Source organism: Martes martes (assembly GCF_963455335.1).
Source record: "Martes martes genome assembly, chromosome: 3".
NCBI lineage: Eukaryota > Metazoa > Chordata > Mammalia > Carnivora > Mustelidae > Martes > Martes martes.
Genome location: NC_137890.1, coordinates 65,379,135 through 65,667,492, shown reverse-complemented (window position 1 = coordinate 65,667,492; position 288,358 = coordinate 65,379,135). Strand labels below are relative to the sequence as shown.

At 35.8% G+C, this 288,358-nt stretch overlaps 2 protein-coding genes across 16 annotated transcripts; both read right to left on the bottom strand.

Moving 5' to 3' along the window:
- Nucleotides 1-10,199: 10,199 nt before the first annotated feature.
- Nucleotides 10,200-44,493, bottom strand: POSTN (periostin). 10 transcript variants are annotated; one of them, XM_080798059.1, is made up of 23 exons: nt 44,336-44,490; nt 42,926-43,024; nt 37,869-37,933; nt 36,027-36,184; nt 34,276-34,440; nt 33,223-33,369; nt 32,588-32,729; nt 31,239-31,451; nt 30,521-30,655; nt 29,146-29,294; nt 27,914-28,050; nt 26,922-27,052; nt 26,287-26,417; nt 26,079-26,181; nt 25,905-25,972; nt 25,196-25,241; nt 21,924-22,004; nt 18,661-18,750; nt 17,833-17,922; nt 17,049-17,126; nt 16,586-16,669; nt 11,977-12,018; nt 10,200-10,968 (listed from the first exon to the last, which is right to left on the bottom strand). In XM_080798059.1, exons 1-23 carry the CDS (start codon nt 44,452-44,454, stop codon nt 10,931-10,933), a joined length of 2,511 nt encoding a protein of 836 aa, XP_080654185.1. In that variant the 5' UTR covers nt 44,455-44,490; the 3' UTR covers nt 10,200-10,930. The 10 variants fall into 10 exon arrangements, with proteins under 10 accessions (XP_080654185.1, XP_080654188.1, XP_080654189.1 ...); XM_080798062.1 differs by lacking the exon at nt 16,586-16,669; XM_080798063.1 differs by lacking the exon at nt 18,661-18,750.
- Nucleotides 44,494-82,461: 37,968 nt separating this feature from the next.
- TRPC4 (transient receptor potential cation channel subfamily C member 4) lies at nt 82,462-226,030 on the bottom strand (the record flags this gene model as incomplete). Of its 6 annotated transcripts, XM_080799216.1 has the most annotated exons (11): nt 82,462-82,790; nt 83,043-83,184; nt 84,899-84,988; nt 85,107-85,148; nt 97,187-97,381; nt 100,283-100,478; nt 107,841-108,154; nt 117,832-117,971; nt 136,026-136,362; nt 186,796-187,314; nt 225,653-226,030. In XM_080799216.1, the coding sequence occupies 11 exons, from the start codon at nt 226,028-226,030 to the stop codon at nt 82,462-82,464; spliced, it is 2,682 nt and encodes an 893-aa protein (XP_080655342.1). The 6 variants fall into 6 exon arrangements, with proteins under 6 accessions (XP_080655342.1, XP_080655340.1, XP_080655341.1 ...); XM_080799214.1 differs by having other exon boundaries at nt 82,462-83,184; nt 97,172-97,381; XM_080799215.1 differs by having other exon boundaries at nt 82,462-83,184.
- Between the last annotated feature and the right edge of the window lie 62,328 nt (nt 226,031-288,358).

Genomic DNA, 288,358 nt, shown 5'->3' with positions numbered 1-288,358 from the left:
AATTTCATATGATTCTGAATTCTGTGTCCATGCATTTGTATATGCTCTGTGCACAGACCTGACAAGCATTTATAATTATGCTTATGAATAAATAGCAATTTTAGTATTTGTAGAATGAAATTCTATAAGTTTATGAATTTTCAGGAGCTTATATTTGTGATTGGGTCTGTATTAGTGAGATCGGCTTCATAATGGGGCAATCATTTTTGCCAAAAGCAACTCCTCATTAACAACACACTATTAAGAACCAAATAATCTCAGGGCACCTGGGTGGCTCAGATGGTTATGCATCTGCCTTTAGCTCAGGTCATGATTCCAGTGTCCTGGGATTGAGCCCCATATAAGGCTCCCTGCTCAGCAGGGAGTCTGGTTCTCTCTCTCTCTCTCTGCCTCTCCCCAACGCTCCTGCTCTGTCAAATGAATAAATAAAATCTTTTTAAAAAGCCTTAAGAACCAAATAATCTCTCAAGATCCCCAAATGTTAAAAATATAGAGTGGTTTCAAAATAATATTTCTGTGTGAATTGTTCTCCTTTCAGAAGGAAAGAAAAAGGGCATCTGTAGTTCCCAGAACTATGTTCAACCTGCTATTGATTATGAGCTTTTACACTTAACCAGTATAAAAAATGAGCAGGAAGGCTCAGAGGAGGAAGCCAAGTTTTCGTACATGGGAAGAGCTAGTATACCCAGGATCTAATGATGGTTGGCTAATATAAAGGGACTGTGAAGGAGAATTTAAATAAAACTTGTAACTCTTAGACATTTTCCTGTGACCAATAATGACCAACAGATGTATACAGATGAACAACAGCTTGAGAAGATTCTGAGACCACTTTTTCCCCAGAAATGTCTTGTTTACAGCCTTATTGTTGAGGAATGACTGCTAAAAATGGAAATAAATTGGACTGATTCACAACTGGAAACACTGCAACTCTGATTTAGGAGAAATTGCTGAAAAGTATTCAAGGAAATTTTGAACAAACAAGTATTTATTTCAATCATCATTCATTAAGTGTAATCTATGTAAAACATAGCTGATTAGGAGCTATAGGGATATTAAGAGGACAACAAAGTAGCACTTTCTCTCAAATCTAAATTTTTTATAGGAAAGATGACATGAATATATAGCTTTATGTTTGCTGAATAAATTAGCAAAGGAGAAATTAAGACTGGCTATAATGTGTGACAAAAGAGAGGTTCCACAAAAGCAGCATGTGAGATCAGAAGAGGAGAGGATGGTTGGCTGGAGAAATCAGGATGGGTGCCATTGGTGATGTGTCATGGATTGAGCTGAACCTTCACAACATGAAGAGGAAAGAAATGTGGTGACTTCAGACTAGGAACGTCTAGGAAGTCAGGAGTAATACAGTTAGGTTGTTCAGGATTTGTCAAGTTCGTGTGAGGTTACGTTAATGTTGAAGGGTATCTTGTATGCCTGAACAGAAATTCAGTCTTTCTTCTATAGTTAACTGAAAGTGCTCAGAGTTGCTGAGCAATGGAATGATCCTATCAGAGCTGGGTTTTAAGAATAAAAAGTGTATCGAGAGAGACCTGAGGAAAAAAAGAGGAACCTGAAAATAAAACTTGAAGTCTTCTTGGGGGGGGGGGGAGCAACATATAAGGTAACATGAAATCACCAATTAAGATATTTGTGTTTAAGATGGTATTTATATAAGATTAAAATGAAAAAGTTATACCTTCTGTCACATATTGATGTGTTGATATTCTTGAAAATTGTAGAGTAACTAGGTGCTTTTAGTTTTGTTTTCCTGTCCACAGAAGTTGAACAATTTTAACATATTGAGGAATGGATCTTACTACTTAAAAATTGAGATGAGTTAGCATTTGTAAAAGTGTTGCCTTTTCCCACAAGCCTTGAGATTATTTCTTATTAGAAGCCATGCATTAGTATATAATATTAATAATTATATTTGATATGAATCCATGTTGCTGTGTAGTGCACCAGCAACGTTATAGTGAAGTTCCTGGCCTCTAATAACTCATGTGTTAAATAAAACTATAACTCATGTAGTTCTGAAAATAAGTAAATATGCACATTTTTATCTTTGTATTTACATTGTACTAGCATTTTCCAAGTAGTTTCTCTGAGTATAAAGTAGATAAAATCCAATAAAGTGTCTTTCCCTTATATTCAGGGTCTGACTCTGATCTGATGTATAGTGATGTCTCTTGGAAAGGAAAACAGCCCTGATGCCTGGGGACATCCTTCTATCCACTATGTAACTTAATTCTATTAATTCTGTGGTCAGAATTTGGTACCTTTTGCTCAATACATTACTTTTTTTTATAAATAGGCTATCGTGTAATTAAGAGCTCAGACTATTAAGCCATGCTATGTGAATTCAAATTCTATTTCTGCTTTTGGCTGATTTAAACTGTCTGTGATTCAGTTTACTCTTCTCTAAAATAGATAAAAATCATACCTACCTCATAGAATTATTATGATGAATCATACGAAGTGCTTAATAGGTCCTGACATATAATAAATGCCTAATAGGTATTATCAATTTTTAAAATCATTCTTATTTTATAACTTCTGAGTTCCACTGGAAATGTCAGATGGTCTGGGTGGTGATAGGTTATAAGCATGAGAAGAAAAGTCTTAGGAAAGCTGTTTCCCAGTGTGAGTTCATTGTGAAAAAAATGAACATACATACATACATATTAATATACATATTAATTATAACCAAGTGATAAGCAAGAAAGATGGACAGATTTTTAGAACAAAGGCATAGGGCACCTGAATGGCTCAGATGCTTAAGCATCTGCCTTCAGCTCACGTCATTATCTTCCAGGTCCTGGGATCAAGCCCCATATCAGGCTCCAAGCTCAGCAGGGAGTCTGTCTCTGTCTCCCTCTGCCTCTCACTCTGCTTGTGCTCTCTCTGTTTCTCTCAAATAAATAAATAAAATCTTTCAAAAGAAAAAAAAAAGAACAATGGCACAGATGATGATGCAACAGCAGAGGAGACAGAGAGCAGAAGACCAGGGAACTTAGAAGGCAAAAGATTTAACCAGTGCAAATGATGTAGGGCATTTAAGGAAACTAAGTGTAAGAATTAGAGGTAGATGTTGATTTTTTTCCTTTTTGAAGTTCAGTTCTTGTTCAAGGGCATGTCTACTGTTTTAAAGAGGTCTGCACAGGCTCCTAATTGAAAGTATAGATCCTCTTAGGGAAGTTACTCTTTGGGTCATCACCACCTAATTCATGCTCTTTTGTAATGATATTGTTTCTGACAGCCCTGTGTAAGGCAGTGGGGGCACGCATGTGATGAAAATAGACACCTTTTTCTTGATAAGGACACATCAGTGTGTTATGTAATGCAAACTGTGGGATATGTAAAAGAAGTAAGAACATGAAATATATATATGGTATATAGTATGTATAGTGGAAAGAGGAGGTGGAGAAAAGAAAATGTGCCAACAGTACCTTTTGTATTTCCATTTTCACCAAAATTTAGTATAATTGTTTTTAGTTTTGCCCAAGTTTGGTATTATATTTTAAATACTTGCCCTCTTGGGATGGTGGTATAGTGGTTTTAGGTTTTGGCAGAATGGGACTGAGAATATCTGAGTTTCCTGCTGCCACAAAGAGTTGTAAGCATGAATATAAAACTTTGTTCCCAAGAAGGATAAATGGAACAGTACTACAGCATGGGCCAAACTGGCTAGAGACGAGGTGGGAATGTGTACACCTCAGAACATGCCAGTGGGGACAACTGAGAAGAGCTGAGCAGAGAACAGATCTAGCCTCATCAAAGTAACCATTGTCTCCAATTTCCATGTGTACACAAGCAATTCTATACCTTCCCTCCGTGCCTTGAAATTACTGCAAATGCCTCCTGGAACTAGAGGCTATGCAGGATATCTAGAAAGTAAATGGAAATTAAAAACACCTGCATTCAAATTTAAATAATTCTTCAGAATACGTGGAACTGACAAAGATTCACTTCTCTGCCATCATACAAAATGTTGCTAGAGATGGAGACTAAGTTAAGTCATCAATAAGAAATAAATTATATTTCTTGGACATCTGAATTGGAGGCTTTAAAACCTCATACAAGAAATACTTCCTTTAGAAATGATGTTTCAGGGGCATCTGGATGGCTCAGTGTTTAAGTGTCCTACTCTCAGCGTCCTGGAATCAAGCACTATGTCCAGCTCCGCGCTCACGGAGGAGTCTGCTTAGGGTTCTCTCTCTCCCTCTGCCCCTCCCCCCTTTCATGTGCACATGCTCTCTCTCTAAAACAAACAAATAAATCTTTTTAAAAAATGGTGTTTCAAATTTGGCCCCAGTTCTAAAGGTGCAAATACCTGAAGAATACTGCTCCCTCAGCCCCCATCACTGACATATCCAATGTTGGATAATAGTGTCCATAAAGAAATGAATTATCATTTCCCATGTCTTACTGGTTATATGCAAATTATATAGAATTAATCTTATTTTACTTCATACATTGACATTCTTTTTCTCCTGCTGAAAGCATATAAGAATTCTGAATTACCAGAAATTAATATGAAGTCATCAACTAACCCACAAATCTCTTTAAAACAGGGCTTACATTTGTGTGAAAAAGACTGGTTTTTACATAATATTTAGATCTAACCTGGTGCAAAAGTATGAATTCAGCATGTGAGTTAAGCACAAAATTATAGAAAAACCCCCCAATTTTGGATCTATACCAGAGATTGGCGCTTTTCTTTCTATAAAGAGCCAAGCAGTAAGTATTTTAGGTTGATGGACCGTACTGTTTCTGTCACAGCTCTTCAGGTCAGTCATTGCAGCATGAAAGAGGCCAGAGGAGGCAGTATAAACATAAATACTCACGTCTTACTTGTTTTGATAAAAATTTATTTACAAAAACATGTAGTGGGCTGGATTTGACCATAGTTTGCCTACTTTTTCATCTGCACTCCAACTAGATTAAGCTATATTTTTTGGTTTGATAGTACTCCTGTAATCACATTCAAAATTATATCATTTTTGTGTTTAAGAGAATGCAGCAAGTTAACTGTCCTATTTCTCTGACCTATGTCAGAAAAAGGCATACCTATAAACACAAAGATATTAAAAGACTAAGAAACTTACCTAAATAATGCAGGTGTAAAAAGTAACTGAAATATTCAAATATTCAAAGAGTATTGTAGTATAAGCTGTGTTAATATTCTCTTCAGTCTTTTAGTACACTCCATTAATTTTTCCAATGTATTCCGTGTGTTTGGCCATAAAATTCAACAAAATTGCCTAGTAAAACAAAATCCATGGGTTTATTTTCTCTCTCTGCTTGTTTTTCTGAAGATTAATCAAATTAAGTTGGGGCTACTTTTTATTCAGGAAGCACTCGTTTAAATTCCTTTAATTGAACTAGATATTTAATTTATACATTATTTATTGATCCTATTTCTGTTCAGTTTTATTTTTAATTCATGTGGGGTATTTCTTATATTTCTTATATTTTCAAGTTGAGTGTTCTTGTCAATCACTTGAAGTTTGTAATTATGGAATTGTTAGATTTGTCTTTCATGGAACTCTGTGATTACTTTTTATTTTTCATATTTTTCTGTGTTTCCATAGCTTCTTGTGAGACTTCATAAAAGTTTAGGAAATGCATTAGTTAATTGCATTGGTACGAAAAGTGAAAGTCATCTAACAGCCTTATTCACATATGGTCTAATTTTCCAACTGTTGTTTTTGGAACTTAAGTTGGTTAGAAAATTACCAGTCTTTTCTCATCAGACTGCAGAAATCAATGCATATTTATTAGATGTTATGTAAAACCTTCCAAAGACCCCACAGAAGTGAGGACAATGAGCCTATTTTCAAGAAAATTGGGTATGCTTAAAATTTTAAGAACTATTATTTTTGGGGTTTATGGATGAAAAGAAATATTTTTTCAGATAAATACAATAGAAATGTCAGTAAATAAAATTCAACTACTATTTCTTTTCGATCATTTCTTATTGGTTTCTGTGTGAGTACATGTGTACATTGTATAGCAATGATACTGGCTCTAAGATATTTTATCCTAAAATCCTTTTCTGTTACTTTGATAGATCTATGTGCATCCCATCAACATTTTCCCATCTGGCTTTTCTTATGATGAGTATTTTGTTGTAGGTTGCTCCTATTTAAAGTTGGAGTTTGTATTTTCTTAGGGGTTGTATTAAATCTTTAGATTGCGTAGTATAGACATTTTATCAATATTTGTTCTTCCAATCCATTAGCATAGAATGTCTTTCTATTTCTTTGGGTCACCTTCAATAGTAGATGTCTTCACTGGAAAATTCTACTAAACATTTAAGGAGGAAAAAATTTATCAGATCTACACGGACACTTTCTAAAAACTGAAGAGAAGAGAATTCTTCCCAATTCATCTAGGGAGGCCTGCAATGCTATGATACCAAACTCAGACAAAGAAAATTGCAATAAAAGAAAATGATAGACAAGTATCCCTCATGAACATACATGTAAAAATGCTTAACAAAACTTTCACATTCTGAATACATCATGACTAAGTGGGATTCTTTGTAGAATGAAGAAGATAGATGGGATGAGGAGTTAATATTCAAAATTAAATCCATCTAACTGACAAACTATTAATAAACTAAAAAGAAAACCTACATGATCCTATCAAAAAGTACAGAAAAGGCATCTGGTAAAATCCAAAATTCATTCCTGATAAAAAATTCTCAGCAAATTTGGAATAGAAAGTGTTTTCATCAACCTCGTAATGAATATCTATGAAAAAACAGAAAACAGAGTTGCTAATATCAAATTAAACATCATACTTAAGGTTAAAAAACTGGGTGAATATTTTCTCTTAAAGATCATGTAGAAAAAGAATGGTCACTCTTGACACTTCCATTCAACATTATACTACTATTCATGATGAATACTACTATTCATCATCAACCAATGAAATTAGGTAAGAAAACACCAAAGGCATCCAGATTGCAAAAGAATTAAAATTGTCTTCATTTGCAGACAACATGATTGTCAATGTAGAAAATATGATGTAATCTATAAAAAGTTACTAGAAATAAGTGAGTTTGACAAGATTTGGTAATATCATAAAAAACAAATATTAAATACTTAAGAAGAATCTACAAAAGAAGTGCAAGACCTGTACATCAAATAATCAAACATTGGTAAGAAATTGGTAAGATAATTAAAGGAGCTATATAAACTGAGAGATGTATTTTGTTCATAGTTTGAAGACTGTGATAAAGATTCCAATTATTGTGATATTTATTGTGATAAAGATTCAAATTGACCCATATATTCAATACAATCTCAAGTCAGAGTTCAGCAGATACCTTTTTGATGATTTAAAAATTCATGTGGAAATGCAAATAACTTGAAATATCCAAATCAACTTTGAAAAAAAGATGAGCAAAACTGGAGGACTAACCCTACCTGATTTCATGATGTATTTAAAATGACACTAATCTAGTCGGTATGGTGTTTCAGTTAAGACTGACAAATAGATCAATAGAACAGAATAGAAAGAAGAAGGGAAACAGAAGGAGATTCATAAATATATGGAATTTTGACAAAGATATAAAAGTGTATCAGTAGACAAATAATAATCTTTTTAAGGAATGGTGCTAGCGTGATTGGCTATCTATAGGGAAAAAAAATAGAAGAAAAAACTCAACTTTGATTCATACCTTGTACCATAAACAAAAGTTAATACAAAATGAATTACATACCTCAGTGTAAAACTTAAATATAATAAAGTTTCTAAAAGAAAACAGATCTGAATTTTTTGTGAACTTGGGTTAATAAAAGATTCTTTAGATATGACACCAAAAGCATAATCCATAAAAGAAAAAAAAATAAGATAAATTCGACTTTGTTATCTTCAAAAACACTGCTAAGAGAATGAGAAGATAAGCCAGATACTGGGAGAAACTCTGAAACCTCAAAAAAAAAAAAAAATCAAAACAAAACACCCAATTAAAAATTAGCAAAAGATTTTAACAGATACTTAACAATATATACAAATGTCAAATAAGCACATGAAAAGCGTACATCAGGGAGATGCAAATTAAAACCACATGAGATACCACTACACGTACCTGGTAGAATATGTAAAATTAAAAAAGATTGTCCACATCAAGTGTTGCCAAGAGGTATCGGAGCTCCCATATACTTCTGGTGAAAATTTAAAATAGTAGAACTCCTTTGGGGTATTGTTTGGCAGTTTCCTAAAAACATTAATCATATACCTTCTGTGTGGTCCTATCATTCCACTCCCACATAGAATTCCAAAGAAAGGAAAGCCAGATAAAGAAGCCATGCATACTGTGTGATTCAATTTAAATAAAAGTCTAGAAAATGCCATTATCTAGAGTGACAGAAAGTAGATGTGTCTTGGAGACTGTTAGGAAGACTTATCTGAAACTGCAACCTTAAGTCTTAATGCTGAAATCCGTATGCCACTTATGCAGAGGATGATTAGAAAGAGCTGAAATCAGGTAGGACAGAGTCAGCACAATTGGGAAAACAATCATGTTTGCTCTAACCCAGGTTTGTACTTGTTGGGTAATGAACATGTGGCAAGTTGATTGATGGCATGTTTTAAGATTACAAGGCAAAAAAAGTTACATAAACTAATTGAGACTCATTTTTTCCTATAAAGCTGGAGATAACAAAAGTTAGAATTTTTAAAGGATTAAATGTTGAATGTAAAAGCACTTACTACTATTCTGCCTCTTCAATTTATAGAAAGTATTTGAGTAGGATTTATTTATATTATTTATTTATATATCTACTTTTAAATTTTTATTTGGGGGTTTAAAATTTTTTTCATATATTTTAAATCTTGTTTTTTAATTGTAGTATTGTCTTTATATTTTGTTAATAATTCTTTAAATTTTATCTTTAACTATATTTACATGTGTCATTTGAAAGACTCTCTCCTTTATCAGAGAGTTATGTGGAATCTTAGTATGTGTACTAACCAAAACTGACTTATTTTTTCAACCTTGGTTCAATTAAAAAAAATTAAAAAGGCAGGACATTAAAATTAGCAATCTTTAGAAAGACTTTAACCTCATTGCCATTGTACTGGACTACCATATTCAAAGTCCAACTCTGGAACACCTGGCTCATCATCAAATGAATACCCTGAAGGGTGCTAAAGGAATAAGCCAATCTACTATTTGTTTTATGTTAATTATCTTGGGATCTTCTAGAGGATCATGACCAACATGCTGTCTGGAATGGTTGTCTTTGTTGAGGATGGTTTAGTATAGTCTCCCAGTACCACCTTATATAACCACCTCCTCTGAATCACTTTGGGATGATCATGGCCACACTCTTCCAGTCGAGACTGAAGTCCCAAATGCTCTATAGGAGTAGTGAGCTGCTAGGACATTCTGCTTCCTGGCTAGGGCTTAAAATGCTGTACATAAATCTCACCATTGTCCCAGAGTAGAAAGCATTCTGTAAAACCAAGCCTTTTGAACACTCCCTCAGTAAGAGTCATTGCCAGAATTTTCTATTTTACTTCCTCATCCGGGTCGCATCTCAAAGACACAGTATTTTCACCTACTCAAAAAAATCTCTAGATCCTTTAGTGGTACTTTAGTACCGAGTCTCTCATCCAAGCTGGACATCTCTGATCCAGACTGATACCTTCAGTTTGGCCTTCTTCAGTTTTATAAGCATGGTATAATTTTATTATGCCGTTACCACTCACTTTCTCCTCAGTATGGATTCTGTTCCCTGATTGCCTTTATTTCAGTTAGACCAAGTGATGTTTGATACTTGCTGAAATCGGACTAGATCAACTGATCTTTTTACCATTCTCTGCAAACAAATATTTTTCTTCCCCTCTTTTGCCATGCAAGGGACTCTTACATTCAGTCTTAGTTAAGGGCATCTTTGTGGCTTTTTCTGTATCTAACAAAAGCCTAGGAAAAATTGATTGCTGTATTTGTGTAGTACCATTCATTCTACTACAGCTCACGGTGCATTGTGAATTATTGGACATTTGTCTCTTTATTCTTTGAGGACAGTAACTGTCTGATTCATGTTTTAGATCCTCACAAGCTAGCACGATTCTGGGTTATATTAGGTTATACTTGGTACTCATTTGAGTTTAATAATTACTTCATTGTGTAATGATTCTTTATATAACATAATAGTTTTAAAAATTCAAGAAACACTAAATTCATTCAATTTCCTTTAATGAGTATTTGTTATAAAAAAAAGAGGTATAAAGTCCTGTTCCCAAGTCCAAACCACTTATTAATTTAAACCTTGAGTTTTCTGAACTACCCAATTTTAAGTAATTCTATTTATAACTGAAAAAAAATGTTTTGTTGAAATGTTTGAGATAAAAAATATGTATTGCAAAAAGCATATGACAGACATTTCAAGAGTACAAAATTAGTTGTAGAAATAACATAATTTACTGGTAAACCCACATTGTATTAGAATGTGCAAAGCCTTTCGAAGTAAAAGTTTTGTTATTTTTTAATACTGAGCACCCATTTTTATAACTTAGCTTCTCATGAGAGGTACCTGCTTGCATACATTTTATCTATCTCTTAGATTCAAGGCTCAATCTTCTCAATGGAATATGAGATTTAAATTGTAATAAATCCATTGACAAGAATTTTCTTTGGTGGATTCCAAAGTTAGCCGGAATTTTAAATTTCAAGATATAAAAACCTGTATGTAAGGTGTTCTATTTCTTTCAGTTCCTATCCTACAGGAGATTAACCCCACAATTTCATTCAGAGAAAAAAAGATGAAATTTGTATTTAGAAGTGTTCAATGATTGCTTTTTTGTGCTGGTGGTTCATTTCCTGAAGTCATTATGGCTCTCATAATTTTCTTTTAAAATCAGGTTATTCATTTAGGGTTGAATAAACTTTGTTGCCTGGTTGCTGGAATTTTCATTGAGAACGACCTTCTCTTGATCGTCTTCTAGATCCTGATAGGAAGAAAGGAGAATGCATAAATTGTAAATGTGATAAAACTTTAGAATTTAACAATGTGGTATTCTGTGCATGACTGTATCTATAAAGACCATCATTTCTTATTGTAATAAACATTAGATTATGTTTCCAAGTCATATCCTTTGTTTATGATGATAAAATCAAGGTTATCTTTTGATTAAAAGTATATGAAAATAGTAATTTAAAATTTGAGGATTTTAGTTGTTTTAAAAATTTGGATGGATTAGGATGTTTAGAAGAACTCTGTGATAAAACCTTCAGTCAGAAATTATATATGCAATTGATTTTTAATTTCAAATGTCTGTATGGGACTGGCTTAAAATCAGATATGTCTATAATGCATTTATAAGCCTTATGATTTCTTTTGACTATTAATATGAATTATTTTATAAATTCCAAACTTATAATTTGTTCTAAGTTCTGTATGAAAAATCTTTGATAATTTAATGTGTTAGAATGCAAGATAACCTAAGTGAAAGATTAGAAAATACACATAACTATAGTTATGAAGAAAATTATGGTGCATGGGTGATACATACATGTGTATAACCTACATATTATATCAAAATTTTGTATAAATTTATACTAATAACTTTATGTGTATTAATTTGCTTATGTTTCAGACTGTAGTCTGATCTCAAATAATAACATGTTTAGAGAGCTCAAGCTCAGTAGCAACCAACTTTTGCATGGCTCAAACTCATGGATATCTTTTCAACTTAACTCTACTTGAGTCTACCTCAGTGCATCCAAATATCTAGCAGTTTGCATGTGTATAATTGCCTTTCCTTTAACATTTGTTATTCTTAGATTTTACTAATAATGCAGAGCATGAATAATTTCTTTTCTGATTTTTATCAAAATACTTTGCCTCAAATTTGCTAACTTTTCTCCTTAAAAGACAACAAAGTCCAATAAAATATATTAAAACCCTATCCTTTGGCTTCTCTTAACATAATAAAACATGTATCCCACACATTTACCTTGAACTCTTTTGTTGGCTTGTATCTTCCTCACAGGCGTGTCTAAAATTAAATAGTTGTAGTTAGAAATACTTTGAAATTATGGCTAACCTCAGACAGGAGACCGTAAGTAAGGGAAAGTATAAAGTTTTAAGATAAGCATCACTTAAATATGTAGATTTTCTTTTAGAACAGTGAGAGTTTTTCATTGGCCATAGACAATTGTTTTCCATAATCATTATGAATGCTCCCTATTTGCAAAACATTGTTTCATTATGGCATTTGGAGCCTCACACAATGTGTCATTTTTGCATGGAGTAAGTGACTTACAGGACTTTTCACCTTTTTTATAGAACACATTGCTTTCTGATAAAGGGATATTTAACATTATATAAAGTTTAGCAGAAGCATCTTCTCAAAGATATCCAGTCATTTCTCCAGTTATTCCTATTTGTGATGTATCAGACTTCTGCCTAAAATTCTCCTTGTGAATTAACTCATGATTACCTTGCATAACATGAGGACAACAAATAGCATCGGCCTAATAACTCTAGAAATATAATTTTACACAATTTAAGAAATGTGTGCCAACATACTCCCAAATTTAACTTTAATCCTACAAAACTATTTATAAAATTAACTAGTTAAAAATAATAAAAGCATTCTTATTTATGAATATCAAATGTTTCATAACTGTAATTTTTTGTTGTTAGAGTTGCAGAATATTTCCCAAGTCCTTGTTTTTCTTTAATTCATCAGGAAGACCTAATTCACAGTTTCACTCTGCTATCAGATACTCAAGATCAAGGAGTAAATGTGGTTTCTACAGTAACTTCATTTTTCTGCTTACCTTGAAATTTTTTTTCTCTAAATTTTTACTTCTTGCTTTTATATATTAACTATACGCAATAATCAGGTCAAAATTTTTCTATTATATACATTTTTTCAATTCTCTGAAATTCTGTTAAAAAGGAAAGCAAAAAACTACCACCAACAGTAATGTTGGCTCTATGTCACCAAGAAACATTTTTAAAATATTTGAATAAGTTTGTTTCCATGTGATGCATTTCCAACATGTTTTTTTCACACAAAATATAAGATGGATAACCATTTATAATATTATGTTAATACTATAATACAGAACTGTAGAAAACCTCATTAGATTGGAAAATAGGGAAAAGTTTGAGATAGGATTATTATAGAATATGCTCCAATTGATACATTTTCATTAACTTTGGGTTTATTTGATAGCAAAATAAAGGCTTATAAAATATAGTCAAGAAAAGATGAATCCAATCTTTCATCAGTGACTTAGACTATTTACAGTAAACTTCTTTTTTAATTTTTTAAATATTTTATTTATTTATTTGAGAGAGAGTGAGGGAGAGAGAGAGAGAAGGAGCAGGGGGAGGGGCAAAGGAAGAGGGAGAAGCAGACTCCCTGCTGAGCAGGGACCTTGATGTGGGGCTCCATCATGGGACCCTGGGATCATGACTGGAGCTGAAGGTCGATGCCCAACGACTGAGCCACCCAGGCGCCCCTATAATGGACTTATTAAATGCCAAATAACAGTTATAGTATAATTTAAAATACGGTCACAGAAGTGTTTACAACATTACATTTCAAAACAATCACTTACACTCAGATTTTCTTTCATAAACTTGGTGGCATCCAATTAATGAACATCCAGTAAGTAATTTATTAATTTATTACTATTTTGCTATGGTACTAGTAAAATAAGAAGTATTAATTGTGACAAAAAATATCTTTAGAAGAAAGCCTAAATAAAGTGCAGAAAATCAGATTTGTCCCCAGTGGCTGTCTGCTATCTTAAAATAAATGAAAGTTGTATCAGGTTATGCTTGGAGAAGCAAAATGTGGCAAGATAAACCAATCATATGAATGATCCCACACAAATGACCCACTCTACCATGTTTCATGAAACATCCAAAATGCTTCAGCCCAGTTATTTATAAGCCTTTTGAATAATTATATGGCTCTCAGAAATTTAAATTAGGTGTAAATATTACTTTCTTAAGTTTATCTCATATAAGTTTATTATATAACTATAACTGACCATGATACTGATAATAGTTCACATTACTGGGAGCCTGTATTTGCTGAGCATTATTCCAAGTGCTTTCCATACATTAACTCCTTAAGACATAGGTAACATTAGCATCCTCATCTTCAGATGACGAAACCAAAGCAACGAAAGAATCAACTTACTTAAGTAGTTTGAGTTGGAGCCCAAATCAAAAGCCACACCTACAAGCTGATCCCTATTCTCTACACAGGCTTTACATGTTATATTGGCAGATATATCAAAATCATCCAAAATGGCATCTTTTTTGTTCCTTTCTCTATAAGTTGATATTCTCCCTTAATTACTTTAGTAGTTTCAGTAAACGTAGTCTTACCTAAGATAAGTATGAAATTCTATGCATTTCATGAGAACATTTTTTGAGTTAAGGGCTCTGAAGTACTTCAGTGATGAATCACAATATTGGTACCAAAAGGACCACGTAGCCATGTTACTAGTCATGACTAAAATAAGTGAGGAATATGCTCAATTCATGAAAATGTACTATATGCACCATTATGAACAGTCTAGATTGGAAACTCCAAACTTTGCGATGAGGACTATAGTTGGGATAGAGATCAATTATCTATATTCTGAAAGAACAAAGGCCAGTCTTGCATAATGTAATCTTTATTCACAGCGGATTCTTTGTAAATAAGCATCTCAGGATCTAGACACTTGTAACTCGGTGATGACCCACTGATTTTACAGGACTAGAAAAAAAAAGTACCATGTCCAACTAGTGCTCAGATACTAGTAACTTTACTGCTTATCTTGTCTTTATGATGTGAAAATAACCCTTGAAATGTTTTGAAAAACCTTAGAAATGTTTTGATAAAAACTTATGATGTGGTATTGTGAAAGTTAATGCTTTAAAGACATGTAGAGAAACCAAATATTGGGAATTAAAGGAATCAACCCTCTGGGATAAAAGAAACAGGACTTAAAGAAAGATTTCATTAACTAAAATTAGAATATTATATTCTTGTAGCAGATATATTTTCTTTTGCCTGAAGTTATTGTTATGTACTTAATTCCTTGTTTATCATCAACTTGTTAAGTGGGCCTTATTAAAGAGAAGAAAACATACTTACCTGAAGTTTAAGCCTAGATAAAGTAAAGCAGTGTATATATATCTATATCTATATATAGATATAGATATATATAGGTACAGCTACTAAATGATTCATTCTCTAGAAAGCACTGCCATTCTACAAAGCTGCTTACTATAGTAAGGACTTAAAAAAAAAAGAATTCAATTTAATCTTCATAATATCTTCCCCTCTTCCTTCATATCCCTGCTTTCCTAGCAGAGGGTTAAAGATTCGTGGGTAGATGAGTGAATTCTGTATTAAATCATACAGAAAACTTTGGTTCTTTTATGGCTCTGGCTGTGTCACACACTCCCTGCTGTCTGAAAGGAAATCTTGTATTTTTCAGACACATATTTTTCTCTTGAGGGGAAATTCAATCATTGGTTCAATAAAATTATTTATTTTTACTATCGCTGAACAGTCTCAACACTCTATAGAGATTTTACCTAGGTTAAAATAAAGAATAAAGAAACAGTTGCCTATAATATGTGTGGTTCCACGAGAATTTACATCTTCTTAAATGTAGGGATACAATTTAAGCAGAAAAGCCATCTAGGATGATATTTTGGATAAATACCAAACTGCAGTTGTGTTTCTGAATTCATAGCATATTTCAGGAAGTGTATTTGATTTTTCTGAGTAATTGCAATACTTGTTTCTCTAAGCAATTTGTCATCTAAATACTTTTGTTGTTAGTAAAATGAACTAGAAGTTCATTTATTCAAATGCCAGTTACTCAAATTATATTTTATTAGCATTTACTGTTTCTTCAAATAATTGTTTAGAGTTTGTCTAAGATTTTGAATTCTTTTTTTTTCTCCTTTGCTTTTAAAAGTAGGTCCTTTTAATGCCATAGACAGAGAACATTCCATACTTTAAAGATTAATTTCATATGCAAAATAAATTTCATCTCCAGGTATAGATTATCACCCAAACTGTTAGAAGAAACAGATATCCATTCTCAAGAATGTAGTTTGGAAAAGAAAATTACTAAACGCACTTGTTTTTTTTGCTAGATCTATGCACTAAAAAAAAAAAAAAAAAAAAAAATCCATAAACATGCCTTTTATTATTGTTCTGGGGGCAGTGAATACATTTTTTTAAATGTAAAAAGTATGTCAATTTGGGCTTCTTTAAACAACTATCATTTTAAAAAGTATTTCCCTGTCAGATACTTAAAATATCCTTATGATTATCTGTATCGAAGAAAAAAATATTCATTGCTCCCCAAGTTTTATATCATAGAACTTTTTAAAGACTGTTTAAACTAGTAATCATTTCTCCATTATTGTTATTTAAACTCGTGGTGAACCAATTAATCTCTTAAGACAACAGAACATGTTGTCTTTTTCAACCTTATTAAAAGAAAAACCTGAATGTTCAGTCTTTAAAAAGTTGAAGAACTCAGTCTCCAGAACCTGTTAAGCGGGTTAGTTGTTTCCCTTTTACTAACCTCCCTGAAGCAGTCTTTTAATTTCTTCATCTTCAAATAAATGACCATCACCACCTTCAATGAATTTGGTGACCTTGGTGACCTCTGAGAGGATACATGTTTATAGCAGAAATTGGTTTATGTAATAAAAACACAGAACACTTGATATGCTATATAATGGCATCTGGCTAACAATGAATTCCAGACCAACACTTGATTCTTTCTCCAGTTTTCGTGCTGTTTTTGATAAGCCATTTTTCTTAGAAAGTTATTGAGCAGTATATAACAAATATATTAATAAAACAATCAATGTGATTGTTATTTGAGTTTCATTCTCTATCTTTGGGCATCTTTCCTATGTTGGCATGGAATTTGAACAAAAGAATGAGATAGAGTAGAAAATATGTAAAAGGCCTCAAAGATTATTTTAGACTTTGAAACAGCTTAGGTAAAGTCACATTTTTATTTTTCTAGACATGCTGACCTTCTTGAAACAATTTCTTCAGAGTTTCTTCTGTTTCTCCACCACCAGTAGAAATCCTAGTGTATTTTATTTCAGGACCTGAAAGAAAGACAATTTTTTTAAAAAGTCTAAAATAGCAGTAGGCAAATATCCACTCTAAAGGGGCAGATAGACTTCATAGGCCATATGACTTGTGTTGCCGCTATTTAAATAGTCATTGTAGGGGAAAAACCGTTATAGACATTATACGAAGGGATGGTCACCCTGGGTTCCAATAGAACTTTACATAAGTAGGTGGCACAGGCCATAGTTGCTGACTGCTCATTTAAATGAATACTTGTGAAATAGCTGAATTCAGAATTTTAAATTAATTCATTGGTGGGAGACTGATACAGAGGTTTACTAAAATTAGAGATCAGTTGTCCTATATCAACTTTCATATATTTTGGTATGTAGATGTGTAGACCTTAAGCTAAACAGGAAATCAAAGGAGGGAATGGTTTTTCTTCTAAGATTTATTAGCTCATTGATAAATGGCAAAATGAAAATATTATATAATATGTATGAATCTGCATAGTAAAAAACATGCTCATAGATTTGTCCACAAATTCCAATTCAGAGAAAAACATAGATTGCATATTTAGGATAATAGTATTTCTGCCAAAAAGAAATAACTTCAGGAATAACCACGAAAATGACTTAGTCAATTTCTCTCATGATTCTTATAGAGAGAGATATTTTAAGATTTGCTATGGTTTTACTTTTATAATTCAGGCATAGTTCCATGTACGGAATCAAAGATTACCTGTAATGATTCGTTCTTCCCTTGTCTCTTTTTCAGTTATTTCCACAGGCACTCCATCAATGATTTTAGTGTATTTTTTAATAATTGGCTCTAAAAGTAGGGGAAGAAAAGTGCATATGATGTATCCCCTTATGGATACATAAGCTAGACATTTTAAAGATTAAATATATTTCTCAAAACAGTACCACTTAAAATTCAATCATATTCATTTTGGGGACATATCTCAAATAGATTCAGATCAACAAATATCTTAAATGGTAGAGCTATGTCCTGAATCTTGGGTGAGGGAGAGAGCCAACTGGCAAGTTAACTCTCCATGTCATACTCTCATTCTTGTTTTCTGACTGTGGAATGAGTGTTACTAAGAATCCAGGGAATTCTACATCATTAAAGTGGGAGCCCTATCATCAGTCTCAGCAGTGATTTATTAGCCAATCTTAACACAATGGCTATTTTTTCTTCTAAATCTAATAGATTACTTTGTATTGACATTATTGTTATTCTATTTCCTAATCATCACTGGCCTATGCACAGTAATGACGGTTTTGTTGGACCTGGTGACTTAATGGGTAAATTAACTCCAAGTAGTTAAAAACTACTTTAACTTCATTAAAGGTAAATTGTATTTTATTTGATTGGAAGAAAACAAAAACAAAAACAAAACAAAAACCCCACCTAGCAGGAAAAGCCCATAAATGAGACAAATATTCCCACAATTTAAATAAAACAGAAGCCAAGAGAAAACAGATGCTCAACATATTTAACCCAACACCGTTTCAAAATAATCCCAGTGATCCTAACTAGGCTTTAGGAATACATATAACGCACCTCCGTGAATCACTTCAGTTACTGTTTCACCTTCTTTAAACAGTCTGAACTCAGGTTCACCTTCAATTTTGACCTTTGTTATTGTGGGTCCTGAGGCATTGTTTTAGGAGACAAATTATCATGTTAAAACAGTTCTTAAACTTTCGCAGAACAGGAAATTTATTTCACCATTTGGTGTTACTGAAACGTCAAAGTGGTTTCAGGCTTTATGAAATCAGCTTTAAACATTTCCCATTGTCTTCAAATTAGGCAGTATTTATGAGAACAAATGACAGTCTATTGGTGTGCTGCTAAAATTACTTTCATCTGTTTCAGCATTTGGCATAAATCCGCCCATTTATTCATAGTCATAAGGTAGGATCAAACAAGGTATTATGTACTTTGTGAATCATACAGTATGTATGAAATTGAATTCCTCTCATGATAACTAGTGTAGATCTTACTTTACTATACTGATATCATTGATTACTCTTTCCTTATTAAATTAAATTTAATTTTTAACTACTCAGTATTGTATACTTTATATCAGATGGGCATAAGACTGAAATTAAAAAAGATCTCAACTTCATGTCTATATTTAAGATGCTGAATTTCAGGTTTTATGGGAAAATGGATTTGAGTACTTACCTTATATATGAAAATGATGCAAAAATTTACTGATTAATAATTAAACAGTCCTTCAAATGCAAGAGTTAAACAAATGTTGCATTTGACTTACAAAATGATTTCACTTCCAGAGAAAATCATTTTGAATATTAGAAAGCTGATTACTACATTAGTTAACCAAGACTATTTCATAGAGAAGGAAAGTAAAGTTCAGTACATTTAACTCATACTATAACACCCGTTAACAGTTGAATAACACTGTATTTGCTTATCTTTGAGAGGATTTATTTGCTTGTCCAGAAATTGTTAATGTACACCGTTACCCAGAATTAGTCTAAAACAATTTAAAATAGTGAAAACAATTGTTCTTTCAAATAAGGATTGCTTCATACCGTACTATTGATCTATGGGATCAAGGGATATTGAGTATCAAATGCAAGGCCAGGTTTTTAAGGTTAAGAAATTTCAAAAGGAAAATACCCTTAAGGAGTTTAAGAACAAGAAATGAGTTAATAAAATATCCAAATCGACATTTCTTTGGAAGAGCCTAAACTGAAATTTCAGAAACACCCTCTTTCATTATGCACTATGAAGGCAGGGATTTTTATCAAATCTTTTTTTTCATATTTACTCCCTGCACCTAAGAGAGTGCCCAGCACAGTAATAAGGTGTTCATTAAGTATTTGTTGAAATGAATTTCAGTTGATTTATTCTTAATTCTATAATCTGGTTAAAAACCTTTTATAAGAAACATCTTAAAATTGTGTTTTGGAGCCTAATACATTTATAAAGAATTCAAGAATCGTCAAGGAACCTGCAAAAGTTCAATGAGAAGGAAACTCCAATAGCAATCTTAGAGCTGGACAATTGTAAATGACTGCCATAATAATGATTTGTTTCCTTCAGTATGTTACACAGAAGTAAAACTTCTGAGTTTTTGAACTGAAGACTTTTTTTTTTTTTTAAGAATTTATTTGTTTATTTGACAGACAGAGATCACAGGTAGGCAGAGAGGCAAGCAGAGAGAGAGGAGGAAGCAGGCTCCCTGCTGAGCAGAGAGCCCGATGTGGGGCTCGATCCCAGGACCCCGGCATCATGACCTGAGCTGAAGGCAGAGGCTTAACCCACTGAGCCACTCAGGCGCCCCGAACTGAAGACTTTTTAACACATAGGTAACAATAAAAATGACCCCATTTTTCATCCTGTTCCCTTTATAGGAAGAACCCAGGTAGGACTGATGCTTCACTGTATTCCTAATTGAAGAAAGATTAATACAGTAGATTCCCACTGACAAAGATTGAGATGATAAATGGGTTAAATGAAGAAGCTTGAAAGAAAAGGTAGGAATCTTTGAAAATAAGAAGAGCACATGTGAATGATTTTGATTATAGAAGCTGTGTACAAGTGATGATACAAAATTTTAGGGGATCTAATTTTAAAAACAGTATGAGAATGTTAAAATCAAGTGTATTACCAAGAATCATTTGATCACTTTTTATTAAAATCATCAAGAAACATTTTGTCAACAAAAATTTCATTGATTTAATTTCTTAAGACACGAAGTTCTCATCAAAATATAAAAGCAATCAAATGACCATAGGTAGAGTATTTTTTTAAATAAGCACAGATTTCAATATTAGGTCTCAAGAAGAAATTAAAATATGGATGACTAATTAGCTAGGAAATAAATTTTGCATACAAAATTTATATAGTTGTAAACCATGGCTTGCCTTTAAAAAAATAGACAAAATACTCAAGAAATTGCCATCTCAGTTCAGAGAATGAGAAGAAATTTCAAAATCAAAGAAATTTAAAATAAGAGTTTTTTTGAGATTCAACTGAAAACATGATTTTTTCCTTTTTTGGAAGACCATTTATATCCTTCTTACGGAATAAAGAAGAAAGCTTAGTCTTTTCTCTGTGTCAAGTCACCCCATTAAGCTGCTTAGACATAAAACAAATCATTCTTAAGGTCTGACCCTTGGTAATAATTAAAATGCATGAAACGGGGGTGGCGTCAAAGATGTTGGATAGAGTTGGCTAAAATAGACAGTAAGTGTAGAAGTTCAGGACTGTAATTAATAATTCTAAGGTTTGACTCATGGCACCAGATACTTATTCCTTCTTCTGTTTCTGGTGGTCTAATTTAAAAATATGTTATATGTGGTTCTAATTTTAAACGCTTTCATCAATGTATAGCTTAAATGGCTCTCTTAAGTCATTGAATGAAAAATGCCTGCACTTTTTGGAAGAGCTTCTTATAACAAATCATTTGGGGAGATTGGAGATAAAACTACAAAAGAAATTTTAAAAAAAAAGGGAGTCTAACTGAAGTGGAAAAAAAAAAACAAAAAAAAGCTCAGGATTTATTATTTGTTTGTTTGCTTACTTATTTATTTATCTGGGTACTAGTGCGAATGCAATGGCCAATTAGGTTCAAATGAAATAAAGTACAAGCAAATGTACTGAAGGTATTAGGAATGCACCATCTACTCTGCTAAATAATTTGCATTCTGCATTCTGCAATTATGTGAGCATGCCACTGGTATAGAAATATTTAGCATGTTAGTTTCAAAAAGAATGTAAATACATTCATAGATATCAGTCTATTATTTGAATTTTTTTTTTTTTACAATAAAAGGAACCATGATTTTTACCTTCAGTTTTGATAATAGGCTGAAGACTGCCTTCAATCACTTTAATTTTTGGTTCCACAACTTTGGTTATAATTTTAGTTGCTGAAAGTATAGAAAGTGGAACATAAATGATGTTTACATAAAAAAAACCTAAACAAAATTGTCCTTTTTTTTTTTTTCTTTAAACATTGTTGGGTACTGAGGTATAAGTTGCGGTAATATGTTCAGGCCATCAGATACAGGAAATATTCATGGTACATTATCTATTTATCTTCTCATGTCCAGATGGTGTACTCTAAAGTCCAGTGACTTGGGCTTGTTGCAGTGAAATATATACACACTAAGTGAAGAATGCTGTCTAGAAACCTGTAATTCTGAACTGTACCACTAAAGCTCTTTACCTTCTTTTGTACTTCTTGAAAATATTGGCTGCATAGCAACAGAAGACAAATAAACATGATTAATTTCATGCAATTCATAATATCTTAAATTGCATTGTTGGATTCTTTCTCAAAAGACAAACTTGAAAGACAAAGACAAAATATTTTTTCATGCATCTGATAACAGTGATATAGAAAGGAAAATATGAAAAATAGTTCAGAATAATTAAAAGTAAAAAATAAATTTCAGCCAGCCAAATATGAGCTCTATGCAACAAACATGATATGATCAGTATTTAAGTTATCAGCTAAAATGTCTTTAATTTTCAGCTTTAATATCATGATCATTTTTTTAAAGATTTTATTTATTTGGGAGAGAGAGTGAATGAGAGAGAGAGAAGGGGAACGGGCAGGGAGAGAGGAAGAAGCTCCCTCTGAGCCGGGAGCCTGACATGGGGCTCAATCCCAGGACGCTGAGATCATGACCTGAGCTGAAGGCAGAGGCTTTAACTGACTGAGCCACTCAGGTACCCCCATCACAATAATTTTTTTTTTAACTTATAAGTATGTATTTTAAATGTGTGTCATTTACCCAACTAAGACAATAATATGCAAAATTTATTTAAAATAGCAAACTATTGGTTTGGCTTTTGGTTTTATAGATAAACTGGAAATGTGCCTCTGGAGCCATTCATCCAGGGATACTGGCTTTTTGTCATTTCTAATTAGAAGCCTTAAAAGATAGCTCCACTAGACACTGGGGCTGTGCTAAAGCTAACTGTGCAATCACAACACTGTGTTGACACATTAGAGGTGAGATGTTAGCATAGTTTGGGTTTCTGTCACATTCTCACCTCAGGCTTCTGAAATGTCAACTTTTTAAAATTCATACGGGGTCTAGATCTTAATTATGACTATGGTTCAGTCATATCAAATTTTTTATTTTGAAATCTTAAATTATGAAGCTCTAAAATATATCAAATCTAGGCATCCAATTACTGATCCCACAAGTGGTCATGCCACAGAGGAACCTTTCCATGAAGGCCAAAGCTACAGAGGTCTCTGCCTCTACTATCAAAATGGGTTAATTACTTTTACCTTAAGTTTTTATGTCTTATTAAGGAACTTGAAGTATAGGATATTTAGTTGGTTGGTAGTTTGGTTTCAATCTTGCTTGCCTGAAGAATTAAATAGTTTTGACAGGTTCCGGACTGGGGATTAAATACTGATTTTATTCTGCTCTACCTCAATTGTTACATATTCAGCAATGTATATGACAGAGCACTTTACCCCCATACAATTGAAATGTATGGTATTTTGGGAACAAGACTAATATTAAAGAATTTTTAGAAGAAATTAAAGAAGTTTTAGAGACAAGCCAATGAAGGAACACAAAAAATGGAATCTTAGGTTTAATTGCTCTCTACCTCTATTTGAAGTTCTAAACAGCAACACACCCATCTGGGCAGGGATTAAAGAAACATCCAGCATTGGAACGTAAATCTCAGAGCTGTTTCAAGAGCTTTGAGTAGATAGATGAGGTTTATTAGATTTGCATGATTTCATAAAATATAACTTATTTTCTGTGAGTGCAGATCCAATTTTAATAGAGGAAAATAAAGCAATTATAAGATTCTGGCTCATGGAGCAAAGTATTTCATTGGCATATGTAGAAGGTAGTGGACCTATCATGGGTAAAATAGGAAAGGTAAAGAAATGGGTTGCAGATATACAACTTAAGTGAGAAAGATGACATAACATTTCTGATGAATAGAGCCCATAATGATTCTTTAATTTGTTTTAAAATATATACAAGATCAAACACTTCCATACTGGAATTTATACGATGTTGAATCATATCTATTCCAACTCAATCTTTAAAATAGTGCTGAGCTGGCCTGCTACTGGATTTACTTATGTTACTATTATACAACTGAAATCAGCAAGAGCAGCAGACATTTTGTTTTGCTCCTTACATTGCCTTCATTCTTCCATATCTAGTGTAAATCCTGAGGAAAAAAATTTTTTAACTCAATAACAGAATGCTCAGAGTATAAAATAGAATTATTTTCTGGCCAGGATAAGAGTGGGAATTGAAGTAAACTTTTGCTGCTGGTACATTTTGAATGTTTAATTGTAGAGTCAAAACAAAATGAAAAGAATTTCTGCTTTGAAAACTACGAAGAAAGAAGAAAACAAGAAAGATGAAGAAAAAGCCATATTGAAAAAGGAATACTACAAGTTACATTTATGAGATTGGAATACCTTTACCATTGTTAAGTAGTAGAGGTTTAATTTTGATAATCTGGTAGAGTCAGGGATAAAAGAACCTTGGCATCTAGAAATTTTAGGTTTATCACCTGGCGAATTCTTTGTTCCTTCATCCAGTTTTGAATGGAAAGAGTTTTTGAACTACCAACTCATAACATTAGGATTCCTTGGCACACCATGGCCCACCCTGTCCTTAGACCGCTGACTGTTTGAGGGTGGAATGAGCTACAAGTCCTTCAGCAGTGTTACATCTGTGTCTACACATCCGAATTTTCAGATAACTCTGGAGTGCCTTTTAGCTGTCTCTCCTCTTTGTATGTTTGTATGTCTTTTTTTTTTCCCCCTGCCTCTTTTCCATGCTAGCTACTACATTTTACTGCTATTCTCATATCTTATCATTCCTGTTTTTTTGAGGAATGGGGAAGTTCAGTTTAGTTCATAGGATCTGAATGGTATGGCCGTGGCTGAGAGGTCTCATCAAGATCTTAAGCCTGCTTCAAGGGGGATGAAATTTGACTTTGTTTGGAATTCTAAATACCAGATTATCAGTAATTTCTGCTTCCAAGTACAAAGAAAATTATTGTATTTTCTTTTTTTTCCATCTTGCCATTGGTATGTGACAAATATTCTTTATATACTTACTATAAACAGTCATGGGGATTTCTTTGAAGGTGCTACCACGAACAAACTGAAAATAAATATTTGTATTTAGTAATGTGAAATTAGTAGTTTTATTAACAAAATTATGGCCGCACTTTAATTCATTTTGCAATATCCTGTTATTGGTCCAGATGGCATAAAAAGTACCAGTTTGTTACTCAGAGTCTTATTAAAAATTATAAAATAGCTAATCTAAAGCGAAATAGGTTTTTAAATAGTATTTCATATGTTTTCTCATACTTTGACCCTACAAGGACAGAGGAGCAGAATACCTTTTTACCTGTAACCACTGAGATTAGTGATGGTTTTTTACAAGTAAATAATTTACCTTTTTTTCTGTAGCAAAGGTATTTAATAATAGAAAGATTATAGGTTTTTTTTTAATTATCCTGTCTTTTCTTTCCAATTGGACTGTAAGTTTTTAAAGAAAGGGCCATCTCTGATTCAACTTATATTTCCCATTACACTTAATACACCGCTTGGGCTCAAGTAGCTTTTAAGAGATATTTGTTAAATAAAACCATAAAGAAATTATGTCATTTATTCACAGTAGGTCAGTGGTACATAATCAACAAAGAGCAATCCAAGTCCAGAATACATCTCCCTATTTATTTATACATTTCTAGTCTTTTATGTTAAAATTGCAATATCTGTTCAGCACATTGCAAATCAACCCAATAATGTTCTGTACCTTAATTTGGATGTATTTGATCAGTTTATTAAGTATTTCCAGCAGCCGATCATTTCCAACAGGTGTGTCTATGAAGAGGAAGATTAGATGAATATTGATAAGAAAGTGTGAAATAAAAGTCTAGGTTTCTATTGAAAGTGATTTAATTCATTAATGAGTTCAATAATTACCAACCTGCTGGGTAGAGCAGTTTATCTACAACATGAATGACACCGTTTGTTGTCATGATGTCAGATTCTTTTGATTTCACCTCATTCACCAGAAGTGTATCATTTACCTATCAAAACAAGAGATAATGTCAATGAGAAATTAATGAAAAATTAACTTTAAAATAATTGAACAATAGATGAATGCTATCATAAATTCATTCTAAAGAACTTACTCCTTTCAGATAAATTTTGCTTCCTTGTGTGGTCTTCAGAATATTAGTAACACCAGGTTCGAATCCTTTTCCAATGAAAACTCCTGGTGTTAGGTGATAAAGGATGATGTTCTGAAGGGCATTTTTGTCACCTGGGGGGGAAATGTATATTTATAACACGTTATATTTTTTGATAGTTTGATGCTGGAAAGATTAAGGATGGACATATTTCTTTGTCTTTGTTTTTTCCACACTGTAATTTCTCATCATATCATCGTTCTCTCAAGTTGCTATCAATGCCATGTCAAAACTGTCACTTCAGTCTGTTCAATCAAAATATTAGCCAACCTACTGAAAGGAAGGAAAATCAAATTATTTTGGGGATCGTGACTACTTTCTTTGTCACCTAATTGTGTGGACTTTAATAGAAATAGAATAAGTGAACATCTAGCTCTACAATAATGACAGCAAGCAGTTAATTAAGAATATTAATGAGTGACCTTCCACATACTCCAAGTGGAATTAAAGGAAACTAAGGCTAGATATGAGTATCAAAGAGGGGACATTTTTGAGGTTGATTTCTGGGCAGGAATGCTTGAGGAAGAAATGAGATCCTGAACTCTAGGGGCAAATATCTGGTATTCATTTCTACTCACGAATCAGAATTTCCTTTTCTTCATTTGTCATTCCCTTAAAGGCATCATTGGTTGGAACGAATAAAGTCCAATCCCCAGGTTGTGTCAGGAGCTCTTTTAAGTCTGCAGCTTCAAGTAGGCTGAGGAAGACGCTAAGCAGGAAAGACATGTTTATTCTGTTAGATTTAGATTTAGAGTGAAGTGTCTTCGTTCTCATTGGTTTCCATAAATTGTTTAGGTATGCATGGCATAGAATAGAATCCATTTACGGTGGAAAGCATGAGAAATTTTCATGCATTTTTTTTTTTAAGATTTATGTATTTATTTGAGGAGGTGAGAGAGAGGCAGAGGAAGAGGGAGAGAGAGAATCCCAAGCAGACTCTGTGCTGAGCATGGAGCCCAAGGCAGGGCTTGATCTCACGACCCTGAGATCATGACCCGAGTCAAAACCAAGAGTTGGACACTTAACTGATTCTGCCACCCATGTCCCCCTATTCATCCACTTTTATGTTTCAAATGCAATTTACCTGTTAAGAAAGTTTTATCATGGGGAAATTATTTAAATATACATATGGTTTTTAAATTTCCTAAACTAAATTTTTATCTTAAAAAACTTGACAAGGTCACACTTCATAACAAAATAGGAGTGTATGTTTTTCATTTAATATTCCGCAAAATAGTCTTTGCTAGTCTTTACTGTCATTTTTTCAAAAACTTAAATACAAAAAAGAATTGCAAGGAATAGGCGAATGTATTAGCTTGTTTCCCTCACCAAATCATATTATGGTGCACCAGGAAGCAAAATACTCTTAAGAACATATTTCAGTTTTGAAAACATTTGCATGGACTTCTTATTCTTAAATTCTATTTTCAGCAATACTGAATAATTGAATGCCTTTTGGATACTAACTGTGACACAAAACTATGTCAATTGTTCTCATGTTTTTGTTGTTTGTTTTTTGTTTATTTGTTTGTTTGTTTGGTTTTGGTGGGGGTGAATCCATTTGGCTTACCTAAAGCGCTTATCTTGTTTTAATTTTTCATGGAGGGATTTCTCTGCTGGTTTGATGATTTCTCGGAATATATGAATAGCACCATTTCTTCCTTGTTTGCTTCCTCTCACCATGCATGAATTTTCAATGCAGACAGCCTAGCAAAGAAGGGAAAGATAGAACTGTCTATTTCCTTACTTGAAATGTCCTTTGTGGAAGCAGATGCAAAACTGAGTTAATGAATTGACTCTTTTAAGAGGCCTCCTGACCTCTCTGGCCAAAGGAAATAGCATCTCACTTCTTTTTTTAAGGTCTGGCATAATCTGACTTCACACTTCTTATTCAATCAGGTTTTCTACTACTAGTTAACTACCCTATGTGTCAGACACATAGTTTCATCCATAAATAACAAAAATTCCGTAGAATTCCATGTCTGTATTTTTCATCATTCTTCTCCAGGTTTGAACCATTCTTCCACACCCTCTTTGAGAAACTTTCTCTCTAACTCTTTAGGACCCTCTTTAACCATAAAGTTCCCTGACTTCAGTGCCTTTTGTGATCTTCACAGATATTTACTATAGTTTCCTGACTATAAGGTTCTATCAATTATGTCACATTATTAATTTTGTTATAGTGTTTTTTGAACAAATATATGTATATGCAGCCCATTTTCTGCATCCTATAAAATGTGTGTCTTGGGATTGTGGAACCATCGTGAGCAGCTGCTGTGTGTTGTGTCAGGTAATGCTTGACTTCTGTAAAATCTCTGAGCTCTAGATGCATCTGTTGCCTGGACAGAAATTGAATGGCACCACTACTTGCATTGTAGTTTTCATAAGCAATATTTTCTAGAAATAGTTCCTCAGATAAAATATGTTAGAACTATTTTCTAGAGTTCAGAGATCTTTAGATGTCTATAAAAAATTATCTTGTAAACTTACAGGAATCCATAAATCAAAAACTTATTTTAGAGGAGTTTTATGATTTCTAGAACTGAAATAATTAATGTTTTAGAACAGATAATGAAACAAATGCAAATTATCTGAATTGTTAATACCCAGCACTTTTTGTCGCCCTTCCTCACAGTCTTTTCATACATTACTCAGTTCCTGATCTTCCTATGAATATTTACTATTACTAAAACCACCTTAATAAAATTCTGGACACATCTTCTTTAATAATATTCTTAGTCAGGGAAATGTCATTTGACATTAGGTCAATGTAGATATTTTATCTTTTTCTGATTGACTTACTGTACGATAGACGAAGACTCTGAGCTGTTTGCCTCCAATGGTTTCAAGCTTTTGTCCATTGTAAAGCTCATTAAGGCCAACTTTTACTTTCAATATGTGATTTTGCAGAATTAATTTAAGAAGCCGCTGATCCATGCTCAGAGTATCATCTATAAATAAATTCATGAAGAAAAAGGATTACTTAGAGAGCATTAAAATTCCTCCTGATAAGAAAAAATCATGAAAATGGATAATCCCTAACACTATGGATATTATAGATTCTGCACTCAAAAAATATATGAGTCAACTAAATGCTGAAGGCTACAAATTCCATGCATTAATTAGAAACTCTGTGAGCTCCTTGATCAAATGACTGTAACATTCTTCTTTTTTTTTTTTTTTTAAGATTTTATTTATTTATTTGACAGAGATACAGCGAGAGAGGGAACACATGCAGGGGGAGTGGGTGAGGGAGAAGCAGGCTTCCCATGGAGCAGGAAGCCCAATGTGGGGCTCCATCCCAGGATGCTGGGATCATAATCTGAGGCAAAGGCAGCTGTTTAACAACTAGGCTACCCAAGCACCTGGCTCTAACATTATTCTAATTTTTATGAGAATTTGATATAAACTGGTCACATGACACTACTGACAAATCATTTATAAATTCATCGTTACTTCTAAAGAGAAAATCAAAACACATTCACTATCCTAACAGTTATTACAAAGAGGAATAATAACATTTCTAGGAATTTGAATTTTTATTAATAATTTTATGCATCACAATTTAACATCTGGGAAAATGTTTTTAAAATAATACTTATTTTTTAATTACTAAATTTTGTTTTACAATTTAAATATGTCTTTGTGAAATCACTTTTCTAGAAAAAGTGGCAGGTTACACTAATCTAAACATCATCCTTGAAGAGCAGCTAGTAGATAAAGTACTTATAATAATAGTTTACATCGTAATATAGAAGTGTATAATAAAATAGTCTCTTGTTTTTATTTATTTATAATTTGACACCTTATATCAAATGTTGAGATGAAAAATACAACTATTTATTCTTAAATATTATGTTGGTGTTAAATAAACAAATCAGATTAATTTTTCTTAAGATCTACTAATACATCCCTTGTGTGTATTGGAATTATGAATAAATTCATAGAATAACTGAATACCCTTTATCACAAACTTTTAGGCTATTATCTATTATAATGAAATGTTTTTAAATGAAGGACATTTTAATAGAGATGACAGTACTAACAATGTGTAGCCAATAAAGAAATAATCACCGCCTTGTAAGCTATTCCTTAATGCAAACAATCATGGTGAAGAAAAATGTGTGTGAGGGTTGGTGGGGGAGGGAGAGAAGGAATGACAGTGTCCAGTACATACCTGAAAATGCATTATTCACAGGTGCCAGCAAAGTATATTCCCCATCTGGCCGCAGAGCGGATGCCAAGCCTAACTGGGCCACGAGGTCTGTGAAAGTGGTTTGCTGATTTCCAGCCAGCTCAATAACTTGTTTGGCTGTAAAGTAAACCATCACCATCACAACAATGTCATCTTTGTTATTATCATCATCCTGAAATTAGTAAATCAGTTCTTGGCTGTTCTCTATAAGCTATTTGCCGCAATGGCAATGTGATAAGATACCTTGCCCTTCCCTAGTAAGAGTTCCAGATTCCTGTTTTGGGGGGTTGATAACCACAGAGAATTTTAAAAAGAAAATATTTTTCCAGCTTCTTAGTTTCATTGTCTTTAATTCTCTATGGCTCACGTCCCGCCTTTCTCTGCTCTTGTGAGTGCCATAGCTCTTTCATTTATCCAAAGCTGGCCATTTGGTTAGATCTGTCCTTCCGCTTTCAAGAAAAGCTGTGGTACTGTGAGAGAACCTTTATACAAATTAAGTGTTAGAAGCCCGGGAAAGCGGAAGTTCCGTGCTACCCAGGAGCCCGTGGCTACACAGGCAACCTAGTACTCAGTTCACTATGCTGCATTTGTGCTTCACATGTCTTTCCTTATGCTACACATTCACTTTTCATGGATTTAGTCATGTGGCATCGTAACTGGTAAACAGTAGTAGGTGGAAGAATCCAAAACTGTTGCTCACCAGAATCAGGAATTAGGACCTGATCAATCAAATGGATGACACCATTATTTGTCACGATATCTTTTTTGTTCACCATTTTGATTCCATTTACTGTTACGCTGTCACCGTCACATCCTATCTCAATGGTGTTTCCTTCCAGAGTCTCAAAGACTGCTCCTCCCATGATAGCTTCAGAACACTGGAGGGTGTTCAAAAGGTGGTACTTCATGAGAGCTGGAGGACAAATGAAAAGCAGCAAGTTTTGAGGTCAAGGGAAGTTGCACTTAACCATTAAAGACATGGTTCACTGTGGACCTGAGAATTCCTAAGAAATATAATACATATAAGACCTAAGTATTAAAAAAAAAAAGGCCTAAGTATTGACTGAAGGGTTTTAAATTGTTTAAGTTCTAGGAATGCTTTTTCAATGAACTATACGAACTATTCAATAGAAATAGCTCAGCTCATTAGGAAGTAAGAAGAGAAGATCAGTTGCTTGAAATGATTTGTGTAGTGCTTAGAAAATGTGTTAGAGCAAGTTTCCACTATCATAAGAAAGTAATTTCTGACATGAAAACAAGAAGAATGATCCCAGTATTTACTAGAGATACCTATTCTTAAACACCCAAGCAGCATCTTGCATAAGCCACTCATAACAGAATAGTTGCATATGATTTATAAAGAGTTTAATAGAGGAGGAGGATAGGACAAATAATTCCCTAAAGAAAACATCTGGAGAGTAGCCAAAATAAAGATGATTTCTTGGAAGATATCTGAAAGGATCTATTCCTCAAGCGTATTGTCTCTATATTTGTATCATCAAAATTTCTCATTTTAAATTGGTTAAATGTTAGTTAAATGTACTCCTCACAACATAAAATCTATTTGAAGATAGATAGGGAGACTAGAACGAAGCCAAATTCTATGTATAAATAAATAATAGACCAAGAGAACCGTGTAATTTTCTCAACTTAATTATACATTTCAGCATAAATTTAGAATTAAAAGTATTATGTAATACACGTATGATATTAAAATTTGATAATATAATTCTTTTAAACCATGGCTAAATCCTTTTTAATGCCTGCTACTTATTTACTTGAAAGCAATAAAAAAGAATATGATCTTTATGATATTATTTTTAAATTAATTATTAATTATTTAATTACTCTGCTGACTCTTTCAAAGGCTTTGTTTTGTTTTGTTTTGTTTTTTAAGATTTTGCAGTCCACTTCAGAACACAATTTTTTCTTTGCCTTTGCTTATCAAAGTTGATAATATGGGCATGACTTAATCTTTTTTTTTTTTTTTTTTAATTTTCTTTTCTTGGAATTCTGGGAGGCTTCTCAGAGAGGAGAACATTTTAGTACCTTCAGAAGCCACTTTGTCTCCCATGATCCTTTCTAGGACACCTCGTGGAAGTTTCTCAAAAGCCTCATTGGTGGGAGCAAAGAGGGTGAAGTGACCATCTCTTCCAAGGGACTCCAGTATATCAGATGTGATAGCAGCTGCCTGAAACAAAAATGTGCTTGTTAGAAGCTTGCATGTTGCAGATCCAAAAAAAAATCACAACACACTTAACCTAGGCTGTCATGAGGGAGTTGATTCTGTAGAAAATTATAGAAGTTTGCTCTTGTTAGATCTTTAAAACATGATTTGTTGGCACAACAAACTACATCCTTTCCAAGTTTCCTCAAACCTGTTTGTAAGAATGGGAATCCTGCCCATGTTTGTGTGACTCTAGCAATATCCAGCAGTATATATAACTGAGATGGACACATACTAAATACAGTGAATACACTATGGGCACGTAACTAACTATTGGGTATTTATCATGTCCACACAAGTATTATTATGTCATATGGGATAATTTCTTCCATGTAGAGTAAAACTCTTTTCATTTCAAGAAATATATTTGTTACATTTCTGCCAGATTTTTAAAATAACATTTTTATTGTTAGATTTCAGTGATGCAAGACAATCTGCTGTTATTTCTTGTACTTACCCTAAAAGATGAGAGGTCATCTTCTGCTTCAATGAAGTCTTGAATTGAGGTACCAATTTGTGTAAGGACACGGTCAATGACATGTACAACACCATTTGTTGCAATCTGGTTCCCATGGATGATTCGAGCGCAGTTAACAGTGACAACCTATAATGATTTGAGAAAATCAAAGTGCAGAAATCAGAGCCATCAATTGACCACTGAGACTGCAAGGCCATTATCTATCTTTCATTTCTACTAGTAAATGTAACATGAAGGAGCCAACATTCTAAATGTAAATGTTGAGGATAAAGACATATATCGCTCTGTCTAAAAAAGAAACTAAGAGAAAACAGGACCAGTTGAAAACCCAGTCCAGTTACACGTAACATATATAGAAAATAAGGGAAAAAAGCATTTTTTTCATTTGAGTTATTGCTTTTATTCCCCTTCTCTTCCTTTTATAGAGATAGTCATAAACTGTTTCAACTGCAGGTCAGTGAATTACATGAAAAAGTTTATCAGTCCTAAAGTAAGTTTTGAAAGAGAGAAATAATTATTGTACAAATATAATCAGTTCTATTCCAGTAATTTCCCAATTATTACCTCATCACTGACCCTTTTCATCCCTGGAAATTTGTTGGAAGAGCCCTATAACCCTGTTGGAAGTTTCGCACAAGGGCTCTTATCTACACACAGAAGAACCTAAATCAGTATAGTAGATAGAAGGTGAATAAAGGAATACTCATTCTCTGATATTCTTTGATAAATTCTTATTTACTATTTTTCTGTAGTTATTATTTTTCAAACACATCAACTACTAAAATTCCCTTTTTTTTAGGACATCTAAGTCTACTGTCAATGAACTGTGAACTTAATTTCCTCCTCACAACCACTCTCTATAGAAGTCAGCCACTGAATTAGAAATTTGTATGCTCTAAATGTGGGGGGAAAGCACAATATAGTGCTTACATTCACTAAAATTTTACTATTTCTGTGAACATGATATAAAAGGTATAGACAAAATTAAAGGTGATATTACTCTGAAATGTACTTTTTATTCATGAAACTTACCCCATTAGGATAATGGTTAATGAAAAGCCCCAAATTGTTATACATTGAAGGAATAATCATGCCATTTTTTAAGTCCTTGGTCAACATTCTGTTATTAACCATATGGCTATGTAAAGCATTCAGTAATTCAACATTTACATTACTCTCCAAGCCTCTCCGGATATCCTAGGAAAAATTGAAATGTTAGAAGTTTATTTTATTGCAGATCATTAAAATACTTATAATTACACTATGGGTAAAATGAGGAAAGGCAGCTATTCAAAGCTTGGGAATAGGCATTAAAGGGTAGATAGGTTAGGAATAGTAGTGATCATTTTAAGTCCAGTTGCCGACACAAGGCTGAATGTTGGGAGAGAAGATTTTATTCAGGTTGGTTAGCATATACTTTATGTTTCTTAGATAACATTAAGAAGGAATTTTAGAAAAGTGTGTGGAACAATAATGTGGAAGACTTTAATGCCTGAGTAAACTGGCAACAAGGAGCCACTGAAGATTTTGTTGTATTGGAATAAAATGATTAGATTGGGCTTTGGGAAGGTTAATCTTGTGAAAATGTAGAGCAAACATGAAGGTATTAGTGAGGAGGATGAAACATGAGACATTGATGACTAACAATAGTTAAGAATTAGAGCAGAAGTAGAATGACTCACCACTTTCAAGTCTAAACACTTCAGATGGGTACTGCCAATTATGGAAAAAAAGGTAACAGAAAAACAGTGGGGAGAAAGAAAATGGCACATGTTTTAGATAACTTTTTGTTTAAAGATGAAGTGGTGTATCTAAGGAGAAATATTAAGTGGTGTATCCAAGGAGAAGTATTAAAATGGACATTAGAAATATTCTCCTGAGGTTCTAAGGAGAACAACTACAGAAACAGATTTCATGGTTATATTCACTGAAGTGATGGCTGAAGCCATTAGAAGGTATATAAAGAGCAGAGTCTAATTCCCAGAAGAGACTTTAGTAAGACTCATTAATAAGTGAAGGAAGAAGAGGAGTCAGCAAAAGGACCCAGAAAGGTGGTTAAGAGATGAGGTCAATGGCAACCAACAGAGAGAGTTCCATAATGCAACAATTAACCACACAGTTAATGTAGCATGATAATATCTAGAAGATCCTGCCTTACTAAATATTATTTGACTCTAGTTGTAATTATCGATTCACCTTCATATCAAGTAGAATGTAGGAATATATTTCTATACCAGTTTTACAGGTTGGAAATTTAGTGTATTACAGACTATGCACAAAAAGTCTGCAAATCAAAAGCATTATTTATAATACTTCATTTAAATATCCTTACATATTTATAAATGTCAAGATCTGAGCAGCCAAATATATTTACATATAATTAAAATAATTATTTATGTATTTATAATATGCCTTATAATAAATTTTAAATTCCACTAGGCTTCTTAACTTACCTTTCTGTTGGATAGGTCATTTAAAATTCAATGGTTCTTCCCAATCAAAAAGGAAAGAGGAAAGGAGTAAAGTAGAATAATGATAAACACTAGTTCAGTCCACCCTTGGTTTGCCTTTTTTTAATTAGTCTATGAACCTACTGGGGAGGTATTCCATATATGGATATATTAAAAGCTTTCATCCTTATACTTAATATCTCATTCTTTTATGTATCCTCATATATGTATAACAAAAAAGAGATATAAGATCTCTATTAATTTCCAAGTTAATAAATCAATTAAAATGAAATCACAATAAAAATAATTATATTAATAAAAATAATGAATTACAGAATCCAAGTTGTCCCAAGCCTCATTACTAGGTGCAAAGTAAGTGAATGATCCCTTTCCTTCAATCTCTTCCCTCAGTCTTGAGACATCAGAATAACGCTGTGTTGTGGTGGCTCCCACGATGCCCAGAGTGCCATAAACGTGGTCAATTGGCAAAACTGAAATAATGAAGACATGAAGACTTACTAAGACAATATTTCAAGATTATTATTTCACAATCATTTAAACTTTTACTAAATTCCTCAATACATTTAACTGATAATTTTAGCAATAAAATTATATGAATTATCAATTTTACACAAAAGTTGTCTTTTAAGGGCTAAATAATAAAACAACATTGAAAACTATTATTTCATATATCCTTTGTGTTGAGGAAAAGTGAATTTTAAATTATCCTGATTAACATTATGTATTACGTATTAGTGTACATAGGTGTGACTCCTGCTATGTCAATAATAGTTGAACTATAATTATCAACAAATATTTCCTATTCACTGAAAAATAAAAGATGCTCCTCACTTCTCACTGAGAATGGCAAAGGTAATATTTTCTCCCATGTTGGCTTAAACTCCTAAATGGTGTAATATTTTAGGTACTGGGATATTAATTTTTATAGATTTGGGTTTTTAAAAGAAATATGTAGACCTACTTCTTTTCAGCATAATTTCAGGGAGGAAATAGATGGAAGTATCTAATGCTTCCAGAATATTTCTCCTGAACTTCAGAAAAAATATTAATACATGAATGTCAACCTGAAAACTGATGCAGCTGATTTATTCATTTTTTGACCCTATCTTATTTGAAAACTCATATGATTTGGACAATATCATAGGAGAAATGGTTATTACATTTGTGAATATATAAAGACTAGGTGACAATTAATAAATTAAAAAATCAAGACCCCCAAAGAAGACCCCAAAAAGATGAGGAAAACGAGTCAAAATTAACAAGTTAAAGATAACAGAGCTCCATGTGTGTCCTTATGCCCAAGCTGAAAAAATAAATCCTAGAGAAAGGCCTGACTTGATAGAAAGAACTGTAATTAATCGTAATTGGTCATAAATTCATTACAAGCTAATGATAAGACTTGGTTACCAATGACACGAACCAAAATTCAGGGACCCCCCAAAGTGAAGTATTTGTCTTGATTTTATTCTCTCGGCTACTGGGACCCACAGAGAATGCAGACACTAGTTTAGAATCACATTCAGAAAGATGACTGGATTAGAGAATTTTTATGCATTGGTGTCCATAATGGTGAGGGCCTCAAAGTTTATGTTATATTAGAAGAACTAATATGTTATATTAGAAGGGACGATTAGCTCAGGGAAGAGAAATCTATTGAGAAAGAAAGGGTAACCAGTGGAAGTATGTGATGGTTGGTGTTAAATATCTGAATGGCTGTTATTTCAGAGAGGAACTAGATTACCTTTTTTTTTCTCTAGTTGGCAATTTTAGAAAACCAATTTTCAACATGAGGGATGTTATAAAATCAGAGCTGTTCAATTACAGAAAATTATGCCTTCCCAACTAATCCACTCCACATTTCTGGACAATGTCAAAGATGGATTTTGTAGAGAGGATTTTCATTTAAATTTAAATTTATGATCAAGTTTGTGTTGTATGGTCCAACATTCACTGAATGAGCTGCATGTTTTAATACTTTGTCACCATGAAAAATTCATGATTAGCACAAAGATGGTGGTATATCTTAGGATTTATCATGGTGCTAAAGACACACACACACACACACACATCGGCTTCTCTGAAAGCTAAGCTACCTCAAGTCTTTTTCCTCACATAAGACAGGTTCCTCATTTATTTCAGTAACTGAAATTTTACCTGCTGGGCAGCCTTTCATTCCTTCCATTCTCATGTAACCAGGGCAACATTCATATAACACAGTCCTGTATATCAGAAGAAAATTAGTATTAAAATGGGGAACTACATAAAATTCATTTCCATATAATCTTAGAAAAAATACACCACTTATTGCCATGATTTATGAGACTCTTGAATTGTTTTTTTCCCCCTGATATCAAGTTTATTTATATTAGTTTGATTTCTCTATGTAGTTTCATGACATTGTAGAAAGTTCCATGATCTTAATGCAGATGAATGAGGTTCTCAGTTCTGTCCTTGGTAGATGTATGACCTTGAGCAAGTAATTTGACAAATTTGAGTCTCAGTTTCTCCAGCTTTTTAAAATGGATGTAGTAGCTATGATAGCTACTCACAGGCTAGTTGTGAGTCTTAAATAAAATGATGCTTTGGAAAAAAAAATGATGCTTTGGAAATCATTTTGTGAACTATAAATAGTTAGAAATGTTTATTAGTAAAAAAAAAAAAAAAAAAAAAAAAAGAAATGTTTATTAGTATAAGGTTATGAGAAACTAGAACATCAGTAAATACATTAACCCAATCCAATCAGTAAAAGCTATTCCACTGCTAACTAAAATAATATTTTAGGTTTGAATTGCCAGTAGAATTATTAATTTGATCATATTAAATATAATCTTTAAAATCTTCTACAATACAATATTCAAGAAAATGCTATTTTTTTCCAAGTTAACAAAGTGTATTAAGTTATATATAAGCATAATTAAGGCAACAAACCAGAAAATTCAGCAAAGATATATCTAAAACAAGTTTATATTACTCTGTTTTGTGGGAAAATAGTAGTAACCTCAAATCATCTACATAATTGCTTTTATTTCTTACTTTATTAAAAACATAATCCTGATTTTCATTTTATCAAAGTTCATTTGACATTTTCTGGGCTACTTCAAAATCTAGCATAGTATTTTTAATTAAAATTTTACATAATGCTCTGTTTCCTCTCAATAGAAATATGAAGGAATATTATAAGTAAAGAGGAAATACAGACCATTTTATAATTTTTAATTGATTAATCCCATGTCATGCAGTTTACTTACAGACTAATTATCTTGTAATTTAGTAACTAAACATGTATTAAGTAGTTCAGATATTATTTATTTCTGTTTTTTTCTAGTTATGATAATCATATTCAAAAAGATGAATGAATGAGAGAATTTGGATATATTTAGGAAAAAGATCACCTATAAGAAAAACTTTTTCTGGGGTGCCTGGGTGGCTCAGTGGGTTAAAGCCTCTGCCTTCAGCTCAGGTCATGATCCCAAGGTCCTGGGATCGAGCCCCACATCGGGCTCTCTGTTCCTCGGAGAGCCTGCTTCCTTCTCTCCCTCTCTGCCTGCCTCTCTGCCTACTTGTAATCTCTGTCTGTCAAATAAATAAATAAAACCTTTAAAAAAAAAAAGAAAGAAAGAAAAACTTTTTCTTAGTATGATAAAAATGACAACAAAAGCAAGTTTGTAAAAAGTAGAATTATTAATGATATACAAAATGGTCTATATAGTTTGTAAATAAACTTTTCAAATTAAAGCCAGGTCTGTTAATTGATTATCCATGGTTTATGGTCTTGTTTGTGACCTTACGTTCCCATTTCTCTATTTTCTTGATGTCAATTTAAAAAGTACAATGTAACATTATTTATGCACATACATGTATGCAGTGAAAAATGAAAGATGAATGAGAAAAAAATTTCTGGCATGGAAACTGACTCAAAGATATTTGATAGATTAACAAAATGGACAAAATTAAGTGGGAAATGCCAATTTCAAATTGTTCATCAATTTTAAAATAATTTCAAGAATAGGGCGCCTGGGTGGCTCAGTGGGTTAAAGCCTCTGCCTTCGGCTCAGGTCATGATCTCAGGGTCCTGGGATCGAGCCCCACATCGGGCTCTCTGCTCTGCAGGGAGCCTGCTTCCCCCTCTCTCTCTGCCTGCCTCTCTGCCTACTTTTGATCTCTGTCTGTCAAATAAATAAATAAAATCTTAAAAAAAAATAATTTCAAGAATAGTTGGTACTAGAAAGATATAGAAACTATATGGGGGTCTTATGCAACCTTAAAATGGCCCCTGAAACAATTTATTTACTTAGATCCTCATATAAATAAATTTGAATATTTGGATGCAGAAGGATTGATTCAGAAATTCTTATACATTAGCTTCAACATATATTGTAAACAATTTAAAAAATGACAGGGCGCCTGGGTGGCTCAGTGGGTTAAAGCCTCTGCCTTCGGCTCATGTCATGATCCCAGGGTCCTGGGATCGAGCCCCGCATGGGGCTCTACGCTAGGTGGGGAGTCTGCTTCCCCCTCTCTCTCTCTGCCTGCCTCTCTGCCTACTTGTGATCTCTGTCTGTCAAATAAATAAATAAAATCTTTAAAAAAAATGAGATACATATTTATTGGTTCAGTATTGACAGTACTGACTTGAAGTAAAGAGTGACTAGAAGAGGAAATTGTTAATGTAACAAAAATTTCTGTAACACATGCTGATATGACCCAAGGATTAGCTTTAAGGTAGACAATTAGTACAGTAGATAGAATAAAATCCAAAACAATCAGTTGCAATTTCAGCTTATAGTTGAACAACATGGTTATCTGAGTTGATATTTGAAAAACAAATTGTAAGTTTATTCAGGAGAACATTTATTCTACACAAAACTTAAATTTCCCACATGGTTAGTAGGACAAAACAAGAGTAAAGAAAAATCATTACTATGTACATCTCTGAAAGTGGGAAATTTATCTTCATTTTCTGATTAGCTATCTAAAATCTCATGAAAATACCAGCTGAAAGGAGTCTACAAAATACTGTATTATTCGGCCAATATATATTGTAGGAACTATCTTAAACTTGGGAAATTCGTGTTTATCATTAGGCCTTCCCAATTACTTCCTTCAAATCTGCAAAGCAACTGTTCAACCAAAAGACAAACATTTCTATCAACTGATAACAAAAAGTCCTAAAGATGTCTATTGAAATTTTAGCAGCTGCAAGCAGATGGCGAAACAGGCATTCCTATTGTCAAGGTTATTGATTTATTTGATTATTCAAAACTAATATATAGCATTTACATTTATTTCAGAGCACAGATGTAAATGTGTTTGTGAAAACAAAGCTACTTGGGAGAAATAAGCTAATATAATTTAACAAAGGAGACACTGTTATGGTTCTGGTAAAAAGCCAGCCTTCAAAGCAGGATTTTTTTTTTTTAATGGATAACCAGAAAGAATGTTGGCATAACCTTTGTACAAGCCTTGGCATCTCTAATATATTTAGATGGTTAAAATGAGATTATATCATACTTTCCTAACTTCCAGGAAGGATATAATAAAGATATCCCCCGAAAAATTCAGAGAGCAGGTCCTTATGTAGTTGGTATGCGTTCCAAATACGCCTCATGGTAACCACGAATATGAAGAACAAAGGGAAGAGAATCCAGAGCCTTGGAGTTCCCAGCTGAGGTCCAGCTTGCATCATAGGCAAGATCACTGCAACCACTGACTTACATTGTAATTGTGTGAATGACTCACCAGTCTAGCAGATGTCTGCAAACTAATAAGAATAAAGTCTAGGCCAAAAAGTATCATTAGTTGAAACTCTAGTAAGCAAATGAACAGGAACAGACAGCAAAGTTTTGTGGCATCCTAGATCTAGTGACCATGGAAAAGTAGAGTCCAGCTAAGGTTATATGCATTGAATACATGATTTTTATCTGGAAATAAAGATAATCTTATGCATTTTAGATAGGCATCTGGTCACAGTTCCTTTTCCCACCCACACATATCCATTTGTTTAAGTACTTTAAATTTAAGGACAATTGATATTGTGAGTTACTTAGCAATTTCACATTCATCAAATCATTCTACCATCCCTCCCAAAACTCTGTAACAAAAAAATCCACATTTCACAGGTAAAGAAATGAAAGCTTCAAGAAGTTAAGTGATACTGTGTTTAGTATTAGTACCAACATTTTTAAGTTAGGAATAAGTTTTTAACAGTCCCCCAATCTTTCCACCTATTTAGGGTAACAAGTTTAATGATGATGTAGTAAGCAGGTTCTCATTCAGATATTTGTTTCTCAAGTCATCTTTCATTGAAAGTGGAGTCCAAATCAATGGGAAGCACTGTTTTTTTGACCAGCAATGGTATCTCTAATTTTTCTAATACAATAACTTACTCTATGCCTCAGCTCCTTCACTTTAAAATGAAGAACTTGGACCACATGAGTAATTCTCAACTTTTATTTGCCCATGATTGTAATTTCCTACCAACACATTGATTGATTAAACCAATACACATTTCTATCAAGTAATGAAAATATTTTCTGATTTTAAGTTAATCAGTGAAATACATATCTAAATAAAGAGTAATTGTCTTTCTGGCTACTGAAATAGTATATATGTAATGACAGGTTTTACACCTTTGTGGACCCCTGTGGATCTGGTAGTTTGGGATGAAATAACTGGATTAAATGAAGAGATGAAGCTTAAATTCTTTCCAAATTCAAGCTTTAATGAAAATTTTGAGGTAAACTGGAGTATTTCAGATAATTTCCAAATGGATGTAGGTGAACATTAATTAGAGCTTCAAAAATCCTGATATTTTAGATCAATTTGTTCTTCTGGCTCTTTTTTTTTTTTTTTTAAATAAAATGAGGAAACTGAGGTAACCATTTTTACAAAATGAAGCATAGAGATTAAGTGTCTTGTCCAAAAAAGAGGGCCAAACCAAGGGTAGAAATGCCATGGTCTCGCACTGATTCTATACATCGCCATGTGATTTTTTTCCTTTGGACCTCCATGACACATAAATTCAGGGCTCATGAGAGGTCCACTAGCAGAGGTAAAAATACAGAGAGAATTTCTTTATTCACCTTTATGATCCAGTTTTTGTTTTAAAGCTTGCAATTTGGGAGAATTTTTTCAAAAAAAATGGTATATATGTCCAAGGAAAGACATAGACATCTCTGGGACTGGTGCATTAGGAAAAAGATGAGACTTACGTTTTCTTTCCACAGATAGCACCTTGGTACCAATTCCTACAAGTGCTGAAATATTTCTTTTTGGTGCCTAAAATCTGTTGAAGGGCGCAGACATTTGGGCTAGAATACAGGGAAGAGAAGAAAGTTAATGTCCTAATGACAATGACTTTTTCATATCTTCACGTCAGATGGTTCAGAAAAAAGAAATTAGCATGTGGACTCAATTTTGAAACATGTGATTCTAGTCTTGCACAAATCTACTTCTTGATCCAAGCATACTGATTCATCAGAAAAACTAAAGTCAATGGGAGAGAAAAATAAAGAGGAAATTATACATCCAAACACCAGTGTTCCAAAAGTTAATCTAGTAGGAATATTCAAGCAGCATTAAGTTCAACTTAATTATATTTTCATTCATATTACTTTTATAGTAAGCCAATTTAACTGACCCTTTTTAAACCAAAGTGCTCATTTTGGACTCTAATCTGGAACAGCGGACTCTGGAACAATGGGGAAACAAGAGAGGAAAAGAGACAGGTTTTACTAGGTCCAAAGACAAAATATGCTGTAATTTTCTAGGTAAGCAATCACAGAAGAAATGAGTGCTACAATTAACTGAATAATATGGCTGCACAAAGGAAAATCTATTTCTTTTAGTGGAAATAGTAGATCAGAACATCCTCTGCCAAAATTTTAAGAGTCTTTCTCTCTTAAAGAGATAGGAAGTCTTATTTGCACTGTAAAGCAAAGGAACTTTTGAGCACTGTGAAAATTCCTCTGAGACATTAGAGGAAGTGCCAAGATCCACTTAAAAAAAATTATAAATGATTGGTTAAGTTACTAAATTATTCCTATTAACTTTAAAAATGCTAAGTTGTAGTTAAATTTATTCCAAGAAATATGTTTGCAAATTTTGCAGAATGCAGAATTTAAAAGCATTCTTAAATGCTTTAAAATATTCAAAGAACTAGTTACATTAATCATTTTTAAATTTTCATACATAACTTAAATGAAAATTTCTTTAGCAACATGTGAAATATTTCAAAGCTGTTTGCATAATGAAAGCCCTAGTCATATATTTTTATTTTGGAAACCTCATTTCAGGTTTTTGGAAGGAAATAAAAATACAAATAAATATAATAATAAAGAAATGCCTGTTAAATGTAGTCAATTAGGTTAAAATTATATAATGCTGCAAAAAAGCAATTACATGCAAATTATTTTGACAGTAATTTTTAAAGTTTAAAATTTAAACTATAAACATCTATAAATCACAGAATACTCCTTCTTTTCCTTTTTCATACTACTTTTTAATAAGTAGAAAGAAAAAAAGACCTCAGTGTATTTAAGGAACTTTAAAGATACTTACACATATAACAAGCTAAGGAAAAAGAAAAAGAAAAGATTTATAAAACCTAACCACTGACTTACCCCTGATCCCGGCCCCTGATTCGGCTATGAGCCAAAATCTTGTCATAATGGCCATTGGCGTTTGCAGGGTTAACAACAACCAGCAAGAGTAGAGAAAATATAGGTAAGAAGGGAATCATCTTTAGTCCCTCCGTTGCAGTTAGTCCACGAAGAGAACTGGCAGTGGGCTTTGGAGAGCTCAGAGTTTATATACATGTCAGAGTCTGTGGGAGGGAGCACTGTATAACCTGGGAATCTGAGCTCTCTCCAAAAAACATCAGCAACTTCAAGTTGGCAGCTAACGTCCACTTTTCCTAGTGATGTTTACTGAACACATTGAGCCTCTTTTATATTTCATTCTGAAGAAGATATTTATTTTTATTGTTAAATTATTTATATTCCCCTTTAATAACTGACTCTTTGCCTGTTCCTATTTCAGTTTTATTCTTTTGCACTTTGGAGGGGTTTATGGAAAATGGTTTTGTTTGGGTTTGAAGGACTGTTCTGCAATCCATCCCTTACAGAATATATGTTCCTGTGCTCAATGAGATCATTGTTTGATCTTATCACATCTCTCACATTTAGTTCACCTCAGAACTGAACTGAAGGGTTTTTATTTTTCACCAGAAAGAAAATGTAGATGTAAGTTCGATAATCATAAGGCAGTAATGGCTCTTGATTAAAAACAGATGTTGGATACATTTAAAACATCTACAAAATATGAAATAACTCTGATTGCTGATGAAAAATACAGGAGAGACCACATGTTCCTTGCAATACTACTAAACAAGGGAGATATTTCCATTTCGCTTCTCTTTTCAAATATCAAGGAATGGATGGAGTTAACATAAATCTAATTCTGCCAAATTTTCCTAACTCTTGAAATGAAGCAGAAAAGAAAACCATTTGTGCTTTATTGTTTTTTCATTACATGCTTCACATGATGATGAACTTGTCTAGGCAGCACATCTGATAACCACTGGACAAAAGTAGCCCTATTGGAAACAAGTATTACTAATCTAGCTGTAATAGATTAAAGACATATTAAGAAACAAGAGCATTGCAAGAAATCTTCCTCTGATTTTTATCAAGAATAACTGAAGTCTCTTAATGTTACACCATGCGATTCTAATCCAAGGGAATATGTGCTCTTACCCCTCCACACATGGTATGTCAAACATTCAAAACACCGGATAAAAAAAATCCAAATGTCAGATGTCAACCATAAGCTGAATCGAAACCTGCAATGAGTCTTCTTGAATACATAAATTGCACGCTATCCTAAAGTAAAAGTGTAATTCCAATATGTCTTGTTGCAAAGAGTTCCTTCCGTCATGGCACATCGGTATTGTTGCCCCACTGGCAATATAAAGAAATTTGATACTGCCTCACCATGTTTTCCAATTGCAAAGTCTTTTAGGGGAGGCTGGATGGGCCTGAGGTGATTCCAGGTATCAGGAGAGTTACATCAAACTTGCTATAGAATTTTGCTTTGAAGCACCAAAATAATTCCGCAACTGGCAGCTAGTTTATTAAGAAAGCATACAATTAGACAATATTCTGAAATATGATTCAGAGGCCTGCTTTCAATTTGAAAATCTTGGTATTACAGTGTAGAAAATGAAAGAGCAATTCAAAAGGAGAACTGGAAAGAAGAAGGCATAAAAGGTAAAGTAAATTCTGTCCCTGGTCCCTTGCAGGAAGAAGATTCATCTAACATTTATATAACTTTGAATGGAATTATTCTAACTGCATCTATGTGTTACTGGTTTGCTTTATATTATGTTTCTATTATTCTTACATGCATAAATTATTAGGAGGTCAGTAATTGTTTATTGAGTAGGATGGAAAAACTGTTTTATGAAAATAAGTCCTTCTTAATACCAGTAAGTTAGCTGTTAGAGTATTCTTGGTAACATAGTTATATAAAAGTCTTCAATACTGCCTGATTAGACATTATAATGTAGATTACATATCTTCTAAAACATAATAATGGAATTTTGGAATTATAGAATGATGAATCAAACTTATAATACAGGGATTTCTCTGACAACACCATTATAAATGGCCATTCATTCTTTACTGGGATGCTCACTGTTATTAATGCAACCCATTTCCTATTAGACAGCTGCAACTATTTATAAGCTTTTCTGGAATGAAGTTAAAATCTGCTTAAATCCAATGGGGTTTGATTGGAGAGGAAGGACTGAGGTATTGAGAGAAAGAGATACAGTCTTGGATCATGTGTATCAAGGATGAAAGATGACTTCAAACAGAATCCCAAATGATGACAAACAGACTTGATTATAAGTACAGAGGTGAAGGCAGTATCAGTAATTTCCTATCATGTAACCTACTTTCTTCATAGTGTCTGCAGTATATTGAAAATAAACTGATTATTTTTAAGAACAATTTTGCCCTAGTTTTTCCTTGTGACCATTGGAATCAGTGGCTTCCTTTCACGTAGACCACTGATTCCTTCAATGGTCTAGATGGACAAATAATTGCATGAGATGAGTAAGAAAAATGAATACACATTCATATTTCAAAAGAGGACTGCTCCTTTCTGGCTGGAGATACAGGTTTACTTTTTATAAAAAGCATGGTATATGCTCATATACTAAAAAGTTTCTGAAATCTTTGTTTTTTTCAGTTTCAATAATAGAGTCTTAAATCTACCCATCCTGAGCATCACAGTGGAAATTGTATAAGTCCCATGGAAGTCAACAAATGCTAGCCCTCGGCAAATATTTACACTCAAGATGAGTAATGCCATCAAGGAAGATCTTGAAAATGAGGACCAGACTGTACATATAAACTACATGAAAATTGAGAGGTTGGAGAGCATTCCAAAAGAGGGACAACTTTAAGGTAAATATAAAAACATGAAAGCACTGTGACTGAAAAAGCCAAGCTCAGCCTGGAAGTGTGATATTATAGGTATTATGGAGTGACCGAAAGTCCAAACAACTGCTTTAGCCACCATCCTAGCTTCTAGGAGGCTAATACTTGAACATAGTCTATGTCTGTTAGGCAGGGTAGGGTGAGGGAAGAAAATAGTTTCAGAGAATGGAAGAGAAGGTAGTCTAAGAAGTGAAAAAGAGAGAAAAAGCTTGAGAAGGACACCATTCTCCCTTTTCAGAACACTCAGCAGGGGTCAATCTCTCATTCTTTCTCCCCACACAGGGCCCTTATTCTCCTGCTTCATGAAAGCATACTGCCCCTGGGTTGGCTACGTAATTTTATTAGCAGTTTTGAGGAGGTTTGAAATCTTGGCAATTGAATCTGACCTTCAGGGTTGTAAAGTCTGACCTGGAAATGTAAGTCATTAATGAAAAGGAAATGGCTTATTATGCAACCAAAGAAAAATAATGTGTCTGAAAGACAAAGACATTTGTTTCTAGCTATCAGGATGCTAATTTATGGGCAGTTTGCAAATTATCCAGTGGATCTTTGTAGCAAGTCTTGTAGCCTCTGGAGACTGTGAAGTCATTGTAATATCATGCTTACTCTCCCTCGCGTGTAACCAACATGACCTACACTCTCTAGGATTGGACATTGTCTATGGATTCAACAAGCCTGGATACCCAAGCCAAGAGTAGATTTTTAAAAAGGCATTTCCTTGGTTTTGAATGATCCAAAGTAGTTATACGCCCCAAGTTATGTCTGAACTCCTGCTTTTTAACAAATGGTCTGTGGGATCTTGAAAATCTTTCTTGAGTATCACTCTGCTTTCTTACTGGCCTATTTGTAAGCTATAAATAATAGAACTTGGTTATAAAACATGACAAGGCCTTGAAGTTGATGCCACACATTCATTGAGGCAGCATGTCTCAGTGTCCAAGTGCTTGGCCAGTGAAGGTCTTAGCATTTTTTGGTACTTGGGTTTGCAGCCCTATAAACTGAAGTTCTAACAAAGGCCCAGTAATCTTTGTTTCCTTTAAGTGAGGGAAAGCCAACAGGAAAAGGAATTCAAATTAAGCAAAAATAAAATTTTGTGATTTTTTCCTACCTCTTTGGAATATTAGCTAACATGTAGGGCACCTGGTTTGGTTAAGCGTCTTCCTTTGACTCAGGTCATGATCCCAGGGTCCTGGGATGGAGCCCTTATGGGGCTCCTTGCTCAGCAAGAAGCCTGCTTCTCCTTTTCCCTCTTCCTGCCACTCCCCCTGCTTGTGCGTGCGCGCACGCTCTCTCTCTCTGTCAAATAAATAAATAAAATCTTTAATAAAAAATAAAATATTAGCTAAAATAAAATTGAAAATCAACCCCTGACCTAAAGAAGTCAAAAGGGCCATATAGGGACTCAGATATTTGTGGCTGACAAAGTGTAAAACCTACAAGAAGTGGTACCTCCGAAGCCATACTCTGAATATATTTCCGATGGAGAAAATCCATGATATATGAAAGGTAAGAAATCATATTCAGGGAAAGAGATGACTAACTTGCCCCCCAAGTAAATGTTATATTATGTCTCTTTGATGTAAATTCTTTTGGAAGTATATAGAAGGTTTTCTGTGGTAAATGTGGGTAGCATGCCATCTTTCTTGTTTAAATTTAGATTCTCATTTCCTTTAAAAGCCTATCAACTGAAAAGTCTCACTTTCATATTAAGTAATCAGTGTAACTATTGTCCCTAACTGAACTGAACACTTCCGAAATTTTTAAACTGGGTGCTTATTTAGCAGCATTTCTTAACAGTATTTACTTGTATTTCTCTAGAGACATCTAGTGGAGAAAGTACAGTATATGTTTCTAGAAGCACAGATACCATTACATTTTGATTTAAATAATTTTTAGGAAAATGATATGAAAAAAAATTAAACAACTTATATACATTTCAAAATGCCAAATAACTGAAGATTAGTAACAATCCCTTAAATAAAATATTTGAGAGCTAATTTAGATCAACCACAACGAATGATGACAAATGTAGATTAAAAACTGAAAAATCTGGTCTTGTTTCTTTTATGTGACTGAACAATAAATTGCTTTACTTTTTATCTGAGATTTATGTTGTTGTTCCACACTGACATAGACTAGTGACAACAATAAGAAATTGTGACAGATTTCTCCACCTCATGTAAATGATCAGAAATAATCACTTCCACAGTCTGATGTCACTCACTGGTTCCTTTTACATTTATAAACCCTTACTTTCTCATCTCCGGCACACTTGCCACTATTGACATTGTGCCTTTCATCTTTTTTCTCATTTAGATCTGGACAACTTTGTTTCAGAGACAGTCAAGACCCTAGTCATCATCTGTCTCCCATTCACAAATGATTAATATTCTTCTAATAACTTCTAAAAATCAGACTGTAAGATGAAGGAGTGCAATCAAGAAAATCCGTAGATGCCCATAGCTTATAGGATGAGAGTTCAACATCTCATTTGGCATTTTTAGTCTGATGAAAGAATGGTCTGAATTATGATAACTTTATAATTGATAATCACCCATCTATAATATTCTTGGGCCTTTTCCGTCTGAAATAGAAATATTCTCAGGTCCTGTACTTAGACCTCCTTCTGCTGTTATCCCCTCTGTTTATTTGTCCATGACAACATTGTCCTCAAATTCTCTTCATCTTCTATTTCCAGTGTTTGTAATACATGGTATATATTCTTTCTCCCCCCCCACTTCTAAAAAGCTCCTTGTACGTCTGCCTGGAGACGACGGAGGGGGTGAGGAAGGACAGAAATTGAGTGGCTTCTTATTTTCCAACCATAATGTGTCTGCTATCCTCAAAGACATTGAATATATTCTGCTTTAAAATAAACTTCTGCTTCTCCAAATATTGGTCTTAAATGATTAATTTCCAATTGCAGAGTTTCAGTATTGTTACTGTTAGAGATTCTTTCTTGTTACTCTCCCAAAATATCATGAACTTTCCTGCTTTCTTATGCAAATATACTTGAAAATGTCAATTCTCTAAATGTGTGGATCTGAGAAGGGTTTTTATTCACTATAATTTTCTTATATGTAAACCAATATAGGGGTGCTATGGGAGAACAAAAATGGAAAAGAACTGCTAGTTGTTTTATGTTAACAAATGTGTGACATTCTTTATATTTTTATTCTTTTTCCCAGTGATACCCATACTTGTGGGAAAACTGGAATAAGACAAAGCAAAGTTATGGTACTGGCACAAAAACAGACACACAGACCAGTGGAACAGAGTAGAGAGCCCAGATATGGACCCTCAAGTCTATGGTCAAATAATCTTCAACAAAGCAGGAAAAAATATTCAGTGGAAAAAAGACAGTCTCTTCAATAAATGGTGCTGGGAAAATTGGACAGCTATGTGTAGAAGAATGAAACTCTACCATTCTCTTACACCATACACAAAGATAAACTCCAAATGGATAAAAGATCTCAACGTGAGGCAGGACTCTATCAAATTCCTAGAGGAGAACATAGGCAGTAAGCACTTAGACATCAGCCACAGCAACTTCTTTCAAGATATGTCTCCAAAGGCAAAGGAAACAAAAGAGAAAATGAACTTTTGGGACTTCATCAAGATCAAAAGCTTCCACACAACAAAGGAAACAGTCAACAAAACAAAGAGGCAACCCACAGAATGGGAGAAGATATTTGCAAATGACAGTACAACACACACAAAACAGATTATCATGTCAAAAAATGGGCTGAACACATGAAAAGACACTTCTCCAAAGAAGACATACAAATGGCTAACAGACACAAGAAAAAATGTTCATCATCATTAGCCATCAGGGAGATTCAAATCAAAACCACACTGAGATACCACCTTACACCAGTTAGAATGGCCACAATTAACGAGACAAGAAACAACAAGTGTTGGAGAAGATGTGGAGAAAGGGGAACCCTCTTACACTGTTGATGGGAATGCAAGTTGGTGCAGCCACTTTGGAAAACAGTGTGAAGATTCCTTAAGAAATTAAAAATAGAGCTTCTCTATGACCCTGCAATTGCACTACTGGGTATTTACCCCAAAGATACAGATGTAGTGAAAAGAAGGGCCATCTGTACACCAATGTTCATAGCAGCCACGGCCATGGTCGCCAAACTGTGGAAAGAACTACGATGCCCTTCAACGGAAGAATGGATAAAGAAGATATGGTCTGTATATACAATGGAGTAGTATGTCTCCATCAGAAAGGATGAATACCCAACTTTTGTATCAACATGGACAGGACTGAAAGAGATTATGCTGAGTGAAATAAGTCAAGCAGAGAGAGTCAATTATCATATGGTTTTACTTACTTGTGGAGCATAAGGAATAACACGGAGGACATTGGGAGATGGAGAAGAGAAGTAAATTGGGGGAAATCAAAGGGGAAGACAAACCATGAGAGACTGTGGACTCTGAGAATCAAACTGAGGGTTTTGGAGGTGGGGGTGGGGTGTGGGGTGAGCCTGGTGGTGGGTATTATGGAGGGCATGTATTGCATGGAACACTGGGTGTGGTGCATAAACAATGAATTTTGGAACACTGAAAATAAAATTAAATTAAATAAAATTAAATTTTAAAAGAAGACAAAGCAAAGATCTCAGATTATATCTAGTTATACATGACCTACACTACACAGGAGTTTGGACAGCTTAGATTTCCAGTATATAATGAACAACTAGAAAGAAGGTGACATTATTAGAAACAGTGCTAGGGAGGAAAATTATTCAAGTAGACAGATTAATTCAGGAAATTAATTCAGGAAATTTGGGTTCTTATTCAGGAAAAATAAAAGTTTATAATAGTGAAAGCTTTGGCCTTTATAGGAGAGAAAAAAATAAAAACCCAAAATGTTGATTCTTTAAGTCTGCCTTTCAGCTTCATAGAAACAAACACACACAGTTGTACATTTTTGCCTTTAGCAAATTATTCTCAGTTAAATAGAGTAAACACTTAAGTATTATGCAAAGATTGGTAAAATAATAATAACAATAACAGATACTAAGTATAATGGATATGGTCATATGCATTAGCACTGTTTGGAATTTATTCACAAAGTCAAGTGTTGCAGGGAAACTACTCTTTTGGCTGGGAGCTGATAGTGCTAAGACAAGAACTTTTAATCACCAAGCAATGTAAAGCTATAGAGTTTGCAAATTAATAATTCTTCAGCCTGAAAGAATATTTTGAGAACTTCACTTTTGGAACATATTATGTCAAATTTTCAGTTGTATTTAAGCATCTATCACACACATATTTTTACAGTTTTCTTGAAAACTGTAATAGCTTTCTCTCCAGTTTTTTCCTCAAACCCTACTCTTAAAAAGTTAATAGCCAGAAGGTAATTGAGAAGAGCAACCAAATCACTTGCCCATGTAGACCCACATTTTGGATATTTCTGCTTTGAAAAAAAGCCCAGCTGAAGAAAGGGAGCTTAGGTAATTTCTCTGGGTGTTCCAGTTATCTATTTCTGCCTAACACATCACTCCAAATTTGGTGGCATAAAATAGGAATCCATTTCTTACACTTTGGTGTCAGTGGGTCAGGCATTTCAACCATGCACAATGGAGATTGTTTACAAACCATCCTGCTCCATGATGTCTGTGGCTTCAGCTGGGAAGACAAGAATGGCTAGAGTGATTCCAGTGACTGCCAGATACCTTGGACTAGAGGCTCTACTTCCAAGATGGTGTCTTCACTCACATATCCAGCACATTGGCGGTTGAAAGACTGGGATCAGCTGGGACTACTCAGGGGAAGCACCTCCATGTGGTCACTCCAGCACAGTGGCTTCTAAGTAGTTGGACTTCATGCAGCTCAGCTAACCACTTAAAAAGCACAATATGCATGACCTTTTTTGAGCTGGCCTCCTGGCACACGTGGAGATCTGCCATGCTAATTGTTGCTATTGTATGCTAATTGTTGAAGCCAGTACAAGTCAGCCCAAATATAAGAGGAGAGCACATAGACTGTGACCTTCAAATGCAGGAGAATCCTAAAATTTCTAGCTGTGAAAGAATAGCATTTAGACTCTTGAGACTCCTCATAGACCTGGAAATGCCTATAGAGTCCTCTAACTTGGTTAAATTAGATAATGTATATGGAAGTTTTTATATATATATATATATAACATATTATATATGTAATATATATAAAATCATTACTTTATTTTCATAAAGTCATCAGAAAATCACCAGGCTGTTAGTGATTCATCTTTCCATGTTACTAGATTATATTTTTCTTGGAATTTTGCAGCTTGGCTTAAATACAGTGTAAAGCACCTCTCCACCCAGGCAGGGAATGCTTTGAGCTTTTTGAAAGGAAATGGCTTTTAATAATGCAAGAAAATTTAGAAAATATTTTGAAAATCAGGAACAGAATTCTAAACTGGATGACTTTAGTATTTGAGCATCATATTGCAAATTTAAATGTCTGACCTCTACTGCTTACAACCAATTTTTGCAACTGTAAGTCTGTATGTGTTTTGGGGTTTTTGTTTATTTGTTTGTTTTTTGTTTTTTGTTTTTTGGAGATGAATCTTCACAAAGTATTTTATGCTGTTTGATGCTATGGTAAATTTTTTCCATTTAATTTTTCAACTGTCCATTGCTAGTATTTTTTCCCTATGTTTCCTTTTGGGATTTTTACCTGTCTTATGTTTAAGGATTCAATCCATTTCAAGTTAATTTCTGTAAGAGGTGTAACATAGGGGTCCGCGGTCTCTCTCTCTCTCTTTTGTATGTGAACATCCAGTTTTCCCAGCATCATTTATTGAAGAAACTATCCTTTACCCATTTAGTATTCTTGACTTCTTTGTCAGTCCTTAGTTGACCATATATGCATGGGTTTATTTCTGATCTCTCAATTCACTTGAATCTATGTGTCTATTTTTATGCCAATACCATACTGTTTTGTAATGCACTTTGAAATCAGAAAGTGTGATGCCTCAAGCTTTGTTCTTCCACAAGATTATTCTGGCTATTCAGGGTCTTTTGTGGTTTCAATCAAATTTAAGATTGTTTTTTCTATTTCTGTGAAAAATGCCCTTGGAATTTTAATAGAAATTGCGATGAATTTACAGATAGCTTTGGGTACTATGGACATTTTAACAGTATTAACTTTTCTAACCTGTGAACATAGGATGTCTTTTGTTTGTGTCTTCAACTTTTTTCATCAATGTCTTATATTTTTGAGTATATTGGTCTTTCCTTGGTTAAATTTATTGTTAAATATTTTATTATTTGTGATGCTATTGAAATTAGATTGTTTTCTTAATTTCTTTTTCAGATAGTTATTGTTAGTATATAAAAACACAACTGATTTTTTAGATTAATTTTATAACCTGAAACTTCACTGAATTTATCTATTAGTTCTAACAGTTTTCTTGACCGAGTCTTTAGACTTTTCTATAGATAAGATAATGCCATCAGCAAACAGGACAATTTTATTTATTTTCTAATTTGGATGCCTTTTATTTCTTTTTCTTGCCTAATTGCCTACTAGCTCTGAAGAGACATATATATAAGAGGAAATCTATTTTTTAGGGCACTTGGGTGGCACAGTTGATTAAGCATCGGACTCAAGGTTTCTGCTGGAGTTGTGATCTCAGGGTTGTGACATGGGGCTGGTGTCAGGCTCCACACTCAGACCGAGTCTTCTTGGGATTCTCTCTGCCTCTCCTGCTCGTGCTCTCTCCCTCTGAAATAAATAAATAAATCTTAAAAAAAAATAAGGCCAATAAATATAAGATTGCAAATATTTCTATTTTTTTTTCACCCACTGAACTTCCTATAAAACTTCTTCCATCACCCACTACTATTTGACGTATGTAGAAACTAAAGTTTCCTGAGACATCAAGGTCACATGGGGAGGACTCAACCCTGTTTATTATTCCTATAATCCCTCCAGAATATTTAAAAGCAATTTGCTTGTAAGGAGTTTTGCTTATCAACATAATCCAATTAGAATATTCACTAACATTCAGGGAAGTGTTTTATTTTTCTTCTACTTCTTTCAGCTTCATGCCATGTTCACACTTATGAATGGGAATCCAAATTTTTAATCCCAATTCTATACATTAATTTTGAAAATAACAGGTCAAAGATAGAGTTCAAGTTCAGCAGGAACCTGGTGACCATCTTGATCACAGCTTTTTGGGAATGATTGTTCAGCCACTTACTGTCCTGGCATCTAGCCCATCTTATCCTTATTAAAAAGTTCATGAATGATTAGTATTAAAGTCCAACATATTCTGTTTACCAAAATTCCCCTCATCATATTACTCTTATAAGTGTTCATGAATAATTTTATATTAAAATCTACATACCTTTTCTGTCTACAAGTGTTCTCTCTCATTCGATCAATGACATAGTCATTTCTTGAGTTAGGTTAACCAGGCATGAATCGCTCTTAGTGAACCCAGGGTTGATAATCATGGCTTCTTCTTTTATATGCTCAAAAAACTGTTAAATTTAATAACGAGATACAGAATTGCATCCGTAGGGAATACAGATGTATTCCCGTGTTCCCAAATCTTTCTTCTTAAAATCTGAATTCCATTTGCTTGTGTGCCATCTCCCAGCATGTGTCTTCTTCAGTCATAGCCCATTATAGACCAACATTAGCCATCCAGTGATCTCCTCTGCATGCACTGGCAGTAGCGTGGGACAGAAGTCCTTCTGGTGGATGAATTTAAGCTTATTTGAGGCTTAGGTACTCTTACTTTCTTACACCCAGACTTTCATTTTTCTATTATAAATGTGGTTTGTTTTGTTTTGTTTTGTTTTGTTTCCCCATCAGACTGGAGAAAAGAAGAGCTTCACCTATGTGAAAGATCAGTCGCTAAGAATAGATCTTTTCCTTTCCTGATTTACTTTTTTCTGTGGAAACATATGATAAAGACTTTTGTGGTTACTTTTACAATTTTCCACAAACCACAATTCACTTTGCGCTTTGGCCTTCTTCCATATTCTTATTCTTTTAAAATTACATATCTTCTCCTTTAAATTCAGAGCTTTTTAGGCAAATACCCTAAGTTTTCTTAGGTTCTTTTGCTTTTTAACATTAATAAAGCATTATATGATTTACCATAGGAGTTGTATTTTGAGAGTTCCTCTCCTGAACTAAGTTCCTCTCCAGAGTCTCTAGCCAAGGCCTAGAGATTTTTATTCTGAACGTTATAAAACATAAGTCCTAATATTTTGGATACTTGTCTGATTTTGTTCAGACTTGCCCTTGTAGAGATAACAGCCTTTAACACAACATGGCATTTTCTCCAAGGACTCTCAAAGCTTTAATCTGCTGAATAATTCTGTACCAGAATTAGGGATCTTTTGTTAAAGAGAATTCTTGGACAGCTCAACATGTATTCACACCCATTAAAAACCTAATATTTTCTAATCACTACATTTCCAGTTAAGTGCCTTCTTGCTAACTTTGTGCTGGTGGTCCGGAACATATTCGGAACATTTGCATTTAAGTATTATATACATGATCACGTGGCTTAAAAATATGATCTATTCAAGAATAAAAATATACTTTCTTTTACTTTGCTTTTAGCATCATCAGAAATTCTTGATTTCTAATCTTCCAAAGTATTAGATTTATTGTAATAGCTCTTCATTAGTGTAAGTGTTAATAAAACAAAAATAAATGTTTTATTTTTCTTTCAAACCTTCAAGAAGAGGCATTTTTTTGTAGCTTATTCAGACATAACTAACCTAATTCCTTTGAGATTTTATTGACAAAATAGCAAATCTAGGATGTAGGAGATGAAAATGTTTTTGGTAAACTGTTAGTACTTAAAGTCTTAGAAGATGTTTAACTCATCCCTATATCCAGTTTAAAACCTTTACAAAATGTAAAGGTTTTATACTTACTTAGGGAAGAAAATTTTTTGAATATCATCCAGCTAATTTGGGCTCTAAAGCATTATTTCTTTTAAAGAATTTATTTATTTATTTGACAGAGAGAGATTACAAGTAGGCAGAGAGGCAGGCAGAGAGAGAGGGGGAAGCAGGCTCCCTGCCGAGCAGAAAGCCCGATGTGGGGCTCGATCCCAGGAGCCTGGGATCATGACCTGAGCTGAAGGCAGTGGCTTAACCCACTGAGCCACCCAGACGCCCTGGGCTCTTTAGAGCATTATTATATAAAATTATATAAAATTTCTAAATCAGTGTTTGTTGACCCTACCTACACATTGGGATGACCTGAAGAGCTTTTTCTTTTCTTTAAATACGGATAGCCAGACCACCATCCCAGAAAAATAAATAAATAAATAAATAAATAAATAAATACTTGAGAAATAAGAATAAGCATCCAGGATTGAGAACCACTTGTTTTGGTGAATCTGACACAAAGTATTATCTGTTGGATTTTGTTGTCGATCCTTTTAAGTTATTCCAACTAATGCTTTGAATTTCTCATAAATAGAGCATGTAAAAATCTCTTGAATAGATAAAATATTTAGAACTAAATATAAAGATTGTGGGTTTAGATTAGTTCAAAATAAAGCAATTAGATTAGATGGTTCTTCGGATCACTTTTGATTCAAATAGTGTTCTATAACCTCACACAGTTGAAGAAATGAAGATGGAATAGATGGTATCTAGAGTGAGCCTGTCAACCGGTAGTGACCCTAACCATCAAATCCAAATGCTGAGCAATTAAATTCTTACTGGGTACGTTCTCAGAGACCAGAAGAGATACTCTTCCCTCCCTTCCAAAGTTTTCATTCTTCTAAGGTCTTCCACCATTTGATGTAGCCTGAAATTCTACTGCATGAAAGTCTTTGGGTTTTTTGGTTTTTTTGTTTAAGAATTTTATCTGCTGGGGCACCTGGGTGGCTCAGTGGGTTAAGCGGCTGCCTTTGGCTCAGGTCATGATCCAAGGGTCCTGGGATAAAGCCCTGCATCAGGCTCTATGCTCAGCAGGGAGCCTGTTTCTCCCTCTCCTTCTGCCTGCCACCACCCCCCGCCCCCGCTTGTGCTTTCTTTCTCTCTGTCAAATAATAATTAAATCTTAAAAAAAAAGAAAAAGAATTTTATCTGTTAAGGTACACCTCTGAATGAAGAAGTAAAACTTTAATCTGTTACCAGGGGCTTAATTTTTAAGGTAATAATGAGTTTATGATTTTTTTTTTTAAAGATTTTTCTTTATTTATTTGACAGACAGAGATCACAAGAAAGCAGAGAGGCAGGCAGAGAGAAAGAGGGAAAGCAGGTCCTCACTGTGCAGAGAGACCAATGCAGGACTCGATCCCAGGACCTTGAGATCACGACCTGAGCCGAAGGCAGAGGCTTAACCCACTGAGCCACTCAGGCGCCCCGAGTTTATGATCTTTTTATTTGAGATCAGATTCTGAAAAGAAAAATTTGGAAAACCTCTAAGTAAACTTATGAAGCTGGTGCCATGCCTATCCTTAGCAAAGGTTATTTTCTCTTCATTTCTCCCCTTTCCTTCCTCTCCATAACTTTTGTATTGGGTCACTTTCACAGAAACTTACTTTTAAAATTTAAAGGGAGGTTTGAATATTAATACAAATAAAAAAACATTTTGCCTCAATGACTTGAGGCAAGGAGAGAGACCATGCTGTATATTTTGGGAGGTCAGATGGCCTGCGTTGAACCCTTGATCATCCAGTCATCAGCTGTGAGATCACTGGGAAAATCTCTCACATCCCTATTCCTCAATCTCCTTAGCTGAGTAATCAGCTAATAATATCTGTCCTTTGAACCCTTCAGAGATGTTTTAGTAGTTATTTTTAAAGAAGGAGGACGATTTTAAGTAAATGTCCAAATAGAGTAAGTTCTGTGCCTTTTCAAATTTGACAGAAGTGAGTATCACTCAAAATTGCCAACTCTATATTTATGTCAGGAGAGACCCTCAAGGGCACACAGGGATATTTACTTTTCGCCTTGACAGGCATGGTGATAGACCTCCAGACACTGTTGTACAAAAGCACCAGACACAACAGTGAAAAAACCCAGAGTTCAATTTTTGTTGAAGTTGGAGTGAATTGTGTGTGAAAAGTACTTTTAAACAGTGGAGTGGCTGAACGAAGATTTGGAGTTTTAGGATGAAGTCACCTCTGGAAGAAGGAACATATAGAGAGGTCCCTATTCGATCTATTCAGGAAATCCCCTCTGGGGAGATACAGAAGGATAGCCTGGCTCTTTCCCAGTAGGGGAGAAAGGGCAGGCTAGATGGACAGAGTACTTGCTGAACAATTTTACTATGAGGGTTGTAAGGTTAGGTCACAGTGATGCTGAGATGCTAAATTGACCAGTCATCAAAATAGATGATTAAAGAGAAATTAAATTAAAAAGAAAAGAATAAAGATTTTTTCAAATTAAGGAGAAATATATATGTTTTATATATATAGGTATTATATATATATAAAAACATAGAGGAATATTATTCAAATGTATCAGGGTGATATATAGTAACTTTCCACATGTATCTGTAAATAAATTTACACATTTATTTGTAAATAAATGTAAATTGTCTTTGGGGCGCCTGGGTGGCTCAGTGGGTTAAGCCACTGCCTTCGGCTCAGGTCATGATCTCAGGGTCCTGGGATCGAGTCCCGCCATCAGGCTCTCTGCTCCGCAGGGAGCCTGCTTCCCTCTCTCTCTCTACCTGCCTCTCTGTCTACTGTGATCTCTCTCTGTCAAATAAATAAATAAAATCTTAAATGTAAATTGTCTTTAAAAATGACTTTTTAGTCTTTTGTCTGGAAAGGTTTAAGGTATTTCATTGTTTTGTTGTTTAGTTTTTGATTTTTGATTTTTTATTTTTTTTTCTGCCAGGAAACATAAATGGCTACTACTGCCTTAAAAGTAAGGAGTACATGATTTCTATTCTACTGGTGTGCTCTGAAAAAACTACCATGTTTTGGGTCCCTTATCAACTTGTAAAATGCACAGTCTAAAAAGGAGTTTCAGATTACATTGCAAGGTGACTTTGAGGGTAAAGCTTTATATAACATCCTTATATGTTTTGCGTTAAATTGTAGCTTAGGTGTTCTGCTTGAGGTCTTTGCAGGTCTTATCTGTATGCCACGTGGTGCATCAAGAGAAAACTCATCCTAGGAGTATGTCAAGATCAGTGTTGCTATTTTTGTTGGAGATCATGTTACCCATGTTACCATAGTAATATATTCCCTGCTGCTTGTAAAACACTTATTTTGCTTATGTGCTATTTTTATTTTAATTCAAAATAAAATAGTGATGATTATAAAAATTATTATTATTATTATTATGGTGATGCCTTCAGTCTTAATGATAATTAAGAGGACGGAGGTAATCAATGCCTGTCTTTTTTTGGCAACTTTCTTTTCCTTACTGTGTGCTTGCTCCTCCGGCCAACATCATCATTAGCATGACTGTGTGAATGGAACTTAGTGCCTCTGTGTATTTTATTTTCCCTTTGGATTTGTGGTTGCCCTGAGGGCAGGGGCATGATCAACTACACTATTCAAATCTGGTCTGGATATCAAGACTGGTGATGCCCACATGTGCAAAGAGGGTATGAAGAAATGCATTACTTATGTAATAAAGCTTCCTCTGGGAAGTAGTCTCTGGAGAAGGTTCAAAAGGGGTTTAGGAAGGTAGGAAGGGGGAATTGACTTTGACTTTTATTGGAGTTAGGGTGTAGGGCCTGGGTGTGGTCTCACACCAGACCCTGTGTGGGCTTGGTTTGAATCTTCTACCAGCATCAAAGGAGAGAGTGTTGTGGGCTTTCTTATTGACTTGTCTAGATGGGAGTCAAGAGGAGAAAAGGGCGGGGCTGGAAAGCTGTTGGTGAGCAAACATTAAAAATGGAGTCAGACTATTTATAGCCTTTTTGTGCACCTTTACTATCTAAGCAGACACTAAAGACATGAGTGGAAATTGTGTGTGTGTTTTTTTTTTTTGTGTGTGTGTGTGTGTGTGTGAATAGAATTATCAATAAGAGACAATGACAATTTGTACTTTTTATTTTTATTTTTTTTTATTTTTTAGATTTTTTTATTTATTTGACAGACAGATCACAAGTAGTCAGAGAGGCAGGCAGAGAGAGAGAGGAGGAAGCAGGCTCCCCGCTGAGCAGAGAGCCCGACGCGGGGCTCAATCCCAGGACCCTGAGATCATGACCTGAGCTGAAGGCAGAGGCTTTAACCCACTGAGCCACCAAGGCGCCCCGACAATTTGTACTTTTTAAAGATTACGTATGTTCCTGGGACGATTGCTGTGGAACTATAGGATACTTTTCTGTACCAACAGTGAAGACAGCTGAGGCCCAGTCTGATGTTAAGCAGTGATCCCTCCTTTCCCACTCCTCTCCATCTTCCTGTTCTTCTTTTCTCTTTCTTCACGGAGTTGGTGGATTAAGATGAAACATTACCAGCACAGGGAAGTTGAAGTCTATTTCCTTGTTCTGTTTTATTATTGTTCTCTCTCTCTCTCTCTCTCTTTTTAACAGCAGAGTAACAGACTTTATTTTTCCTTTGAGCACATAGAAGAAGACTAAAGTACTTCACCATCCTTGTTTAGTTTGACAGAGCAATTATACAAGTACTTAACTGGTTAGGAACATAAAACATCAAGTACAACATTGCTATTAGGGCCAGAAATATCAAGACAATACAGTTATGTTTTTCTTTCTTTAAAGAAAAAAAAAAAAAACAAAACCTCTCCCTACGTGGCATTCCTCTTATTCCCATAGAAACTCAATGATTGTTGAGGTACCTGGGTGGCTCAGTTGGTTAAGTATCTGTCTTCGGCTCAGGTCATGATCCCAGAGTCCTGGAACTCAAGTCCCACAGGAGGCTCCCTCCTTGATGAGGATCCTGCTTCTCCCTCTCCCTCTGCTGCTCCCCCAGCTTGTGCTTGATTGCTCTCGCACTCATGTGCTCTCTCTCTCTCTCTCTCTGTCAAATAAATAAACAAAATCCTAAAAAAATGTTTAAATAATTTTAAAAAACTCAATTATTTTAAGTATACATGTGTAGTAGGAAAAATATACAATGTTTCATTTTTGTGTTCACATAAGTTTATACAATCGTATTTTTGCTATAGATATGTATGTTTTTTATTCAGTACCATATTTTAAAAATCATTTCATGTAGTTATGCATAGACTTAGTTTGGTACTTCTGACTGCTGCATAATATTTAATATTATTCTAATCAGACATTGTACATATCCATTCCCTTGGTGAGAGATATCTAAGAATCTATTCATTAACCTGTACTTTTTATAATGTCCTAGGCTACCATTCTGGCCCAAACCCCTACATCTTTCAACCTCTTTCTTGTTTTTGTGGCATCTGTAAATTGAGTTCAGGCAAGATAGCCAGCCATGGGCATATGTTTGTTTACCATAATTTTGCACCTCAAAGAATTTTCAAACACTTGACTTCATTTGATTCTCATTATTAGTAAATGATAATATTATTTTTATTATATTAAATAATATTTTTATTTATTATTAGTAGTAAGTAATAGATATTAGTAAATGGAGTGCTATGATTAGCTCCATTTTATTGCTAAGGTAACTAGCTTTTGGTGAAGACAAGTTGGAATAAGACCTAAATGATGGATTCTGGAGTAATTCTAAAGTCTTTTGATTTTTGACACTGTTTTAGATTAGTCAGAATGAGCTACTACAAACCAAATTGTGATCAATGGACCCCAGATTGTAGTAAATGTTTTAGTGTAGTTATTGGTGCTTACTAGTACCCAGAAAAAGAAAAAAAAAAATTACCAGGAGATGAAATACTACAAATTCTTACAGTATAAAAACTCATTCATAAACTTCCTGAATATGACTTGATATAAATGTCATGCCTATCATAATCACAACAGAGTCTCTAAGCATGGCTTAGCTCTAGGTGTGAGGTGTTAGCCTGCCACAAGTTCACAACAGGTTCAGAGCAACCCCAATTAGATCTCACGCAGTAGGAGAGGTTTATATAGGAAGATCTAAATATAGCATTTGATCATGTTAGGTGCTGATCAGTACAATTCCTCAAGACTGGTCATGTGGATAAGCTCTAAGAGGTCATCTTAGGGACCTGGGAACTTGGATATCAGTGTAACTTCCATCTCTAACTTGCTGTGTAAACTTGTGAGTGTAAATCCCTTCAGCTGAAATTAAAGTGCTAGAGTAGATGATTTTAGAGTCCCTCCAACTTGAAATTCTGTAGCTACAGTACATTGTTAATTTAAATGAGATAACAACTCTAAAATATTCCTCTGAACAATGAATTTTTAAAAAATCTATATCATACATTCTGGTATGAGATATAAGTGTCAATGATTCTCTTGTTTTGACAAATGATTTTTATAGAATTTGCACATTTTAAGAGTATATAAGTCAGAATACTACTGTACAATAATATGTTAGGTGAGATAATCATTTAGGATGAAAGAAGTCTTCGAAATAACATGTTACTTCTCTATGAGTCAAAGCAACAATTTCTGACAAAGTACAGGCTCAAAGGTAGTTTTATAACAACAGAATATGAACAGGAAGTTTATAGCTATATAATTTCACAAAAGTCTCCATCCTGAAGAGGAAAAAAGAAAAAAAAAAGATTGATATTGATCTACTACCTATTATGTGAGATTGTTTGAACTAGTTTTATGACTCAGACTGGTGTGTTTCCAATGAAGCTACAAAGGAAGAAAGATCATACAGTTCTGGGATTCCTTTTACTAGTTTTAAACCCTGATTCCCATTAGCAACCCCAAACAGGAAAGAGCAAGACTGAAAAGCTCAAAGCATGCAGTGTGTAAAAGAAAACCAATAGAGAGTTTGTTTGGAACAATATAGGGTAGGTACTATTTTTCTAGAAAACTCAAGCAGCTATTCCATGAGGCAGAAAGAATTTGAATTCTGACTCAGGTCTACTGGTTGTGGGAGAGGTTGGCAACTTTTTAACCCTTTTGACTATCAGTTTCATCATCTTTACAATGGGAAGAATAGCACACATTATTTGGAAAAGTCTAGAGTGAATATTTTTAAAAGTTCTGCAGTGCCTACATCATATTTTGTGGTTTTCCTAGTTGTATTTAGGATTAGTATCTCAAAGGGAATTTCAAGGTACTAATAGAGTGAGAAACTCTCTTAAATCCACAATGGTAACCTTATACAACACTCAAGTTTGTTACCACTGCCAAACTCTTCTCCACTGGGAAGAACTACCTTTAATAGTTTCCTCTGACCTGGGGGCCAGACTGTGGTTACTCCCTGCCTGTCACACAGACATACATGCACAAACTTACACTTGAACTTACTTCCAAAGTTCCAACGCAGCTTGAAGTCACCTTGTACCACGAGCTCTCTGACTGGAGTTCACGATTCTCCCTGCCATACTCACAGGCAAACCTTTTGTGACCTGAACACATCCCATTGTGTGTCTTCTGCCAAACAATTTCCTCAGAGATGTCACGTGCTTCTTGACCAAGAATGAAAGGTTGGAAATAAATAGTTATTGCAAGAACCTATGTTAGAAGAGTTAACAATGTAACAATTGTCATTATTTCTCTGCCTGAGTCAGGTCAAGAGAATATTCTGATATGAGGAAAAAGCCATCACTGATCCTGAAGGCTAGTCTCCCAGCAGATGAAAGGATGAAGGACAAGCACTAGAAAAATAGAGATTGTATGTCCTTATTTGTTCCCTTTCAACCAGCCAATAGCCAACTCTGTTCAATAGCCGAAGTTATCCTGCACAGAGTGTGAGAAGAACATATTTATTTTATTTTAGGGTCAAGCAAAGTCTGGGTGTCAAAAATTTCATAACATAAATCTTAAAAATATGGTACTTTAAAAACTACAAACAAAAGCAGGATCTGTTACCTTTGGTCTCATATCAAATTTGTTTGATAAACCTTTGTAACACCATGTCATGACAGTAGAAACTGCCTTGATTCTATGTTGATGCAACTGTTTCTGGATCTCTTTTTCTCTGCATGTAAAACAAATTTTAGCTTCTGTGCTTATGAGTTTTCATTTCCTGCTATTATATGCCTCACTTACTCAATAATCAGACCATAGAAGCTTTTAACAGAGTCTACAATGACTGTTGTTTGTGATGACATGAATCAAGGAAAAGGCGTGGAAGCTCAGGAAAGAGAGCAGAGGGAAAAGTTAAAGTAGGCACAGCCCTTTAAAATTGCTCTGCCTTTCTTAACTGAAAATGCAGCAATTCAAATGCACCTTTAATGAATCTTTAATGTTACTCTATTTTTCATCATGTAGTTCGCTCCTGGGGCTAATTCCAGAATGTGTTCCTTGAGACTCACATGATGTCTTCAGACAGGTACGTTCTGTAGAGGCAGAACACAAAGGGAAAAAAGTCTTTTTGTGTTTCTACAGTGGGTCTCTGACAGGTTCTCTGATGGGAGAGAAAATGTTTACCTATGTGTAAGGGACAATAGCTTATTAATCATTATTTCCTTATATTTTAATTTTTAGTATAATATTAGTATGTAAATGAAAACAGTGTAACTCCTGCTAACTGAAACAAGGGGATTTATGGGAAAGAAGGAATAGCATATCTCTCAATTTACCATTACAGAACCAGTCCAAATATAGTTTTCTGAAAATCAGTTTGAGTTCTAAAATAAAGTGACTATACTTTGCCTTTATTTTCTCTTAATGTCAAAGACCATGATATAATCCAAAGAGCATAGGTTTTTGCCTTTAAAATACCCTACTTCAGATCCCAGCACCACTACCTTTAGGCTATGAGTCACTTGGAAAAATCACAAAAACTCTATGATTATCAATATTGAATGGTATGGGGATGAGTTTATCACATCTAATTCTTATGAAAGTCTAAGGTAAAATGTTTACCCCAAGACATATTAATTTTTCTTCTCTCTTCCTTCTCTTCCTTCCCTCCCCCTTCCTATCCTACTCCTGCTTTTCCTCCTCCTTCCTTTTTTTCCCTCTTTGAAGTGAGGTGCATATGTTAAAATCCATCTTATTTTACAAATTTTACAAACATATCATTTGACACAGGGCAAAGTACTAGACTTTTCTCACTCTCTTTTTCCTTCACCTATAAAACTTTTATTAACAATCTTTATGCATTACATCAAATAAAATATATGTGAAAGTCTTCTCATATAATTTTTTAAAAAAATAGATTTATTTCCTTCATTTATTAAGTTTTCTCTAAACTTTGTGATGTTAGAAAACCATTGAGTTTATATATAGTTTACTATTCCTACTTTTTTGATTTACTGATTGAAAAATTTGGGATAGTACATGAACTTGGTAGTATGAAGGAATATTTCAAAGCTTTATCAAAAATACTTAATACCCAAACACTGTTTTCGACACCAGAAACTTTAAAGTGAACAACATGGACAAAACCCCTGCAATATATAGTAAATTTTAGAGGAAAGAGGCAAACAAAACAAAACACAAGAGACGTGATAAACAAGTTTCTGGCTAAGAAAAAAATTAGGTAGTCTAAAGACTTTTTGAAACATCATAAAAATTGAAAACTAGAAATTAATTTAACCTTCTATAAAAATTGCACTAGATCTGTTAGCCCCTTTTGAAGAATTTTATGTCACTATCTTAACCAATCTCTTTTTATTTTCCTGGTTTTCAGCAAAAAGTCTTAGTGATTCAAAAATGTTGATTTCAGTTGGTGCTTTCATTCAACAAATAAATCGATCTACGGGTATTTAGGACTCTGGTTAGATTCTTAATGTCCAAATAAACCTATTATAGACCTGCTCACCAGGGCTAAGATGCTCTCAGAAACACAATTAATCAAATATGAGGCTAATTTTTCCTAGAAAGGACAGTGACGTAAATAATGCTATCTCTTTCTTCCCAAATCCAACAGGAACTTGGGAAATCAATTATTTTAAGAAATCTTGCAACATACCAAGCCACCCTGTTTTATATCTTCGTATATAGTTAACTACCCTCAGTGTTACTGTCCCCAGTCATCTATTTTCCCCTATGATTTCTTCTTCGAATTCTTCTATTTTTTTTTCAAGATTTATTTACTTATTTTAGAGAGAGTGGGCAGGGGACAGGGAGAGGGAGAGAGAGAATCCAAGCAGACTCCACACTGAGCATGGAGCCCCATACAGGGCTGGATCCTACCACACTGAGATCATGACTTGAGCCAAAACGAAGAGGCAGCCACTTAACCAATTATGCCACCCAGGCACCCCAAAGTATAGACAATTATTTCCTTTACTTACTTTTTTTTAAAAGATTTTATTTATTTGACAGACAGAGATCACTAGTAGGTAGAGAGGCAGGCACAGAGAGAGGGTGGGGGGGGGGGGAAGCAGGCTCCCTGCTGAGCAGAGAGCTTGATGTGGAGCTGGATCCCAGGACTGTGAGACCATGACCTGAGCTGAAGGCAGAAGCTTAACCCATTGAGCCACCCAGGTGCCCTTTCCTTTATTTAACTTTGTGCTAGATAAATGAGCTTTAAACAATTACCCATTGCTTTCAGCAATTTTCCTTTTCTGAATCCATGCTGCTCACAGGGGGAAACCTAGTCCTGTCCTATAGACATGAATCATTCTTCTCATTTATCAGGAAGTTGGGATTCCAAGTCTTTTTTAAATTTTTAGTGCATATTTCAGAATATTACTCCTCTACCATGTGAATCTCATATTAAATTACTCTACCCCTGTTCTCCATTCTTATTCCCAGGGAAATTCCACTTTTATGATCTGACCTCTCAAAGTTCTTGACAATGTAAACCACTTTCTCCTAAAAATGCTTCCTTACTTACATCCCCTGATTTTCCACCATCTTTATCGCTATGGCTGTTTAGGTTGTTTGGTCATTTCCTTGGATTCTGTTCATCCCTTGAAATACTCATTGGGCCAGGCCATAGATATGAACATGCTTCTTGACTTCTCTATCCTTGTCATCACCAGCTAGAGTTGGTCTTTTAAGTCAGACCCTAGATATGCATAGATTATGTTTGCATAATCATTATGTTTGATTTCTGTAAATTTCGAATCTGATTAAGCCAAAGTAGATAAAATCTATGCTCCTTTTACTTTTTTGTTTGTTTTTTTAGTAACCTAGGTGGGTTTTCAATATAATCTATAAAATGAGATTTGACAATAATAATAATAACAACGGGATATTAGAATAGTCAATATGCTTAAAGAAGTAGATATGTGTGCACCTTGGGAAACATGATCCGTTTGTCCCCTAGGGGGACATCTCACAAGCTGGCCTCGCTTTAAGTGGCCATAAGTCAGTGTCTGGCTCTTTGCCTGCAGGCTCTAACATTTAACTTTGTAGCATGCTCTCATCTCTCACAGACTCCAGTTACTTAAGTTGGATTTAAGTTCAACACTTGCTTTCTGCAATCAAATGCCTACTTCCTTGTTCCATGGTTGTAGCTCTCACAAAGACTGGAACACATAATTCAACAATAGCAGTGCATTTGCTCTATGAATAAAGCTAGAAAGTGGGACCTGACTAGAATTAGAAAGTCAAACTCTAGGCATGGTATCAGAGGCTCTAGCTAACATCTTTTCATTCCTTTATCTTCATACTGGGCCAGCTTCATTCAAAGGACCTGAATGACCCAAATCCATGGGCTAACATTCTTCCTTTTCCAGGACACTATGTAACTGGAAATGCCAAAATTGGCTGCTCTGACTCTTCTTTATCATTTGTCTTATAGCATTTCTCTAAATCATGGCTGTCACCCCCATTCTGAAAGACACAGTCTTTGGTTAGCCGCATTAATACATTAGATCAGGTTACAATGAAGTCTTTGGCCTGCAGCTTATTCTGCTTTCTAAGGTGATCTGCATAGGTTTTCTTTGATCCAAGTGAGATGAAAGGAATCTACATATCACTTAATCCTAAATTCTCTGGGATTCTTTAGGGTTATTCTCATGTAATAAAAAGAAAATCATGTAAGCCTAATTCCTTTTCCTTGACAAAATGCTTTTCATTTCTTTTTCCATTTTATCTTGATAACTGAGCTCCTTGGTTCAGAGTGGTAAATTTTCTTATTTTACAAATAAACCAAAAAAGACATTGGGATAAACCTGGAAATTGAACTTCTTGCTACCAAGTCCAATAGATAAAGCAGAGGATTCTGGTCAACAAACTTGGATTGGGCTGGCTTTGGTTATTTTCATTCATCAAACATGATTATAACCAAATTCCTACCCAGTTTATGTAGACATACACACACAAACAGACATGTATACATGTCGGAGTATTTATATCCATGATTGGCCTATTTTATTTCTCAAAACATTTTTCTCCTCTTTCAATTGCCTTTGATAGGGAGAGAAAGAGCGTATGAAGGCCAGTGGGTGAGGCATTGTTACTGTCAAGAGCATCAATCCTAATTCTTCTTCTACTAGGAGCTGCGGATGTAGTTTCATTGGTTGCCATATTCCTTCTTATTTTTTTTTCCTTATTTGTAGTGAAATCTTAATCTTCAGATATCATGGACCTAGTTTTTTGATATAGCCACCCATTTTTTTCTTTTCCTCTTGCTTTTCTGACTAACCAATTAGTCTGGTTATGACTACAGTAACTAGGTATATTATTCTTTCTGTCTTATATAGTAAAATTAATGGAATATCTTTATTCTATACACTGGCAAAATTTGGGGACATACCTTCCATATTAGTCAAAAACACTTTACTAATTATAGTAAAATTGCATTATGAAAAATAATAAGTATTTTAATATATTTCCCTACTCCTCACTTCTTATTGATCAATAATGTAATTAGATATTCATAAATGAAGTCTCCTATAATGGTTAGTGTTTATTAACATCAGCAAATACATAAAACTCAGTTCAGTTTGAAAGTTCCTTCTTAAAAAGGAACCATGGAAAGCTTGTGTTCACATTATGATATGGTGAGATGGATGATAATGGTAAGTTCAGGCATAAGTACAAACATGTTATTAATACATGTAGCCACACTGCAACTTAAATTGACAAAAGTGATAGAGACACTAGACAGGGTAATTAAAATGAGACCATTAAGTAGAAATCTGCACAAAAATGGAGAATTTTATGCTTAGATACATAATTATCCTTGGTTTTATATGTACTGCATTCAAAACAGTTTGGGTTAAGTGGCTTTATCAATAGAAGAGATTGGATCCTTAGAAATTATATCATTACTTAGTAAAAGTTTCTAAAGTAATGGGACAAAAATTTTACTTTATCAATTTTAACTGGTGTAATTATAGCATTGATGAATATCTTTTTATGTATTTGTGTATCAATGTTCAACTTTTGAGAATCTTAAAAGGTAATTACAATTTCATTTACAATAGCATCAAAAAGAATAAAACACTTAGGAATAAATTTAACAAATGAAGTGCAAAACCTGCACTATGTAAGCTACAAAACATTGTTGAAAGAAATTAAAGATTTAAATAAATGGGAAGGCAACCCATGTTCATGAATCAGAAAATACCACATCCTTAAGATGGCAATACTCTCTGAACTGACTGATAGATTCAATGAAATTGCTGTCAGACTCTTAGCTAATTCTTTTCAGAAGTTGAAAAGCTGACTCTAAAATTCAGAAGCATTTACAAGAAATGTGGAATGGCCAAAACAATGCTGAAAAAGAAGACTCACACTCTCTGATTCCAAAACTACTACAAAGCAATGATAATCAAGACAGTGTGGTAATAGTAGAAAAATAAACATATATTTCAATGAAAAGGAACTAAAGTCAAGAAATAAGTCCATACATACATCTATGATCAGCTGATATTTGACAAGGGTGTTGAGACCTTTCAATAGGGAAAGAATTGTCTTGTCATGAAACCATGTAGAGGCACCTGGATCACCCCTTGCAAGAGAATGAAGTTGAACCCTTACTCCATTGCATATTCAAAAATTAAATAAAAATGGATTGAAGACCTAAATATGAAAGCTAAAAATATAAAACTTTCACAAGAAAACATTTGGCTTAATGTTGATGAAATTGACAAAGCATTCTTAGATATGACAGTAAAAACATGAATTACAAAAGAAAAATAGATTAATGTGGACTTCATCAAAATTAAAAACTTCTGTGCCTCACCATGAAGAATCCAGAGAGCAAGACAACATTGCAGCTCATATATATGATAAAAGATTTACATCGATGATATATAAAAAACTCTTAAAATAAGTAATAAAATACAAATAATCCAATGAAGAAGGGCAAAGGATCAGAGTAGATATGTCTCCAAGGAAATCACACAAATGGCCAATTAGTACATGAAAAGATGATCAACACCATTGGTTATCAGGGAAATGCAAAACAAATCCATAGGAGATACCACTTCACACACAGTAGGATGGCTAGAATAGAAAACTCAGAGAAAAAGTGTTGGTGAGGATGTGGAGAAATTGGGATTCTCATACACTTCTCATAGGGATGTGCAATTTGGCAGCTGCTGTGGAAAACAGTCTGGCAGTTCCTTAAATGATCATACACAGAGTTACCATATAACCAGTCATTCTACCATTAGGTATTTGCCAAGAGAAATGAAAACATATGTCCACACAAAACCTTGAATCTAAAAATTTATAGCAGCATTATTCATATTAGCCAAAAGGTGAAAACAAACCAAATGCCCACGGTTAAAAAACTATAGTGTGTGCGTATATATATATATATATATATATATATATATATATATATAGTGGATTTTTACTTGACCATACTGAAGTGCTGATAGAAGTTACAACATGGATCAAACCTGAAAGCATGCTAACTGAAAGAACTCACAAAATACTACATATATAATCCGATTCATATGAAAATCCAGACTAGGATATCTATAGGGACAGAAAGGAAATTCGTGGTTGTGTAGGGCTGCAGGAAAGTGAAATGGGAGCATAAGAAGGTGATGGTTAAAGGACACAGGTTTCCTTTTTGAGGTGATGAGAACATTTTCAAATTAACTATGGTAATGTTTGCACATATCTGTGAATACACTGAAAACCATTGAATTTTACACTTTAAATGAGTGAACTGCATGATGGATTTATTTCAATGAACGATTCAAAAAGATAATTATTCTTCAGATGACTGAAGAATTGGCTAGAGAATTCATTATGATTGAATATAAAACATACTCAGCTTTTTTAAAAGATAAAATATAAAACTAATTATAATTATGTTGACTTGTTTTGCTTTAGACAAATTTATTACCCACTTATCATCGGCAGATTGAAGGTTAGGCTATTTACAGCCATTGAGCAACATCTTAAAAATCTTTATTTTCCAAATTGAAAGAGCTCATTTTTCTTTAATTTTGTAGTACAAATTCGATGATTTCCACATCTCTTTCCTTCTCTACTTGAAGAGAACTTTGTTATGACAAACTCCTACATGAAATTCTAAAGACCAACTTCTGAACAACTACTTCTCATCTTCAGGAACCGATGTAGACATCTCTTGTTTTCTGTACCCAAAGTGGGTTAGGTGCCCCTCCTAGATGCTCCCTCAGGGACATCATACTTATTGCACTGAATTATTATTTTCACAAAATTTACCTTTTTTCAGTTCAGTGACTTTTTGTTTTATTATTTTATTCTCAGCCTGTATTATAATGCTTATCACAAAATGTGTTCTCAATAAATGCTTGTGAATGAAGGAATAATTGTTGCAAAAGGCAACATATCAGGTGGCTGGATAAAAATATAAAGACATTAATTGATCAGTGTATCACTAATTAAATGTATCATTAATTAAATACATTTATTCTAGGCATGACATTAAAAAGTGTGAAAAGTTTCAAATGTTTGGGGTGCCTAGGTGGTTCAGTCGGTTAAGTGTCTGCCTTCAGCTCAGGTCATGATCTCAGGGTCCTAGGGTGAGCCTCAAGGCAGGATCCCTGCTCAGCAGGGAACCTGCTTCTCCCTCTCCTTCTCCCTCTGCTCCTCCCCACCTCTGTGTGTGCACGTACTCTCTCTCTCAAATAAATAAAATGTTTTTAATAAAAAATGTTTCTGAAAGTGTGTCTTTTCTGTATTTCCTATTATTTCTACCTCAAAGAAAACTAAAATACATACCTCACTTAAAAAAAAAACAGTTTTTTCTCAATGGTTTGATGAAGGATGAACAAAAAGAAATCCAATCTACAAACACTGACTGCCAACCACCAACCGTATGGTGAACAATATCATTTCTAATCTCTTACAAAGCAAAACTAAGTGAAAGTTTCCAGTCTTGACTTTGTGAGCTCCTCTAAAAAGTATAGTTCATCTTTTTATCCCTGTGTTTACCCCAGAGACCGATTTCCAGCTGGGCATGGTGAGGGGTGGGAGGGAATGATAGAAAGTGAAAGCAAAATTAAAGATCTAGATCATCTGATTAATTCAGTTACAATTTCCAACTTAGTGTTTTGTAAAGTGGAAACTCTGAATTGTATAGAAGAATTCCAATTGTTTCCATTGACCAGCAATTCAGGTGATTGCCATATTTCCATCAGAGAATCAAAATATTGTGATGTTATCATAATAACTTGGACAAAATTCTACTCCCTCTTTTTGTAGGTATTAGTGATAATTTTCCTTTCCAATGCAAACCTTAGAAATGATTTTAATTAGCATGGGAATTTTAGGCCACACTCTTATCATTCAGTCATTTGTGTGTGTGCACTAAATTACTTTGTTTTTGGTTCATATATATTCTCATGTAGTTATAATTTCATTATTCTAATTTTATTGTTTATACCAATTAGATACCCAAATTATTATTATTATTGTTAATAGTAGTAGTATTTTGTTGTACACTGTTAAAACCAAAAAGGACCATTTAAACAAATGACTTGTCATTTCAATGGTACCTACATACTAGCTTCAAATTTAGTAATTACTCTTCAGAAATAGGAGGGTGAGATCATTGTTCAACAGTCCTAAGTTTTTTTCAAATAGCAATTGGATTTCAGGAAGAAGTGTGCATCTGAACTTTTTTTTTTTTTTTTTTTTTTTTTTGCACTTCTGGCTTTCAGTCCCCAAATAGCAGCTTTTCTTATTCTTTATTGCTTCTCCATCAGATTCAGGAAGTTGGAAGAAACATAATGGAATTGAAATATAATTTTTTTCTCTATTTTTTTTTTAAGCTCCAGAAAATCGATCCTGCTATAATGTTTGGATAACTAAGTCAGTTTTCTCTTAAGAATGATTTATCTTCTTTCTTATCACCTGGTTTTAGTATTACCTGTATGTTTGCCTGTCAACAGTTCTCCTCATTCTCTTTCTATATACGTATGAAATCCCATTCCTCATGATGAATTTCTTCTGTAAATCTGTATATATACTAATGGACTTGGGAAAAAAGATAGGAAAAATAAATATAGTTAAATATAAAACATAATGGTATAAAACTTTTAGAAAAAAAAAGGAGAGAGTTTTCATGATCTAGGCCTAGATAATTCTTAGAATTGTTATAAAATGTATAGTTGAAAAATTGGACTTAATCAAAATTTTTAAATTTTGCTCTGCAAAAAGACCCTTATTAAGAGGACAAAAAGATGGGAGAAAACATTTGCAAAACACATATCTGACAAAAGACTAGTGTCTAGAATTAAAAAAAAACCTTTCAAAACATTAAACACACACATAATAATCTAATTAACATTAAAAAACACATATATGACAATCTAATTAGAAAATGTGCAAAAGACCTGAACAGAAATTTCACTATCATACAGATGACAAATAAGCACAAGAAAAGGTATTCAACATCACTTAGACTTCAGGGAAATGCAAATTAAAACCCCAATGAAGTATCATTACACAATGATCAGAATGAATAAAACAAAAATTGGTGACCACACCAAACATTAGCAAAAGTTCAGAGAAATTGACTCACTCATACATTGCTGGTGAGTATATAAAGTGATACAACCACACTGGGATACAGGTTGACCATTTTTTGGGGTGTGTGTGTGTGTGTGTGTGTGTGTGTGTGTTTTATAAAACTAAGCATGCGGGGTGCCTGGGTAGCTCAGTGGGTTAAAGCCTCTGCCTTAGGCTCAGGTCATGATTCCAGGGGCCTGGGATGGAGCCTTGCATCGAGCTCTCTGCTCAGCAGGGAGCCTGCTTCCTGCTCTCTCTCTGCCTGCCTCTCTGCCTACTTGTGATCTCTGTCAAATAAATAAGTAAAATCTTAAAAAACAAACAAACAAACAAACAAAGCATGCAACTACCATACCGCCCAGGAATTACAGTCCTGGTCACAGAAAAAAACTGTACATGAATGTTCATTGTAGCTTTATTTGTAGTAGCCAAAGATTGGAAACACCCAAAATATCCTTCAATGGGTGTAGTGTTGAATTAGCCAAATTCATATCATGGGATAGGACTCTGCAATAAGAAATGAACAAACTGTTGATAGATGGAACAACTTGGGTGAATCTGCAGAGAATTATATTGAGTGAAAAAGGCTAATCCCCAAAGGTTACATACTGTATGATTCTACTTATATAGCAATGTCATAGTGATGTAATTACAAAAATGGAGGACAAACCAATGGTTTTCAGGAGTTTGCAATTGGGAAGTGTTATGAGATGGATGTGGTTTGAGAGGGGGCAATATCAGGGATACTTGTGGCAATAGAAATGCTCTGTAGTGACTATGGTTGTAGATACACAAAGCTATACATGGGATAAAATTGTGTAGAACTAAATACACACAAGACCACCTACACAGGTATAAGGAAAACTGCAGAAATCTGAATGAGATCAGTCAATATTCTGCAATTTGGTATTGTAGTTTTGAAACATGTTTGTTTCCATTGGGGGAAAAATGGGTAACTGGTCTGTGAAGTATTCCTTACACTATTTCTTACAACTGCATATGAATCTATAATGATCTCAAAATTTTTTAAAAAACTGAATTAAAAAAAAACAGAGGAAATAACTATTTACTTAATGTCTTTTGGTGCTTTATTTCCTCTACATTTCTACATTCCTCTTTGGTACTTCTAAGTTTAGGAAGGTGATATAACATAGATTAGTATTTTAGAGATAGATGGACATTTCCATCCAGAAGTTTCAAATATCAGCAGATGAGATGGAAACGAGTGCAATCAATGCTGGATTTGCAGTTCCCCCATAGCAGGTATGTAAAAATATCAGTTTCCAGTTTTCCCCTAGACCACTAGGGCATTTTGCGTTCTGAATGTTGAAGTAACACATTAAGTTATTTCCTGGGAGTAAATGAAACCTTTAACTATATTCACACCCTGAAAGAAAGTCAGTGCAGATAACCTCTTATTCCCAGAGTGGGGAAAACTGGCTTGTTATCTGCAGGCTCAGGAAATGAGAATCTTTAAGAAAAAAGACATTGGGTAAAACAATTAGACGTAAGGGAAACCATAAAAACAGATCAATTACAATTAATTAAAAGTCTGGATTTAAGAAAATTCTTTAAAGTAATAAAATTTTGGCCCAATTATGATCTAAGGCTGGAGGAACAGGATTTGCTAGTGTTGGGAAAGAGAAATATTAAGTCTTAAATACCTAAAAGAAATCCCGAATGGCTAAGGTCTAGTGTGTGTGAAAGGATAATGCTGGCCCATGAAGTGGGGCCACTTTTTGAAGGTCATACTATGGTCTCTTTACTTAATCACAAGAAAAATAGACAGCTGTGCAAGATAGTGAACAGAAGAGAAAAATGAGCATATTGGCTTTTTAGAAAGACGTTGTCTCTCAAGTACTCCTCAAAACCTTATGGTTGACCCATTAACATTTTAGCAACAGGGTATGAATATATTTCAACAGATAAAAACAATTAATGAAGAATTTTTTTGACTGGGTTCAAATAACTCTGCTATATTAAATAGCTCTAGAAAAGTCTTCCATACCTTATTAGATAAAAAACAAACAAGCTACTAAATTATAGGTATAGTATAAATTCCATTCTTGATAAAAACAATAACAACCCATAACCTATACATATATTTATGTATTTATTTATATTATAAATTATATATTAATATATTATTATATGTGTATTTTATAATATATATTAATATGTTTGCAAAGGCAAGGAAAAACATGAAAAACAGCAAGTTATTAGCAGTGATTCCATTAGGAGACTGGGAATCAAGGAGAGACAGCAAATTTTAATTGAACGAAAACAATATTTTTGAGTAGTTGAATACATAAGTTTCACTTATGAAATTCAAATGGTAGAAATACATGAACTGAGTGAAACAAATAGAGATGCTCCAGAGCACCACTGTCCAGTAGAAATGTACTGCAAGTTCCAAATGTGAGTCACATGTGTGTTTTAGAAATTTTCTAGTAACTGCATCAAAAAATAAAAAGAACCATGAAACTAATTTAAGTCATATATTTTAACCCAATGCATCCAAAATACTATCATTTCAACATGTAAGAAATGTAAATATTAATGAAATATTTTGCTTTGTTTTCATACTAAGTCCTTAAAATCCAGTGTGTGTTTTACACTTATAGACATTTCAGGTGCTTAGTAGCCATATGTCAATAGTAGCCACCACATTGGACAGTGCAGCTCTGGAGGAAGCTGATGGTTTTCCTACTGGTAAATTTCACTGGCAGAGACAACTTCACTCTTTGCCAACTCAGTGACAGCATGACCCTATTAGGCCCTGGTCTCATCGTCTCAATCTCATGTTAGCTTCCTATTTTCAAGCTCTATCATTTTTCATTTGAGAAGGTTTAATTTTATTTCAGACATTTTATTATTACCAGACTGTGTATAGAATTATCACAGAACCTATAGTTGAAGTGAAGATGATGAACTTACCATTTCTTAGAAAATGGTAAGATGCCAGCTTTTTGAAAAAACCCATGAACACAATTTTGTAGGGAGAAAAAGGTAGTATCTTCCGAATTGGGCTGTGGAAAGTTTGAATGACTATAAATACTTTCTACTGAAGGAGAAAGCAAAGAAGACAAAATTCAAAAAAAAAAAAAATTCATTTTAGTCGAGACATTTATGACCTGGTATCTCATCTGAATATATACATGAAGAGTTTTTCTTTAAGTTCCAACTCAACCACTGAGTAGCAGGGTAAATTTGGATAATTGCCATAAATGCCCTGAACCTTAGTTTCTCCATTTATCTCTGGAGAACTTATTTAATATATTCCAAAGTATTTTCTAAAGTCATGTGATAACATTATATAAACAAAGTTGATTGTAATATATTGTGAAATAATTAGAATAGTATATTTGAAATTGAATTTAAGGAGGTTTATAGAAGGCAATTTCTAAATGTAAATTACTAGGAGGTCTGAATTTTGGAGAATATAAGACAAAGAAAAAATGTAATAAAGCTAAACTGAAGAAATACTTTTCCAAATGGTGAGTATATTCATAAATTAAGCTTTTTAAAAATTTAAGTCATTGTAAACATATTGATAGGGTCACACAGATGGTTTTTGCTTAGCTGATTTCTAAGGGTTCTGTCTAAACTGTTCTGCTACAAACACAATTCATGATAACTAAGAATGGTCAGATTTCAGGGCTCGATGCCTACTCTTCAACCAAAAGTCATGGGACTGGACAGTCATTCACTCCACTAAATCCCAGAATTGGTAAGGATTATTGAATATTAGAAGAGTGCATTTATATATCACTGGCTATTCCTTCTATACTGACTGGGAAATTGACTGCTTCTTTGAGAATAATATGAGAATTTTCCTTTCTTTACACCTCAAAGGTTATCCAAGATATTTCATTGTTTGGATTTGTGTGTTCAATTACTAAAGTATGTTGAGTTGCTATCCAGGTCAAGGCAAGAAAATGGGTATGCTTTTGCAATATTTTAATTGCCAGCTGATAAATAAAATATCTAATTTAAGAAAATTTGATATACAAATATCCAACTTAGGAAACAGTTACATTTTGAGGATGATTATCACTTTGAAAAATAATTCATCATTTTACAAAATAATTCACTACCATTTTTTTTCTTTTTTTACATAGCCAGTTTCCCTACTGAAGTTGATACAGAATTATTTACACGGGTATTTTCAGGAATACATCTGTTGCAAATGGTGAAGTACATCTTCATAGCATTTTCTCTTGTAAATGGGTTTTCCAAAATAGGTGATAAATGATGTGCTATGAATAAACCTATTCTATTAAAGTTAAACTGAATTTTTTAGACATTCTTCCACCTAACCCTGGCAATAAATAAGTAAAGATTAGCAACAAATAACAAGGTCAAAATGACATGAAACACAGGAACATTATTTATACAAATGAAGGTGCGATGTCAAGCCTCTCTTTGGTGTTTAGGAATTCATGTTAATAGAAATATGAATGGAAATGAAAAGAGACCCCAAATTACTCATTTAAAGACCTCAAAAAATACCATCCTTCTATTTTGCAATCTGCTGTTTATGTTTTCTCATTCTTTCCCTACTCTTCATCTTCATTAATGCTACTTAATATCACCTTCTATTCAGAATAATGTTCAATCCTAGGACATATTATACTGACAATATCTGTTATTTTGTTTAAACTTATACATGCATCTGTTAGTGACATCTGAGGGTTGTTAAAAACCATCATTTTCAGAACATGAGAAGGAGGGGGTTACTGGCTCCAAGTAAATCCCTCTGTTATCACCATGTTTCCCTGTAAAATATCAGCACCCTAATCCCTGTTAGAAATAAATTCCTGGGAATATATTTTGTCGTTGTTGCTTTTATTGTCAGTGGTGGTATTTGAAGGAACAGAGGACATTTGAAATTAAATTCTGGAAATTATGTATAATGATGATGTATATGATTTTTACGTTGGAAATAACAGTATTAATAACAGAAGCAAAATAGAATCATTGGAAAACAGTATTGAGAATAGGTCTGTGTTCCCTTACTACCGAATGTCCGACTTAGAACAGTTTGGGTGTTTTGCTATCTCCAGGGCTTATTGTGAGTCCTAACATACTTGAGATAAAGGTGCGCTTGAGGCAGTAAGAACAGGCATTAGCCCTATTGTCTCTCCGAAACTACCAGACCCATTTCCCTATCCCGAGGACAAAACCAGATTTAGGAAAGAGTAGTATCTCAGCGCCTCTGGGTTGTAGCTTATTTGAAAACTAAAATCTAGTATTTCCAGTTGAATTCTGATGTCTCATACCAAATATGTATTTTATTTATTTTTTTTTAAAGATTTTATTTATTTATTTGACAGACAGAGATCACAAGTAGGCAGAGAGGCAGGCAGAGAGGCAGGCAGAGAGAGAGGGGGAAGCAGGCTCCCCACTGAGCAGAGAGCCCGATGTGGGGCTCGATCCCAGGACTCTGGGATCATGACCTGAGCTGAAGGCAGAGGCTTTAACCCACTGAGCCACCCAGGCGCCCCCAAATATGTATTTTAAATCTACTAACTTCTATAATAATGATTGAGTCTAAAAAATCACATGTATCTTTAATTTTTTGCACTCCTCTTGCTTTACAAGAGGGAACACAGATTTGTGGAATTTACCAAACTCTTTCTCTCTCATAATACATCCTCTCAGAAGTAGCAACAGAAACCCCTATAAGTGAACATCTTTGCTTGGTCTGTTTATCTTCTGAGAGGGAGTACATATTGTAATTAAGGGTATGGCCCTGGAGGACCCATCATGGCTCCATCATTAGCTGTGCACCTTTACCCAATTAGTGCTTGCCTCACTTTCTTCATCTATAAAGTGGAGATATAGGATAAGAATAGGAGCTCCTTCAGAGGACTGTTGTGAGTAGTACATAGGTGTTGATTCTCGCACTGCATATAGGACAGTGGATGGCACTGTTACTGATGTTATTCCTTAGTTTCCTTGTATGGTAATCAGAAACTATGCAATTTTGGGTCAATGCTAAATCATGTACAATTTGTCTAGTCCATGGAGGTAGTTTCTGAAGTAAAACGAACTCAGCATTTTTCTAATGATTTGAAATACATGCTAATTGTACACGGTGAAGGAACTTGTTTCCATGGTGGCTTATACAGACACAAGTTATAAATTTAAACTTTATGAAGTTTCCAGTGCCTTTTTATATCAGGTAAAAACACTTTTTTGTTTTTAGTGGTTCGTGAACGAGTGTAATATAATCTAGATTACCTTGAAAACAATAGAAGAAATAAGTAATTAAGAATGTTGTCCCTCTGGGGAAAGCTTTATATCTGCATCTACCGCTAAAATTAATAATGATTTTCGGTGAGTTTAATTTTAAAGAAATATATACCAGCCACTGGAAGAAAGATGAGGAGACCATGAGGATTTTGTATTTCTTTTGAATTCACAACATCACACTGACTGAAAATACAATTTAATTTTGCTTAGATTTAGAATTTAGAATGAATTTATTTTCATCTGGATATTATGAGAATGCAAGCATTTTGCTTTTTTTAAGGTGCATTAACTATTCTAATTTACTGTTATTCTTTTCTAGCACTGAGAACTTTTGCCACGTTTTGAAATTCTGTTATTCATAAAGCCTGGTATTTATGATGACTAGCAATTGAACCCAAAAAAAGTCATTAAAAAAAAAACTTGAAATAAAACTTTTGTCCTGACAAAAACCTCATTAAAAATCATCAATTGTCAGTACTTATGAAGACAAACATTTATTTTACTTACTGAAAGGAAAAATTGGGCCATCTAAAACTCCAAAGTACACCTGACTTCGTTTTAAGAGGGAATTTAATCCTGACTCCATGAGAAGAGGGCTTTCTTACTTTAATTTGTGCTGTAATTATTTACATGGTAAGAAATAATTTGGTAATATTTGTGTATTAAAGCCACACTATAAGGCTGCCTGAAGTCCTTGATTAGTAACCATCTCTAAAGACCCTAAAAAATTATGAAAAGCTCAAATATTTCAGCTACATTGTTTTTTGCATATAAAAATATCTATCATAGGAGTCAACTACCACATGAATAAGTTGCGTTTGTTTTAGTTGAAAAAGAGAGCTAAAAATTTCCTGTGGATTATTGCAACAGTACAAGAATACACGGTGCATTTATTAACGACAACCAAAAAAATGGGTAAAACAAATTGTGAAAGCAAAAGCTGGTTACAAAACCAGGGTTTCTGATGGCCTTTGCCTCAGTTAAACATGTTACACGTTACTATGCCATAGTTGATAAATGATATAAAGTGTAAGTTAGCTTTTGCTAATTCTCCCCCTACCCAGAGCACTATGGAAAATATCTATATGCATGACCAACGCTTCCTCCTTCAAGTGTCACAATCTGGTGGTCACGTAATCCTCGTGACTGACTGTGTCTGTGAGGTTTCCATCATAGTCTATGCTAGAGTCTTCTTCCTTCTCATGCTTCTCCTTTGGTATGATTGGGACGGTGTCCTCCACTACCACCTTCTCCGACTTGAAGGAACACACTCTCTTGCCCACCTGTAAGCCCAGGGTGTCCGTATTCCGTTCTCGGTGGTCTACTAATATACACTGTTCACTGAGACCGGGGATGTTCAAGTCACCCCGGGAAGCCAACCCTCGAGATTCCAGTTGAATATTTCTCTCCATTGGTCTTTCGGCCTGTTGACGAGTGACTTCTTCTGAAACAGAGAAGATTTGGTTTGCATTTTGCTCAGCAGCGTTTTGTTTGGATCGTCTGTGAAATAACCCGAAGTTTTTGATATCGGTCACGAAATTCACTTTTCTCTGCTTCTCCCTCGGGGGCTCCTGCATCACCAGGGCCGAGCCGTTGCTTATGTTGTGTCTTTCCGAGGCAATGGCGGCTGATCGCGGGTGAATCAGCGTGGTTAAGTCAAAGAGGCTGAAGTTCTTTCGCTTGTCCTTGCTGCTGCCCTCGTTATCGCTCTTCTCATCCGAGTCGGCCGAATTGGAGGACTCCTTCGTGGCCTGAGCCGCCTGTACTGTGGAGAGTTTGCTTCCTCGTAGCAACCCCAGGACTTCAAAGCGGAAACTGGAAATGTCTTGCTTTAGTTCCTAAGTAAGATGTAAAATGACGAAATTAGCTTAGGACCTAAACAGATAGACGTTAAGAACCATCATGAGCACGCTTCATACGTGGTTCTGATGTGTTTTCACTCATTTTTAAGAGCGAGGATTCCGCTCTGCTGTGAGTGTCTCCCTGGTACTGGAGTCATTTTGGTTCCTGCTAATTTCCCTGTTGGAGTTCTGCAGTAACGTGTAGACTCCCTGAGCTCATGCAAAAAGAAACAACGGTATGCTGGATTTCTGAGGGACTGCAGCTTCAAATGCTTCCTCTCCAAAAGCTTCATCTGCTTTCAAGGCACCTCTTGTTCTCTCAGGGATGCATTTTTTAAAAAGATTTTTAATATTAGCACATTTTGTTGTCCCAAAGGCTATCTAAAACAAAATAATTACAGTGACGTCTGCCCTTCTACGAGCTGACAGTTACCTTCAATAATTTGCCACCTTGGAGTTCAATTTATCTCAGCATCTGGGTGAGCTACTCAATCTCACGAATTGCTTCAAATCAGATAACATTTCTTAGATTCATCCTTTACTTTTATCTTTTTTGGACAACTGAAATCTCAGTAGTCCTCATCTTTTCCGACAACTGAATGCTCAGCCCTAACCTGACCGTGGCCTTCCTGGTGGCCTCCTGACTCCAGCCAATCTCCCAACACACCATGAATCATTCAACTACAAAATTTGGATGTTGTGGCTGCAAAGAATATTTCGGATCCTGGACAACTTCCAACCTGTGCTTTACATTTTGCAGTTCATCTACCTTTTTACCAAAGCAGCTGCTTATCTGTATTCTCTTGTCAGACCTGTTGCTTTTCACTGTTAAAGAGTCTTCTGGAGGGTTTTTTACTTGTCCTTGCCTCTATGATCTTACTAACTTTGCTCATTCTTCCAAAACCTCTAAGAACTCAGGAAGAATAGCAAAGGTATTTTATACACATGTGCAAGCATATATACATTACATATATTCCACCTATCTCTTCTGATAGAATTAAATAAAAAAATAAATAAAAAGGGAGAAAGACTAAGTGTGTAAGCTACACTTAGGCGCAAACCTTGAATTTTCTACTACCAAAGCTGTGCAGAGCACAAACAGGGTTTTCCTTGTTGCTTTTAGCTTCTTAGTTACTAAATGTTTCAGCTTCAGAAATCAGATTGAAATTTCAAAAACTAAAGCTCACTCATTAGAGTGCTGGTACGACAAGCAAGTCCAAATGCCACTGGACTCTAGGGTTTTCTCTGCCTCCAAGTGTAAGTGCCTTCCATATTTCAGATTAAATGTGCTCAAAAACAATATATTTTGAAAAGAAATTTCACCACGTTTTTTCTTTTTAATAGTTAAACAACCTTGAATTTAAAAGTAAGAAGGGGTGCCTGGGTGGCTTGGTCAGTCAAGCGCCTGGCTCTTGATTTCAGCTCAGGTCATGATCTCAGAGTCATGGGATCGACCCCTGTGCTGGGCTCTGCGCTCAGTGCGGGGAGTCTGCTTGAGATTTTCTCTCTCTCCCTCTGCCTTCCGCTCTTCATTCTTTCTCTCTAAAATAAATAAATCTTAGAAGGAGGTGGATCAGGGAGATGAGGAGGAGACAACACATGGGCTTGCTAGAACCCATGGCTGAGTTTCCGGCTCTGATTTTAAATGTGCTGTGTCTGGTTCCATGCTCTGCGGAACCTGCCTCTTGGTGATGAGGATGAAAATGATTACCTTAAAGTTCTCTTCGGTCAGCCCTTCTTCAGTTTTGGCATCTCTGATCATTGCAGCAACGTATCGCTTTACCAGGTTCCTCATAACCTCCTGGGGTATGTCAAAACACAATTGATATTCAGTGCAGAAATATGATTTTTCTCTTGAGTCAGTTCTGAAGAGGGGCTATAGTTTAAGGCAAATTTCAAGATACAGTAGAATAACTTACTTGATATTGGTGATGTCTTCTCAAATTATCAGCAGCTCGCCTCTGAAAAGGAAAGAGGCATTGACTTTTCAGTTAGAGTGATATATTACCATTTTGGAAAATAATTCATTGTTCTTTTAAATGAGATTATATTTATCCTCACTTCTCCAAAGTGAAAATTTTACTAGACAATGAACAATAGCTAAAGAGTGCTTCACATGAATCAAAAGAATGAATGAACCAAAACAACGAAGTGCAAGGTTATAATCTCTACAGCAATTAACATATAGACCAAGTTAACAATGATGGGAATGTTGTTCTTTTAATAGAAGGTGACAGAGAATTAGATAATCATAGCTGATATGTACTCCAAATTACTTGAAATAATCTAAGAGACACAGATGAGACATATCAAATTAAAAATAAGAGAAATGTCAAATAAAAACAAAAATTCTGTAGAGTAAAAAGCTCATATTATTACAATATGGAGGTCTTCATAAATATCAGTGAGCAAGCTTCAGAATTTAGCTATGATATGCAACATGTAATCAGAAAACAATGTTAGACCACTAAACCCCCCAACATTAATTTCAATCAGATGTACATTAAAAGGGACTTGCTACTTTAATTAGGTGGTTGGATTTAACAAAAAAATAAAAAGTTCTGCTCAAACATTGGGCTCATAAATTCATCATTTAAAAAACTAAATGTCTCAGCTGTCATTTTGAAAAGATCAGAATGGTTTGGGAGTGCAGCTAGAGTTAGCACAGAGGAGTGATTCTGGAGTGCAGAACAAAGAGAACGGATGTTTAATGACTAAAAAAGAGTCCATAATAAATTGAGTTAAATAATAAATGGCACTAAAATTATATAATTGCAGGTTTCATGGGTATTCTGAAGATACTAGGAAAAAAGCTTCATAATGCCCATTTTGTGCATGTTGAATAAATATCAATATTGATTCTTAAGGAAGAAAACTGACCTAATTAAAATAAAAAATATTTCTGTAATAAAGGAATGAATTTGGTAGATTGTGAGAAAGCAAAGAGATAACATATCTAGAGTTTAAATAAATCTTTTGATCTTATTCCTTACTAAATACTTAATCATAGGCTGATAAAATGGAATTTTAAAAAGAGTTGTGAATACATCACTGTGAAATGACATTAGGAAAAAAATCAAACAAGACAAAAGAAACTCTTTTTTCTCTTTAGGGGAATAGAGGAAAACGGCCTTTTCACTGGCTGGCCAGGAGAATAGACTTGTGTTTCATGATTATTAGTGACTTTTAGGAACAGCTGAGACAATGCTTAACTTCCTAAAAGCCACTAATTATTTACCATTCAGTTTTACACAAATCTTAAACAAATTTTCAGTATGGTATTTTGGTATTACGGTATTCATTAAGAGATTGGGAAGTTTGAAACTTAGTACAAAATTAGAATATCTTGGAAAAAAGAAAGCATGGGAATTTTATGACTGAGCCACAAGATGGAGGTATATGACTCCTATTGAGACATAGCTCAGCTGAAATCCAAGACAAAAAGCACTTCTATAAGGACACAGGCCTTCCAGATTTCCTTAAAGTTACTTCAGGTGGAGAGAAATACTAAAACAAGCTATATACCAAGTTCTTTAACACTATCACTATAAATACTGTACAGGATACCCATATTCCACAATTAAGTAGATAGAAACTCTGAATTTAGTATAGAATTTAATCAACTCCAGTTTGATTACTTTGGGCTTCTTCTATTGCATTTTGTTATTCTGTTTTGATCAAAAAGCCAATAAAAAGTAGGCAGCAGAGAGCAGCCTGAAGTCAAGATTTAACTTTAAATTTCCTTAATGCAAAATTAAAGCTAAAAATGACAGAATCAGAAAATTACAAGTAACAAGTGAAAATCATCACTATGCATTTTAGTATTGATAAGAGCACAGACTGTCTTTTCTTCAGCAGAACCTGCTCATAAACACATTTAAAATTTTTAAAACAAATATAAGAAGATCAAAGATTATATTTTAAAAACTAATCTGAGATTGATTTTTCTAGGGATTTTTTTTTTTTTTTTTTAAGAAGCAAAATAGACAGACAGAACATAGAAAAAATTTCCTATGATTACTTTCAGGAGCTATTCCTATCCATATCCCAGATTTAAGCATAAATTAATATAGTTAATTGTTTTTGCCAAACAGTGTTCTTACACATCTACATAGTAATACTGCACAAATATGTATACTCTTGTGAGATTATATCAGCCAACCAAACTCCAGTATCCTAGGACGATAAGAACCGATGAAGCTAATCATATTCTGGATAATGAAAACAGAAGTGAATGCAATAAATTCACCAAATGATGACCACTAAATTATGCAGTTCAGATGTCTCTCCTGTCTATGTCATCTCTCCTTTTCTGGTTAGCACCGCAGAACTGATTTCTATCGACCATTACTATGATGCCCACCTGTCTCTACTTTCTTTCTATCTGGGAGGTGGTGGGGTGTCACTTTAAGAACGTGTACTTAGGCGGTCACACCTGTGTTTGAAAGTGACTGAGTCTGAACAAGGAATTATCTCTGAGGTCCTCTCCCACTCCCATTTTTTATTTTGCAAGGTAAAGTTAAATGCACCAGATGATTTTGAAGATTAAATAAGAGATTTAAGACATCTATTACTAAGGTTAACTAACTAGCCCCCATCCTCTTTCCATTTTTCCCCTTTTCACTTAATAACATGATTTAGTGCAGTTTTTAAAAAATATTCTTGAGCCATAAAATTTGTGAATAATTTGACACATATCAGGATTACCCCAGAGGAAGTAAAAGAAGATGTAATTGTCCCTCTTTGTGTGATTTGCTTGACATTTCAGACTTGAGAGCAGCATTTTATTTAGCTAAAGAGTTGAATGCTTTTAACCTAGGCAGTAGAGGTATGGAAGTAAGAAATTTGTATTTAAATAATAGTGTGAGGGGAGGCTTTTAGTAAACATGGATAGATGTAATGCAAATTCTGTAGGCATTTTTGTTTTATTAAAACTCTTTTTTTAGAGCAATTTAAGGTTCACAGCCAATTTGAGTGGAAGGTACAGATATTTCCCACATACTCCCCACACATGCAGCCTCTCCTGTGATCGATGTCCCCAGCCAGAGTGATACATTGTTATAATTGATGAATGATTATCAACCAGAGTCCACAATTTACATTACTGTTGACTCCTGGTGTTGTATACTCTTAGGGGTTTGGACAAATGTATAATGACGTGTATCCATTATATATTCTTATACAGAGTATTTTAACTACCCTAAAAATCTTCTCTTCTTTGCTTATTTATCCCTTCCTCCTCTGCCCCCACAACCTCAACCTCTGACAACCACTGATATTTTTACTGTCTTCATAATTTTGCCTCTTCCAGAATATCATATATTTGGAATCATACAGTATGTGGTTTTTTCAGATTGGCTGCTTGAACTCAGTAACATGTATTTAGGTTTCTCTATGTTTTTGCATGCCTTGATAGCTCATTAACTTTTATCACTGAATAAATAATATTCAGTTATCTGGATGTACCATAACTTACTTATCCATTCACCTACTGAGCTATATCTTGGCTGCTTCCAAGTTTGGGCAATTATGAATAAAGCTGCTATAAACATCCTTGTGCAGGATTTTGTATGGACATATGTTTTCAACTCCTTTGAGTAAATGCCAAGGAGTGCGATTGCTGGATTGCATGGTAAGAATATATTTAGTTTTGTAGGAAACTATCAAACTGTCTTCCAAAGCAACTTACCCTTTTGCATTCCCACCAGCAATGAATGAGTGTTCCTGTTGCTTCACATCCATACTAGCATCTAGTGGTGTCAGAGTTCCAGTTTTTAGCCAATTTAATAGGTGAGTAATGCTAGTCAGTTATCTTTTTTGAGGTCCTGAAAGTGTTTTGAATATCCCTGCATGATACTGGGTTTTTGCTGTGACCTCTGTGAATCTTCCTTTATGGGTTCCTTTTTCACGAATCTTAGCTTGTAGGGCCAATTTAAGATATATTTATTTGGTGGTTATCATTCATGGCAGAAGCTGCAAGAACCCAGAGATGAATAAAACATACTTTTTGCCCTTAAATGGCTTATAGTCTACTAGGTAGGATGCCAAGAATGTCTAGAGATGAAGGCAAAAAACAAAAAAACAAACAAAAGACAAGCAAAACCATGGGGAGTGCCTTAAGAATGTGTTTTGAGGGGACACCTGGGTGGCTCAGTGGGTTAAAGCCTCTGCCTTTGGCTCAGGTCATGATCCCAGAGTCCTGGGATCGAGCCCCGCATCTGGCTCCCTGCTCAGCAGGGAGCCTGCTTCCCCCTCTCTCTCTCTGCCTGCCTCTCTGTCTACTTGTGATCTCTCTCTGTCAAAATAAATAAATTAAAAATCTTAAAATAAAAAAAAAAAGAATGTGTTTTGAGTACAGGGAAGCAAAAAGTAGTATTGGGCTAAGGAAAGAACCAGCAGCAGCCTTCAAACAGGGAACAGGATTTTAGATTGGACTTGAAAGAATCACGGGACTTTGACAGAAGCACAGACATTCAGATTTGCAGAAGACTGGAATACGGTCAGCAATATGCTGGTGCTGGAGGGTGAGAGACGTGTTAGGGCGATTTCCACCAGTACAGTTGTGATGTGCTCTGATAATCAGAATATAGGGATTAGCTCTTGTTGGAAAATTAGCATGGGTTCTTTATGCAGAATCTCAGAAAGCACAATGAATTCAGTGGTTGGTAGGCACCTAGGGTTTTGACAAATTGAGTGATATGTGATAAAAGTGGAACTTCTATGATAATCACGTGGCAGCAGTATTGGGTAGGAAAGAGGAATATGGAAAATCAGTACATAAGATATCAGTTGGGATGCTGGTACAGAATATGACAGAAGGGTAGAATGGGTGTGAGCTGAACCGGTGGCAGTGTGAATGAAAAGGAAGGGAAGCAAGGGTCACAACGGGATGAGAATGTGGAGAGGGAACAGAAGCCCGGGGGGCTTGGCAGCTGGAATGAGTTTATGAAGACAAAAATTTTTAGTCTAGCTGCTGAGATGTTGGTAATATTAAAAAATAACAAAGAATTCCACTTTGGTGATTCCGACAGAGGACATTAAAGAAGAAATACCACTGTCTATTTTGGATTTGGGCGGAAGGTTGAGACTAAAGAAAAAGATTCGAGGAGTATATGCCCAGATGCAATAGTGTATCCAACCACAAATCCACGTTTCTTGGGATTAACACAGGAAAACTATTGTGGACAATACAATCATTGATAATTTGTAAATATATCTATTAAGAATGCATATAATGGCTCTTTTTCTTTTTTTAATTAGCTTTCTTAGGCTAACACTAAAATTAATTTAATTGTCTAATTTCCCAGAATCTACCAAAGGCCAAGGGAAATCAGACTGGCTTTTAAATTTTGATACAGATCTATTGTTTATTAGAACCAAACAGCCAGGGGGCACCTGGGTGGCTCAGTGAGTTAAGCATCCAACTCTTGATTTTGGCTAGGTCATGATCTCTGTGTCATGAGATCGAGCCCTGTGTTGGACTCCATGCAGGGTGTGGAGCCTGCATAAGAGTCTCTCTCTCCCCATCTCCCTCATCCTCTGCCCTTCCTTGCCAAAGCAAAACAAAACCCAAAACCAAAACCCCCAAAGAGCTGTTCTAGTCTCATTGCCTCATTTATAAGTAAGGCCCACAGAGATGAGTGAATTGAATGAGTAACTACAATACCACAGTGTTCTCATGGCAGTGCCAGTTCTATATCACTAGAACTGACTCTTTACACTTTGCTCTATCAAGTACTGTCAAGTAGATACTTAGAAACATTTGAATACACCTGCTATGTATTCTGTGATTTTTGCCTCCTTCTCCCAAAACATCTTAATTTGAGGATCAGCACCATTAAATACCAGATCCATATTTCTTTGAATAAAAATGAGTAAGCACAGATGCATATGCTATATGTTGTATTAGTTTCTTAGGCATGAAATGCCATAAACTGTGTGGCTCAAACAACAGAAATTTATTGTCTCATGGTTCTGGAGGCAAGAAGTCTCAAATGAAGATGTTGGCAGGGAACTATTCCTCTGAGACTGAGGCTAGAATCCTTCCCTTCTTTTTCCTGGCTTCTCATGGTGGCTCTCAATCCTTGGTGTTCCTTGCTTTGCAACTGCATAATTCCATTCTCTGCCTCTGTCTTTACAAGGAGATCTCCTTGTGTCTCTGTGTCTTCATGGGGTCATGTTCTTATATGGACTCCACTTCCTTAATGTCCTTTCTGAACCCAATTACATCAGCAATGACCCTATTTCCAAATAAGGTCACATTCTGAGGTACTGGAATTTAAGACTTCAAAGTATTTTTTGGGAGGACACAATTCAACCCATAATACATGTACTCTTTGCAATAAATGTAGTGATAATTTTTGTCAGTTGGTGACATTATTAAGTATTATACAGTAGAACTACCATCCACAGTGGTAGCTATCTTTTTGTTGGGTAAAGATCACTTGACTTTCATAGGCATTCACTCTCACAGGGGAAGGTATTACATCCTGTAATCATCACTGGAAATGACCGAGAACAGAACTGACCGATTTGTGTTTTAAAAAATAATATAATTTTGGAGAAAGATGTGCATTTTAAGTTAGCAGTTTTCTTTGCAAATTATGGCTGAAATCTAGCAGCGTATGCAGAATGTTCCTTGGCAGGATGGCTTGTGCTCAGGCGCCTAAGGCACACGTGTGTGCCACATCGGTGTACCTCAGATTTTGCAGGTTCCTTTTGATTTTTGGGGACAAGATAAAGGCAGTATGTGTGTGGATCACAGAACTAATGATAAAGGAAAAGACCAAAGGAACTTCTGCTGCTGCAAGGGAACTCCACATTTCCATAGAAGTGTCATGCGGCCTTAGAGCATGACAGGTTTTGCTACTGGGAAAGAAAGGGATCTGGGGAATCAGCTGTCACATGTCTCGCTCTTTATCTCCCATTGTCTGCAGGTCCACCATGTGGAGTATTGGGCACACTTCCCCTTTCCCGAGCTGGTTCCCTGCAGTCAATTGTCAGTGCATGGCTCTCTCATTTCCTCTCAGGTTTTGGTCTATCACTGACTTTGAGCCCATGAATTATGCCTTTTATCCTTTGCTTTGCTTGGTGAATCCCTTAGGGGCTGCAGCTTGCTGTGCTCTTCTCTTTTTAAAAATGAGGAAAAAGGCAAGGGGCCATTCCAACATGCGATCACTTTTTGAAAACTGCAGTTTGGCTCATTTACAGATGGAGCTATGTATTGTTTTCTATAAGCACACTTCTTAAGTATATAAAAACAAATGATATGAAATGCTTGAACATTGCCTTGTCAAGACAAATATTCAGGGTTTCATTCTTGAAACACCGAGAACATCACGCAATGCATTCCTCCACATCGCTTCCTAGGAAAGTAAACTTAATTAAAGACCCAGCCAGCAAATTTTACAGAAGTAAATTAGGGGTTGGGACGTACTCATGGATGAATCCCATCGTATCCGTAAGATTTGTTGTTAGACCTACTGGAAGCCATGAAGATTAAGGAGCAAAGCATTTTGATAAATTAACACTAAAAATACAGTCTGAAAAGCATGTACTACTAGCATTTTCCTCAGGTGATGCTAGCTGGTGTTAATCCATTCACTGTTTCTAATTCTCTGGCAGTGGCTTAACTGAGTGTTTGTCTGTGGCAACTGGTCAGGCATAAGTGTTCCATCTGAGGTCCCAGAGCTGAGTGATGTTAAATGACCCTAACAGACATGGTATTTCATGTTTTCCTCCCTATGCTGTGCTCAGGAGAAAATCAGAAAGTGGAAACTATGAATCTAAGGGAGTTAAAATCATTTTTTATCATTTTGTCCAAAGACCTCACATTTTTTAGTTCAGCGTATTGATCTATACCTTAAACATTCCATTTTAGAAAACTGGTCTATGGCATTGAAATGTTTCATATCGATTAAACACTTTGGCATTAACATCTTTTTACTTTAAATAATCTGGGCCTCTTGAGCAACAAGTGCAAATGTTGATTTTGTTTTCATTTAAAAAGCTGTGCTAGATAGCAGTGGTTTCTTTAGCAGGAGTTTCTAATTCAAGTTCCAAGGAAATGCTTGTTAAAATAGAAATTCCTGATAATTTCTAGCACGTGTTAAAGTCTAAGAACCAGTGTTTTAATATGGAGATAGGTATTTGCTGATAAAATGGTGTTAAGCTAAAAATTAGACAAGTAGTAATATTAAAAACCAAAAGCTACAACATGTTTCTTATTTCACTGACCTCTCACTAGGCTGCCCATTTGGCGGGATGTTCATAATTTCCCAGGGACAAGCCATTTCTCAATAGTGAGTTTGCTTCCTACAACAAAGGTTTTGTTCAATAAAGCATTTCTACTTCATTTATGTTTTCCCCGTAAAGCATTCCAAATGAAAGGTTAATTTATCTGGAACTCCCGATCACCCCTAAAAGGAAGTCCAAAGTTAAAAAAAAAAAAAAGTTAATGAGTTTTCAGGGCTAGCTGTATCAGTATTACCCGGAAGCCATAAATAGCCAGATAAGATCACCAATGATGGGCTCCTGGAGAGTGGCCAGTGCAGCCACCCTGAAGAGCTCTGGTCTGCCTGGTTGTGTGCAGGGAATGAGCACTGGCGTGACATTTGGACAGCTGCTCAGTGACCAGAGTCAGTAAGTGAATCACAAGGTGGGAAGGTTAGAGAAAATCCCTCAAAGGGTGCATAAACTCTACCTCCAGCTTAGCTTCAAATTTCTGCTTCACAAATGTGGCCGAAATATAAACTAGTTGAGAAGCAAACAGAAGGTAAGCCAGCCTGTGAAACAAGGGCTTTGAGATACAACAATCTGAGAGGCAGCTGAGGACAATGGCAGGATCTGCAAAAGCTATTGAGGAAAATGAAAAGACGAATACACAACGTGGAAGGTATAATTGCATCGTTATTAGATTTTTCAGGAATCAAGAGGGTGATGGAAGACACACTGGTTTGAGAAACAAAAGACCCAGGTCTCCCCCATGCGCTGTCACTAAGGGATCCTAAAACACTAGGCAAGGTAAATACACTCTCTTTGAGAGGAAATAGTTGAGTTAAATGATTTCTAAAGTCCCTTTGAAGTGTAATGTGATATTCTAAGCTTAGAATGACAGTACAGTGACTGTCTTTGGTACTTCAAAGTCATCTTTTAATTAATGGAAATGTGTATATCTCCTTGTCTTCCTTTGTCTACACCAATGAACTGCCAAGAGGATTAACCAAATTGAAATGAATTCACAGCAAAATCAATTACTTTTTGACATATTTTTTCATTTAACTCTTCTACTGATATTACCCAACCTCCTTAATTTACTTTTCCTTTATCTTGTATTTTTCTTTATAAATAATACGTATTATTTTTTTCCATCTAAAATCTAAATGTATAAAACTCAACTACAAGTATGCAAACCAAAATATTATGTCCTTCCTATTCTGGAAATGCAGTCTAGACAAAGAGTCAATTTATAGGATTGAGTTTGATTAGGCTGGTGCTTGCCCAAAACCTTAGTGTGCTGAAGAAGAGGCAAGATTGAGAGTGGGACGAAGGTAGGGAAGAGAGACATGACTCACAATATTTATTTAGTTTGTCATAAATTCCCAAAGCATAAAAATATCCATCATGAAAGGTTAGTAAGATATACATGGCTAAGGAGAGAGGAATGGCTGGAGGTCACTCAGTTAATTGGGAATTCTTTTTCTGTGCATCAGCTTGGATCAAAATATTCAAATTTAGAGTCAGAGACTTAAAAAGAAATGTGGTTCTTTGGAGACCAGTAATGTACAGAAAAGAAAGCTTTTTAACTTGTGCCATTTACCCTCTCCCTCTGAAAGGTGTGAATCACTGCTTTAATAGGAAATCCCAAATGAATGTTAAGCCCTTCTTTGCATCTAAGAAATGATGGTAACATATTCCTAACAATGTGTCAACAGTGGGAGGATTCTGGAGGTTGTGTGGGGGGACTTGGAAGTCAAGCTCTTGAGAGGTTTTCTATTATTTCGTGGCAGCACAGATGGATCTTCTAAAATATTAGAGCAGGGCGCCATATCTTGGTTACAAGTTTTGTGGCATCTTAAAACCTAAGATTCTCTCTCTTATTGCTTAAAATTAAATCATTACAGACAAATTTCTTTTGTGTATGACATTTATTTTGGGGCCCAGAAATTCTTTTGGAATCAAAATAACTATGAGAGATAGTGTAGAACTGTACTAGCCATTGATGTCCTTTCAGGGATTGATTAAATAAAATTATTACGGATTTAAGAGTAAGATGTGAAAAAGGAGAACTATATTTTATTTTATTTTTTTTAGAACTATATTTTAATGTGGAAAAGAGTAAGCAGAGTTTGGCTTCTCTGAAATCTTTATTCTGTTTATCTCAAGGAAAACAATAATTATTGCTTACACTGTTCTCATAGCGTCTTGCGTGCTTGTGTGTAACAATATTATAATGCTAAAATATTATATGACATGTACTATGTTCTCATATTTGCATCTCCTGTATGAGAAATGATGCCCTCAAGGATGGAAAGCATGCCTTTGTACCTACTCCCACCCCCCAGTTCCTGACTGGCATGTGGAACACATGCAATAATTGCTTATTAAACCAAAGTCATTATATTTATTTTACAACCCTCTTAAAATAATCCAGACTTATTTTTTAATAGAAATCAAGCATCTGGAGTAAAATAATTTCACTCTTTCTAAAGTCAGTGGTAAAATCTATTAATTAGTATAAGGATTGCAGGCTAAGTCTTCATCATAATTTAACTTTGGTTTCTAAGATCAGATATATGCCCAAACTTTAGTCCTCCAAGTTCATGGGGTAAGAATTTATATGCAAGAATATAACTGCATCTCCTAATCACCTCTCTATTTGCTATACGCTCTTGCCAATCAATTTCACTTTAGAATTTGAAATGTTACTGACAAGACAGCAAAATCAATACCACTGTCTGTAGAGAAAGTACCTTTTGATGCTGATAATAATGCCTAGTAGCCAATGAAGTTAATGAGTGAGAAGGATCACTTAGGGCATAGCAAGCAGTCAAAAACCATATTAAATAAAATTAAAAACAAATTTAAAAACTTTAGTATTAACTACTATTACTTGGTGATTCTAATATAATGGTATACTAGAATACTTACAAAACAATTCCTCTGAGCAAGTCAGAATGACTAGTGAATGTTAGAGTGTGAATTTTCAAAAGATCACTGTGAGAACTTTAGAAAATAGTAAATTAAGTAGGGAAGAATGAAGAATAACTTGTCCCATGTCAGTGGTTTGGCTGGAACAAAGTCCTAAGTCCATGTCTCTTCTGATGGAATCGCTTGAACTCTTGGTTTCCAGCATGAAAGAAATTTCCAAAGGAAGTTTAATCTTATGGTATAACAGGAACATGGCTCTGAGGGGTCCTAACATTTTTTAAAAACACAACCTCTTGGTATTTAAAATGACTGGGAGTAGAAGCAAAATGTTGAACAATTTGACATATTCTGAAATCACTGTGCTTGAACATGGTACAACATTTTCAAGTTATAATACCCATTTAATCCTTTAGTTGAGAAATTTTTGTCAAACATTATACGCTGGTAGGAGACTATGTTAGGCACTAAGAATATAAGATGACTGACACAGCCCCCTTCCCTTACAATCCAGAGAGAGAAGTAGACAATGAGTAAGTAATGCCACAAATACCCTAAGGTTGCAGTTCTGAAACAGGCTAGAAATCAGGGTACTGAGAGCTAAGGTGTTAGTTCCCCCCCCATGACTCATGGGTCCAGGAGAGGCCTGTGTCAGGTGGGGCTCCTATTTAAATAACACTGATGGCCCTCACTGTAGGAAACCGTGTCTTAGGGTACCTGTGCGATAAATGGTCACTAAAAACAATGAGGAAAAACAAAAAGGCTAAAAATGCAAAAATATCCAACAAGAAACACAAATATATTCAAATACACAATTAAGAAAAAAAGTAATACTAACATGCTGTGTTCTTACCCCTATTGTTCCAAAACTTTCAGGCTTTCTCCTCATCTTTTTCTTGCACAGGTGTGTCCATATCCATTTGATCAGGTACCAGAGAGACTTGGGGCTCGGGATGACATTGAAGGGAGTAGGCAGAGTACCACCTTCTTCAAAATAACTCATCCAAAGCTTTGTTCTAGCGAACTTCCATTCTATATCTGCATGGTCCTGAACGGGAGAATATGACAACTGCTGACAGGTTTCTTAATTACTGAGGTGATATAAACCTCACAGAGAGCTTATAACTTGACTTGGAGCAGCTCTTGCAACATTAATTAAATTGCTTATAAAATCAAGGCTGACTCCCAGCGACAGTCATCTAAACATTTCCAATGATGGTTTACCCTGGTAAAGAGTCACAGTGCTCTTGTCAGGTTTTATCCTTCCTTCTTCCATGAAACAGACATCCAAAATAATTCTGTGTTAAAGAGACTGCAGTGATCAGTTATGACTTGAAGATGAATTTTCCTTTCCTGCACTGTAGGCTTACATTAATTAGCTCAGCTGCACTAGATTCTGGCCAGAAACAGGCCTTTATGTCTTACCCAAGGCCTAGAATCCCTGTCTAGGTGACTGCCACCTGCATCGATGCTCTTGGCTTTTAGCTTTCTAGTGTTTCTAGGAAAAGTGTTAGTTGATATGTTTCTGTGTGAATAATTCTTGTCCGCCTTTAGGCAAGAGGCACAAATTCAGGTAGAAGCTCCTCTAACAAATGAATAAGGCCTCTGACACAGCATTGAACCCTGATATAAGCTTGTCCAAATGGCACCAGATAGGACTGTGATTGGCGGCTTCCTAAAATGTATGTTCTAGGATTTCATTTTACATTTAAGGATTTTAGGATACATTTTAGGATTTCAAAATAGCTCGTTTTAACCCATTAATATTAGAAAGAAGAACTCAGATTTTAGAGTAAGAGCATAAACTTAGACTGTGCTTCATTCAAGTATTTCTAAATGGCTATGTGCTAATGAATGACTGTGTGGTGTATACATTTCTACTCTGAGCAATAGAGATGTTTTGTCTAGGCACTGGACAGATTGTGCTTTCAACAGAAAGAGCATATCTAGAAAATGCGTGGCCCTCGTTGTTGCTTAGCAAATGTTTGATGGGATTGACCGATCAATAGACAGAAGCACAGAAGCTCCAATCCACCTGCCCCCACCATTCTCCCCACTTCCTCTCCTTTATTTCTCCCACCTTCCCTAGCTTTCTTTCTAAACAAGCTCATAGATTCTGCAGTAATGAAAAAAGGTATTTATTGTTTGCTGTAGTCATGGAGAATGGGAGTCAGTAGAATTGGCTTAAGGTCATAAAAAGGCTGTCACTTTGATAAAATGTTGGCCTGTGAGTAGATTCTGTTCCTTCCAATTCTCCTGGAGGCACAAATTAAGGATTATCCTGACCTCATTATGTTCTCTTATGGCTATCACAAAGCAGACTGTTCCTTTGTTTACGGTTTGGGATTCTGAGAGGGTCTATAACAAAATCTATAGCAGAAAAACTGGAAATGAAATGTTCTATGCTGATGATGCCCCAAGCCACCGTCTGTTACCCAGGTGCAAATCAGAGTTGGCATGTTCATGCTCCAAGGAGCCATCATGCCCATGATGCTGAGAGGTACACCCGTCTCAGGTTCTCAGTGCCTGTTCTCCTCTCAAGTAGTTTTAGAGTTTGAGCTAAACAAAAAGAGATTTGAAGATCATTCTCAACTCTTTAAGAAGTCACCTAGAATGATATATCCTATAAAGAACCAAAAAAAAAAAAAAAGTCATACTATTCTTGATGTTCTCTTCTTGATGAAATCAATACATTTGATGTTCTATAGGAGCCAAATTGTATATATAGTTTCTCTATATGTAGCTTGATAGTTAGAGACTTTCTAATTTTTTTGGAAGGGTGGTCTGGAAAATAGAATCCATGTTTTGCAAATGTGTTGACCAGAGAAATACAGAACTTCGGAAGCAATTACATAGACTATCTTAAGAAATCCATACTTACAAGATGCTTAAATGAAGCTTCACAAATTCATATATTCACCTGCAAATCCTAGGACCCTGGTATATTCTATGTAGATACTTAGTTTGTGAATCAGTAGATAAAAATCATCTATTCTTATGTTTTATGCAGTTTTTCATCTATGACAGGTATCTTGCCCCCACAAAGATAGTTGAAGTAAAATTCAGAATGCTGCTTCTCAAAATAACTAATAACATTCCAGCGGTTTAGCAATAGACACAAAGATGTAATGTAATTGTAGCTATTTAAAGAGATAATTATGGTTATGAATTATGCTTATAAAATGCTACTTGTCTCAGGTATAAATACAAAAGACCTAAATGTATTTTATTCCAGTATGGGTTTGTTCTGTTGCTATTGCTAATGGCCATTGACTCCTGGGAAGTTCAAGGAGACAAAGGGCTTTGTCTTTCTTATTCATTGCTGTATTTCTAGTTCCTAGAACAGTACTTGGCAACAGAATAAGTTCTCAATAAGAATTTGTTGAATGAATGAATAAATAAACTAACTTGTTTGGATTCTAGAGTTTCAAATAAATGTATATGGTACTGTATACTCCATTGTAGAATTCAAGGTTACTCCTACATTGCTTTTTCTGGATTTAAGAAATTGAAAATCCTGTGGATTTTTCCCTCAGACTCCCCTCTAGGCTAGCTTATCTATCTTGCCAGGCTGGCAGGAGTTTGTTTATACCTAGACTGAGGTTCAATGGTTGGAGACAATGCAGAGTGCAAAGGGTGCTGCATAAAGATGAGCCACTTGTTTATAACTCATCCCTCCCCCAGTGCTTGCCATCACCATGACTGCCTGTAAAGATAGATTCCATTTATTTTATAATCTTTCATAATCTGACAAAACTAAATTAGTATGTAGCCAAATATGGTACAATACTGTTTAGAAACTTCAAATTAACCATTCATATTTTAATTCTGTTCTGTCTCCTCAATAGCCTATTAGAGACTGTTTTCTATGATAAATAGGATAGAGTATGGCTAGAAACAACACATTCTATGGGGAAATGTGGAATTAAAATAAAGTTAATCAACTTACAGCAATGAGTTGGTAAGAGTTATTCATCATAGCTATTAACATGTTGAGTAGGACAACCAGAGAGATGACATTGTACGTCCCAAACATGGTGGCACCCACAAACTCAGTGAATTCATGCTGTGCTTTGACATTGGTCACATATAAGTTGATCAGCCCAAATATTGACCAAAACAAGGACTGGAGTGTCTCAAATAACCTGGAAAAAAGAAAAAAGGACACTAATAGCTATACTAATAGAACTATTATACAATAGGATATAACAATAAAATTGATTCCTATTACATATATTTGCTTAATTTAAAAATTAACCTTAATAAAAGGTATTAAAATTACAAAATTAAACTTAATAAAAAGAATTAAAGAAAATTATTTTCATCATATAGCCCAAATAGTGTACTTCATTTTCCTAAGAACTTCGAAAGCTATTTAGTTTCTTAGAGGAGAAAATTTGACCCATAGCCTGTTTTTGTCTGGCTCCTGAGGTAAGAATGGTTTTTGCTTTTCAAATGGTTGGGGAAAAGAGCTATTTTATGACATGTGAATATTTTATAAATTCACATTTCAACGTCCATAAGTAAAGTTTTATTGAAACACAGCCACAATCATTTATTGATGCATTGTCTATGGTTTCTTTTGTGTTAAAATAACAGAGGTGAGTAGTTGCAACAGAGAACATTGGGCCTACATAGTCTAAAATATTTACTATCTTTTCACAGAAAGCTTGCTAACCGGTGTTGTAGGGCACTGATAGCTAATCAATGATACAACCTCAAACTTAGTTTTTGAAAGATGTCAGTGCATTCACGTGGTTTTGCTTCTTGGTTGTAGAAGGACTAAAAATTATGTTATCATTGTGGATTTCCACAATTACAATTAAAATTGTACATAGTGAATCCTGTAAGATGGCAAATGTCAGAATGCTCAGGTAACAAGATTTGCTATTCTTCCTATTTCAGGGAACAGTTAATTCATTCCTGCCAATGAATGAACTCTCGTGTTTTATTGAAAGTAAAGTTTTCTTAACTTAGTCCAGGAAACAAAACAAGATAAAGAGTGTCTGAACCTAAATGAAGAATGATTTGTTTCAGCAGGACCATCATCTTAGTGTAATGTAACCAAACAATAAAGGATTTTTACACTCTTTGACAAATGGTTAAAATAAAACTTTAATCACATTATATTGTAAAAACAAAAACAAAAACTATTCTCATATCAGTCATGATGACTAAGGAGGTAGGATTTCAGAAGTCAAGTGACCCAAGGAAAGCCAATCCACATGAGGCCGGGGGTTAATGGCATGGATTGATAAGAAAAAGATGAGCCCACACTATCAGATTTTCTTTCTATATAAATTTACCTTGGAAATACCAAGAGAATGAGGAAGTTGCCCAAAGGAGCCAAAATGACAGGAGTTATGATAGAGAGTCAGGGTCACTGGAATTATGAGAAGCCAAAAGTTTTGAGACAGCACAAATGAAGGAACGGAGAACTGAAGAGAAATAAGCCAGGTAATAAATAAGTGAACACTGAAGAAAATAGACTTGGAATAGATGACTCAGATTAACATTGGTTCTCAGGGTAAACGATCTTAGAGTCCAGACCTATGTCATCTCCTACTCTTCCTGAAGCCAGGCCTTGCTCTAGATTCTGCCCCTGCTAAGATCAAATCTTGCTCAGAGGATCAAAACGCTATAATCTTGTGCATGATTCTTAGCCCAAACTCCTGTTCCTTGAAACCTTCCATGAATTTCTGGTCTGTATAACTAGGAGAATCTAATGATCTCTTAATTGGCATTCAGGACTTCTCTTCTTGAGTTTATTGCTTTAAAAAAAAAGTAAACAGTTTCACATTTTTAATTGTTTAATTAAATTTTAATTATAAAATATGTAATTATTTATTGGTTTATTTTGCTATACCTATTCAACAGTGGAGCAAGTTATCATAAAATGATAAGGGGGCTGATCTGATCAACTTCAATAAGACTTTGTTTTGCCAGCAGGCCTGTGCATCGTGTGAAGAGCTGACCATGTATTCTTAAAGGCCAACCCAGATGTCAGATTCTAACACTATCATTGAAAGTTTAATCTAATTCCTTGGCCCTAGGCAAAGGTTACTCTAAGTTATTCTTTGAAAACGTTCTCAGGAAATAAGTAAATTTGATCAGGCCATAAGTTTTTTATTTTTAGTAACTTTAAGGACAATTTCTAAAATTAATGACAGTGTCATTTGGATTCAATGTAAGATAATCTTTTTCTTTCTTTCTAAATGGTATAAATTCTCACCATGAATATACAAATATAATTCAGCTGATTTTCCCCTGAGTTCAGAGAGAGAGCTGGAAGTTACATAATGTAAGTGCTATAATAAATTATATAAAATGCCACATAAATCCCGTAACAGTTGCTTTTTAAAATGTTCAAATAAAAAGTGTGATGTAGAATAAATTGATTGCTATGGTTGAATAATACTGATTTGCCTCTGTCTAAAAAAGAACTACTAATTATTAGAGAATATTAGCAAAACCTTCATCAAAACATTTATTTAGGTTTTTAATTAGAATTTGAAAAGGAGAACATTCAAAATAAGGTGACATCTTGTGACCAATTCTGGATTTCATTTTTATTTTCCTTTTCTTTTCATTTTTCTTCAGTGAAATGAATCAAAAGTGAGATGTGAAGAATAGTTCCACTTAACCAAAATATATTTACTATTAGATTAATTAAGACCCTAGTATTAAGACCTTAGTGTTTCTTATTCATATTTTATGTTATTTATTCTTTAATTACAAGGAATTAAAAAAAGCAATGTAAGTTGACATTTTAAAGCCACTGCTTCTAGAAATGCTTCCACCATTAGTGATTCCCAAAACTATCGATAGCAAGACTGCCCATAGACTGGAAGGTCATTAGCTGCAGTGCATCTCAGACTACCTTTATGTGACAACTATTTTCCCAATTTTTTGGTGAGATAAGGACAGAGTGGTTCTGAGGATAAAACCACGCTTAATTAAATGATTCTTAGCATAAAGTCCTAGTTGACTAGAACCTGACAATTTCTATGGTTTGATTCTATAGCATTATTTTCCTAAAGATAACATGTTTGTCTCTTGCTCCTTAAAGATATTTCTCAGTTGCTACTTTAAAATACTAGCTTGCTTCCAAGTTAAATACTTATAACTAGATAAACAGGCCAAGTAAAAAGGTAATATATTCCACAGTTGAGGTTCCCCCCTACCCTTTGAAATGGAAATGATGAGGAGACATAAATTAATATAAGACACATCTGGCTATTTTATTCTTGGTTTATAAGGCATAATGCAATTAAAATAAAAGAAGTATGCTTTCAGTTGGCCAGTTCCAATTTTGAGGAATATACCTTCAATGAACATAAAAGGAATTTTCTTAATGAGCCAACATCTGTCATAAAGCCCATGCCCCTCTCTTCACAAGAGTCCCTTAACCAGAGATTACTAATTTAAAATTGTATGTAGAATAATGGCAGTGACTAAATATTTGGTTTTCTTTTTTTTTTCTTTCTTTCTTTCTTTCTTTTCTTTCTTTTTCTTTTTTTTTTTAGGAAGCTCAAATGTAAATATTTAATTAGAAGGAGAAAAAAAAAAAAAAACAAAAAACATACCAAACCGTGAATTTTGAAAAGCTGACAAATATTCCCAAATCAACTATTTTTTGTTTTCTTTGGTATCATGCAGTTCTTCCCACATTAAAGAGAAAACAACCTGGAAGCATGAAAAGAGTAGAAAAGAAGTGTCTATTCTCTGTTGGGGAAATCGAAAGAGAGAGACAGAAAACACAGACCGGGCTGTGTCCTGTGTCCACTGGGAGCTCACAACAGTCAGGAGGGGATCAGGAAGACATCCTGGAAAAGGCACATCTGAGGTAGGATTTGGAAAGCAGAAGACAATTTTTCCATGTGGAAAGGACATTCTGGGATGAGAGAAGGATATGGCATATTTGGGGATTGACTGGTAAATGCTGAAGAGTAAACTGTTTTGGGGGGGATAGAGAAAGATGAGGCTAGATAAGGAAGCAAGGAGCAGATCATTGAAAGACCTGGTATGTCATGCTAAGGAATTTGGCAGTGTCTGGTAAGGAATGAGAAACCATGTAGACACTTTAAATGGAGGAGTATCATAGTTCAGAAAGATTACTCAGGGAACAAGATGAAAGACATATAAAAGAAGGCAGAGGCCAGGAGTAAGGAAACTTTGATTTAGGCGTGGGTGGTGAGCAAGGGAAGATGGCGCCAGGATAACAAAGAGCAGGAACAGACACTATTGACTGCATGTGGAAGGGCTGGGGAGCGAAGGATCTAGAATAAAGCAAAGGTTTCTGATTTAAATTTCTGGGTGAGTTGTGAAGTACTGACTAAGAAAGAGCACTAAGGAGGAGGAAGAACAAATTTTTAAAGAGACTGATAAATTTTCCTTGGATTTAAATTTTTAGGAGATATGCATGGAAAGGCATCCATAGGACAGCTGGACTTACAGATACCAGGGAGAGAGGTCTGTGCTAGTGATAGGAATGTAGGAGTCATCCCTCAAGACATCTGGGGCTGCATCCATAAGCACACATGAGTTTTCACAGAGATATTATAATATAGTCTGAGGATGGTCATGGAGACGATCACGATTTAAAAGCAATAACTAAAAAAAATAAAAGCAATAACTGAAATATAATTATCAGAGAACAGTGAGAAAAATTTGAGGAGTAAGAGACACAATATAAAGACATAGTAACATTGAAATTAAAGGAGAGCAAGATTTCAAAAGTGAAAGTGTTAAAAGGGTCACACGATGCAGACACATTCAATAAGCTTTAAAGAGACACATATCCCTTGACAGGGGGGATATGAAGGCTCTAGATATTTTCTAGAGCAGTGTTAGTGGCCTGATGGAAGCAGCAGCCAAACTGCAATTGGATGAAGAATGGATAAGAAGAAAACAAGGTATCTTGTTCAGGCTTCTTTTCAGGATTGTTTGGATGTAGGGAAGGAGGGTGACAGGGGTGGAAGGTAGTAGGAAACACGGGGCTCAGAGTTTCGGCTTACGTTTGCACCCTGAATGGAAGGAGTAACAAAGAGGCACCAGGGAGACACAGGTGAGAGATAATGTTCTGCCACTCCTGATAATGATAAACAGATGTAGCATTTTTTTTAAGTTATCATATTCTATAGCAGGCACCGTATTAGGTGCCTTACATGAAGTATTATGTTTTTTAATCCTCAAATGGAATAAGATTTCTGAGATGGTGGATAGTAAAAAAAAAACAACTTTGGAATTTATGGAGTAATATAAATTATAAAAAGAAGTTAATAAAAAGAAATTATAAAAAGAAAAAGACCAACAAAAGCGAAGAAATAAGCTGTAGAGGGCATCGCTAGACATCCTCTTGCAGTGACTGGACCCATTGTACTGAAACAGGGTCATCAAGGGACAGGTATGCCTGTCTCAGACATTCTATATATTCTAATGTATTAATTATACCAAGAATTATTGCTATATTTTTTAGTTTTTGAATAAAATAATCTGTTGTTTGCCGATTTACATTCCATGACCTGGGGAAAAAATTCAGGTAGAATACCTGATTATTTGGGCTGAATGATTTGGGCCTATAATATTTGAGATACGCAGTTATCTGTTGTTTTTCATGATAATAGAAGGGACCGTTGGCATGGGCACACTAAAATAATATGCAATCCAAGCAATTCAATGCATTTGCTTCTAGAATGCAAATTATACTAGATATTTTGCCTCAGGCTTCCATAGCAATGACAGAGAATAAAATTCGTTCATAATATGTAAACATTTACCACAAAACCAGTAATAGAACAATGTGATTCCTGGGAGCTCAGGGATCGTATGTGAGGATGGGGTTAACTGCAAATGATCAGATGTCTGAGAAGGGGCTGAGTCTTGGAACCAGGACTCTTCCCTGAATGAAACACAACGTGGGAGGTAACTCAGTTCTAGGTGTTGTGTGGAAGGATATGCAACACACATAGAAAATGCGGGGGGCGAGGGTGGGGGGTCTTGGCCAGCGGTTTGCATCAGGGCACACAGTGCAAAGTGACAAGAGAATTGGGAAAACCGGGGTGAGCAGAAGGGCTCTCCATCAGAACTCAAGAGACAGACAACAGAGAGTGAGACTGAGACAGACAGCAGAGTATCCAGGATGTTTGTAAGTCGGAAGCCTGAGGTTGGTGGGATCTGACCATTATAAATCCCTGGTCTCAGCTGTCAGGAGCAAATGACCACATCAAGGAGCACAAATGAGTGGGGAAAGATTAAGTTCAGGTATCAGCACTAAGACACAATCCAGGGCCATGCTAGTCACAAGGACGTTGCTGCAAGGGGTTTCATCGAATCCCTCCTGTCCTGGGTCGGAAAAGGGCATGAGGGAGATGACAAGGCTGAGTAAGTTGGTTAGGCTGGAGAACTCCTGGCTGACAGCAAGGGATGAAAAGACAAGGGGAAGCTGCGATGTCCTTTTGTTTCCTCTATGACTCAGGGTTTGTATCAAATCTATTTCTGGAAGGATCTGAGGCAGCTAAGGCTGAGATTAAAATTTTATGTGCAAAGAAGCAGATGTGGATTACTTAAAATGGTATTTTAAATATTAAGATCAAAGATAAAACATACAGAAGTGAATCAACAAAAATACTGTAGCCATAAGTGACTTAGTTTATATGAAGGAATTGATTTTTCCTACTTGAGAAATTATTGCACTTGCTTATTTAACGTGAAATTCTATAATAGCCAATGAATAGAGTCTGATTTTTTAGTCACCTACAAAATGAACATGTATTGTTTAGGTATTGTGTAGAGGAACACGACCTAACTTCTTCATTCATCTGCTAATTAACTGTTTATCACAGTTGTCTGGTGATCACAGTGGGGTGGAAATGGACACAGGTGTGCAGACTGTGTGAGCATCAGAGATAGGGCCATGAACCCGTGCTGTCAGCAAACCTGCTTGAGAATGACCAGAGGTTGGCACTGAGCGAGGACTATCGCTCATCAGCTATAAGGGCACAGAGTTTTGTGTGCATAATTATAGTGGCCTAGGTTAGGCCTGGGTTCCTATTTTGGATTATTTCTCCATGCTTAGAGCTGTATTTGTGTGTGTGTGTGTGTAATTAGAGAGTAAAGAACATGTAAAGGGACTTTCCTTTCTGGAAAACACTGAAAGCTCAAGAAGTACTTGAATTTTCTCACATGATCGGCCTTATGTATATTCTATCTTTTAACGAGCTTGTAAGCTGTCAGTAGGTCAGAGTTCTCCTCTTTATTTCTCATTTTAAAACTGAATATGTAGCTTTCCTTTATATGAGGTCATTTTAAAAACTATTTTACTAAAACTTAAAATAAATGTTCTAGATATATATGTATTTTAATGTCAGAAGGATCCATTCATTCACAGCCACGTTAATTCTGTTTTCTGCATTAAGCACAATTTCTTTGCAACCACTTGTCATGGTTCAGATTCATAATGTAATGCCCTCTGAATTCTGCACAATAAAAGCATCTGTTCAACTTACGTTGAAAATGCATTATTCTGCTTTTCACATCGTATGCCTTTACAGCTTAACCCTTTTGTTTCTTCATAATAGAAATACAATTGATTTAGGCCATTTGCAAATGCTAGCAACACAAGGCAGTATATGAATAGAAACTTCAAAATGTCCAGGAGCATTCTTCCCAGAGATATTTGCAGAGGCCCCAGATGAGAATTTGCAGTAAACAGTGAGATCAGGCGCAAGGAACTGAAGATGTTCGCGATGGCAAATAAAGCTTCAGCCACCAGGGTGGGATGCCACATGTCCCAAGATTCTCGTGGATTAAGTGCACTGTACTGGAGAAAAAAAAGAAACACAGAGAAAGTAAAACAAATGCATACATGTGACTATGTCAAGTTCAGGTCTGAATGCTTTTACAGGTAGATGCAGCATGGTGGTCTGTCGTCCTTCATGATGGTGGCAGCAATATTCATCTACACAAAAACAAGAGTTTATTAAAGACATTTATAATGTATAAGCTTTAATCAAGGTGGCCTTCCTGGTCTGTCCTTGCCATTGTTAATATGTGAGTTACGTCTAATCTTGACCTTTCCGATTGAACTTTAAAAAAAAGAAAAGAAAATGTTACATTGAAAAAAAGCTGATTTTATATGGGGAAAAGACAGCAACATGATAACAAAGAAAGCTATGTTATAAAGGAAAACTACTAAATTTTCAGCAAAATTATCAATGGCTTTACTTATTGTATTTGACACATTTGCCTAGTCTAGATGAATACATGTGGGATATAAATTACATATAAATGAGTGGAAGTACTGGTCTGTTGCCCTGGAATAGTAATGACCAGTATGGGCATAACTGTCAGTGCTTTCTTTGTATCTGTTATATCCTAAGTGCAGATAAAACCCAACTTGGAAATGATCCTGGAAGTCAATGGGTTATTAATTATTTTAATTTAACCTGTAGAACATATGATATTTGTTAGAACATTCCTTAATTAGATAAAATATGTGATTTGAGAGAAATATTTGTTATTTTATTAAACTTTGACTACCAATTATTTAAAAAGTAAGACTAAGTTAATTAAAATGCCAGCTTTGAATTATCTTGACACTGAGCTATACAAAGAGCAAAAAGAAATTCATCCTTTGTGTTACTGAGGTAAATTTATATCCTTTTTAAAAAGGATCAAATACGCTCTTTGAAATATTGTTACAGAATCTATGATTAAACCTGTGTAGGAACCAAACAATAAATTGAATTCTTTTCTTCATACACATCCTTAAAAAATATGTCCAGACAACTGGCTATTTTTCCTAATAATCATGTTAGAACAAACAGTTCTTCTGTATGAGTCCCATCAGAATATCAGAATATTTCCATTCCTATTATATTGCATTTTATACCAAAGACCTTTACAAATGTTAATTAATTCTCTTGAAACTAATAGATAGTATTTTTTTTTAATCTCCCTGGGGAGAAAATACACACACGCTTCTGATTTTGTTTAACACTCAGAGTCTTGCTTGAGTGACAATTTAAAACAATCAAGTTTGAGTTAGAGGGAAATTATTTTCTATTTTTAAATGCTGATAACTGTTCTTGAACATTGCTAACTTCACCATAAAAGAGCTAATCACTGAAGATGCATAAACATTTGAAAACTTATTATTTTTTATTCATTATAACAAGTATCAAAGCGAGGGTTTGCGGTATCAACCACTATCTAATTCTCTTCTCTTGGTTGCCCCATATACAGGGCACCTTTTCCTTCAGAGTCTAAAATCACCTTCACCTTTTTCTCACTTCTCTTGAAAGACACATGTTTAAGTAGAGAACATCTCCCCTCACCCTCGCATCGATGAGTAATTCTCTATCTCTCTTTCTCCCTATGCTAATATGACACAGTAAGCATTCTTAAGGATGTGATCATTTACTCGGAATTCCTTATAGCGTTTAACACAATGGTGTGTGCAATGGGTACCCAAGAAACGTTTTCTTCCATTGAATACTTTTTGTCCACTGAGGATAGGAGGGACATCTAATAAAAATGCTCAAAGAGATTAACACAAAATGCTGTGGGAATAGAGAAGAGAAAGTGAAAAATTCCATCTGGGGCTGATGGGGCCGAAAATGAACAGAGATTACATGTTGTTCAAGCTCTAAGGGCCCTTTGAAATGATCCAGGCTTCTGGAGATGCTGTTCCGTGTTTTCGGTCTCGCAGGCACTGGGCGCAGTGGGATATAGACTCCATCATCACAGGGTGACGGGGTACTTCAGGTCCCTTCTTAGCAAACTGTCTCAGCTGGGACTTGCAAAATCAAGAGGAAGGCTTTCTATTTTATAAATCACGAGATGCTAGACTCTGCCCCAGTATAGTCACCCAAGTCTGCTTCAAAGTCTAGCACTTCTGGTAATTGTTGGGAAACAATGCTCTGTGAATATGTTCACATTTATGCATGGTCAGGGCTTCCTGAGCAAAACATTGCATGGCTGTTAAAAGATGTCTGAATGGCAAATAAGCCTGGGAAGTTAAATATAGAGACTTTCTGGGAGATTTGGAAACATCTCCCCTGGAGCCATCTGCTTAGATTCTAAGGATAATAAAACTAGGGACCTTTGCCTCCCCTGAGAGACTGTGTTTACTTTAGAAAGTGAAGGCCTTTCTCTTTCTCCAGAGGGAAGAGGGACAGCTGGCACAGCTGCACTGTGCAAGCTCTGAGATTCCGATTTCCGCAGTCCCCCTCCTGTGGTACGAACCCCTGTATGCAGAGGATACATCGGGCTCTCATCTGTTGCCCTGTGGGGAACTGGAGGATGGGGAACCCATGTCAAGATTGTTATGTAAGTAAATAATTTGTTCTCTGATCCAGAAACCTCATCATCTGTCAGGATTCAATAGAGACATAAACATTTAGTAATTATCTCTTGATGTCATTCTTTTAAGTTTTGCTTTCTAATTTTTCTCCTGTCCTTCACATATACATTTAACTTTGGTTTTTAAATATAGGCATGGTTTTACAGAGCAATTTTTAAAATTCTTACAAACTACGGCATTCTTTGAACTTGGAGAGAAAAACTGTAATTCTTCAACTTTAAAAGTAGTTTCCAAACTCTATTATTAGGAATTAAAATCTTAACTTGAATTTAAAATTTCTCTTTGGCTCCGTTTTCTAAAACTTCTTCACAAAATCTATATTCATTTTTTAATCTCTGCATGTTTGCCTCCTGCCATTCATGATGCTGCTTCTCAGGATCCCTTGCCTATCCCTCTTTCTTACATGCTCCTTAAATACTGACTTTGCTTCACAAGCCTCTTCTCTTATCATTCTGTCTACTTCCCCTGGAGGTTTTCAATGGTTTCAACTGTCAGTTATGTGCTAATGACGCCCAGTCCTCTAACTCTAGCCCAGATGTCTCCCCTTACAGTACTATTTTATATTCAACTGCCTCGTTGACATGTCCACACAGATACCTCACAGGCATCTCAACCTCACAGGCCAGAATTGGAACTCTTGACTGTTCCTCCTCAAACTCTCTCTCCGTATATGCTCCCTGATCTTAGGGAGTGGCAACAAATCACCCAAAGCAGAGTTTGAGGTTGAGAGTCTTCACTGGTATTTTCATTGATTAGAAATGTCCCTCTGGGGGCACCTGGGTGGCTCAGTTGGTTAAGCGTCTGCCTTTGGCTCAAGTCAGGATCCTGGGGTCCTGGATCGAGTCCCATGTCAGGCTCCTTCCTTGATGGGTGGGTCTGCTTCTCCCTCTGCCTGCCATTCCCCCTGCTTGTGTGTGCTCTCTCTCTCTCTCTCTTTCTGAAAAATAAATAAATAAAAACTTAAAAAAAAAAATCCCCCTGTTTCCCTCAGAAATTATTATAATAGCCTCCTAATTGCTCTCCCTGCCCTGGGCCTTATTTCTACAATCATCTGTTCCCTCCAGAATCATCTTTTAAAAAGGTCAGTCAGACCATCTCATATCTTGCTTAAGTACTCTGCGGTATTCTTGAGATGAAATTCCAGTTTTCCAACATGTCACATGAGGCCTCTGGAGTCTGGGTCCTGACTTCTTTTTTTGAGACTGACCTACCATTTGTACTCAATTTGGTACTCAATGATCTGGCTCAAACCTTTAGTACTTGTCATTCTCCAAATTACTTCACATTCTCACCAAAATTCCTTCCTATGAATATCAGGCCCTTTGTCTAGAATGGGTTTAAATTCTAATTATTTTCATTCTTCAGCTGTTAATTATTCTTAAATATATGCTGAGTGCCTACTCTGTGTTAGAAACCATCTTCAGGGCTCACAGTGGTGAGGAAATAAAATACAGTTTATGTTTTATGAGCTTATATATAGTGAAGAAAACAGACATTAAATGAGAAATGCTCATCATTCCCTTGACAAGTACTCTTTGACCACGGAGGAGTGAACACTAGGATCCTCTTGACTGGAGCTGGTAGTTCCATGTTATAGAATAATCTTTGAAAGAGAAAGACCAAATATGTTAATTATGCTTGAATTTAATTAATTAATCAATTAATTATTTCAAGAAAGGAAAGAGAACGATCAAGAGCTACTGTATACATTGAAGCCTTCCTAGGACCATCAATTACTGCCTTCCTCTTTCTTTCAGGTATTTGTTTTTAAATAAAATATATCATAGTATGGTTTTGCTCTAAATCTTAATTTCTACTCAGATTCCTTTTAAGAGACTCACTCGCTCATTGCAGACCTCCAAACCTCTAAACCTCTTGGATTACCTGTCAGTTTCCCCATGCAGGGAGCTCTGTTTCATGCATTTTAGGAAGTAGACATCTAATAGAGTGTCTTATAGATGATAGGAGGTCAAAAAAGCATTCTAGGATGAAGAATCATAGACATACTGAAAAACGTGGTTGTTGGAAAAGATGAATCATTTGTAGAGATGTGAGTATCTTAACATAGCTGGAATATGGAGAGTTTGGGGATAGTGATGACTAGGAGGAAGCTGGAGTCATGTCAGGAATATGTTAGCAGAAGTGTTTAAGGGAGGAAGATGACCTGAATCATGACACTGGGTTATTTATATCTTCTATAGTCTCTGATGCATATTTATAAAACTCAAGCAACCAATAAACATGAATAAAAAATTAAATTGATACAAAATTAAAATTTTGTCATGTGAGAATGAACAGGAAATGTAAACTGGTTTTAATGTTTGACCTTTAAGGTGAAAACATTTTCCCTTCCACAAATTGGTTAGATAATGGAGTAGGAAAAGACAATAAGAAGGCATAGGATTTTCTCCTGTGATAGATGATACTAGATTAAACAATTAGGATTTAAAATCTCCACAGAGCTCTATGCCATAAAACTAGAGAATATTTAGGAAATTCCCTAATTTGGAGAGTACACTGCAGTTATATTTGTGAAATAGAAACAATATTTGCCTCTAGACTAGCTGATAAGCATAGGAGAGATCAATGAGGTATTTATTCAGAACTATCTAGAAGAATGACCTTATGAACAATTCCATCATGACTCCTAAAATAAATGTTCTTATCCATAATGATTTTAATTTTTGAAAATATTATTTATATCACAGACTGGAATAGGCATAGGAATTTAATCATTACTGCCAAATGACTAAAGATAAGTATAAGAGACAAGTTCTACATATAGACAAGGACTGGGTAATATTTAGGAGAAAACTAGTCCTAAAAAAGACAAAGTAACATTCTGTAAGAGTATGCAGACATCAACATCAACAGCTCTGGATTAACTAGTATTTCATACATAGTGAGAAGGGGAAATGGTCAACTAACCTTCTCCAAGAATTAAGAGCAAATGACCAAAAAAAAAAAATAAATAAAAGCTAACAGATCATGAGCTGTAAAATGTCCATGAATCAAGGTATTTAAAGAACCACAACAAGGCCTTTCGTGTAAGGAGAATAGTGAAGTCACATATACTTTTGTACTGTCTTTGGCTGTACAATATAATGTTATTGCATGGTACATACAAATTAAGTGTTTATATTAAGCTCTACTTATGACATTAAATGTTTGTTAATGCAATCCTCACAAACGTTCTATAGGAATTGATTAATAGTGTCATTTTACACATAAGAAAATTGAGGTATAGATTAAGTAACTTGCCCCAAATCACACAGGTAGAAAGTGGTATAAGTGGTACTCAGAGGAAGTACAGATCAGAGCTCAAACCGTGGCCTTAGAAGGACCCTTTGGGGTGTGTGTGTGTGTGTGTGTGTGTGTGTGTTTAAAATCACCTCTAGGTGAAGAACTACAAAAGGGTAAATCAATTAAGCAAGTGTGGCCCTTCTGCCACACCTATTCTAAAAGTTTCTCCCCTTGGAAAAATCTGTTTCTGAAAGATTTCCCTTTTTGTGGACTGACAGGTTTTTTTAGTCTGGATCCATGGCTTGGCTGAAAAGACACAGGGTTGGATTTTTACTCCCATTAATGCACCTTCAGACTGGAGGTAGAACCTGTATAATCCCACAGAGACCTGAGTTATAACTCCTTAGTAATCGTGCTTGCACCACAACAGTTAAACTATTTACCAGTAAGCAGTGTCATGGGATTCCTTCTGCCTCATATTTCATAGTTAATAAATCACGTATCTTGTGGCTCTTCCCTCCTAAGTTTTGTTTTCAAATCCAGCCTCGTATGTTCATTTCTCTACTTCAGGCATTCAGTATCATTTGACTCATTCTCTGCTTAAATCTCATTAATGCCCCTCTTTATTAATAAGGTAAATCCCACATTCTATAGCAGAATGTGAAAAGTTCTTCTCATCCTCTCCTCGCCCCCATTTACAGGATTGTTTGTCTTTGATATTGACCTTCTTTATATACTCAGACTCTTTTGTGCATTGTGCCCTTTCTCTCTGGAATGCTCATGCACATTCACGAGTCCATTCGATGCCCACTGGCTCTGTCTTCAAAGATACCTCCAGTAGAGTTTAGTTCCTTCCTTGATGCTACCACAATTCTTGTTGGAGAGTTTATTGTATAGGAAGGTTCTTACTTATATCCATGTCTCTTTCCTCCACCTGGTTGTGAATTGCTTGAAAGCAGCGGATATATCCCATGCATCTTTGCATTCTTAGAAAACAGATGAAATCCCAGTTTGTAGGGTGCTCCCAGAAATTCTTACTGATCGATTCACATAATGGCTGTTTGTCTTATTTATAGCAGAGTCTATTTTTGTACACAAATATGGCACCTTTTCCAGAAATTGCAACTTATAAATTACCTAGAAATTAGCGTGAAAATTTGCATGATAAATAGAAGAAGGTAAGGAAGGGTGAGTCAACAAGTCGGCATTAGAGACTCCCAAAGTAAGTGTTCTTTTAACTGTTATCATCATTCAACAGGTAATAATACTAAGGCCGATGTTAAATAACTTGCCCCAACTTACACAGGTTGCATGTGGTAAAGGTGAATGTGAATCCAGAGTTCCAACTTTTTTCAATGAACATAAAGTAAATGAAGGGACATAATAAAAACATTAAAAAAGGCAAGTTCAATGGGCTTATAGTATATGAAGGAGGAGGACATAGAAGTAAAAGAGAAAGAAGAAAAATTAATAGTGCATGCTTATTCTATAACAGTCATTTTAATTATGTCACCTCATTTACTGCTCATACCAACAGCACAAGGTAGAAATGATTAGTCTCCTTATTTTATAGCTAAGACACAGAGAGGCAGAGAAACAGGTCAAGTTCATGTAACTAGTAAGTGATGGAGGAAAGAAGTGAACCCAGAAAACACTACCCAATAAACTCCTCCCCTGCAACTCAAGTTTTAGTCAAACTAATCATCAGAAAGAACATTCCACACCTTACATTTAGAATCATAGTTGAAATCCTATGACCACAGTGCATAAACAAACTGTATTTCTTGAGATTCCATGTTATTTACATCACTGTCATCTGAGGTAATTCATGAGCACTTGCCATCTCCTCTTCACTCCTTTACCCCTGCTTCATCACAGGAGGTGGGTGAGTTGAATTTTAAGCATAACTTTTTTCCTTGATGTAGACTAAGGCCCAATATTTACATTTTACTATTAAAATTGATGTTGTACTTGAAGAACTTACAACTTTTTAAGAAATTCAAATCCCATTCATAAAACTAAGACCAAAAAAATCCACAAATATTCATTAATTTAAGTAATTGTACCCACCATATACCAGAGTTCTTGTATATTAAAATGTATATGTATTATATGTAAACACCATATTAATGTAATATATAAAATATTCTACATGTAGTATAAATATTATGTATAAAAATATATAAGAGAAGTTCTTTTTGGTATCAATCTCATACTTCTCTTAACTGTTGAACAGAATTACACAGTCCAGTATCATTAATGTATCTTCCTTAGATCAGCTACATCGGCAACATCTGATGAATTTGTTAAAAATGCAAATTTAGGATCCTCCCTAATATTCCTACTTTAGAATGTCTGGGAATGGAGAAAGGGAATCTGTGTTTTAGCAAGCCTTCCAGGTAATTCTTTTGCAGCTGTAAGTTTGAGAACTGCCACAGTCACCAGAATTTTATACTCGTACGGGGCTATAAAAAAAGCAGATATATTACTTGTTTGTAGAAAGATGGATAAATCGACTTTATAAATACACTTAAGGATCATTACAAAGAAAATAAGAATTGGACAGACATGCACTGCCCGGGGCTCCTGGGTGGCTCAGCTGGTTAAGTGTCCTGGGATCAAGTCCCACATCAGACTCACTGCTCAGTGCAGAGTCTGCTTCTCCCTCTCTTTGTGTTCTCTCTCTGTCTGACAAATAAATACAATCTTTTAAAAAAATTTTAAAAATACAAAAAAAAAAAAAAAACCAAACCCCTGCCTATCTCCTACATAGATGCGTAACCTCCTTAGTTAAGACAGTACCTTCTTTTCTCCTAAGGTCATCAAGGGCATTAACCTCAATGCAGGTAGGAAAAATTACCAAATTGTCACTCTATTCTTAAAATATAGCTTGTTGTCCATGAAATTGGTAGGTAATGCTCTTTCTGAATGTTTTGGTGAATGCTGGCAACATTTTAATTGAACAAATTCTAGAAACTCTGGCCTTTCCAACTTTGGGTATTTTTGAACCTGACAGAGCTGAACACTGCACTAAGAAACTCAGGTGGCCATTTTAAGAATTAGATGAAATGAACATGAGTTCACCTCCATGTTAGTATTTTCTAGATCAGATCACTAAATTGGTTGAATTGTTCATGTAAAGCCCAGTTAGACACTCTTTATTTTTTACTAATACGCTAATCATTTTGAAAGAAAAAATTTTAAAAAGGACAGAAAAGGAAATGGGGAAAAAGAAAGGCAGGAAGGAGATGATATTTCGGTTCAAAAAATATCCCCCAAAGTACAAAATAATCCAGATTGTCACTGCAGAACAAACATGTTTTACATAAATTCTGTGGTTTGGAAAAGACTGATATTGTACAAAATCCGGGGGAGTGACGGGTGTATGAGACTTCAGGCACTGTCATGTTGAATGGGATGAAGAGAAAGAAATTATATTCTGCTCTATTTATATCAAACTATATTAGTTTGAGCTGAAATTATTTCAGTGCTTTGAAAGTAATATTTTGATCTATGTAATGTTACCGGTTAGTTGTAACTGATAAAAATAGATTTTGGTTGTCAAAATTTAAATAGTGTTCAAGGTAGAATTTCATTAGAAGCAGAAAAGATCAGAAGCGAGAGCAACTATGGTGAGTAATTTTGAAGCATCATTCAACTTAGATGCAACAAAATTGGGTGACAACTTCAAATTGTGACATTGTTTTATGACTATAAATTGGATATTATCTATGTATTTTATACCCATCTATCAATAAAGTGATGAGGAGGTGAATATCACATATATACAATGCTCTAAACGTAACATTATTAGTAAAATTAATAACAATCAAAGGTGTATCAATATTTATCAGAACTCATGTTTTACCAACAATATAAACAATAGTTACCTTTACAAATGCAACAATTTTCAAAGAGATCGTTGCCAAATATAAGGAATTCATCACAAAATCCATTAGATTCCACCAATCATGGATGTAATCTTGAAGTCCACCATCCCACATTTGTTTAATTTCTCCCCATATAAAACCTGCAATTACAGAAAGATTCATCGTAAGTGTGATTTTCAATCAAATTACTAAAAATAGAGATATGCAACTTAAAAATTATAGAATCTCAGAGCTGCAAGAGACTATATTGTTTCACTACCTGAAGCATCTATTTTTAAAGACAGTAATTTTCAGTCTCAGTCAGACTCTAAAACTTACAGGACACTGAGCTAATTGTAGAGAATGTTCTTAGGGCAGTTTCCCTTTCTTTTATTCATTTGATACATTCATAAGAAGGTGCAATTTTGGAATCAACTGTAATTTCTCTGTAACTATACATATTTCTCATGGAAAATCTGGTAACACTTATAAACAAATACTTAAAGACACATTTCCTCCAAAGTTGAGATGACTCAAAGATTCATGAAAAAAACAGTGTATCTGGTGAACATAACTGTCTTAATTACATCAAGCAGGATGCTTTGTTTTGCTTTTGTAACTGATTAGCAACTTCAGGGATCTGATTTCAGTTCTGAACATAAAACAGTCATAACATGCATGATATTGCATTAGAAGACCTTATATCTAGCAATAGCTTTGAAACTACATCCAGAGAAAATAAAAATCCCTTCCCTTTATAATGGCCATATTTTTAATAGGAAATGTTTTAATTTTCAAATTCTAGGAAGTGCTTGTGAAATATCACTATATATCATTCTATTTCCATAATCTTATTAAAATTTTATAAATCTAATTTTCAGGCCCAATGATGAAAGAGAGAGATATCAAAGGGTGTAGAATCAGGAAATATTAAAAGGATAAATATGATTTCATAACTACATTAACATAAGCAAGTAAGATGACTCTATTAAGATAATAATAGTCTGGAATGTCAAATGTGTAGCACAGTGTTTCATATCTGTCTTGCACTAAAAGCCAGAAAAAATCAGGTTAACTATAAAATCATAACCTTTCATGGACCTATCAAAGAGATGGGAAACCAAAGAGCCTATACTTCTAAGGAAAGCAGTTTCCTCCAAAGATAGCCTCAGGGTGAGTATTAGCTCACCTGTGGCAGAGTGCAGGTGTGAGAGACAAAGGCATCATATAAGAGGGTAAGAGGATTTCGGAAAAACTTTTTTTTTTAAAAGATTTTATTTATTTATTTGACAGACAGATCACAAGTAGGCAGAGAGGCAGGCAGAAAGAGAAGGGAGGAAGCAGGCTCCCTGCTGAGCAGAGAGCCCGATGCGGGGCTTGATCCCAGGACGCTGGGATCATGACCCGAGCAGAAGGCAGCGGCTTTAACCCACTGAGCCACCCAGGCGCCCCCAGAAAAACTTTTAAGCAAACTTCTAAAGGCTGAGTCTGAGCTAGCACAAGAGAATAGAACCCCTGAGACAAAGACACAAGGGAGTTTCCAGCTCCTTGAGTGCTCTTTCTCATGGAGTACTCCTCTTCCTTAGGGAACACAACACATGAGCCCTATGGGAGAAGCAGGAAACTGTCCTGGGCCGAGGGTTGGCACCAGTATCATTCGAGGTTTCTTAACACATGGGGAATGTCAGAAAAGTCTCCTCTGCTCATGACCTGCAAAGATATGGCGCACTGAGAACTTCCATCCCTAATGCCCAGGCATCGTCCTACCCAAGTTTGACCCAAGACCAGGACAACAGAGGATCTGCCTGTTTTACATCACCAGGCCAACAAACACCAGGTGACAGTCGGAAGCAGACAACCCCTGGAGGAGTGGCGAGAGCATAGAGAGAGAACCCCTCTGGGGCACAGGTGCACAGAGGAGGCCAAAAGGTGTGGGTGCTGCAGGAATTCTGAGAATTACCCTCTTTCCTACTTATCTTGGTCAGTTGAGGCCACTCTAGCTAAGTATCACAGAGCCCCACTCTGTGATAATAATAAAACTTCATTTCTCATAGCTCTGAAGGCTGCAAGTTTATGATCATAGTATCAACATGGTCAGGCTCTGGTGAGAACCCTTTTCCGTATTGTAGATACTGACTTCTCTTTCTATCCTCACATGGCAGAAAGAGAGCAAGCTATCTCTTCTGGCCTCTTTGTATAAGGGCATTTATCTCATTCATGAGGATTCTGCCTTCATGACATAAGTTGCCTCCCAAAGGCCCCACCTCCAAATGCCATCACATTGGGGGGGTAGGATTCCAATATATGAATTTGGAGGAGACACAGACATGCTGTCCATAGCACCACCTGAAGCAGAGTCTATGGTGCCCTGAAACTGACTGTAGCAATGAAACTCAAACCCGGCTCAGCTCCTGACAATATTGCCTCAAATTCCTGCATGATGTTCTCGCGGAAGAAAATGGTGCGTCCATTTTCAGGCATCAATGCAATGTACTTCTGTCTGGCCTTCCGCACAGGTGGAGTAAATACCATCTCCAAATACACACATGCATGCACACTCTGATACATCATATTCAAAATGTTTTTAAAAAGGTAAAGAAAAAGTATTGATGGCATCAGGAGTAGGAGTGGGGTGGAAATAAAAGACACATGGCATTCAAAGGAAGAAATCGAAGCCTGACATCAAATTTGTTGTCTGAACTATGAAAGACAGGTGACATTATTACAGCATTGAAAGAAAAAAAAAGTCTGCACAGAACTCTATACAAGGCACAAATAACTCTCATAATTGAGGATGATTCAAAGACATTTTTTCAGACAATCAAACATTCCGTTTACATGAGACCCATGCTACAAGAATTGTTGAAGGGACATATCTTAGGCAGAAGGCATATGATACTGAAAAAAAAAATAGGTCTATAAAAAGAAATGAAAATCTATATCCAGGAATAGTTAAAAAGAAAATAAATGTAAAAGATATTTTTTTCTTTTGGAATTGCTCTAACAGATAATTGCCTAAAGCAAAAACAGTAGCAAAGTATTGTGGTTTATAACATATATAGCATATGGAAAAGTAAAATGACAACATTAGCACAGAAGATGAGAGAGTGAGGAATTAGAAACATACTATCATAAATTCTTAGGTTACTTGTCAACAAAATAAATATTATTTGAAGTTATACTGAACAAAATCTTATATTGTAAACCCTAAGGCATTCTCTTAAAATATTTAAAAATGTAGGCAGGGGTGCCTGGGTGACTCAATCAATTGAGCATGTGATTCTTGATCTCAACTCAGGTCCTGATCTCAGGGTTGTGAGTTCAAGCCCCAAGTTGGGCTCTGTGCTGGGCGTGGAGCCTACTTGAAAAATATATTTTTATATACAATGTATATAAAAGAGATAGGAACCCAAAGAGCCTATACTTCTGTGGAAAGCAGATTCCTCCAAAGAGAGCCTCAGTGCTCACTGTGGCAGATTGCAGATAAATACACAGACCCACACACATATAAATACACACACATGTACATGTATATATGTATATATACATATTTAAATATTTAAAGAGCCAGAAATATAAACATGAAATTATGAAAAATATTCAATTTGACAACAGGCAGGAAAAAAAGTGAAAGTACAACAAAGAATGGATAGAGCCTAGGAAAAACAATAACAATGGGGTAGATTTCAAATCCATCAATATTAATAATTTCATTGACGTGTATGTTCTTAAAAAAATGTGTGGTCTAAACACACCAATTCAAAGACAGAGATGGTCATATAGAAAAATGCAAAACACAGCTATATTCCAATTCATCAACAGGTTAAAAATAAAAGAATAATAAAGACACTATGAAATACTAATCAAAAGAAAACTAAAAAACTAAAAAAAAAAGGAATGCGGGTTGGCTATATTAATATGACTAGATTTATTTCAAAAGATTTATATGACTGTTATCAGGTGGGTAAAGGGATATACTAACATAAGGGTGAAAAGGCCAACTCACTGAGAAGACAGAACAATTCTAAATATGAATGCAGCTAAGAATACAACCTTATAATGCAGGATGCCATAATTAAAATTGAAACAACAAAGAGAGAAAGGTATAAGTATACTATGGAGACCTTAGTATTCCTCTTGTAGCATCTGTAGGCAGAAGTTTGGTAGAAATATTGAATTCTGAACAACCCTACCAACAACCTGACGGTGGTAGAATACATTTTTTTTTCAAGGGCAGGCATGTGTGGTATTCACCAAGAGAGACCATATCATCATGGGCTATAAAACAAACCTTAACATATTTATACAAGTGGAAATCATTCAAAATGTGTTCTTTGACAATATAATAAACAACAAATCAATAATGAAATGTATTTGGAAAATCCCCAAATATTTTGCAATCAAAAAACATACTTCTAATAACCCTAGGTCAAAGAGGAATTTGCAGATTTTTGGAAAATATTTTGAAATGATTGAAAATGAAAATACATCCAAAAAAATCTGGGATACTGCTAACATAGTACTTAGAGTGGAATCTATAGGTTTAAAGACTTTACTAGAAAAGAATAAAAGTCTCAGTGATCTCTGCTTCAACTATGACACTATGAAAAGAAAAGCAAACATGTTAAATTCAAAACAAGCAGAAGAAATTAAAAGAGATAAGAGCAGAAGGCAATAAATTTTAAAACATAAACCTTGAGAAAAATCCACAAAAACAGAATCTAGTTCTCTGAAATGATCAGTACAACTGATAAAACTCTAGCCAGAATGGTCAAGGAAAAAAAGAGAGAATATATAAATGATCAATATCAGAAATGGAAGAAGGGGATCAGTACAGATCTTAGGACACCATAGGGACAACAAGTGAAAAAAATGAACAACTTGATATCCATAAATTTCGCAACTTAACAACTTAAATGAGTTGAACATTTTCCCTAAAAGACATTAACTTCTAATCTCATTCAAGAGTACACAGAGTAACCTGATTTGTCCCATACTTATGAAAGTATTATGAATTCATAGTTAAAAAACCTCCACCAAAGAAAAATTCAGGTCCAGTTGCTTTATGGTGAACTCTGCCAAACATTTAAGGAAGAAATAATACTAGTGCTAAGAACACAAGAACAAACACTTAAGAAAATACAAGAGGAAGAAACATCTAAGAGGCAAGCAAGTGTTATTTTGATAAAAAGTCTGACAAAAATAATACAATCAAAGAAAACTACACACTAATAACTTTTATGAATGTGCACAAAAATCCTCAACAAATATTAATTAGTAAATTAAATAGAGCAATACATAAAATTGATAATAACTGTTTTTCCCAGGAATGCAAGACTGTTTCAACATTTAAGAACAAGTCAATGTGATTTATGCCATCCACAGTCTGTTGGGGAAAAAAAGATCTCAATAGATGCCATAAATGCATTTGACAAAATTCAACAACCATTCATAATAAAAACTTTAAGCAAAGTATGAATAGAAAGGTAATTTCCTGATTTGATAAAGCACATCTATAAAAACATACAACTACCATCATGCTTATTTTGCAGAGGGCCAGAGAATAAATAAGTTAGGCTTGCAGTAAATGAATGGGTGTGGCTGTGTTACAATAAAACTATTTATAAAAAACTGTCAGCTGGAGCCTGGGTGGTGCAACTGGTTGGTTAGGCATCAGAATCTTGATTCTGTTCAGGTCATGCTCTCAGTCAGGGTCCTGGGATCCAGCGGGCATGGGCGGGGGGTGGAGGTGGGGCTCTGGCTCAGCAGGGAATCTGCTTGGGATTTCTCTGCCTCTGACTCTCTCCTTGCTTGCTTGCGTACTCTTTCTGTTTCTTTCAAATAAATAACATAAATCTTAAAACAAAAACAAAAACTGCCCAAGGGTCATATTTTCCTGCTGGGTCATAGTTTTCCAGCCCTTGTCTAGTATCTTGATTGTGGTGGTAGTTCATGATTATGTGTGTTTGTCAATGTCTTTTATCTCTGTGCCCTGAAAAAGAAAAAAAATAATGCTACAACTTGAAGACAGCAAAAATGATGAGAGATTGATGTTGACAAATGGAAATAGGGATAGATTAAAAATAAAGAAACATAATAAATATATAATATATCATAAATATAATAAATAGAATATCAATTGTGATATCTTGCTGATAGGTATGTTTGAAAATTCTCATAATAAAACTTTGGAAGAAATAAAAGTGAAGTAGACTTAATAGTCTATCATCATTTAATGATAACTAGAAATGGTTATTTATTATTATCTAAATTTATTTCTTCAAATTTTAAGTTAGAGCTCAGTTAATAACCTAGGTAAGGACTGATTTCAGCTGAACTAATTTTAGTGTGCATTTTTTAAAAGTTTTTACGTTAAGTTCCAGTTGGTTAACATACTGTAATATTAGTTTCAGGTATACGATATAGTGATTCAACATTTCCATACATCACCGCGTGTTCACCATGACAAGTGCTTTCCTTAATCCCCATCACCTATTTCACCCATCCTCCCACCCACCTTCTCTCTGGTAACCATCAGTGTGTTCTCTATAGCTAAGAGTCTGTTCTAACTTCAGACTCTTAAATATAGTGTAGATTTTAAAGTCTGCTGTAGACCCTGCTTTAGTCTGGATTTGGTGTTTATATATCCTAGTTTCCTCTTTGAGGTTCTTTCAGAAAGAAATCTCTCTTGAGAGCTCAGATAAGATAGGGGCATAACTGGGGAGATGATAATGATCACTGCCTCCATATTGAGGAAAGGAATATAATAAACCTGACTAGGATATGATGCATGCTCGGATTTTAGAGTTTGTGGGAAACTTAACAATTTATATTATCCAGTGAGGAAAAGCGCTCTGGAACCCCTCTCCTCTCCCCATTCTGTGGTGCTTTTTCCTACTGAGCCTGGGGACAATCTCAGAAGCCAGAACACAACCACAACCTACATAAGAAAAATCACACCCAAAGAGGCAGTGTAACTATGCTCCACTACCAGGTAATAAAGAAACCAGAATTCAAGCTCCTTAGGCAGTGCTCTTAGACAATGTTTTCTTATTTCTGAGATTTCACAATGTGGCTTATTTGTTTTGTTTTATTGGAAACTTGGCCAGTTCCCAGAGATGAGAAGATGTGTGCACTGCAATCATTAATTGAACAAATGCATTTCCAGTGAATCTTCACCAGAGATAAGAATTTGACTATAGCAGGTGAGTGAGGGGCAAGGCTCAGCTCAACTGGTACTCGGCTTTGTAATCTTAGACAATAGTGTTCTAGTGTTATTGCCTCATTTCAAAAGCAGAGAGGTTTGGATTATATACAGAATTCTATATATAGAATCAACAATCATGTAAATCATACCATCTACCTCAATGGCATGAATCACCAGACATTACTTCTTCCTGTCTGAATTATCAAATTTTACTAAAATCAGTCATCACAATAGTTTGCATGAAAGATTAAAAACTGTTTTATACCAGAGGACACAGACTTGCTTTGGTCTGCTGCAAAAAGCACAAGTTGGATCTTTGATATGAAAATTATAGGGAGAAACCTTCTTGTCCAATGTAAGAGAGAATTCTCTGGCAATCAGAGTTGTTCCAAAACCGGAATGGATCACCCTGTGGGGTCAAGATTCCAATCCAAGCCTGGAATGTCTTCCATCACTCAGGCTCCAGAGTAATGCTAAAAGTAGGTGCAAACCTGTTCCATCTGATCTCTGAAGGGCATTCCAAGTCTATGAATCTGTGATTCTGTTATTTTCAGGTTTGTATGTATTATAAAATGAAGTGTATTTTAAATACCTGCTAACTAACCAGAGTATTTATATCTTCTTTCCTTTTATTGATAAATTGCTACCTCTCTACTTGCTTCTACCAGATTGGAAAGCCAGATGTGATTATTAACAGCCACCAAAATAGGTAACTTCAAATATTTTATGGATAATTACATAAGGGAATAGAGAAACTGTGGGAAAACAGTTCAAAGAACTAGTTATAAGCTCAGTACAAAACAACATTTTAACCTGGAGCTCCTTAATATCTGAGCAGACTCTGTTCCAATTAGATGAGTTCAAGAAGATGGCACTTCCACCGGAAGCTTGGGCTAGATGACCTCTACGGTTTCCTAAGAAGGCAAAGAGCAAACACTCACAATTCAGAGATATTACAGTTCCTTAGGAATTCAAAAAGTAGACATTAAACCTGACTCTCTGGATCACACAAAAAAATTCACTTCTGACCTTTGTAAGTCACAGCTATGTGGAAAAAACAGAGATCCTGATGAAACTGAGGGTTCACACCATCATTTTTTAACCTGAGCTGTAAATCAAGACCGTCAGTCAGTGCTTGTTGGCTAATAGGGTTGGGGATCTTGTGTTTTTAGAGCACCAGAATCCACTAGCTCTTCATAGAGCTCTAGTTACCATATACATGTTTGGTAACTAATGATTTCTATGTCTTATGAGTACATTAGGAAAATATCAAGTTTCCTCTGCTCTGGCGACATTCACCGAAATTTTTGAAGAAACAAGCCTTTTAGAAAAGTTGGGGGGTGCTATTAACTGGCTGGAATATGCATCCAGATCAACTATTTGTGGTAACTAGTCTGAAGAGAACAAAGCTTCAGGGAGCTCCTGTCACAAAATGTTTGTCCTGTTCCCACAATGAGAACATTTCAAAATTGCTCTCTGCTGTTTATAAACAGATGACATGATTTCTGAGAGTCACAGTGGAGGTCTAATTACAAGCATGGATGTCAAGACTGTGGGGACCAGCGAAGAAAAGATCATAGTGCAAATGAGTCAGAGAACTTCCTTTGAAAGATATTTGTGGATGCCTGGAAGTTTTTGGTATTTATTTTTCCTACCTTTCCCATAACAGTTTTCGTCAGGGCTACTTGAGTGTCTGATTGTATTCCATTGTGTAAAGCTGGTTGTGAGGATAGGATGAAGTAGACAGACCTCAGACGCCACATTTAACAGCCCCAATTTCAGGTAAGAAGAGTGTAATTCTGTGAACAGACCTCTTGTCTTGTTCTTCCTTGCTGTATTTACACAAAGGATAAATAACCCCAAAACAAAGAGCGAGTCACCTTTTCACCTAGGGCAACCTGCCTGTCATGGCAGCCCAAGATCTAGTCAAGGGATCTGACCTTGGAAGTCTCTTCATAGAACACTGAGTTCTATGCTATGGCACTAAATCAATGTAGATAAAAAGAACAAAAAGAAAGAATTCCTCCCTGCTGGAGGTTTTGTTTTGTTTTGTTTTTCCCTCCCCAGATCATGGAATAAAAAGTGGTCTCTGGCGAAAATTTTGCTTTTCGTTAGAAAAATCTACATGTAGTTATTTTACTCAGTAGAGATTCACATTCTGCTGGACCCCAAAAAGGTACTGAGTTAAGGGGTAGCTTCTATTCCTCTCAGTGCTAATCTTAAAACCCAAACAGAGATAACGATGAGAGCCCCCACTAGCTTACAGAAAATTGTAGCCACACCCTTCCCTCTAGGGCATATAAGGAGACATTAGAACCGTATCTGTTACCAACCACCTGGCTCTCCAATCCCATAGTCTAAACTGAGAGAACACTTGGACTAAGTGGCAAGAGAGCCATCATGTCAGGGTCATACAGTTTTTGTGCTAATTCGGAATACCAGATGGAGAGACAAAGGTGACTGCTCTCCAGCACTACCACCTCCCCTAAAACAAGTGAGGAAGACTCTGAGAAGAATCCCTCAGAAATCTGGGGGATTTCTACAAGGAAAAACTGGCATCTCAATTCCTGCCGGAGTGTCTGGTCCACAAGTGGCTTGCTCATCTCTTCCTGGGTCTGGATCATCAGAGACGATAGACAGCATGTTTTGGTAGTAAGACAGTTGGCAGCAGCCTGACCTCCTGCCATGAGATGTGGCAAGGTTTTGTGATGCTCTTGGGGAATGAGGGCTTATCACAGGAAGAAGCCGAGCTTTAGCAATCATGCTCTCTTGTCCTTGCCAGGTCACAGGACCCATAAAGGAGCCAACTACTAGTTACAAGAGTTGAGGGACTGGAAGATGTCAGGCAGAGCTCTATTGTGCAGACCCAAGAATATGCAGTGTGGAGGTACACAGGGTCTCCAGAGAACACTTATGTGCCCATCAGGAGAGCCATGAGTCACAGCTTGTCATACTGGCTACACAGTATTATTCAGAGACACACAACCAGGAAAGAGCTGTGACCGGGGTTCCAGGAAAATCATGAAACTTGTAACTTTTCTTGTCATTCCTCTTCCTGACATCCACCAAGCAGGAGAACATGAACAGTTTGTGTCCCACTTGCCATTCCAGAGTTGAGGTTGAAGGATGAGCAAACGATGGACAATTCTAGGTCCTCTGAGCCATGGGCCACACTTTTGTCAGGAGGAGGAATGCTTTAAACTGATGATAAGACTCAAGCTGTTTTTTTTTTTTTTTTTAAGATTGTATTTATTTATTTGACACAGAGAGAGAGAGAGAGAGCGCGCACAAACAGGAGGAGAGGCCAGCAGAGGGAGAGGGAGAAGCAGATTCTTCACTAAGCAAGGAGCCCGACATGGGGCTCGATCCCAGAACCCTGGAATCATGACCTGAGCCGAAGGTAGACACCTAACCAACTGAACCACCCAGGTGCCCCTGGGACTACTTTTTAATAACTCAAAGGTTTAGGAACTTGATATCTACTAAACATATCATCAAGATATAAGAAAAGGATATCTAGCATAGAGTGCTTGGGAAGAATGATCAGAAGTAAAACCATTTCATGTTTAGATTCTAATGAGTTGTGACTCCTTAATAAAGCTTTCACATTAATACATACTTTGCATGAGATTTTGCTTCCAGAATTGTTTCTCAGTCTTTAATGTTTAAAGACCTCTGGAATATCTGAACTAATCAACCAAGGGGAGAATTCAAAATAGAAATTTTTTGTACAAATTCACAATGATTTTGATTTTAGTGAGCTGGTCACACTTCAAGAAACGCTGACTTAAAGGGACAGTGAGACAGGTAAAAGAACAAAACTGGACAACTTTCTTACCCCATAAACAAAAAAAATTTAGTATGGATTAAGGGCTTAAATGTGAGACCTAAAAGCATAAAAACCCTAGAAGAGAACATAGGCATTAATTTCTCTGACATCAGACATATCATCTTTCTCAGTATGTCTCCTGAAGCAAAGGAAACAAAAGCAAAAATCAACTATTGGAACTACATCAAAATAAAAAGCTTCTGCACAGCAGAGGAAACCATCAACAAAACTAAAGGCAACCTACTGAATGGAGAAGATATTTGCAAGTGACATGTCTGATAAAGGCATAGTATCCAAAATATACAAAGAACTTTCACAGCTCAACACTCAAAAACAAATAATCCAGTTTAAAAAAATGGGCAGAAGACATGATTAATCATTTCTTCAAAGAAGATATTCAGATGGCCAACACACACATGAAAAGATGCTCAACATCACTCATCATTGGGCAAATGTAAGCCAAACCAAAATGAGATATCACCTCATGCCTGTAAAAATGGCTAAAATCAAAAATACAAGGAACAACAGGGGATGGCAAAAATGTGGGGAAAAGGGAACCATCTTGCACTGTTGGTGGGAATGTGAACTTGTGCAGCCACTATGGAAAACAGTATGTTTTTCAAAAAATTAAATATAGAAGTACCATATGATCCTGTAATTCCACTACTAGGTATTTGCCCAAAGAATATGAAAACACTAATTTGAAAGGATATATGCTCCCCTATGTTTATGGCAGCACTATTTACAATAGCCATATTATGGAAGCAGCCCAAGTTTCCATTGATAAATGAGTGGATAAAGAAGATGTGCTGTGTGTGTGTGTGTGTGTGTGTGCGCGCGCGCGCGTGCGCGTGTGTGTGTATGGCAGAAAATTACTCAGCCATTAAAAAATGAAATCTTGCCATTTGCAACAATATGGATAGATCTAGAGAGTATAATGCTAAGCAAAAAAGAGAAAGACAAATACCTTATGATTTCACTTATATGTAAAAATTAAACAACAAAACAAATGAGCAAAGGAGTCTTGTATTCTTGGGCTGTTTTTGCCACCTCAAATCCTATTCCTCAAATTTTGGGGACAATATTTATGGACGATAAAGGTTCTAGCTCTGGAATGACACAACAGAATTATGAATCAAGTGTCTAGCATTTGCTAGCTCCTGATCCTGGACAAGGGATCTAACTTTTCTAAGCCTATTCCTTCTCTATGAAATGAGATACAAACAACATTTATTATAATTCAATGAAGTGGAGTTACTATGAGTTCAGATGAGAACCCACATTCAATCACTTGGCAGGGTGCCTATCTTAGTTTCTTTCTACTATGATTACCACAGTCACTACTGCTGCTGTCATTCTGAACTCATGAAAACCACTTCAGCCTCCCTCCAGTCTCTCACACTGACCCTCCCTCGTTTAATATCTACTCCTCTTTCCCTCTCTTTTGCCCCCTTCCCTTGAACCATCTATTTGGATCATGTTGCCAAATATTCTCTCAAATTGTGCTGATTTCACTTTCGGGGTACCAGATATGTATCGTGTCATCATACCTAAAATACTTAATCTTCTCCCTGATAAAGAAGTCTTTTGGCCAGCAGTAGAATGTGCCCAACAATTTAAATCTACATAAATATTTCATTGTTTGAAATCTTACTGTGTTAGTCTGGATAAATCTTGAAAGTCTTACCAGAGGTGACCTTAAACTTTTTTCCCCACAGATAAAAAGGAAAATGATGATTATATGTCATACTACAATGCTTATCTGGTTTTCTTGAAAATCAAAATGTCTTTTTAATAAGCAGATGTTCTGCAGCTGTGTTTGGGTGTCTATGTGTGTCTGCTGCCAGTTTACTGAGGTGGTTTAGAGTACCTTGCCAGGGAAGAGAGTGGGGAGAAACCATAAACTTGTTTCTTATAAATGCATAAATACCTTTGGCGGGCTATCTGAGAAGATGCATAATTCAGTATGAGTACCTGAAACCAAATGATCTTAATGCCTATTAGTCAAAAGGTGGAGAAATGGTCACAAAAAGGAAGAATTATATATATATAGAATTGCTTGTCTCTTTGAATCTTTATCTAGGGGAGAATGTGATCACAAGTTTTCTTTTTCCATTTGCAATTTGGCAGCCTTATCGAAATGTTCAGATTTGTTAATATCAACCCTTTACAAGATAAAAATATAAAATAAATCATGGAAATGAGAGGCCAATTTTGTTAGAGACAAATTGTCAAATAAGTACGTGTTATGGGCAAGATGTATAATCCGGATATTATGAGCAATTCTTAGTTTACGCCTAGGAATTCACTAGAAGTTATTTTTAACAGAGCTCAGATTTCTTCCTATGATACATCTTTCCCTCAGTTCACCCTTCTCCTTATCATGCTCAGTGTGCATGGATTTATATACTACATAATTATGGCATATTCTTAGGCACACACATAATATCAAGTCACTGCAGCAGACGTTTTTCCTTCTCATTGAGAACAAAGTATTTCCTGCTTTCTTAGTGTGATAGCCTTCAATAACAACCTAAGTTTTTGAAAAGGGTTGTCATTCTCATGGTTTCTCTTTGCTAAGTTGATAACCTAAGTCTACCTCCTGATAATTCACATGCATATACATATGTGCATACTTTTTTTTTTTTTTTGCAGGGAATAAGCTATGACACAGATTTGACTGTTACAGTCAAATTATAATAGATTCTGCAGAAAAATCAAAACTGGCTTTGGGGAAAGCTTTAAAAATTAGCATTCAAAAGTTGTTTTTTTTTCCCCCTCCTGTTTTACTCCATATTACCTTCAGAAAACAAATGACATCTATTTGAGATAAAACTGCTGCTATAATTGAGATAAATTCTCATTGTACATTATAAATATAACATGCTATATTTAGTTTGCATATAAATTTTATGTAAAAGGGAAATTCTGACATGAATATTCATTTCATATCCCTGATATTCTATGTTAAAAATCAAACCCTGAATAAATTAAGAGCCTCCAGGTCATGGCACAGCAGAGCACAGAAGCAGCCAGGTTTTTAATCTGGCCCGAGGCTCTTTTTAATCCATTGTCCAGTCTTTCCAATGACACTTTTTCTCAGACACTAGCAGAGCGTAGCTCTGTCATCGAGCTCATATGCTTGCTTGATGGAACATTGTTCCACTTTTTACTCTAGTTTAAATGGGTAACTTGGCAATATGAGAAGTATATTGGCATCTATCTGTCCAGAATCTACCTTTCGAGAGAGTTCTAACTGAATTATTTGTGATTAGTTTTCTCTTCCGGTTAGGACTGTATCTCAAGATGACTAAATCCTAAATTTGATCCCTGCATGAGGCTTTTAGGTCTCTTTGCTAATATGCTAAAGTTGATCTTGACAGCAGGCATCTATCTATAAGATCTCTCAAAGTTGTTCAGTGGGAGAAAGAAGAGTCAATAACCTTCCATACAAGAAAGTTCTGAAGGAAAAAATTCAAAACGCCTTGCAAGAGATGAGTTACAGAGTATCTATGAAACCACAGTGGAAGAGTACAAGGGTCATTGCAGACTGTTTTCTAAAGATACAAAACTCAATAGACTTCAATTTAAATAGTCAACAGGATGTGGAACTTCCACAGGAAAGATATTGAAAATAACAGGGAAGCATTATCCTGCCACTGTACTAAATCACAAGATAGCTGGATCTGTCACACCAAATATAAGTCTGTATTGTTGAAACACAGCAAAGTATATGAAAGAACAGAAATTCCAAAGCAAAACCGTACTTCTTAAGGAGATAAAGGGATCGATTTGAGAGATTAGGTTTTACAGTTAGACAACTTCTCTACTCAGGAAGAGTTAAAATTTATATGAATACATAAAATGAATAAACAAAAGTCTTTTTTTTCTCAGGATAAAAAAAATGGGTGGTATAAAAGTAATCATTTCTTGTAAGTTATGTTATCAGAAGTCTGGGAAACATCCCCTGAAAATGGAAGGAAAGTAAATTTAGTAGGAATGAAAAAACCTTTTTTTACATACTAAGTAGCTCATAGAGTGACATGGGTTGAAAATCAAGTCAGTTCAAGAAGACTATTACAAATCTAGACCCTCACAACGGAGGGACTGTGAAATGTTTGACAACTTCCTTGGCCAGACCTCAGTCATTAAATGAGACAAGATAGAAGAAGACTCATTAACGGGGTTATCAAATCACACCTGGCCTTTTTGTCTTTATCATACCTTCGGTAAAATGTTATAGCATTCCTATCCTGTTGCCCTTAGTCTCCTCCTCACCTCCCACCTCCTGTCAAAAAAGGACCAATTTTCTATGCCTTAATAATGATTGCTCCCTAGTACAGGACATTAGGACTCAGTGGGACTCTAAATCCTCCATTTTATTGAGAGGTTGTGACCACCCCTAATTTAATTTTCTCTCAGTGATAGAACCCGAGATATATTCAAATACAGTGTGTTTTCTACAAGAGCCTAATGAGAACCCCCTTTATAGTTACAGATCTAGTAAAACACTTAGAACTCAGTGTCAGATGGGAGGCACTTAGAATTCATCAGCTTTAATGAATAATATACTGTTTGGACAGATATATTTGATATAGAAAACCCTCCAGGCAAGAGAATCATTCATATATATTTTTATTCTAGAAAATCTCCTTTTATCCTAAAAATTCCCAGATAAATTAACTCTATGAAGTCAGGATATCTTAAAGAAATGTTGCCTTGGGGCGCCTGGGTGGCTCAGTGGGTTAAGCCTCTGCCTTCGGCTCAGGTCATTATCTCAGGGTCCTGGGATCGAGTCCTGCATGGGGCTTTCTGCTTGGCAGGGAGTCTGCTTCCCCCTCTCTCTCTGCCTGCTGCTCTGACTACTTGTGATCTCTCTCTCTCTCTGTCAAATAAATAAATAAATAATCTAAAAAAAAAAAAAAGAAATGTTGCCTTTAGGAGATATTTTTCTAGGTTAGAATTTTAATTATCACAATTAAATGTGTACCTTATTTAACTATTCAGCTGTGGTTTGGATATAATTTCTAGCCAACTTTCATGGAAAATTCTGTTACAAGTTTTGCAGGTAGGAGGCAGCCAATGAGTCTTAATTTCACAAGTTAATAAAGGTTTGAAGCTTCTATTTTTTAATGTTATTTACCATTTTCTGACATTAAGCAACATATCTCATTGTTTATTATCTATCTAGGTCCTCTAGTAAAATTTAAGCTTCATAAGGGCAAGGACTTTTTCTTCTTCTCTCTTTTTTTTTTTTTTTTTAATTTTTGTATCACTATTGCCCTGTACTGTACTTACTACATAGAAAGTACTCTACATATTTTCATTAGTTACATAAAAGAAAAATCTAGAAATACTATATCTGCTTATGTTTCATTCTATCTATAGCATTTTTCAAAATTAAGTATTCTGTATTTCATTTGGAATATCAGAAATTTTAGACATTCCATATGAGTTACCCATAATGGGAATTTTAGCCTCCTAAATGCTTCTTTAAGAATTATTTACAAGAGTCTACAGCCATACCACCCTGAACACGCCCGATCTCGTCTGATCTCGGAAGCTAAGCAGGGTCGGGCCTGGTTAGTACTTGGATGGAAAAATTATTTACAAGAAATTTTCTATGGAGAAAACTCCATAAAGAACATATTCCTAATGTGAAATATTTAATTTAAATATTTAATTTTAATGTGAAATATTTAATTTAAATGGGAATATTTAATTTAAATTAATTTAATTTAATTTTTGAATATAAAATTCAATTTTATATTGAATATCAACTGCAATATCATAATTTTATGCAAAAAGAACACAAGTTATCTAAACCTTCCTTCTAATTTAAGCAAGATCACACTTTATGCATGTCAGATTAATGAGAATATACTCTATCTTAATGGTCACTTAAGAAGGTATTTTTTTTGAAACAAGATGGGATCCGGAGGGAGGAAAAACCATAAGAGACTCAATCTCACAAACAAACTGAGGTCGCTGGGGGAAGGCGGGTAGAGAGAGGGAGGTGGGGTTATGGACGTTGGGGAAGATATGTGCTATGGTGGGTGCTGTGAAGTGTGTAAACCTGGCAATTCATAGACCTGTACCCCTGGGGCTAATAATACATTACGTGTTAATAAAAAAATAAAAAATTATAACAAAAAAAAGAAAAAAAGGTATTTTTTCCAGTATATTTGTAAAATGTATCAAATCTTGTTGCTATGAACTATTTTTATTGTCAGTATTTAGAGTATTTATAATCTTTAAAATTGAAGAATATATCTATGTCAGATTGAGATATAGTCCTTTTTTTCCTGCCTTTTCCACATTTTACAGTCTCTTCAGTAGTTTTGACACTTAAGCCAAACTGATCTTCTGAGACTCTGAATCATGAAATTTTCACTATTTTCTAATTACTAAATGAGGAGATGGATATGATACCAGAGAGGTTTAAAATGATAGGCTAAATTGAGAAAATGTGATTTCTCAGCAAACCACAGTAGGATAGAGGAAAGAATAATTGAAATGTAAATTTTAACTATGGCTACAATAACAAGAAGAGGGGAAAACAAAGCTTTTACCAGCTACTTTAAAGTTTTCTACCTTACCAAGATTTGCTGCAGATTCCCAAACATTTTTCTTTCTATGGAAAGAACAGAGAGATTGGAAGATGTTCTAATGTTTAATTTCCTATTATTTTGATTGAATATATTTGATTGAATATATATTTGAAGATAAACTTAATGGATTGATCTTAAAGAATGGTTATAGTTACTTTGTGTGTAGAATCAGTAATTCTTCAGAGTGATTTATATTTGTCTTTTAGAAGGTGTATCTATTAAGAAAATTAGAACGATCAGTGATATATAGCCAATGAGATATGTTGAAAATCTTTAAAAGAAAAGCATGCAAATAAAAATACCCAGGAAATCATTCACGGACATGAAGTCACTGAAATCACAAATCTTAAAACCTACGGTTACTTTTCATAGACTACGTCTGGGAGCAAGTCCCCCAAAACTTGCAAAGTATTTATTTAGTTTTGGGGATTAAGCTTTGGAGCTGCAATGACCAGAACCTGTTTTAACTATGCCTACGTCCAAAACTTTAATGACTATTCTTTTCTGGGCAATGAAATTCCATGGCAGCAACACGTTTTTATTATATTTTCTATAGTAACACATTTACCCAGGACCCACGGTAATATCATCCACTCGACGATGGTTGGTGGTGGACCTTGCCTGTTCAAGTCTGACCTGTCGATGTGCTGAGAGGCAAGCAGCAGCAGGAACAAAAAAGTCAAATAGGACGCTGTATGGCAGATGAACTTGATAAATGGCTTTCTGATGAACAGTCCCAGTGGGCTTTTAGGAGCTATAAGGTAGCACACAGAGAAGACGGGAAAAAGAAGTCCTATGATGAAACACGTCACCATCTTCACCGCCCAGTGCCGTCTCCTCCAGCCTGGGAACTCATCGTACCAGCGAGATGCAAGCAGTTGTTGACAATTGGGCTGAGCAACAAACTAAAGAGAAAGGAAAGGAAAAGGAAGAGTCAGTGTACAGGCGGTGGCTTCAGTTCATATGTAAGACCACAGAGTTATCTTTAAAGCCAGAAGTCCTGCTGTAAATAATTTTATACTGGGTGCTTGGCTGGCTCAGTTGGTGGAGCGTGTGACTCTTGATCTTGGGGTTGTGAGTTTGAGCCCCACATAGGGTGTAGAGATTACTTAAAAAAATAAAATCTATAAAAAGTAACAATTTTATAATTAATCAAAAAGTCCTCTAAATCGTTCTGTGAATAAAGCCCATTTATTTAACATTTTCCCCCCAAGGCATAGTGTTATGTGCTTAGCTAGATGTGGCAGAAATCACGGTTGTACTTGAGTAAGTAAAAATACAGCTGGAGAACACGAATATTCATAGGACACACTGGTAAGTGAGCAAAGTTATGTATAAAGGCACAAACATATATGTACGTATATAAGAACTGTAATATATATATATCATACATATGGCATAAGAAAAGATGTTAATAGTGGTTATTTCTCAGCTTACTGGTTATTTTCTGGTAATGACATTATACTAGATTTTCATTTTTATATTTGGGTGTACTTTTAACATTTTCTATGATAAACACTTAGTACTTTTATCATCAGAAAAAGGAAATATACTTTCAATTGGGTTGAGGCAATAAGAAAAACATACATGAAAGCATATTAAGATTACCAGAATGTAGATCATCATAGCTGAATTTGTTGGAAATAAAACAGATACTTTGCCTAAGTATAATCAATTACCATAAACCAAACATTTCACAAACACAACATCATTTTATCCTGACAACATGTTGGAGATATGGTATATTCCTTACTCTCTTTTAAGGATGAGGATAGAGGATGTTACAAGAGGTCAGTAAATTTACTCAAGGTTATAGAGCTAGTAAAGGATAAAATATTAGACTAACTGCTCCAGGATTTTTTTTTTTTTCTGCACACTCCCTTTCTCATTGGGACTGACAGCTAGGCATTATACAAATTCAGAGGAAGTTACTTCTTCCAGACGGAATGGTCCAAGAATGCTTCCCAGTAGATGTAGGCTCTGAAGGGACAGGTTTGTATAAGCAGAGAAGAGAGGGGAAGGCAATTAAAGGCAAGGTATGGTGGGAAAGAGAGAACACACACTGCCAAGAAGTGTTTAAGGGATGCCCTATGAGCAGTCTGACTGCAGTAGAAGCTTCAGTTTCTTGTGAGGGACTTGGGAAAACTCTACTGGCATCATATTTCTTCTTCAGTCTTAGCCTGTATGAATTTCCTTTAGACAAGACTTTGCCCTTACTCTTTTCTGATGGTAAGCAAGCAAAAAATCATGGAGTTCACATAAAGAGCCTTGGTTATCACAAACTAAAAGTCGTTTGAGAGTGAAAGCAGAGACAGGATGATTGACTGAAAGAGTAATTCAATAGTCCAGCTGTGCAAACATATGGGCTGGACATTAAATGATTTCTCACGCAACTATTTCTCATCACCTTGTCTTAGAAACCCTACTCATCAAAGGATATAGTGGGCAAAGAAATATGTAATAAATCAAATCAAATTTATAATAATAGGTTAAATAAATATAGATAAAATAATACTGCATTTCTTTAAGACTTGGATGATGTGGGCTGTGTTTATTACTTGTAAGTAATTAGTAAAATCAAATTTTATAATCCAAAGAACAGCTTTTCTTAACACCACCCTTGATTATTATTCTGGTCAAAGTCAGGTATTTGACATCAAAATAGAATTCTTGCTGATATATCTGCAGAGTAATGGCGAAGAGTGATGTAAGTCATTAACAAGCTCTGTTCTTTTTAAAAGATCTGCCCCCCCAATACACATGCACAATCCTTCCCATCCTCATTTTACAAACCAATCAGTCTATCATCTTCTTTCTAGTTTTTCATATAAAACATTCTTCATACCATTAGAATTTAGCACAGGTGAAAGGCCTTAATAAAAGGGAGTTTAGCTTACAGAAAATACAAGATCTAACAAGCAGTTGCTATAATATCTCATCAATACTCACAAACTGAAGAAACACTATGAGAGGCTAAGTATGAACATATTTAATACATGCAGAAAAAGTAAAAGAAAGGTATGTACTTTGTTTAGCATGATCTGGGTGAATTCTAGGACTAACCACGTCTGCACTTCTTGGCTCAAATCTCCTTATAACATGAAACACTCCAGTACAATTGAACAAATAACTTTATTAGGAGCACTTAAGGTTTGCTTGGATAAATATTTGTTGCCCAATACATACATATAGACTGTGTTAAATTACCTAGAAGAAGCAAATTATTTAGTCCTGCTAGAACACCTGCCATTGCCAAGCACTAGGTAAACCTTAATTTTGACTAATGCTTTTTACTTAAAAGGTTTTTTTCTTTAATTATTGGAAAGTATACATCTGTGCTTAGTAAATGAAGAGTGTACGTGATTTTCTACTAAACACTGACACAGTGGGCTTATGAAGAGGTAGAGAATAGAGACAGGACTATAAGAAGAGCAGGAGTGAGTGTATATAATATGCAAGTTTCCCCAAATGTGGATATTATTTGACTACAAATCTGTTTAAATCATAGGATTGAAATAACCTGAGAGTATTCCTATAAGGAACCCAAAGGAATAATGTAATAACCAAAAAAGAATCACCCAAAAAGAATCACTATAAATATAAATGCCCTCACAATGGTTTTATATCCTCTCTCTACTATCCCTGTTCACTACATGTCTATACCGTACATTATTAATTAGTAGATTTTTCATGAAAAAATGGGTTTCATGTTCAATTAGTTACCAAAATAAGGATTAAAAGAATTAAACTGCTAGATTACAGGATTTTTTTTATCTTTAATTGCTAAAGTGTATTAAAACATTTCATTATCTCTTGTGTCCCTTCTTCTTTCTATACTTTGTTTTTTTTCCTTTCTTTTATGCTCACTGTGTACTTCATTTTTTCTTTGTCTCCTCCTTCCTGTCTTTCTTTCTCTTTCTTCCTCTCCCCCCTACCCCACTGTCAGTCTCTTGGCTTATTTGGATTATTTACAAGAACAACCAGCTTTACTCCATCTCCTTCTGAAAGACCCCCTCAGAGAGGGGCCATCCTATGTCTGACACCTGCCACAGGGCCATTCCAAAAAAGCCCTCCCCAGATGGGCCATCACATTGCCCGCAGCATGCTGGGAGCCCACAGCTCCTGCCTCCCCTGCGTCATCTTTCTACTGCATATTGAGTCACAGGAACTACCCTTCCAGGACTGGGGAAAGTTGGGTATCTCTTCAGGCACACTGAGTTACAGCCTCCCTTCTCCCTACAGTTGTTGGCCAATTCTAGCACAACTCCTGCCATCACATTAAAATTCATATTAAAACATTAGGAACATTCAAATTCACATTTGTGCCATGAATTTATAAAAGACACTTAAAAAAAAAAAAGGAAAAACTTTATATCCCTCCTTTCAGTATCCTTTAGAAAGTTTCAAAAGCCTGATCTCCTGATTATATATAGAATCATTGAATCATGGTATTTGAAATATTAAAAAACTGTAAATGTTATTGAAATCTAATTTTTATGAATAAAGTGAGATCCAATATTAATGATTTTTAAAAGTACTCAAAATACTAAAACACTCAACACCATAGAAGAAACAAGAAAATGATGAAGAAAAAGGATAAAGCTACAAAGCAAAAATAAACAAAAAAACCCAAAAACTGAAACCAGCAAAATAAGAAACCTTACTCCTACATGGAGAGGAATTAAATATTAACTGCATATGGACATAATCAACAGAAGAGAGTTCAAAAATTAATGGAGCCCTAGTAATTAAAATAACTACTGATCAGATTTACTTGGTAATTGTTCTTTCTTCATCTTTTCAGTTTTTAAATATATTTTCTAGTTTAAAAATTGTATCCAAGATTCAAACTGCAGCCATATTCTCTATAAGAGCAAAATTTAGATTCTGGGGACAACCAACCTGGCTACTTTATGCATCTTGACTAAGTCAGATAGTACAGGGCAGTCTCAATTGAGTTGAGTCTCCAGAGAGTTGAAACTTTTGAGTTGAATGTATTAGAGTGATTTACATATAGGCAATCTGTTTTCTTTGCTTAAAAAGGACCACAGTTTCCTCTGGGTCTTACTGTTTAGTTCTGAGCAATTAAAGAATAATCTATATCCTTTGGGGTTTCATTTCCTCTGCCCAGGAATGCTTTCCAACAGCTCATTTTGTAAAGTTGATAGCAAGGTTTAAGGATGATTTGTAGGCCGAGGAGCTTTAGGGAATTATTTTGTCCGTAGCTAGAAACGCTTTCTTCAACTTCAGTCCCTAATTTCCTTCATCTCTCCCAATGCCCTTTAACCATCTGGGCCTCTTCCTGTTTCTTAGAGATAGCTCTAGTTGTGTTCCTAATTAAAACAGTTCTGGTCTCCTGGAGCCCCACTATGCTGCATAACTGATCAGACGCTGCTACTTTATTAACAAACATCATTTTCACCTGGTCCTTCCCTAATTTAATTAAACCAGTAGCATCATCTGTGAGTTGGACATTGGCTAGATAAGTGTGGAGAGGACCAAGATCTGGAAGAACTGGATAAGCCTGTCTTCTGGGAACTCAACATATGTTGGGGATTGATCATGTGACCAGTCTACCAGTTTTTCTAATTTTTTCCTATTGTTTTATTTTTTGCTTTCCTCACTTAAGGTCAATCTTCTTATTGAGGTTATGAATAAGCAGATTTAGTTCAGTGAAGATGACTTTGCTGTCAGATGCATAGAAATCACACATCTAGCACGTAGTCTATAGTACAGATGAGTATAACTTAATACAGAGCACTATATGATGTGTTAAAAAGAGGTAGAGACTCTAGGAAGGATTGTGCCAACATGAAATAGTCTGGGAAAACTGAAGACAGCAAGCGGAATTTGCAAGTTAAGTCTGAAATAATGGGTAGAACTTGACAAGCCCAGAAGCAAGTGGATGTATTTTAATTCAGATTTAGAGAATACCTTGTTAAATACTTGAAGATGGAGACAGGTATGTTCAGGTGAGCTATTCCTTGTGCTAGAAGGTCATTATCATTATCAATGGTGAATATACCAGTGATAAGAGTGTAAAGGGAAACCATAGCCATATTTTGAGACATAAGTGAAAATATTTATTGAGGCAACGGTTGAGTCCAGGTCCTTGCTGCTTGGTGTGGCACCAACTGGAAGTTCATCAGCAAGGCAAAATCTTAGGCACCATTTCGGACCTGCTGAATAGGACTGACCTCTGACAGTGTGATTCCAATGGATGTTAAAATTTGATAAATACTGGTTTAAGGAATTTGCTGTCTAATAAAGTTCTATTTAGCTCCATTGTGTCTGATAAATGCTCAAAGAGTAGTTTTACTTCCATGTAAACACGCATTTGAACACTTATAAATCCTAGGAGCAAGTCTGTGGTGAGGGAGTGGGGGTGCTGGGGTGTGTAGTGTGTGTACGTGTGGGGGCTTTGTTTTAGGCTAAATTCAGCTGTGGATGGCATGAGAAAGTTGGGTGAGGGGAACTAGCCACAGAGAGGAGGGTTCTCAAAATCAAGTAAGCAGCAGGATTGCCTTGAGGCTTGTTAAAACCCATGTTTTAGGGGTGCCTGGGTGGCTCAGTGGGTTAAAGCCTCTGCCTTCAGCTCAGGGCATGATCCCAGGGTCCTGGGATCCAGCCCTGCATCAGGCTCTTTGCTCAGCAGGGAGCCTGCTTCCACCTCTCTCTCTGCCTGCCTGTCTGCTTGCTTGTGATCTCTGTCTGTCAAATAAATAAATAAAATCTTAAAAAAAAAAAAACCATGTTTTAAAAGATTCTATAAGAACTTACTTTCAGAAGATGGTAATAATTATTTAAGCATAAGGTGATACCAATAAAGTAAGTAGTTGAGTAATCGAGTTTTTATTAGCTTCATGAAAAGATAAAAAAATTAGTGAAGTTTCAATCATATCTGAGAAGGCATCGTAATAAAAAAAAAAAGCTCAAAATTAGTCAGGAAGACTGGATAAACTTTAGAGCCTCTCCTCTGTGGACTATATTGGCCAACAAACCCCTCGAATCTCCTACCTAGTCATTAAATCACCTGATTACTCTCCTTGGACAGAAAGGTCAAATTCATATTTGCAGACTGGGATGCAAGGAATAGCTCAAAGGGTATTACTAAGGCACCACTTCTGATGTCTCCATATCCAGAAGGGAAGATGACAACTGAACTCCATCTGATAGTGTTGGTGAAGCAGGGGCAGGATTTAACTTCTTACATCATTTCTGGGCCTAAATTCAAAATTGATTTGGCAACTGAGCTGGGATATGAGTGGGCAGTAATGGGAAGTTAAAAATGCAGAGGCAAAGGGAATAAGGTGGGAGGTGATAAACCTAATGTTGAATACATTGAATTATTGAACGTGGCAAATAAACAAAACCCAATTTAGGTAACAGGAAGGTAGAGTCAATAAATATTGTTCTCTGAAAATCACAAAGGGCAACAGTTGGTAGAAATTCCACATCCATTCATCAATACCCCTCTCTTCAGGATGTATATGAAAGATTGTTTTAAACTATTATGGCAGATGGATGAAAAACTGCCCATCATTTCTAGGTGGCTACCTAGAAGGTTTCCTACAAATGAGTAGAGATATGGAGGTAGAAAATTATACAGTTTTGAAGGAACCACCATTTGGCCTTTGAATTATGTAGGTGAATAATAAGAGAGAATGGTAGATGGAAAATGGAAGTAGGTTTGGTCCTGATCCTGACCAGCCCTCAATGGGTTGGTACCTCGGTCTCTGATGAACTACCATTTTTGCACCTAGGAGTGGCATGTTCACGAAGGCCGTTCCACTTTTCCTCATAGTCTCCTGGGGAGACTTTTCCGGAGGACCATCTTCCATTAGAATGAGAATCCAGAAAGGAAAAAGAAGAGACACAAGGGGAATGAATACCAGTTATCCTTAATAGACGAATGGATATAATCACCTTTGTTTTCCCCTTCCTTTCCTTGTCTCCTTTCACATAGCATAGAGCACATATTTCTGAGAAAATTAAATTGTACAAGACCCTGCAAAATAGGGTGTCCTTATACCTTCTTTCCAGAAACAACAGTTGATATCACAGAACAGAGTCTCTCATCTATGCTGCCAATTTATACACATAGATGATATAAGCGAGGAGTTATATTTGTTTCAAATGTGTTAGATCCTATAAACAGACAAGTTTTTCACTCTAGTCTCAAGGTCAAGAATAAAGTCATTTCCTTTATACTCGCTAATTTCTTTTCCTTGCCACTGAATTCCTTTCTGCCTCCCTGACAACGGCTCCTCAGACTATCTTGGCTAACATATTTCCTGGGCTAAAAATACCACTCAGTTGTTAATTATCTGTTTATTGAGGTTGGAATGAATTTAACTGGTCTACGATGCAGAGAGGAAAGCTATGTGTTTTGGAAACAGCAGAGCCCACACATTAACTGACCGACCAGCACTTTCTGCTCCAGCGTGTAGGACAACAGAGGGGAGAACGGAACATAAACAGCATATAAAAGAGCCAGAGGAGAAAACGGTTTCACATGCCCCTGCCAGCCTTTGTCATCACTCTCTAGAGCAGAGAATAATAAGGATAAAGTGTCTCTTCAAAGGGAATCATTCCTTGGTGTCATTTTTCATTCTTCTTCCCTCCCTCCTCTCATTGTCACCCATGCTCGTTTGTCTGCAAACTTCCTCCTGCGCTTGCCTGCCTCCCCATCCCGTCTGCCCTATCGCTAACCTAGTCCCCAACCTCTCACAGTGATTATTAACTTATGGGCTTCCCTTTCTCTCTGTTTTAAAAACAACCCAAGTCATGTTCTTAAAAGTGAGAGATGCATCATGTCTTCACCCTCATCATGTTTAGGATTTCCGCTTGACGGAAGTACCAGCGTTGCCTGTCCACACCCTGGTCTGAGCAGCCTTGTGATAACTCCCTTAGTTAATGCGCTGCACAATGTGTATGGAAAGATCATGAAGCATGTATGAAGATGACCTGAAAATAAGGAATAAGCTATTATGAATGAGGAAATAGGTTACTGAAAATGTAGACCTGTAACCATTGGTAGGAATTCCTCAAAGGACCTCAACCTGTAACCCACAGGATATGAGGGCAAATGAGAATTTCACTGAGTTTTCTACCCCCAAAGTACTATTATCCTTGTGAATATTGAAAGGTTTTGTCTGTAAACTAGATATTCATATGACTACTAAAGCTCTATTAAAATATATTTGCTTACTGTATTAGTTCCCTAAGGCTACCATTACAAAGCACCATACACACCAGGGGGCTTAAAACAATAGCATTTATGATATCACGGTCTGGAAGTTTCAAATCCAAAATCAAGGTGTTGAGAAGCCTGTGCTCTCTCTAAGACTCGGGGTAGCATCTTTCCTTGTCTTTTCTTACCTCCCAGTAGTAGCTGGCAATCTTTTGTATTCCTTGCCTTGCAGCTGAATTTTTCCAATCTCTTGTCTCTCTCATCACATGGCTGGGTGCTTCACTTCACATCCTCTACTCTATTCTTAAAAGGACGCCAGTCCTATTGGATTAAGGGTTTATCCTACTCCGATATGACCTTATCTTAACTAATTTCATCTGCTATAACTCTTTCCCCAAATGTGATCAAATTCTGAGGTACTTGGGGTTAGGACCCTAACAAATCTTTTGGGGGGACATAATTTAATTTAGTCCCCCCAACTTTCCAATTACTCATTTTCTTTTTTTTAAAGTTTCTTATTTTATTTATTTATTTGAGAGAGAGAGAGAGAGAGCATGAGAAGAGAGAGGTCAGAGGGAGAAGCAGGCTCCCTACCGAGAGGGAGCCCTATGTGGGACTCAACCTGGGACTCCAGGATCATGACCTGAGCTGAAGGCAGTTGCTTAACCAACTAAGCCTCCCAGGTGCCCCCAATTACTCATTTTCTAGGAGTTGCCTATCATATAGCTTTTGGTTCTATAGTTTATATAAAAATTGCTCTTTTTAAGTGCTCCAAATATATTTCAAATCTGTATGTACTATTAAAAACTGTCTTCCACTCAATGTTCAGTTTGCCTCCCTCTTCTGACTCTGTTTTTCTATTTCCTTATTTTCTCACCAAAATTGATGATAAAGGACAATGAGTTAGGAGCAATAAAGAAGAATAAGCTATCAATAACATGATGATGTGAGGGGAGTCAACGTGTAGGCAGCCAGCTATCCATATGAGTCAAGCTTAAGATTGTCTATTAAAAAAAAAAAAGTTCTGTATGTAAAACCATCTTCTATATCAGTGTACTACTATAATTAAATTTCCTTCCTAAGGGCTTTCTGGAGATGGGTGCATTTTAACTGGCCTAAGATGGTGCCTTGCTTAGGCAAGCAAAACACTAAGTATATACACCAGTGTTACCTAGTTGAGATAGGGTTTTACACAATGGAATGAAAATAAACAAAAAACCAAAAACCAGAATTTGGGTGGCTAAAAAAATTAGAGGCATGAAATCCTAATCTGGATCAGTACTATATAGCTAATGAGCAACTCTAAGGACAAAGGGAGAAATATACAGATGCTGATGATCTGAGAGAAGACATCTGAGATCAGGTATATAATAGAAATCTCCAGCATAAGACTATGTAAGAATTTTGCCTGGTTTGATCATATTCTCTAAGGTTAAATTACCAGTAGATTTTTTTTTTCTATTAGGAAATTATCACTTGAAAGTCACGGAGGTACATATAGCTCAATGAATTTATAATTAACTATTTTGGGCTATCATATTGCTTATCCACCCGTTTGCAAATACTGTGTAGTGACACAGCACTTACCTACATGAGACATGAACCCCTCTCTTCCCACTCATGGCCTAAGTTAAGATCTAGGGAGTTCCTGGCATCAAAAAACTGTTGTTTAGCTCCAGTTCCCTCTGACTATATGTAATCCAACTATCCAAGTAGAAATAAAAAAGAAAACAAACCACCTAAATTTAAAAAAGGTGGGGGGGGGCAAGATTTGAATAAACACCATCAAAAGATATAATGATGGCAAATATAGATGTGAAAGATGTTCAGCATCTTTTGTCATTAGGGAAATGCAATTAAAACCACAGTGAGATATCATGACACATCTATTAGAATGGCTAAAATAAAAAAAGACTAACCATGATATAGGTTGGTAGGAATATGGAGAAACTAGGACTGTCATACATTGCTCATCAAAATGTAATCACTTTAGAAAACAATTTACAATTAAAATAAATAAATAAATGGAACCTACATTTATCATAGGATAAACTCATTCCGGTCTCAGGAATTTATGAAAAAGAAAAGAAGGCATATGTCCATACAAAGACTTACAAACGAATATAGTGGTTTTGTTTGTAGTAGCCAAAACCAAGAACAATTCAAATCTCCACCAACTAGTGAATGGATAAACAAAACGGGCCACGACCATACTATGGAAGAACATTCGGCAATAAAAAAGAAAGAACTATTGATGTGCACACACAGTTGAATCTCAAAATAAGGACGCTGAATGAAAAGTTGGAGAGGGAGAAAGCACATACGGTTTAATTCCATGTATATAAACTCTAGAAAATGCAAGTGACAGAAAGTTGATCAGCAGTTGCCTGAGAAGGGACAAAAGTGTGTAGAGAAAAATGATAAAAGTGCAAAAGGCAACTTGTGGGGGTGACAGATAGGTTCCCTATTGTGATTGTGGTGATGTTTTCACAGGTGTACCCATATTATAAAATCTTGTCAAAGTATTCACTTCCAGCATGTGCAGTTTATTGCCTGTTAATTTCATCTCAGGCAAGTTGTCTAAAAATGTCTGTCCCTATTTTGCTGGTTCCACAAGCGCATTCAGAATGACCCACCTCCCCTCTGTGACCGGTACTATCAAGCCGGCTTCTTTTTGTATTCAAAAGAATACAATTCTTTTCACTTCAATACCACTTCAGTACCACTCCTCAGTTCTGACGATGAGATATCGTAACATCAGAGGTCCTTATTTCAGGCCTAAACTTGGAAAATTAATCAGTTTTCTCCCCATGGCTATTTGACTCTGAGTTCTCCTCACCTATGCACCACACTGCTGAGAGGATCCTCACAAAATGCGAAGTTAACTGTGTCTCCTTCTCCTTTATAAGTCTGTGCACTTCTTTCACAGACTCCAGGAAACAGCCCTAGGTTTATAAAGCCTGAAAGGCCCTTAGCTCCTTTATCACGACCCCTCTCTCCTTTCCTCCACCCCTTCCCCTCAGCTTGCACAGTTCTGCTTCAGACATACAGACAGACAGACAGACGTGCTCTGACCATGTCTGGATCTTTCCAATTACTGCAGGATTGCAGATGCTGATACTTTGTCTGGATTATGCAACCCTCATTTCCTCGTAGTGAATCCCTGCAGGTCTTCCAACCCAGCCTCTAAGTCTCCTGGTCGCTCCTACCAGCGACTGTTCTTCTTTTCATTCCATACTGATATTGTACCTTCAATCTACATTTACAGTTGTACTTACTCCCCTCATGTCCTGCATTTTAATTATGGCTTGGAGTGAGCTATTTGAGAAGGGTCTGTCATGTTTCCTCACACAATCCCTTGCACCAGTACCTGGCTGTGATAGGTCAATGAATGTTTACTCAGTTGAATTAAATGCTGAACATAGTTCAAGGCTTATGAGTCCATTTAATCAGGCACTGACCACTCATGGAAGTTCCAAAGAAAAGCCTGGACTAAGTCCTCAACCTCAACCTTAAAGGAGAAGGATGTTTTATACTCTTGTGTTTATTTCCAAGAATAACAAAATTAGCAGCTTCTCCTTCTTCTTAATGTAACGTGAACTAGTCCAGAGCTTCCTAGGGGATCCACTGTGTTGACTGATTGTAGGGTGAGAAGTTTGCTTCAGTCCAGAGTAGATGTCAATGCTTAGGAGCTACCGAAAATGAGATTTCTCTTGGAAAATTCCTCTTAACAAGGAGCCCAGAGGCAGAGTATTTCAAATAACTGGCAAGAAAATTTATTTCAGAGAAATGTGACTCAATTCCATGAAAATCAATGAAAGAGGGACAAGGTCTGAAGGTGGCAAACATGGTTTTCAGTACTCTGCAGTGCTCTTGACACTCCCTTAAAAGAGGATAATAATGGTATTTTTTCCTACCTCGCTCTTTTGAGTGAGCAGAGATATACATATCTGATGAAGAATGTGAAAAACAAGATAAACCAATCTCAAAAAATTGTTTCCTTGAATATAAAACTATTGGTGATGTACAAACATTGGGAAGAAAATACCAATTTTGGATTCTTGTGCAAGAAAACATTAAAGTTGAAAATGCATTCAATGGATTATAAATCTTTTCCAAATCACTTTTTGTTTCTATATAGCAGATGGGTAGCATTCACTATTCACAAAAAATTGAAACACATTAAAAGTGGTTTCAAAGTTGTGTTCTCTTACGAAGTTAAGTACATATATTGGACAACATATATTGATAGGTTAAATCAAATTGTATTTTGAATTCTCAATTGTATCACTCAGTTCCAAAAGATAAATACACCCCCAAATTCCATTTCATCAATTTATAAGGTTCTGTAACTCAGTCTGTACATAGGGATTGTCTCCAAAGGATTTTCAGTACTTACCTTTTTTTAACTATATTCTATGCTGTACATTGTATCCACGTGTCTTATTTCTTTTATAACTGGAAGTTTGTGCCTTTTAATCCCCTTCTTCTATGTCGCCCATCCCCCCAACTCCTTCCCTCTGGCAACCACCAGATTGTTCTCTGTATTTATAAGTCTGTTTCTGTTTTGTTTTGTTTATTCATTTGTTTTGTTTTTTGGATTCCACATATAACTGAAATCATATGGTATTTGTCTTTCTTTGTCTGACATTTCGCAAGTAGTAATCGTTAAATATCACAAGATGTGAACATAGTGTTTAGGAGTTTGTTATGCATATATAATCTGATTATAAAATCCAAGGAAAATTCTATAATAAGCTTAGCATGTAGAAAGAGTTCAGTATCTATTAAGTTTCCTACGTCAGCACCGGTATCCATTCCAACCTCTCCCCAACCAAGACAGTATGATTCAAGCAGTCCTATGACAGTAATCCAATGACTTTCAGTGATCCTGCTCCCCTGGGGTGTCCAAAATTGCTTATCTACTTTTCCAGGAGCAGAACCAGACTGTCCTTCTACGGATGCTTGCATTAAACCAGGAATGGCTGATTATGAGATGAAAAGAACACATACAAAATTAAAGCTAATTGGATTCACCTTTAATCTTTCATTTGCATTTAAGAAATGATAAAAGAGGGGTGCCTGGGTGGCTCAGTGGATTAAGCCTCTGCCTTTGGCTCAGGTCACGATCTCAGGGTCCTGTGATCAAGCCCTGCATCAGGCTCTCTGCTCAGCTGGAAGCCTGCTTCCCCCTCCCCCTCTGCCCGCCTCTCTGCCTACTTGTGATCTCTCTGTGTCAAATAAATAAATAAAATCTTAAAAAAAAAAAAAAAAAGAAATGATGAAAGATAGTGATTGACAGAGATTTAGATCCCACAACTGAAAGAACTGTGCCTTTCTACCCAGGGTTCTGCCTACTAATCCTGTCTCTGGTCGGAGTCTCCTGATATATATACTGACTCAGAGAGGAGGAAGGGCAAGCCATCAACATGTCTTTCACCTTCCCAGTGCCTTCTCTGTCCTCAAATAGGGATGGGATTTCTTAGTTCAGACAGACAAGGGGCTTCCACACTTGATAGTGAATAGACTTAAATCTTAGCAATAACAAAGATAATGATAATCATGCACAATGCCTCTTTATTTTTGGTACCTAGACATTCAGTAAAAGTAAATGAAAGCTATAAGGAGGTTTGCAAATGCTCAAGAATTTCTTGCTAAATTCTTCTCTAGTGGTGGAAAGTCCATTTGATAACAAGCAGAACCTATCTGTTTCATATCATCTAGACATATTATTGCCATGTGAGTAACTATTTAACCATCTCCAAACATTTATAATGCAATTTTGGTGCATCATACATATAAGAAATGTAGTCAAAATATTTACTTATATTTCCGTCACAGTAATTTTACTCTACCCAAAACATTGTTGAAAGCTGAAGACAGTTTGAGCTTTTTTTCCTTTTACTCAATTTGGTTAAGAGGAAGGTACATTTTCTGGATGCTTCCTTAGGGTGCCTCATTACCAAATCCCAGGGGAATTCAAAAGTCACAAGACGAGTTCAAATAAGAATATTTTCATATCTAGTCCCAGAATTTAAGAACAGTAAGATTATTTAAAACATATAATACTTAAAGGTCCTAATTTTTAGGACATCATTGATTTAGTTAGTTGAAATAGGCAAGCTAGAAGTCCAAAGAGTGGCAAAGAAGCTTCCTTTTTCTTTCTCCTTGTAGATAAATGGCATCCAAGTGATATGCACCTTCTGGGCATGGTGAAGACGGGATTCTCACTTAGCAAAGGGCTAGAGAAGCCTTTACGACATAATTTCTTGAAGTTGATGTATTCTCACTATTTCATTTTTATTGCAATGGCCTTTGGTTGTGTCTGCACAAGTTACAAGTCTGCACAAACGAAGGAAATGTCTTTCTCCAACTGGAACGAAGTTCAAGAGAAAATTTCCCGCCCTGGTGTTCCAGGATTTCTTTTCCTTTAACACCTGGGGTTTTTGGTCCCTGGGCTTTGAAGAAGAGCTAGACCAGAGGAAGAGGTAAACCAGACAAACAGCAAAGCAGAATTTATTGACCAATAGTAAAGATTATTGAAAGATAGTACAAAGCTTCCAAAGAGGGAGAAAACCCAAGAGGGTTGCTATGGGAGTTTCTAAGTGTAGGGGCTTTTATGGGCTTGTTGGCAGGCTCTTTTAATCTGATTAACCCTCCTTAAGTCTGTCATCCAATCAGGTTTTTGTCATCTATCACGTGGGAAAGGGTGGAGGGCTCCTTCCAGGGTGGTATAAAATCCTTTTAAAGGTGGTTCCCTCTCAGGGTGGGGGGGATTTCCCCTTGTCCCTGACTGCCTTTCAGCCACGCTTCATTACTGGGGTATTATGGAGGCAGGAAATACTGGGCAGAAAAACACTGGGAGGGGCGCCTGGGTGGCTCAGTCATTAAGCATCTGCTTTCAGCTCAGGTCAGGATCCCAGGGTCCTGTATCCGGTTCCGTATCAGGCTCCCTGCTCAGCGGGAAGCCTTCTTCTCCCTCTCCCACCTCCCTTTCTTGTGTTCCCTCTCTCACTGTGTCTCTCTTTATCAAATGAATAAATAAAATCTTAAAAACAAAACAAAACAACAACAACAAAAAACCCTGGGAGTCTCTTTTGAGGTAGTTTTTCACAGTGTCACTGCAGTATTGACCTCAGAAGAGACCTAAGTTTGTAAAGTTGAGAATAGGATTTGGGTTGAACATCCTGGAACATTCTCTCATTATCTAAAGGGTGATAACACTTTGCAGTACTAAACGTCAGCATCCAGATGCTGCCCGATACCCAGATTTGAAGGGAATCCAAAGCATCATAAGCCATCAGTTGTATTACACTGGAAAGATGTTAATAAGTACAAAGTACAGATCATCTTGTCCTTGTGAAGGGTATGGAATTAATGTTTAAGAACATTACTGATAATCAGTAATCACTGTGAAATTACTAGTTAAGGGAGGAAAGCGAAATTTGTATGTGAAGCAACTAGTGAATGAGAAATTCTATCTTCTTCCATCATGCACTTTTCTTCCCCTCATGCAGACATTCTAAGCTCCATAGTCCTCTGTCCCAAACATGCCACCTCCTCATTCAGCCACTCGGACAACCATGCCATCTTCTCCTACTCTGGCCAGCTTTCATTCCCAGAAAGCCTTCCAGAAACACACACCTCACAGTGATGGGCTTTCTCTGGATATACATATACCAGCATCAACTATAATGAATAATATCAGTTAATTCCTTATTGACATATTTACTTCTGTACACCCTCTTACCTACTTGACATTATTTATCTCTATAGCTAATGTGTTGCAGAGTTTCTGGTACAAAGAAGATTCTTGAGAAATATTTTTAGAATGAATGAGTAAATATATAAATAGTCACAGTGGAAAGACAAAATTTATCTACTGCTTTCAACATTATGCCTTCGTTATTTTACAGCTTTAATACTGCTGTTCAGCGTGGAGGAAGAAGCTGAGTCTAAACATATAGCTGAGGGCTAAAAAAGAAGACCAAACAACTAGTTATCCTTGTAAAAGGAGTCAAAGATACATAGCACACTATATGACTGGCTTTATTACTCATCTTATGAATTTGGAGAAAATTATTTTCTCAATAAATAAACTTGATGCTGATATAGGAAAAAGGACCTATTTAATTTTGTTTCAATTTTAATTACTAATTTCTGACTTTAGCTGGATTCTTACACTTCTACTCTCCTGACTTATGTAAACAGTGAGATAAAATACCGAGCCCCAGTTTATGTATAAGACTTGAAGTGTCAACAACATGTTGATGGTGACTGTGTTTTAACAGACAATCCACGAAGAATAAAATAAATTTAAAAATTCACATAATTTTTTTGAGGGGAGTGCTATTTAGTTTAGTTTTAGAAGGAGCTGTTTATTTATGCTTTTCAGACTTTGAGAGGGTAAGTTACACTCCCACCCCCAAGAAAAAGTAGTTCATACAATTTTCTCATTCCTATTTTCAACTACAGTAGAATTAATTTTATAGTTTTGGTATGGAAATTATTTGTTTTCACATCAAAGAGAAGGACACACTTAGAAATTTAAATATCAGATGATTGGTTCCTAGCTTCATATACTACTAACTATATACATTCTACTTACCAATCCTGTTACTTATCCCTTCTCCTGTTAGAAAAAACTCAGCGGGTGACCAATCTTCTTTACCATCTTGAATCCCTCTTATCTCTAAGGTATAAGAACTGTGTGACTGAAGGTATCTGGCCGTGGATTTTATTAATTATAAATTTTCAATCAATAAGGAAACTATCTTTTTCAACTCAGACGGCGATACCCAACTATCAAAGACTGGGGGGATTATAAACAACACATATTTATTGTTCATAGTTCTGGAGGCTGAGAAACCACTTCTGGCTTCACAGTGTTTTGACTGTAAGCTAGGTAGAGGGGAGAGGGATTTCTCTGGGGCCTCTTTTGTCAGGGCACTAATCCCATTCATGACAGGTCCACCCTTAACCTAATCACCTCCCAAAGACCTCACCTCCAAATGTCATCACTTTGGGGATTAGGTTTCAACCTATGAATTGAAGGGGTCGAGTAGAGCACAAAGGTTCAGTCTATGGCACCAGCAAAGTAAATGAAGACAAATAATTTTTTTTTTTTTTGAAGACAAAGAACTTTTGAAGAGAAAGATAGACTGTGACTTTATCAAGGTAAAGTACTAAGAATTAATTTCCTGGGTCTCTATAATAGCTATAAAATACGCAATTAGCTATTCTCTCTTAGTCCAGGAAAGGTTGGTTTTATACCCTAAAGTGAGATTTGATTTAAAAATCCTCTTCACAGAATAACCACAAATGAAATCTATTGTGACTATATGAATTCTCAAGTTAACATCACAGTGAATCCATTTAGATAAAATAGCACTAAACATCTTTCGTTTTAATAATAACAGTCTATTCTTGCTGTCCATTCTATAAATCTGCTTTTGTTTATGTTGTGAAAGCTGACAAATAAAGATTACATACACAAGTTATTTTAAAATATTTTTTAAAGATGTATGTATTTATTTTAAAGAGAGAGAGAGAGATAGTACAAGTTAGGGAGAGAGAGAATCCACAAGCAGACTCCTGACGGAGCACAGACTCCCAACGCAGAGCTCCATCCCAGGACCATGACCTGAGCTAAAACCAAGAGTCAGATGCTCAACAAACTAAGCCATCCAGGTGCCCATATTTTAGTATCCTTTTAAATGAATGGTCAGAGTAATAGTTATGTCAAACAGAAGAACCTCTTTGCAGCATATTCTATGGACTTATCACGTAAGCAACAGTACTTTGAGAAAATATCAGGTGTGATAAAAATGTTGCTGTGACAATCTAATTGTAACTCTATTCAAATTTGAAGTAACTGATTAATTAGTCATAGAATAAACAGATCTCTGATTCTAGCTTAAAAATTCCTAAATTATGTACATGTAAGCCCCCCCCACAAGGCTTAATTAAATTCCTAAAATTAATGGATCGCCCAAATGTTGACAAATTCAAAGTCCACATTGATTATTTTCCCTACCACTAGAAATGAATCTCACTGTAGGATGTAACAAACATATTTAAGAAAGAAATCGGTAGTTTCTGAAGATGTTTAAATTTGAGTAGCTTTCTGTACTTATTTGCATATGTTTCACGTTAAATGCTCGGCTTGGCTTGATTACCTTGCCCACTGAGTACAGACGTCGATTTTTCTCAGTGTAATGCAGTACAGTCCCAAGAAATACAGTGGAAAAATATGTGTAATTTTAAATTTTCTAATAGACACATTTTTAAAAAAGAAAAAAAGAAACAAGTGGAATTAATTTCAATAAAAGATTTTAATTTAATCCAATGTATCTAAAATTTTATTTTGAGATATAAGCAATACAAAATTTATTAATAAGATATTTTCCTTCTTTTGTTTTGCACCAAGGCTTTTAAAAATCTGGTGTGTATTTGACACCTCGAACATACCTGAAATTTTAAAAGAAATCTCTCAGGTCACTAAGTACTGATGTCAGAGAACATTAATTTTGCTGTTTCAGTGACCGTTAATAAAAGGTTTATTCTAGAGGAGATTGACTGTATTTTCCCCCGTTGCTCTTTTCTCCGCAGGGTGACAAGCAGGCAGTCACATATATTTAATGATTCCTGAACTTTACTCCCCCCCGCCCCCACCCCGCCGCCATCCCCAATACTACATGATGTAGGAGGTTTGCACTTCTCTCTCCCCTTATGGTGGCCCTTTCTAATCGTGCTAAAACAAGATTAAATAATGGGAATCTATAGGGTTTATTCTTAGGATGTGTTTTGGAAGCAGATAGTGCTGCCCAGGCCATGAGACCTGCTCCCACACATTTCCCATTGCCACCTGATCAATAAGGAACCCACTGGTGTTAATAGTTTCTTTCTTTTTTTTTTTTAACTTTATTTATTTACCAGAGAGAGAGAGAGAGAGAGTAAACACAAGCAGGCAGAGAGGCAGGCAGAGGCAGCGAGAGAAGCAGGCTCCCCGCCGAGCAAGGAACCCGATGCGGGACTCGATCCCAGGACCCTGGGATCATGACCTGAGCCACCCAGGCGTCCCTAATAGTTTCTATTTTTAATGTAAATAACACCATTATCATTTAGTCTATTGGTCACTGACAACTTTGTAGGTAATAAATTTTTTAAAGATTTTATTTATTTATTTGGGAGACAGTGAGAGCAAGCAGGTGAACAAGAGAGAGCTCCACCGGGCAGGGGGTAGGGGGGAGAGGAGAGGAAGAGGGATTGGGATAAGTAGACTTCCCACTGAGCAAGGAGCAGGGACACAGAGCTCTATCCCAGACTTTGGGATCATAACCTGAGTCCAAGGCAGATGCTTAACGGACTGAGCCACACAGGTCTCCCTATAGGTAATATTTTTGAGCAGGAAATCAGTTTACTTTCCTCCTTACTAAGATTATCTTTAAGAGCATGAAGGGCTGTTAAGTTTTGATTTGGAAGTACTTCCTTAGTGAGTTGCCTTGAAAAAATTTCTGCCAAAGGAGAAACTCATGGCCCTGGAGAGGCATGTCTGGGGTGAGGGGGGAGGGTGGGGAGAGACCGAAATGGACGAGAGGGGATAGAAAGATATGACCTGCGTGTTAGCAAACATCTCAATGCCCAGAGTCTTAAAATTGCAAATGCCTTGCTCATTATTTATCAGCTTTTATTCCTCAAAGGAGAAAGAAATAGATGATACTTGCTCCTAAATTATATGATCCACATGATTGAAAAAGTGAATTACAAAAACAGGGGCTCACACATGCATCATCTGTGTCAGACCGACAAAGATTTGTCTTTTTTAGAAAGTTAGAAGTGGAAGATACTTCAAAAATTATCAAGATTCACCTTTTCATTTGCAACCAGGATATTGAGGTCTGTGGAGGTCAGATGAATTTTCCAGAGCCACAAAACTAGTTAGCGGCCGAGGCAGATTTAGCTGCCTATCAGATGTGGTGCTGACTGGGACTGTGCGGTGAGGGGCAGGAGCTCAGGACTGAAGCCAACCCCACAATGAAGTCAAAATTTCGAGGTTATAGTCCCAACTCAGTAACTAAAGTTTTTGGGTACCGACAGTCTCATTATCATCACCTTGTATCATTGTGCATTCTTTTATGTAGACAATGAAAGACATTCATTCAATAACAATGGTTTAACCAAGTTCTAAAAATTGGATGAAATAAAACCAAACATTCAGTTCCTGGGTATTGGCTTTGTGGTCAGGAGGGTTTTCTTTTCTTTCTCCTGATCTTACGAGTGCGCGAGATTGTTGTAAACTCCATAATATCTCATGATCTAGATAACAAATAACTGTGAAGGAAAACATTGTTCCCTCCAAAGAGAAATGCGTATTTCCACTACCTTCTCCTCTAAGTCTTACTTAGTGCTTTCTAGAGGGAATGACAAGAATGTCTCAAGCTTAAAGGATTGATGGAGAAAAGTGATTTTATGTGGGATGAGAGATATGAGGACATATATCAGGGGAAAAGAAAGAGAAGGCAAACGGGGAAAAAAAATTCCATGGGTGATTTGTTTTGCAGTTTAGTTTAGCTTTTCTGGAACTTTCCAGACAATTCTAGGGGGTCAGGTAGAGGAATCACCTACTGATCGAAAGGATTGGTGGAGCAATTTTCCCTGCTAAAAGAGACAAATGCCCAGAAAGATGAGATGAGGGTAGTGACCGTATTTAATGAGAATCTGTGCAATTTCATCTCTTCTGTTGAACATGTCTGGGTCCCTTTACCCTCCATGCCCTTTTCCCTCCCTCCACATCTGTAAGCACTGAAGAGTATGTTCTCCCCACTTGCATTTCTCATCCTGCTCCCATCACTCTGACCCAAGCTGCTGTCATTTCCCGTCTGAAACACTTTAGTTTTTTGCCCCAGTCTATTCTAAACACAGCACCTACAGTGATCTTTCCAAAACGTGAATCTAATCATGACACTTCCTTTGCTGAAAGCCTTTTAAAAGTTTCTTGCACCTTTTAGGATGAAAACTGAACTTCTTGAAGAGGACATGTCTGATCTGGCTCCTGCCTAGCACTCTCCAGAATTTCTCGACCCCTAGCTTTGTGTTCTCAGACTTCCAGTCCAGCTTTCTCACCACAGAACCCCCTGCAGAATGCCCCTTTTATCTGCAATGTTAGCCATACCCTTCTCCCCCTTCATACATCACATTCCTTTACCTCTTTATCTCCCACTCTCAGTCAGTCTATCTAGAGCATCTAGAGTAGTTCGGATTGCCTGGTGTCATCATTATATAGCTCCTGACATTCTCCCTCATTATACTTTACAAATGTTGTGCGAATAGACTTACTTAGATAATTATTTTTTGTATCATTTTCTCCTAAGAGACTACTTGTTACATAAGGGCAGAAACTATACTTGTCATATATATAAATGCATATATTGCATTTGCGATGCCTAACAACGCCTGGTGCATGTAGGTGCACAAGTGATGTTTGTTTAATGAGAGAGAAATGGGCACATGTTTGGATGCATCAATAAATGAATGAAAGCAATGTGATTCTTATCTCTCTCCCCCTAAAATAGTTTTCAGTGTCCCAATAAATTTGCAGGTTCATGGTCTGAACCTAGAAAAACTTGTCTATGCCTCACTTCCAGACTTGTCCAGCCTTTCCTGGGATCTTCACCTGAATATGGCTGGACAGTATAATATGAGCTACATGGTGTTGCCAAAGCTGGGACATGTCATTCACAGGCTAGACAGGAGACCTCCTGTGACAATACATAGACCTATAAGGAAACCAACAAATAACTTTTAGCTTGTGTTAAATAGTAGTAAACGAATACCAGAACCTTCTGTTTCACACAAAGAATACTCTGGTGTTATATAAAGGGTCTAGGATCCAGAGCCAGAAAGACCTGTCTTTATGATGAAGAATATAAAGTAGCTGCTTTTTTTTTTTAAAGAATAAAATGAGACAAAATAACAAAAGTAATTATCACAGTACCAGGCCCCAAAATTATTATCGAATCTTTCTTACTTCCCACCTCCTTTCCCAATGCACATATCTGCATCCAGACATCACACAGCTCAAATCAAGTTACAAATTGTTCTACATTCACTTGCAACTTGATAGTGAAAGAGGCGGGTTCACTAGGTTCAGTCAAGTGTTAGCTACTCTGGGCATTGCATCTGACCTTATAGGAAATTATTATTCACTGGATTATAACATCATAGGCAGTTTTATCACACAAAACTCCTGGGAAATCTGCCAGTTGAAATGTGATCTTGGTGATGATCCAGAACTGGCAGCATGCAATCCCGTCTGTCTCTCTTCTCCTGTTAACTGTGTGTGGAAGCTTGTCAGTGGCCAGAATTGAGTTCCTGGCCAGGAACTATCCCTACCAATCTATGAGAAATCCAGCAAGATGACCCTGAGGAGCCATGGGAATATGCCTCAGTTTCCCACTTCTTCTCAGAAGCCAACGGCATGCCTAAGGTTTCCTATTAATTTTTTACATATAGGGTTTTGGCATGTCCTTAAGAGCCTCCTGACTTGGTAAACCTTTGTTAGAATTAAATATGCTGTTTTAAGTGTTTGTATTTTTTTTAAAGACTAAGAGGAACATGTAAACTTTTCTTTGTCTCTTGTATATATTTATTTTTTTAAATCTTTTATTTAAATTCAACTTCATTAACATATGGTGTATTATTAGTTTGGGGGTAGAATTTCGTGATTCATCAGTTGCATGTAATACCCAGTGCTCATTCCGTCAAGCGCTCTTCTCTTGTAGCTGCCAATCAGTGGCAGAGAACAAATGTTGTTAAACATATTTTAATTTTTTTTTTCTGAGAGAAATTGCCTTCTGTGGTTGTTGTTACTTCCTGGACTGTGTCTCAGGCACAGTTGTACTTAGACTATCACTTTACCCTCACATTCTAATGAGATTCTACATATTAAAAAATATATAAGTTGGGGCACCTGGGTGGCTCAGTCAGCTAAGTGTCAGACTCTTGGTTTTGGCTCAGATCATGATCTCAGCGTCATGAGATGGAGCCCTGCCTCAGGCTCCGTGCTGAGTCTTCCACCTGCGATTCTCTCTCTCCCTCTCAATCTCTTTCTCTCTCAAAAAATAAAATTAAATTAAAATAAATTTAAAAATATAAGCATTACAAGCAGGAAGATGAACAAGTTCATTAGAGTAGGCACTTCCTAGTATAGGAGAAAAAGAAGTAGAAAAAGTTTAAATTAGTGAATGTATTTGATCAGTGACCTTCCTAAGGAGTGCAGAAATACATCTCTCTCTCGGCACTAAAAATTCCTGGCAAAGCCTCTGTCACTAAAATTTAAACTCGATTTTTTTTTTTTAAGAATACAATTTTTTTTAAAGGATTTTATTTTTATTTATTTGTCAGAGAGAGAGAGCGCGCACAGGAAGGCAGAGCAGCAGGCAGAGGCAGAGGGAACAGGCTCCCTGCCGAGCAAGGAGCCCTACGTGGGACTCGATCCCAGGACATTGGGATCATGACCCGAGCCGAAGGCAGCCACTTAACTGACTAAGCCATGCAGGCGTCCCTAAACTCGATTTTTTAAAGTGAATTTTCGAACCATAAATTTACAAATCAATAGACCTTAAAACTATTCATTTAAATTTACACTTCTATTTCATATCAACTTTTTTTTTTTTTCATTTTATGAATGAGGAATTCTTTACCACACATTTGTCAATAAGGGTTATTTCATGGAAAGAACACTGGCTTTGTCTTTCTAGCCAAGCTCTGTATAGGAAAACTTCTAAACTGAGTTATTCTTTTTCAAAATAAAGCTGAACTCTGAGCCTACAGGGCATACTAAGAAAGTGGTTAATACTGAGTCTCAAAGCATATGGAAGAAGTAGTTAATATTGTGTATACGTGGTGGGGGGTGGAGGAAGTGGCTGGCTCTGAGGACTTAAAAGACCTTAGTGATGAAATATGAATGCTGATTCTTAAATATTTTTGACATAAAATCTCAAATAAACAGATCTTAAAAAAACATCATCTTTCTACTTAAGGGCTATTTTTAATCATTGCAAGTCTCAACAAGCATGATATTTTTAAACTAGGAAGCTGGAAAAAAATTTTATTTTTAAATTGTCCTTTGTGAGTTTATTTTCCTCATAGCTCCTTCTCCTGGGTACATCTAAGTGAGTTTCTCCCCCCCCCCCCCCAGGCTCATATAGAAGACTATGGTGAGACAGAAGTTTGTTGTGGGGAGTGGCAAAATGTCATAGGCTGAATATGTATTTATAAGCATATGCACGGTAGTTTAACTCTCTGACATGGAGACTTACAGTGGTAATATCCATGGGTAGAAAACAGAAACAGAACTGAAGCTAGCCAGGAGATACTAGCTCATCCCATGACATTTCATATTCCCAGAGTTTAACAGGAAGCTATACGGAGAGAAACAGGCTCAAGAAAAATTTTCAAAACTGATCATATAGAACTTACTTGTGATAAGTGAATTAACATGATTTAGAGATTTAACATGGTTTATACTGGAGTCTCACAAAAAAAGAGTGGCTAATAGATAAAGATATAATGTGATCGTTTTAGAACAGAATATAACTTTTGTTTTACAAACGGGAAGCATTTAGAAATCTGTTAAATACTGCTGGTTCATGAATGTATGAAAAGATGGTAAAATGGTTCAGACTTAAGATATTGCTCATTATAATGAAATTTATTGTGGTGTCACTAATACAGAGACTCATAAATGCTTCAAGAGAGTGTTTCTAAACATACAATTAGTGATCTTAAAAAAATGGTTAACATCTTGCACTTTGTTGGTGCTGCTCTTCGGGTTATTGTTTTCCAATAACATCATTTCAGTGAGAGAAGAAGTACAATGGGAAAGCTAAATAATGTCCTTGTATGGACAGTATGTTCAACCATCAGTCAGGATGTCGGTTGTATTCTCAGATTTTGCAACGAATGGAAAAAAAAAAAACAAAACTGTCAGTGTAGCTTACTTTCTCTCTGGGGAGATAGGCAACAAAACAGAATAAAACACCTGAAACACAAGTCTGTGAACTAGTTAATGAAATAATGAGAATTGTTTACAAACTTGGGGAGCACCGTAAAGATTTTGGCTATAATCAGAGTGAAATTGAGAGCCACTGGAAGGTTTAGGTGAGGAACAGTGAGCAATGACATTGTTTTATGCATCAGTTCAGAAGCAGGGACAAACCCAAAAAGTATTACGAAGTTTAACAGAAGTCGATTATTGGAAATGAGGCATAATGGAGAGGAAACACTCATGTTTGTGATACTGATATTGAATGAGTTAGGAAAGACTGCATTTAGGCAGCAACATAGACTTAATTTTAGAAATTAACATTGTAGTTGTCTTTGTAGATATTTCTGGTATGTAGGAACAGGGATGGAAAACATGCTTTATCTTGCATGCCAACATAAGTTATTAGTAATGGGGGCCCAGATCATACACTGAATAGGAGTCTGAGACAAAATGAGAATTCAGAGGAATTTTGTAATGTCTCTTAATTTCTATAGCTGAGTTTCAATTCTGGAATAGCTGAAATTTTTTCTTATACACTGTTAGGAGCTGAATTTTGTTGTCTCAAGATTGATATGCTAACGTCCTAACTCCTAGTATCTCAAAATGTGATTGTGTTTGGAGATACGGTCTTTAAAAAGGTAATGAGGTTAAAATGACAGATACATATAAGTATCAATAAAACTAATTCTTTGCACTTATAATGTTATGCACCTTTTAATCAAGAGTAGATATATTTTTCCATTTTATACTCGAACATATATTTCCCATATTGCTAATGAGAGCTTTACTTGGGTATATTATTCTTCATTTTCAATTCTTTAGAGATATATATTTAATATACAGAGACACAGCTCAGGAAATTTATGCAAAACTCAACAGTTGGTGGAGTCCAATCTTTAAATACACAGATTTGTCAATGATTTACATGGCAAACACATGGGCTCATGTAAAAATATTTGCCACTGCCTGGCAAAATATTTATTATGAATACTTGGAAGAATTTGAAGAAAAGGACCATTAGGAGACACATCCCCCCAAAAGAATTGCTTCTTCCTAACCTCACAGATGAGACACAAAGGTGTCTCATAGACTATTCATAGTCTAGCTCTATTCTATTAAGGAAGGAAGAAGACTTCTCCATTATGGCCTGCACCTTTCCATTTTTCATAACTTCTTATATAGAAAATAGTCCACTGCTAAATAAGACTAGACAAAAAAAAAAAAAACCCTAGTTTTTTATGGTTTTTCCTCCAACAATGTCTTAAAAAGATTAGCAAATGCAGTAGTAAATTTAGAGTTGCCCTTCAATCTACCTATTTTTTAAGTTTTTAAACTTATATAGTAGGTCATTTCTTGAAATGCAAAAGACTGTTAATAAAAATGTCCCTAGGGATTTTGTAAAGTGATATTCAAAACATATAATTTAATATGATTGTTAAAATCTGGGGCTTTGAAAAAGGGAATCTTAGGGCTTATCCTATGACATTCTTATTAGAGTATTGCAAAGGAGTTTTTGCCCAGTCTGCTTGACCCTATGGTGTGTCCCTGAGCATTATAAAGCATCCCAGAATGACCAGCCAATCAGATAGTTAGATTTTAGAACATTATAAACCCATTATTTTACCTTCAAAAATGTTATTAAATATTCAAAGATTGTTTAACTTTGAACTGATTTATTTATAAATAACTTCGAAGAAATATTTTCCAATTAATTTTATTTGAATAAATTCAATTTTCTCATTTCATACTTCAATCTCTTCTTGTAAGACCAATGCAATTTGTGGGCTATTTTAATTTATGACTCGTCAGGCAGAAAATCCTATTCAAGAATCAATATTATCATAGTAACATTTATTTGAATATTATGGCAGAAGATTATTGATTATCTTCTTTGATAGGTAAATTGGATGTAACCAGAAGATTCAAATTTGCTTGTACACTGACTTAAGTACTGGTAAACATCTAGTACTTAAGGTGCTCATTAGGGATTTGGTAGGTCTACTTAACCCAAAAGTTGTTGCATAAATCAATGTCTTTAATACCATATAAGAAGAATAAATTTTTATATATAAAATGCCTAGATATTTTTAAAGGTCTAAGTTTTTAGAGCTACCCAATATATTGTTTTCAACAATGTTCTCATAAACAAGATGTCCCATTCTTTCTAATCAGTATACAAGAAAGTATGGTAGTATTTGGGTTTCAAAATATGTAGTCTTTATTTACACATAGCAATAAATGCGTGAATTTAAGACCAAATAACAATTGCTTTGATCTTATTTTTATTCATTCTCATGTTAGTAGTAAATGAGAACTTGCTGTGTGACATTATCGTTACATGAGTAACAGGGAGTAAACATGACTAAGACAGAATCTCTGAATTTAAGAGTGTACTGAGGGGAGAGAAATGCAGATAAGTAAATATGAGACATCTGGGTGTGAAATCATAGAGAACTGTAAGAGTACAAAGGAGGGATAGTTAATAAAGGAAGTGGGGAGGAAGGGTTGACTGATACTTGTTGGGACCATTTCACTTAATGTAATGTCCTCCAGATTTCTCCTTGTAAATGGCAGAATTTCCCTCCTTTTTATGGCTGAATGATATCCCATTATAAATATATCACATTTTCTCTATCCATTCATCTGTTGACAGATGGTTATTTCCATACCTTGAATTTTGCGAATAATGCTGCAATGAACATGGAAATGCGGATATCTCTTCTAGATACTGAGTTCATTTCCTTTCAATACATGCCCCCAAATGAAATTCCTGGATCATATGATAAGTCTATTTTTAATTTTTTGAGCGATTTTCATACTGTTTTTCATAATGGTTATAAAGCCAGACACAGCAAAATAAATATTGTATGATCTAACTTATATGTGGAATCTAAGAAAGTTGAACTCACAGAAGCAGAGACTAGCATGGTGACTGCCAAAGGCTGTGGGGGTAGAGAAATGAGATTTAGGTCAAAGGGTACAATAATAGTATTGTTATTAAAGGGTACAATAATAGTATTGTTATTGCATACTTGAAAATTTGCTGAGAGTAGATCTTAAGTGTTTCTACCGCACATTCACAAAAAGTAATTATGTGAGGTGACAAATGTATTAATAGCTTGATTGTGGTAATCATTTCACAACGTAGAAGTGTATCAAGTCATCATGTCATATGCCTCAAATATATGCAATTTTAATTTCTCAGTTATATCTCAATAAAGCTGGAAATATAACTCTAACAAAATAATACTTAACGGGATCTGTGACACCTGAGTTTGTACTATATGAGTCCCATAAAAGAACAGTGGCAACGTCTCTCGCTCTCTCTCTACACATGTACAAGAAAACATAGGAGAACATCTTTATAATCTTGTATTAGGGGAAGCCTTTCTAAATGAGACAGATATTTGAAAATACATAAACGATATGACTGACAAGTTTGAGTGCAGCAAACTATAAAATGTTGTACACGAAAACAGTAAACAACAAGAATATTTGCAATATATAAGCAAATGATTGATATTCATAATATACAAAGTATGTGTGCAAGTCAATAAAGAGAAGCATCCAATCCAATAGAAAAATGGGTAAAGAATATAATCATTCAAGACAAGCCCAAACTACAAATGGCTAATGAATATATGACTATTATCAATTATGCCAATACTTTGACGAAGGTAAATTAAAGCAATAAATATTTCCTCTTATTAGGTTTGTAAAATTCAAAAAGATTAAGACTGGCTAGGGGTCGAGAGGTGTGAAAACCAGAGGTCACTGAAGGAGAAGAGAGTGAAAATGGTGAGGCAAAGGACTGAAAGATACATTTTTTTTCTTTGCAATTTATTTACAACTCCCACTATTGGTGAGAGTAAAACTATTGTCTTTTTAATAGGAAAAAAACTGATCTACAAAATTTCATAAAACACCTAATATGATGGAACTATTCCTCTTCTAAAAATCTATCTTACAGACACACTCTCCCATGGTACAACGATATTTTTACAAAAAAGTTCACAGAAGCCTATTGTAGTAAAGAAAGATTTGAAAACATAAATGTCTGCTACTCAAAGATCAATTAAATAGTGATTTGTGAAACAGATAATGATTTATGTCTTATTTATGAATTTCATACAGAACTTAAAAATAATGAAGGAAATCTGTAATTATAATATTTTAAATATCTTCATGACATATGAACAAAAAGGAAAAATAAACCACAAATACATACAGAATACTTCCACTTATATGCATTTAAAAATAAAAACCTAACCATTTAAAACTGAATGTGTGCCTGTATGTGTCTAGGGCGTGTGTGTTCTGTGTGCATGTGGATGGGGGTGTAGGGTGTGAGGGTGTGCATAGACAAATATCCAGGAGTGGTGTCCCTAATATATTCAGCAGTAATTCCTAACTTTGAAAAAAGAAGTTGGAATAGTTTGTAACTATTGCCACTCTGCTTTTAAACAATGAAATTTGTACATCGAGCATATACTTAGGTATTTCTTCTGTAATTCTAAATAACACATTTAAAAAAAAATTTTTTTTAAATTTTAAATTACACAATTTTCTCTTATTAAACTCTGGGAGAGAGGGAACAGCAAACATTTCCTGAAACTGGGAAAACCTAAATAAACTCTTAAAAAGAAATGAAATTAAATAATGAAAAAAATAGGGGATCAGGATACTTTCTGGTTGCAAAAGTAAAGATTTCAATTTTGGAAAGAAAAAGATACAAGGAGAAAGAGAAAGAAAGCAAAAATTTAAAATTAAGTATAATTAAAAGGTCTTCTACACTGTTTCTTCATTTCTTTTTTCTTTTGAATTAGTGTGACTAGGTATCACTTTAATAAGCATGAGTAAGTTAATAAAGGAATGGAGAAAGGTTTTCCCAACAGAAGAGATTCATGTGGAAATTTGCAATTAAGCAAAATAATGTCTTGGGAAAAGAGGCAATTTTATGGCCTTATGCCAAATGGGTTTTAGAGAATTTCATATACCACATGTAAGATGATATATGTAAGACAAACATCTATTCCATTAAAATTAATCATTGGTTTTATTAACCACCCAGAATATTCTGCCAAAGGACGTGCCTATAGAAATTCCACTTCAGTATCATAGACCAGTTGTTAGGCATCAAACTGAAATGGAATAAGACTTCTGTTTTATAATGATATGAACATGAAGCCATACATCTTTGTTAAGTCTAGTTATGGATCTCCACAACTGACAACAGCTATAAATTTATTTTAGCTAGTGAAATATATTTATTCAATATAAAACTACATGTCTATAGCCAAACGAGAATAGTAGAGAGTGCTGGCTATACTCACCTGGGGTTTTTACTGGGTTTTTCCATGTAGATTATGAAAAAAATTATATCAGCATTGCAAGAGTTAATCAAACTAAAGGCAAGCAAACTTTATTTAACTTTGAACACGTGATGGCAACTAATGTATATTTAAATTCCTTCAGGCTGTATTATAGTGATTATTAATCATACAATTGGGAAAATTAGTTTTGGCGTTATTTTGTGAGTAGCGTGCTTCCTAATTAACCTATTTCGGGGAAGGGGAGCGTTGTGACTATGTGTCTCAACAACTTAATAATAATACATCGAATGCTAAAAACAAAATGAAAAGGAACTGAAAGTTCCTAAGCTGCACACTGCTGGGACCGTCAAAGATGCCGAGATGCTGGCGGTCGTTCTACAACCCTGCAGGGCAGCGTGTGTAGTGGTTGCGGTGTGGACTGCGCAAGCCAGCTGTGTGGAATTCTGGTTCTGGGCGCTCACCTTCGCCAGACTCAGCTTCCACATCTCTCAAAGAGTATGATAGTAGTGCTAGAACCTATGGCTGTCGTGAGGATTAAAGAAATTTGAATCTTTATTACAAGGGGATCAAGAAGTCACTCAGCACCAACCAAGTACTATTTATGTGGTTTTGTTGGCTTTAACCGTTTACATCTATAATCAGAGTGGTCTCAGGTAGAGCTGCACCAGTTGTTGGGAGCATCACTGTGATGATGGAGTAATGGCCCAGGTGTCCCCAAGAGGGCTTTTTCTAACTTTCCAGAAAGGTCCCAAGTTCAACCTGAAGCTTTAGTTTTTTCCACTAAAACGAATTTGCAAACGCCTGGAACGTAGGAGGTATTCCACAACTTCTCATTGAATGAGTCCTTGGAAGGCTGACTCGGTGAGTGCCTGTATGGACAAGTGACCTCTGCAGGAAGTTTTAGCAGGAAAAACAGGCTCCCTTTGAGGGACTGATCTAACCAGAGGTCACCGAAGGAGAAGAGAATGAAAATGGTGAGGCAAAGGACTGAAAGATACATTTTTTTTTCTTTGCAATTTAATTTACAACTCATTCTGATGGTAGAACGACACAAAAGAACAGTCCCTGCTTTTCTCTTGATTCGAATTCTTCTCTGTGTTGTTCAGGTCCTCTCCTGTTACATACAGTTGGAAATCTGATATCTCATAGATTTGTCCTAAAATAATTATGTGAACGAAAATAAGTAAATCCAGGATTTTTTATTTAAATTTGAAATACCCAATAGATTATGTACCCTGTCACCTTTATTTATTTGAGTATAGCTGACACACAGTGTTATATTCAGGTGTACAACATAGCTATTCAACTTCTCCTACATTATGCTCACCACCAGCCTAGCAACATGTGTCACCATACAATGCCATTATAGAATTGTTGACTATATTCCTTACTCCATACATTCTATGCCTGTGATTTATTCATTCCATAATTGGAAGCCTGTATCTCTTTCTCCCCTTCACCCATTTTGCCCAAACCCAACCCCTTCACTCTGGCCACTATCAGTTGTGTTCTCTGTATTTCTGGGTCTGGTTCTGCTTTAAAGCCAACAGTGAATCATGGAACACTACATCAAAAACTAATGATGTACTGTATGGTGACTAACATAACATAATAAGAAATAAAAATAAAAAAATAAAAAAATAAATTTTAAAGCTACGACAGAAATACAAGGATACATAAGAAAGAGTAATGACTATTTTTATATATCATTTAAAATGTAAAATTCATTTTCAGTAATTAGCATAAGAATAAATGTAAAGAATAACTGATTTTCTGTTTCAGAAAATATTCAAGTATCCATATATATTTTGGCAACCTATCAGAACTTTTAGAGGAAACAATAATAAAACAACCAATATAGGGAGTGGTAATTCTGTTTTGCTTTGTTTTGTTTTGTTTTCATCACCACTCATAGTAAATAAAAAAGTCAAATTCAATAACATAAATTTGAAACTTCCCCATTCCATACTTGCTAACATTTTTAAAAACAGAAGTAATGAAAAAAAAAATCTCATTGAATGACAAATAATAACAGAACAACATACATCTGTCTGTAAAAGGGACTCTCAGTTTGCCACCTAAAAATCCTTGGGTTGGGACTTGTGAGTGGATACAGCCGCATTCAGAATAAAACAAAATCAAGACTACCTCTTAGTGTACAGTAAGCTTATTATGAGTAATAGGATAAACGATAAATGCATTTCCTTTAAGGACACTATTCACTAATTTCATGAAGATAAAGATTCAAGATTTGGGAAAGGGATGTTAGTGGAGGGGACTCTCGTAGTCTCTTCCTTACTGGCACACAGCATAGTCTAGCATTATTTATTAAGGCATTTTATTAAAAAGATTGAGTTTTTAAAAATACTTTATTTTTTTAAGAGCAGTTTTAGGTTCATAGCAAAATTGAAAGGAAGATACAGAAAATTCTTAATGTACTTCTTACTCCCCACCACATACCTAGCCTCCCCCATCAGGAATATCTCCCACCAGAGTGCTACATTTGTTACAACTGATGGACCTATATTGACAAATCGTAACACCAAAGTCCATAGCTCATCTTAGAGCTCACTCTTGGTGTTGTACTTTCTATGGGTTTGGACAAATGTATACTGACACGTATCCATCATTATGGTCTCACACAGAGTACTTTCAATGCCCTAAAAATCCCCTGTTCTGTTTTTACATCCCTCCTCCACACTAAGCCTTGGCAACTATTGATCTTTTTACTGTCTCCCTAGTTTTGTCTTTTCCGGAATATCACACAGTTGGATTTATATGGTATGAAGCCTTTTCAGATTGGCTTGTTTCACTTAGTAAATCTCTGCATTTGAGATCCATCCCTCCGTGTCTCTTCATGGCTTGTTAGTTCATTTCTTTTCATCACTGAATAATATTCAACTGCCTGTATGTATCACAGTTTATTCATCCATTCATCTACTGAGGACATCCAGATTGCTTATTAGTTTCAGGAGAATTTGGGGGGGTTACTTTTTCTCAGATTTTCTGCACAGATAACTATGTCATCTGCAAACAAATACAGTTTTATTTCTTCCTTCCCTCTCTGTATACCTTTTATTTCCTTTCCTTGTCTACTGAATTAGCTATAACTTCCAGAATAATGTTAGCAAGGAGTGGTGAGAAGGGGCATCCTCGCCTGATCTTACTGGAGAAGCTTCAAGTTTCTGAGCATTACCTATCATGTTAGCCGCATGTGATTTGTAGTTATTGTTTATGAAGTCAAGAAAGTTCCCCTCTATTCCTAGTTTACTGAGAGAATTTTTATCATGAATTGGTGTTGGATTTTGTCAAACGCTTTTTCTGTATCTTTTGAGATGACGATGCAATTTTATCTCTTAGTTTATTTATGTGATAGTTTGTATTAATTTGTTTTGAATGTTGAACCAGGCTTGCGTATCTTGGATAAATTCTGCTTGGCAGTGTATTCAATTCTTTTTATACATTACTGGGTTTGATTTGCTAATATTTTATTGAGGAAAAATGTAATTAGAATCAATTTTCATCACAAGTCTCAAGAGCTTGCCTTGATTCTTTGATTTACTTATATGACTTTTGTCTTAAAGACTAATATTTGAGTTTGTTGGTTTTCCAGATCTTCCACCCTTGGTACAAGACTATTTTGTTTCTGTAGGTAGTTGATATTTTTCAAGACCTTCATTCTCTCAAATCTTTTCCCTTAGGTTTACTGTATGTTTCCTTTCAGTGTTATCATATTTAAAATAAGAACAGTATTAGTCTCAAAGGGTCTCAATCAAAATTAGGTAAGAAAGAGTTGTGAACAATGCTTAAACCATAATGTACTTACATATATACTCTGGAACTTACAGACTAACTATTAATACATTCATAGTAGTTTGCTAGTGCTGCCATTAAAAAAAAAAAAAAAATGCCACAGACCGGATTCCTTAAACAACAGAAAGTTATTTTCTCACAGTTGTGGAGGCAAGAAGTCCAAGATGAAGGTGTGGACAGATTTGTTTTCTTTTCTGATCATTCTCCTTGGCTTAGAGGTAGCTACCTCCTTGATCCGTCTCACCTGGCTTTTCCTCTTTTTGGAAGTTAGGGCTCCAACGTATGAATTTTGAGGGGGACATAAATTATCCCATAAAAACATTCCACCTGATTGCTGTAGACATTATTGAAATTGCCTTCCAAATAGTATTAAAGTAATAGGAATTGGAGATGGATTAGATCTCCCATGCCTTCTCTAGAGGCTAAAAGTAGAACCTACATAACACAGTAAATGCAACATGTTAAAAGTAAAATAACTTACTGATGCCACTAGAGTTAGTATTCTTATGTGTGTATGTGTTTTATGTGTTTATTATTCTTACTTCCCTGACTGAAAATTTCTCACCTCTTGAAGGAAAGCAAAATATTCAAATTCTTTAGGAAAGCCTGAAACTGTCAGTACCACAAAGAATATTATTAAATGCTGAATACTGCTGTCTATAACTGTGCCCTTCACTACTTCTCTTACTTCTCTACAAATACCTCAAACTTATTTGCTTATGAAAACCTTCCTAACAACTTTTGATTCCCTGTTGTGAAAGCAGTTCAAACCACAGCAATTTCAACATATTTTGCATGAAAATTTGGTGGGAGCATTTCATGAAGTATTAGAGCAAAAATAAGCATCATCAATGTTCTTTCACTGCTTAACTAGGTAATTTGGTTTAGAGCAAGTAATTACATTTTTTTAATATGATTAGTTTAAAATAAACTTCTTGTCGTATTTTTCTTATAATTAAGGCATTCTGTAAATGCTAGCAGCATTTCTCCCATTTGTTCCCATGTTGATGATTTCTAATATATTAAATGCTTGGTTAATTAATTAAAATGTCAATACTTCCTATGAAGTCTATAGAAATTATTCCACAGTATTTAGATTAATTATGCTTTAATTTTCAAAAGGCCTAAACATTTTCATAACATGGTATCTTATCTGTTTGTACACATACACACACACACACACACACACATTCATTTCGAATAAAAGTAATTTGTTAGACAACCTTGATCCCTCTGAAACCCAAGAAAGTAAAAAAAGCTCTCACAAAAGTTGATAAATGTCACAGTATTCAGGCATTAAATCTTTTGCATTCTAATTATAAAGGAGTCCTTAGGCCTTCTCTCAGATAATTTTGCCTTTATTTTCCCAGACTTCTACCTGAATCGATTAAACCAAAATTGAGTAAAATAGATAAATGTAAAAGGGCAGACTCATTGACACCAACAAGAACTGATCATTGAAAGCCTAAGAATGTGGAGAAAGACTTCAAAACTATGAAAAGCGTAGATTTCTTCTGCAATTTCATGTGGGCCAAAAGAAAGAGCTATTAAAATCGGTGTCTAAATAATCCTAAACTTCCAAATAGACCATAGAGGTTAATTCAACTGAGGTTAATTCCACAGCTCTGAATTATAAAGAAAAGGTTAATTATGTTCTCCGTATTTTGTTTAAAAAGGAGATATTATATAACATGTTAGATTTTCAGCCAAAGATTTTTCATACATTGTAAGAAAAAAAGTGTTGTCTCTTAAAACTCAACTATTTGGAACACTATTGGCATGACTTTTGGATCTCTTCATTCTCTAATACACTTGGATAACAGATTTTCTTGCATTTTCACTCACTGCCCTTTTCAAAATGGTTTGCCAAGATTCTAAGACATTCAGTCCCACAGTCACTATATAGAAGCTAGATTACTGGACTTCTCACAAAGGCCGATGCTGTTTGTAAGTCCTGGGATATTGATTATTTTTCCTTAACAGAAAAAGCTGCAGAACTCCAGTCTCTGCCTGTAGAGCCAAAGTCCGAGCCAGAGTGGTGTCAGCAACCATTAGCCCATGAAGAACGATAAAATAGAAGTAAAACCGGAAAGGAAAAAGACAAGAAAGTACATAGGAAGGACAGAAAATAAAATGGTTCGATACAACAATATCTCAATTATATTTTTAATAGCCATTACAGCTTCCTGGAACCTAAGCTGCAATCACATGATCAATGCTATGTAAATAATATTTATAGCCATTTGTTTGAACAGATACAAGTCAGTGTATATGAGATAGAGATGGAAATTAATCAGTATTATTAAAAGGACTTTTATTTTATGTTAAATATTTAGTTAAAATAATTAAAAGCAAAATCATACAAAATAATTATTTTTACATGTTTACCTAAATATTATGTATTTTTAAAAATATTTTATGTTTATTTGTCAGACAAAGAGAGAGTACAAGAAGGAGGAGCGGCAGGTGGACCGAGAAGCTGGCTCACTGAGCAAAGGGCCGGATATGGACTCGATCCCAGGACCCTGGGTTCACAACCTGAGTCAAAGGCAGACGCTTAACTGACTGAGCCACCCAGGCATCCCATATCTAAATGTTACTTAGTTATTTCCTTGCCCTTCAAGGGAGGTATTTACTATTTTCTCTTGTCGTTCCCTATGGCATTTACCAGTGCCATAAACACGAGGGCCAGTCAGCAAAAATTATACACAAAGCCTTGTTACTTTCTCCTCACCAATGATCAAGTTATTCTGTAGCATAAAATCTTTTCCAAGAACTACCAAGAAGATATTAGAAAAAGGAACTGTTTGACATGAAGAAAAGCAGTATTGGTTCGATAAACATTTGCTGAGCTCATCCCACATGCCAGAGCCATCACAGATGCTGAATAGGGCAAAAGAAAAATCACAGTACTTGGCTTCAAGGCGCTCACAGTCTTATGAAGAGGAGAGACAAGTAAATGATTAATTATAATATCACGTGGTACATGTACATGCTCCAGACATGGAAGGGGGAGTGAAAACCTAACCTGAGAGAGGAAATGGGGGGACCTTTCTGAATCCTGAGTCTTAAGGTCTTAAAGAGTGAGTAGTATCTGGCCAGAGGTAATGGTTGTATTTCAAGGTAATAAAATAATAAGAAAATTTGCAGAGGTAATATTCACAGAACACAGCATAGGAGATAAAGTCCTAGCAAATCTGGAATTGCTGAGCATAAAACAAAAGTCAGGAAAGGATGAGAGGTGAGGCTAGGTAGAAGGTTGGGGTCCATATAGGATATATCTTGTTAAGGAGCTTGGGTTTTATTTTAGAGGATCTACCAAGTAAGGGATAGGGAATCAGGTCAGAGTTTTAAAATAATACAATATAGCAGCATTGTTTACAATTCTTAAAATTGTAAATTTTAAAAAAATTTAAATTCTTAAAAAAGAAGGGAATTCTGACACATGCTAAAACAGGGGTGAACCTTGAAAACACAGCTAAGTAAAATAAGGCTGACACAGAAGGACAGATATTGTAAAACTCCACTTGTATGAGGGACCTAAAATAGTCAAACTCATAGAGACAGAAAGTAGAACATAGTTGCCAGTGGCTGGGACAGGGGGAATGTGAACTTAGTATTTAATGGGTATAGAGTTTCACTCTGGGAAGATGACAATGTTCCCACAATGGACGTGGTGGTGATGGTTGCACAGCAGCATGAATGAACTCAATGCCACTGAATTGTATACTTAAAAATAGTAAAGATGGTAAATGTTATGTATATTTTGCCACAATAAAAATAATATAGTAATATTTTATATATAAATATTACTATAATATAAAATAATATAGTAATATTATAATAGATATGTATCTATATCTATATCTATATCTATATCTATATCTATATCTATATATTATTCCACCCTCCAAATAGTTGTTGTTTATTGGTAGTGAGCTGGAAGGAGCAATAGAGAGCATATACAGACAACACCACGTACCAATGTCACTGGGGAGGCAAAAGTGATGGGAAGGCCTGGAGCCCCAAGTGAGGCCCTCTCTTCAAGAATGAATGTGGGATGGGGCAGGGCCTGGAGTGTTGAGGGGACAGCCTTGGAACACTTCCATTCAGTAGTCACGGTTAGAGATGAAGACAGACTTGCTGGCTGCAGCCCCGGCCTGACCACGTGAGGTCTACTTTCCTTGGCAGGTGAGGCTGTTGGCCTGGGCTCCCTTGACAAACTCCTCCTGGGCAGTCCTCAGGTTCTCCTCTCTCCACCCCAGGCCTTCACAGGGCAGAAGCCTGCAGAGCTCGGCTACAGGAGAAGATCAGGCCCAAAGCTTCAGCGGGGGCGGGGTGGGGGGCACTATTATATTTTAACAGAAGGATTGTAATGTGGGAAATGTTTACAGATTAAGTGTTCTGGAATGTTATATGGACTTGGATGAGATGAGATAGCCATGGGTCCAGGGAAACTAAGTGAAACACACTAGCCTAACACTCCCGCACACAGAGCAGGAAGAGTAAGGCAGCAAGGGAGGGAAATGATTTCGGAAATATTAGGGAATCTAACTGGCAAAAAGACTGGCGGGCTTTGGTGATTAGCAGGAGCCCCAACTATCTAGGCTCCAAAACGTAGTGGCTTAAAACAACAATTTATGACATTTTTCAGCTTTGCGGATGTCTCAGTCAGTTCAGGCTTTTATAACAAAGGACTACAGACTGGGTAGCTTCAACAAGAAACATCTATTTCTCATAGTTCTGAATGTTGGGAAGTCTAAGATACCACAGATTCACTGTCTGGTGATATCCTGTCTTCTTGCTGTATTCTCACCCGGTGGAAAGAGGGCTAGGGAGCTTCTCCGTCCTCTTTTATAAGGGCAAAGTAACCCCACTCCTGAAGGAGCCACCGTCATGTCTTATCTCCTGCCCAAAGCCTCACCTGCTGATACCATCACTTTGAGGTTTGGTTTCGATACAGGAATTGTTTGGTGGGGACACAAACATTCGGTCCGTAACAGTGGACCAGGAATTTGGACAGGGATGAGGTGGTTGATTCCCAGGTTCCACATGGCAACAACAGAAGCTGCTAAGTAGGACTCCGCTAGAGGATGGCCTGGGGTGTGGGTGTAGGGCAAAGGTCAAAGTTGACTCTCAAAACTCTTGTCACTGGAGTGAATGGTCTTAAGGCTGGGCTCAACTGTGATTACCAGCAAGCAAGACTACTCATTGTCCAGTGTGGTGACCTTGGGACAGTCAGACTTTTTACATGGAATCTCAGTTTTCCCACAGAGCCTAGGTGGAAGCTGTAAGGCATCAGAGGACTAAGGCTTGGAAGTCACAAAAAGTCGTTTCTGTTGCATTCTATTGGTCAGGCAGATAGCCAAGGCAGGCTCTGACTAGAGAGAAAGATAATTACATGGCACCTCAATTTGCAGCTGTCTCTCACATCACAGCTTTCTATCACGTCAAGCTTTTAGAAATGATGGATATAAAATTATCAAGGATGACTCAGATTTTTAACATGACTAACTGGGAGGGCCTCCTACTTGACAGAGATGACAGAAGAAGGACCAGGCTTAAAGAGAAAGATAATGAATTCATCTTTGGATAATAAAAGTTTGAGACAATAGTATAGAAAAAAATTGATTTAAATATTTAAATCATGATTAAATAACACAAGATCTTATAAAATCCATGTTCCTTTGGTACCTATTCTTTGTCTTTTTTCTCTCATCTCCACTTCTGCCACATCTCCTAACATGTGATCCTTTACTCAGCATGCCTCTATTCCAAGCAGAGGACTTACTCTGGACTTACAGTGATCATCAAGTCAGACAAGATGATACTATGTAGACAGGGGCGGGAGACAGATAAAAAATAATTAAATACACAAATAAATAAAATGATTTCAGATTTTGTTATGGGTCAAGAAGATAATAGCATTGTGATATGAAAGGAAACAACTAAGGATAGGGGAAGAGGATAGTAATTCGATTAGGTGTTCTGGAAGGCTTCACTGAGAAGGTGATAATATGAGCTGAGACGTGATAAAGAAGCCAGCCACACATAGCAGGCTGGAGGGAGGCTGTGGGGTGGCAATGAGTGCAGAGGAAAATGAAGACACTTTCTTTGCTCCCGCCACTTTTTTTGCCTCCATGATTTGCACATGGCTTTTCTTCCTGGAATGCCTTTTGCTGACCTGTTTGCTAGGATGGCTCCTAGCTTTCCACTGATGTTCAGTTAAGGCACTTTCTTCTCCAGGAAGGCTTAGGTGAAGTTAGGAAAATTGTCCAGACCTCCCAGAAGGCAGCTCCGCCATAGCTTCCGTAACCCGCACCATGATAGCTGTTCACTTGTTTGCCGTTCCTAATAATCTGACAGTTAGTTGAAGGTAAGACTTTTGTCTTCGATTTGGGTATCACTGGTGAGTAGCAAATAGTAAGGGCTATCTTCAATGAGTGAGTGAGGACTAAATAAGGAAGGAAGAAAAGGAGGAAAGGAGGGACGAAAATGAGGGAAACATCAGGAGTGTCCTTACAAAAGGAGGTAGCATATAAAGTGTTAGTGAGATCTGGCTACAGTGATATTTTTAGTTCATAGTCAGCATTTTCTGCGTGGGTAAGTATGTCAGTGCAACACACACATGGACTTCATTATCTAAGCAAGAGTAAAATTCCAGGTTCTAGGAAGCTTCTAGAAGAAATCCAAACCTGGCCTAAGGCTTGCTGTCATTGTGCTGCCCTCAGTTTTTGGCACAGGAGAGACATTTGTGGAATTAATTATACCTGGAGAAGGAAAGAGCGTCTGTTGGCTAGAGCTGCCTAGCTCCTTCCACTAGCCTCCTTGTGGGTTTACTGCCAACAAGATTTCCAGCTACCCCTCCCTCTTCCCCCAACAGGTAAAGAGGAGAATATGACAGAAAAGTTTCCAGGAAGCATGTCCTACAGCCGCCTGGCAAAAATCACTGAGCTTGGAGAATGCCATGGAGAAAAATAATAGTGTCTATCATTTAAAAATAAAGCAATGGTCAAAGGTCTTTTTACAAACATGCAGAGAGCTGACAACAGGGTAGCTGGAATCCAGAGGAAGGTAAAAAGAAAACCATGGAGGAAGAAAGCCTTAGATTTTTCTGTAGCTGCCAAGGGCAAGCCACTGTGTGCTCCTAAAGCTGAAGGGAAAAAGGAAACAGAATGAGACACAAAGCCCAAGTACATAATCCTGCGTGATTGTTTTACCAGTTCTGTATTATCTAGAAGCAATCTGTACATTTAACACAGCTTCAGAATCACGGATCATGAAATTATAGCATAGGCATTACAAATCTCAGAGAGTTCTACTCTATGTTTGTTTCCAAGAAGTCAAACAAAAAACCCCTCTATTTAGAAAAACTGACTATGCCTCATATGGTCATATGGAGAAGGATAAGCTGAAAAGTTTCCTCTCTGATGCACAATTTATCAGGGATCTTGAGTAGGAGTTTATGTCTCAAAACCATCAAACATTTCTTGCAAACAGTGTTTCTGTTTTATAAATTTCCAAGACAATCTATTGGGCTTTTGTAATTTTTTTAGGAAACAATGTGAATTGGAATAAACTGTTAAACGGGCAGTTTCAAAAATTGATAATTCTTAATTTTGCTTAGTGATGAGAGACAGAGAAAATAGGACCATTAAATAACAACCCAGGAAAAATAACCCTCAAATGTAAATGTAAATTTTGTGCAAAGAAACAAAAGAAATGGTTTTTCATCATTGACAAACCAAATGATTGCATCTGAATGATGGAAAACAGGTGACCTTCTTGCTACTCTTGCTTGTCAATCATCACGGAGGCAGAAACACCAATTTCATACAGAAAACTAATTCACTTGCAGACTGAGAGAAGGTTTTCAATACACGGTGGATTTCTCAAAGATATTATCATTAACTTAATGTTTTTAGTTTATATCTGTGGCAAAGGAAAGCTACATCAGAAAGTGTTGCTAATCCTGTGGGTATATGCATTTTTCTCAAGTGAATGGAAGAGTATACTTCTGAAAATAAATTGCTTAACCCTTTCCTTTTTGTACCTTTTTAAAGCAGTATAAAATACAGGAACAAATGTGTTTTGTATCTAATTTAAAATTAAGATTAGTTATTTTAGGTTTTGTAAGATATTAATTGATCACTTTCTAATGAATGCAGTTTCAAATTAATTTATAGCATTTTGGACATGTACAATTTCATGTTTAATTGTGGCAAAAACCCAATCACTTTCAGATATGAATCAGGAGAAAGTGGTTTCATGTCATTTAATTAGTTGTAAACAAAACAAAACAAAACCTCATGGGGATGTGAATTCCAAGCTCTAAAAACCAAGTGTTAAATTAAATGCCTAATGACCTGTCATAATTCTGTCAGTCGGGCTGACAAGTCCTGAGCAGGTCAATGCTTCATCCATGACACAGAAGCAGGTCCGGGAATGTTTGGTCCCTAGTCGGGGGCTGGGCGGAAGCATTAGGGAGTCTGTAATCCACGTTGCCTTTACCGAGCAACAGCGGACGTGTGCCAACATGCCTGGAGCACGGCGAGGCAGAGGCCCCGGAATCAGTGAGTGAGTGTGCTCTGGAGAAGAGTGGGAGAAAAAACTATGCTAGAGGAATGCTTCTTTTTTACCACTTTTACAAGTCTCATAATTATCTGTATCACTCAGTGTGGCCTCATGTATTCGAATCTTACTGTATACTTGGCCTTTTGTTATAAGAGCTGCTGTGATATCAGTTCCTGATTCTGAGGGGTAGCGGGATAGAGGCATCAATGCCTAAACTATATTTAAACATACGACTCAGAAGAACAAATTCGAATCAAGTATATAGTATGCAATACGAGTCACTTTTGCCAGCCTATAATGGAAGCATTAGAATATGGGCGACCTTAAGGGTTGAGATAAAACTTGTACAATAAACATTTTTGATGAGAGTATATGTTTTAATATAAATGGCTCAGAGAACTGACTCTACCAATAGACTGTAAGAAGGATAAACTTATCTTTGATATTCAAAAGTGTAATGTGACCCGTGAGACTTAGATGAGCATTCATTACAAAAATTAAAACACTAAATGACAGAGTCAACCCTTTTTGCTGCATCATATACAAAAGAATCGTGTATAGCATTTTCCTGTATACGTTTAGTCTTTCATATTGGGAGTCTATGAGGGGATAAACAAAAACAGTGACAATAATAGTAATAATAAATAATAATAGCTACTCTTTCATGGATAAATATGGCAGGAGGTATGCTAAGCTCCGAACTTGCATTGTCTTGAAAAACAAAACAAAAACAGAACAAAAAATGACACAAAAAATCTTCAGCGGTGCTGTAGGCATCGGGCAGGAGGAGGTAAGACTAAAGGCAAGGCGTTCCGATGGAGAAACAACACATGAAAAGAAATAAAGAGCAAAGTCAAATGTGCAATAAAGATGCCAGAACAAGAGAAAGCAACAATTAATTTTGACTTGGGAATATGTTGAGGGAAGGCTTCCCAGAGACAGTGGTATTTGAGAAGAGATCTGAAGGACATAAATGTTTTCAAAACGGTTCAAATCGGAGAAGAGAAGAAAAGGAGAGGAACATGGTAAATAATATCAAACTGAATTCAAATAAATAAGTACATGTTAAATTAGTAAACCAAACTAAGGCAAAGGCATTATCAGCTTTACTGAGATAAATGAGTCTCCAAGTTTCTTCAGCAGAAAGATCTCAGTTATGGAGGGGAATAGTGTCTGCAATACTTTCTCTTATTTTTCTCCCCAAAAGTACTCTCTTTGCCATTCTTCTAGAACAGTTATGTGATGTCTATGAGACAATGTCTCTATAGTATGAGATATTTTCCCCTCCAAATTATTCATATTTTGATGTGGAATTTACCAGGCACAAGAAAATTATGAAAGGTATATTTCACACACCCCAGATTTGAACAAGAGTGAAAAAGGTGGAAAACATTAGACTAAAAGACAATCAATGGGTCAATATTAATAATAATAAAATGATAATAGTTGGTCAGCTTCTCTGCCTAGTTTGTTGCAAAAGCAAAGCTTTGCGTGGCTGCAGACCAGCCATCAAAATCTACTGGATCTAAGAGGAGAAAGCCATTGTTTGCCAGTGCCATCCCAAGGTTCTGATACAAGAGCCAGAAAGCAACATTATCATTGGTTTCTCTGTGATTTATTCATTTTTAATATTTATTTATTTATTTATTTGACAGACAGAGATCACAAGTAGGCAGAGAGAGAGGGGGGGGAAGCAGGCTCCCTGCTGAGCAGAGAGCCTGACGCAGGGTTCAATCCCAGGACCCTGGGATCATGCCCTGAGCCGAAGGCAGAGGCTTTAACCCACAGAGCCACCCAACTGCCCCTCATTTTTAATTTTTGAAAAAAATTTTTATTTTTATCTTTTGGTAGAGATAGGTAGTGGTACACCTGCAAGGGTTGGTAGTTTCCAAATAAATTCATACACAGAATGCTGTTTTTCCTCAATTGCTACCACAAGCACAAAATGACATCTGACTACGGATCTCTAGAACGAGCTTCCCAGTAGATTTCAGGTAGATAAAGAACATGAGTAGTATGTTTTATTCATTTTTAATATGAAACTCATACAGTAGCAAGTTCAAATTTAAAGAGTCATTTATTGCTTCTTTTCAAATAAAATTTGAATTAAAAAATTTGTCATGATTAACTTATCAATAAATAATTTATAGAAAGCAAAACTTATGAAATAAAGGTAAAGTCTAGCCCTAGGCAGTTTTACGAAGACGAATTTCCTTTGTTTCTGCTCCATTTATTATTTAACTGCTCCTCCCATTGCCCAACACTCTTCTGATGCCCTCACCTTCACCTCTCCTTCTCTCTCACCCGGGGCATTCCCTGGTTGTGTTAGGGCTCTATCCTCCATGGTTCCCCTGGCCCCTAATCTACTCCCTGTGTCTTCTCTTTCTGACAGTAGGTTTGGTTCTTGATTCCATATCAAGGAGTTTTGAATAAATCAAGAAACCAAAACCATACATTTTGAGAGATTTGAAGAGCTTTGATTCTGGAATATTTGGAATCAACTGAGTTCACCATGCAGGATGATGGGATGGCATCTGATTGACAGGAATCTCTTCACATTTCTCTCACTGCTCCATTGACAAGATAAACAAAAGATAAGAAGGGTATGAATAGTGGGCTGTTTAGACGTTGGTTTTTTCTCCTCCCTCTTTAACAACTCCATTAATTAATTTATAAGAAAGAACTTAGGCTAGCGCCAAAGTTTAAAATTAATGTTGCAAAGCTGCTGACATACTTTCACAAAAGAGAAAATTAAATTGAAAAAGATACGCTGTTGACTATGTAGAGATTTTTTTTCTAACTTTAATTTGAAGAGCTATAAAGAGATTGAATTGTAATGCTTTCACACATTAATGTATTTCACTGCTTTCTATTATTATTCAAGATCTAGGGTTCTTTACTGTGGACTAGTACCTTCACAATGTGGACAACCATGTGTAACAAACTAGGTAAGGTCTTTGCTGTGAACATATTTAAGGAACTCATCAAGGTCTCCGAGTATATACAATGATTCTGCAAATATTAGGCAAGAACAGTGACAGCATGAAAGTGATATTTAATGGCCATAAACTCTATATCGGCCAAAATTACACCAGGAACCAAGGGACATTTACTTGTTGAAGATATGTCCTCAATCACACCTCACTTTTATCTAATCCACAGGAGGAGACTCAGTTCCAAGGGGGTGGGTGCTTGGTTCTGGCTTTTTTTTTTTTCTCCCTCCATTTTCCTTTGAGACTCTTCATTTTGAAGAGTAACACTAGAATGGGGCGCTGACTTCTACCCCCCGTGAAGTGGACTTTCCCTGCTCTCTTTTCAGAGTGAGACTAAAGAGTTGACTCTTTGAAGAAAAAAAATAAAAGTGGGCTAAGAAAGAAAGGAAAAGGAGACATCGCACTCTTTGAAGAAGGCAAATGCTTTATCACAATGCAAAAACTAGAAAACAAAAACAAAAAAACCCTTCATGTCGAAATGCATGGCTTAATTATGAAGAAGCTGAGTCATGAAATAAACTCACAGGCTCAGCTGACCTTGGCTAGAAGTTCCGGTTGGATCAGATTTACCTCGTATTCACCATGATGACACCTAGGTGGAGGCAGTAGCGGGTACGGCAGGTTTTGTAGTTAAGTATTAATAGAAACGATAAAATCCTTCTGCCTATGCCTATAAAAATATTCATGATATTCAATTAATGCAGGCCTTTCTTTTTGGATGATATTACAGAATTACCAGAATAAGTCTGTAATCAAGTTCCCGCAACATGAATTGTTTTAATATTGGAATTCATAAGAAGGCTGTTAGTAGGTAATTACCCTAAACACTGCAATTTAATCAGACAAAGAAACATGCAGGGTGCCATCCAGAATTAAGAGATTCTGCAACTTCGGGTACGTTCATATTGAACACCTTCTACCTTTCAGTACAGAGTTATGACTGGTAAATATGACAGCTATGTTCCTGACACTCATACCTGGAGGAGAAGGGTGAAATGTAACAAAACAATGCAAAACAGAATGTGTGGAAGGAGGGCATTTATCCCAGAGATTGTATGGAGGGGGTCTGCTTCATGGAACCTCCTTATCAGAGGGGAGACCTGAGATGAGTTTGGAAGAGTGAGTGGGACTTAGCCTTGGAAAGATCAATAAGAAGCCATTCCAAAAATATAAGAGATGGACCAAAGACAAACCACAAACTTTTTTAAACTAAAACTGGGAAAACTTGTGGTAAAAAGACATAAGGCAAGACATTTATGCTAACACAGAGTTTCATTTAAAACACACGATCTGGGCACCTGGGTGGCTCAGTGGGTTAAGCCTCTGCCTTCGGCTCAGGTCATGATCTCAGGGTCCTGGGATCGAGTCCCGCATCGGGATCGGGCTCTCTGCTCAGCAGGGAGCCTGCTTCCCCCCTCTCTCTCTGCCTGCCTCTCTGCCTACTTGTGATCTCTCTGTGTCAAATAAATAAATAAAATACTAAAAAAAAAAAAAAAAGACACACGATCTTACTAGAAAATCTTACATCAAATATTCTGAAGTCAATAATTTCTGAATAATTTAGGAATATGTTTCATAAAACATGACCTATGATTTCAAAGAATTTATATGAAAGTAAAACCTTATTCTTGATTTAATAATGCTATTAGTCATCCAATATTACTTTGCTTTGGAAAAATTGTTCAACCCAAAGGAAATGTGTTCTTCAGTATTGAATGAAAGATACTCCAGAACAACTCTGTAAAAATTTTGTTTTAATTTTTCCCTCTATTATCATTTCAAAAGATGAAAAGAGAAAATGCAAATACAGTGTCTTTTAAAAAATGTATCTTTTAAAAGGTATTACTAATTCATTTTTTCTTGTTACATGTTACGTGTTTTTAGCCACCCTTCATCCTGTTGTATCATTAAGGATGATCAGCCTCCAATTCCCACAACTTCGTATTCGCAAAAGGTACAAGCATCTTGAAAGAAGTCTTAGAAATGATCAAACGCTTTCTATAGCTTTCCTTCTGACACTTCTAAGGACTCAATTTGTGGCTTTTTGTTGGATAGGCTTTGAAGTTAAGCATGCTTTGTATATTCCTGGAATATACAAAAGAACCTAAGCAAAGAAAAAAAAATGTTTAGTAGGAATGAACCTTTTTAGGGGTCAGAAACAAGACTGAGAACAATATAGATTTAACATTTTATGGACTCCTTGTAATAGACTATCAGCTCTAGGACGGAGCCACACTCCCATGGAGGCCTAAGTGCCCCGAGCAATCCCTGGCATGTGTTTGGTGAAATATATGTTCAAAGAGTCAATGAATGAAGAAATGAATGAATGAATAGAATGTATAAAAATGATTTGTGGGTAAAAATATATTCATATGTTAATATGTAAGAAATTTGTACTACTTTTTTTTTTTTTTTTTTGGTCTTGGACAAACTTTTGATAAGAATTTGGCAGCTTCATTTGATTAAATGTCACCATTCAGAGAGTATGGTAAAAGACTCAATGAGCATTTTGTTCCAGTGCTTTCACGAAAGTCACTGTGGCAAAAGACAAAGTTAAATCAGTTATGATATCAGGACCCATAGCAGGGTGGGCATAAAATGGCACTAGGTTGGTTCACTAACTGCAGGGCGAACAAAAATGCAACAGGTGAGCAAAGACAGTTGCAGCTACTGTGTTCTTTTTTTCATTTTGTGGATTTCTGCATCCTGGGAATTCCATCTCACTCACCAATTACAGGATAACATCAAACCTGGACAGATTTATCATAGGAAAAGACCTTTGTAATTACTGTGTCGATCCCTTAAATCTGTCTCCCCACAGAAAACTAAAGAAAGAAAAGCATAATACTGGGTTAATAACAGATACTTGAGAAGAACTAGCTCAAATTCTAAGCCACATCAGTATCTTACCTCATTTTATCTTCTTTTTCTTAGATTTTTTTTATTTTTAAGTAATCTCTACACCCAACGTTTGGCTCAAACTCACAACCGGAGGTGGAGTCACATGCTCCACAGACCAAGCCATCCAGGTGCCCCTCATTTTATCAGTTCTAGTACATGCTATTACTTTTAAATGTCATATTTAGCACATAAGAATCTCTAATCAAGTGAAGTTTTTCATTAATTTTTTATAGTTGTATATTAAAATTATTCTAGTTCTGTTAAAATATCAGTTCCCTGAGCCCTAAACACAAGAGGCTAAAAAAAATTAGTTGATACTGTTGACAGGGCTCCAACTAGCATGTGTGATTTTGGAATCAGAGGGAAGGCACACAAAAGAAGCCATTTCCTTCATTGTTAGGGGAAAAGATCATTTCAACTAGTTTCAGTCTCCAATGACAACTGGCCAAGAACTACAGGAAAAACTCAAGGAAGTAAATTCAGGTATCTTGATCCTTAAATATTTAGTAAGTAGCAGTAGACAAAGCAGCCAAAGCTAATGTAGAATAATTAGGGCCAACTGCAAAAAAACAAAAAACAAAACAAAACAAAACAAAAAAACGGAATACATTTTTATTCAGAAGTCTCTTTTCTTTTTCATCTTACCTTATATAGTTTTTTCCAATTGATTTTCTAGAATAGATAATCACTATAATTCAAGAATAAACAAAGCATATTTTCTGAAGATGGAAGTAAAATAGATTTTGGAGAACTCTCTTAACTCAGCGATGGAAACAAAAACAAGAATGCTAGATAATGAGCATGACAGCTCTGAGTTTTCTTAATATTCAAATCACGGAAATTTCATGAGAAATTATAACTCTTCTGCAACTAGCATCTTTAATCTCTTATTCCTGACCAATAAAGAGACTAAGCCAGGCGTGAGAGGTTTCGACACTTTCATCTGCTGTTGGACTAATATTTTTTCTTTATTAATAACTTCTAATAATGTACTTTATTAACATAAGGACTTATAACTTACTAAAGTCTTCACACACATCCACACATTTTATACTTCTATAAATCTCTGAGGAATATATTTTATATGTATAAATAAATACATGTAACAAAATATTATAACTATTAAATCCATTAAGCAGACGAGGAAACCAATCTCAAAGAGATCTGAAAAGGAACAAGAGTTATAAATGGTAGAACCAGAACTTTCAGTGTGGAGATTGTAAAATTCATCAGTTTTTCCATTCTACCACAGTAAATGTGCACATCTTAACTCATTCGCCTAATGCCATCACCAGTTATTATGCCATTTCTTGCCATTCTTCCATGTGTTTTGTAATTATTAATCTGGCAAACCATAATTATCATCCACTTCCAGATAAGTAGAAAAGGCTCTAAAGCCCAAACATAATTTCAGAATACCGGTTGACGTCACTGTGATTAAATCATATGATATTTTGATAAAAAGGTCTGGCAACACTCACCTCTTTTTGACGGTACTTTATGGCCAATTTGAGTCTGGCGAGATCATTTCCACTTTGTTCTTCTATAAGGCTACTGTCATCTCTGTAATTAAGAATGATTTCCAGTTCTCTGGAACTCCTTGTTTGATCCAGTAGGTCCTTCGCAAACTGTTTGCACTGTCGGGACAGCTCCTCGTACTCCGACTTGAATTCATTTTCCACTTTACTCAGCTCCTGAAGCTCCCAACTTAGCTGAAAGGCAGTGAGAAAAGGGTCTTCACTTGACAGTGCGATGAGGGAGGGGCTGGCCAAGGCCTTGTAGATGTTGAGTCTGGAGCGTGAGTGGCGGAGGCTATCCACGTCCGAGCTGGAGACGCATTCCACACAGTTGCAGCGGACCTCGTGGGGTCTGGGCACGGAGACTCCTTTCTGAACTAGAAGCTTGATTATTTCGTAATTATTTGTATGGGCTGCCAAAATGATTGGTGTAATGTCTGGAGTGAATTCAGAGAACTGCTTATCAAGGAGTATGGGAGGCACCTAGAAAAAAGAAGAAAGCCGAGGTGATGAATATTTATTCATTTGTTCAAGCCAGTGAATTTCAAACAGCATGCTAGAGCGAGGCTGAACAAAGTTCATAAATCTTGTCCAAGCTCTTCTGCAGGAGAGAGATGGCCTTTTTTTTCTGCTGAAAGACAAAAGAAAATTCTTGAAAAAAAAAAAAAAAACCTTCCAATATAATGACACATTATTCTTATTATATTTATTTAATCTGAATTTTGACATTTTGTGAAATCTCAAAATAAGTGACTATGGGAAGTCTTTACTTGGTAAAAGACTTTCTTGCTCCCAACTTATTTTCTGACACCCAGTCTTTGCTTTTCTTTCCCCAAGGTGTGGACTCCCTAAATAATTCAGAAATACACTGAATAATAGTTAATCATTTGTTTTAACCCAAGCTTTTCCTCTGCAAGAGAAGTTTTTTAGTTTTCAGTTGTTTTTGTTTGTTTGTATGTTTGTCTGTTGTTTTATCTTCTGCATTTCTAAAACCAAGTCAATGATTAACGGTGGCAGCAGAATGTAAGAAGGCTAGCCTCCTGCTTTCTGCTTTCATCTATCACTTTATGGTCTGTTTTCCAGAGGGCCACAAGTGCTCCGTCACCATTGTATCAGAAATAAACACATACGGTTCCCAATGAATTAGGTTACCGGTGTGTTCATGCACCATTTCCTTTGGGTTTTCTTCTCGGAATGGTAATGATGAAAATGCTGTAATGGGCACTATTTAGTCAACATCTGCCGGGTGCCTTAACCCTCACTATTATTCACACTTTCTAGTTGGGATACTTCAGTGAGTAAGTGCAAGACCCACTGTTTGCACCGGGGTCCACCTGACACCCAAGCCTGTGCGTATTCCACCACACCACACCGCTGCACAATTTTTGGTTTAATAGTTCTTCCTGCGGGCATAAAGATGCATCTATGAAAATAAATGCTGTATAAGGATAAGTTAAAAAAAATGGCAGAAAAAATGATGACCCATGTACTGTATAAAATACACTGTAAACTATAAAGGAAACCATAAAAGGATCAAAAGCAAAATAACTACATAGAGAAAAACAAAACTCATATGAAACCTTAATTAGACTATTTTTAAGTAGAGGTATATCTTTATATGAGAATAATTAAGCCTGTGTGCTTCTTAACTTATTTGACCTTTAGAATCTCTATTTGGGGGTGCCTGGGTGGTTCAGTCCTTAAGCTGCTGCCTTAGGCTCAGGTCATGATCCCAGGGTCCTGGGATCGAGCCCCACATCAGGCTCCTTGCTCTGCAGGAAGCCTGCTTCTCCCTCACCCACTCCCCCTGCTTGTGTTTCCTCTCTTGCTGTGTGTCTCTCTCTGTCAAATAAACAAATAAAATCTTTAAAAAATAGAATATGTTTGTTTTATAAGAAGCACTCTATAAAGAATAATGAGATTTAGTTATCTATTTAAAGGTTATTTAAAATACATGCAATCAGTTGATAAAAGATAGTACTTACTTATTAAAAAATTTGGAATAACACTGTTGAGGTAGCACTGTATGTTCAAGCAGGATCAATACATACCTCATTACTTTTTAAGTAACTATCTTACATTTTCAATATTACATAATTGAAAATTTAACTATGTATTTATTACAAGGAAAAAAATGCCCCTAATTAAAATTAAACAAGAAGTAATCTTTTCAGTAACTATACTTCAAGGTTTTCTATGGCAGACATGAGGAAAAACAAAAACAGCATAAATAAGTTCCTCCATTAAATGTATATTTAAGTGATAGCTGCAATTTGGAGGGGTTTTCTGGATTCAATAGAATTTCATTCTAGATTTCTGTAGTTCTTAAAGCTATTTTAAAAGCTATTTTAATTAAAAATAATTTTAAATTTATTAACCATAAAATGCAACTTTAAAGAATATTTCAGCAAACTTTTATGAAAAAATAAGTATAATATGACCATATTAAAAAGCATTTATATTTCAGGAGAATGTCAGTGTCATAGTATTAGAAAGAGAGATGGCAAAGTAACTGATAAAATATGTGAGAATACACCAAAAATAAATACTCTGTTCATGAGTCTTTTTTTTTTTTTTTTTTTTTTTTTTTTTTTTTTTTTTAAAATATTTTTTATTTATTTGACAGACAGAGATCACAAGTAGGCGGAGAGGCAGGCAGAGAGAGAGGGGGAAGCAGGCTCCCTGCTGAGCAGAGAGCCCGATGTGGGGCTCGATCCCAGGACCCTGAGACCATGACCTGAGCCGAAGGCAGAGGCTTAACCCACTGAGCCACCCAGGCGCCCCTGTTCATGAGTCTTAATAGTCAAAAAATCATTGTGAATTTTTAATTCTTTAAATATATGGATTTCACTAATTATATCTTTTATAAGGAATTTATTTTAGAAAATAATTTTTAATGAAACTTTTTTTTTTAAGATTTCATTATTTATTTGACAGGGCGGGGGGAGCAGTAGGCAGAGGGAGAGGGAGAAGAAGGTTCCCCGCTGAGCAGGAAGCCTGATGTGGGTCTTGATCCCAGGACCCGGGGGTCATGACCTGAGCCAAAGGCAGATGCTTAACCAACTGAGCCAACCAGGCGCCTTTGAATGAAACTGTTTTATATATAATATAATAATTCAATGGTCAATAAATAACTATTTTTTAAGTTATGTAATTTTAATTATCTTAGAGTTACCTTTTACTCTAAAATGTGTTCTAAATTCAATAATATATTATATGTTGTCTTTACCATCAGTTGTTTGATGCCCAGCTAGACAGGGACCACTAGACCCTGGGAACTGTTTGGCCTTAGGCGTCCTTCATGCAGGAGTCTGTGGCGCCTCTGACCAGCCAGCTAGGCAGGCACACGTCAGTGTTTAAGTGAGTCTTAGACCCAGGTTCTGGGGTTTCTCCCATTCCATTAAGAAAAATAGTGATCAAACAAAAACATTTAAAAAATTGCCTGTTATTCATTACTAATTACATGCCAGTACCAATGATTACATAGTGTTTGAAAATTGGAGTGTTATCTTACTCTATTATCAGGTCTACGTTTATTAGCTTGTATTCCTCTATATGTAAAACTACGCCCTTTTTTCCTTTTTATTACTGAGTATTCCTATGGACCCAAGGATTCTTCCTTTATTTTAGTGTTTAATTGCAATAATTATTCACTTTGAACTTATTGAGGTATAACACACCTTCATTAAAATGCACAACTGTTAATGTAAAGCTTGATGTATTTTTAAAATATGTGTGCACCTGTGTGATACAACACAGATTATAATCCAGCAGAGGGTGTGCACCTCAGGAACCTCCCTCTTGTCACCTCCCAGTTGTTACATTTTGTAATCACAAACCTAAACGCTATCGCCAGAGATCACTTCACACACACCTGTTCACTTTATATAAATGAATCCTAAAGTATATGCTTTTTACATCTAGCTTTCTTTGGACAACATTAGCTCTTTGAAATATTTTATTATTGTTAGAAGCAATATTTTTTGTAAATTCCGTTCTGCATAATATTTTGATTTATGAAGATAGCACAGTTTATTTAATATTCTCTTGTTGATAACATTTGTGTGATTTCCAGTTTCCACTTGTAGCTAAGAATACCATTTCTATGCATACTTTTGTCTGTGTCTGCTAATACATATCTAAGAATGCAATTTTGGGTTGAATATTTTTCTTAAGCAGTTACAGCAATTTTCATGACTATCACAAATCATATTTGGTATTTTCAATTATCTACCTATCAGTCTATATATCTACCTATTTGTTTATGCCATTCATTATGTCAAGAAATCATTTTGAATTGTTTATTTATTATCAAGGACAGGTGTTGAATTTGCTAAGGTCTTTTCCATGGAGATGATTTTATAATTGTTCCTCTTACTCCTAAAAATGTGGCTAATTAAATAAATCAATATTTTACTATTGAAACTTTCTGGCTTTCCTGAAATGAATTCCATTTGCTCAAATGTGTAATATTTTTATTTAGAATTGTTATACCAATGTTCATAAGTGAGATTGATTTATAATCTTTACTATGCTGTCTTTATCAAACTTTGGTATGAATACTATGTTTGCTTCATAAAAAACATATGGATTCTCTCTTCCTTTGGAATACAGGGAGATGTGCCATTCAGAGCTTTCTTATTTTTCTTTCTTTCTTTTTTACGATTTTATTTATTCCTTTAAGACAGAGGGAGACACAGAGAGTACAAGCAGAGGGAAAGGGAGAAGCAGACGCCCTGCTGAGCCGGGAGCCTGATGTGAGGCTCCATCCCAGGACACTGGGATCACGACCTGAGCCAAAGGCAGATGCTTAACTGACGGAGCCACCCAGGCGCCCCTCAGATCTTTCCTCAAGAGAGGATTCACTGATTACCTGGCAGTGCGTTAATAGAATCCAGCTGTCTACCTCTTCAGGTTCTTCCTCAATTTTGGAGCCCTGGGCAGTAGACTGAATAAGTACATTGACAAGGACCTAGTTATTTCCACCCAGTCCGGGACATCTCTAGTAATTTTTCTCTGAGTTCCCCTTTACCCTGGCAAGGATTTTTGTCAGTTCTGGGTCATGGTCTAATGGCTTCCCCTTCTCAATCTTGCTTTCTTCCCTTTTACTTTCAAAATGTTATTTTCCAGTAAAACTTTTGCAATCATCTCATTTTATCTGCCTCTTGGGGCACCTGGGTAACTCAATCAAGCATCGGGATCAAACCCCCATTTCAGGCTCCCTGCTCAGCGGGGAGCCTGCTTCTCCCTCTCTCTCTGCTGCTCCCCCCTGCTTGTGTTTTCTCTCTCTTTCTCTTTCTCTCTCTACCTCTCTCAAATAAATGAATTAAAAAAAACTTTATCTGCTTCTTGAAGAATCCAAAATGTGATCAATCCATTTTCCATATTGTGGGGGGAAAAATAAGTAACACTGAAGTTATTTGATCTTTGGAAGTTCAAAATTATTCTGTGAAAACCCTGAGTGCCTGCTATTTTTTATGGGATATTCAGTAACTTTTCCTATTTATTGCATAATAAATATCTTGGCTTTTCTATCAATAATAGGGTCTGTTAATAAAAACTGCATTGGGGGGAAGTTATTCAGTTCACCTAGTTTCATTTTAAAAAGACAGTTTTAAATGTGCAAGGATTCAGGAAATGCTAGACCTACAATGTCCCTCCTGAGGAATCTACCATGGGACAAGACTATGCGGAACTGAGGAAAGGACGAATGAGGGGTGCTAAATGTATGTAACAGTTAATCAAAGATCAATGCAAATTTAGGAAAATATAAATTTTTAAATGTTCTAAAAAGAAAAAAAGAACAAGAGGAGAGATTGAGAGAAAGGAAGGTGTCGAGCAAAAGGCTCTCTACTTACCCAGCTAGCAGAACAGAAGCCTTGGTAAAGCAAAAGGGGGACACGAAGGTTTTATAAAAGGTATTAATATAAAATACAAACTATTCTAAATAATGAGAAAATACAGGTCTTGAGGACCTTTAATTCTTTCCCTCCACTTTGCAAAGATAAATTTTCCAAAATATTAATCTCTCAGACAACTCCTTTTCTTAAAATACTTCCATGGCTTATAACTACTTTGATTTACTATTCACTCGTACATCAATCAACGAATATTTATTGACTCCATTGTCTGGTGCAACATTAGACTCTGAGAAATTAAGAAAAATGAAGGTGAAACAGTCCACGCCCTCAAACAGAAGATTGCCATACTTGACACATTCCCAGATCTCTCACCAAACTGAATCAAATGTTTACTAACTTACTATAAATCCAGCACCATAATAGGTACCATGTGAAATACTCAGAAAAACAAGAAACAAGTGTTTGCAACATCATATCAGATTCTCACCAAGTTTTAATTGTTCTGAAAATTTTCCAAGAACTCGCCAAAATCTCAGGGTAGTGTTTCTACTTTATATTCTTTATAATGGGGCAGTAGAGTTAGCATAAACTATTAACTGTAAAAAATATATTGTAGACGTAAGAATTATTTGGTGACTTTCATTCAGTATTAACAAGAATTTAGTACTCTGCAACATTTTACTTTCCTTAACAAGTAGCAAATATACTGGGAGCAGAAAAGTGCAGATTTAAATGATTCTTATAGAAATGTTAGAATATTTAGGCTGCTATTCCTTTTTCCACTTAACGAAGTGCCTAATGGTATGTGTTGCAGACTCTGGTACTCGTTGTGACTGTCATTTCCTGGGTGACGTCATGGAATCAGATTTCTGAGCTTTCCGAGGAGTAACTGAAACGAGCTCCAATGCAAAGGACCCAATCACAGTCAATCACAGAAGGTGAGAGAAAATGAAAGGTAAAAGACGCCCCTCAGTTTTTTGCTCTGGCAGCCCAGGCATTTGTAAGTTGATACAACTTTGTTATCTATTAAATATTCAGAACTTTTTAAAAGTCAGCAATGTAAGACATTGGATCTCAGAAACTTTTAGAAAATTCAGAAAATGAGCTTGCTTCCCCTTTTTCATACTTCATTTCTAACCAATCTACTTTCTGTCCCAATCTCTCTTCTTTGCTTTATTGAGTATCTTCAACATGTAACTCTCTCTCTCTCTCTTTCCTTTTGCGGTTCCAATGTTATAGGTGAAAAGCAAAGCTCCCAACATTAAAATAAATAAATAGGTCACTGTAGGTACTCAGTAGCTATTACCTAAACATGATTTTGATAGAAACATAGGTGTTTTCTTCAATTTTTTTTTTAATTTGCCATCTGGCATATTTAAGGACAGATGTGAATATTATGAGCCTGTAGATGAAACCTGTAGATGAAAATCACACCAAGCATGACTTTCAGCTGAAGTAAAATTTCTAGACATAAAAGCATTACACCCAGATAAACATACAAGCATAAAAATATATACTCACATCACTAATAAACAAACACACATACATGCCATTTTTTAAATATAAATTCAAGTGGTTGTATGGCATATTTCACTTAGTAATCCACAACAAAGTAGAACATGCAATTAAAAGAGTATCCTAAAAGCAAGGAAAAGTTGCTTCTTATATTGCAGAACTGGAAGGACCTCTGGTCTAAGCTCTATTAATGAATATTTGTTCAATGCTTTTTGTCAACCTTACCATAACATTAGTTACATTATTAATGGAATCATTTCCATGCCCCAGAACATTAAAAGTGACGAATACATAAAGAATCCATTAACTTGTAAGTAGATTGCTTTTCTCAAATTTATTAAAAATCTTCACCTTGAAGTGATTCAGCACCAATCTGAGGCATATAGTTTAAAGTCTAAAGTATGATATTCTACCCAAATATAGAAATGTCTCCTTGCCACTAAGATAAACGTTTTTGAACTATCAATACTGAAATATACATTTCTAGGAGAGAAATTCATCCTAGAGTAACATTCATCCAATTTAAGAGTACCTATTTCCTTAAATTCAGCATTTATTATAGTGGGTTGTATAAAATGAGTAAAAGAAATTTACCTGTATTAAAATATTTAGAGTGTCCTAAATCACTGACTAAATAGATCCACATTCTATTCTGGCTCTACTCTTAATTAGTTAATTAGCTTGTGAATTTCTCCTAATATATCTGCTGTATGCTGTATGAAAAACGATATCCCAACTCTAACATGAAATTTCTATGGTTCAATCACTTATTAAATATTCCAGTTGATGGCATGATGATAGAAAATTTATGAGGCTTGTTTTTAAGTGCTTCAATAAAAACTTGTTGAATTCTTTAGTATCATCTTGCTTTAGCATCAATAATTTTATCTAATGTATCAAAACCTTTATTTTTTAAAACTCAGGATTATAAATATTAAATTTATCTCTTTCATATACTCAGTCTAACTCAAATCAGCATAAGGGAGTTTTAACTCAGAGTTATGTTTAAAAATTCATTAAATATCAGTTATTTAGAATTTGAAATTACCACACCCACATGCACAAAAACCAAACAACAAATATTTGTCATATGAATAAATACATGAATGAATAAAGAGACAGATGGATAAACAAATGAATGGTTAGATTACAATCTTATCTAAACAGTCAACCTTATTACTTTAGGTCCATACTCTTGCCTGGAAAGACTAAACAGAATTCAAAATTCTACTGTGCAGAAAAAGAAATTCCCTTTGCTCTTGGTCTCAGCACAAGATGAATGATTTTATTGATATGTTCACAGCTGATCTATAAGAGCAAAGACTCTTGTGCTTTCCCCTACTTCTGAGTGGTCGAAGTCTTGAAGACACTAATAGATTGATCTGACATCTAATGAAACCTTAACCCAGAAAATAATTGCAAAAAACGGCTTAACAGGAATGAGACACTATTATGTGCATACGGCTCAAAATCAGAGGTTCTCCAGTTTTCGTGTACCTCACAAAATATGGAGCAGCCTGGGGACCCTTATTCAGAAAAAAGAATGTTTCTAAACATAAATGCATGGTATTATACAGCAAAAAGTATTTAAATATATTTAAAATCTATTTAAAGACAAATACATGATGTAGTAACATACATTCTTTTCTATTAATGTATTAAATACAAAGATCTATTGACAGGTAATTAGACTAATTTTGAAGTAATGCCCAACATGTAAATATATCAGGTATATGGTAAAATGGTAATATGATAGGAAAATACCTATGATCTCTGCTATTGACAAAGACACAAAAATTTCTGGCAAAACTAATTTTTTTGGCTTATGTTCATAATTGAAGGAAAATATGTATTCCATTTAGAAGTTAGTAAAAATAAAGATGTGTTTTTTTCCATTTCATCTTAGTTCACAGATACCCTTGAATTTTATCTATTGCATCCCCAAGTTAAGAAGATCTTCAAGTCTGGCTTAATTGGAATTGGAAAACTCAAATGAGAATTTTAACCAGAAAGCATTAACGAGAAAGTTGTTTCTTAGAAGAGGTAATTAAAGAATTTGAAAGGTGTCTGGAAAGAAAAGAAAGAAAGCATTATTTTTGAAACAAAAAATACATTTTTCATCTTTATTCAAAGATAGAATGTTCTATAGTTACAAATGTCCTAGAATGTCAAGTGGAACAAACAGTTCACAACGCAAACACACACATGCACACAGATGTTTACTTTATGAGGGAAAATTCTGAAAATTTGGGGGAAATCCTGAAGACTTAACATGTAAATAAATGATGTTTAAGGGGAAAATAAAGAACAGATGGAGAGAAGATGACCAAAAAAGGAGGCACAAATAGCAAGGGAAATTTTCCTAGTCTAAGGAAATGTTGGGTCTATACACTGAGAGGGCTCATCAGGTCTTTGGCTGAAACAATGAAAATAATGACATATGATTAGACACATCCTGCTGATATCCCAGACTTCAAAGGGTTAAAAAAAAATTTCCAGACTTCTAAGACCTAAAAAAAAAAAAATAAATTAAAAAATAAAGAAAAGAAAAGAGGAGAACTGTGAAATCATCAGATCTATAGAATGAGTGGGTAACAATGGAGATGCAACTAATATCACACCTCTTATCTTCTCTCATTAAAATCTGCAAGACATGTCATTGTATCTATACACAATTTTTAGTAAAGTGAATATGAGTCAAGAATATTGCATGTAGCCGCCTCTCTCCTGTTAGGACAAAAGGCATTTGAGTTATAGTAGAATTCAGAAGTTACATCACCCATATATCTTATAGGAGCAAATTTTTCAGAAAATATTATAACCAAATATTAAGTGATTCATCTCCAGGTAGGTAGGAAGAAATAGTTTGAGCAATCAATCTTGCAATACTGGAGTTAACTCAAATGTTGGTTTGTATGGTGCCTGGGGTTTGGTAACACAGTTAATCAGTAAAGATACTTGAAACAGAAAAGACAGAAAGAGAATATCTGAAAATAGTTTGGAATTCAGTTTTAAAGTATTTCACTGTAACCTAGGAATTGGTGGGTAGGATTTGATGTTGGAGAATAAGGAGAAAAAATGTACCTTTGTTTTTACTGAGTTTCATATAAATAACATAGATTTTCCTTCATTTAATTATATGCATGTGGGCCTCTTTTAATGAGGAGCAACTGGTTTATTAATAATAATATCACATTAATGATATTATTATCATGAATAATAATAATATTAGTTTGGGCTTCCATATTATTTTATACTTGTTGTTTATTTTCTTGGTGTCAGTTCTTACCTTTATTTTTGTTTTTTTGTTTTTTTAATTTAAGTAGGTTCCAGGCCCAGAGCCGGATTGAACTCACCACCCTGAAATCAAAATCTGAGCTGATACCAAGAGTTGGATGTTTAACCAACTGAGCCACCCAGGCACACCTACTTTTGTATTTTTTTAAGTAATTATAATTTTATTTTATTTAGTTAATTTATTTATTTTAAGTAGCCTCTATGCTCAACATGGGGCTTAAACTGCAACCCAGACATCAAGAATCATATGCTCCCCAAGCTGAGCTAGCAAAGCACCCCTACTTTTGTATTTTATTTATTTATTTTTTTAAGATTTATTTATTTATTTGAGAGAGAGAGAGAAAGCAAGGGGAAGGGCAGAGAGAGAGGGAGAGAAGCAGACTCCCCTCTGAGTGCAGAGCCTGACATGGGGCTCCATCTCACAACCCTGAGATCATGACCTGAGCCAAAATCAAGAGTCTGATGCTTAGGGGGCCTGGGTGGCTCAGTTGGTTAAGCTTTTGCCTTCAGCTCAGGTTATGATCTCTGGGTCCTGGGGTTGGGTCCTGGGATGGAGACCCACATCAGACTTCCTACTCAGTGGGGAGTCTGCTTCTTTTTCTCTCTCTCTCTCCCTCTGCTCCTCCCCACCACTCATTCTTTCTCTCTCTCTCTCTCTCTCTCTCTCTCATTCTCTCTCAAATAAATTAATAAAATCTTAAAAAAAAAAAAAAAGAGTCAGATGCTTAACCTACTGAGCCACCCAGACACCCCTCCTACTTCAGTATTTTAAAGAAGCAATAAATAACCAAAAATTTTGGTGTTAACAAAGGAAGAAATCCTCTTCTAAAAAAAAAAAAAAACAAAACACACCAAAGATCAAAAGGAAAATGAAAATGAAGTTAAAATTCTCTAGAAAGAATACCACTACAATAATTATTACCAAGTTCAATTCAACAGTGTATGAAAAGAATAAAACACAGTGTAAAAATAGGGTTTTATTTCAGAAATGTAATTGCTTTTGATTATCATTATATTTTTCACTGTCATTCATTCCCATCTGTATATTTGCATGGACTATGGAGTTAGCATGCCTGGGTTTACAAAGAGGTTTTACCTTGCACTAGCTGGGTGGCAGTGGCCAAGTTACTTCATCTCTTTGTGCTTTCTTTATCTGTAAAATGGGCCGATAAAGTACGTACTGTAGCACTGTTAGGAGAACTAGCTGGTTTGTGCAGTAAAGCACTTAGAACAGTGCATGGCCCTTGGTGGGAGCTTAATATACATCCACCAAGATTGTTCGTCCCTGCATTGGAATGTAAGCTCCCCGGGGGCAGGGACTGTGCAGGTTTCCCAACTTGGCTCCCATGCTGACACATGAATAATAAACATGGGCACATGAGCCAATAAACACTTAGTGAATGAATGAATGAATCTCTGAGTGTCAACGTAAAGTGTTTCCAAAACCTTCCAGCATTTTTTAAGTGTGATGATGCTGTATATGAAAGGGTGTTTGGTAAAATCCACCCCTGTTCCTAACTATGAGAAAAAGTATTTACCAAAAACTGATGGAAAACTTCATGATAAAGAGTGAAAGGTTTTCCTCTTAAAATTAGAAATAAGTTAAATGTTTATGTTCAACATTATTATTCACCATTTTGGAGTTTCTGCCTAAGGCAATAAGATTAGGAAATAAAATACCAGTAAAAATACTAAAACAAAACACAAATTTGTCTCCATTTGGCAGATAAATGGTCATATATTTTGAAAAGCTGAGGAACTCTAAGAAACATTAATAAAGCTTAATACAAGATTCGTATACAAAAGTCCATATTCTATTAGCAACATAAGTTATAATCAGACTTGATTACATATAGAAAGAAAAATTGGTCATTATTAATAGTGACAAAATATGCAATATTTATGAACAAAAATTAATGAATAATTAAAACATAAGAAGAAACAGTAAAACATGGGGCATAAAATAAGATCTAAAATATGCAGAAATATGTTTCTTAATAATTAATATCTGAATTATGCCAACTGCCTCAAAAAATATATACATTTAATAACATTTCACTTAGGATCTTTTCTATTTTTGTTCTTTCATTTATAACTTGATAAAATTCTTTTATTAGTTAACATGGAGGAATATATAGCCACGAATTATAAAAATTTTAAAATGGAGACTATGATATGAGAATATGACAAGAGAATACCACAAGAAATATAAATTAGTTGAACAGAGTTCTGACCAATTAAGCTTATTATATATAGGAACTTCATGTGTGAAAAATTGGAATTTCTATTCATTTGGAAAATGTGGTTCACACATTACATGGCACTGAAACAATTCTCTACCCAAACAAAATTGATCCCTATCTCATTTTATGATAATAAATTCGAGATGGAGTACATATTTAAATGTAAAAAATGAAAAAGTAACACAATTTTAGAAAAGAATTTGAAAAGATAATTGGATAGCCCCAGGGTTGGGGAGAACTCCTGAAGCAAGACTGGAAACGCAGAACAGAAGACTACATATTTTATTACACAGTTGTTAAGAAGAATGACCAAAGATACCATAAATAAAGTCACAAAGTTAACTACGGGAAAACAAATTTGCTATATATGATACATACTTAACATTTATGTCATACAAAGAGAACCTATAAACTGAAAATAAAGTTTTAAAAACACCCCCATGAACCAATGGACAATTACAAACTAAAGTTTCACAGAATAAAATCAAAAGCTCAGAAAGAAACATTGGGTGATCTTCCTCACTATAGTCAGGGACAGGCAAATTAAAACAACAGTGAACTACAATATTTTGGGCATAATACTGCCAAATTTAAGGAATTGTGGATAAAAGTTCCCTCTCTCATCAAAATCTAGAGCAATATGAATGACAGCATTCTTGCTGGAAAGTATCTGGTGCTTATATAAATTCTGGAAACCACAGTCTCACGTGGAGGGATCTTTCCTACAGAGAAACAATTACCATGAGAATATTTCTTTATATTTTTATTTCATCGTTTGTCATGGTAGAAATTGCGGTATGCCTGAATGTTTTCCAAAAGAGAGAAGTTTGCACAGTTTGTGGCATATCCCTCTATGAAAATAGAACTTTAGATATCTGGACTAGAATTAATACTGTATTTATCAGTCTAGAGCGATTGTCCTGAGGTTTTGTTTTTGTCCTGTGGGAGAGCTGTAGCATAGTTATTCACATAAAGGCTCCTTGTTTTAGGTTCTTCAAACATCCGTTGAGAATCTATATCACACACTGTCCTAGGTATCACCTAATGATACCTTAGCTACTTTTTGATAAACCAAGATGCCTATAATTAGATCCAACTCTGTGTATTAAGATCTACTTTGTACTCCGCCCTCGCATGTGGCCTATGGCCTAATCATTGCAGCTCCAAACGCTCCTGTCATCGCTTTCTTTTTCCCTCCCACTTATCAAATTCTACCAAACATTCAAAACCCAACGTAAATGTCATCATTGCTATGATGTCCTTTAGTAAAACAGAACTGTCATTAACTTGCCATTTTCTCTGTACTTGGAGGCGGGGGAAAGGGAAGCTATTATAATTTGTTTTTTACAAGAAGAGGGAAATAGCCATTTTCAAAAAAGGAGTTTGTCAGAACAGTGAGTAAGGCATCCATATTACACCCTTTCCGATTCTCTTACCTCCTTTAAGGGCTCTCCTACAAACTGCCTATAACTTTCCCTAAGCTTTGGTCTGTGACACCTTCAGTATAAATCTTGTAATATCAATAACTCTTTTTACTTTTTTAGAGTTAGTATTTTACATTTAATTGGCTATATATTTTTACTGTCAGCCTACTTAAAGTTTACTTTTAATTAAAAATACCAGCAAGTAGAGGCGCCTGGGTGCCTCAGTGGGTTAAGCCTCTGCCTTTGGCTCAGGTTATGGTCTCAGGGTCCTGGGATCGAGCCCTGCATTGGGCTCTCCGCTCAGCGGGAAGCCTGTATCCCCCTCACCCTCTGCCTGCCTCTCTGCCTACTTCTGTTATCTCTCTGTCAAATAAATAAATAAAATCTAAAAAAGAAAATACCAGCAAGTAGATATAGTTTGTATTGATTTGAATAGGGTGTACAAGGCACACAGTAAATATAATTCTACAATAACTTGGATATGATACATACTTGAACCGAATGAACCGAATAAGGCAAAAATCATTTAGCTGATTGACACCATTAATAAAAAAATATGCTTTGAGTCTGATTATAGTGACACAGGCAATATAGTAAGTACGGAGTGTCTAACATGTGCCAATGCCCCATGCTAGGAGATTTCACGCCTCAGCTTAGCTAGTACTCAAAATCATTTTTGAGAGAAGCTGTTATTATTATCATCCCCTTTTATGAAAAAGGACAATAGGCTTTCAAGAAATTAAATAGACTGCCCATGGTCACAAGGAAACCCATGCAGCTTGACACCAGGGTCCAAATTCTTAATCACTAACTACCCATCTTATGTGTAAAGCAGTTGTGAGATCTCGGAAACTGCCCAGGCGTCAAAAGGAAGAAGACAAGCATGAAATCTGGCCTCCACCACTTTTCGCTGTGTACACATAACAAAGTCAGCTAACTTCTCTGCATTTCCGTTTTCCCAATTTGAAATGTGGACATTTATTCAAGATATTTCTCATTGTAGAATAAGACCCGGAGACATATATACCAAAGCACTTTCAAAGTTAACTCTCAGAGGGTTGTGGCGAAGATGAAATGTGAAAGCACCTTGTAATCTATAAATCAAGAAATAACAGGAAGGCACCAGTGTTCTGTGACAAGCCTAAGGCTGGAGAAAGAGCAGAAAACACTCTTGTTCAGTTTTGTCACTTTCATTTGTTTCTCCTCACATAAACACAGTCCCAATTATAGTGCTTGATTCATCCGAAAGGTAGAGCAATAATTTCCTGGCAGGCGAGTTTTGTAAGTGTAGATATCATAGCTTGGTACGTGTCCTTTTCATTACTGAAAGTGTAAGCTCTGTAGCTCCTAAAATGGCATGTGCTCTCTATTATGTACTGCTAAAGATAGATCATAAATAACTACTAAATACTATTTACATCTTGGGGAAAGAGCTGGAAAATCTTCTCCAACTCCTAAGGAGATATCAAACAAATAGCGACTTTAAATCACGAGGCCAGGTGTAATCCTTGGAGTAATTAGAGGATTGTTATTTCTAACTTCTAGATCATTTAACTCACAAACATCACTTTTTTAATTTAAAGACTGTCTCTCTTTATATGTTACATTGAAAGGGGATCTATTAAATGATATCTACATGAAACCTTTTATTTGTTGAAAATGTAGCTAGGGGCACCTGGGTGGCTCAGTGGATTAAGCCTCTGCCTTCGGCTCGGGTCATGATCTCAGGGTCCTGGGATCGAGTCCCACATCGGGCTCTCTGCTCTCTGCTCCGCAGAGAGCTTGCTTCCTCCTCTCTCTGTCTCTGCCTGCCTCTCCGCCTACTTGTGATCTCTCTCTGTCAAATAAATAAATAAAATCTTAAAAAAAAAATGTAGCTAATGGGCCAAGTTTATACTTTATTTTTAAGAACTGCACATTAATTCTGATCAATGATTCTGGTTTTAATTTCACTTGATAGTGTTTGATCACAGTGTCATTTTTGAAAGTCACCATCTTTTGCCTTCCACAACTCTATTTCCTCTGGATAATAGTGTATAAGCTCAAACATGGTCCCAATATTCGTTTGTAGTTTTGGAAACATTATATAACACTCCCAAACTTTCATTTTCTCACCTGTAAGATGGAGATAATTATAGTCTTTACCTCATAGCATTCATTTAAGGATTAAGAATGGTGATGAATGCAAAAATGTTTTGCATATAATATTTGATGAAACATAATCTATTATGATGATTAAAGTCATCATTATCACTAACATCATTATTTTCTCTGGTTATTCTTTCTCGGTCTCACTGATGGGGTTCTATTTCTCCTATTCGTCCTTTCAACATTGTTCCTTCCCAGAGACCAAACTTAAGTCCTGGGTTCTTATTCTATATATGCGTGTGTACTCCCTTGTACATTAGCTGTTTTTCTCATGTCCGTTATAATCTACACACGTTAATTTTTATTCATCTAGCCATTTAGTGATACTTTTGAGCATCCATTTTAGGCCAATCTTCTTTTCCAAGTGTGGGAAATACAGAAATGGATGGAACAGACAAAATCCTTCTTCTCATTCAACTTACATTCTAAAAAGAGAGGGGGGAGAAAGACATCCAACATAAATGAATAAGTGGATGAGTAAATCAGTGAACAGATGAATGTCAAATGGTAGAGGCCACAGAGAGAAACACAGTGGAGTAAGAGGAAATGAAGAGCTCGAGAGGTAAGGTGAGACTGTTGCTTTTCGAGGTGTGGCAGGGAAGTCTTACTGGTATGGTGACATTTGAGTAGAAAATTTAAGAAAGAGAGCACCAAGCTTATACCTAAGAGCAGAGCATTGTTGGAAGGGGGAACAACAGAGGCATGAACATGATTAGGGTATTTGGCCAAATTGATGGGAGTACAGTTTCCAAGTAGAAAAATTAGTAAAAGACAAGGTTAAAAAAAAGTAGCAGGGGAGGGGCAGCAGATGTACTTGAATCCATTTTAAGGCCTCTGGCTTTCACTTCTAGTGGAATGAGAAACCACTGGGGTATTTTGAACAGAGGAGTAACACTTTCTTACCCCCTATGACAGGCTGCTGTGTTGAGAATGGAATAAGGGTAGGAGAGATGGAAGCAGGAAAATTAACAATGATCAAGTAAGACTTGCAATAAACAAGGGAAGAGTCTCAGATGGCTAAAACAAATCGCAGTAAAAGTTTGGAGAAGTGGCTCTGTCTTATACAGGTAAAATGAGTGGAATTTGCTAATGAGTTCAATACTGGATGTGAGCTCTAAGATCACAAAGAGAGATCAGTGATGAAGAAACTTCCTGGCTTAGAGAGATGGAGTTACAACCTACTGAGAACACGCTGGAAAATAAGGTTTGGGATACAATGAAGATTGGGTTTTTGCATGTTAAGTATAGGATACTAGAAATGCGGAGATAGATATTTGAGAGTTATCAGCATACAAAGAGTATTTATGGCCATAAGCATGGATGTCACTTAGCAAGTGAGAAGAGAGGGTTGAAAAAGGAGAAGTTAGAATTTTGAACTCTCTGACATTTTAAATTTTGAAGATAAAGAAGAAGCAGTCGAGGATACTGAAAAACCTACGGATGGTGTGAAATCCTGGAATAATGAGGCATATATTTAGGGTAGGTGTGGTGGTGGAAACATATGGAAGTTCTCTCATGATTGGTTCTATTTTCTTAATAAAATAAGAAACATAGGACATCTGAGAAAGAGGACATGTTGGGTGTTTGAGGAAAGAGAGGAGAAAAAAATGAACTCATCATCTAGGAAAGTGAAAGATTATACGTAACCAGGAAATGTAGAAGGATTGCTGAGCACAGCAAAGTACCCAGCTGAAGTTGGTGATCAAACATTTAGAGGGAAAGTAGTTGAAACTGTTGTTTTTCTTACGTCTCTCTGGTTATCCTGATGCAGACATGGAATTTTACCAGATAATAATTATCAAGGGACTGAAGGAAAACTTACCTTTAGGTGACAGGCATCAATGATGGACTAGTGAATATTAGTCAAGGAAGTAACGTCATGAGGGTGAAGGTTCAAGGAAGGGTTAGTGTGTGACACTAGATAGAGTGAGCAGGAGAGAAACTGTGGCCATAGAGGTGGTATAATAAGAACGATAACAATTCTTGGTACAGCCATGGGAGTGGGGGGCTGAGGTAAGATGGAGCTCCAGACAATTGTTTGGGAAGAAGAAAAGTAGGTTAAAGAAGCCAGTGTAATTCTAGGATTACCTGCGTGTATCACCAGAGAATTTGGGTAAGGCCGTTGCTGAGGAGCGTGACCATAAATCTTGGGCCAAAATATTTCAGCAATGGGAATACTGTATAGAACACTATAATGGGGGCTGAAGGGGTTAGAAAAAAAGGAGCGAACAATGGTGGGAAAGAGCCAATGAGGAACAAGGTACAGAGGGTAATGGATATTGCAAGAAAGGCTCAGTTTTCAGTTAGAAATGAAGGAGCTTTCAACAACATTTTATTTTATTTTATTTTATTTTATTTTAAAGATTTTATTTATTTATTTGACAGACAGATCACAAATAGGAAGAGAGGCAGACAGAGAGAGAAGGGAGGAAGCAGGCTCCCTGCCGAGCAGAGAGCCCGATGCGGGGCTTGATCCCAGGACCCTGAGATCATGACCTGAGCCGAAGGCAGAGGCTTTAAGCCACTGAGCCACCCAGGTGCCCCTCAACAACATTTTATAAGTTCCCCTTGAAGTTCCTGCACATATTATGTCAGATATATCCTAGACAATTTTTTTGGTACTGGTGAACATATTCTCTTTTTGTTAAGTATATACTATATATTTGTGTATCTTTACATACAATTTTAAATTACAGCTTGTTGAAGCTAGTATTAATGATGTATACACCAGCTTGGATTAGTGTCTTGAATGCATTTGGGTTTTCTATATTAATGTTTCATACCATGGCTTTCATAAACTCTCTAATTAATTATAATAATTTGTGGATTATATTTTGTTTTTCTGTAGACAAAATATCTGAATATACTTTTTATCTCTTCTAGTCTGTTTTTTTTAAGATTTTGTTTATTTGAGAGAAAGAGAGCTAGATCATGAGAAAGAGAGAGAGCACAAGAATGGGAGGAGCGGCGGAGGGACAAGGAGAAGCAGACTCCCTGCTGAGCCAGGAGCCCAAGATCAGGACCTGAGCTGAAGGCAGATATTTAACTCACTGAGCCACCCAGGTGCCCCCTCTTCTGGTCTTTATATCTTTTACTTCTACCTTTTTGGTTGTTCAAAATAGAACCTCTGGTAAAGGATGGAAGGAGCAATAATGAGAATTCTTATTTTGTTACTAATATAAATATGAATGTTCATAATATTTCACCATTTAGAATGACATAAAATACAGGTTTTTGGTAGATTCTCTCAATCAAGTTAAGGAAAGTCTTTTGTTTGCTCTATTCTGGTTTGCTCAGTTTTTGTCGGGTGTTTTTTTTTTTTTTCTTATCATGGATAGATATAAATTAACCAAATGCTTTATTTATTTTTTTTTTTATTTTGCATGTAGTGAGATAATAGTTTATTTCCTTCTTTACCTATTAAGGCATAATAGATTTTTCTAACGGATTGCTGAAGATTGTTGCCTTTATGTTTTTGATGGGCCATATATTTTCCTTCCTCATACTGTCCTCTTTTGATTTTGATGCCAAAGTTATACTAGTCTCATAATATTAAAATTTGTTTTTGAAAGATTGGAATGATAATGTTCTTTGAATGGTAGAGCTTACCTGTTTTTATCCATCATTTTTTCTTAAATATATTAACTTTTTTTGGTCTATCATATTAATTTCAAATATTTTTCCAAGTGTTAGTTTTTGTGTGAATTTTTATCATAAAGATTATTTTTAAAAATTTTATTTATTTATTTGACAGAGAGAGAGAGATCACAAGGAGACAGAGAGGCAGGCAGAGAGAGAGAGGGAAGCAGGCTCCCTGCTGAGCAGAGAGCCCGATTCGGGGCTCCATCCCAGGACCCTGAGATCATAACCTGAGCCGAAGGCAGAGGCTTAACCCACTGAGCTATCCAGGCACCCCATAAAGATTGTTAATGACAGTTTCATCTCACTAATCAAATCTATTGGTCCTTCCCTTCAGCCCCAACATTGTTCAGTGTAGCCCGGGCACTAATTCATTCAAACAGGTAACCGATCTATGAGAATGTATGCCATGAGTATAGAGTTTTGCACAGGCTAAATATCTGCTTTACTTATAGGCAGAGAAAATTTTGTCCACGTACAAACTTCTAGCCCATATAAGAGATTTAGTACTCACATTATACTTAATTTTTAAAAGATTTTATTTATTTATTTATTTATTTATTTAGTTGAGAGATAGAGAGTGAAAGAGAGCATTAGCAGTAGAGGGAGGGAGAAGCAGACTCCCCACTGAGCAGGCAGCCCAATGTGGGGCTCAATCCCATGACCCTGGGATCATGACCAGAGCCGAAGGCAGATGCTTAACTGACTTAGCCACCCAGGGGCCCCTCACATTATATTTTAAATTAATTGCAATATTATTGATTTAATCCATGTGGAACTCAGTTGTTATTTTATATTTGTTTATCCCTGGATCGATTTTAAGTCTATTAAATATTGTGATGACTGTACAATATTTGAATTAAAAATACACTGTAATTTACTTTATCATGTCACTTTTGAATACATGAAAGAATGAGTGATTAAATATGAATATCTGTATTCTTTGGTTCTGCTTTTGCTAAGCATTGTTAAACTGCTTTCCAAAAGAATTCAGCTTCAACAAAAATAAAAAGTGTTTATTTCATTATTATTGATGGAGTATAAAATACAGAAGATTGCATAATTCTGTTACTGTCCTTTGCTGATTTATCATTTAGTGTTAAATAGAATTATTTTTGAAATATTTATTTATTAGGGCGCCTGGGTGGCTCAGTGGGTTAAGCCCCTGCCTTTGGCTCAGGTCCTGATCCCAGGGTTCTGGGATCAAGCCCTGCATCAGGCTCTCTGCTCAGTGGGAAGCCTGTTTCTCCCTCTCTCTCTGCCTGCCTCTCTGCCTACTTGTGATCGCTCTTTGTCAAATAAATAAATACAATCTCTAAAAAAATAATAATAATAAATAAATAGATTTATTTATTTATTTATTTATTTGAAAGAGAAAGAGAGAGAGAGGGGCAGAGGGAGAAAGAGAATCCTGGAGCCGACTCCCTGCTGAGCACAAAGCCCCATGTGGGGGTTCCATCCCAGCACCTGAGCTAAAATCAGGAGTCAGCCACTTAACTGACTGAGCCACCCAGGCACCCCAAATAAAATTATTTTTTATCGATTGTCATGGTTTGTAAATTCCTCTCTCCTATATATTTTTAAGGAATATGTACTATTAAAATATTACAGAGATAATTTTGAAATAAAACGAATCTTCCAGAGGTTCCAAATGACAGCAAGGTTAATCTTTATTTATTTATTTATTTATTTATTTATTTTTTTATTTTTGGTTTTATATTTTTCTTCATTAGTTTTGTTTAAAGTGTGGTGCACATGAATTACTGTAAATGTCAACTACTGTGATTTTAGGTTCCAGTAAAGGCTCTGTGGAGTAAAATATGTCTTAGTTTGTGTTAAATTTAAGCAAGTTTGCCTGTAATTGTCAAGTGGCCTGAGGCTTTTTGGACTATGGAGAACATAGCACTGGATTATGTCCTCCAGGTTGGACAGGGCACCAGGGTGGCAGGAATGTAAGCTCCAGGAATGTAGGACCAAATCACTTGAATTTTACATATTAATCCACTTAGATGAATATCAAATGTGGGTAATGTGGAAAAAGAGGAACAAGTTCTCACCAATCTCATATGGCAATATACTATTGCATGCTGTTAAAGAATTTATGTTACAAGCAGAAAATTCACTCTAAGGGTTTTTCTCAGTGACAGCACCTATTAAACAGAAAAGATAATAAAAAATGTCATATAGGTCCTTTTTTGGCAGTGGGAGATGTTGCAAAAATTACATAGATTGTGTGTCTTAATGAAAAAACATGCTGCTCCAAAATGCCAGGTTGGGAACCCAAATGATCCTCATGAATGAGGAGAAGCAAAGTGAAAATCTGGAACCAGCCGCTAAAGCTAAGAAGATATGAGTGTGGCTGTAAGTTAGCGGAGCATTACAGGGTCGGACATCCGAATGCCTGGCGGTTGTGACTGGTACAGAGGGTGGTGTGGTTGGATCAGTTACCTTAAAAGGGGCAGAGGAGGGGTGCCGGGATGGCTCAGGTGTTGAAGCATCTGACTCTTAATTTTGGCTCAGACCATGATCTCATGGGTCCTGAAATCAAACCCTGCCTAGGGCTCTGCGCTCAGCCTCTCCCCTCAACTTGACTGCTTAGCTCTCTCTCAAAATAACAGATCTTTAAAATAAAAACAAAAAACAGAGGCTGAGGAGTCAGGAGACCTTGGTTCATCTGCCATTGGTGTAGCCTCCAGCACATCATTCAATAGCTTCACCTTTGGAGGGAACAGCATTGCCTGTCAACACACAGGATGGAGTGACCTTAACATAAGAGTGATTTGACAGAGGTGGACTGACATAAATGTAAGGAGGAGAAAATAAACTTTGCTTTTATAATATTAAAAATGATTATTACATATTATATATCATATATATAAGATGATTACTGTAATTGTAGTTTTATTTTTCTGGTTAATAATAAAGAAATTCAATTTAAGAATACTAAATAAAATTTTGAATTTCATTTATGGATACTCAGAGAACTGGTCTATTGAGTGGCTGTAAGATTCCTAAATTTTATGTCCCTTTTGTTGATTATTATAATAGTATAATTAAATAATTCTTCCAAGAAATAATAGTAACTATATCGATGCCTAACCTACCCATATATTTCATAATTCCCTGCTCATCGATTGCCTTTGTTGTGGTGGTGTGCACCAGTATTATGATCTTTGAGACAAGCATTGACATTTTCCTATTACAATAGCTATGTGTCCTTATTGCCTGAAGATTTTTACAAAATGTCAAAAGTACAAAAGCAGAAAACAAAAATTCAATCTAAATCACATTGCCCGGAGATATACCTTATCTAGATAGATAGATAGATAGATATGTTCTAGAATATATATATTACAGAAAATTGAGAGTGTGCTTCATATTTTTTCAACAATTACAGGTTTTTATGGAAATATTGTAATCGCTGCAAGGAAATCTGCAGACTTTACATGGAACTTTGACTTTTTGACTTGTCAAAATGTGGTGAGGCTCCTCAATGTTATACCTACTCACAGTCCTATGGACCCTTGTGCTGAAAGAGAGGTTAAAATTAAAAAAAAAAAAAATCTTCCCAGAAAATTTCATAACAAAGATATTAATAATCTTGTTTTCACTCTGAAAATGATCCAAATGAATATTTTACCTTAATTAAAGCTCACAGCTCTTTGATTGATTTTATTTTGTCAGATTGTTCTTTGATTAGTTTGTTTTCATGAGCAATAATGGGAATTTTTAATGTTCCATATTCATCCATCTACCATCTATTTGACAAACCGTTACTTAATATTGATGATGGACATAGTGTTATGTAGCCAGCAGAAAAAAATAAAACCAGGATTTGATTTGGTTTGGAGAGTGATTTATGCCCAAGAAACAGACTGGAATTCATAAATTTGAGAAGAAATTGAACCGACAAAGACCATCACTGTACAAGAACAGGATGAAAAATGACTTTGTTGTAAAAGACCCAAATGCAACATCAAAAGCTCAGATGAGTGTTTATATTTATGTAGTAGTGACCATGTGACACAAAAAATTAAAGAGAAAAAAGATTCATTAGAAAGAATTAACAAATTAAATTGGAATACAATGAGATCTATCAATACCACACAATGTGTTTTTATCGGTAAGCATCTAGGCAAGATGAGGCCACAAAAAACCAGTCTTTCAAGATTAAAACTATGGCCATAAAACTAAGCCGTGCTACCAAAATAGGTTGTTTTTTAAAACTTCTCTGAGATTGCATAAAAATAACTGAAATAACACTTGGAAAAATTCTAGGAATTGATAGTGAGAAGAGTGTAGCAAAGCTTTCTAGGTAAGAGAAAAGTGATGGGCACCCCTATTCCTCTTAATGGAATGATGGCTTTATTCTGCTCACAACTAAAGAAAATATCACGTAGATTTTTGACTGAATGTTGAGAAAGGCACAAGTGAAGGGAAAGAATCATTTTTTTTTTCTTTCCTCCACTGAGTTCCTTTAGCAGTGAACTTGAATCTTGAATACAAGAAAGACCATCAGCAATTTATGAGCTCTGTAGCAACCTGCTGAAAGACCCCTTAACCTCTATTTTAAATTTTAAATATATACATACATATATATTCTGACACATTTAAAATATATCTATATTAGGATAGATGGAGGGGCAACATTTTACTAGAAGATGAAAACATTGGGGATTAATTCCTTACTTCTCATGCCCCAGGTGAAATACACAGATGGGGCTAAAGTTCCGGGGAAAATCAAACCAGACTCCCACTACAGAGCTAGTTAGACAATGAAAAATAATCTCCTGCTTTTTGCTTTTAGATCAGATTTTCTGTAACAAATGGGATATATTTGCATGATAGTAATCTTAAAATATCTATTTTGTCATTTTGCTATACAACTAAGTAAAAAAGGAATCCAAAAAAGTATAGATCATGCTGGTTTATAAATTTTGTTTGCTTTTTTATGGTCACTTTCAATCTGCATTAGGTGATCTATAAAAGATGAAATTGTACCTGTTAATAAGATCAGGTAAAAATAGACAAATATTATGGAAACTTTTAATTTTACAGTGCTTTAACAAGACCTCTGCTAGCACATTGGACTGCAAAAACTTCAATCTACTGAAAAAATAAAGAAAAATAAAGTATATGACTAATTTTTAAGTTCATGAAGATGTTTAAAACTATTACATGTATTTTTAACAACTTCAAATATTCACCAGGTGGCAGTCTTTTCCTTAAAGGTGATCAAAATAAATTTGATCTGCTTTATTTCATCCATTAAAAGAGATGCTGTGACCTAGGTGAGCAGATATCTTGCATTTATCTGACAATACTGAATTTCAGTGCCCTCTGAAAACATACTCCCGAAAATATCCCTGAGGGACTTCTAAGGAATCATCTCCAATCAAAAAAATCATCTCCTTTATCAAAATTTTTCCTTTTCTTTCTCTTTATTGAGAGTGAAGCTACATTTTATGTGATAATTAATAGCATGTTTGTACTTACTTAAACTTCACTATGGTTTTATAAGCCTGGCCCGGAAAGGGAAAACTCTCTCCTGACTTCTAGACCTCCTTGAAGTAAGGGTCAAGCTTCTTGGCTCTGTCCAACCTCTTATGGATTCACAGCCCTCCTAACTATTATGTGGATATCCAGGAAGCTTTTCCCAAGAGATTTCATCATTAGAATTCAACAAGCTTGACTTCTGTGGTCTACATTAGCATATTAACTTAGGAATGTGATACAAATTTGACTCTGTAGACATACACTGAATTGGCATGCTCGGTTCTTGTATGGTGATGCTTCTTGGGTGTGATGATGATGATGATGGTACTGCTTCAAATGTAAATACATTGAGCCCTTTACATGAAGGACTACTTCAAATTTCTGATTCTCATAATTGTGAGAGGTAGCCATTACCGCTTTTTGTTTTATGTTAAAATCACCATTGGGGGGCACCTCGGTGGCTCAGTGGGTTAAGCCTCTGCCTTCGGCTCAGGTCATGATCTCAGGGTACTAGGATCAAGCCCCGCATCGGGCTCTCTGCTCAGCAGGAAGCCTGCTTCTCCCTCTCTCTCTCTGCTTCTCTGCCTACTTGTAATCTCTCTCTCTGTCAAATAAATAAATAAAATCTTAAAAAAAAAAATCACCATTGAGTCACACAAGTAAAAAGGGGTGGAGGTAGGACTTGAATTCCTGTCTGTCTGATATCAAACCTGAGCTTTTTCCACCCTAAAAGATTTCTCTTATGCAAAACAAAGCCTTAAAACATTTATTTATATTTACATGTTTTTTCCTTATTCCACAAAAATATTTAAAGTAGAATTAAAGTGGTGTTTATGAAAAATGTTTCTATTTCATTCTGGACAAAAAGCTGAATTTTATACCTGGCTCAAGAATGGATAATCTCAGTCATCACTGGCAAGTTTCCTGGACTCTAAGCTTCACCTTTTTCATACCTGTATAAGGTGATGGTTCCAGGAGTCAGTGTGTATATGTGTGTGTGTGTTTGTGGGTGAGGGGGTGTGAAGATGATATCAAAATACTTCTTAATTCTCTCTGATTTCAAAGTTAGATACTTAATCTTTCCTTTTTTGGTTGAAAAATCAGGCAGCCTATGTCAAGGTTAAGAAGAACATGGTATAGTAAAGTAAAATTCATCCCAAAAGGGTGCTTCTAGAACATATGATTTAATGATTACTACTGGCAGGTCAGACATTAAGTTTAGGCTGAAAAGCACTAAATGGAATATACTTAAAAGTGTACTTTACTGGGCGCCTGGGTGGTTCAGTGGGTTAAGCATCTGCCTTCAGCTTAGGTCATGATCTCTGGGTCCTGGGATCGAGGTCCGCATTGGGCTCTCTGCTCAGTGGAAAGCCTGTATCCCCCTCACTCTCTGCCTGCCTCTCTGCCTACTTGTGGTCTCAATCTCTCTCTGTCAAATAAATAAAGAAAAATCTTTTAAAAACAAAAGTGTACTTTACTAAGGCTGGTCATTTGAGGTCAGGCCAGAAGAAGCAAAACTCCTCAGATGATAAAAGACTAATGGGCTCTTATACTCTAGAATAAAGTATGCCAGAGAGGTATGAATTAACAACATTTAATATTACTTAATTTATTAAATAAAAATTTTAAAAACTTAAGCACTTCATTGATAGAACTAATAGTTGTATATATACAAAGCAAACATATTTTATATTGATTCCATTAAGGCTGAAGAGTATATCACATTATTATATAAAAAAATTCATCTAACATGCCAATGTACTATACTTTCCCACATCCACCGAATACTTAAACACTGCTATCATTTTGTGGAAATGCAATGGTCCTAGTTCCTTCTTTTACTGATGTTAAGTTTTTTCAATTTTTGTGTCTTAACACAATCAAATACAGATACTTCTTAGATATCAGGGGCACTATTCTTTTTTTTTTTTAAAGATTTTATTTATTTACTTGAGAGAGAGAGAAAGAAAAAAAATCTTTTTTAAAGATTTTATTTATTTACTAAAGATTTTATTTATTTACTTCAGGGGGAGAAGCAGACTCCCCGTGGAGATGGGAGCCCGATGCGGGACTCGATCCTGGGACTCCAGGATCATGACCTGAGCCGAAGGCAGTCGCCTAACCAACTGAGCCACCCAGGTGCCCCAATATTCTTCCACTGTCACAAAAATGCAGATGTAAATGCAATTAGAAATTTGTATTATACAGAAAACAAAATAGATTCAGCTGTGTATTATATATTATTACTCTTTTTTATCTTGAAGTGGGCAATTGATTGTTGGATTAGATTCCTTGCATTCAAGGGTTTCTTTGTGGTCATTTTTTTTTATTAAATCGTTGACTTTATGATCACATTTTAATCATATTTTGATCAGAGTTGCAACCAGAGAAATAAAAAAAGTAACAGAATAAAAGAATAAGTGAGGAAATACATGATCCTTTTATCAAAACTTTGCTCACCAAAACCATTCTACTAAATTTCTCGTGTCTTTTCATCTTGAGTTGTCCTCCTCCTCTCTGCTACTGCAGAGCCAAAGGAGCAGAAGCCAGTGATTCTAGAACAAGAATAATATAGTGATTCTATATCGCCTGTGCTTAGTACAAATAAAAGAACACTGTAGGGGTGATTGTACCAGATAACCTTTAGAATCTCTTCCAAACCTAAACAATAGGGATTTTAAGGAAAAAACAGTTCCATTTTCCTTTATTTTTATTATGAAGGGGCGTGTGCATGCATGCACAAACATATGTGTGTGTACATATATGTGTGTGTATACACATATGCATATACTTCTTGGTATTGTGAAGTTCACTAGGTAGGGGAAAGTGATACATATTTTCAACATAATATTCTAAGAAATATAAAGGTGTGTGTAGGCTATGATGGGAACAAACAAGAGGGATATTTCATTCCATCAAGGTTTCACAATTTATCGTACACATGAACGAGGAGAAAGATTTGTGTTGTCTGCAAAATAGCCTCCTCCAGCCTAGGATACAAGGTCCCTCTCTGCAGACTCCACCGTCAGGTTCCAAGACAAGCTCCTCTCTGAGCCCTCAGCCTGTGTGTCTGGCCAAGCACAGGGTGATGCTGTGATGAGCACTACTCAACGTGTCATCTACACTCCCGTTAATATGCTCCTCTCAGCTCTTGCTAGCAATTTCTCTGTGCGCAAGCACTGCTCCCTCAATACAGCCAGTCTTTTCCTACAACAATCTAGGGGGATTGAGGACATCAGATAACCAGTTTCGTAAAATCATTAACTGAAAAGCACTTAAAATTGGATCAGGAGCCTGGTCTGAAGGAATTTCAGGATGCTTCTGTGGAGTCAGGATGTGGAGAGAGCTTTCTATGCTGCTCAAAGACCAAGTTGTGGCATGTTCTCAGAGGCTGAGCTTGCTGGATGTATCTGATGGCCAAAGTAACCGGGCAGTTTGGCAAAGGAAGAGTAAAGACCATGAACACAGGGTACCTACATTCAGAACTCCCTTGGGAAAATTACTCCATTCCTCTGAGCTTCAATTTCCTGATGTATGAGACAGCGATGTAAAATGGTCTTGAGAACACCTGGCACATTGAAATGCCCAATTACTGCTAACAATTTTTATTAGTAACCTTTGATCTGCAACCACTATAGCATAATGTAATAGAAATGTACAATGCATTTAAACTATTTGCTTTTTCAAATTATGTATTGTTTTTGAGGAAAACTAGTCAATATACGGCTAATTGAGAATTCACTGACATTTTGAGCAGGGATAATACACATAACAAAGTCTAAATAAATGCATAATTATTTCTAATTTATACTTTATTCATCATGGTGTTTTTGTATTAAAAATTCACTTTTATATATGATGGTAGTAAAATGGCTTAACAATTAAACCTGTATCTCCAAATCAAACAAACCTCTTTCCCCCAGGAAAATCCAGAAATCAAGGAGGAATATTGCAATTAGGTTACACACATGAGGAGTGAGGATCCCTCAAAGTTAAACCTAACTCCACTCACTCATGATCTCATTTAAGGGGAAAAAAACTAGGGATTCAGTTGGTAAATCTGCAATTATGAATTTCTCTTATCTTGCATAAACCACCCATTCCTCTGGGTAGTCTATAAATTGGTCCTCCTGTGCTCCGAGCTCATAGTTTAGAATTATTGTCAAGCGTTTCTAATACATGATTCAAACAACAGTGACTTGGAACATTGATATATCTAGAAGTTAATTGATCCAGAAAATTACTGCATAAAGAGAAAATTGTGGTAATGAAAATGAGAGCACTCTTTCTTTCTAACTGCTTGAAAAATTTGTTCTTGAACATTTAAAATTCCACACTACTTAAATCCTCATTTTCTTATGTTTCAGATTTTACAGTAATAAAATTTTACTTATTTTGCATCTAATCAGAGAATAAGTGAATATAGTAAGTTGAAGAAAGGGGGCATTTTGAAAACAGTTATGAGACATTCTAATCATAATAGTTATTTTTTTATAATTCCCAGTTATATTAACACCTTATCTATTTGATTAATTATAGTTGTTAAATGACTCAACTGTGATTCCTTAGTGATTAATTTTTCAACTACTATAATTAATTAAGTTCAATGAATATGTTGCTTACTGAGACATCATGTTAATATTTTTAGATTTAATCACAACATTTATAATGGATTAAGGGAATTTAATAAAAATGACTCCAAAAAAGCTTTTCACCAAAGCTCATATTTGAAACATTAGTTTCAATCTCTCTTATTCTAACATAAACTCACTCTTCATACTAGCACTAACTTCACAATGCATTTGCTTGGGGCAATATTTAGCCTCTTCAATCATATATGCATTTTTAATTAAATTTAATTTACTAAGTATAAAATGATAAATAGTATCAAGGTGGAGGGACTTACTGGGCTAACTCTCTTAATGTTAGGCACTTTGAGGTGTTAATTAATGTTTACAACAACCTTTTGAGTAAAGACTATAATCCCCCTCTTCTTTACAAGCAAGTCAAGACCCTAAAGATTAAATGATTTGCCTGAGATGATAAAACAGGATTTATATCCAAATTTTTCTCTCTCTCAACTCTCTTCACCATATTTCACTCCTTCTTGGTCCAAAAATGGGGATAAGGGCTCTAATTTGTATATTCCTACTTTTTAAAAGATTTTATTTATTTACTTATTTATTTAAGAGAAAGAGCACGCACATGAGTGTGTGGTCGTGGGGAGGTTGATTCGGGGCTTCATCCCAAGTCCCTAAGAGCAGACCAGAGCCAAAGGCAGATGCTTAATGGACTGGGCTACCCAGGCACCCCTTATATATTCTTATTGTGGATGGAAATATCTCAATGCTTGGAGTTTTGTTCAATTCCTTGAACCTGTTTTTTTTTTTTTTTTCCACTTGGTTTTTAGAAAAGGCTAAAAGCCTTTTTCTCTTGTGGGTTGCAAACATATTTAATGATTATTATTATTTTACTTTAATAATAAGTGTGGTATGCTTTAAGGAAAAAGCAAGGGCATGGGTTTCAAAGGGATTATTTATAATTGGCTGGTCTTCAAGAAGAATAAAATGTCAATGGAACTATGGAAGTTAAATGGTGTATTATGTGATGAGTCAGAATGACCAGTTAGCTTATGCCTTGTCATCATATTAACAGTACAACATAGGCTACCTTTTAAAAATTCTTCCATTTAGGACGGAATTATTCATATCTCTCATGATTGTCATTTGCCAGCTGACAAAACACAATCCATGCTCAATGTTATAATAGATTTTAAACTTTCTGCTGTGGAATAATAAGACTCAATTTGATTTTTAGACTTTCAAAGTACTTGTTAATAAAAAATACTTTAAACCGGTTACTACTTTATATCATTGGGGATAGGTTTCAGCTTTTTCATATTAATGGTATATTTAGACAATATTGTAAACAATTTTTCTATTGATGGTTTAAATCAGAATAGACAGAAAGTATAATTAATGATTTCTCTACTACGTCACACGATAGGATAAGTATTTTTGAGGGAGAACATCTTTAATACTTTACTATATTTCTCTCTCTTGCCCACTCTTCCTCTCAGTCTTGCTCTCTCTGAATTTTGATAGTTCCTAAGATTATGGTCACACTGTCAATACCCGGGCTGTAATAAAAATAACCCAAAGAGGTAACCTCAATTGGTTAACTACTGAGGAAAGTAATTTTTTTCATTACAAGGGCGGCTGTAAAGACTAGGACCTACAGATGGTCTTAGCACACAGTATCATTTATGAGGCATCATAGAAAGTTCATGGGAGGGGCGCCTGGGTGGTTCAGTGGGTTAAAGCCTCTGCCTTTGGCTCAGGTCATGATCTCGGGGTCCTGGGATCGAGCCCCATATCAAGCTCTCTGCTCAGCGGGGAGCCTGCTTCCCCCCACCTCTCTGCCTGCTTCTCTGCCTACTTGTGATCTTTGTCTGTAAATAAATAAATAAAATCTTTAAAAAAAAGAAAAAAGAAAGTTCATGGGACTGTGGCATTTGTTCCGAAGCCCAATGAGGGAAATGAAATGAGTGCAAGAGTTAAAAGTAAATTTTTCAGGGTATCTGAAGTCTTGAGGCAGAAAGCAAATGGTTTCAATCTGAAAATTTTAGATTTAAGAGCATAGTTCTCTGCCCAGTAACCAGAGATATATTTATTAGTACTCATATCGATTGAAATAAAAATGGTCTTTAGTTTTAGTCGGCAGGGTATATTTTGGGTTGGATATATATTTGCATTAACATGCTAATGCTGGGGGCAACTGGCGGGGAGCAGTCAGTCAGGTGTCTGACTCTCGATTTTGGCTCAGGTCATGATCTGAGGGTCCTGGAATCAGGCCCCCTATCAGCCTCCACACTTAGCATGGAGTCTTCTTTGGAGTCTCTCTTCCTCTGCCTCTGCCCCCTCCCTGCCCCCACCCCCACCTTTCTCTCTCTCTCTCTCTCTCTCTCTCTCTCTAATAAACAAAGAAAATCTTTTAAAAATGCCAAAACATCCCAAAGCCAGTCTCTTATTTCAGACTCTGTTTTTCTGATCACATGATGGGCACTGTTTCTAAAGTCATAAATTGTATTAGCAAATCTACTGAAACTACTTAAAAAAAGTTCCCCTACATGCACTGAAATGAAAAGGAAAAGAGTAAACTGAATTAAATTCTCCTTTGCTCTCTCTGAATAGGGTTTCCAATGACTGCATTTTTCAAATGAAAAAAGAAGTCATGCACTCTAGAGGGTAAATTGCCAATGCCGAACTTCATCTTCTCCACATATGTTGTGTCATTAAGATATTTGTCAACAGGAAAATAGATTATGGCATAATACAGTGGTAACAGGATAGTATGCTATTATAATGGGTTACCTTATAAAATACTTTCATAGAATTTGAACACTAGACTTTAAGAAGCAAATAAATTGATACTAAGACTCTAATTAAGAGCTAAGAAAATCAAAAGCTCAGAATGACTGAGACATTTGTCCTGTTAGAAAGTGGTGAATGGGGTTAGAAGTCAGCGTCTCTATCCCTCAGCTCTGTTCCTTCCCAACACTTCCCAGCTTCTAATGACTTTGTCATTCTTTAGTATTTATTGAGCAACCAGATTATAAATACTATAATATTCAAGATAGAGATCCTCAAGATCCCTTGAATATGGAGATCTAGAGACTCTTTTAAACTTATCTCTTATCCCAAATGAGGATGATTAACTCAGGATTTCAACGACTCCCATTCACACTGGTGTAGTGGCTTCAGCTTGAGAGCATACAGTTATCTTTCAAGACTCTTAAGTTCCATCACTTTGTGACCTGGAACATGTCGATTTTACCTTTTTACGACTTCATTTATAAATGAGGAAAACAATAGCACCTACGTTTGTACAAAATGCTTATCATAGTAGCTGGCATAGTGACAGGCTTAATGAATATTATCTAGTATTATTGCTTTTACAAAGAAAATTACCACCAGCATCATCATTCAGGCTATCTCAAGGTTCATTTTCTAGCTATTAATTTATATATAGATCCTTTCAGTCAGGTCAAATACCAAGTCCACTGGGTCCCTCTTTCCCTTTTTTGTAAAATGAAGTGATTGGGATAGGTAATCTCCAAGATCTCTCAAAGTTATAAAATCTGATATTCTTTTTTTAAATTTTTTTTATTTTTATTTTTTGTAAAGATTTTATTTATTTATATGACAGACAGATCACAAGTAGGCAGAGAGACAGGCAGAGAGAGAAAGGGGAGGAAGCAGGCTCCCTTCTGAGCAGAGAGCCTGATGCGGGGCTCAATCCCAGGACCCTGAGACCATGACCTGAGCTGAAGGTAGAGGCTTTAACACACTGAGCCACCCAGGCGCCCCTGATATTCTTTTTAAAAAGACTTATTTATTTATTTGAGAGAGAGAGAGAGAATGAGAGAGTGGGTGGAGGAAGGGGCAGAGAGAGAGGGAGAGAAATCTTTAAACAGACTCCCTGCTGAGCACAGAGCCCAATAAGGGGCTCAATCCCAGGACCCTGACCTCATGACCTGAGCCAAAATCAAGAGCCAGACACTTAACTGACTGCACCACCCAGGTGACCCTAAAAGTCTGATATTCTTTTCAATAGAGCTTTGAAATAAATTTCTTCAAATGAAATACTCTAGGCTTAACTGTTGAACTAATCAGTAAATGTTTAGTGAAATCTTCTTCCCAAAGAATGGAAAAATATAATAAACATATTAGTAAAATTGGGAGAATCTCATATATTAAATATCACTTAATCATTAGTATATAAGGGCATTAACTGAAATCTCCTACAGGCCAGGTTAGCACAGTAGAGTTCAATACACCTAACATAAAATATACAATCACAGGTATTCTATAACTTCCAACTTCCTCTTAAGTCAGTGGTTCTTAAAGTGCTGTCTCCCGACCAGCAGCATTGCTATGGAACCGTAAGTTCCAGGGTCTCATTCCAGACCTGCTGGATCAGAGACACATGGGGCGGGATCCAGCAACCCGTGTTTTATTAAACACTTCCAGTGATTCTAATGGTGCTGAAGGCTGAGAACCACTTTCTAAGTGGAAAAATGGAAAAGAAAGCTCTGTTTCGGATAAACATGCACTGAAGCAGCTGAAACTGAAATTGAATGTGGCCTTGAATTTGGCCTGAGATGACGTCAAGGAGAAAGGTCTGCTAGAAATAATTAAAAGTCAAGTAACTAATCAATTGGCTCAAAACTGGGGCTAAGAAGCCACTCTCAGTTATCCCCTGTAGAGAAATAAGGTACTCAGAAGGTGAAAGAAAAGTACAATAAAATTATCAGAGAATATCAGAGTAATGATTGTAGCAAGGGAGCAGTCCCAGTAAGACATGTGATGTTCAGTCTTCCTGCTTAATGCAGAGAATCACACGTTCCTTATGCTGTCTACTATATGAAAGAAAGTATTACTCTTTCCATTTGTTGACAGTAAATTAAAAATAAATCACTAGAACTCAATACTCTGATTTATGTTGGTCTGTATTAAATATGGAAGGAAATAATTAATGATCTATGCCCATCTATTTATCTGGCAAAACTGAAATACCTTTGTTAGATGCTGCACTGAGAAAATCTTTTAATAGGCTAATAATCACAAACATTTAAACAATTTATAAGAGCAAGGAAAGAAAATCAATGTCAGAGTGATAAGAAGACAGGAGGCTTCAAAGTCCTCACTATCATCTATGTATCAATCCCAGACTCCTTTCTTAAGTCCAAAATTTCAAATTGCCTCCTAGATGTCAATTTCAACAAAATAAAAAACTGAGTATATCCAATCAGGTCCTATAGACCATGTCCTATAGTCTCTATGCTAGTGAATGGAGTTAACTTTTTCTAGGTATACACCCGTCAGCAGCCGTCCTCCTTCTTCTTAGGCCCTTCTCCTACCTCTTCATGTCCTCTACCTACTAAGAGTTTGTATATACCAAATCCAGTCAATACCTAAGAATTTATTTCTCCTTCATCTTTTCCACTGTAATCACTCTTACTCGTATCCCCATGATATTTTTCCTCTCTTCACAACTAGACCTTCAGACTCCAAAGAATAGGAACAATGTCTACCCCCTAGCATCCAGCACAAGGCCAGGCACAATAAGCATATGCAAATAGTAACTTGTGCTCTGGAGAATGTACACAAACCAATCTGAAACTCACAGCTCCTATGACTTCTGGATGCCATGCACACTGTGTCTTCTTCCAGACAAGAAAGGAATGTGTGATGAACTTATAGAAGAGTATATTTCCTGATCCACATTTCTCACTTTTTAAGTTCTTTTTTAAATTTTTTTTTATTTATTTACTTTTGTGTGTGAGAGAGAAGGAGAAAGAGAGTTGGCATGGGTAGGGGGAAGGGCAGAGAGAGAAGCAGATTCCCCGCTGAGCAGGGTGCCCGATGCCCGGCTCAAAGCGGGGCTCAATCCCAGGACCCTGGTACTATAACTTAAGCCAAAGGCAGATGCTTAACCGACTGAGCCACCCAGGTGCTCACATTTTAGGTTCTTAAATAAGTGTTCTAATAATCAGATTTGTATAATTTTTGTATTATATCCTTATTCTTGACTCATTTCTGGACAAGTCAGGTTTATTTCGTCCACTTGGATATTATTGTTTCTAGGTATAAACACTTGGCTTTAGTGATCTCAATAGAATTAACAGCAATGTGTCCCACAGTCTTTGGGGGATGCCCATGAGATTAGAAATTCTGAAAATTATAATAATACACAAAATGGCTTACAACAATCACAGGAATCATCTAAAAAATTAAAATTTGTGAGAAAAAAATTCCTGTCAAGAACATATTTGCTACATACAACACAGATTTATGGAAACTTACTCCAAAACGTGTTGGCTGTACCTAAGAAATGTATTATCTAAGTAAATCAGAGATAAACAGCCAAGCTCTAATGGGATTTACTGTATCTCCCACTCCCAGCCCAGAGAGCATCTTTTGTATGCTACATTGTATACATATTATGTTCTAACAATAATGTACCATTGGTTTTGTTCTTTCAAAATTACCAAATTCAAACAAAAAGATACATTTTTTTTTTTTGTTGTTTATTCTTAGTGCCTTCACAGAAGAGGAATTCTAGAATGTACAAATACAAAAGGAAAATTCTTGGCCAGCAAATAGATACAAGAGAAATCTTCCAGAAACACATGGCCTGGGATATTTCTGACTCCTGGCAGACTGCAAACCTTTACTGCCTTTTGTTAATAATCAGGGTTCAGATCAAGTGCCTGTAAGGAGCCAGGACCTACTTGTGAGACTAGAGTTTAGCTCAGAAGTTGAATATCTTCCAACAAACACTCTTATAATAGCAGATATCTTCTCCAGACACCAAATTACTCTGGCCAGCACAAATGTCATTTGCTAAAGAGACACTGAAATGTATGGCCAGTGTTCTCTACAAAACAGAGCTAAAGTTATTTAGTAATAAATGTAAAAAGTCCACTTAATGACAGTTTTGTCCTTTAGATTTGGTGCAATCTAAAATGATCTAGACCGCAGTCACAACATCGGCTTCATGGTCCCCTATATGGACATAAGACAAGAGGGTGTACAACACAAGGTCGTTGTTGTTAGAAACCATGGGGTACAACTAGAAGAAATTTCAAAATCACAAGGTGACAAAAGAAGCATCAATTAAACTTACACAGAAGGAAACAGACTCCTACTCATTCCTATCTGTGTCTGCAGTTCCCTTTGTGGTAAAAGCCTGGGCTATGACATATATTTTTATCTATTACCATGACCTGGCCACTCCTGTCAAGGTTTGTACAAGCTTCAAAGGACAGATGCAACAGGTGAATTTTCTGCCAGTAAAATTTTAGCGATATGATGCGAAAGTAACACACAAACAACGGGATATGAAACCAACCACAAAAAGCTAGTAAAGCAAAAAGCAAAGATGTTGTCCTTGTGGACTGTTGCTTTCTGAAAGCTGGGGTCAGGTAAGGGGAAGGGGTGAAGGGTGGGCAGGCATAAAAAAGGACCATAGAACACAGGCTTTTGAGAATGCAGCAAGAGTTCTTTTTTTTTTTTTTTTTTTTTTTCCAGGAGACACCCAGCCATGAAGTTGCTCTGCTAATAATGGCAAGGATTCTGATAAAAGTCCTCCAGTAAAGCAGAGATAACAGGAGTTACAGCAGAACTGGCTTTAAAAGAATGCAGCATCTCCTAACAGTCTGCCCTCTGCAGAGACTGTGCATTACCCAATACAGCAGAAATGGCTACAATGGAATCACACACATTTGAAGATTTTATTCTAAAAGGCACATTTTTGCAGTATGTGCAATGTCTTTGCAATTAGTCAATAGGACCTGAAGCAGGGAAGTGAAGGGTTCAGTGTGAGAGGAAAAAGGATCCAATAGACAATTCGGATACAGGGCAGTCACAAACAGAAGGGTCTAGACAGACAAGAACAGATTCCTTTTTCGTTCTTGTTTATGATTTCTCCACTCCCTTAGTGATTAAAAAAAAAAAAAGTCAAACAACAACAACAAAAATAGGAAGACAGGAAAAAAAACCCCACACATTGTAGAATTGTGTGCCATTTTAGCATATTTTCATTTAGTGATGACACTAAGATATAGCAACATTTTGACATGCAGTTAAGCCTATAGTCAGGGGTTAGGTATTTTCCAATAACCCTTTTTTTATTTGCCTCAATTTAAAAGAATCCACTGGAGTTTGCTAATGAACAATAACAAAATTAGATGATACAATTCACATCTACTTGCAGTAAGATGCAGAATTCCAGAACAGGCAAGCAGATGAAACAGGAAAATTAGCAAACGGATTCAGCCTGCTGCGGCAGAGTGTTGGAAATGAGAAGGCAAGAGGAAAAATACCCACACATACAGAGTGAGCCTCAGACAACATTCTAGGCTAGGCATTACATAGGAATATTTCCAATGAATGGGAAGCCGCCATGGGCCCTTTTGTTCTGCTTTAGTTCTCACTGAAGGGCTGGTCTGCCAGGGCGTGACGGGCAGATGTCGCTGACTGTCGGCAGGTGTGAAGCGTGTACTTACCACTAGTTCTCTATCATAATAGTTCTGATTTCCGTGCTTCTAATTCTTAAAATTTAGAGAGAATCTGAATATCCACAGAAACCTTCTGCCAGGAAAATCTATCAAAAACGGTGCTTTGGCACGTACCTGTTTTTCGCCACTGGGCTTTTTGTGGTTCAGTAACAGCTCAACAGCCCCGACAACTTCCTTCCTGATAGCGTGTAATAGGGCATCTCCAACATAGACATTAAAGCTTAAAAGTAGTTCAATGAGCTCCAAGTTCTCGTTTTCAATTGCAATGAGGAGAGCAGTTCTTCCAAGAGGGTCGATGCAATTAATATTGATTTTAAAATAAATTTCAGCTTCCTCCAGGGATTTCTTGACACTTGCATAATCTCCCTTTTCCACAGCATTTAAGTAGGCTTTTTCTGACGGTGAGAGTTCTGATTCCGCTCGGACTATCCTTAGAGGGATCCGATCTCTGTAGGGAGCATTCACATTCCTTTTGTAGTAGAACTGAGCCATGTTTCATGCCATGCTATTTCCTTGTCCCTGAAAGTGCAAAGAGAACCCAAAATACACAAGGATTAGTGCTGGTACACCTATTAATCATGGTGCATCACACTTAACAACTAACAATAATGCCAATAATAACAATGATACCATTTTATTAAATAATAAGAGTTCTTTTCTCCTCCAACAGTGGAAACAGACTTAATCATTATTCAGTTATATAGAAACACAATTGCAAATTCCTAATCTAAGAGGAATAAAAACTGGGAATGTTACTTAAAAGGTAACATCTGTCAGAGGATATACCTGCAATTTTTGGAAATTATTTACAAAATGTGTCATAGCAGAGAACCTTGAAAATCAAAGGCTATATTTTCGAAGTCCTAAAACTGGACTGAGGATACTCAAATGTATCATCCACTGTCAAATTTGCTCATCATGGAGATGCTGTCAAAACTATGAAATATCACTTTCTTAGAAAAATGCTTTTCATTTGTCATGTATTATATTCTTAAAGTTAGTAATTACTGACATCAAAGTTAATGTGAATTAATAATATTAATGTCAATAAAATATCATATTGAAACCTGACGAGTATAATTTTTTTCCCACTTGTAAGTGACTTCACTGAGGGGGAAAGAACTGAGATATTAATGATCAAGATGAATCTAAGCAATTCAAGTTCCAAAGGAAGAATTTAGAAATGGATTAAATATAGAGTTTTCATTTATTATGAAAATGCTCTTTTCTTAATTCTATTACCTTTAATGCCATGAAGCAGTAAACCACAACACAGGAATATATTCATTGCAAAATGTAAAGATACACTGTTGTAAAGATACAGTTGAAGATGAGGGAATTATTTAAAAAAATAAAAGATCATCTTAAGATAGATTGATAAGAACAAAGTCACTGGAAACTATATTGATTTAGTATCATCCTACTGATACAAATTTACAGAAAAATTTATTGTTTGGAATATAATTTTGTTTTGCTGTTAGTTCCTGATTTCATACTTATGTGCTGAACCATTTTATTATTCTATGTCATTTATATTTAACTCACTTGTTTATTTACATACATTTACTATTAAATTAAAATTAATGGAGGATTCTAGGTACTAAAACATGCATATTCATCTTAATTGATTTTTTTCGACCCAATCATTTTATGAGTAAATTAACCTGATTTCAATGATACTTTAAACGTAAATTAAACATGCATTGAATGAACAAGTGTGATTACATTTAGGTAATGTTTTCAGTTTGGGAAATTAGACATTGCTTGCACGCTACCTCAGTTTAATAGGCATTTCAGTTACCAAGTAGTTGTCTCATTTTTTGATGTTCAGATTATTAATCACAATTTCTCAAGTATCTAGGTTCAGGATATAATACACAAAGCTTTTATTTCATAATTTGTTCCTTTCTGGTTCATTAGATTTAGTATTTTATTAAGGCCCCTTCACAGATGAAGTAAATGTAAGAATCTCATAGTCCAGAATATTTTTCTCAAATACTTCCTATTTTATTAGTCTTGGTGTTTTAACTGGATAATGACCAACTACACGGGCATGATATGCATTCATTTCTACAACTGCAGACAGGGGGTGTTGTGAATTCTTTAAATGGCAATTTTTTTTAAGAGAAAAATGAGAAGTGATCTTGGTGTTCAAATCTAATAATTTTAGGTGTGCAAGTTACTTGCTTGAAGCTTGAATTTAATTTCGGTATTTGGAGATGCTTTAACTCACTAGAATTGTAGGAGAGAATTTATAGACTTATATTATGAGATAACAAGGACAATTTAATATTCTTCTGGTATAACTAAAACTACAATAAGCCAATATCATTATGATGCTACATATCTCACTATAATTTTCTGATCTGGAATGACAGCATGTCCTCCCCAATCCATGTCAGCTCTCGTAAGAGTGTGCAGAATCAATGTCAACGGGCTTCATGTTGTACCATGGAGGTATAGGAGGTACAGTTTACCAGGACTGCAATGTAAATGCTTCATAATGATAATAAGTGGCATTTATATTCTATTTCAACAGTATACATTTTTTATTTCCTCACTTTGTCCTTACCTAAGAATCTTGGAAAAATATATAAGTATTCCTTTTTAGAGTTGAGTTCAAGGTTTGCCACCAATAATTGCTTTGCTTAAGGCTAATGTTTGAAGGTAGCTTACCAAAAATATAGGTTTAAAATGAAGGTATGAACACACACACACACACACACACACACACACACACACCCATACAGTAGGAGAACTTTGAATTGTGTGGCTCAATCAAGATTAGGAAACAGCTTAAAGGATGGAACATTTTTATTTTGTTTTTTTCATTTACTCATTTATTAGTGATGGCATCAAATAATGAATTAGAAGCAAATAGCGATTTTTGTTGTTGTTGTTTTAAAGATTTTATTTTCTTATTTGAGAGAGAGAGAGCACGTATATGAGCCAGGGGAGGCGCATAGAGAGAGCACACAAGGGAGAAGCAGACTCCTCCCCCTGAGCAGGGAGACCGACGTGGGGGTGGGGCTCCATCCCGGGACCCTAGAATCATGACCTGAGTAGAGGCAGACACTTAACTGACTAAGCCACCCAGACACCCCAAGAGTAAATAGCATTTGATTTCTTGTGTGTAAAGCGCAGGATAGTGTGTGGTGGTGGTATGGTGGTGAGCATGACTTCCAAACTACAGGATGTCGGTGACAATGAAGGGATTGGTGGACAACACAGAAGGTACTGGAGAAGTTGGGGCAGAGGAGGATAGATAATGAGAAATTAGATTTATTAAAATCTATTGCATTTAATCCAGATAACTGTCATAAATGTAAACTCCATAAGGATGGGTTAGAATGTGAGACTCGCCTTAAAGGAAGACATATTTTAACCAACACTGTATTTAAAATGTGAACAGGGCATGAGACGTTACATTAGGGAACCTATTTCTCCATCCATAAAGTGAGGTTAACAACACTATCAAAAGAATGAGTGAGAAGAATCAGAGTTAGTGCTGAAAAATATCTTCTATTAAAGGTATTGTCCTCTTTCAATTTCTCAGATTTGATTTTTTAAAGATTTTGTTTATTTATTTGACAGAGAAAGGGACAGTGAGAGAGGGAACAGAAGCAGGGGGAGTGGGAGAGGGAGAAGCAGGCTTCCTACCGAGCAGGGAGCCCAATGCCGGGCTCGATCCCAGGACGCTGGGATCATGACTTCCTGGGATCATGACCTGAGCTATAGGCAGACGCTTAATGACTGAGCCACTCAGGAGCCCCAATTGCTCAGATTTTAAACGATTATGAAACCCCATGTGAATTGGGAAGAATAGGTGAATTTGAAATATACTAAATATATCAAGAATTTAAATACATTAAATAAATGAAATTTAATTCTTTACAGTGGAATATAAAACAATTCTAACTAAAACTTTAAAAGAGCAAGGAAGATTATACAATGTTTAGACAAGTCTCTGTACTGGATTACTTGAGATACAAGGATACTAATAGAAGGACAAAACTAAAGTTTAGCTTTTCGAAACTGTGATAGATGAATGTAACAGTGAGTGCAAGGTGCTGATAAGGCCGAAGCAGTTCCTGAGCTGACACACTTGTCAGCGACTCCGGAATTGTTGCTGGATGGAAAGCCCATGAAAGAACAGGATGCTCAGGACAGCAAAGATCCTGACCTAAAACGTGTAAATAAAAGCCTGTTCCTGGTCCTGTACTTTCAGAATGAGCTTTCTGGGGAGGAAAAGATCTTTTCCTCCATGAAATCACAGTCTTGATTTCAATGCCCCCTTTATAACATATCACCCAGAAGTGAAATGACTGTTTCATCAGTTACATTTCAAAGACTCAAGAGAGATGGGAAGTGATGGGAAAAATCTCAAATTCTGTATGGGAAATTTTAAATAACCTAAATTTTAATTTCTGTAAATGTGTTGGGGATTAAAACAAGCACAAAGCTGGAGAGAGCTACACTTTGCCATCAAGAGAAATGTTAAGAAATTGTCACTAGATGTGAGAACCACAATTATCTAAGCAACTAAACAGAAAAACAAAGGTCCTACATGTTTTTATGGATCAGAAGGCATATTTCTTAGAGAATGAGACTTAGTTGTGCAGTGGAAAGAACAGTGGAGATATATATATATTTATATACATATATTTGTGTGTGTGTGTGTGTGTGTGTATTGCTTTATATTCCCTAGTTTATGGTCAAAAGATCCATGTTTACAGGTGGAAAGAATAGTAGAGATATATATATTTCTATGCTTGTGTGTGTGTGTGTGTGTGTGTGTGTGTGTGTGTGTGTGTATTGCTTTTTATTTCCTAGTTTACGGTCAAAAGCTCCATGTTTACAGGTGTGATTTCATGGCTCAGTGAGAAATTGATTCCCTTTTTTTTTTCAGGATACTATCACACGTATTTCAGTTACTTTTTTTCTTTTTCTGGACTCTTATATGAAATGATATTTTCCAAGATAATTTATTCACACTCAATCCAATTCAGATTTCTTTTTGGCTACTGGTGCAGTACATTATCTCTAATCTTTGACATACTACTACTCCATAAAAACACCAAATGCTGTGATTTTTGCTATTCTGAATTCCAGACCCTTTCCTACTTTCGTCAGGCAGGATACTATATGCACATTTCAGTAGTTGTAAGTCTTGTACTAAAAGTGCCACATAACTCACTGGAATGTTTTGTGACTTAGCCTGGCCAAAACCTGTTTTCTCTTTTTTCAATATTGTAAAGGCAAAATGAACTACTAAATTCCTTTGAAGGGTTTTAAGGATATTTCTGTGAATTTCAAGAAGTCCATGTTATTTTACTTACTGAAAGGAAAAACACTACTAACGAAATATTATGAAATCCTAAGATTTTAAAGGAGGAATTCGGGATTCTGCTTATCTTTAACAAGTCCCAAGCTTAGAACTAAACCTTAAATATCCCTATTAAAAAGCAAAACAAAACACAAAAACACATACCTAGAAGAATGCATTTGCAGGGCAAACATTTTTATTTGTCTTGATTTTTATCTCATGGAATTTAGAAAGCATGTCTGAGAAAATACATACTGTTGTCAACGTTTGAATTTCCACCCTGGGAGTTCGAAGCTGCACATTGTTCTATTTCTGTTTTCCCCTCAAATTTCAGAGGAAAGGATGTTCTCTCTCTGGCTGCCTGAGCGTTCGGCCATTGCCATCTCTCTAAAACTTTACATCAGTCCTCTCCGTCTTTCAGGCCTTAAACTTCTCTCTGCAAACTGAACTCTTCTCAAATTACAAATTTGAGAATTTCAAATTGAGAATTTCAAATTGAGTAATTCAAATTACTTAATTTTCACCTAGTTATTTTAAAATTCTAATTATCTTTGGCAATTCTTTCTCTCTCTTATCTCTGTTTTTTTGTTTGTTTTTGTTTTTTGTTTTTTTATAAAGTTTAAGCTTATCTGCCATTTACTGATTTACTCTAAGATGGTATTTATCGCCATCATGGAGTAAATATTTTTCTTGAAGTCAGTCATGTCCTGCTAGTTGACATATACATTTTGGGGCTCTTCGGGCCACATAACACTTGGCTTATAGCAGCCTACTGTGACTGAGCCTTTCTAAATAAAACATCCCCGCCTTGAGTTCTATGACACTCTTCTCTAATGCTCTACCTTCTACCTCAACATGACCTCTCTCTCCACAGTTCCTCCAGCTTCTTTTCCTCCCACCTAAAGCCTAAGTGTTATTACCAGGGTTCTGCTCATGGCTCTTTCCTTTGTCACTCTCATTAGCTCTGCTCATCCATTACTCATTATTCAAAATGTTCCATAAAACCCATAGATGTCTTTAAAATATGCCACATTTAAAAAAATATGTTCTAAAATCCATGCTCGGGGGCCGTACATCTCTAAAGTTCTAGACCTGTGTTGTCCAATGCGGTTCTCGTTATTCATATGTGGCTTTTTAAATATAAGTCAACTAACATTAAAAACAGGACCATTGCTTAAGTCTTACTCACCATATTTCAACTGCTCCCTAGCATTTCCTGTGTGTACTGCTGACCGACTTTATCTCCTCATAGTCTTTTACGTGGACACACCAATATCGTTCTCAATCATTTCACTGACATTATTCTTACATCCTCTTTATTTAGCTTCCACAATGCCACATACCTAATCATGCCAAAATGTAAATTTGATCAAGCCATCTCTTATAATTCTTAAGTGACTGATAATCACTCACTGGAAAACATACTGAATTTTTAACAGAATACTGGACTTCTCCATGATCTGGTTTCTAAATGCCTTCATAGACATATTTCCCAAGATCGCTCCTGGAAAACTATTTTACACTGACAAACTACTTGGCTACTATAGCTCTAAGCATTTTCTCATCTTGTTCTTTACAAAAGGAATACCTTTCCTCCCCTTGAGCCTCTGTCAACTTCTGCCAAGTTTTAAAACCTTTTGTGAAATATCACAGCCTTGAGGCTTTTTCTTTCCTTCCTCCTAAGGAAGAATTATATAGCCTTTTTATGGGTCTTCATATACTCTGTGGACCTCTTAGATTTAGAACTTTTCTTATTTACTGTATAAGATGCAACTTATACAGTTTCACATCCACAGTGCTAAGCAAACGATATGTGCCAAAAATTTGCTGATGAATCAAATTAATGACCACACTTTTAGAGTTATTTCACTGCCATTTTAGGTAAAGGAATAAAATTAATGGGATCAAACTGCTTTAATCATTTCTCTAAAATTGGTTTAGCTCTTGGTGGCCCATTAAATGAAATAATGAGTAACTGGTCTTCCAGTTAACAGTCATTAAGCTACCAAGAGCTTATGTGAAGTGCTTTAATTTTTTACCTGTTTTTCTTCTCTGAATATCTTTACCCCCAAGCTTTTGTCAGCTGTGTGAAGAATTAAAACTGTAATGTATAGTTCAACACATACATAGCTCACAGCTCTGTAATATGCCTCTTACCACTATAACCTAAAATCATCAGAAGGGCATTTGATAAAGAATCAGATTAACATCAGACCTCTTTTAACATTTATTCATTTATTTTAGAGAGACAGAGAGAGAACACAAGGAGAGAGCATGTGGGGGAAGGAAAGAGGAGGAGAAACTCTAAGCAGACTCTTCGTTGAGTGACGAGTCTGATGTGGGTCTTGATCCACAACCCATGAGATCAGGACCTGCTGAAACCAAAGGTTGGCCACTTAACCAACTGAGCCACCCAGGCGCCCCTAACATCAGACCTCTTAACAGCAAATTTGGAGGCTAGAAGATGATGAGGTATTTTTGGAAAATATGGAAGCAACTTCCTCCCCCAGTAAAATGGAAGTTTGAAGCTAGAATTTCATATCTTACTAAAATATTTTAGATGTAGGAAGAAATAAAATCAGACTCATATATACAGCCTCAGAAGATTTTTCACACAAAGACTGTATTTGATCATAAGATCAATATATGGAAAGTTGAAAGATATAAAAAGAATATTTTTTATTGTTTAAAGAGTAGAGGATTTTTATTTCTTTTACTCATTTGATATATGTGCAGTGCAGAAAAAGGTCTGGTATAGAAACAAGTACACAATAAATATTTGTTGAATGAATGAAATACCGATTGAACATCTATGCATCAACATGTGTGTACCAAACACTGGCAATACTGTGGTGAATGAAAGCCAAGATCTTTGTGCTCAAAGAGCTTATGAGCCATTGAAGAGGACCCACAAAAATTAAAAACAAAAAACGAAAAACAAAGGGGCAAACAGATTAAAATTTTGTTAAGGTTATAATGGAAACAAATGGTGAGATATTATGGAGAAGCATGGCAGGAGGGGAAGAGATGGGGAGCTGCATGTGGTAGGGTGTTCAAGGGTGGCCATTCTGTGACATGAGAGATAAAATGCTAGCTATGTAAAATGTAAAGAGTGCAGAGAAAACTGTTAAAGGGATCTGAAAGCGAGAAGATGGTAAGGCAGGTAGAACATTCTAAAATGTGGAAGGGACCAGATTGGATGGCGTATAGAGAATAAGGGGAACAATAGAGGAGGTGACTCTGTAGCCCAGAATGTGGGGCATGGATTCTGGAATGTACTCTAAGAACAATAAGAAGTTACTGACGGGCTTTGAGCTGGGGAGTGACTTGATCCAATTTCTGTTTTTAAAGGTCACTTAGGGGATGGGGGCATCTGGGTGGCTCAGTCCCTTAAGCCTCTGCCTTAAGCTCAGGTCATGACCTCAGGGTTCTGGGATCAAACCCCTGTTCAGTGGGGAGTCTGCTTCTTTCCCTCCCTCTGCTCCTCTTTAGTAGCTCTTGCTCTCTCTCTCTCTCAAATAAATGAAATCTTTTAAAAAGTAAATAAAGTTCACCTGGGCTGTTAATTGATTTGGGATTGTCCAAGAGTGAAACTAAGAGATCATTATCCACTAAATCAAGTGAATACCATTAAGAGTCTCTACCGGGAAAGAGGAAACATTAACCCCTGTGATTAAGAATGCAAAACTCTCGGACTTTGATGGTAGTATGATGTGATGGGGATTTAAATGTCTGCTCATATTTTACTGAGTTTATTAATACGTGTACATTATTACATTATTGAATATGTTTCAAGTAATCTTACCCTGTCTTTCCCAAATCTCTATTTTTCCATAATTTCCAGAATTTGAAGTTGTTGAGGAATATGTATGCCATTTTGTAACAAAGACGTGTGCATACATAGTGCTGTTACTATCCTAGAAATATCTGTACTTCGTTCATTGTGTCAAAGATGTTGTTACTTGGCTTGTTGACAATGAAAACATAACATGGTAAAGAAAGCAACGTTAAGAAGAAATGCGGGGAAACAATGCATGTCCCAAATAAGTAGTTTGCAAAGTGAGATCAAAAAAAGACAAACTAACCTAGTTTCAAAAGAAACTTATTCACTTATTTGTGGAACATAAGGAATAGCATGGAGGACATTAGGAGAAGGAATGGAAAAATGAAGAGGGAGAAATCAGAGTGGGAGACGAAACGTGAGAGACTATGGACTCTGGGAAACAAACTGAGGGTTTTAGAAGGGAGGGGGGTGGAAGGATGGGTGAGACTGGTGATGGGTATTACGGAGGGGACGTATTACATGGAGCAACTGGGTGTTATATGCAAACAATGAATCATGGAACACTACATCAAAAACTAATGATCTACTGTATAGTGACTAACAACATAATTTAAAAAATTTTAATTAAAATTTAAAAAAAAGAAAGAAACTTATTCAACTGCAAAATGTAATTGAAGTACCCCACCACATTCAGATCCTGAAATCTATAGCCAACCTGTAGTCTCTGAAATTGTGTGTTTGTACATGCGTGTGTCTATGTACTGTCACGATGGTAACAGTAAGTCTCTAGCCCAAAACAAAAAGAAATAAACCTTTCGTGAAAGCAAAAATAATATAAAAATGCTCAAATTTGGATGCACATAGAGAATTTTTGCTAAATATATGACCGCTTTATTTAAAAAAATATATATATATCAGTTAGATCATTGCAATAGGTAAGAAAGGGTACCTTATGGCTTAGCTGTTACTCCTGTTGGTGGTGGTGGTGGAGGCAGAGGTGGTGGTGGGATGTGTGTGTGTGAGAAAGATAAATGAACCTGTACTGCATAGTAGTGTTTCAACAGGGAAGCATGACAAATCAGCACAGGGAATGGAAAAATAGTAAATAATATAGACACAATTGGTTAAAAATTTTGGAAATAATTATTTTGGAACACCATGAATATGGATTCTAAATGAATTTTAAAGTGAAATATTGAAACAAATGGAATTTCAATAAGGAAGACTTTTCTAAGCAAAAAACAATGGAGGAATGACTATGAAAAGACTTATGGGTACATAGAGTTCAAAATACTTTAATATTCATACATAATATACAAAGTTAAAAGACAAAATAAGGGAAATTATTCAAAATACATATGACTTGATAGAGTTTATTAAACAGAAAAGAAAACCACTGAGATTTGAAGAGTAAAAAGAACACCTCTCTCAGAAAAAAAAAAAGAAATATAAATGGAAAATATCATCTGAAAATTCATTCTAGGGGCACCTGGGTGGCTCAGTTGGTTAGATGTCTACCTTCAGCTCAGGTTGTGATCTCAGGGTCCTGGGATTGAGCCCCTTGTCAGGCTCCCTGCTTAGTGGGGAGTCTGTTTCTCTTTCTCCGCTCCTCCCCCAACTCGTGCTCTCTCTTTCCCAAATAAATAAAAAATAAAATCGTTTAAAAAATGCATTCTACATTTCTGAACTCTACAATTGAAAAGTTTACCAGCATGATAAAACATATTACGTGCCAAATGTGGTCAGATTAAATATAAAGGAAGAGCCACTATCAGGAAGAACTCAGTGAAAATACTTCTCTCATAAATTGCTGGTGATAGTTTAAGCTGGAAAGGAATTGGAAATCTGTGTATCAGTCTTTGGAAAGGCTCAAGCTCTTCACCCTAGGGATATCTCTTCCAGAAATCTACCCTGGAGTTTTAATTTATTAGACAGGCAATGATATATGCACAAAAGATAAATAAAATGTCTGTTGTTGAAAAAAAAAACTGGAGAGATTCAAAAGCCAATAATTATCAGCTAGTTTAATTAAGAGCTGAATATTTATTTAATAAAAAATGTGTAACTATTAAAATAATATGTATTAAAGGTTAATGTCACACCAAAAAATCATTATGGTAAGTGCTAATCATGGATAAAATTTTCAACACAATAAAGATTAGCTTTCTCAACAATGGTAAAACCTATAAGAAGGAGGTAACTACACTCACAATTAAGAAAGGTTACCCATGGGTAATTGGTGATTTTTTTTGTTCTGGCCTACATTCTCTAGGTTTTTGATAAAGAGAAAACAATGATTTTAATAAAAAAGACTTTAATCACAAAGTAAAAGTTTATTTTATTTTATAAAAAGTAACACTCTGCTGTCCTTAGTAATTAGCAGGACTCTCATGTTTCAAAGGTATTTGACATGTTTTTCACAATTCCAAAAGCCAGAACTAAGACTAAAACGTAGAAATTATGAAGAAAAAGCTTTCTTCTCAACAAAAGGGTGGTCACTTAAGAGTACGATTTGTTCCAACATTGAATGTGTCCCTCAAAGGCTAGTAAACTCCCTGTTGCTGACGGTATTCAAACACTGAACAGACAACTTATGGGAATGTTGTAGAGAAGATTCAAGAACTAAATAGATGGATATATTGGATATTCTTTAATGACAATGATGGTTAGACTCTATGATTCTATCAGTCTCTGTTTTGGTCATTATCTCTGCCAATAAACCATGTGACCTTGAGCACATTTCTAACTTTATCACTCTTTTTATTCTTCCATTAAAGTTATACAAAAATGATCTTCATGTTTCCATGAAGCTCTATAATTTTTTATTTAATTTTTATAAATAGTATTTGCATTTTGCTTTGATATATGATTTTCCTGCTGTTGGTCATAGATAGGTTGTCTCATTACATACCACTGAGATTTCCAAGAAAACTACTTCCAAAATATATTACTTGTTGAGATACACACAACTATAAGAAATAGTTTCAAATCCATTTATTTTATGGTAACCACAAAGAACAATTTGGATTTTAAGTACCCTACAGTTTTTAGAATTTTCCATTATAGTTTGCACTCTAAATACTAATTATATTATGAAGTTAACTTGGCTATTTTTATTTCTACAAAGTATTATTTTTTATTAAGCAAAAATCCTTTTTTTGTTCTGTGGGTAATGAAAATATATAGGTTTATCATTATGCTAGAGCTAGCTAGAGCTAGGCATACAATTTTACAAATCCCCACATGTATTTTTATTTGTTATACCTGTAAATAAGATAGTCTACATTGTTTTTTTTCCCCTAAATGAGGTGGTTATTATATGGTATTAATTTCTCATATAACCTCTATCTGAGGCATTTAGAGGAAACATAAAAGCAGAAAACAGTATTCTTACTTATTGACTTACAAACTGCCATAGACTAATCATTTTGACATTACCATGAGAGGTCTTAACATTTTGGTGGATAAAACTAGACTCCCCTGTAATCTCTGATAAATATAATTTTTGTGTATTTTTACAGGTTGAATCCATGAATGTTTTCAAATCTGTTGTTCTCTATATTCCTAAAACAACCTGTCCTGATGTAAAAAGAAAAAGACTGTTTTTCTCCCTATTTCCGGTTACTAAAGATACCATGGTGAGGCTATTATCAAGGTTCTAAGTTGTAAATCCTGAAGCTAATTTATTTTTATTAGTCCACTGCAGTTTCAGCAAGGGGTCACTTTTGGTGAAGAAACGTCCTCCCCTCTGAAGGCATATTCTTTAAAGGAAAAGTACATGAAGTGTGGGAGTAACAGAGGACAACCTGATCAAATGTCTCAATCCTAAAGACAAATTAGTTCACTAGGGTGCATCAGATTCACATCTGCTTCATGACAGCTGGAAATCTTTATTCCTCCATATGTTGTTTGGAGGATTCAAAAAAAGATTTATTACAGCTTATTCTGTATCAGATCAAGACTCTTTTGTAGGCTGAGGATATAAAGTCAAATAAAACACAGTCCCAATGGGTGAATTTTTTATGTATGTAAATTATATCTCAGTAGAGCTGCTAAAACAGCAAGAAATCCCTGACCTCAGGGAGAATGCTATCACGTGGAAAAAGAATTTTGTCTATAACCAATAGTAAATACCATGTGATAAATTCTCCAGGATAGATTATAGATTTATATAATATTTCCTTGGGATTCAGAAGAGAAAGCCATTATTGTAGGCATGCCATGGGAGGGCATCAAGATGGTTGCTAGAAGAGGTGGGCTTTTACCTAAATATTTGAGTGCTATTTCCCCAGTGACTATACAGAAACAAGGAATTCTAGGAAGAGGAAACTAAGTTTTTAAAGGCATGGAGAGGAGGAAAAAACTCACTATTCTATTCTAGTTTCCACTCTTGGAATAACTGGTCACATTTTTACATAATGACCTTCCTGTTATATCTTTTAGAATTTTTGTTATCTCAATTTTGTTCTAAATCAGTCAGTGACCCTTATTATTTCCTATCAAATACTGTTCTTTTAAGAGATTGTATAAATTTGGGAATATGAAAGAACTATACAAAGTCACAGGAAAAGTCAAGTTTCTGTGGCTCAGAAAAATTTAAAAATTTCTGCAAGGTCACACAACCATTAAGTATTACAACCAGAAGCTGCAGCAAAAGGACAAGCAATGAAAATACTAACAGTTTCATTGGCAAATCAGATGTGGTAAACACCCTCAGGCTAGATTCTATCCCATACTGCCAATCAATTTTTGGTCTAAGCAGGTAGGAACCATAGTTCTATTAGGGCTGCTTCTGAATGAAGCTGGTCCCTTCATGTCCCTAGGAATTTTGTTCTTGCCTTATGAGATCTCCACAGATTAAGATTCTACCTGAAACCCCAGTTCCTTGAAACAACAACAGCATAGCAACAAAACAACAGCACTTACTGAACTCAATACATACCAAGCACTATCCCAAGTTTTACATGTATGAAGTTGATTAATTCTTAGGAAAACCCCTTGGGGTAAACACTATTATTAGTGCCCTTTGGGATGGATATTGAGATAAAATAACCTGAAAAAAATTACAAGGGCTTGATAAATGTGTTCCTTATCTTATGTTCATTTTTTCTTATCCTACATTACACATTTGCCTTTACTCTGCTTTTGAATGGCCATTTAGCGTCTCAGCAACTGGTTTTTATCAAGCTCCCTAATTCTCGTGATTGTATTACCTGTGTAATGAGTGGATCTCCTAATTCTGAACCTTCATTCCCTCATTACTAGCTCTCAAAGAGTTCTTTTGAGTCCTTACCAACACTGCTGGACCTTCCCTAAACATGAGTCTATCCCTCAGGTCTTGGGCTTCTTTGCAAATTGAGTCTTGACTGTGGTACTGACTGGTACTCAAGGTAGTGGAATCCTATTTGTCACACCTTCATTGGAGCTTCACCTGCTAAGGAATATTTCCAGGTTCACAGATGCCTGCTCAGTTGTATCTAAGAAGACCCATGGCAAGTTCTAGGCACCTAACCTCTCCCTTTCCATTCTCTGTGTCCACCTTATCAGGTAATCTGGTTCAATCCACTCTGGTGCAACCAAGAAAAGATAGCATAATCTAGTCATTTGCTCATTGTTAGAAGGTGCAGGAGGGTCAATAATGCATCCTTTTTACTGACAAGGTACTTTAATATAGAAAAACAAAGCCATGCCCTTTACATGGGGTTTTATTCAGGGTAATTTCCTGACAGGGGCCATGGATGGGAGGAAGATCCAGGACCCTACACAGCTCTTCTCTGCCTCTATTCTCTGCCCAGTCCAGATGTTAGTCCCAAGCTTGTATGGAGTGAGGGGCAAGATCATGAGGTCATAAAGTTGTGATCTCAAATGGGGCCCTCTGTACACCAGTGGGGAGAAAAAGATGGAAGGCCAAAGATGGAGTCAGTGTTGTTAGCACTCCTCCACTCACATAAGACGTAGCAATGGTAAATAATTAAGTGTGGGTTTCACTTTCAATGTTAAATTGAGCGCAGAAGGTTAAAGCTCAGTAGGACTGTGTGGCATGACAATTCTCACTTCCTTTACTATTTCTGGATAGTAATTCAGATTGAGTACTTAACATTCTACAAGCATTCTATACTTAATAGAAAAGTAGAGGATATAAATATTGCAAAATGCAGTCTCTTCCCTTTGTCCTGAACTTTTAAATCTTTTACTCAATCTTTTCATGTCCTTAGAATTAACCAAGTTTATTTCTACACTGAACTCAAACATCAGTTATGCAAATCAAAGGCAAATTAGTTTTTTTTTAAACTAGAATGCTTAGAATACTCTTCATAAAGGTTCATTATGCACAAGGAATTTAGCATCTTCTAAATACCTCCAACAAGTATAGTAATTACCATAGCAACTTAGATTAAATTTATTTGGCAAAGCAGTTTTTCCAGGTTATTTGGTTATTGTCCAAATTTATGATAGATTTGCTGTTCATTGAATTTTGTTACTCTGTACAGTTATTAGTCCTATGACACTGTGATCATTTTTAATGATATAAAGCTATATTATGATTTTTAAATATTCATCCTAGAAGTTCATCTTTTCAGTATATCGGAATTGAAATATTTAAGATTAACTTAAAGCCACTTTTATCAGCAGGCGTGTTAACATTTTCTTTTAAATTCAATTAGCCGTATGCTTTGGATGCTTAACAGATATGATTAGGGTTATTTACATAAGTGGCACAGCTTATTTTCCATCAAGTCTTCATTTAAACTTTAATTAAGTAAAACAAGTTCTCTTTAAGGGAGGTCTCCTGTTATTCTAAGAGTTCACCTAAACTAATTGAAAGTATTGATTTAAGAAATGAGAATGCATTATTGACTATTTCATCAAATCCTCCATTTGACTTTGGCTCTGTTACAAACAGCTCTTAGATCTCTGCTGAAGTTTTCTGCTTCTTGGGGACCTGGTTGCATTAAGGAAAACTGAAGATTTAAACTACCAAGATCTACTCTGATTTTAATAGAAAAGATCCCACATCCCTTCAGGTAAAACAGTTATTAGTTGTGTAAGCAGCTGCTGATTAATTGAAATTATCATGAAAGTGAAGCTGGGGGTTGATATTTTAGTTGTGAATTTTCCATTTTCCATTCAAAATTAAGAATTCAAAAGTGCCATGATATTAAAAACCTTGTAGGCCTTCTGTATGCACTGATGGAACATTTAGATGAAAAGTGAAAAAATATTTCCATCAATCAGATATTTTCTCTACATAGTATCAGAAATTGGAATTTCTATAAATACTGCTTTTCTTACTTTGAGCCAGATGTTTGACACATTATAATTACAGCTCTTTGCCACTGAAAACGTCTTTCTCTTAAACTCAGATTAGCCACTCCATCTCCCAGAAGCTTAGTCTCTCTGTCAGTGAAGGAAGAGGATGTTGTCCACATGCAGGGTTGTTAGTATGGAAATGTTATATGGTATACAACAAGTGGCTGATACACAGGTGTTCATTTGATGGTGATTATATTTAGTTTTATTGAATTTCTACCTGGCAAAATCATGAGGTGTAAACTCATGAAAAAAATTTGACAATATTTTGTTTAAATAGAACTTAGATTTCCTTAAATTAAGACATAGGTAAATTGGCACATGTATTCCATGATATACATAATAAAAGTGTAATGACCGGTATATAGTTTTATTTTTTAATGCAAGAAATACTTGTTAATTTTATAAAATTAGTTTTCAAGTGATTAGAAAGATGTTGATCAGCTAGGTTTAGAGTTTATGAGAAAACCAATTTCTTTTTTTTTTTTTTTAAAGATTCTATTCATTTGTTTGACAGAGAAAGATAGCAAGTAGGCATAGAGACAGGCAGACAGAGAGGGGGGGAAGCAGGCTCCCTGCTGAGCAGAGAGCCCAATCCGGGCCTCAATCCCAGGATCTTGAGATCATGACCCGAGCCGAAGGCAGAGGCTTAACCCACTGAGCCCCCCAGGCGCCTGAGAAAACCAATTTCTAATAATCTATTATCATTCCATGCATTTAGTATTTATCCATCAGCTTCAGTTTTATAAGATTGGGAAAGCATAACTGCGTGTTTTAAAATTAATGGGGATATGAATGAATTACTTTTACTTGAGGTATTCTCCAAGATGCAACATATATAGGTAAGTAGATAGAAATGTTCAAGAACTACTAAGATAAAATATATACATTTATAAAGAAATGCATTTTTACCAATTACTTAATATATTAATAAAAACATAATAGGACACTAAATAAGGATAATTGTCATAATATGAACCAGTAAAAGAGAAAATTATGATACAACACTTGATTGTTACTTTAAACTTTGTGACATGAATTAATATGAATTTCATAAATCTATTACTTCAAGTAGAGTTCCACAAGAGTATTTCCATTCTATTTAATGGCTTGATTTTTAAAAAAGATTTGTTTATTATTTGAAAGAGAGAGAGAGCACGAGTAGAGGGAGGGGCAGAGGAGGAGAATCTCAAGCAGACTCCCCACTGAGCACAGAGCCTGACACAGGGCTGGATCCCAGGACCCATGAGATCAGGACCTGAGCTGAAACCAAGAGTCCAACACTCAGCTGACTGAGCCAGCCCGGTGCCCATAACTTAATTTAATTAAGCTGAAAATCAATCATATCTTTTAAAGAAAATAAAAATTTTCAAAATTTCAACTTTATGAAGAGTAATCAATACCAATAAATCATATATACAATAGCAAGCAACCGATTTCACCACACTTCAACTGATCAACCATTTTACCATCTTTCTTTTGATAGAAAATATTTGGAAGAACATCTGTCTAAGCCTGAAGTCAGTTCCAACCTTATTCATGCCATAAAGAGGCAATATGTTCTAAATGTAAACATACTTATTGTTCTATGGAATGTAACATAACATTCTTTCTAAAACTGTTTTTCCTAGATAGGTAAGTACCCCCATCATGGCAAATATTTTAAAAAGTGGGTGTTTCTCTCCTTTAGCTGAAGATCCTATGTAAGCTACCCTAAAAAGTATAAAATTTCTCACAGTATAGGCAAAATGAATGAAAAAATCACAGCAAAGAAGGGTTCTACTACATCAACCTCCATTCCACTCTACTAGAACTACAAGTAGGAACCATAACTGTGCAGTAATAATGATCACTTTACATTGGGTTTGTAAGACATTCACTTATACACATAAAATGAAATTATGACTTATTTACAGCTTTTGGTAAGTGAAGGGAAAAAAAGACATGAATCTTTTATTCCAATATCCTGTTATTGAATATAATAACAAACTCAGATGCTTAGAAATATTATTTTCAAGTTATTTATTCTCTCATGTATTCATCCATGGAAACTTTATTTTTTATTTTATTTTTAAGAAAGGGAGAAAGCAAGTGGGGGGAAGGGTGGAGGGAGAGGGAGAGAGAGAGTCTTAAGTAGGTTCCATGCCTAGTGCAGAGCCCATTGTGGGGCTCAGTCTCACAACCCTATGATCATGACCCGAGCCAAAATCAGGAGTCTGACACTTAACCAACTGAGCCACCCAGACGTTCTCCTCCATGGAAACTTTATTGACCCTCTACTGTCTTTGGGCACTAACTGAGAATTTAAAAATATGAAGATATAATTGAATGATAGAAGATATTTGCAAATGACTTGTCCAATAAAGGGTTAATATCCAAACTACATAAAAAACTTACTCAACACCAAAAAACCACAAATAATCCAACTAAAAATAGGACAGAAAACACGAATAGACATTTTTGCAAAGAAGACATCCAGACACCCAAAAGACACATGAAAAATGTTCAACATCACTGATCATCAAGGAAATGCAAATCAAACCCACAATGAGATATCACCTTACACTTGCCAGAATGGCCAAAATCAAAAACACAAGAAACAAGTTTTGGTGAGGATATGATGAAAAAGGAATCCTTGTGCACTGTTGGTGGAAAAGTAAACTATTACAGACACTGTTGAAAACAATATGGAGGTCCCTGAAAAAATTAAAAATAATGAACACCCACCATTTGCATCTACATGGGTGGAACTGGAGGGGATTATGCTAAGCGAAGTAAGTCAAGCAGAGAAAGACAATTATCAGATGGTTTCACTCATATGTGGAACATAAGCAACAGCATGGAAGACAATAAGGAAAAGGAGGGAAATCTGAACAGGGAGAAATCAGAGAGGGAGAGGAACCATGAGAGACTATGGACCCCGGGAAATAAACTGAGGGTCTCAGAGGGGAGGAGGGTGGGGGGAAGCGGTAAAGTGTGATGGGTGTTAAGGAGGGCACATGTTGTGATGAGCCTGAGTGTTATATGTAACTAATGAATCATTGAACACTACATCAAAAAACTAATGATGGCCGACTGAGTATAATTTAAAAAGATCACAGGCCCCCCCCAAAAAATTAGAATTACAATGTGATCTAAATACTGGGTATTTACCCAAAGAATGCTAATTTGAAAAGATACATGCACCTCTGTGTTTATTGCAGCATTATTTACAATAGCCAAATTATAAAAGCAGCTCAAGTGTCCACTGATAGATAAATGGATAAAGAAGAGGTGATACACACACACACACACACACACACACACAATGGAATATTAGCCATAAAAAAGAATGAAATGTGGTCATTTATAACAACATTGATGGAGCTGGTGAGTATAATGCTAAGTAAAATAAGTCAGTTAGTGAAAGACAAATACCATATGATTTCACTCATACGTGGAATTTAGAAACAAAAGAACAAAGAAAAAGAGAAACAAGCAAAAAAACAGACACTTAACTATAGAGCACAAACTGATGGTTACCAGAGGGGAATTGGGTGGGAGTATGAGTGAAATAGATGAAAGGAATTAAGAGTACACTTATCATGATGAACACTGAGTAATGTATAGATTTGTTGAATCACTATATTGTACACCTGAAACTAATATAACATTTTGTGTTCACTATACCAAAATTAATACATATATAGATATTTCTTTCTTTTAGGAAACTCATATTCTTAGATGGTGAGAAAACCACATAAAGTACCAGGTATAATATCTTGAGCACAAAATATATTTAAAAAGACTTATAGGTACTTGGAAAGCCTCACAGAAAGGTAATATTTGGACTGTGATTTGAAGGATAAAAAAGGTATCAGGTAGAGAAAATAGAGAAGTTCATTTTTGGAAGATGGAAACGGTCAAAGGATTGAATCATAAAAACCCCAAGTATATTTAGAGGTAATGATTTGGCTTGATGGAGTTGTGGAATTACATATATATCAAAGAAGATAATTATATGCCAATATAATTTTTTACTATAAAATACATTAATTAATTCATTTAAAAACCTATTGCATGCCTAATCTATGCGAGGAACTAGATTTAAAACACTCCCACTATTTCCTTTAACTTTTTTTTTTTTTTAAGATTTTATTTATTTTGCAGAGAGAGGGAGATAGCGCAAGCAGGGGGAGCCACAGGCCAAGAGAGAAACAGGCTCCCTGATGAGCAAGGAGCCCAATGTGGAACTCAGTCCCAGGACCTTGGGATTATGACCTAAGCCAAAGGCAGCCACTTAACCAACTGAGCCACCCAGGAGTCCCTATTTTCTTTAACTTTAAATTTTGAAATAATTTTAGTTTTATAGGAGTTGCAAAGACAGTACAGAGAGTTCCCCCTAAGTCAATAACATACATGGGCATGATCTTTTACCAAAATTAAGAAATTAATGTTAGCAAAATACTACTAACTCACCTAGAGACTTGATTAGGAGTTCGCCTTTTTTTTTCCTTCTCTTATCTTTTCCAGGATCCATCTTATATTACCACACTGCACTCAGTCACCATGTCTCCTTAATCCAATCTGTAATGGTTTCTCAATTTTTCCTTGTCTCTTATGCCCCTGACATTTTTGAAGATTACTGGTCAGGTGCTTGGAAGAATGTCCTTCAGTTTAGGTTTGTCTGCTTTTCCTCAGGATGAAACTGATGTGACGGATTTGGGGGAAGAATGCCACAGAGGCAACGTGGCCATCTCATTGTGTCACTGCACAATGTCAACACGATTTATTACTGACAACATAAACCTTGATCACTCCATGAGGTCATGCCTGCCATCTTTGTCCACTTTTCTATTTGATAGAAGCAATTCAACAAGTCCAACTCATGTTCAAGGTGAGGGGAATTTAAGCTTCACCTGCCAGGAGGATTATTAAAGAGTTTTTGGACATATGTTAAAACCACGATGACAGTTAGTAAATATCTTGGAGAGATACTCTGAGTTAGTGGAAATATCCTTTTCCTCCTTGAAGTTTGGCCCGCTGATTCGTTTCCACATCATCTGCAGATCCTGCCAGTGGCACTTACGAGTAGAGCACTCTCATGGTGGTTTCTTTTTTCTCTCCTTCCTTCTACATTACTTGGAATTCTACTTAAAGAAATCTTGTCCTTCCTACCCCTATGTACTCATTCATCCAATTATTTATTTTTATCATTATGGCTTTGCAGATATTATTTTCTTTGTGAGTTATAATACTGTTGTCATTTCTCTTGTTCCAACACTTTCATCTTTAGCTGTTGGAAGTTCTCTCGGGTTGGCACCTGCATTCTTTTGACATGATATTACTCTTTTAATTGATTCATTTGTTGAGCACTTCCTTACTTTCCAACACTACAAGATGCTCCAGGCTCATCTTGTAATTTCCCTGTCCTAATCTTAGATATAGTATTTTTCAAAGGTGCCCCAGTTCCTTTTATTGGAACGTGGTATTTAAAACTTACTATCTGAATGCTAAGTGTGCTTGTTGCTATGGGGAGGGCGGCGGGGGGGGCCCTGATGTTCATTCTACTGTTTCCCTTTGCTTACTGTAACTTCTTTTTCTGACAATAAGAAACCTGGCTCTCATTTTTCTACCACATTTTACCGCGTCTTCACTGAACTTTAGTATACACATAGTTTCAGAGTTACTAGACCATACCCCCGTGAGAAGAAAATTTACCAACCAGAATACAGTGTTTTTGGATAATTCTCTGTGTCTCAGCCTTGTAATATCTAGACAAAAGTTTATTTTCCAATGTTATTTAGATTCTATCCTTTCTTCTCCATCCCTTCCACTGTCTCTTCATTTTTACAGTTCAAAGGAGATCGACCATTAATGAATCACTGTGTGGAACCAAAGATGTAAAGTTTATGTTAGATCCCGTAAAGTAAAGTGAAGAACTCCAGCCTGTGTTAATAATAATGGTGAAGAAACATGCGGTAACTCAAATCATAACATGTCCATGTTATTGAGTACCCTGGTGTTTGAAAACTAATTAATATTTGTCACAAATTAAATATCATTAAATTGGCATTGGGAAAATAATAAAATATGCATGCGTTCAAAGAATATTATTGAGGATTTAATATATATTTGGAAGTGTGCTAGTAAAGTTTAAGATGGAAAGGACATAGTCCTTCCTTAAAAGAAATATCTGTGTATGAGTCAGTGCTGTTCTAAGGGCATCAACTAAAGGAACTGGCTGTGAGGTGTCAGGGGATGGTCCTGGCATACTTTCTTAATAAATCTGTAATCTTGTACATAATCTCATACACCTGTAAGTGTGTACTAGAGAAAGAAACGGTGTCAACACCAATGTACGGGGTTCTGTTTTCAGGGTGAACCCTTTGGAAATTGTTCTCTTCCTGCCAAAGATCAGGAACTCTTCTCAACAAATTTCAGAGGAAAGAGTGGCCATGACATTCACACATTAAACAGATAAAGTAAAGAGATGAAGGATCTGGGAAAAATAGAAACAGTAATTTGTAGATCACGTACTGGGACCTCCAGCACTGTGCATGTCTGTTCAAAACCCATAGCTATTACGAATAAAATTGCTCAACTTGGTTATCTCCAACTCAACTCCATCAACATGGTTATCACCACCCGAATTTCAAGCATTCCTTACTCTTGGAAGAATTTCCTGACCCTCCTCACTCTCACTAATGACAGGTTCAGGAAGGTTTTTCAGTCCCATTCCCTGCTGCTAAGAGTCTCACACTTCTCTGAGCAAATAGGTTCTCTGAGCATTTAAAACCTCCAACTGTTCTTATTAATTTTCTATCTTTCTCTTCCAACATATCTTAATATATTCCCTTAACTGCAGGGACTGCTGTGCCGATCCCTGTATTCCCACCACCTACCTCATAATGATAAGCTTCGTTTCACTGGGTACATGAAGGAAGACTGCATTTGAACGATATCCAAGAGCAGATGGAGATGACGTATGCTTACACGGTGTGTTAGAAAAACCTTGAGACAAAGAAAAGACTATCGAGTAGAATTGGGAGGAATACTAAAGGTGGAGAAACACATGATGATAAATTTGTCAAAAGCAAATCTAAATTTCACCAGAAATACTGCATTTTGTTACATTGGTTAAAGACATCTCTTGGGGCGCCTGGGTGGCTCAGTGGGTTAAACCTCTGCCTTTGGCTCAGGTCGTGATCCCAGGATCCTGGGATCGAGCCCCGCATCCGGGCCTCTGCTCAGTGGGGAGCCTGCTTCCCCCTCTCTCTCTCTGCCTACTTGTGATCTCTGTCTGTCAAATAAATAAAGAAAATCTTTAAAAAATAAAAAAAAATTTTTTAAAAAGACGTCTCTGATTTTTTAGTTAAAAGTAATTGAATGCTAAAAATCCGTACCTATTGTACATTTTTATAGTTTTATATATATAAATAAACTTCTTAAGTATATAACAAACTCATGCAATTCTTTTTCCATATAGTAATTCTCAAATCATCTTTTAAAAATATCTGAACAAAAGAATCTCCCTCATGTTGTATAACCTGAACCTCACAGTTAATTATGACTCATCTTAGAGCCCAGTATGGACCAAGCATGTAAGTAGTTCCTCTTACAAAGTCATATATGACCAAGGTCTTTGGATCTAAGGGAGTTGTACATATGTAGGAGTACATAGGAGGGAGAGATTCATATTTTCCCCTCTGAGGCTTAAAAAGTTTCACAGAAAAGGCTTAAGTGCTATTTTGACAAATAGATAAATGTGGGGAAGATACTCTGTATATAAGAAAATGTTCTGCCACTTTATGGACAATTTGGTTTTTGTGTGTATGCATTCAATACATATGTGCCACATAGTAGGGGAGACCGTAAAGAAAGCTAAGAATACTGAGGTGAGTCAGTCGGATCTGGTCACTGCCTTTAAGGACCTGACTACATCTCATGATGGGGAGATAGAACAAATACAAGATAACCATGAAACTCATCAGGAAGCACAGACAAAATCAGTGACATGATACCTAGCACCTGTGTGACTACTTTAGTCCCATTACTGTGTTGGGGGGATGTTTACTGGGCTCTGAATGACCCGAGGAGTGTGCCTTGGAAAGATCAAAGGGGACAGCAGCAGCTCTGGATGAAAGAGGCAGAGCCCAGTTTCCAAGGCTGGAAGGAGCTTGGCTTGTTCCGCCAGGCTTCAGAATGAAGGTCAGCGTTGCTGGGGCGTTGGAAGAAGGATCTGAAACATGCGGGGAGACATTAAAAAAGCCACCAAGATACACATCTCGTTAATCCTGGACTTCAAGATCTTCAAATTGAGAACAGCAACCTACAGTCACAAAATCAGAGCAGACCCAGACTTGTCTGGAAGGTAAAATCCAGATAGTAAGATTTACGAGGATCTGGATGTTTAAGAAACTCCTTATGTCCTAGGGGGTAGGAGCTGTACTGGAGCAGGGAACTGATTAGAAACTTCCAGAGAAAACCACGGTAAAAAAAAAAAAAAAAAAACTGACATTCATTGGGTACTTGGTATGTTCTAGCCGTCTGCCCTGTGCTCAATACCTACTATGTCATTCAGTTCTCACAGAAACTCCAAGAGGAAGAAGCATGACTATTGTACTTTATAGAAGCAGAGAGAGATAAAGCTATTTCCCTCAGGTCAGGTAACTAGTAAGGGGTAAAACTAAGGTATGCAGCCAGGAACTCTGGTGACGGACCCCACACATTTTACTCTGGCATTGTTTTTCTTTTCGGTACAAATGGAAAAGAACTGTGAAAAAAGGATATCAGTTCTTTTATATATAAAAAAGAGATTATGACCGATTTATAAAGAGTCATCACCTTTCTTAAGATCTATTATTAACTAAAAAAGGTTGATGTTGTAGTTTATAGGTTACAAGTCATTTGTAGATCTCTTCAAATTTCACTTTGTGCATCTATAATAACAGGGAAGGACCAGGGTAGTTTAAAAAACACACGAGATGATATTTGGTGATTTGAAAAGAACTGTAATGGGCAAAGTGAATAACAATTGTAGCTATAATTCTGATACATAATGTTTTGTTCTTTCAAAGTGCTTTCACATATATGAATTCTCCTAACAATCCCAGGAGAAAGGATATCCATTTTAGAGGTGAGGAAATGGGCTTGGGAGTTAATGTGTCCGAATGACTTCACCCATAACGACACATACAAGATAATTAAACTATTTCTGTGAGGACATGCCTTAACAACTAAGAACTGTGTCAACAAACTGTAAGTGAAAAGTTAATTATATATGATTCTTAATCGTCAAAAATGCCTTGATAGTCTCAAACTGTTGGTATTTTATTTTTATATGGCATAGATTACTTTAAATATATCATAAATAGATCAGAGAATTTCTTATCTGGAAAGTCGTACATTGATCTTCTTATCCAACTCCCTTAGAACATTCTTTGGTCAAAGATTTCAGATTTCTAATATACCTGCTAATAGAAACATTTTATACTCTTTTTATTATATGAGCTAATGGATATGGCTAATTAGTACTTGTTCTATAGGCAGAAAGTATTGTCTTGGGTTTTGTATAACTTACTATTATGAACTCTGGCATTGGAAACATGCTATAAGCCACCTATTATATACATCGATAGCAAATTGTACATCTACTTACACAATGAAGTAAACATTGCTTCTTTGCTGTTACCATGTTTTATATACACTTTATCGCCTTTCGGTAAAGCTTCCAGTGGAGGATTCTTGAGTTAGTAACCTCTATTCCTTTGAATATAAGTCCCTATTTTTTTTTTTTTTTTTTAATTTATGGCAAGGATGCCTACATAGAGAATACCACCAGCTGACACAAGGTTCTAGTGCCTGGCTGGAGAGGGACTTTTCTATCAATAGTATCTGACCCCAAGGTTTTGTTCTTTTGAAGAGTATGCTGTGCATCAGTTTGGAAGATTATGCTTCTTTAGCTGGGTGTCTGGTTACTACTAAATACATCTAAAATTCTGAAGCCAATAGCTTACAATTGCTGTCCAGGGCTTTGCATGTTATATTCATTTATAATGAACATCATGATAACAAGTCAGAAGAGCCAACCTATCCTCAACTCATATACTGAGAGAACGAATCTTTCAGTTAGTCTGCACGTGTCAAGTTCTTCTTGATGCCCTTAATTGTGACCAATTCACTGTTTTAAACACTGTCTTAGGGATACCTGGGTGGCTCAGTGGGTTAAAGCCTCTGCCTTCGGCTCAGGTCATGATCCCAGAGTCCTGGGCTCGAGCCCCGCATCGGGCTCTCTGCTCTGCAGGGAGCCTGCTTCCTCCTCTCTCTCTGCCTGCCTCTCTGCCTACTTGTGATCTCTGTCTGTCAAATAAATAAATAAAATCTTTTAAAAAATAAATAAATAAATAAATAAACATTGTCTTATTAAGAAATAAAAACATTTTCTTCTTGAGATCCAGTCCAATGTTTTCTAAGTAAAATTGGGAAGAATCAGAAATGTCACTGAAACAAGGGTAAGTAAGGATAAGGCAAAATCAGAGAAAGAACAAATGTGTAGTTTAACGCTGGGAAAATAGAAGGGAGGTTTTAGAGAAAGAATGATGCCTTTATTGAGTTTGATGAGTTCAGTTCTAAGCTAATGGAAATATATGTGGACAAAAGACCTTCCAAATAGAAAACATGTTAAGATTCTGGAGAAGGTACCAGAGAAGTCAACCATACACTGTTGAATATCAAAACAATTAAGAATATCGAAACTCAGAGTTAACAAGTATACTTTTCCTTCCACCTTCATCTTTGTACTGTTGCCAATAGGAATATTTTACACAGGGTGATCTCCATATGCTACCTTCAACTTTAATACAAACCAAAAGGTGGCCTCTTGAAATTTTTGTACACAACAACTTATTGAGTTTAATTAAAGTACTTATTGAGTTTAATTAAAGGCTAAAGAAAAAATAAGGTAAAATCTGAGGGATTTGTTGGTTACTATTCCTAAGGATCTATTGTTACCTTACCAAACCTTCACTGATACTAAAGCAGCTCAGATACCCAGTTGCAAACATATAGACTGGACATTTAAAACACATGTAATGAACAATTCCTTTAGCTACTGCAATGATATTGGTATATATGAAAAGTTCTCCCCCTTGCCTCTATTAATGTCTCAAGTCAGTGTACCTAACCTATGAAAACTTTCATGTTTGTGAGTAAAAAGAGAATTAATTTAGGCTGAGCGGCCTTCAGAACCGAAGTGTGAGGTCAGGAAGATTCATTATGCTCATTGCTCTCTTCCTGATTTTACCTGATTAATTGGGGAGAAGGGCAGGGGTACTATGGGAGTCCAAACATGAATGCCTGTGTCTTCCTCTCACCCGCTGCTATGGCAGGCTCTGGCCCCATGACCCCCCGCCCCACTTCACCCCGCTAGCTCCTTCTGGGTCTCGAGCGTCAGGCAGAGCCAACACACTATTCCTACTCTTCAAGAGTCCTGGAATTTTAACTTTTTCTTCCCAAAGGAGTGTTTCATCAAAACTCCGACCTTAATAATGTCCGTGAAGCAAAATGCAGAAAATTGCTTTAGAGAAAAATAATTTCTGGGGCACCTTATAAATTCAGATGCCCTATAAGAAAATTGCACTGATTACACGGCCGACATCCTTCCCTGCCCTTTGTCCATACTTGATTAAGACTTCAAACAGAGCCAAACACACTTCCCTCTCCCCCTCCTCTCTCGCTCTCTACACAGAGTTTGCTAAATGCTAGTTAATATGCTATAACAATTCCTCTCTGGCTTTGAAACCCTTCCTTCCTGATTGCCATCAATGCTCATAACTACATCTATATCAGCACAGCAATGCTGCTGGCTCTTATGCAAACGTTCTATTTGAGCATTTAGACTGGACAGTGCTCAAAGCAAACAGTCCCCTAAAGTATGGGTGTTTAAAATCATCACATTTGCTTTTCAGCCTTTGTCAGCAAAATAATAATAATAATAATAGTAATAATAAATGGCAGCATTATTGCTTTAACTAGTTGAATATCAAGAATTCCACCTAATTACTCCAGAGTCTTAATTATAATACAATTTAGTCTCTCTTTCTCTCTCTTTTTTTTTTTTAAGATTTTATTTATTTATTTGACAGAGAGAGACATCACAAGCAGGCAGAGAGGCAGGCAGAGACAGAGAGGGAAGCAAGCTTCCTGCTCAGCAGAGAACCTGATGCGGGGCTCAATCCTAGGATGCTGAGATGAGGACCTGAACCGAAGGCAGAGGCTTAACCCACGGAGCCACCCAGGTGCCCCAATTTAGTCTCTTTTTAAAGAAAAATGAATCAGCAATATAAAACCATGTAAAACACTGCAAACTACTTGAGGACAAGACACCGGGGTTCCTCTTTCTCTGTCACATCCATTTTGCTACGAGAAAGTCTCTGTCTGGACCCAATATAAGCATAAAGGGAAGAAATCAATTTCAGCCAGCCCAAAAGATGTCCACTGTATTGCCATAACCCAAGAGAAATGAACAGAGACTTAAAAGTCCCTCCATCCTTCCAAGATGAATCATTCAAGTGCCATTGCTCTCATTGATGTCTATATTGCTTCTGAAATAACAAAACTTTTTTTTTTTTTTTTAGATTTTATTTATTTATTTGACAGAGGGAGAGAGCACAGGCAGCAGGGAAAGGCAGAGGGAGAAGCAGACTCCCCACTGAGTAGGGAGCCCAATGGAATGCAGGGCTCAATCCCAGGACCCTGGGATCATGACCTGAGCTGAAGGCAGATGTGCCCAAACTGTTTTAAAGTAGAAAAAACCACCTAGCATAAGATAATTAATGAAAGGCTTAAAAAGGTCTTTAAAAATCATATAGAAGACCTTCAATTAAATGACAGAAATTTGGGTTTCAAATTGTTAATTTGCAAATGTAATTCTTACTTATTTTCAAAAGAAGACTCACACCCTTTTGGTCACAGAAGATGTCGTATGCCATAAATCCTGATTACTGACCCCTTTCTGTCTAACAGGTGCTAAAGGCCTTGTTCCTTTCACATTTATCTCCTTTCTTCTACTTATTTAAAAGAAGATTTAGAAGATTCTGTTCTCTTTCTTCAGAATTCAAAGAAAGAAATGAGCATAACTATGAAAGAAATGATGTTCTATGAATTCAAAGCTCTGCGTCCAGATTATTAAATTATTATCTCAGTCTTATGTTGAAAGATTCCTTGAAACACCAAAAGTCCACAGCCCTTTAAAAGATCTTTAATGAAACTGAAATGAAAATGAAAACATGGGCAGGCCTGTCTGAGAAAATTACATTAGTATTTGCTTTGCAAATTTTGGGGAGTAGAGGAAAGGGTATCTGGTGCAAATGGCGGCTATTACAGAGAAAGGAGGCATGCCCCACATTAACAATTAAATAACCCCAGGGAGCTCATTATTATTATAGTTACCTATGGGGAATCACTATGATGAACCACCCAGATCTCTCCTCAGTGAAGGCTTTATTGCCTCAATCGGTAACAATTAAAATGCAGAGACTGTAAGATTGGTTACAAAATGATACCAAACTATAGGCTGCTTTCAAGAACATCCAATTTAAATACAAAGACAATGATCAGTTTAAAGTAAAAGCAGAATAAAAAGTATACCATGTTAACTCTAGTCACAGAAAGCTGGGATTTTATCTGTGTCTATTGTTTTCCATCGAAGCCTTTAAAAACCCTTTATTTACAGTTGTTTTGATTTTCGACATTTTCCCTACAATGTCCCTTACTCTTTTTGCAGCAGTGTTTATTCCTGCTCCTTACAGTTTCTCTCTTTTCTTGGTTTCCTTTTTTTTTTTTCATTTCTAGTTCTGTCTGCTCACAGTCCTTTTCATTTTTTTTCCTTGACTCATCATCTTTTCCCCACGAGTTTCGTTACTGGTTTGCGGTCTTGCTTCATAGGTATTATTTTTAAACTCATAGTAAAATGTCAGTTCCTTCTGCTTCCCATCATACATTTCTAGTATGCATTCCTCATCTCCTAATTTTATCTTCTTGCCTCTTCCTCATTATTTTCCTGCAATATACTTGTATAGCTTCCGTACTGGTTCATTTTTTAACTCATCGTCAACCACTGGGAATTTTGCTAGGACAAGCTATCATCTGGACATTTCAGTTGATTTAGTTGTTAATGTCTTTATAGCCAGAGAAGAGGAGAAGGGGAGAGATTTTCAAAGTGAAAAGGTTCTCTCTTCCTCCTCTGCCAAAGAGACAGACAAAGGTTCTCCTGAGTGGTTATTTCTTCTTGCCTGGGGTCTAGGAGATCACCTGACACCTCTAGCTGCAACTGCCAGCCTGTTTTCATTGTTAGAAAGAGATATTTTTAGCATCTCAAGGTTTAGTCCCTCAACTACAGGAAGAGTGTTTTGGCCACATCTTTAAGAGATTTGTTGCCATCTTCTCTCTGTGGCTCCTGCTCATGCCTCATGCTTCCTACAATCCTCCATTCCTTTAGCTCTCTGTGGTCTTAACTGTTTTCTAATTTTAACAAAAACTGAGGTTGAAATTTTAACATTTTTCTTATTTTATTTGTATTTTATCAAGGAAGAGTAGGCTATCTTCAGTAAGAAACCCTACAAAGAGCTAAATATTTACTGTAGATTATACTTAAAAACAATTTTCTATAATCAAGCTTATAAAAACTTTTCTCTGTAAATTACGGCTACTAGGCAATTGTGCCTTTAAAAAAAGTTTGTTCAGTAATTGATTTTATGCTAAGTGCGAACTCATGCAAATATTATTTAAGTCCAAATACAAAGTTAAATATTGAAGCTTCCTCTTTACCTGAGTATTTTGAGTTGTAAACATTCAAGCTGATACTACGATTGTTAGTTGAAATTAATTGCATTTATTTTATTTAAGTGCACCAAATTTATGAGGGAAATGTAGAAGTAACATGAAGATAAATAGTATTCGAGTAAATGAAAAATATTAAGATATTATGATTTATAAGCTTGTACGGAAGAAAAGTTTTTAAGTGAATCGGATATAAATTTGACATTAGAAAACAAGCATGACTGAGTATTGGAAATCAGAGCTACACTGCTAGAATAATTGAAGGTGACTTAAAAAATTATATTGCCATTTCCCAGCAGATAAAAGGAGTTCAGTATGACAGAGTTGAGGGATAGTTAATGAAAAAGTCAATATATTTCATGCTTGTATCCAAGCATGGTATCCAAGGTATCAACCATGGTATCCAATCCATTTCATGCTTGTATCCAAGCTTCTATCCAACCATTACTTCTTACAAATCCAGTTACGCTTAGATTTATAAACTTGAAGAGTATTATCACTAATACTGTAATATTAGTCTGTATTACATAAATATTAGCACATTTTCATCTAAAAGATAAAAATAATTTCATATAGGTTCTACATTATTACCTGATTTTCAAAGATGCTGAGTACGATACTGACAAGATATTTAATTTTGTTACTCCTATCCATCCTTCCAAATTCTTTTTGTTTCCAATCCTAGATTATGTGTTGTTTTTGAACACTTTAAGTTGGATTTACTCTAACTTAGTTTTGCCTGTTTTACGTTTTTATTTAAGGAAGGGTATTACTTAATATATTGGTAAAATAAAAACGTTGCCCATTGAGTTTTTTTAAATAAGAATTAGGCTACTGGCAGAAAGTCAAAAACAATCAAGGCATTTCAAGGAAATTATTTTCTACAAACTCTAAATGACAAAAACTGTCACACTGAGAATGGTTATATTCCTTATCATTCCTAATTAAATTCTAAGACATGCAAGAATGTGTTCTTGTCATATTTCTTGTGTTAAGTTTCTTGCCTCTGAGCCCTCTCTTTGACATAGTTTCCATTATAACATCTTAAGATAAATACAAAGTGACTGAGGATATCCTTTCGTCTCTTTACCACGTCTGGATAAATCTTGGATAAATCCTATTTTCTGATTTTTTTTCTTGTTTATCTTATATATTGATTGCTGTTAGAAAGAAAATATAATGCAAAACAAAAAATGCATGCAAATGTTTGGCACTATGAAATCCATTTTCTAATGGCAGTTATCTTCTCAAAGTTGTTAGTCAATAGTTAATCCTTTTACTTGTTTTGATCAGCTGACTTTCTGTTCTCTTTGGTGGTTCTTGTAAGCTTTTAATTTTCACTTATGCCTCCTAAAAATCACCATTCCTTGCTTCTCAGAAAGCAATGGCACCTTCAGTTTCACTGTAAAACATAGTCTATGACTGCCCATGTCCTCCATCCACAGTCATCCTTCTCCCTAGTATTAAAAGCTTTGAGGTGTTTCTTTAAAGGCAAAATGCTTCACCCATGGTCTTATCCAAACTCTTGTTGTACACTTATCCTTTCTTGCTCTCACATCTTTGTGATGGTGTGCAAACACCATGGGTTTCTTAGCTTTCTTACTCTGTCACACCTCTTTTCCTCTAGGTCTTGCCAGCTGTGGACAACATTCAAGTTACTGGCAGGAGTTGTACAGAAAGAAAGATGGTAGGCAGCAAGTGATTGCAGCACAATTCACTGGACAATTTGATATGACAGTAACAAGGAGAGCCAAAAGAAAGTGGAAGATAACTTAAATGTTTATACTCTAGCTACTCTCAAACTTATTTTTCAAATCAACACACAAGATGGGTGACATTCATGTGCGTGGTATATTCCTATGCCCAATTCCCAGGACAGTGATTTATATATTAGAAGTGACATTATTAAGGTAAATATAAATAAGCTCTAATGTTTAGTTATATCTCTTCCAAACACTGCTATTTTATGAGACTGACGCGCTTCCTACTGCGCTAAGAGGGCGGCTCAAACACTGCTATTTTATATCTAATAATGAATTATTTGCACTAAACTTTATATCTGATCACATAAGAATGCTACAACGTTGAGATGGAAAACCACTGATCCAGAGCAGTGGTCCTTAGTGTGTGATCAGAAGTATCGACATCACCTGGGAAATTGCTGGAGATGCAAATTCCCAGGCTCTACCTTAGACCCACCGAACCAGAAACTCTGGGGCATAACCCAGTAATCTGATGTGCCCTGATCTAGATGCTAGACCAATTTTTTAAAGAAAACATTGAATTGCGATATCACAGTGGCAGAGTCAAGCCTTTTGGATTACAGTCTAAATAAATACTGTCTCGTGCTTAGTAATTACTCAGATACATGTCAGTTGAATGAAATAACTCAGATGGTTTGTTATCTATTTTTTTATATAATGAAAAATTTAGATTTTTTTTCTATTTGAAAAGAAAAAATATCAAAGTGATTCAGTTGTATACAACTGAATATACAACAAGCTTTTTCTTTGCCCTAACATAAATTAGTATATAGACAATAAACAATATCCACTTTTCTATGTACCACATTTTAAATATAGGTCTTTATTCTTATACAAGGAGAAGTACCAAGGGTAAGTTAGGAATATATACACCAAGGTTAATATTCTAGACTAGCGCATGCTTTCTGCAAGGCTTTGAGACTTGAAGTCCTAGTGCCCTCATCCATGATAGAATGGTCAAAAATACTCTCCATTTATAGAAGAAGAAATAGCGGCTTAAATTTAATGAATAACTTATCCCAAAGTGGCATAGCTAGTTAGTGACAGAACTGAGATACCTAGTAAGTCTGATGTCATGCTCCTAGCCACTGTCTGTCGAGATGTTCACAGAACTTATCTCATAAAGCTAAAGTGAGAATTAAATTAGGTAATATGCATGAAAGTTTCAGTGTTTTGAGCACATAATATGTGCTCAATAAATACTAACCACTAATATTATTGTTATCACTACTAGGCCAGTAGCCAGAAGAATTTGCTGGGATTACCACCAACAGGATATCTTGATACTTATAGCTCTACATGCTCTCTCATGGAGCCATCAAGTGCATTCTTTTCCTTGACTCTCTCCGTTCAGAGGCATCCTTACTCCACTGCAAAACAGTGGGAAGGGCTTTAGCAGAAGCCATGAGTTCCTGGTCTTTAAAACTGTACTCTGATCACATCTCATTCTCTCTCTCTCTAAAGCTTGCATGACATGGTTACAGTCAAGGGCTTCACTTGTTTCATAATGCAGTCATATCTAGTGTTATCCTACATCTCTAACTGTTCAAAAGAGCATGATTTCAATGAAAAGTTACATATATACATACATATATATATATTTATTTATATACATACACACACACACACACACACACACACACACACATCTTCCTAAGTGCACTGTAAGTTGGATATTTTTATCCTCAGTTTATAGATGAGAATCCTGGGGAGCAGAGACACTAAGTAATTTATATAAGGTTATTCAACTAGTGAATGTGAGGGCCAGAATTCAAACTGGGGTCTTTGTAACATCAAATCTGAGGCTTTTAATCACTTCCTTCCACACAGCTAGGATGGTTTAGCACAATTCAAATGACAGACATTCACTGAAATGTGTGAAAGTGTGTCATAATGCTATCGTTTTTCTCAAATGCTGTTAACCATAATATTCCATCAACCAGAACATTCCATTCTCCTGGGGTAATTTACTGTAAAATCAATCACATTTGAGTCTGAAATATGATCTTTTTATTAGTCAGACCATCAATAATTAATTTTCAGACAAATTTTACCTTAAGCAGAATTTTTGCAAGCAGAAAATAATATGCATTTTCTTGTGTCTTGATGTTTTTGTTTTACTCTACAACTTTGTTGACAGGTTATGTCAGTGAAAATGCTGGGGAGGGAAATCAAATCAAATCAAATAGAGGTTGATTCCAGAAGAAACCATATCAATTATTTAATTCTGCTTTTTCACCGCTACTGTTGTCAAGTACTTGGTAGCACAGGAAAAAAATATTTCTAGTTGTTTCAGACAATAGACCTCAGAAAGTCAGGGCTTCAAAAGAAAAGGATTATTAACAATTAGGAATCTTTAGTGCAAATGTTATAAAAGAAGATATCAGAAGTATTTACTTAAAAATATGTTTTTTTCTTTAAAAAATTAAAAATAGACCTGCCATATGATCAGCAGTCCTACTCCTGGGCATATATCTAAAGGAAATGAAAAGAGAATACCAAATGCCTTTTACTCCCATATTCATGGCTGCATTAGTCACAATAGCTAACTTACAGAAATCATCTAAGTGTTCATCAAGGGATGAATGGATAAAGAAGATGTGATACACATACACACACACACACACACACACACACACACACACACAGGGCTATTATTTAGCCATAAGGAAGAAGGAAATCCTGACATTTGAGAAAACATGGATGGACCTTGATGGTATTAAGCCAAGTGAAATAAGCCAGACAGAGAAAGACAAATACTGCATGGTCCCACATATGTGTGGAATTTTGAAAAAAGTGTCAGATTTATAAAAATAAGAAGTAGAAATGTGGTTGCCAGGGCCTGCGGGGTGGAGGTGGGGTACATAAAGAAAAGTTGGTAAAATGGTTTGTAAGATGAATTAGGTCTGAGGATCTAATGTATCACCTGGTGACTACAGTTGAGAAAGCTGTACTGTGTAATTGGGTTTGCTGAGAGAATAGAACATAAATGTTCTCATCAGCACAAAATAAAACAAAACAGAAAAAGATAAATATGTGTGGTGGTGGATGTGTTAATTAACTACATGGAAGGAATCTTTTCATAATGTATGTATAGAACAAAACACCATAGTATACATTTTAAATATTTTACAATTTTGTGAATTATATCTTAATAAAACTGAAAAGACTTCAGACAGCTGAAAGTATAAATTTGACTGACATTTGAAAATGAATACTTATAAGGAGAAACTTTGTAAGAAAAATATTTTAATGTGATTTTTTTTTAATGTGATTCTTTAGACACATATCGATGTTCTGCTACGAACGATAAAGGCCTAGTTCACTTACACCATCTCTTCTCATCCTTCCCAACCTCTTCCCTCTAGCAATCTAATGATGATAATTATTTTAGTATCTGGTTGAATCATGAATTCCTGTGTGAAAAAAATGATTAAATATAGGCAGTTTTATATGGCCCAAACGACTGTATATTTTAGGGTACTATTAGTTAAATATTCATAAATCAGTATTTAATGTTCTCTTCTCATTTTAATTTCTACCTTCTGACTTCAGCGAGCTACAAATTTACTTATACGTTTTCAACTTTATAACGTTTCTAGTAGGTCCTACACCAAAGGTGCCTTTCCATCTTTTGTCTAAAGTTTGAGCCTACAGTTGGAAACCAGTAAGATTCATTTGCATTACAATAGTCATATGAATACTGATCAACATAAAGTACTGAGCTGCCAGGAATCTCCTTCTCTACAGATCCAGATTCATTCCTAATGGAAATTTTTTGTTACTCAAGTAAATAATTCATCTTGAATCTGGAATTCAAGACAGACTCACCTAATACTAATCACCATGCAAGCAAAAAACTTTGTATCACTGGTCTGGGGTAAGGCATTGTAAACACTTTAAAAATGATACATAATAAAATAAAAAAACAGCTGGAATTGTGCTTAATGGTATATAATAACAGATGATTTACAGAAGGTCATAATAAGCAAGTGTATAAGAATATGCAAGATAAATTTTTACCTTCTTCTAAACCTATACGTCAACAGAAATACCAATAGTCTAGTGGTGAGCAGATAGACAAGGATAGAATCACTGAGATACTCATCAATAGAACACTGTAATTAGGAGCAAGTGTTGGAGGCAATAAATTGGTTCGCTATGAGAATTTGGGGAATCCCTTGTTTTCTCTATGCTTTATTTTTTTTAAAGATTTTATTTATTTATTTGAGAGACAGAGAGTTAGCAAGCATGAGCAGTGGGGAGGGGGAGAGAGAGAGGGAGAAGCAGACTCCCCACTGAGTATGAAGCCCAATGTGGGGCTCTGTCGCAGGATCTTGAGATGGCTACCTGAGCCAAGGGCAGGCACTTAACAAAATGAGTCACCCAGGTGCCCCATGCCTTCTTTTTTTCCTTTTTAAAAAATAAATGTGGTATGAAAGAAAGAGGTCATATGTTGGATTTCAACAAAATTAAAACATTTGCTCCACAAATGATCTTGTCAAGAGGATGACACAACAAGCTACAGACTTGAAGAAAATAATGGCAAACCATATCAGATAAATGATCATTATTTAAATATATAAAGTACTTGCAAAGCTCAACATTGAAAACTAAAGCAAAAACAAAACATTAGATAACATGCAAAAGACATGGAGGGATATTCCACTAAAAACATACAGATGCAAGCACATAAGAAGATGTTTAACATCATTAGCCATTGGATAAATGCAAATTAATACAATAAGATGTCACTAACAGAGGAATGACTTAAGTAATAATTGGTAATGATGCTAATGTAAGGATGCAACTTTATCCTATGTTACCACACCCTGATCTTTAAGGATATGGAAAAACTAGATCATTCATACATTGCTAGTAGGAATGTAAAGTGGTACAGTCACTCTAAAAAACAGTTTGGCAGTTTTTTTTAAAAATCCTAAACATGCAACTAACATATGACTCACAATTACACTCTGGGCACATTTCCCAGATAAATGAAGACTTATGTTCCCACAAAAATCTGTACACAAATGTTTATAGCAGTGTTATTGGTAATGGCAAAAACCTGGAAACAACCCAGATGTCCTTCAATGTGTGAAAGGTTAAACGATGGGTGATTCATCCACACCTGGAATACTACCCACTACCCATCAGTAAAAAAACAAACAAACTATTTTTGCACACAACAACTTGTATGGATCTCAAGGGCATTATCTTGAGTGAAAGAAGCCAATCTCCAAAAGTCAAATTTTATGATTTCAATTATATTCTCAAAATGACAAATTACAGTGATGGAAAGCAAATGAATGGTTTCTGGGTATTGGAGATGGTGTCTACAAAAAAAAAGTAAAAATATAAATCAAGAGGCAGACCTTGTAACAATCATATTTAAAATATACTTGAAAAGGAGGAAGAAAGATAAAAATTTGGTGATTCTTCCTGAAATTGACATTGATAAATAAGAATGAGACATGAAAAAAGAAATAAGGACACTGTGTTTCTTTAGGCATTGTACAATTGAATTTAAAACCAGTCCTTAAAAAGTCAGTACCTTAGCAAGTGCTATAAAATCTTAAAAGTCTTGGAAACACAGTGTCATACATACTAAGACCAATAAAGAAGAAAAGGATTGTAGAGGCTGCTTAGTAATTTACAGGGGTAGAGTGAGAAAAATGCCCCAGATTTCAAACTTGCTTTATAGTATAATTGTTAGGAACTTGGTTTTGGAATTTGTAGGATTTGGGTTAAATTCAGGGTGACACCATATACTACTTATGTGACTTAGTTTCCTGATCTCTAAAATGGAGATGATGACAGTTATCATGAGGCTAATAAAATAAGACAATGAAAGTAAACCAACCAACCCAGGGCCTACCATAGACTAAGCAGTCATTAAATGTTAATCCATACTACTTTGCTACTGTTTTCAGAAAAAAGTTGGAAATCTTTATTCTTGCCAGTAGAAGAGCATCTTAAACTTCCCATGTTCTTAGCTTAGCTTCCCAGAATCATTAAAAGCCAGCTAGCGACTTAGCATGGTAATTGCGTATTCGGGGGATTGCATTGTGATGTTAAGCTCCAGTGCAGTATCACAGAATAAGAGATGAGAAAAAAATGTGAAGGAAAATTATATTAGGTGTGTTGCTCTTCAGAAAATACTCAAGAAAACTGAACTCAGTGGGGTTAAAATCTCATCTACTTTAATGGTTCAAAGAGGTTTTCAGTCTTGAGGGTTTGACATTATGTAGTTATGCAAGTATGTCTCGAAATTGACGTTTGTAAAGAAAAATATGTATGGTATAAATTTTTTTAGCCTTAAGAAATTTAAATAGAAAAATCTTTAATATACAAACTGCAAATCTACATACACAGCAGCATCTATGGACCATGATAGTACATAAAAATTGTGGACAGGGAGGGTAGGGGGAAATGGGAATGCATGGAGGAGAGAAGGTGTTCAGGTTCCCGACTTCTTCCTTGTCCACACCATTCTTGTTGCCTGTAGAGCACATGGTCTTCAGAGAGGGCATGTCAAGAGATAGAGGAGCCTTGAGAGCATCACTACAAAGATGAGAAGGAAAGCATAGTACGCCCCTCCAGTGTCACACCTCAACCCTCATCCTATCATCTGGGAAAAAATAGATCCAGTTAGAAGATGATTGAAAGGTTACTGAAGTCATTTTCCAAGAAAGCCTTCAAGCAGATTAGGGAGGCCTCTAAGGAGGTGCTCTTAGTCATGAGTACAAATAAAAGTGGTATGATGATTTTCCGGCAAATCTACGCAATGTGTGAAGAAAAAAGAAAGTACTCAGGTCAATAAGAATTAAAGTATTTGCTTACAGGTCTGTGACACAGAAATGAGATGATCCTCTGAATCAGGTTTGAGAGACCTCCAATATCTGCTCTTTCCTCAAGGACTGTCTTGGGTTATAGCCCCAAAGTCTTCCAGATGGCACACTAAAACTTTTGGGGAAGCTTGGTTACCTCCCTCTAGATGTACCAAGGTATTGTCTGAAGTCCCATTACAGTCTGTCACAAAGACCTGGATTCCCACAGTTATATGAATTCTCTGGGCTTCCAGGGTAGGAGACTGGGTGTGCTCAGTCCTTGATGAGAAGGTAGTTCAGGGGGGAAATGAGATCCTAGATCATTATACCTTCTAGCCTCCCTTATTGTTATCCCAGTGATATGAAAATTTTATTTCATTCAAACCATGGAATATTAAGGAATGAAAAAGAATAAGCTACTGATGTACACAAAAACTTGGATGAATCTCAGGGTTAGTGGCCAAGATGCTCCATGGGAAGGGAAAGCCTGACTTTAAGATGGGTTCTCCTGAAGCTCAGAATGGTGTACCTGCTGTTGATCATGAGATGAAGTCCTTTCTATGGTGGGAGATGTAGTGTTGAGGACCATGGTCATAACCATGGCATCAGATTTTGTGTTGAGGGACAGGTTAGGAATTTCAGCCAAAGGACAAATGTGGATTTCCCTTTTGGGACACAACTGATCAGTACTGGGTCTAAAATTAAATCTAACTCCTCACTATCTTCTTAACAAACTTTTACTCAGGCCATCTAACAGGGCTCCACTGTACAGAAAGCCAATATTAAAGAAGAAGAGGTTGTGAAAAAAAAAATTTAGTTCTCTAGACCCAAAAGATTCAGCACTGACAACTTCTAACAGGCCAGAGCTGACATCATGTTGTGTTGGGATCCAACCATGGTCAAGTCTGTAATGGGAATTCAGCATTGCCCCATCCACTCCTGCATCCCATTAACAAAGATTAAAATTACAATATTTTTTAAAATAGACAAATGCACATCTCAGGGTAAACAAAGTCTGATTAGGATCAAATGAAAACAAGTAGCAGATATATTAATCATATGCTGAAATAATACTGATGAGAAAATCAGAAAAATGTCTTCATAAGCAGGTTTGGTGATGTCAAGTTATATTATCTGGCATAATATAGTAATGTAGTCTGTCTGCAGAACAACTTTAAGGAAATATGTCAGGCCTTAGGTAATTTTAACAGTAACAGTTATAACTATAACAAACAGTAATAAGCAATAGCATTTTTATAATGGACTTCAAGTGGAAGAAATGAAGATTACTTAGAAAACCACCGGCCTGAAAAGAATCTCACCTCAGCAATGAAGAGGTCAAATCGCTACTGCACTATATTGCCTCTCCTTCTTCTGCAGTTAATAGTGTATTTGCTGTTCAGTAAGAAAGAGCTATTAATTAGAACTAAATTATAATTGATTTGTGCCAGATTAATACAGTTTTGTTTAGAATTTATTATTTTTATACAAAATACTTTAAAAAGGGAACCTGGGTGGCTCAGTGGGTTAAAGCCACTGCTTTCGGCTCAGGTCATGATCCCAGGGTCCTGGGATTGAGTCCCACATCGGGCTCTCTGCTCAGCAGGGAGCCTGCTTCCTCCTCTCTCTCTGCCTGCCTCTCTGCCTACTTGCTATCTCTGTCTGTCAAATAAATAAATAAAATCTTTAAAAAACAAAAACAAAAACAAAAACAAAATACTTTAAAATAGTTGTTTAGTTTCTAATGTCAAACACTTACTAATTCTTCAAGAATAATGCTGTTATTCAAATAAATAAATAAATGAATAAATAAATAAGGTTAAAAATCCCAGAGCTCTTTTGCAGTTGCTACATTCATCTCACTATGGGTACAATTACATATCTATACTATACTGTATGAGTATAGTTTCTTCTTTTTAAATATTTTGACTGAATTTTTCAGGATTAAAGTCAAAATATAAAAGAAGACTTGTGTCTCTAGCTATGATGGAATGACATATAGTGGATCAAGATTCCTTCTGATAGCTTTTAGAAAAGCTGGGCAAATATAAACCAACCAACCAACCAACCTCTGTTTAAAGAACTGTTGCAAACCTAACTAGGACTTGGGGAGCCAAGTTTCTCTATAGACAGAAGCTGTAGAGAGGTGAATTGACCTTCTAGAAACCAAGTTTCCCCTCAAGGCATTTATAAAAGATTCTTATATCCTGGTAAAAAGGGAGACAGATGGAAGTGAGTGTCACACTCAATAACTCTTCTCCAAGCATTTGTTAAAATCTTAAGCTCTGCAAGAAAATAAGTAAGATATTTTTTCAGAAAGCTGCTGAAAAGTAGAGCAAAGTATTCATCAATCTCACACAAATGCAAAGACAAAATTCATTCTTTTGGAACCTGCAATGAGAAGTAGTCTTACTAAACTGCCAAAGTTCTTAGACCCTGGAACACTACAACATATTAGTTGGGACAACCAGGGATTCATAGAATCTTCCAAAGTCTGAAAATTAGCCTCTAAACAGCTTCGTTTGTGACTGGATTAAGAGGTTTATTCTCATCCTGGCTGCCTGTCAGAGGGTAGGGTTTATCCTCTTTGGGAGGAGATGGTAAAACTTCTATAATTCTTTTTTCTACAATTTGTGATACACATTTTCCACCTTTAATTAAAAAATGTGAGACATTCTAGTAAAAATTAAGAGAAAGAGATTAACACATAGCCTTGTTATTGTTGTTATTAGCTTCCAACTTTAAACTTAATGTGTATTCAATAATATTCAGAAATGAGATGGAAAAATTGAAAATTTTATGAGGAATCTAAAATCTATAAAAAATCAAATTAAAATAATGGAAGTGAAAAATGTAATAATTAAAATTAATAACTTAACAAATGAGTTTAACAGCAGATAGGACATAGTAAAAACAATAGAAAGGACTCGTGGATGGGAAAATAAGGCTACAAAAAATATCCAGATTACAGAAGAGAGAGCAAAAATGGATGGAAAATACATTTTAAAAGGATTAAAAGACTGCTAGATATGAGATAGAGTAAAAAGGTAAAAATGTGTAATTGGAGGCCATAGGGAGAAGAAAGGAAAGTGCAAAACTGTATCTGAAGAGATAATGACTAAGAATTTCTTAAAATTGGTGAAATTTATGAAGTCATTTTAAAGAAATGTTCCAAATGTCAAGCAGTGGAAATCCAAAGAGATCATGTAAGACTACAAAACAAAATTGTAAGACTACAAAAACAAAAGACTTATTGCAAGACTACAAAAACAAAAGACTAAGAGAAAACATAAAAGCAACAAAAAAAAATAAAGAACACGCTGTTCTCAGAGGAACAACCATCAGACTGATGGCTGACTTCTCATCAGAAATGATGGAAGTCGAAAGTCAATTGGGTGATATATGTAAAGAAAATAATTCCCAATTTAGAATACTCTAAAAATTGAAAACAGCATTATAAGTGAGGTGAAAACAAAAACATTTTCAATCAAAGACTGAAAAAATTTATTGCCAACATACTGACACTAAACATGCCAATGAGAACTCTTGGTTCTCCACAGAAGGAAGAGAGGGCATCCAAAAGTAGCAGGTGCAATATATGCAATTATAAAAATAAAAGAGAAAACTAAAACAGAAAATAAAACAGATTTATAATTATTCATGGAAAGAAGAGAAAATTAAATTTATCCAGCTGAGCCTCCCTAGCCCCCAAAAGCATATGCATATTTTATTTTAATTAAAGATAAATACACTATCCCTCACATGTACTTCAACACAATCTAGGGCAAGAAATGAAGACAACAGTTCATCAAAAGTCAAATAAATATTTTATAGTGTTTGGTCTTACACTTATCTTTCAAATAATTGGTAAACACTTTCAAAGTACTGCTAAAAATTTTAAGAAATAAAAGTATTTGTTACATGACTTAAAATTAAAATGTTAAATCCTTTTTAAAATAAATGATTATCTATGATTAATGAATCAACCACATATGTTAAGTATTTTGATGTTTCACAAAAGACATTTGAAAATATTCATATAGTAACTATTGTTAGTATTTATCCTTAAAATTATAGTGAACATTCATTTTAGTGTAAACCAAAAAAAAAGGGCTAAAAAATCCCAGCACCAATTATGTAATGATTTTCTCCTCATAAAAGAGCAGAAAACGCAATTACTCCTTTTTCTTAAACACAATAGATTAAATTCCTTGTGCCTTCCCCTATATATCAAAGGAGAATGTGACAATATGAAATCTCCTTCCTTAAAAAACTTTTGCTTAAATCCTTCCTAATACCAAATTTTTTAAAATATATTAGAAAGAATAAATAAATAAATAAGTTAGAAAGAAACTTCTATCTCTAACCTAAAGAAAAAGAAAAAAAAAACTATTAATGGTGTTCTATCATAAGTCATAATTCAACCATGAATAAGGATATTACCACAATTTTGTACATGTTCAGAAAAAAAAAATGTTCATCATACTCGCCATCTATATGTGGAAGCACCCTGGTCTGTGTGAGCCAGCAGGGATTGGGAATTTGTATATGGCAACTCCTCTGTCATAAGCCTCCTGTCCATGAGGGTGCAGCCTCAAACAGGAAGCCCATCTGTTGGTAGAGAACTGATGAAGTACAAACAATAATGATGACTGAATGTTGCATTGGAAATGAACCAAAGAGTATATGAAACCCTTTGTGCAGCTACTGTCTTTGCTGTACTTGTACATCCATTTTATTTTGATTAAAATAAGTAATCAAAATAAATTCTGGCAGACCCTAAAACACTTCCAAAAGCTAATGCTTTTATGAATAGTTAGAGATTCTCTTTAATTACATTAAATATTTGACACATAATCCTGGTATATTTTTACAGATGAGATTTTATTCTGAATCTCAAGACCAGGAGCATAGTAAGAATGTAGCTCAGCTTTCCAATAGCTTTCTTTAAATAAACTGAAATGAGTAAAAATTATATGTTTCAAAGACACCTAGATTATTCAACAATGGATTATTTCAAATATTCAACTTGTTTACCTCTCAGATTGTCCTCTGTCTCTATTTTTACTTCACAAATATTTATATTATAAAAAACCAGAGGCTAAAAAAATAAAATCAGAGGCTAAAATATTATAACATAAAACAGATGCCAAAAATTACTACAATTAACTGTTAACCTTAAAGGGGGCAATTTCCAGTTTTTAACTGTACCCAATATTTCAATTCAGCAGTATAATAACTAGCAAGAAAGTAAGTATATTAGAAAGTTATGTTTTAAATTCTGCTTTTCGTGGCTCATTGCTAAGTACAAGAGAATAGAAATAAGCTTTTATTCTTAAAAGTTAAAGTTGTTGATATTTTGTATGTTGGGAAAATTCCTTATCATAAGTATACTATTATAATGAAATGTATTTTCATTAAACCTTCTTTTATTCATGAAAGGGCAAAATCATTTGCTGGTTCACTTTGTTCCAAGAACGTGCTGGAGTGCTAAATGAAAGTATGCCGTTCAGCTAAGTACCTTGCACATTACAAATCAGAATGTTAAACTGTGAGGTTAAAATGAACTAGATAAGCAAATAAGTCTTTTTCCTTTGCCAACATTTTCTTTTTATTCAGCACATAGATAGAGACATACTTATTTTTTTAAGTTACAAAGCTATTTAATACCCTACAGAGCAATAATAACCCTGAAATTTGACTGTTCTTTAGAAATATTTCTTTCTCCTTAACTATGGAGTTTCTCAGAGGCTTAGAGGTAGGCACTCTGATTATTTCACATGAAGACTCTCAGAAAGCAAAAATTTCTGGCAAAAAAGGGGTTGCAAAAAATGTTTTGTTTTGTTTTGTTTTGTTTTTTAAATCAAAGATTAAGGTAGCTAGTCCAGTCCCTTTCTTTGTTCCAAATATTTCAGACCATAAGAAACTCGGTCTGTTTCTAGGTCTTCAGTACATTCTCAGCTATAGACAGAGGAGTCAGCTAGGAAACATTAGCAGTGGATACTGAGAACTTCTAGATGATTCTAGAATGGAACCACCCTTTCAAGAATATCTTGAGCCAAGATTTTTTACATCCCAAGGCAAAAGGTAGAGCTGAGTATCCAAGGTACTATATCCCTAGATCTAAAACAGGCTTCTTCTCTTATGTTTGCTTCATTGGTTCTAAGGAAGATTGGATAACATGTGAATGTATTACCATAAATCCATCAACACTTTGGAATCCACTGACCCCCTAAAATACATAGTCTTTGAATGGTAATTTAACAATCTCTATATATAAAAGGAAAGCACTATTATGCTATTCAAATGTAACATAGATTTATAATTGGAAGACCCAAATCCTATTCTTAAAGAAAATAGTAGTTTGAGGCTAGGAGGATGTATTTGGATTTCTTATAATGTGACCCAATGTTATTTTGTTTAAATTACAAGTATAGGCTAAAAATATTAAATTTTAATAAGATTTTTAGTTACTCAGTGAGTTCTTTATTTTCCTAAGAAAAGAGCAGCCAACAATAAAATAGTACAATGTCTCCAAGATAATGTGGGATACTGGAGCATGATAATGAAGTTAATGAGAATCCTTTGTTTGAAATCTTAAAGAAACAAGAAAACATCTGCCTCTGTATTTCTAGCATCTAGAAGAGTGATTATCATGCATTAAATAAGTCCTCAATAAAACACCCTATATTTGTGTATATACAATATTATATATGTATGTAGTATATTATAAAAATTATTTAGTAAGATTTGAGAGTCTTGCTTAAAAAAAGACTTGAATTAGATGACCTTCTAAGTCATTCATTACATATCTACCATGCTACAGGGACACTGATATTGGCAAATAACTTCACTTTTCTCTGATGGGCTACTTTGCACTCTACTAACTATTTGTATCTCATGGTTTCTGATAATTATTCTGGTCATTACTTTAAGACCTAATCACCCAGGAGAAGTCCCCCAATTTTTTGTTACGTACATTTTGTACACATGTAGATATGTGTGCGCTCTGTTTCTAATATGTAAAATAGATTACATATAAAAACAAATGTATTAAAATATCACATTTATATTAATGTATCATATATTTATTATATAGTATATCTCATGTATAGTTTAGATTTTACAATTTATATATAATTAACGAATTTAAATGTCAGTTTTTAATGCTGGTTTATGTTTAAAGGCAGATATAGATATGTATGACTCCAGATTAAATTAAACAAGACCCAATAACACTGCACTTGTCACACTACAACTATCACAGAAGAGAGTTCATTTAAATGTAGTCTTCAGTATGATCTTCAGGATAGGCAGCTTCATCCCACCTAGCATGAAGGAGATCTTTACATAAAATGATACCTGTGCTGTCACAAATAGTGGAAATGGCTACTATTTATGGAGTACAGTGGATTCTCCATTCTTCACTCAATGTACACTATGCATCATGCCTGTCCTCTCATCTCCTCTCATTTGGAGTTTCATATTGGTGTGTGATCACGTAATAGAAAGCACAGCATTTGAAATATAGGGGTTGAACATAGCAGCTGACAACAGACCAATCATCCATGCATTCCTTTACTCCATTCATCTATTCAAAAAGCATATACTGAATACTAATTGCTCAAATACAGTGAAAATGAAAATTACAGTACAATGTGCTATGAACTATAATCCAGGATCTAGTTTGTGTAGTTTCTCCACTATCATTTAGAGATAAAATACATGAAAAATGCAGCAGAGTATCTGAACACTTTTCATAAACCTTGATTTGTAACAATCTTATTCTCAATGAAGTAGAATGAAAAGATCAAAAGAAAAAAAAAAAGGCAAAAAACTCATGCCACCCACAATTGGACATTATGTACTTGTCAAGTCTTTGACATGAATTCTCAACTTAATTTGCCGAATATAATCACTCAGAAGAAGTCCCCGGCTTTCTTTAGTTCTGTAGGTATTCCTGAGAAATACTTCTATCTGTCCCCTTTCAACTTTGACCACACTTCCCACAGTGTCATGGGACAAAAACTCTCCCTGAAGAACTGTGGCCCAGCACCACATGAAGTAAAACACACTAATAACTAGTTACATAAACCCTGTGAAAGTGAGCACTATGGAGTAACTAACTAGTTGACTGGAAGTTATATCCACTGAGTAACTGTGGTTCATTATTTTTGTAACATAGGAAGTAATACAGTATGCAATATATCACACAAATGAAATGTCATTATTATAGCTGGCTTCATTCTATTTATATATACTATGTATATAGTATATATATTTTCTATGTATATCTATATGTTTATTATGCTCAAAATTTAGCCAAATACAGTAGTATAAAACTGTGAAATAAGTTAACTATGCTCGATGACAAAAGCGCAATATTTATGACAGTCTAATTCAGTTAAAAACTCACACATTTTTTGAGCATATTCTATGTTTCTTAAAGGAGTTTACTGTTTAGTTCAGGAGACAAACCTCTATGCACCTGCAAGTCAGAATAATAACGAGTAGTGCTTGTATTTATACTTGCCACACCTGGAGACAGGAAGGAAACAGCAATAGTGAACTAGACTTTAGTGCTTGGAGAACATTTTGACAGGGGGCAATAAGGGAAAAATTATTATATACAGAGGGAGCTTTGGCAGAAAATGCAAAGATGAAGGGTTTGTTCGTGTGTCATTCATCTAATTATTCAATTATTCACTTACTAATATTCAACAAATATCTACTGAATGGGTACCATTTCAGTGTTAATTTTTGTAATGGTATTACCCATATTCAACAAAATTCTTAAAACTTCATTAAAACTTCAATGTCAACAAGACTTTGGACATAATCACATTTGTTTTAACTGCAGGTATATCTTTGAAAAAAAAAAAAGTGGCCAATTTCTTAAAATGTGTTACTAGCTGATAGATGCCTTCTGGGATGTATGAATGAGAGCTCCCCTGATTAAATACCAAGGGACATTAAAAATAATTAGGCAATTAAAATTTCAGAAAAAATTAAGTCCAAAACACTTGTCTAGAAGTTTTATATGCCATCGATAAGATGCAGCATAAACCTAACATGTCTTAACATGATTGCATTTTCTATAAACAAAGATACTTTATTAACAGCCTAGAGATGCTTCAAAGTTTGGAATGAGACCTGTGTATTGACAAATTGTAATCTGATGTCTCTTTAGAGAAAAAAACTATAACCTTAAATTTTATCCATGACAATAACCCTTTTTTTCTTTCCATACATATTACATTGATATTCAAGAGGAAGAAAGGAAATAATTTGAGAACCTGCTGGAGGTGAGTGGCTTAGCTCCCACTCTGCTTTGAACCTGTTAGAGCTTTGTTAACAGAGTATTGTTTCGTAAGTCGTACTGGGGTTACGTCTCAATGTTAAAACATTAAAAAAATTAAAGAAATAGCTATAGGAATATCATGAATTTATGAATCTTGTTAAGAGAGTACTAATTTCATTTTAGGAACCATAAGAATTAAGTAAAAAGAGTGTCAGTTTTAAAATCAAGTAGACAGGGCGCCTGGGTGGCTCAGTGGGTTAAGCCGCTGCCTTCGGCTCAGGTCATGTTCTCAGGGTCCTGGGATCGAGTCCCGCATCGGGCTCTCTGCTCGGCAGGGAGCCTGCTTCCCTCTCTCTCCGCCTGCCTCTCTGTCTACTTGTGATCTCTGTCTGTCAAATAAATAAATAAAATCTTTAAAAAAAAAATATAATAAAATAAAATAAAATAAAATCAAGTAGACAAGCGTTCAAATCCTGATTCTGGCACAAAGCAGCTTTGTGATTTTTTAGAAATTTAGTCTTTTCAGATTCTTCAAAAAGTGGCAATGATACCTTTAGGGTAGATGTTTAGGGTAGGGTCTTTGGGTAGATGTGAAAATAAACCAGAGAAAAAGTTTTTTTAAAAGTTCCTAGCATAGTGCCCAGCACACGGTAAGTACCCATAAATACACACGGTAAGTACCCATAAATACTGGCCCCTCTCTTTTTCTGCTTTCTTTTTTCATAATAGTTCCTGTTTTCTGTCTTAAGCAAGTTTTAACTTTTGATGAAATTTGTTCAAGGAAATTACTGATGTTGACTTTCTCAACATATTTAAAAAATACAATAGCAAATGACAAGCAGAATATAATGAACGCGTATCTGATTTACTTCATTACACTCACCATTTCTTGAAAAGAATGCAGTGTGCTAGATGAAGCGATCAAGGCATATTTTTAAATTAATGTTTTAATTAACATTTCTAATTATATGTGTAAAACTGTGCCTATATGGCATCTTTTGCTCCTCGAGAAGCCACTACTCTATGACGCTGCTGTATTTCAAAGGAAACGTTTTTTCAAATGGAGACAAAACATACACTAATATTAGTGGGATGTCATCTACATTTTAGTTACAAGAGCAGATCCGGTACCGAAACCGTTATCTCTTTTTTGTGTCCTATTTAAGTGAAACTGAACTTGCAAAAGGATCACTGAGATTTGTAAAAAATTTAGATAGATCACTTCATTTACCGGCTACTTCAGAGAACAACGTAGCTTTAAATTAGTATATTTTCAAAGCATGTGTCTTTAATTTTCAGTTTAGCGAATGAATGGTTGCTTTTTCTAAATGTATCTTCTCATCATAGAGTGGTTTTGGCAGTACTAATGCTCTCAGAGATCAGGTCTATATTTGTGCTGATTAAAAAGATGGAGCCATGATACTCTATCCCTGATCAAAATATTCTCAAATCTCTTGAAATATTGAGATATCATTACATCTGGGAGGATGAGAAGTAGAAAACATAAGGACAGGAAAGAGTTCTGAAGCAATTTTTCGTCACCACTAGATAGAAGCAACTGTCCAATGGAAGTGAGGTTGAATTAACTGGTTGTAATGTGTATTTGTGGTGGAGAGGTGACGGGCATATCAAGTGAAAAGACAAGTTTTTTATTGAGAGCTGTCTCCTCAATCTCATTTTCAATGACAATCAAACTGCTTATGGGAGGTTTTCCATAGATATTAAGAAGGTGAAGAGCATTGGCTTCAACTTAGCCCAGACAATACAATGTAGATAGTAAAGATGCACATTAGAATCTGATCTCATAAAATGTTTAGCAATAATGAATTTGTAAAAGAAAGATTTAATTATTTATTCCATTTCCTGTCACCTAGCTTGCTTTAAAAAATAAAACAAACATCTTTTCATAAGAAAATATTCAGTCCATTGTTTTACTGTCCTAGCTATACTGTTCAGCAATTTTTGTATATCTATATTTACAGAATCTTTCATGTTTTTGAGCACTGATATTCAAAATTTTAACTACTGAACACATGTGTGTGTATCTTTGTGTTACAATCTATGAAGTAATTAGAAAAGATCGATTACATCAGCTTTTAGCTGTTAAATGTAATGTTGGTAATCTGAATTGCCATAAACTATCCTGGCAATTAAACATACAGTAATAAAAATATGCCAATATTCTCAACAATATATTTATAAAAATATTTTTAATTCAGGGGGTTAATCAGCATATCCTAAAGGTTATTATTATACTTCAACAAAAATTTATCGTGCTTATAACAGACTTTAGGTTTCAAACTTTAAAATGTGTGTGCTGAACAAGATCTGTAAGATACTTGAATTTCTCTTAATCAGAAAGAATAATAGCAATGTTTTAGATATTTCTTATTTATGTAAAGTATGAATTAATTAAGGTTATCTTACATGGAAAGTTATTTGATCTCTTACTATTTCAACAGTCAAAGTGGCCGTAAAATTCATAGAGAACTTTCATTTTCTCACAGTTTTTTCTGTGAATTTGAACTTGACCTTCTGGGAATAACTACAACAGAAAAATAAACATCATAAAAATTACAAAATTTTACAGCTTATATATAATGGAAATCTATTTTACCTTTTATAAATCTTTGAGAACCATTAAGCAAGTAAATGGAAAACATCTTATTTTCCAAAACCAGAGATTTTTAGAAACGTTGTCAATGTTTGAAAGGTTTTACTAAAGAGACATTTCTTCTGTTGAGCTTAGATACTTTCTGCTTTGATGAATGCTCATGTTTCTTTAAGTTCTTAAGAGGAAGAACTTTTCTAAATTTGCAATTATACATCTTCTCGCTTTGCCTTGTTTGAACTGTCTAGTGATCTAATGGTATATTCATTATATTTACTCACTCAAATATTAAGCACCTCTTGTGTATCAGTCTCATTAACCAGTTAGTGTTTCTCTTTGAGGGTAACTTTCTTGGCATAAATCTTTCAGCTCTTCACTCCACGACAGCGAGTTTGCAGAATGGCTGAGCTCTGATGAGAGCTCTATTGAAAGGCTCTCCAGCTCTAAGGTTTCTTATTCATAAGCAGTGTAATTGCCTGCTTTCTTTCTACCTGCACTAACCTTTATTAACATAATCCATTTACATAAAATACTTTGATAAAGCCCATTTAACTTCTACTGATGTGCCGATTTGGCTTAAATGCATTAATTCATAAGTACAGTTTTTTAAGTGTTTCTTTAACAATGTCTTATCTGAATTTTGACTCTAATATCTGAAGTACTAGTTATCCATGTATCTCGATTCTTTGCTATCAATACTTAAGGGGAAATGTTTCCTGGGATGCTTCTCCGGGTGACTAGTAGGTATTACAAATGTCAGTTTAAATAGCAAACCATAACAGAGTTGATGATTTCAATGTTTTAACATATCCACCCACACTTTCTTACTCTCATTGTCTAATTCATAGTTTTATTAAAAAAAAAAAAACCAAAAAACCCTAGTTAACCATTTTTCTTAAAGAATTTGTAGTATGTTCTGTTGTGGTTACAATGATCGAAAAGCCAGAAATTGTATGAAACCCGAAAGATTTTTTTTTCAGTTTTACAAGTCTACTCGAAATTTATTTTTTAATAAAACAAGTAAGCCTTGCTCTGCCTCCTCCCACTCCCCTGCCTTGGTGCTTACTCAGTGAACAGCAGCAACCTGCTGCATTTTATAGCTGTGGAATTTAATGGGAAGGGTCTCCCTAAGAAACCATGTGAACAAGGGTGCATCACAGTGGATACAACATAGTGAACACAGACAAGATAAGAGCTCCCTTTTTTCAATCTCTCCCAAATCTTCCATCCCTTGCCAGTATTCTCTAGTCTCTAGTCACAAAAGGCAGCTGAGTTCACAGCTGGAACAACAAGTTGTGCTGTGAATCTCAGTGATTTACCGAAGTAGCAAACAGGGTCATTGGCTTAATTGGAATTTCAGTTGCCAAGCGGACTAGGAATCCCTAGCGTTGGTCCAGCAACACGGATAAAAGTGTTTCTGCTTCTTGACAGAGAATGAAAATGACGCAGAGTGTAATTGATCGACAGGAAATTGATCACTTTCCTTTCTTCATTCCCCCAGTTTAGGTGCCAGCGAGTCTAGGGCTCGCTCGTATATGCCCAGGGGCCACCAAGATCTCCATTTTCCCCAAACGCATAAAAGGCTAAAAACAGCCTTCTTCCCCAGCACCATGGCGTGGCTGCAGCTGCTTTGTTTACCATATAAGTCACACCAGGGGTTCACTCCTCGCCTTCTCCCCTGCTTTAAAGCTGGATGCACTGAAAGGCTGAGAAGCATCCCCAAACTCCCGCTCAGCCTAGGTCAACCACAGAAAAGCTTCACAAATCCGGTCTGGAGCCTTAAAGAGAAACCAAGCAGCCGGAGCCTTTTGAACTCGTAACCCCCCAGGGATGTCCGCCTCCCAAGAGGGAGCCGGCTTCCCAGGCTGCTTGAGAAACTTAACCGAGATCCCAGAAAGGAGGCGAGGTGCAGCTCCGGTCAAATGGAGCTCTGAGGCGACACCCTCTTTACCTGCAAAGTTGGCAATTTTCTGGCTGAAGAGCGATCGATCCAAGGACATGCGGCGCGGGTGCTATGCCGGGTGAGAGCACGCCCGGCAAATTCCAATGGGATTTCCTTAGTCGCTGCCGAGTTTTGGAGCATTCCAAGGAAAACGCACGAAGCTAGAGCCCACGCAGCTGGCACCGAACTGGGCGGAGTGAGGATGCTCTGAGAGCGGTGCCATGGGAGGCGGGGGAGGGGCAGCTCCGGAGGGGGAGGTGAGCTCCGGGGGAGGAGAACTTCACCCACCCCCGCCCCCACCGATCCCTCGGGATAAAGTTAGCGTTCCCACGGCTGACAGCGGATGAGCCCAGAGGAAGATACCCCGCCCTCCGTCCCGGGCGGCTGCCTGACTCAGGGTCCGCACAGACCCTGCTGGGTAGGGACGGCGGGTGAAGATGCGCGTCCCACGCACTGCTCTGCCTGGCCGTGGACGGGACCCGCGCGCGGGCGGGCGCTGACGCTGGGTCCCCGGCTCCGCTGCCCCCAGACAGCCGCCGCCTCCCTGGACCAACTCCTCGAGGTCAGCCAGTTGGGCAGGCGGGCTCACCACACCGGCCGTCGTCCAGCCAAGTCAGTGGTCAGGACGTGGTGTGGTCCTGGATGCCGGCCGGATACACCTTTAGTCTTTGGGCGGGCTCTGCAGAGACGTCGGGGTTCAATTCGCGCGGGCACCGGGCTTCTGAACGTTCTATTCCCAAACCAGTGAACCAGCACCCAGGCTGCAGGTCGCCCGACTTGAAAAAAGTAACCCCCACTCCCACCTCCACCCGGGAACTCTCAAAGCTTCTCCCACTCCGGCTCCTCTGGGCTCCCGGCACCCCCTCTCCCGTCCTCAAGGTGTCAGACTTCCCCTGCTAGAGCCGGAGTCTGCGTCTTGCCACTAGTGTCAACAATTGAGACAGTCGCAATGAATAAATGATGAGGCACAGCGTTCCATCCACCCCCACCCAGCCCGGTCCTTCCAACAAGCATAGGAACTCAGTAAGTTTCCAAATATTAAATAAAAACCCCAAACACGCACCAGCCCCAGAGCGCGAGGTTCGGTGGCTTCAGGTGGGGAGTGTGTGAGTGTGGGGGGTGCGTGTGCGTGCGTGCGTGTGCGTGTGTGTGATGCTTGCATCAGCGTTCTGAGATTTCAGGATAAAAGTTATCTCTTGGCCAATCTCTGTGGAGTTCACGCACTAAAATAAGACCAAAGTGCGGAGAGGAAATGCCATATATTGGTAAAGTTGGCAGTAACTTACTCGCTGTAAATGAGACGTGGTGGTTCCCAGCTTGTGACTCACGGAGCCTTGGTTGGTCACGGCCCACTGACTTGAGAGTCCATTTGTAAAATGAAGAGTGGCGTCCATGCGGAATCCTAGCTAAGGAGTATCCGCGGGAGACCGTCGGTTTCTACTTGATTTCCTTTCTTTTCCGAGCGCCCCGGGGTGAGCGGTGGGTCGCCGACCGCGTCTCAGCAGCTGCCCGCTCCAGCTTCGGGCTGTGCAACAGATGAGTGGCAACCCTTCCTTCCCGTCCCAGCCGCGCGGTCTTAGACCTTCCTGGAATCGGTGCCGAGCGGACTGAGAGGAGCACCAGTTTCTTCCCAAGGAATATTCCCCAAGGGCGTCGAGGGTAGGCGGCAAGCCGGCACTCACACGCAGACTCCAAAGCGCAAAATTAAATTTCCTTCTTGGTTATCTCCCCCCACCCCCATTTTTTTTTCCTTTCCTCTTTAGTTCACGGGAGTTGAGGGTTTGGGGAGGGGGGGATATTTACATGAATAAAGAGGCTATCTCTAGAGATCACCCACTTGTGTGATGTGCATGCTGCTTTCTTCTTTTAAATCACTTTTCTAATTTCCAAATGTCTCTTTTTCTCTCGTTTACTACTCGTTTCCTGTGTTTATCTCAAGCTCAGCCTTGACACCGGTTCTTAATTTTTAGGAGTACTACCTCTAGATCATCTCCTCCAAAATACTGAAGTACAGGAGACAAACCTGGTTCTTATAATAGCTCTCCAGAAAACAAAGGCAAGAACAACAAAAAGGATTCCCTTCTTTCCTGAATCTCTTTGACTCTTAACCACAAAAATACATTAACATCTTTAAATGTTTTGTTTAGTTTTCTTAATGTTAAATGATGGCTTTTCTAAAATATGCAAGAACACATCTATCTGTAGACATGGTAATGAACTTCATAATAAACACAAGTTTGCTTTCTATTTAACAAGGGGGGATATATATGAAAATCTGTTTTATGCAATAAAACTGTAAATATTTTTATATTTTTTGAGGAAATAACTCCTCTTCCTATTCATCCTCAGTAACTGAAATGTTTAAGTACCTAAAGAAATAAAAATGAAGCTAACAATTATTGATGGAATCTTTTGTCTCAGCCAGATAAACAAAATTCTGCATAGTCTATTTCAGTGTCTTTAAAAATAAACCGCTAGTAGAATTACACTTACCAAGATAAGTATATGTCTTTGTAATATATTTTAATATACTTTTAAAAGAAGGTGGACCAGTGACAACACATAGCTTTTGATCAGAAATTAATAACTTTATTTTGCAAATATAACATCTGTACAAATTGTATACCTCCTCCTGCCTCTTTTAGGATAGGTATTTTGTAACAAATGCCATCTCTGTCATGATGTTGGTAAGAGACATTTTGTCTATTTCCTTAAGTTGTTTTTGCTGTAAGAAATGTGCCTGTGACTCTACAACAAATACAAAACAGAAAGGAACAGTGAGGATAGCCATCTGAGTGAGCTTTGTTTCCATGGGAAGAAGAATGTTCTATTGATCCTGGAACCTCTTTTCAACAGTTTCAGGTGATTATTGATTGCTAACCTCATGCCACTAAAATGATTAGCAATTACAGGAAAATTATTTGAAATCTGTTTAAGCAACATGGTGAACTGTGTATATTACAGTCATCAGCAATAGAAGGAGGAAGGTTTGTTTGTGGTTTTTGTTTACATTTTTAAAATACAAATTTGGCATCATTCCACAAACCTGCAAATGCAGTTCACTTAAAATGCAATTCATTGATGCCAAAGAAATTTATAAGAAAATGTTATATCCTTACTGGAAATTTCTTTTTAGTACCTGAGTTAGAAAAACAAGAAAGCATTCTTGTTTCGAAATTAGCAAGACAAGTGACCCAAGAAATGATCGCAGTAAAACAATTCTCTGCAATGCCAATTCATAGCTTAAATATATCACAGAGCTGGAATTCCAATTGTATTAGGAACTCAACTTTCAACTTAATTTCTGAAATGATACTTCCAGTTAAGAGCTGATATGGAGCATGTGAAACACTTTCTTCCAGAGCAGTTACATCTCGGACTCAGAGGCAATCACAGAAACAGGTATTTGGAAAATGGTAGTTCTGTATGTGTATCATAGTCATTATTTTATGTGGTGGTAATGCATACTATCATCAGATATATGACTATGGCTTTTTCTTAGGCAAATTTGGGAAACAGGTGAGCGTTGTCTTTGAAGCCCACGTGACCTGTCTTTTATCTGTGGGACCAGGACTTTCCCTTATTCTGCACAGGGGATTACCCCTCACTCAAGGGCTTGAGATAGCTCAGCTTTCCTTGTAGATAGTGGCTCCTGCCCCAAGTTTTTGCATCCCCCCCCTTTTACCATCAGTTGTAACTAGGCTTTGATCTAAACCACATGGATCATGCTATCAACACAGCATTTTACCTGCTTTTTAAAAGTTTTTAATATTTTCGAAGTTACTAAGCTTTCTTTTAAAAATTATTTTAATAATTCACTATATACTTCTATGAAATATTTAAGTATTCTCAAGTCTTGTAAAAGTGGTTTGTTTTTATAGTTTTATTCCCTATTGTAAGACTTTGTTGAAAGACATGTCTGTACAATCAGATTTTGTCCTCAGAACAGGTTCTTAGAAATAGAACCACTACACCAAAATGCAGGAATATTTTAAAGCCCGTGATACATATTACATGTGTTTTATGGAGCCCTCACAAGCAGGGAATACATAATCTTTTCCCTCATTTCCTTCTATATTTTTGCTAACTTACCATTTTTGAAGAACAGCATCTCAATGTAATGAGTTGTATTATTAAAAAATATGGCTTTTATATACTCTTTTGCTTTGCTATTTGTTTCTTTTCTTTTGAGTTTATATACTATTTCAATACTCACAGGGGTTTTAGTGCTATGTTTCCCCATGTGATTTGTAATAGGTCTTAATACAGTAAGAGCATTAATTACTTATATTTATAGTAGATCTTGCTTGTTTTTTATTTATTGTTAAAATGTTGGGTAATGTTAGTTGTTTTTTTTTAAAAAATTAGTTCTTAAATGCTTTAAACTATCACATTTTTCCTGAATAGTTTATGTTAGTACTTTAATATTACATAAGACTTGTCCCCCTTTATATTCACCAATTTCTTGAGCATTTGTTTTAATAATTCCATTTCTTATAGAACTGCTTAGTTATTATTAATTTAATGAACTCTACAGGGTCATGCTGCCGATGTTTGAAATCCCAGTCTTAACATTCATTCAATAAACATTTATGGAGTCTATATTAAGTGTGAGGCACTGTGCTAGGTGCTTAGTACACATTATGAACAAAACAGATGAGATCCTGTCCTTGTACAACTTAGAGCTTAGGAAAGACAAACAAAACTTAGTAAGTATATTAAATAAGTAAGTTATATGGAATATTCAAGTGTGATTCAAAGAACAGGGTATGGAGATTAGAAGTGCTAGTGGGAGCAGACGGTGAGGTGATGTGGGTTGCAATTTTAGACAAGCTATCAGGATACTTTTCAGTAATATGGAGACATTTGGGTAAAGACCTATCAGGTTAGGGACCTGGCTATGAAGATTAATTGGATGAACAGTTCCAGATAGAGCAATAACTTGATTTGATTTGTGTTTTAAATGATTATTTTGGTTGTTTCATTGAGAATAGACTGTGGCAAAGTAAGGGTGAAGGCAGGGAGACCATTTAGGGGCCTCTTGAAACAAACCAGGAAATACAATGTGGACCAACTTAGATTCATCAGAGTTTTCCACAATATAGGATATAAGAAGAATTAGGATGGCCATGAGATTTTTGGCTTGAGTAACTAGATGAGTCTGAGTAAATAATATTCTGAGAAGGAGATGACTGAGGATGGATATGTTTTTAAGGGGAAGATTCAGAATTTGCTTGTGGATACTGTGAGTTTGAGTTGGCTGTTGGAGCACTGAGAAGCTATGTGACCTTGGACAATGTTACTTGACTTCCATCTTTTCTTTTTTGGGGAGTGAAATAATCATTCCTACCTCATAGGCTTGTTTGAGGACTAAAGCAGTTTTGTATGTAAAGCACCTACAGCAGTGGTCAACAGAGGGTTTGCAATATGTAGGTTTTGTCTACCAATAGCATCATACTTAATTCTAACATACTTGGGTATTATTTTTGCATGCATTATTTAGTAAAGATCTGTTTCTCTTTTACAAAATAGGGAGCCAGATTATTTATTATAGCTGGCAAATCATGAATTAATGCTTTCTTTCTACGCTGATTAATGTCACCTTTATTATAAACCAAATTCTTTGGCCAATGCCTTTTTCTGAGCTATCTATTCTGTTCTTATTAAGGTTTTATTTTTAATTAATTAATTAATTAATTTTTAAAGATCTTATTTATTTGTTTGAGAGAGTGAGAGAGCACGAGGTGGAGTGGGCAAAGGGAGAAGCAGACTCCCCACTGAGCAGGGAGCCTGATTCAGGGCTCAGTCCCAGGACCCTGGGATCATTACCTGAGCTGAAGGCAGATGCTTAACCAAATGAGCCACTCAGGCGTCCCCTATCTATTCTGTTCTATTGATACTTCCATTTTTATGAATCAGCTCCAAATTGCCATTTGTCTCATTCCCTGTCTTATTGTGTATTGGTGAATTACTAAGTCTCACAGCTGGATGGCTCTTGTTGGACAGCACCTTCATCTGCTCCTAATGTCTAGCTGAGTACAGTTAGTGAGAACCATTATGATGAGGCTGATAGGATAGTAGTATATTGTAGTACCATAGACATTATAGTACTATATGATAGTACTATAAAGTGCTTGCGATAGGGATAAGCACATACACATGCCCAATAAACGTTAACTGTGCACCAGCATTATCAGTACCCATCACTGAATGAGGCTCCGGAATAATCATTTACCCTCCTACCCCCAGTCTGGCGCCCCATCGCATGTGGTACGTGCCGGACTCCGAGCCCAAGTACACACTGGTATCCCAGCACTTCTGTTCTGCACTCTGACCTGGATATTTCATGGCATACAGTTCACCTCTATTAACTACTCTTCTACAGATGCCTTCTTAACTATGTTCTGGATGTTGCAGTCTTCTTAGATCTAGCATGGAAGTTAAATACCACAGAAGGAAACGAGAGTGACATTTGACTGCCTCAGGAGACAAGTGGTGGAAAAGACCACTTCCCTAATGGATACTAAATGTACACTAATGTATGAATGTGTACTAATCTTGAAAAAGGAAGCCGATCATGAGAAGCAATTAAAGGGCCTCCCTACCTCCAGGAGATCAGGTTTGCACATTCTCTTAAGCAGAGCACTAGGGAAACATCAATTTTGTTGCATAATCCATGTGCTACTATTTTTAAGATGTATTTATTTTTGAGTGAGAGAGAGAGAGAACATCTGCAAGAGCAGGGGAGGGACAGAGGGAGGGAGTGAGGGAGAGGGAGAGAGAGGAACTCAAGCAGACTCCCACTGAGCATGGAGTGTGACACAGGGCTTCTTCTCATGACCCAGAGATCATGAGATCAAGAGTCAGATGTTTCACTGACTAAGCCACCCAGGCACCCCTTATTTTTTTAATTTAGTAGAAACCCTTCCACATTTTGGTGATAGAGCAACAGTTACTCCTACATAATATCAACATTATTATAAAATCTCTGTTCTGAAACATGAATTTGCTGTATGTTAAGAGAAGTTGTAAAAGGGCTTCTAGCCAGATGCTATTTCAAGCTGGATTATTTTACCTATCTTTAAAATCAAACTATTCTTGAAAAAAAGAGGGGAGAGCATAAAGTTATTGCGTAGAGAGAGCTCTCCTTAACAATTGTGTGTCTTGAATTATCTGGGTTTCGCTGTGTTTTTTTTTTTTTTTAAGACTTTATTTATTTGACATAGAGAGACACAGTGAGAGACGGAACACAAGCAGGGGGAGTGGGAGAGGGGAGAAGCAGGCTTCCTGCAGAGCAGAGAGCTGGATGCAGGGCTCCATCCCAGGACTCTGGGATCATGACCTGAGCCAAAGGCAGACGCTTAATGACTAAGCCACCCAAGCACCCCTCAGTTTTTTGGGTTTTTGTTTTTGTTTTTGTTTTTGTTTTTTTTTAAATAAGGATTATAAGTTTCTGAGAAAATAAAGTGTCTGTTAAATGGAATGGCTCTTATCTACCTTACAGTATCCAAGAAAATAATATGTCAGGAAATAATATTTAGGCTATGGCTAATGCTTAACTCACAGGAGGAACACAACTACTACTGAGTGATCAGCCTTTAGTTTCTAGTCAATCATTAAGAATAAATCAGCGGACTGGCCTGGGTAGCTCAGTCAGTTAAACGTCTGACTCCGGCTCAGGTCATGATCTCAGGGTCCCGGGACCAAGCGCTACGTGGAGCACCCCACTCCAAGAGTCCCACGTGGGAGCTCAGTGGAGAGTCTGCCTTTCCTTCTCCCTCTCCCTCTACCGTTCCTGTTCCCCCCCACCTCAAATAAGTAAATAAAATATTTTTTTAAAATTAGAATACATCAACAGATCAAATGACTTTTAGAAGTGGGAGACCTGGACAATACTGTACAGTGAGCAAGGACACACATCCTACAGCCCGGCTGCCAAGGTTAGAAGTCAAGCTCTGCCATTTGCTGGTTGTATGACTTTGGGCATACCGCCTAACTTCTCTCCCTCAGTTTATTTCTAAAATGGGAGGAGTAACTTCTCCATCTCTGTAAATAAATGTAAATGAATAAACATAAGTTGCTTACAGTACTACCATCATAAGGGTGACATGTTTCTTGATTTTTTACTTTACGTAGAAATAAGTTCAATATTCTGATTTTTTTACAGAGCATGAAGCTGTTTCCTGAAATGTTAATAAAAATGTAGTCTATTTAAGAAAGTTAAGGCTTATTTGGATGAAATTCTCACAATGTATCAGAACAGAGCAGAGGTTTGCAATTTATCAGTGAATTTAAGTAGAGAAAAGACCAAATTCAAGGGACTCAGAGCTATAAGAGCAATTCAGTCCTGGATTGCCTGGATTGTCTATCCTTCCAAATATGCTAGAAAAGCTAGCTCCCACTGTGAGGGAAACAGGAAAAGGGACAAGGGAAATTATGTCATAGAAAGAGCATCAAGTTTTAACTTAAAAAAATAATAACTTTGAGGTTTCAACACACAGATATACATTTGTAGTTAGAAGTAAGAAACTTGGGTACCTTGCCTTTTATGTGTTCTTTATGATGTACATTTTAAAGTTATTTCATTTTCTTGTCAAGTCCTCATTATTATATGGTGCCTAAATGCGTAGACTCTAGAGTCAGAATAACTGGATCCAAATCCTGCCTGAACTCTTTTCTTACAACGGGATCTTGGACCAGCATAACATAACCATTCTGTGACTTTGGTTCTTCATTTGGTAAATGGACATAATAATGGCATTTTCTTTCCTCAGTTTTTATGAACATTGTATGTGATGGTGTTTGTAAAGCACAAAGTAAGAGTTCAATAAATATACTAAATTTTATCCCTTCTTTTCAATGCAGGAAACTTTCTTTAAGAACTTCAAAAAGGGGAGCACGTGGGTGGCTCAGTCAGTTAAGTGTCTGCCTTTGGCTCAGGTCATGATCCCAGGGTCCTGGGACTGAGCCCCACACTGGGCTCTCTGTTCAGTAGAGAATCTGCTTCTCCCTCTCCCTCTGCCTGCTGCTATGCCTACTTATGATCTCTCTCTCTCTCTCTGTCAAATAAATAAATAAAATCTTTAAAAAAAAAAAAAGGAGCTTTGAAAAGAACAGTGCACAGCATAATAC

Bases quoted from the DNA above. Each gene is read 5' to 3' on its own strand.
- POSTN (XM_080798059.1), bottom strand. From the start codon at position 44,454: ATGATTCCCTTCTTACCTATATTTTCTCTACTCTTGCTGGTTGTTGTT. The intron at 43,025-44,335 runs GTAAGTCAGTGG...CCTGTATTCTAG, and splicing joins ATCAGGGGCCGGGATCAGGG to CCCAAATGTCTGCGCCCTTC. The intron at 37,934-42,925 runs GTAAGTCTCATC...TCTGATATACAG, and splicing joins GCTATCTGTGGAAAGAAAAC to GACTGTGTTATATGAATGTT.